The sequence below is a fragment of the Ips typographus genome, linkage group LG8 (genome assembly GCF_016097725.1).
Source record: "Ips typographus isolate SLU linkage group LG8, UJ_Ityp_2.0, whole genome shotgun sequence".
NCBI lineage: Eukaryota > Metazoa > Arthropoda > Insecta > Coleoptera > Curculionidae > Ips > Ips typographus.
Genome location: NC_138429.1, coordinates 1 through 215144, shown reverse-complemented (window position 1 = coordinate 215144; position 215144 = coordinate 1). Strand labels below are relative to the sequence as shown.

The window sequence follows — 215144 nt, the reverse complement described above, 5'->3', positions numbered from 1 at the left end:
CGAAACAGATTGGCGAAGATTACGATTATAGATAGGTTGAGGAAATAATGCGAAAACAATATTTCTGCTCTGATGGTAAACTGGGCTAAATCCAATTGACTGCCCGCATTAAACTATTATTGCTTGATGTCGCATTTATTAAGCATGAAAGCTAATTGCCGTAAATGTTTTACATAAATGTTAACACGGATGCGAAAACACTAGATTGGTTTACTAATTATTGCTTTTGACATTATATAGTATATTACCATACACCACTTAAAACCGCTTTAAAAATTGATATTTCAGTTTTCAATTGAACCTAAAAATGATCGTTAATTTATGCAAAACGTCTGCATTAAACCTGATTAATTTTGAAACATAATCTCTATTATATACCTTTTCTGGTTACGAGTATTGCTATCTCTTTTACAGATCGTTAAACTTTTTTATCTAGACGGTTATAATCGCTTATAATGGTCTCGTAAAATGTCAGATGTCCTGGAAATAATAAACAAAGACTCACCGGTCGAAAGCATTAAATCCTCTTAATTACACTCCCATTAATTAATTCGCGGTATAGTAATTAATTTGATTTTAAATTGTCGATGTTTTATTTGAAAATATCCGTTTCTCCGTCTGTTAGGAATGTACCAGATAATCCGATAATATTTAAGTGGATTACGTTTTTATTAGTTAGAAACTACCTCCCAACTAGAAAAAGACGGTAATTTACAAACAAAATTGAGATAAATAAGCTAATACAGTTAGTTTCAGTGAAATGACACACATAATTTTGATGTCAATTAATAATTACTACTAACACTTTTTTAATCCTCTTGGCAACGTTGTAAAACGCACAGCCACGCCTTTTTCCAACTAGTATATGTGTATCCTTTTCTATCAAACGTCATTGAAACAGTACAGCAAAGCTCTAGTTCTGAACAGTGTTGCCAAGTCAAAATATTTAATGGCGGTAGAATAATTAGTCAAAAAACGGTAAATCAAAACAAATTCATCCATTTTACATTATTATACCGGATGTCTTTAAATAGTTGTCATAAATTTTAATCATTGATTCTTGCTATAAAAACCGTATTTCAAAAATAGAGATTATTAATTTTTTTATTAAAATTGTTTTTTAAGTTTTGACATTAGTGACAGATATCACGTGGTTTTAAAGGACACTTAAGCTAGGCAGTCACGTGACCATTGTCAAAAATTATAAATTTCAAAAACACTTCTTATATTGAATACTGCAAGAAAACGTTTCTAAATCCTGATTTTTGCAACTTTAGAGCATGGTTTGACAGTTTTGAAATTTGTTACAGTTGTCACGTGAATTTAGAAAACTATTTAGCTAGACGGTCACGTGATAATTGTCAAAATAACTGTCATGATTCTCAGAAACACGTTTTATATCAAATACTGCAAAAAAACATTTCTAAATCTTAATTTTTGCAACTTTAGAGCATGGTTTGACAGTTTTGACGTTAGTGACAGTTGTCACGTGAATTTAGAAGACTATTTAGCTAGACGGTCACGTGATAATTGTCAAAATAACTGTCATAATTCTCAAAAGACGTTTTATTATTACAGAAATTATTAAAACCTGATTTTTGCAACTTTAGAGCAAGGTTTGACCGTTTTGACCTTAGTGACAGTTGTCACGTGATTGTAAAACACTATTTAGCTAGACGGTCAAGTGATAATTGTCAAAATAACTGTCATGATTCTCAGAAACACGTTTTATATCAAATACTGCAAGAAAACATTTCTAAATCTTAATTTTTGCAACTTTAGAGCATGGTTTGACAGTTTTGACGTTAGTGACTGTTGTCACGTGAATTTAGAAGACTATTTAGCTAGACGGTCATGTGATAATTGTCAAAATAACTGTTAAATCTCAGAAAATCGTCTTGTTTCGTAAACTGTGTTAAAATGTAATTCTTGCAAATTCTAGTAAAACTTTGACAATTCTGACAATATTGACAGACATCACGTGGTTTTAGAGAAAAATTTGGAGTCAATCAAGTTTTTTGGTTCCCGAGATATGGTCGAGGAACATTGGTCTTATTGGGACACCCGGTACTCTTACACTACTTGAAATCAATTTTTCTGTGATTCAGGTGTGTTTTATAGTTTGACAGTTTAATGGAGACGATTTTGACAGTTGACACTGAAATGACAGACTAGATTACGTGTCAAATAACCCAGTTTTTAATTGCAAATAGTCACAACATTATTCGTGCTGCAAAGTACTGTTAGACTATTGCAAATCAATTTTACTGCGATGGAAGTTGTATATTGTTTGTTGTATATATTTTTGTCAATGATTTTTTGGGTCATGTGACAGATTTGCAACAGAAATGTAAGTTTCTAGGGATGAATTAAACAAAACTCTACACTCTAGGAGGTTTGTTGATTGACACCTTTCTGGTCCAACAAATATTTGGGTCACTGTGTATTTAATTTTAAACATTTTTATTTTTTTCGAAAACACACTGTATGCTACGTTGTGCTGTTTTTTTTTGGTAAAAAATGTAAAATGTACATATAAACATTTTTAGTTGTGGTTCAGACAGTTACTCTAGTCTTACAAAAGGTAACCTAAAAAAAAAGAAAACGGTTAAAATAAAAATTAAAATTTCACGAATCAAACCCCATCACAAAGGTCGAGAAAAAAACAAGGAAAAGGAGAAAAACTTGATCAGTTTGGTGTGACTAGCAATTCCTTACTGGAAAGTGGCAATTCTCCAGGCTCCTCCAAAACGCAGGCAATCGTCGGAATACAAATCGGATAAAAAAAAGCTAATTTAGTTAGTACTTGACCTGCAAAAGGCCGACGAATAAAGCAATATTAAAGTTTAGTACCGGGCCCTAAAGGCATCTCCCGCCCTTTAATGTTTTATTTATTTAGTTTTAGTCTGCTGAGATTGTTTCGAGGCTGAAATGTGGGGTGATTGCGGAGTTCGGTTTTATTTCTGTCGGGCGGACCGTAAAGATTGAAAAGTGGATATTGATGTTGGTTGATTAAATTACGAACCTTTTTGTTTTAAAACAAAAACTTGTTGAAAAACCAAGTTTTAGAAATTCTTTAAAAAAAAAAAAACATAAAACATGCATTATTATTTTGCCCACAACACTAAGAAGTATAATCCGGATGTTTAGGATTTTTTTTAGGAACCAACCTTTGACATAATGTGAACAATTGTTTTTTTTTGTGTCTAATTTAGTGTGCTTATTTGTTGCTATTTTTTGTATAGGCTAATTTACAATTGCAATAGCTATATTGAGAAAGACAAAAACATACCAATTATTTGTTGCAAAATGGATAAGTATCGATTTACAAATTTAAACTGACCAAATACTGCTCCTGAAGTAGTCTCAAATGTAAAAACATTCCAAAACACTAAGGAAGCTCCAATAGCTTACAAAACAGCCTAAAAGCTTTTCAACTTCTCTATAGAAGCTCTCAAAAAATTTCAAGGCAGTCTAAATGCTTCCGTATGCTTCTAAAGCAGTTTAAAAGCTTCCATAAGTTTGTAGAACCCTCCATAAGTTTTCAAATGCTTTAAAAGAGCGGTCCAAAACACGTTCGATGCTTTTTAAACTCTACAGCAACTCCAAAATGCTTCCCAAGCAGTCGGAAGCCTTCCAAAACGGTCTAAAAGTTTCCAAAATCTCTTCAACTAGTCTAGAAGCTTCCAAAAAATTCTAGAACCGTCAAAGAATTTCTATACATTCAATATGCTCTTTAAACTGTCCAAAGACCGTCCAAGTTTCCAAGAAAAAGTATTGTGCTTTTTTACAGATTTTTATGCTTTTGTGAGGAAAATAATTTTGCTTTTTTCACGACCTTAGTGCTTTTTAATCCGGACTCTACTAAGAAAATTTTATTTTGAAAACTATATTATATTGACAGTAGTTGCGTTTATCAAAATTATAATTTCCACAAATTGAAAGAGTACAAAAATATAATATTTTCCAAGTTTCTAACCAACAATTAAACTTGCCGACGTTTTCCTGATTAGAATTAAATAATTGATGGTTTCGCAGACAGTATGACGTAGCTAACTCTGAGCGTTGCTATTGGATGACGTCTCAATTGTGGTTACGTTGACTTTTGTATTGGTAGGGTTAGGTTCAGAACCAATGTTGCCAGGTCTGCCGTTAATACGGTATATCTACCGTTTTTGTAGTTCTTCTACCGTTCTCCTGTTTTTTGTCTATAATATACCGTTTTTAATTACGTTATTGCCATTATGTTGGTTGTGAACCTTTTTATGTACTTTTTCAGTTTATTGGATAGGAAATTTAATAAAGATTCTAAAATTGCACTTAAAACAGTAATTTTCTTACTCCAAATTATTCTCTAAAACCACGTGATGTCTGTCACTATTGTCAGAATTGTCAAAATTTTACTAGAATTTGCAAGAATTACATTTTAACACAGTTTTCGAAACAGGACGATTTTCTGAGATTTAACAGTTATTTTGACAATTGTCGCTTCATAGTCTAGCTAAGTATAGTCTTCTAAATTCACGTGACAACAGTCACTAACGTCAAAACTGTCAAACCATGCTCTAAAGTTGCAAAAATTAGGATTTAGAAACGTTTTCTTGCAGTATTTGATATAAAACGTGTTTCTGAGAATTATGACAGTTATTTTGACAAATATCACGTGACCGTCTAGCTAAATAGTGTTCTTAGGAATTAAAATAAAAAAAACTGTTTTTTGAGGCACATATTTTAGGATTTGCTAGCTCCGCTAGGGGGCGCTTTTCGACCATAGTTTATATGACTTTCCACCATTTAAGTATCATACAATTTGGACCACTCTGTATGTTATTTCTGACAGTTTTGGTAACAATTCACACTAAAACTGTACCTCTGATAGTCCCGGAGATATTGATTATTTTATTGACTGTCAATTTTGGTGGTTATGTAATTCCTGGCAGTATTTTACAATAATTTTTTCCAATCCGACATCAATAGACTATAATTAGATACCATTAATGGAATGAAAGGTTTCCATTTGCCGCAACTTCATGAGTGCCCTTTACATACATTATAAACGACTGAGAAGCACGAATCGGAAAAGAGAAATAAATTTACAAGCGACGGCTGTTATTAAGTTAATTAGCAGTTTGATTTGACGTGGAAGAAACCCTTTTGCGTACGACGACCGTGATTGGTCGAAAGCACAATCTTGCGAGGAAAATAATTAACTTTAATGAGCAGTTGAAAACGGCGAAACTAACTTCTTAATGCTAAATGATTAACTTTATAGAAGACGGGCAATCGTATGCCATTATCGATTTGTTCGTGAACGAGTCGTTTTTCATAGTCGAGAGCGGTTCTACAATTTGCAGTGCTTTCGCAATGGCGCAAACTTAATAAAATTAAAAACATTTAATCGAAAAACAAAAATCCTCATTCAGAGTCTGGCAACATTCTAACTGTTACAGCGACATCTTAAATATTTAATTTCCCCTTTTTCGAACTCATTGTGACTTCCATTTTAATAATTAGCCAGCAGAGAGGGCTCCCGTCTCGGAAGCCCCGATAATATTTAGGAACCGTATAAAGTCAACAGGAGCAGTTTAAATCTTTATCAAATATTTATGCAACCCTTTTTAACTTCAATTAACTGGAGGACTTTATATTGTCCAGATACGAAGTCAGGGAGATAAAACTTGCTCGGTTTTGGAGTTAATGGATTTGCCGTTAGCGTAATTTTATATGGCGCTCGTTAAGTGTTAATTGGGGGTGTACTATGAAATATTATGTTTGACTTTGCAACTTTGAAATTTATTGCAGCTGAATTGAATTAGGTTAGTAAACACGCCAATCGGCAGTTTGACTGATAATAAACAGCAAAACGAATTAACGAATTTAAAGAACAGTTTTATTTACTTGCAAAAGAGGGGAACAGACCTAATTGGACTGAATATCAAAAATCAAATTGAGAATTTTGTTGAGAACATTATTACGAGACATTTTGAGATATTTAAGGTCACGTGACTGTTTTTGACAGGTGTCAAGTGGCTTTTACAGTGATGCAAGTTCGAAATTGTATTATTAACGTCACGTAACGTGTATTTTACAATTTCAGCTTTTACAACTGTCTAAATTTAATTTACCAAATCATCAACATTTAATCTACATTTTAAAGGCACGTGACTGTTTTTGACAGGTGTCAGTTGGCTTTGCCAGTGTTGCAACCTTTAAAATGGCATAATCAAAGTCACGTGACGTGTCTCTTGCAATTTCCGCTTTTACAACTGTCTAAAATAGTCTAAATTTATTTTAACAAATTTTTAAATTTTAAACCACATTTTAAAGATCACGTGACTAATTTTGACATACTTCAACTGGCTTTTACAGTGTTGCAAGAACATGCAGAATTGCATTTTCAACGTCACGTAACGTGTATTTTGCAATTTAAGTTTTTACAACTGTCTAAATTTAATTTACCATTTTTCAAAGTTTAAACAGCGTTTTGAAGTTCACGTGACTGTTTTTGACAATCTCAACTGGGCTTTACAATGTTGCAAGCTGAAAAATTGAATTATCAAGTCACGTGACTTGGTTCTTACATTTTTACTACTGTCTAAATTTAAATTACCAATTTTTCAACTGTTTCTTTTAAACAATAAGTGTTTCTTTATTTGACACGTGCTAACTTGGTTACTATGACAGTTAGAAGATTCGTGCAAACGTCAAAATATAACCCATAATTTCAGGCAACCGTATGTACAAATTGTAAAAGCAGACATGCTACTTAATTCAACCTAAAAACTGTCACGTGACCATAAAAAATTAATTTCAAAGGTGTATTTCATAGAGATTTATCATTATCTCAATACCAGGAGACTTATATAACTAAATTTAAAAAGGCCACAAATGTGTAAACATTTGAAGGTATCCTGAGGCAGTTTAAATCATTTAAAGGCATTTTGATGTATTTCAAGGCAGTTTGAGGCATTTTAAGCAGGTTTAAGGCATTATAATGAGGCACTTTGAAGAATAATAGAAGCATTGTGAGGTATTTTAAAGGCATTTCAAGGTATTTTGTAGGCAAAAAGGCATTTTGGTGTACAAAAAATTATCGACTGGCTACCCCTCGGATAGATGTCCAAAGCCAATATCCCAAATTGTCCCAAATTGGTTCTACATTACGATTTTGTAAATTATAATAATTTGTAGCGAAAAGCACACTGATTGTCATTTGTTTTCCATATTGATGGCGACATTTTCCAAGGCCAACTATAACAAAAATTGAAATAACCTTTTTTCTGCCCTTTAGAAACTAAATAATCAAGTACACCATTGAAAAGGATTGTTTAAGCGCTTTCCAAAAATGCAAAAATTTAAGATGGCTGCCATAAGAATTAAGTTATCATCCATATCTCGGAAACCAATGACGATAGAGTTTTTCTAATTGCGTCATCGTGTTCTACGTAAAAAAGGGCTCACTGGCGAGATCACAGACACACTGTATTTTAAAAAATAATTCGGAAAGAAGAGAGGAAGAAAGTGTTGCTGGCTAAAATTTTTGAGAGAAAACAAGAACAGTCAGCGCCATCTTTAAGTGGCTTTTAGTAGCAACATTTTATCAGTGTTACGCATCCTGTAAATTCAAGTTGTACACTACAGAGGACGCTAATGTTAGGCGATCCTCGTCGGGTCAATGCCGATTTAAGTTTTGCTTTTTTGTCTTGTGATGGAGCCACCATAGCAAAATAACTAATCCTATATAAGTTATTTGAAATATGTGATCTTTGACGTAGACTTCTCTATAATCTGAGAATTATAGATAGGATGATGATTAATCATTTTTTGTGTTAGTACATTCTGTTAGGAGTGTCATTTTGATAACATACGCAGCGTTGCCAAAGCTACCCCGATCGGGGTAAATTTACCTCATTTCCAATAATTTCACAAAATCTACCCCATTATCAAATGGAAAAATCAAGAAAAACAAAAACAAATAATATTGCCTTTTCGCATTCTTTAAAAATGCGTCGATAAATGATGAACCACACTCCGACTTCGGCCAATAACCAATGTTGCCAGGTCTATCGTTAAAACGGTATATCTACCGTTTTTGTAGTTCTTCAACCGTTCTCCTGTTTTTTTTTATATAATCTACCGTTTTTAATTACGTTATTGCCATATTGTTGGTTGTGAAACTTTTTATATACTTTTTCAATTTATTAAATAGGAAATTTAATAAGGATTCTAAAAACGCGCTTAAAACAGTCATTTTCTTACTCCAAATTATTCTCTAAAACCACGTGATGTCTGTCACTATTGTCAGAATTATCAAAATTTTACTAGAATTTGCAGGAATTACATTTTAACACAGTTTTCGAAACAAGACGATTTTTCTGAGACTTAACAGTTATTTTGACAATTGTCACTTTATACTCTAGCTACATAGTGTTCTAAAATCACGTGACAACTGTCACTAACGTCAAACTATGCTCTAAAGTTGCAAAAATCAAGGTTTAAAGTTTAGGAACGTTTTCTTGCAGTATTTGTTAATAAAACGTATTTTTGAGATTTATGACAGTTATTTTGACAATTGTCACGTGGCCGTCTAGCTAAATAGTGATCTACGATCAGGTGACAACTGTCACTAACGTCAAAACTGTCAAACTATGCTCTAAAGTTGCAAAAATCAGGTTTTAATAATTTCTGTAATAATAAAACGTCTTTTGAGATTTATGACGGTTATTTTGACAATTGTCTCGTGACTGTCTAGCTAAATAGTATTCTACAATAACGTGACAACTGTCACTAACGTCAAAACTGTCAAATTATGCTCTAAAGTTGCAAAAAATCAGGGTTTAGAAACGTTGCCTTTTAGTATTCGATATAAAGAGTGTTTTTGAGATTTATGATTTTAACAATGGTCACGTGACTGTTTAGCTATATTATCCTGTAAAACCACGTGTATACACACACCACATTATTTAAAAAAAATGAAAAGTCTGTATTTTTGAAGCACAATTTTTATATTATTTATAGCAAGAATCAATGATTAAAATTTTTGATAACTATTTAAAGACACCCTGCATAATAATGTAAAATGAATTAATTTGTTTTGATATACCGTTTTTTGACTGATAATGAAATATTTTGACTTGGCAACATTGCCCATAATAACAAAGAGAAACGGTGTCAACTCAGCAGGAGTAGGAGTCAGCAAAATGTCTAAACTGCCCCAATGTATTCAACACATCTACCCCGAAAAAGAAAATACGTTTGGCAACACTGCTCATACGACTCAAATTTATAAATAATTAGTACAATACAATAATTACAAATTGCATCATTAAATAAAGATTTTTCCCGGTACGCTGTATCTTTTAATTTTTTTGTTTTCTTATTTGTTCAATTACTTTGTTCAAATATTTCAATCGATTGAACCATACAGCTGATAAATTTAATAAAACAATTAAGCAATTTTCACTTTGTTACAAACACGAAACTTACGAGATAAAGTTTGATAGAAAAAAACATTTTTAATTTTGAATAACATCCGCTTATTTGATGGTGCATTTCTTGGTAGAACCTGCGCTCGGAAGGTTCAGCATTTATTAGACAAAATAAAAAATTGATCGGGCAATGAGAAAATAAAATTAGCTTTTCATCAAGTAATGTGCGTATCCGGACATTGACTTAAAATTCCATCGAATTGAAATTCATTTCATTTATAATGTTATCTAGAAAGAGTGCGGTTGTGTTTTCGTGGGACGTATTTGTTCTATTAAGGTTGGTGTATTGTTTTTAGGTTTTTATCATTCGACTCATCTAAATACATTCAAATTTTACTACTCTACAAATTAATGTAGGTTGATGGATTGTTTCTATAGTCAGGCATAAATAAATTGGGTAAAATCAAACAATTCACTGATGTAAATTCGCTAAAAATAGGTAGAAAATCCGTACTACAGTTATCAAGCTAAACACTGTATTCATTAAGTACATGTTTAGTGTTTAATTATGCATTCCGTTTACTTTATTAACGTTATTTATTTTCAACCAGGTATGTAATAACGTTATTTAGTTAAAGTACTCACCAGTCGTTTATTATGGTTGACGTCATAACTACTCGTGCACCTATACTACCTTATTGTTAGAGACTATTAGCAATCAATATTTCAGCTGAATGGTTTATTAAAAGATTTGGATGAATGGTTGAAAATAAAATAGTATAAAAACCACGGTAGAAAGTTTAATTTCTGTCTCGAGATAAACTCTTAAAAGAACTACCTAACCTCTTGACAGAAACTAAACACTTTCCACCTGAGTATGTAATGTACTATTTCAGGTTTATTTGCTTTGATGCTTTATTTTTTTTATTAGTATTCTGGTGACATGTCACGGAGCAAAAATACTAGGAATATTTCCTACCCCAGGAAAAAGTCATTATATTTTAGAGAGCACCTTGATGAGAGCGTTGGTTGATGCCGGTCATAATGTGACCATCGTAAGTCCTTTTTATGAAAAGTACAACTATACAGGAAACGGAAGTTACAGGCAAATTGTATTGACTGGGATTGCCGAAGCTCAGAAAGGTAACTAGCAATTATTGTGACCTTTAAAATGTGATTTAAAGGTTCGTCATTTGGTAAATTAAATTTAGACAGTTGTAAAAGCTGAAATTGCAAGAGACACATCACGTGACTTTGATTATGCCATTCTAGAGCTTGCAACACTGTCCAAACCAACTGACACCTGTCAGAAACAGTCACGTGACATTAAAATGTAATTTAAATGTTCCTCATTTGATAAATTAAATTTAGACAGTTGTAAAAGCTGAAATTGCAAAAGACACATCACGTGACTTTGATTATGCCATTTTAGAGGTTGCAACACTGTCTAAACCAACTGACACCGGTCAAAAACAGTCACGTGACCTTAAAATATAATTTAAATGCTCCTCATTTGGTAAATTAAATTTAGACAGTTGTAAAAGCTGAAATTGCAAGAGACACATCACGTGACTTTGATTATGCCATTTTGGAGGTTGCAACACTGTCCAAGCCAGTTGACACTTGTCAAAAACAGTCACGTGACATTAAAATGTAATTTAAATGTTCGTCATTTGGTAAATTAATTTTAGACAGTTGTAAAAGCTGAAATTACAAGAGACACATCACGTGACTTTGATTATGCCATTCTAGAGGTTGCAACACTGTCCAAGCCAACTGACACCGGTCAAAAACAGTCACGTGACCTTAAAAATGTAGTTTAAATGTTGCAAAATTGGTGACACTTTGCCACAATCACTAATTATGAACAGTGTTGTGATGTGGACTTGCTAGTTCAAATCAAATTCTCAAATATTCACACAAGAAATTTCTTCTAGAACGTAGAAGAGCGATAAATCTTTTCGAAAGAAAAAACGTCAATCCCTTGCTAGCTGTGTACATTATGAATAAAATTGGACTGAAACAAACAGAAAGTACCCTAAGCCATGAAAACTTCCAACAATTGATTCATTCTGGTGAACAGTTTGATGCAGTGATTGTAGGACAATTCATGAACGACGCCCTTAAAGGAATGGCTCATCATTTTGGTGGACATTTGATACTGTTCAGTTCTGTGGGTACTAGTACCTGGGTAAGGTCAACAGTGCATCTTTTACAGGTTTAACTCTATTTTGAACTTTAGGTGAACCATTTGGTTGGTAACCCTTCGATACCTTCATACACTCCAGAGATGATTTTGAGCTATCCAGCAAGGATGACCTATTTTCAAAGAATGAGAAATGCCCTTTTTAATATAGTATACAATTTTAATCAATTTTGCATTTTCTATCCTAAACAGAATGCATTATTGAAGAAATACGTTCCGAATGCTGTTGATTTACATGACGCCTTACACAATGTGTCTTTAGTGCTAATGAACACACATGAAAGTATTGGATTCGCTACTTCTGCAGTTCCATGTATGAAGCAAATTGGTGGGTGTTTCAGTCACTTAATGGTGCAAAACTAACCTTTAAAATTTTTAAGGTGGGTTCCATGTGAATCCACCAAAACAGCTGCCTAAAGATCTGCAAGAATATCTGGATGACGCTCCTAAAGGAGTGATTTACTTTAGTTTAGGCTCAAATGTTAACACTAGTCATCTACCAGCTGAAACGAAACAAGCCATCATTGACGTATTTTCCGAGCTTGATTACAAAGTTTTGATGAAGTTCGAAAGCGCAACATTAAAACTTCCTAAAAACGTTAAAACCGGCCAGTGGTTTCCCCAACAGGACGTCTTAGCCCACCCAAATATAAAACTTTTCATAACTCACGGAGGGTATGCTAGTACCATTGAAACAGTGTACCACGGTGTACCAATCATAGCGATACCAGTGTTTGGGGATCAAAAAATGAACGCAGTCTACGCGGAAACCAAAGGATTTGGCAGAATATTGCCCTGGCAAGACATAACAAAAAACTCATTTTCCGAAATGATCCAAGAAGTTATAGGCAATCCTAGGTATGATAAGTCTGGTCGAATAATTTAAAAAATTAAACGGTTTCGGTTATAGTTACAGGGAAACGGTGAAAAGGAAATCAGCCCTGTTGAGGGACAGGGAAGTCCACCCTTTACAAACTGCAGTCTATTGGATTGAATACATTTTAAAGTATAATGGAGCGCCTCATTTAAGGGTGGTCTCCCTTGAACTAACATGGTACCAGTATTATTTATTAGATGTGTATCTACCTTTAATTTTAGGAGTTTACTTGCTGTGCAAGTTTGGGGGAAAATTATTTAGGAAACTAGTTTATGGAGAGCGGAAAGTTAAACAATCTTGATGAATAAATTTTAGTTAAAATGGATGTGGAACAATTTAGAATATGCTCCGATTAACTCCGATTTTAATTTTGACAATCAAAATGTTTCTTTCTGATGACCTAAATAATCTATTTGAAAGTTACAGGGTGTGACTGAGCTGTAGTCAAAAAATGAAAATTTTGGTGTAATTTTCTCGCAAAAAATTTGTGTTTCAAAATAACCTTGATCGAGTTTTGTGGTCAATATCTCTAGACGTTTTCGCCAGTTTGGTCGGTAAAAGCCGTTTATAAATTTTATTGCAAAATTTCAAAAATGGGGTCATTTTTACTTTCATTTTTTGCTACTCCACTGTGGACCTCTTATTTTCAATTAAATTGGATAATTTTAAGTGTAATTTTGCTTATTGCGTATTTCTTCAGCAAAAAATCTACAGAAATTGTTGAATTTGAAAACAAATTTAGATACGGCCCTTATAATCGTCAAACTGGTGAAAATGTCTAAATGTATTATTTGGATCATTAAACAAATAGTGTGCATCATTATTTTCTATTAAAATCACTGAACACGCCAAGATTTATGATAAAAATATCATTTTCATCACCTTGTATATAACGCAGATTAAGTTTTTTACTTAAATTGGGTAGTTTTAAGTGTAACCTTTCTTTTTCCACAAAAAATTTGGTTAAAGTAAAAACAAGAAAAGTAAAAATAACCTAATTTTTGAAATTTTCCCATAAAATTTGTAAACGGCCCTTAATCACCACAAATTTTTTGCGAGAAATGACGTTAGACAGATCATTTTTTGACTACACTTTAGTCACACTCTGTATACTCGGATCCGTGACAACTTTCATAAAAATTATTTAGGTCATCAGAAAGAGGGAAAAAATATCTTTTAATCCTCAAAAAAATTATTAAAATCGAGTGAATCAATTTGAAGAAACAGTTGCTCAAAAATAACTCTTTTTGACGAGCAGTTTGTCGTAATCTAACAATGTCATAGCTCTCTGTATTGTTTTATAAGATTTTTTTTGTTGTTATGTCTTATTAAAGTTTTAAGTACTTAAACACTTTTTTTAGTAATTATTGATATACTTTACTTAAATACAATAAAAGCTTTTCCAGCAATTTAAAAATATTGTTCGTATAGTGTGATATGGTGTTAATTATCCTCGAACCTTTTGCTAGTTAGTGCAATAGTGTGATATTTGTTGCAATAATTAACTGTTCAGAAATAACATTTATATTGGTAGTTAGTTTAGTGAATTCAAGAATTGGACTAAGATGCACTTTGTAAATTTGTTTTTTTTTGACCAATCACACATGTAGAAAATTGCACAAAACTTCCATAATGTTAACCATAGGAAATAAAATTAAATTTGTAAAAAGTACCCTTTAAAAAGTTGTTTAGGTTGTTCAAGGTTTTAATTATGCAAATTTGATTAGATGAGGATTGAAAGACAAATTACATGACTTATCTGATGAAAATGTTTGGTATTTTAGACAAAAAAAACAATCCAAAAATGATTAACAACAACTTTTCACGTATAAATATCATTTAAGTTGTTGTAAGAGATAATCTTTCGGTATCGTGACATTTCTACTATATATGGTATACAGGATGATCAAAAGAGAATTTCAAGGGCTTTAAATTGGTATATTAAACCACCCTGTAACTGTCACAATAACAAATTTACGGGCTGTTACAGTAAAAACTTTCAAAATCAAACAACTCAGTTTTATAAGTAAATAACTCACTTATTGGACGTTTTAGGTAAAAACGCTATACAGGGTGGTCAAAAGAGAATTTCAAGGGCTACAAATTGATATATTGAACCACCCTATAATTGTCAAAATAACCGACAATACAATGGAGTAGTTTACAGGGTGATTCAATGAATTTTTGACATCCTTGTAACTTGTTTAATTTTATAACCAACAAACCAAACTTTTAATATTTTATTCAATTTTTGGAATCTACATCAAATTTTAAGCTTACTTGATGTAAAATGTTTGTATCGATATTCAATTGTTTTTGCTCTAGTAGCCTTATTTTGACCACCCTCCTCGAAAGCAGAGATTATCAATTTAACGAAATTTTGGTGCATTTTTCCAGAAAATCGTCCGTAACTCACTTATTTAAAACACCCTGTATAAACACACCGTATAACAAAAGAAAGCTAATGAACGGGGCTATCACGTGACGTTGAGCGGGCACTATTATGTTGTCCCGTTTAGCCGCTAGAGGGCGTCAAAGATGACTCTCGTTTTTTTGGCAGTTTTTGCTCAATATCTCAAGAACGTCTGACATTTTTACCACAAATGCACCTCGATGGGATACCACAGTGGATTAATGGGACTAACGCTGTTATTACTATAAAAAAATGATAAAATTATAGCAACACAATTTGAAAAAATGCTGGCAAAGAATCGAGAGAAAAAACGCATAGATAAATTCAATATTATACAGGGTGTTCCGTAAAGAATGCGCCAGAAAGCAAAGTTCGATTCTAGTCGTCAAAATAAATAAATTGCTCCTCTTCGTGTCAAATTATTTTTTTTTATTTTAGAAATAAAGAAAAAGCGTGTTGTGGAATCCTAATATTTTGATGTTTAGAATTTGGCTTTGCTTTTTGGCGCATCCTATACGAAACACCCTGTATGTAGTATAACTTTTTCTAGGAAATTTCTAAATCACCGTCAAACGCACCCATTATACTTAAAAAATAGTAAAATACCAATTTTACTGTTAATTTATAATTTCTGTCACTCTCATGTTCGAAACCAGTAAAGTAGATTAAAGGTGCAAAAAAAGTCAAATAAGTATACAAAATTAAAAAAAAAACTAGTAAAAATCTGATGACGCCTCTGTTATGTAATAAGTAAACACTAAAGTTTTAATACACACATAGTAACCAAATTTTTGTAATGTCATCTTCATGGTAATAGTAATTCCTTTTAGCTTTTAATTGGAGTAATATCCAACTTTGACGTCCCTGTACAAACATCTGCAGCATATTACTAGCTAGACTGTGCCGGCTGTTGGTTTATTCCTACTCGTGTAGTGCAGTCTGACCCGTCAGTACATTTTCAGCATTTACAGTTCGTTTTTCTAGTGCAAAAATAAATCAGAGTGTAACGTGTACACTTAGGCCAATTTTTAAAGCTACAATCCAGTGCCGTACTCAATTTTATTTAGTATTTTAAATAGTTCAGTTTTGCTTGTTAAAACAAAATAAAAATGTTAGTGGATCGATGTCAACTTTTGCCAGTTCTTGCCGGTAAGTATTATAAATAAGAACCATTTACTTAATTGTAAATAAGGAATTTTTCGGGATTCTGGATTACATTTCCGCGGGTTTATCGAATGTATTTTGTGTTTTTTTGTGAACTGTCAGAATGTTTGTGATTTATTTAAATTTTGGTTTGAAATTACACCAAATTTTTACATGTGATATAACTCAAAGCATATTGGCTTGGCACAAATTTGATCAATAACCAAAACTTTCAAAATTACTTATTTCACTCAGTTTTAAGCAAATTTATAAGGTTGAAGGAAACAATTAAGACTTCTGGGTCCTAATTCTTGAAAGCAGTGAACAGAATTCTCAAGAAAAGTGTTTGCCAGTTTGTCCCATTCTACAGATCTTTCTCTTGATAACTCCCTTCCCTCATTTCAAGAATACGCACCCTTTAATAGTTTTTCTGACGTTCTGACATGTCTGAGTAACTTTTTCTATGAGGAAAATGAAGCAGTCATAAGTTTGGTTAAAATTCTAATTGGAGTAAAGTTGCCTGTTCCAAAAATGATAACGTTAGGAAACTTTTTACAAAATAAGTTGCAGATGACTGTCAAAATTCAAATTTTATTTAAAGATCATTAAAACAGTCACCTGATTGAATATTGTCTTGAAAATTATTTCAGATTTTTTTTGGAAAAGTTTAAATTGAAAAAAGTTAGTGCACAAAATAGTCAAACCAGTCACGTGACCCTGTGAAATACAATTTGATGTAAATTCAGTAAAAGAGTAAAAAAAAAAGTTAAATTTGAAACTGTCAAAGTTCAAATGTCTTGTCTTGTCAGTCAAAATTTCGTTGAAAAACTACGTGAAATTTCCTTTAAAATGAGATGCAAGTCAATATTTTGACAGAAAATTCAAAATGGCGGCCTCGGACGCCATTTTGTCTGTCATTTCTTGAAACTACGTGAAATTTCCTTTAAAATGAGGTGCAAGTCAATATTTTGACAGAAAATTCAAAATGGCGGCCTCGGACGCCATTTTGTCTGTCATTTCTTGAAACTACGTGAGATTTCCTTTAAAATGAGATGCAAGTCAATATTTTGACAGAAAATTCAAAATGGCGGCCTCGGACGCCATTTTGTCTGTCATTTCTTGAAACTACGTGAGATTTCCTTTAAAATGAGGTGCAAGTCAATATTTTGACAGAAAATTCAAAATGGCGGCCTCGGACGCCATTTTGTCTGTCATTTCTTGAAACTACGTGAGATTTCCTTTAAAATGAGATGCAAGTCAATATTTTGACAGAAAATTCAAAATGGCGGCCTGGAACGCCATTTTGTCTGTCATTTATTGAAACTACGTGAAATTTCCTTTAAAATGAGGTGCAAGTCAATATTTTGACAGAAAATTCAAAATGGCGGCCTCGAACTGTCAAAAAATACAACTTTTTTATTTGTCAAGTTACAGTTGACGTCTCGGTGTCATTTTATGTTAAAATTTCCCGGAAAAGACTCTGGTGCAGTCGGTCTTTTGATATCTCAAAAACTAACAGAGTTAGATCTAAAATTTAACATTTTAACTGACTGTGTTAATTGTGTAAAATTTCTTTGCCAGGAACTCGGCCGGATTAAGAGACATGAAATCTGACTGAAAAATATTTACAATATAATATGTGATATTATAGTAAAGGAAATTTGATGCCTTCTAGCGGCCAAACGGTGTTATCAATCAGCTCATGTGGGGACATTTTTAGAAAGCTTGAAATCTGCTCTATCTTTTGTTTTCCATGACATTTTGACGTAACTTGTCAAATAAGGGAGTAATTTAGGGTCAAAGCAAGGTGTGTCCCAAAATATGTGATTTTAGGGTGAAATAATTTTGATGCCTTCTAGCGGCCAAACGGTGTTATCAATCAGCTCATGTGGGGACATTTTTAGAAAGCTTGAAATCTGCTCTATCTTTTGTTTTCTATGACATTTTGACGTAACTTGTCAAATAAGGGAGTAATTTAGGGTCAAAGCAAGGTGTGTCCCAAAATATGTGATTGTAGGGTGAAATAATTCAAATGTCAACAGGACATAAAAATGAAGTAAAAAATTGTCAAAATCAGTTACGTCACCCTAATAAATATAGTTTTGAACTTGAAAATTGTCTGGGACGTCATATAAAAGCTGTCAAAATTCAAATTGAAAAAATTGAGTTTTAAAATTATTAAAGCAGTCACGTGACCTCAAATAATACAGTTTTGAAATTGACAATATTTGCAAAACGGCAAATTTGAACTGTCAAAATTCAAATTACATAAATCAGTCACGTGGCCCTGACAAAATTAAATTTGCATCCATCCTAGTACTACTTTGGTACTATCGATCAATCTCAGAAATACGTATGTGTCTTAATTCATAGAATCTTCGAGAATCTGACTGTTTGTACATTTTTATTTAAAATCACTTGTTTTAAGTGTAATCCTGCTTTTATTTTGCAAAAGATCAAAACAATTTTGTAACTTTTGCATTAAATTTGGCAAAACTGTCTTTAGTAAGGTACTGACCGCATGACTCGATTACGATTATTTTGAAGCAGAATTTGTAATGTTTTAACAATATCTCAATCACACCCTGTATACTCGGAAACTTTCATTATTTAGGTCAATAGAAAAAGAAATAAATATTTTTAAACTTGTAAAAAAATTACTCAATATTTTGCTGTCCCATTCTTTTTGACGAGTAGTTTAGCTTAGTCACTATGCACAAACAAAAAATCATTTTTCAAGTACGGTGATTTGTCAAATAATATTATAAATTTGTGTAAGGCAGCAGTGATTGTAAATTTTATTGATGGTCTTAACACCAGATAGTTTTGTTAATAAACATTTACAACATTAGTGTTAATGGCGTTAATTATTTTACGACTAGTTATTTAGTTTGACTTGAAATATTAGTTTTGTAGCTTTGTCGGTATGAACTGTATTAGCTTGTCCTTCATTTAATTAAAATGTCATTACTTAGGTACCATCGGAGCCATCTCAGATGGAATGCACTACGGCTGGTCGGCCCCATTCATGCCAATTTTGGAAAAACCCGACAGTCCCATTCCCATAACGCAATTCGACGTCAATTGGCTAGAATCGGTTTATCTGATTGGTGGACTTGCTGGTCTTCCAGTGACCATTTTCTTCGTGGATCGACTGGGTCGAAAAGGGTCCATTCTTTTTGCCGCCGTTATATCTTTGATTTCATGGTTACTAATTGGCTTGGGAAATAGTGTAGTGTACTTGTACATTGCTAGGTAAGCTACAATAAATATTACTGAAATATAGTTGCAATTAAATTTTTTTTATTTAGATTTTTAGTGGGATTGTCTGGGGATGTTGCATTCGTAGCAGCTCCAATGTACATAGCAGAAATTGCAGATGAAAACGTTAGAGGCTTCCTAGCTGGACTAATTTACGTGATGATGCTAACAGGAATCTTAGTGGTTTACTCAGTGGGACCTTTTGCACCTTTCTACGTATGCTCAATAATCGGATCAGTTTTTGCAATAATCCAGATTGTCACTTTTCCATTTATGCCAGATTCGCCTTACTTTCTTCTGTTAAAAGACAAACCGGAAAAGGCTAAAGAACATTTGAAAAGATTGCGAGTGTCAGAAGATGTGGATACAGAACTGGCTGACATGACTGCAGCCATTCAAAGACAGAAAAGCGAGCAAGGTCGTCCCCAAGACCTGGTGCTTTCAAAAAGCAACCGAAAAGCCCTAATCATAATGGTGGTTCTAAATGGTGCACAGCATTTTAGCAGTATAAGCGTCATTCTAATGAATCTACATTCAATATTGAAGGAAGCCGAATCACAATACATCTCGTTCCAAACAGCGGGAATTTTGTTTTCATTGTTCATGCTGATAGCTTCTATTATAGCTGACTTCACTGTGGACAAATTTGGCCGAAAAGGACTACTCATTACATCCAGTTTATTAACGGGAATATCCCTGCTGGTTATAGCAATATATTTCACTGTTAAAAATGCAGGTTACGATGTAAACCGTTATTCCTGGGTGCCAATTGTAGCAGTTCTGGCTTATTCAGGAGTTTTCAAATTTGGCTTAGGAATGGTTCCTATTGTTATGACCGCAGAGCTGTTTTCAGCTAAAGTCAAAGCTATGGGAATGACTTTAGCTGATTTTGCTTACTTAGCCTTCGCCCTACTGTCCGTACAACTGTACCAACAGTTGCTTACTATATACTACTATGACGTGCCTTTTTATATATTTGCATCGTCTACCTTGCTTACGGCACTGTTTTCCTGGCTGTATATACCAGAAACTAAAGGTAAAACGTTGGAGGAGATTCAGTTTATACTGAAGGGTAAACCTATGCCAAAAATCACCAAAGATGAGGTTGCTTCAAAAGGGAAAAATGATGTATTTAGCACAAGTTAAGAGAAATTTTCCGAGAAAGTAGTTCTTCTAGTTATATAACATTTTTGTACAAGATCTCTTGTTGTTAAGTTTGTAAATAAAAAATGTGTTTTTTTTTTTCAAAAAAGTCTGTATATCACTATCCAAAAATGCGCATTTACAAATTATCTAAGACACCCTGTAGAGTTCAAATTTGTCTTCATTAGCTTTATGACAAGCTTCCAAGAGAGTTACTCAATAATAATATAACTTAAACAAATTTGTGCAGGAATTTCACATGTATTTTGACAAAATTATTTCACCCTAAAATCACATATTTTGGGACACACTTTGCTTTGACCCTAAATTACTCCCTTATTTGACAAGTTACGTCAAAATGTCATAGAAAGCAAAAGATAGAGCAAATTCCAAGCTTTCCAAAAATGTCCCCACATAAGTTGATTGATGACACCGTTTGGACGCTAGAGGGCGTCAAAATTCTTTCACCCTAAAATCACATATTTTGGGACACACCTTGCTTTGACCCTAAATTACTCCCTTATTTGACAAGTTACGTCAAAATATCATAGAAAGCTAAAGATAGAGCAAATTCCAAGCTTTCCAAAAATGTCCCCCCATGAGCTGATTGATAACACCGTTTGGCCGCTAGAGGGCATCAAATTTCCTTTACCATAATATCACATATTATATTGTAAATATTTTTTAGTCAGATTTCATGTAAATCTTAATCCGGCCGAGTTCCTGGCAAAGAAATTTTACACAATTAACACAGACAGTTAAAATGTTAAATTTTAGATCTAACTCTGTTAGTTTTTGAGATATCAAAAAACCGACTGCACCAGAGTCTTTTCCGGGAAATTTTAACATAAAATGACACCGAGACGTCAACTGTAACTTGACAAATAAAAAAGTTGTATTTTTTTACAGTTCTAGGCCGCCATTTTGAATTTTCTGTCAAAATATTGACTTGCACCTCATTTTAAAGGAAATTTCACGTAGTTTTAAGAAATGACAGACAAAATGGCATTCTAGGACGCCATTTTGAATTTTCTGTCAAAATATTGACTTGCACCTCATTTTAAAGCAAATTTCACCTAGTTTCAAGAAATGACAGACAAAATGGCGTTCCGGGCCGCCATTTTGAATTTTCTGTCAAAATATTGAGTTGCACCTCATTCTGACGGAAATTTCACGTAGTTTCAAGAAATGACAGACAAAATGGCGTCCCAGGCCGCCATTTTGAATTTCCTGTCAAAATATTGACTTTCAGCTCATTTTAAAGGAAATTTCACGTAGTTTTAAGAAATGACAGACAAAATGGCATTCTAGGCCGCCATTTTGAATTTTCTGTCAAAATATTGACTTGCACCTCATTTTAAAGCAAATTTCACGTAGTTTCAAGAAATCACAGACAAAATGGTGTTCCGGGCCGCCATTTTGAATTTTCTGTCAAAATATTGACTTGCACCTCATTTTAAATCAAATTTCACGTAGTTTCAAGAAATGACAGACAAAATGGCGTTCCGGGCCGCCATTTTGAATTTTCTGTCAAAATATTGAGTTGCACCTCATTCTGAAGGAAATTTCACGTAGTCTCAGGAAATGTCAGACAAAAATGGTGTTTCAGGCCGCTATTTTAACCCTCCTGGAGCAAAATAAAAAATTGCCAAAATTGCACTTTTAGCAAAAACGGCATTTTTTCAGTTTTGGAATAATGGTAACTTTTTTATTTGAACTCTTATAGATTTTGCTAAAAATACTACAAAATGAGCCAAAACTGGCCTCTCTAGCTTTTCATGTTACCGAGATATTGAATTTCAAAAAATGAACCCCTAATAGCTACAATATACTACAGATAGATAAAATACTACAGAAATCACATATTACTTCGACTGCAAACTTTCCATTCATTTAAATACGATAAATCGCAATTACTAACCATTAAAGGTTTTGACACAGCTGTTTGATAAATCGTATATTAACATGATAAAAGTTTTGCAATATTAGCTTGACTGTACGTTATCAGTTTTAAGAATAAGAAATCACGAGTTGTACACGAATAAAGACAAACTTATGCTGCTAATATTTGAATTTATTTTTTTCTAAAGCGTACTCACAGAGACCAACATAAACTAAGATTCCCACTCGTCAGAGTGTTTAAATTCCTTGAATTTTAATACTTTTCTCCACTTTCAGCGTTATCACCTTTTTCTGTCTTGTTCGGTACTTTCTCACCTTTCAGCATTAATTGTATATCATCGAGGGTTTGACCTTTTGTCTCAGGTATCCAAAAGATGGTAAAGAAGATCATCAGAAAACTAAACCCAGTAAATATGTACAGAGGTACGTACAGTCCAAAATGTTCATTTACGGTTTGATATAGATAAATTGAGCCTACAGCTCCTAATACGTAAAACAGGTCGGCTATAGTCATGCCAAGGGCTTTCACAGTTGTAGGGAATATTTCTGATATCATCACTATAGGAACCAATCCTAACCCTACTTTAAAAGTGGCTGCGTAAATCATCACGCAAACTGCCGGTAACCAACTAACGTTGGTCATATCGTGTCCTGCATGCATCAAATGGAAATATACTGACATGGCCAATAGAACCAAACCGGTAGATAAGCTAGAGGATATCATCAAAAATTTTCTTCCATATCTATCGATGATGACCGCAGCTAATCCGGTACTGAGCAGCATTATGGCAGCAAATATTATTGAAGCAGTAGTTGATTCTATATACACTGAACCGGCTTCTTCCAATATATCTTCAATATTCATCAAGAACACACTGATTCCTACAAAATGCTGACCACCATTTAGAATCAAAGATATGAGCACAGCTTTTCTGTTACTTGGTATCATTATTAGATCTTGCGGTCTGCCTTTTTCAGTTTTTTCTCTTTCCACCTCCTGTTCGATTTCTTTCAGCTCATCATCAATATCATCATGAGCTCTGAGCTTTCTTAAAGCTTTCCTAGCTTTTTCTTGATTGTTTTTGTACACATAATAGTACGGAGATTCTGGCAGGAACCAAACAAATACAGCCTGGCTGGCAGTTAATACTATTCCAATAGTTGGGGTGACCCAGTAAGGCGCCAACGCTCCAGTAGTGTAAACTATCAAAATTCCAATAATCATCATAAAGTAAATCAACGACGACAGAAAACCTCGGACACGATAATCAGAAATTTCAGCAATATACATGGGAGCCGCAACAAAACACATATCTCCAGCCATACCAGCTAGAAATCTGGATACAAAGATCACCTTCAGGTTCATGGTGGTTAACAGCAGAATCCAGCAGACACAACCCAGTGTGGCGGACAATATCATGGAAATTTTACGTCCCAAATGGTCAACGGCCAGAATGGTAAAAGGAAGACCGGCGGCGTATCCCAAAAGGTTGATCGTTTCCATCCAATCGCCGTCATTTTTCGTTATGGTAATGTGGGATTCGTTACTCTTGAAATATGGTATCATTGGTGATGTCCATCCGTATGTCATACCATCTGATATTGCCATCAGTGTACCTGCAATATAATTTTAAATATAGTTATTACTAAAACTCACTGAGTGATTGATTTTTAATTTATATTTTCATATTATAAGCAATAATGGAAAATCAATGAATACATACCTAACAAAGTGGCAGCAGCTTGTGGTATAAAATCCATAATCAAACCTCTGTCGACGCCCATTTTCTAAATTTTCTGTAACTTCCTAATTAAAATAAACAAACTTAACGTCGAACTATAAGTGGTTGATTGATGATGCAGACGTGCGGGAGTCGAAACGTTGCAAACTAGCATATCAACGTTGGTCATGCGAAAAACGAACCAGTCAGAAGTGGGTACTCAACTGGTCGTTCCTTAATATAAGCTGCGATTTATAATGAGAGCCAGTTAAATAAATATTGATAAACTTTTTGTATTGCTATAGTAGGATGATCTCGACAGGGTGGCTCAAGTAGGATTTGCGGAAACTGATACGTATACACTTGACGAATGTTAAGTTGATTTATCCGGTTTTAAAATTGGTTTGTCTCTTTTTTCTGTTAATATTTCTATTTAAAACAATTAACTGTCTTAAAAATTAAATTTATTTGTCAACAATTATTACAAATTTTTTTTTTTGGGTGTTACATAAAATTGGCATCCTACGACGCCATTTTGTTTGTCATTTCTTGAAACTACGTGAAATTTCCTTTAAAATGAGGTGCACGTCAATATTTTGTCAGAAAATTCAAAATGACGGCCTGGAACGCCATTTGGTCTGTCATTTATTGAAACTACGTGAAATTTCCTTTAAAATGAGGTGCAAGTCAATATTTTGACAGAAAATTCAAAATGGCGGCCTGGAAAGCCATTTTGTCTCCCATTTCTTGAAACTACGTAAAATTTCCTTTAAAATGAGGTGCAAGTCAATATTTTGACAGAAAATTCAAAATGGCAGCCTGGGACGCCATTCTGTCTGTCATTTCTGAAACTACGTGAAATTTTCTTTAAAATGAGGTGCAAGTCAATATTTTGACATAAAATTCAAAATGGCGGCCTGGAACGACATTTTGTCTGTCATTGAAACTACGTGAAATTTCCTTTAAAATGAGGTGCAAGTCAATATTTTGACAGAAAATTCAAAATGGCGGCCTGGAACGACATTTTGTCTGTCATTTCTGAAACTACGTGAAATTTTCTTTAAAATGAGGTGCAAGTCAATATTTTGACAGAAAATTCAAAATGGCAGCCTGGGACGCCATTCTGTCTGTCATTTCTGAAACTACGTGAAATTTTCTTTAAAATGAGGTGCAAGTCAATATTTTGACAGAAAATTCAAAATGGCGGCCTGGAACGACATTTTGTCTGTCATTTCTTGAAACTACGTGAAATTTCCTTTAAAATGAGGTGCAAGTCAATATTTTGACAGAAAATTCAAAATGGCGGCCTGGAACTGTCAAAAAATACAACTTTTTTATTTGTCAAGTTACAGTTGAGGTCTCGGTGTCATTTCATGTTAAAATTTCCCGGAAAAGACGCTGGTGCAGTCGGTTTTTTGATATCTCAAAAACTAACAGAGTTAGACCTAAAATTTAATATTTTAACCATTTCTTTGCCAGGAACTCGGCCGGATTAAGATTTACATGAAATCTGACTAAAAAATATTTACATATAATATATGATATTATGGTAAAGGAAATTTGACGCCTTCTACCGTCCAAACGGTGTTATCAATCAACTCATGTGGGGATATTTTTAGAAAGCTTAAAATCTGCTCTATCTTTTGTTTTTTTATGACATTTTGACGTAACTTGTCAAATAAAGGAGTAATTTAGGGTCAAAGCGAGGTGAAACGTGAAACGCCATTAGAAAAAGGATAAAAAATACTACAAAATGAGCTAAAACTCGCCACCTTTTTATGTTACTGAGATACTGTATCTCAAAAAGTAGTAAAGCACTTTTACCCCCCATTTTTTCCCAAATTTTAAGTGCTAATTTAAAGTTCTTTAGTATAAATATTCCCTTGATTTTTTTTTTAATAATACCACTTAATATACTTTAAGTAATTTAGTTTTTTACTCATTCCTGCACTGCAAATAGGAAACAAATACAAATATAAGTTTTATTTTTAGCTAAATTACGGAACTACATTTTGACTATTAAAAACATATTTACTACCACTAGTATGGTACTCTTTTTCAAAGTCTTCAGGTTTAACTCCTTTTAGCATTAGTTGAATCTCGTCCAAAGTCTTTCCCTTAGTTTCTGGTATTACAAAGTAGACGAAGAACACTGCCAGAAAGCTGCACGTTCCAAACAAATAAAACGGAACGTGCATTCCGTAATGTTCATACAAAGCCGTGTAAATTACAATAGAAACAATCGAAGTGAGGACGTAAATTACATCAGCCAGCGTCATACCAATTGCCTTGATTGTGGTTGGAAAGATTTCCGCTGTAACAACTATAGGCACCAAACCTAATCCGATTTTAAAAGTGGCCGCGTAAAGCATTACGCAAACAGCAGGAATCCAACTGATGAACACTACATCGTATTGTAAGTACTGTAAGTGGAAGTATACTGCAATGATAAGCAACACGATTCCTGTCAAGATTCCCGAGAGAATCAGCAGGAATTTTCTTCCAAACTTGTCTATAGTAGCTGAGGCAATTCCGGCTGATATTAACATTATAACAGCAAAAATAATGGCTGCAGTGGAAGTTTTCAGGTAAACTGAACCAGCTTCGTTCAGAATCACATGAAGGTTCATAAAAAGTACACTGATTCCTACACAGTGTTGAGTACCGTTCAAAATGAACATTATGAATAATGCAAATCGGTTACTTTTAACCATAATCAAGTCTTGTATTCTCCCTTTCTCACTTTTCTGCCTTAAAACTGCTTTTTTTATTTCTTCTATTTCCTGGTCTACGTCAGCTTGAGATCCTCGTAATCTAATCAATGATTTTTTAGCATCCTCATTTCTGTCGATATACACCAAATAGTACGGAGACTCTGGCATAAATGGGAAAAATACTATTTGAGCTGAAGTTAATACGATTCCAATAATTGGAACGTAAATAAAAGGTGCCAGGGAACCAACAGTGTACACCAAAAGCATTCCCACCAACATCATAAGGTAGATTAACGATGATAGAAATCCTCTGATGCGATGATCAGCTATTTCAGCAATATACATGGGAGCAGCAACGAAACACATATCCCCAGCCATACCGCTGAAGAATCTGGCTGTGAAAATTACAGCAACACTCCTGCCAAACAGAATGAGAAACCAACAAACGCAACCAACTGCAGCCGATATGATCATGCATTTTTTTCTTCCCAGATGATTTACTCCTAAAATGGTAAAAGGTAGTCCAGCCGCTGCTCCAAATAAAACAATAGTTTCCAACCATTCGGTGTCTTTACCCGTTACTTGAATGTGGGTTTCGTTGCTTTTAAAGTAGGGAATCATGGGTGAGGTCCAACCGTACGTCATACCATCCGAAACCGCCATCAAAGTTCCTAAAAATCAAAATCTTTTCACTGATAAATATTAGTTAATAATACTTAGCCTATCAACAAGATTGATTGGGGACTTTATCAGTAATAAGTTATTTCTATGATGATAGATTTTTCAGTAGTTAACGGTTTCTACAGAGTGGTCCAAGTAGTCATTTTTGTAGTAAGTAATTTTTGAAACAGGGTTTTTGTAATTTCCAAATACGGTGGTGGAATAATAATTTACTGAAATTTTGTTTGTATGACTTTACATAAACTTGAAGATGGCTTTAGAACACTGTCAGGTGCCAACATTTAATATTGTTTTGATATATGTGAATCGAGGCAAAAACTTAAAGGATAAGGCATTTGTTTGTTTTATAAATACCCTAAATCTGCTCGGCGTTTTAGCCGACCTATCTAACCTTCCCTAACCTAATTTAAGGTCTTTTGGCATAAATATGCTCATGGCTGTGCACTGGAACCCTCCTGGAGCAAAATAAAAAATTGCCAAAATTGCACTTTTTGTAAAAGTAGCATATTTTTTGACACACCTTGTTTTGACCCTAAATTACTCCCTTATTTGACAAGTTACGTCAAAATATCATAGAAAGCAAAAGATAGAGCAGATTTCAAGCTTTCTAAAAATGTCCCCACATGAGTGGATTGATGACACCGTTTGGCCGCTAGAGGGCATCAAATTTCCTTTACCATAATATCACATATTATATTGTAAATATTTTTTAGTCAGATTTCATGTCTCTTAATCCGGCCGAGTTCCTGGCAAAGAAATTTTACACAATTAACACAGACAGTTAAAATGTTAAATTTTAGATCTAACTCTGTTAGTTTTTGAGATATCAAAAAACCGACTGCATCAGAGTCTTTTCCGGGAAATTTTAGCATAAAATGACACCGAGACGTCAACTGTAACTTGACAAATAAAAAAGTTGTATTTTTTGACAGTTAGAGGCCGCCATTTTGAATTTTCTGTCAAAATATTGACTTGCACCTCATCTTAAAGGAAATTTCACATAGTTTCAAGAAATGACAGACAAAATGGCGTCCGAGGCCGCCATTTTGAATTTTCTGTCAAAATATTGACTTGCATCTCATTTTAAAGTAAATTTCACGTAGTTTCAAGAAATGACAGACAAAATGGCGGCCGAGGTCGCCATTTTGAATTTTCTGTCAAAATATTGACTTGCACCTAATTTTAAAGGAAATTTCACGTAGTTTCAAGAAATGACAGACAAAATGGCGCCCGAGGCCGCCATTTTGAATTTTCTGTCAAAATATTGACTTGCATCTCATTTTAAAGTAAATTTCACGTAGTTTCAAGAAATGACAGACAAAATGGCGGCCGAGGTCGCCATTTTGAATTTTCTGTCAAAATATTGACTTGCACCTAATTTTAAAGGAAATTTCACGTAGTTTCAAGAAATGACAGACAAAATGGCGCCCGAGGCCGCCATTTTGAATTTTCTGTCAAAATATTGACTTGCATCTCATTTTAAAGGAAATTTCACGTAGTTTTAAGAAATGACAGACTTCTGGCGTTCCAGCCCGCCGATTGATTATTATACTTTGTCGGTCTATGATATATTCTAACAATGGTTGTACACTTAAACTCTCCAAAATGATGAATGTACTATTTATAAGCACCATTATACAATTTTTCTTCTCGTTTGATTGTTTGTGATGAGTGGTGTGCTAACTTTTATACAAAAACTGCCATTCCGACATACACAAATGATTGATCAGGTATTTTTACTAAATAATGTAATAATTGCATGCCGATCATATTTCATTCAATACTTATCTGTGATTAGTAAATTTAAAGTGTTTATTCATTTTAACTAGGGATGTAAAAGCAGTAATTTTCGAGTAGAAAAATTTCCATTTTTGGAAATGTTACTTCTTGCCTAAATGGAAATTTTTCTGAATATGAAATATACTGTCAAACTTGTCATACATTCTAATGAAATAATTGAAATTTAATGATTAAAAGTCCATTAAACCCTAATTTAGATTGATATTGCATGTTTGGTACAAATACTTTTCAGAATTATAGATTTTCCTATTTGTCCGGTTGAAAATCATCTTCAACTGCTTTTACTAGTTTAGGATAATGGTAGATATGTGAGGGAAAGTGTCATTTGTCAAAATGTCATTTTTATTGGTGCCATGTCTTGAAAACTGTTAAAAATGTCAGTTTGTCGTAAATCTAGTAATTTTATGATAATAAAAGTAAAATGGCTAAATTTGGAAAATATCCCAAAATGCGGTCAAAGAAAACTAGGTACTCCAGATACCGACAAGTAATATTTTGCTTTAATTTCTAAGAAATTTAACAGTTTGGCAACGCCACACAATAATGTCATTATTTTTACTTTTTCAAACTCAACTAAACCAAATTTCACAAATTGGTAGACCTGAACAATTAAAAATAAACACTTATTTTACTCAAAAACAATTTTTTAGAGATATTAATGAGAAATACACAGATACAGTGCACTGCTACTGTTCCTTCTCCTTAATACCCAGAATGTTGCTTCTTATTGCTAGTAATTACTAACTTTTCAACAAATTGCAGTATCTAATCATAATTGTTTGATAACAAATTCACTTCTATTGAAGCATATACCGGAGATAAAAATCAATAAGTAGTTGTACGATTAATAAAGATGCAATTTACCGCTAATAACAGAAAAATTAAATAAATCACTGGAAGAGAAAAATAACTAATTTCGGTTCAAATGTTATGTGAACTATTTTTACTTTATTACTATAACCTTAAACTTGGCATTCACCGTTCGTTACAAGTTTTATAGAAAGTAGAACCAGTTTCAATAAACTGCCTTGACTTTTAACTAAAACTTAATAATTGGTTTTAGATACCTACCTAATAACGTGGCCACGATTTGGGGCAAAAGCTGTCCCAAAGCACTATCCGACAGCATTTTCTTAATTAAACAATTCAAATAACTATTCTGAGTTAAACGAACATTTATGGTTCCTTACTGAACAACATTTGCTATAACATTCTTGAGTCAATAAGAAGATAAAGTTACGGATCTAATAATAACAATCCACAGTTATTAGTATATGAATTTTCTGGATCAGATGTGGGCAAACACTTGTACCGGGTGAACAACATTAAGAAACACACGTGTAAGATTGGTATACGGAAATACATACATTCTACAGGTTTATGAAAAAATTCTTGGATATTATAGTGACCTAGAGAAGTTGCTATAAGTTACTTCAAGTACCGCCAGAGGTCCTACCAGCAATATTAAACTAAATAGCGAACTAGTGAGTACCAAATTTATAATAAAGTTATTCCTGACAATATCTCTCACCCGGTACATGCATTGGTTAATATAAAGCCAATCTAAAATTAATTGGTTTGGTTGACAATATTTTTTCAGTCTAATAAAGTCCAGGGACACATTTACATAAGGTGGAATTGGTACTCTGGAACTTCCTGATGATGAGTTTATACCAGAAACATTATGCACAAAATTTTGTTAAAATAGTCATTCTTGTGTAGAGTCTTATTTTTGGTATGTTTTGGTAAGACAAAATGTACAATATTTGCGTTAATCTCAGCATAATGATTGGTCTGATGAGTGGTTTTCTTGACCAATCACAGACTACCAACAATGCATTCATTTATGCATATACTGCACATTTCTACTTACCAAAAGTGTACATGTGCAACATTTTCCTAAATTTGAGTACAGTAAGTAATTTGTGATTGATCAGTACTGTAATTTACGCAAATTTGGACTTACTTACTTACTACCGTACCAACTACGTTAGGTAATACACTAATTCATTCTCTAAACTCTTAAGAGAACCGCAAAACTTAACAGCAAAAGATAATGACAAATTGGTGAACAAAATATTGCGTGTAATAACTTTGTTGTTTGCAGGGATGTATTTCCATTTTTGGAAATGTACCGGAAAATTGCTTCATGCTTAAATGAAAGATTTCCTTGGTAGGGAAAACAACTGTCAAACTTGTCATTGTTATTGTCAAACTATTCATGCATTCTAGTGAGATAATTTAAGACATCTAAATGATTAAAAGTGCATTAAACTTTATTTGAATTGATATTGGATTGTTGTACAATTTATTAATAATTAAAAAACGAATTATCTTTGAATTTTCAGATTTTCCAATTTTACCGGAAAATTACCGAACATTTCCATAAATATAATTTTCCGGAAATTTTACATCTCTGATTATTTGTTATAGTAATAAATTAAATACACTAAAATAACTTCAAATGTATATTTCTCCTTATCAAACCACTGCTAATCCATGAAATATAAAATTTTAGGCGTTACAAACATCAGTTGTAGGTAAAATGTCCTCCAGCAACGTTGCGAAATCATCAATAGAGCAGAACGTATCGCATCCTGGAATAATTACAGGATGAGGACTGCCTTCAGTGTAATCATTGTAGAAAAGCTGTCAAAAAAAACCGAAAACTTGCTTACAGAATAATAAAAGTGTATGTAAACTAACTTTAAAGCCCCAAACTCCATCAATTTCGTGTACTTCGAAAATCACTGCAGAACCGTATGGTGGAGTGTTGGTCATTGTGTAGCCCCCTAAAGCAAGTAAAGTTGGACCAACGTTGGTGTCATGGGCCGAATAGGCAAACAGCTTCTTGGTAACGGTTCCGTTTATAAAATCTTGAGTGTCGTTTAATACTTTTCTAATGAACGTCCCTATAGGATTGTGCTTGTGATCAGTATTTACATAAAAAACTTCCAAATCAATACCTACCTGCTAAAATTTGCTTTAAAGTTGTGGTATTAGTGAAGAGATAGTATACGTCCACCGCCAAATCTCTTAAAGGTACTGGATACACTTCTTGAGTCCATTCATCTAATTTAAACCCTAAATCTTCCTAGAAATTTCCACCTGGTAAACTATTGTGTTCAGTTTAACTAAATCACTAACCTGAACTTTCAAAACGTCGTAAACGGTTAATCCTGAAATGTAGCTGGAAACGTTAGCATTCTTAGCTAGAATTTCTAGAAGATCTGAATATCTTTCACTCAAATACGTTTGTATGCTTTCAGAGGCGTAAGCTTCACCAAATGCTGTACCGAATGTATCACAACTCATCCCAGTCAACTAGAATGATTGTAAATTCATTAAAACTTTATTGGAAGAAATGTTTGAGTTACCTCAGCGCTGGAAGCTTCGTAATTGTAAGGAATTGGTTGCCATCGTAGTTCATCCGACCATACGTTACTACCTTTAGGAGGCCATAACCCAGCCATAACCAGTAATCCGGACATTTTGGTTCTGTTCACATCTGTGCTGGTAAATTCTTGAATGTCAATGTTCCAGATGTCTCCCAATAGAGAATCGTATCGTTCCCTCAACAATTTTCCTAAATTGTACTCTGTCAGTTTTCCTTTCTAGAAATAACAAAATGTTATCTGATAAAAAAATCACATAACTACTTACATTAGTTAGTTGACCATAACCTTCAGGATAAAAACTGGCGTTGTTGTAGGAATTTCCATCCCATATGGATCCTTCAGTTGGATTACGATTTCCATGTCTGAAAACCTGGAAATACATCACCACCACCACCCAGTTGCAAATGTTTGGTTTCCACTTACTGCATGAACTTGTCGTAAAGTTGATGGTTCTGCGGGTTTTCCAGGTAGTTGCGGCCAAGGCAAAGCTTCTGACAGACCATATACCAAAGCCAATACTACGAAAACCAGTTTCATTTTGGCGGTGTCGACTTTCGATGCGAACTTGACACTGACCATTGCAAAATTGATGAACCCTTTTATACGAATTTTTTGAAGGGATTAATCAGAATAAGATAAGTAGTTATTTTTTTCTTGTAAATACTTAATACTAGGATTTGTAGGCAGTAAAATACGTTTTTAATCCAATTTTGTAACGAATTGTTCAACTGACCATTTGATTAGTAAGTGATCCAGTCAATAACATTGATGATTTCGATTGCAGTGCATATAACTGGAAATGCTCTTCGTCAAACTAAATCAGGTCCAACAACACACAAGTATTTTGTAATCTCTAAGCAAAAGTAGCATTTTGTGGTAAACAAATAACACAGAATTGCTGCTTTGTCAGTCGCCTATATTGTTGTTTTTGGCACATCTACAGGAAGTTTAAAAGATATTATTTCCTTCAGGTCCCAAAAGGCTTTAAATAAAGCAGAAACAACAAATATCATTGTGGTTCAAATTTGCTTGAAATAAACTCTTATCTTAACGGGTTTTGCCATAAGAGCTGAAAAAAATTTGAAGCAAAAATTAACCAAAATATTATGTAACTTGTTACTAAAGAATTTAAGAAACTACGCATTTTTTCACGTTTTTGACACATTTGCAGATGGTTTAATTATTATTTGATTTTTTCCAGGTCAAAAATTGCAATGGTTCAAATTTACTTGATTTAAACCAGTATATTAATGGGTTTTACCATAAGAACTGAGAAAATAGTTTGAAACAAGAATGGACCAAAATGACATCTTGTTACTAAACGAACTTAAGAAACTGTAGTAAAGTCGGTCCCATGGCTATTGGCAGTGACGTAATAATTGTTATTCTATTTCTATTACACGTTAACTGAGCGAAATGGAAATTTGACGTTATTGACGTATGTTATTTATGAATTTTTAAATTTGTACAGGTTCTGGGGTGGCGCAGGGCCACGTTTAGAAATAACTTCAGGCCCGTAATTTGACAATATGTCATGTGATCAACATATTAAATTGTACCGTTTGGCCGCTAGAGGTCGTTAAAGTTAACTCTACTTTTTCGTTGAATATCTCAAGAACAGCAGCTCATTTTTGCTGGAATATTTTCAGAAGGAAAACGTAGTCTGTTTTGCCCTTAAAATCCGTTTTCGAAGTAAGTAAATATTATTTGTGATATTGTACGGTCAAATATAATTCAATAAGGAATTTCTTGGAGCTTAACAAAAGCTTAAAGTACCACACACGATGATTATCCTATCCAATTCTGTTTACAGACATAATACCAGTAATAACGTATCAAAAACACGCGACTGATCACGTTTCAATAATCGTGTTCCTAATCCCTTAAATAATTTTACGACAATCTTAAAGAATGTATTTTTTAATCATTAAATATGCTATTAATTGTGACGAAACGTTTTATCATGCCCAAAACAAACCGTTTCTTTAACTAAATGAGATAATTAGCTACGATTTTTCAAAAAGTCAAAAAATTCAATTTTTGTCAAAAGTGCAATTTTGACAAATTTTTATTTTGCTCTATAGGGGTTCCAATGCACAGCAAAGGGCATATTTATACAAAATAACATTAAATTAGGTGAAATAATCACAAAAAAAGCCCTTTAAAATTTTTCATTTTTCAAAAAAATTGAAAGAATGGGGGGGTATTAGGGGTCTTTTCATACTACTTTTTGAAATTCAATATCTCGGTAACGTGATGAGCTAGAAAGCCCAGTTTTGGCTCATTTTGTAGTATTTTTTATCCTCTTTCTAATGATGTTTTCGGGAAATCTTAAAGAGTTCAAATAAAAAAGTTACAATCATTCAAAAATAGCAAAAATGCAATTTTTGCAAAAAGTGCAATTTTGGACATTTTTTATTTTGCTTTATAAGGGTTCTAATGCACAGCAAAGGACATATTTATATCAAAGGACCTTAAATTAGGTGAAATAAGTACAAAAAAAGCACTTTAAAATTTTTCATTTTTCAAAAAAATTGAAAGAATGGGGGGGTATTATGGGTCTTTTTTTACTACTTTTTGAAATTCAATATCTCGGTAACGTGAAGAGCTAGAAAGCCCAGTTTTGGCTCATTTTGTAGTATTTTTTATCCTCTTTCTAATGATGTTTTCGGGAAATCTTAAAGAGTTCAAATAAAAAAGTTACAATCATTCAAAAATAGCAAAAATGCAATTTTTGCAAAAAGTGCAATTTTGGACATTTTTTATTTTGCTTCAGGAAGGTTCCAATGCACAGCAAAGGACATATTTATATCAAAGGACCTTAAATTAGGTGAAATAAGTACAAAAAAAGCACTTTAAAATTTTTCATTTTGGCTCATTTTGTAGTATTTTTTATCCTCTTTCTAATGATGTTTTCGGGAAATCTTAAAGAGTTCAAATAAAAAAGTTACAATCATTCAAAAATAGCAAAAATGCAATTTTTGCAAAAAGTGCAATTTTGGACATTTTTTATTTTGCTTCAGGAAGGTTCCAATGCACAGCAAAGGACATATTTATATCAAAGGACCTTAAATTAGGTGAAATAAGTACAAAAAAAGCACTTTAAAATTTTTCATTTTTCAAAAAAATTGAAAGAATGGGGGGGTATTAGGGGTCTTTTCATACTACTTTTTGAAATTCAATAACTCGGTAACGTGAAGAGCTAGAAAGCCCAGTTTTGGCTCATTTTGTAGTATTTTTTATCCTCTTTCTAATGATGTTTTCGGGAAATCTTAAAGAGTTCAAATAAAAAAGTTACAATCATTCAAAAATTACAAAAATGCAATTTTTGCAAAAAGTGGAATTTTGGACATTTTTTATTTTGCTTTATAAGGGTTCTAATGCACAGCAAAGGACATATTTATATCAAAGGACCTTAAATTAGGTGAAATAAGTACAATAAAAGCACTTTAAAATTTTTCATTTTTCAAAAAAATTGAAAGAATGGGGGGGTATTATGGGTCTTTTTTTACTACTTTTTGAAATTCAATATCTCGGTAACGTGAAGAGCTAGAAAGCCCAGTTTTGGCTCATTTTGTAGTATTTTTTATCCTCTTTCTAATGATGTTTTCGGGAAATCTTAAAGAGTTCAAATAAAAAAGTTACAATCATTCAAAAATAGCAAAAATGCAATTTTTGCAAAAAGTGCAATTTTGGACATTTTTTATTTTGCTTCAGGAAGGTTCCAATGCACAGCAAAGGACATATTTATATCAAAGAACCTTAAATTAGGTGAAATAAGTACAAAAAAAGCACTTTAAAATTTTTCATTTTTCAAAAAAATTGAAAGAATGGGGGGGTATTAGGGGTCTTTTCATACTACTTTTTGAAATTCAATATCTCGGTAACGTGATGAGCTAGAAAGCCCAGTTTTGGCTCATTTTGTAGTATTTTTTATCCTCTTTCTAATGATGTTTTCGGGAAATCTTAAAGAGTTCAAATAAAAAAGTTACAATCATTCAAAAATAGCAAAAATGCAATTTTTGCAAAAAGTGCAATTTTGGACATTTTTTATTTTGCTTTATAAGGGTTCTAATGCACAGCAAAGGACATATTTATATCAAAGGACCTTAAATTAGGTGAAATAAGTACAAAAAAAGCACTTTAAAATTTTTCATTTTTCAAAAAAATTGAAAGAATGGGGGGGTATTATGGGTCTTTTTTTACTACTTTTTGAAATTCAATATCTCGGTAACGTGAAGAGCTAGAAAGCCCAGTTTTGGCTCATTTTGTAGTATTTTTTATCCTCTTTCTAATGATGTTTTCGGGAAATCTTAAAGAGTTCAAATAAAAAAGTTACAATCATTCAAAAATAGCAAAAATGCAATTTTTGCAAAAAGTGCAATTTTGGACATTTTTTATTTTGCTTCAGGAAGGTTCCAATGCACAGCAAAGGACATATTTATATCAAAGGACCTTAAATTAGGTAAAATAAGTACAAAAAAAGCACTTTAAAATTTTTCATTTTTCAAAAAAATTGAAAGAATGGGGGGGTATTATGGGTCTTTTTTTACTACTTTTTGAAATTCAATATCTCGGTAACGTGAAGAGCTAGAAAGCCCAGTTTTGGCTCATTTTGTAGTATTTTTTATCCTCTTTCTAATGATGTTTTCGGGAAATCTTAAAGAGTTCAAATAAAAAAGTTACAATCATTCAAAAATAGCAAAAATGCAATTTTTGCAAAAAGTGCAATTTTGGACATTTTTTATTTTGCTTCAGGAAGGTTCCAATGCACAGCAAAGGACATATTTATATCAAAGGACCTTAAATTAGGTGAAATAAGTACAATAAAAGCACTTTAAAATTTTTCATTTTTCAAAAAAATTGAAAGAATGGGGGGGTATTAGGGGTCTTTTCATACTACTTTTTGAAATTCAATATCTCGGTAACGTGATGAGCTAGAAAGCCCAGTTTTGGCTCATTTTGTAGTATTTTTTATCCTCTTTCTAATGATGTTTTCGGGAAATCTTAAAGAGTTCAAATAAAAAAGTTACAATCATTCAAAAATAGCAAAAATGCAATTTTTGCAAAAAGTGCAATTTTGGACATTTTTTATTTTGCTTTATAAGGGTTCTAATGCACAGCAAAGGACATATTTATATCAAAGGACCTTAAATTAGGTGAAATAAGTACAAAAGAAGCACTTTAAAATTTTTCATTTTTCAAAAAAATTGAAAGAATGGGGGGGTATTAGGGGTCTTTTCATACTACTTTTTGAAATTCAATAACTCGGTAACGTGAAGAGCTAGAAAGCCCAGTTTTGGCTCATTTTGTAGTATTTTTTATCCTCTTTCTAATGATGTTTTCGGGAAATCTTAAAGAGTTCAAATAAAAAAGTTACAATCATTCAAAAATAGCAAAAATGCAATTTTTGCAAAAAGTGCAATTTTGGACATTTTTTATTTTGCTTCAGGAAGGTTCCAATGCACAGCAAAGGACATATTTATATCAAAGGACCTTAAATTAGGTGAAATAAGTACAATAAAAGCACTTTAAAATTTTTCATTTTTCAAAAAAATTGAAAGAATGGGGGGGTATTATGGGTCTTTTTTTACTACTTTTTGAAATTCAATATCTCGGTAACGTGAAGAGCTAGAAAGCCCAGTTTTGGCTCATTTTGTAGTATTTTTTATCCTCTTTCTAATGATGTTTTCGGGAAATCTTAAAGAGTTCAAATAAAAAAGTTACAATCATTCAAAAATAGCAAAAATGCAATTTTTGCAAAAAGTGCAATTTTGGACATTTTTTATTTTGCTTCAGGAAGGTTCCAATGCACAGCAAAGGACATATTTATATCAAAGAACCTTAAATTAGGTGAAATAAGTACAAAAAAAGCACTTTAAAATTTTTCATTTTTCAAAAAAATTGAAAGAATGGGGGGGTATTAGGGGTCTTTTCATACTACTTTTTGAAATTCAATAACTCGGTAACGTGAAGAGCTAGAAAGCCCAGTTTTGGCTCATTTTGTAGTATTTTTTATCCTCTTTCTAATGATGTTTTCGGGAAATCTTAAAGAGTTCAAATAAAAAAGTTACAATCATTCAAAAATTACAAAAATGCAATTTTTGCAAAAAGTGGAATTTTGGACATTTTTTATTTTGCTTTATAAGGGTTCTAATGCACAGCAAAGGACATATTTATATCAAAGGACCTTAAATTAGGTGAAATAAGTACAATAAAAGCACTTTAAAATTTTTCATTTTTCAAAAAAATTGAAAGAATGGGGGGGTATTATGGGTCTTTTTTACTACTTTTTGAAATTCAATATCTCGGTAACGTGAAGAGCTAGAAAGCCCAGTTTTGGCTCATTTTGTAGTATTTTTTATCCTCTTTCTAATGATGTTTTCGGGAAATCTTAAAGAGTTCAAATAAAAAAGTTACAATCATTCAAAAATAGCAAAAATGCAATTTTTGCAAAAAGTGCAATTTTGGACATTTTTTATTTTGCTTCAGGAAGGTTCCAATGCACAGCAAAGGACATATTTATATCAAAGAACCTTAAATTAGGTGAAATAAGTACAAAAAAAGCACTTTAAAATTTTTCATTTTTCAAAAAAATTGAAAGAATGGGGGGGTATTAGGGGTCTTTTCATACTACTTTTTGAAATTCAATATCTCGGTAACGTGATGAGCTAGAAAGCCCAGTTTTGGCTCATTTTGTAGTATTTTTTATCCTCTTTCTAATGATGTTTTCGGGAAATCTTAAAGAGTTCAAATAAAAAAGTTACAATCATTCAAAAATAGCAAAAATGCAATTTTTGCAAAAAGTGCAATTTTGGACATTTTTTATTTTGCTTTATAAGGGTTCTAATGCACAGCAAAGGACATATTTATATCAAAGGACCTTAAATTAGGTGAAATAAGTACAAAAAAAGCACTTTAAAATTTTTCATTTTTCAAAAAAATTGAAAGAATGGGGGGGTATTATGGGTCTTTTTTACTACTTTTTGAAATTCAATATCTCGGTAACGTGAAGAGCTAGAAAGCCCAGTTTTGGCTCATTTTGTAGTATTTTTTATCCTCTTTCTAATGATGTTTTCGGGAAATCTTAAAGAGTTCAAATAAAAAAGTTACAATCATTCAAAAATAGCAAAAATGCAATTTTTGCAAAAAGTGCAATTTTGGACATTTTTTATTTTGCTTCAGGAAGGTTCCAATGCACAGCAAAGGACATATTTATATCAAAGGACCTTAAATTAGGTAAAATAAGTACAAAAAAAGCACTTTAAAATTTTTCATTTTTCAAAAAAATTGAAAGAATGGGGGGGTATTATGGGTCTTTTTTTACTACTTTTTGAAATTCAATATCTCGGTAACGTGAAGAGCTAGAAAGCCCAGTTTTGGCTCATTTTGTAGTATTTTTTATCCTCTTTCTAATGATGTTTTCGGGAAATCTTAAAGAGTTCAAATAAAAAAGTTACAATCATTCAAAAATAGCAAAAATGCAATTTTTGCAAAAAGTGCAATTTTGGACATTTTTTATTTTGCTTTATAAGGGTTTCAGTACTCAGTTCAGTTAATTAAAGCAAAAATGTGACGTTTTTTACTGAAATTCTGTCGAGAAAACGTGAAATGCGTCTTTTATTAACGACACAAATCGTTATACAATAAAGGCATAAACAAGCATCCTTGAACCCACTATGGGATACTGTTTAGTTCTACCAGAGACTAAAGTTCACGCCTATCGTTTTAAATGGTAAACACATGAAAGATTATTAATAATTATCCCAAAATGCTACTATACAGTCACTTCTTTAATCTTCAGTTGACTTTTGCGTTTGACTTAGTGAATGACTATCAATGAAACATATACGGTTAGTGGCAATTGCTCTTCTAAGTAAGTAACCCACTTGGTAAATGTAAAAATTAGGCACCAACATACAAACTTAAAATTACTTTGTTAATAAATGAATTTTCCATCGCAAAAAACAATTTTAAAATGAATACAAAATATAAACAAATTTCTGTTTTGGCTGTACAGCACGCTTTATTGGGTTTCGGGTCACGTATCCAGGTTATTGGGTTATCACTTCAATTTTATACATTTTGTCGCTTAATAAAAGTTTCTTAATGTATTTTTTTTAATATTGTACTTTGAAAATAACGTAAAACTTCTTGTTAAAGACCTAAAATCCAAACTTATTGCTGGTTCATAATAGTAATAAAAGTAATGTTGCTTATCATTTTATAACTTTTGCAAAGATTATACGATTTTGTTTTTAATGTTGTGAGTTGCAAGTTTGATCATAAAACAGCAGAAAAATTGCAACTCATCGTATACTCCAGATAAAAATAACAATTTCCAGGTACACTATCATGTATCTCAGATGGTATGCAATACGCATGGAGTGCACCAATCATACCCAAAATAACATCCAAGGATAGTCCCTTAAAAGTGTCACTAGACCAAGCAGAATGGTTAGAAACTATGCTAATGATAGGAGGATGTTGTGGCATCCCTGTAAACCTTTTTCTAGTGGACAGAATAGGAAGGAAAGGTTCTCTGATCTGCTCCTCCATTACCACATTGCTGTCTTGGATTGCGATGGCTGTAGCTCCACAAGTGGAATACCTTTATGTAGCTAGGTTTTTTGCTGGGATAGCTGGAGACACTGGCTTCGTAGCTGCTCCTATGTATATAGCTGAGATTGCCGATCACAAAATACGCGGTTTTCTGTCCAGTATTATTTATTTGATGATGCTGACTGGGATTGTTTTGGTTTACTGTGTGGCTCCTTTTGTGCCCATTTGGGTTCCGTGCGTTATAGGTTTGTATTCTAATTTTTATTTTACGGATAAATGCTTGGAAATGTGTGTTTTCTTTAAGTAGTGATGGGTAAAATACTTTACTTTACCAAGAAAATTTGACCTGTAAATTACAAATACTGTGTTACTGGCAGTTCAAATTTTGACACTACTTTTCTCCCTGACTGTACCAAATTTTGTAGTGTTTTTTTAGGTTACCGAATAGAGAATTTAATGTGGATTCCAAAAATGTCCTTAAAACAATCATTTTCCTACTCCAAGTGGGTTTTACAGGCGATTTTGTCCCTATCTGTCCTTTGCACCGTGTTCAAATTTCAGACCACAATTTCTATTTTTGATTTAAATATTTGAAAACGGTAAAAGTTACAAAAAAATCGCAAGAGACCAAAAATGATCCTAATCAACTGCTTAACCTAACACCGTAAGTTTGCAGGACCGTTTTTACTTCCAGTATACAGGGTGTGCAAAGAAAGTGCGGTTGTTCACTATTTGTGTCACCCTGTACGCAATTTTTGGGATGGAATTTTTTGCTTTACACCACTGGAAAGAGGAGCTCAAAACGGTTCTTTTAAATGGTTGAACCATCCTGAACTCCCAAAAATAACTGAGTTACAGGGTATTCAAGTTTCAACTGATTTGAAAATTTGTTACATCAAAGCAGTTTTTGCTAAATAACTCGAAAACGGTAAAAGTTACGGAAAATTTGCGGGAGACCAAAAATGTTTCTAATCAACTCCTTAACTCAGCACCGTTAGTTTGCAGGACTGTTTTTGCTTCCAGTATGCAGGGTGTGTATGAAAAGTATGGTGATTGAGTGTTTTTGGTTACCCTGTACGCAATTTTTTGCTTTACACCCCTGAAAAGAGGAGCTCAAGACGGTTAATTTGAGTGGTTCAACCTCGTTAAACTCCCAAAAATAACCTAGTTACAGGGTGATCAAATTTCAAACCACAATTTCAACTGATTTGAAAATTTGTTGTTTCAAACCCGTTTTTGCTAAATAATTGAAAAATCGTGAAAGTTACGAAATTGCTTAAGCAACTGCTTTCAGTCATTCTAGTCAATTTTAATGGCTGAAGTGTCGAAAATCAGGCAAAATTCATGAAAATTGGCTTAACTAATTGTTTTCAGTCATTCTAGCCCATCTTTATGGCTCAAATGTTAAAAATCAGTTAAGTATCTTATAATCAATTTGGAACACCCTGATGGTGTCCTAATTAGTACTGATAATATCGTCTTTCAGGCAGATATTTAATTACACATACACTAAAACTATTATCTTGGTTTTTATTCTGACTTTTATAGCTTTTTTGATAAGAACATGTTTATGTTGATTTATAACTCGTATTTTGTAGCAAAGTATTCCCAACATATTTTATGCAAAAATAATGAATGTAAAACATGTTTTTAGGTGTTTGCTTCAACAGCATCACACTGTCAGCATTTCCATTCATCCCAGAATCGCCTTACTACCTTCTGTACAAAGATCGTCCCGAAAAAGCTAAGGCGGCTTTAAAACAACTTCGTCAGGACCAAGACGTGGACGTGGAGCTGTTTGAAATTGCGGCAGCCATCAAAAGGCAGAAAAGCGAAAGAGGCAAACCTCAGGACATCATCCTGGTGAAGAGCAACAGAAAAGCATTGTTGATCATGATCTGGTTGAACGCGTCGCAGCATATGAGCAGTATATCTGTAATGTTGATGAATCTACACAGTATCCTGGACGAGGCTGGAGCAAAATACATAACGTCTTCAACTGCCGCCATTTTATTTGCTGTTCTAATGTTGATTGCTGCCATGTCAGCTTCGGTTGTTATGGACAATTTTGGGAGAAGGTTCTTGTTAATGACGTCAGCGACCTTGACAGGAATATGTTTGCTAGTAATTGCTCTATTCTTTCACTTGAAACTGTTAGGGTTTGATGTAATAACTGTGAGCTGGTTAGTACCGGTTGCTGTGCTGTGTTATGCGGCAGCGTTCAAGTTTGGCATTGGTTTAGTACCAATAGTACTGACGGCTGAGTTCTTCCCAGCGAAAATGAAGGCGATCGGTATGACATTATCGGATGCTTTCTATTGTATTTTCTCGGTTATTTCGTTGCAAGTTTACCACCAGTTGAAGAATCATTTTGGTATGCACGTGCCCTTTTATATTTTTGCTTGCTGGTGCTTTTGCACTGTGCTGGTTACCGTTTTGTATATTCCCGAAACGAAAGGGAAAACTTTAGAAGAAATTCAGCTACTATTGAAAGAGGAAGAATGTGACAAATTACTGCGAATACATAATAACAACAGCAACTACACACAAATGAACTGAAAACACTTTAAATGACAAAACTGTTATGTACTTAATAACTGTTGTAGCAATATAGATTAAGGTTGTAAACTTAAGTCTCTTACTTAAAAATATTAAGTTTTAATTTAATTTTAAATAAATGTTATAAGTATGTTTTTATTTTTTATTATTATTATTACTAGTAGCAGTATAACAAGGAAATTCTAGCTAACTTTAATGGAAACTTTACTTACAAAGTAGATACCGAACAATATTGAGTTTAGCTGTGAAAATAACACCATTTTACTAATTAACCTAGACCCAGACGTTTCGAGGTTAATTCAGTCTTCTTCAGGGGTCGAAAGCGTTAAAATTGTTACAACTCCTTTTAAAACATATAACAGTATATAATACATAAGACATTCTAAAGAATGAGTAAATTAAGTTTGTAGCCCTCTAGCGGCCAAATGGTTTAACCTACCAACCAGTGGTGTCATATTTTAGAAATCCCATTTTATTAACTATCTATTGACGTACAAAAGTTTATATAGTGTGGACCAAATAAGCGAGTCATTAACGATTGAATGAAATACTACACTAAAAAAAGTGAAAAATAAATTCCTCAACTTTGACGCCCTCTAGCGGCCTAACCAATAAATAAATCCACCAGTATTGTTATATCGTTGGAAAGCCCGTTTCATTGGCTGTCCATTGACATATAAAAGTCATGATATGATGCGTCAAAGAAGATAGTTATTCACGATTGAATGAAAAAGTGTATGAAAAGTTTTAAGAAAACGTAAATTTTACAAAACGTGTCACGTGATCTATGTAGAAAAAATGATGAAAAAAATCACGTGATTTTTTTATTTAAACAGAAAAAAAAATGTCAAAACAGCCGCCAAACGTCACGTGACGCTTCACCAAAAAACGATCAAAATGGCCGGGAAAAATGACATGTTATATTGGAAACACTATAGTTGGAATAAAACAATTAAAATATGTCAAAATGGTGGAAATGTCACGTGATCTTAGATAAAAGTCATAACCGTTGTCAATGTGTAAAATGTCATTTTTTTTTGGAAATTCTTAAAAAATATGAAGTTAAGCCAAGCGTAACTCGGTTATTTGAAAAAATATGAAAAAAGTGTAAAAGGAGAAAGTTGTAGCAAATTTCAATCTTCACCAGATGGCATTAGAGCACTTTTGCCCTAAAGGGCCTTCTCTGGGAGATATTTCTGAAAAACTGTGGTAACGCACGAAAAGTGCTTTAAAAAACTCTAATCCAGTTTAACTATTCGTTAAACTATTATTAGGAAAAATATGAAAAAAGTGTAAAAGGGGAAAGTTATAGGATATTTCAATCTTCACCAAATGGCATTATTTCCATGATTTTAAAAGGGACACCCTGTATATTTTAGGGTTAGGTTTGTCAAGATCTACTTAAAGTGAAAAATGACTACTTTTCTCCAAATCTTCCCCTTACTACAATTTTATTAATTATAATTCTAACTAACAGAACGAAACCATTTTACCTGAATTTATCAGCCATTTTATAACATATTTAGAAAGTTTCATAAACATAAACTAATTATAACCCCAATTCCTGTGTAATTAGACTTTATATACCCAATTTTGCATTCACGTGTTTTACATTTGACTGGCAATAAGACACTTGAGTAAACACAATAATAATTACATAAACATGTGATGTTTCGGTGATACTACTACACGTTTAATGCAAATTTCGTTAATCTGTTGTAGAAATAAAACTTAGCTTGTAAATCAAGGTATTATAATAATCTTGAATAGAATAACAATGTGGACGTATAAAATACTTTTACTAAGAAAAAGCCTTCAGTTCTTTGATAACGAGCTCATAATGCCGAATTGTAGAGTGTTGGTGTTTGTTACCTTTGTAGTGCTACTCCAAAGTGTGAGTAATGCTGCTCCAGGTCTAAACACCACTCAACCCACTTTACGTTTAGTGCACGTTGTAAGTATTATTTTACTGTGTTGGTAAAGTATTGAAATTTTTCGTTGTCAAAGTTGTTCAGACATGGTAATCGAAACCCCGAATCGAGTACTTGTTGGGATGGAAACCAGTTTCTAGATGAAAAATACTATCCCGAAGGATTTGGTCAACTAACTAATGTAAAGTATTTTCTTTCTCAAGTTCAAATTAATTACACCTCTTACCTAACAGTCAGGCAAAAGAACCGAGTACCATCTAGGTCTATTTCTAAGACAGAGTTACGATGATTTCCTAGGAGCCGAGTATAACATCAACTACCTTGATGTCAGAACCACAGATTATAACAGAACTAAAATGTCTGCTTTACTGGTATTGGCCGGTTTGTGGCCTCCTGCTAACAAAACCTTACTTACCCGAGACATACCCTGGCAACCTATACCTTACAATTACTATCCAGCCAGCGAAGAAGATGTAAGTAATCAATCTGTGTGTAAGTTTCAAATGTAAAAGCAAATTCTGTAGGTGCTTACAGCGGCTGTTGCTATGCGGAACTCCACTTTCCAGTCAGAGTTAGTTAGCGTTTATAGTTCGAGTGTGATTTCTGAGTATTTGGCAGAACGGTACGGCTCAGTAATGAGTGTTCTGAGCGAGTATACGGGAATTGAGGACACTGACTATTCGACAGCTTCGTCATATTTTGACTGCATGAAAGTACAGGTAATTCTTCCAGATTTTCTTGACTTTTTATTTACTTGATTACACTACGTAACAAAATTTGGGTCGTTTGGTACCATCGAGTTTTTGCAAAAATTTGCCCTATATTTTAGCAGTGAGTAGAAATTTCCGGCATTTTTGTCAATGTGAGGTGCTACCTAACCCATAATCTACTTAAAATTAAACTGTGTTTTTGGCAGTTTAAATTTTGACTCCGCTTTTATTGTTGACTGTACCAAATCTTGTAAAGTTTTTGTATGTTATTGGTTAGGCAATTTAATGAGGATTCCAAAAATATGATTAAAAAGGCCATTTTCTCACTCCAAGTAGGTTTTACAAGCAGTTTTGTCTCTAACTGTCCTTCGAATTGTGTTTCTGGCAGTTCAAACTTTGACACCGCTTTTCTCCCTGACTGTACCAAATTTTGTACTGTTTTTTCAGGTTATTGGATAGAAAATTTAGTGAGGATTCCAAAAATGGGCTTAAAACAGATGTTTTCTCACTCCAAGTAGGTTTTTCAGGCTTTTTTTTATCCCTGAGTGTCTTTTCAAACTGTGTTTTGGGCAGTTCAAAATTTGACACCGCTTTTCTCACTGACTGTACCAAATTTTTAGTGTTTTTTCAGGTTTTTGACCAAAACCGAAAATTTCTTCTCCTCCCTAAAATAAAAAGCAAATTTTGGCACACACTTAAAAAATGCCATTTTTCTGAGCTTATTACAATTTTCCGGGAGTTCTCATGGCCGCTTCCCACTATTTGAGACCCAAGGAACCCAAGAAAACGCTTCTTTTAGTCGATGGGACCGGGAATAACCCAAATTTTGTACTGTTACTTTTAGCTTGACCTGGGATATCCAATACCAGCATGGGCTACAGAAATGTACTATACTTTAAGAGATTTGTCTACCGATTTTTATTACTTAATGACTAATACTACATTATTGCGGCAAATGACAGCAGGTAATATTTTATTATAGTTAATATCACCACAATTAATTGTATCAACTTTTCAGGACCGCTTGTACGAAAAATCCTTCTAGACAGCGTAAATTTTGCTGCTGGAAGTCTAACACCGACTACCAGAAAAATGTTTATATACTCAGCTCATGATATGAATGTGGGCACTTTCGTACTATCGCTTGATGCTTATGATTTGACCCAAACTCCACCTTATGGAGCAACTGTATTTGTTGAGTTGCATGAAAGAGATGAAGTTTTCGGACTTGAGGTAAGTCAAAAAACCAAAAATAGTCACTTTACTGTTTAACTTATTTTTTTCAGTTATATTACGAGGATTACACTTCCCACTATCCTCATGCCTTGACGATTCCTGGTTGCACATTTTTCTGTCCTTTATCCGACTTTGCTACTTTGGTAGATGGAATCTTGCCTACGTAGAGCTAATCTGTACTATAATGCAATAATATATAGCATTCCAAAATTTTATACAGTTTTAATGTAATTTGTGTTATCAGAAACAACAAATCCATCAAATATTTGCAATTTTGCTGCAAAATTAGTTATTATTGACACTCACTATGTTTTTTAATGCTTACAGTGAATCGCATTGAGCAAACGGATTGTTTCAAACCAATACAATGATATTTGAGTGTTTGTACACCAAACAATATGGAAATATTTATGGTAAAGCTATGCTTCTGATAAACCCATCTGGTGGATTAGTAAAACATGCTTTCCTCTAGAGTCAATTTCAGAACTTCAGTTTTCCAGGTAGGAAAATTGATAATACGAAAGTAAATCACCAGAAAATGTTATTGAATACAATTAAAAACGGTTGCAAAGGTTTTTAATGGACACTCTGTATATTTTTTGATTGAGTGATTCCAAAAATACAGGGTGTTTCACGATAAATCCGTCATATATTTCAGGACTTGGTGGTGCATTAGAAAACAACGTAAATTTGCGGTTTAGGGTGTAAAAGTTTGAGTAAAAAATTAAATTGATGATAGTGTAGCTACCTGAAACTCAATAATAAGATATCAAATCTGTTTATTATTCCATACAAATTTTTACTGAAAAACATATTACTGCAAGCATATTATTTCCTGCTAAGTTGGTGGATACTAAAAGCATGTTTTTAGGCATTAACACTATTAACTTGTTGGACAAAACAAGATTTTGACAAATAAATCAGAAATCTTGTTTTGTCTACCTCAAAAGTGTCTTTCACCTATAACTTTGCTAGTTTTTGAGCTATTTTTGTCATTAGTCTTTAATGAATAAGTATAGACAAACAGTGGTAATGGAGCTGAAAATTAATTTAAGTTAGCAGCGTGAGATGGCGCCACTAAACGCATATTCGCGTAACTTTAAAGCCAGACCCAGCAATTCCCATCTTTTGACTGTTGGAAAACATCTCAGTTTTAATGCGGCGTTGTCTAGTTGACAAATCACATTTTTTGTTTTGTTTTAATGCAAAAAATAACTTGTGATTTTGTTTGTGTTTTCTTTAATTATTGTGTTTCACTTCGTTGTATTTTTAGTTATTAGTTTATTTTTAATATTCTTCAAGGGCTATTTTATACTTAATACATTATGAATTCCATGTTTAATCTTAAAACACGTCACGTGACCATTTGTACCTTAAAATTCATATTGTATATAGCTATTAGCTAAATAAACAAATATATTATTAAAATGAGTCATGAGATTTAGAGCTTAAAACTAAAAAACAACGTCACGTAGTTATAAATATAATGTGACAATTGGTCAAATTATGGTTTTGCCAAATTACGTCATCGTGACGTCAAAAACGCTCTGCTCGCTCCATGGAGCTTGAAAACGAATGCGGCCTATACTAGAAAGCCTAGAAGGTGCTTGTCAAAAATCCCAATATGACGGAAATAGTGGCGACAGTTTGCGTTTGTTTGTATTGTGGAAATTGAGTTTTTTGAGGATTAGATGAATTTTTGCGTAAAATGTGTGTTCTACGTAAAATAATGTCCGAGTTTCAAAACTCTCTTTGGCTTGCTGTAAGCGATTGATTAAAATGCAGCCTCTGACGTTGTCCCAATTTTCCGGAAAACGGAGAAAAAATAATTTGATTTGAAAATTGGGAACAAGTTTCACATAAAGTTACACCATTTAACCGACTTAGTAGCTCTTACGGTTACCAAGAATTTGAGAAACACTGTATATACATATGAATCCACAAGATTTATTTCATAAAAATCCTTTAATAAAACTAAATTTTCAGACAAACTCGATGAAAACACTACAATCAACAAATTAAAAAATAGTAGAAAAGCAATTCATTGACAAAAGATATTATAAGTGGGAACAATGTAATAGAAATCTAAGACACAAACGCCTCGTTCGTATACGTTCCCGAAGTAATATCCGTTCTAATATCCGTGTCTCCCTTCATCTGTTTTCCCTTTAAAATAAACTGAATCTCCTCTAACGTTTTCCCTTTTGTCTCCGGAATAAAAAGCAACGTGAAAATTACAGTGCAAAAGCACCAGCAGGCGAATATATAAAACGGCACATGTATTCCCAGCCTATTTTTCAACTGATGGTAGATTTGCAACGAAATTACCGAAAACCCCACGTAACACGCATCTGATATTGTCATTCCAATTGCTTTCATTCTAGCTGGAAACAGTTCGGCTGTAAGTACTATAGGTACCAAACCGATGCCAAATTTGAAAGCAGCCGCATAGCACATCACTGCTAACGGTACCACCCAACTCACTTCTATCACACCGTAACCTAAATTTTTTAAAGTGAAATATACAGCTATAGCTCCTAAGCTAAAGCCGGCAAACACTCCCGAAGTAACTAACAGGATCCTCCTACCACAATTGTCTATAGCCAAAGAAGCTGACATGGCAGCGCAAAACATTATAGCCGAAAATATTATAGCAGCTGTAGAAGAAGCTATGTGCACTGCACCAGCTTCTTCTAGAATCGAGTGGAGATTCATTAACATCACGGAAATGCTACTCATATGTTGGGATCCATTGAGCCACACCATTATCAGTAAAGCTCTACGATTGCTGGATACTAAAATCAGATCCTGGGGACGACCCTTTTCGCTTTTCTGTCTCTCAATAGCTGCACCAATTTCTTTGATTTCATTGTCTGGATTTCCGTGAGGTCGCAGTCTTTGGAGAGACCGTTTAGCTTCTTCCGGTTTGTCCTTGTACAGAAGATAGTACGGTGAATCGGGCATAAAGGGGAAAGTCGTGAGAGTCATAGCATTGAAGCAAATACCTGAAAAACTATGTTCATTTTTGTGTTTAAACAACTTGATAATAAACTTACCAATCACGCAAGGAACCCACAAAGGTACAAACGGAGTGACGCAATAAACCAGCAAAACTCCAATAAGCATCATCAAATAAATGATGCTAGACAGAAATCCTCTAATTTTCTGATCTGCCATCTCGGCTATGTACATAGGAGCTGCCACAAATGCGGTATCGCCTGCAATTCCAGCCAAAAACCTCGCCACATAAATATACTCCACCTTAGTAGCAAAAGCTATAATTATCCACGCCACTAAAGTGGTACTTGAAGAACCTGAAATTATCTTTAATACTAACAGCTAAAATTTTAACTTTTAAAGTACCTATCAGAGAGCCTTTTCTACCAATTTTATCCACCAAGAACATAGTTAAAGGCAAACCGCAACAAGCTCCTAACATCAAAATGGTTTCCAACCATTCCGCTTGGTGTTCTGTAACTGGAACCGGACTATCTTTGGCCAACAGTTTTGGAATTGCTGGTGCCGTCCATCCGTATTGCATACCATCCGATATGCAGGACAGTGTTCCTTAAAAATTTCCATGTCAAGTTCAATTATTCGCTTTATTAAATAATTGTTACAAGTGAATATTGCCACATCAGGCGTGACCCACTATAACAGTAGTTTCCTGATTAAAAAAAAAGTTTGGAACCAAATTAATTTAAGGTGACACGAATTGAGAGTTAACAAGAAAAAATACGGTTTTTCTAACACTGCAAAACGGTGTCAGTTTGTTTGGTTCAGTTGATATCAACTCAATGACAAATTATTGTGCGTTTGGAAAATTTTGCAATTTTTAATAACAATAACACATGTAAATTATTGCTGATGCAAAAATTAATGGATTTAATAATCCAATGTATGTTAAATATAATCGTTTTGTATGAGCAAAAGTTGTTTTAGTGAATCACCTCGATATCAATAGCCGCATTCGTTTTCTAGCTCCATTGAGCGAGCAGAGCGTTTTTGACGTCACGATGACGTAATTTGGCAAAAATATAATTTTGCCAATTGTCAAATTACGTCATTGTGACGTTAAAAAAGCTCTGCTCGCTTCATGGAACGTGAAAACGAATGTGGCCTAAAACTAGTTATTCATTTTTTTTCCGGTGACGGTTACGTCATCAAGTGTTCCGCCATATTGAAATTTACGCACGTTGTTTATTACAAAACTCCAGTGTACTTTTTAAAGATTTTATTTGTATACTTCAATTCAATTCAATTCTTTCTTAATGTGTAAATAATACAATTAAAATAGTAATTTAACCTACTATCTGATGTAAAAGTATTTAACAGTAGCACCATTTGTTTCTAGCCTTATAGTCAGAGAAGATATGGCAATTTATAAGGGCTAATTCTGCAAAATAATGGCATTTCATCAAATTTACATATTAAGTAACTTATATAATATTACCTGAAACTTACTAGAAATTTGTTTTTTCAATTCTCTGCATATGGATATGGACAACACCATAATAACCATAGCTTCAAACACCTTTTGTTCAGAGTGTTTTACAGCAGTTGATAATGGGACCCTTTCAAAGCATGATAAGCAAACTCCAGATTAGGCAAATAAAGGTACCTGAAACATAACCTATTTAGTATTAGCAGCTCATTAATACCTCTACCAGAGTCCTTTTTATAGTATTAGGTAAATCACCTTGTCAGCTTCTGCTAAATACACCTTTACTCTATATCCATGTTTCTTGGAGAACCACTGGCTTGAATAAACTTGGTTTTTGTAGTGTTCTTGTAAAAACTCTTCTTGGGAGTAAGTAAATATGTGGGCTGTTTCATTGTGACAGTGTTTTCTATTAGAAAAGGCATCCTTTTCTGTTCCACAAACTCTAGTTCCTTCAGAATGATTCACTGGGCCCCTTGATAGTTGTAAAGTGTATTAAGAAGGTGTTATTTTGAAAACTCTCCTTCCGAAACACACACACACATTATCTAGTATCTAGTCTCACACGTAGAATCGCAGTTAAATCAAAATACTCGTTAAAATATTGTAAAATTTACATCAAAAATAAAAAATGTCTCTTTGTTTACTTTCTGACAACAATGGCAGCCGATTTTCCGAGCCTTGTCGTCCTGATTCATTGCCGACGTGACTAGAACAGGTCAAAATTCTATCGCGCTCGGAACGCATGTAATAGACAAGAAAGGCACATGATGACGTAACCGCCGCGGGAAAAAAATGGAAAATTAGGGTCTTATTTGTATAGCTTGTGATTGGTCAAAAAAACTGCTATTTTGACCAATCATGACAAAAAATACATTTTACGCTAATTTTCTCTTGTGCGTTTATTGAACGTTCAAGTACTTGCACTGGAACAATAAACAGTCTGTTTTTGATATTGTCTGCATAACCTTTGCTTGGTTTTTCCATAAAACCACAAAATACGCTAATTATCGGGCTGATATAAAAATATTTTTTAACCATCGCATAGAAGTTTAAACAAATTACGATTAATTCTAATTAATTCATTAAAATTTAAATTATGAAACTGAAAATATTTTTTAGCGATTCTTTGAGCACTTTTTAATATTTTTTTTTGCGTTATTTGGACACCCAGTACATATGATGTCATGTCGTTCTTTTTTTCAAAATTTTATGAAAATTCGCCTGTGTGTACCGTTTTTGGTAAAACATTAGCATTTGAACGGAATTTTTTGAAACAGTTTTTAAATGTAAAGACGTTTTGAAATATTAACCTAAACAACTTTTTTTTTGTTAAAAAAATAATTGTAATTGGGAAAATTTAACTATTTTAGCACCAGATTATATTAATAATATCTTAACATAATGTTCAATAATAGCCTATTAATCAAGCTTATTTTCGGTGATATTAGATTTTTAAATATTCCGATTTCTCCACTTTGCATTTCAGTACCTACTTTTGAAAGATGGTAAATAATATTCAAATCTGCTACCAACATAAATAAATGGGCATTTTAATTTTGTTAATATTAGGTTATTACAAATTAAATAGTAGAATTTTTAGATAAAAACTTACCTGATATGGCTGCTAATAATTGAGGAAAAGTTCCCTTAAATTTATCGGTAACACTACCAGGCAGCAACATTGCAGTTTGGTCACCCAAAACTTCCACCCGATCTCAGGTAAACGGCAGTCAGTTTCACAGGTAAACAAAAATCTGTGCAAAGATTAGCAGTGACCTTGCGATAAGGCCGTAAAAGAACCAGTACCTGGGTACCGCAGGAATGCAGGAAAATTAAGACCAAAATGAATTTCGTTCCGCTTCTTGACGATTGATGTTCAAGACGAGCGGTGGATGTCTTCTTCTATTTCTTGGGAAATGTTAACTGCTGTTGGTTTTCCTTAGTAGGAATGGTACTGGAGCTCGTTTTGCATCGGTACGGCAGTTCGAGTGATTCAATTTATACCAAGTGTTGGATTTCACTAGTCGGTCGGTCGAGCAAAAACGTTAAATGGACAAATCGATTCGGATTAACGTTTAATTAGATACGTTTTGTTTTGATTTTCAACTGGAGTATAATTGAATGAATCGTGTGTTTAATCAAAATATTTTATACTAAAATAGTTCAAATATTAATGTTGTGATTGTATACAAAACTCAATTATTATATTTTTGAAATAATATGTATGTTTAATAGCTCAACTGATCCTGACAAAATGTAGGACACTTACTTTATAAATCCTAAATATGTCATTATTAATAATAGTTATTTTCTAAAGATTTGTATCTGCAATAGTTGAAGACTGTCCTGTTTTTTAAAGTGTGGACAATTTTGGCAACACTGCTTTTGTCAATGGTCTCTAAAAAAATATTGTTTTAAAGAATACATTACTTTTCTTGATTATCTCTTTATCTGCTTTCATCGGCAAAATAATCCCCTTCTTGGATCCGCCACTGTGTCATCATCTGACCGATTGTCACCTGATCATTCTACTGCAACAAGCACTAATATCACGTGAACTAGTATCACGTGCGCTCTTTGTAAAATTATGTTTTTTGTTATTGCAAGACCATAATACATTCATATAGTCCCCGTAAAAAAATTGACAAAAGGACACCTTGTATAGAGGGTGGAAAAAAATAGTTTACTCTACAAATCATCAAGGAGATATTGACAAAGATGGAGAAAAAGTTGACAGTTGGCCGGAGCGAATATGACGTAATTTAACAGTTGCTCACAAGATATCGGTCATGTGATCCAACTTTTGATTGACGTCATATTTGTTTAGACTGATGTCAGAATTTTTCTCCATCTTTGTCAATATAATATTCTTAGCATTTCTACCTGTCTAACCTAACCTAACCTAACCTAACCTAATTTCAGGTCCTTTGGTATAAATATGCTCTTTGATGTGTATTGGAACCCTCCTGGAGGAAAATAAAAAATTGCCAAAATTGCACTTTTTGTAAAAATAGCATATTTTTTGACACACGTTGCTTTGACCCTAAATTACTCCCTTACTTGACAAGCTACGTCAAAATGTCATAGAAAGCAAAAGATGGAGCAAATTTCAAGCTTTCCAAAAATATCTCCACATGAGTTGATTGATGACACCGTTTGGACGCTAGAGGGCGTCAAAATTCTTTCACCCTAAAATCACATATTTTGGGACACACCTCGCTTTGACCCTAAATTACTCCCTTATTTGACAAGTTACGTCAAAATGTCATAGAAAATAAAAGATAGAGCAGATTTCAAGCTTTCCAAAAATATCTCCACATGAGTTGATTGATGACACCGTTTGGACGCTAGAAGCCGTCAAAATTATTTCACCCTTAAATCACATATTTTGGGACACACCTTGCTTTGACCCTAAATTACTCCCTTACTTGACAAGCTACGTCAAAATGTCATAGAAAGCAAAAGATGGAGCAAATTTCAAGCTTTCCAAAAATATCTCCACATGAGTTGATTGATGACACCGTTTGGACGCTAGAGGGCGTCAAAATTCTTTCACCCTAAAATCACATATTTTGGGACACACCTCGCTTTGACCCTAAATTACTCCCTTATTTGACAAGTTACGTCAAAATGTCATAGAAAATAAAAGATAGAGCAGATTTCAAGCTTTCCAAAAATGTCCCCCCATGAGCTGATTGATAACACCGTTTGGACGCTAGAAGCCGTCAAAATTATTTCACCCTTAAATCACATATTTTGGGACACACCTTGCTTTGACCCTAAATTACTCCCTTACTTGACAAGCTACGTCAAAATGTCATAGAAAGCAAAAGATGGAGCAAATTTCAAGCTTTCCAAAAATATCTCCACATGAGTTGATTGATGACACCGTTTGGACGCTAGAGGGCGTCAAATTTCCTTTACCATAATATTACATATTATATTATTGTAAATATTTTTGAGTCAGATTTCATGTCTCTTAATCCGGCCGAGTTCCTGGCAAAGAAATTTTACACAATTAACAGACAGTTAAAATGTTAAATTTTAGATCTAACTCTGTTAGTTTTTGAGATATCAAAAATCCGACTGCACCAGAGTCTTTTCCGGGAAATTTTAACATAAAATGACACCGAGACGTCAACTGTAACTTGACAAATAAAAAAGTTGTATTTTTTGACAGTTTGAGGCCGCCATTTTGAATTTTCTGTCAAAATATTAACTTGCACCTCATTTTAAAGCAAATTTCACGTAGTTTCAAGAAATGACAGACAAAATGGCGTTCCAGCCCGCCATTTGGAATTTTCTGTCAAAATATTGACTTGCACCTCATTTTAAAGGAAATTTCACGTAGTTTCAAGAAATGACAGAAAAAATTGCTTTTCAGGCCGCCATTTTGAATTTTCTGTCAAAATATTGACATGCACCTCATTTTAAAGGAAATTTCATGTAGTTTCAAGAAATGACAGACAAAATGGCTTTCCAGGCCGCCATTTTGAATTTTCTGTCAAAATATTGACATGCACCTCATTTTAAAGGAAATTTCATGTAGTTTCAAGAAATGACAGACAAAATGGCTTTCCAGGCCGCCATTTTGAATTTTCCGTCAAAATATTGACATGCACCTCATTTTAAAGGAAATTTGACGTAGTTTCAAGAAATGACAGACAAAATGGCTTTTCAGGCCGCCATTTTGAATTTCCTGTCAAAATATTGACTTGCACCTCATTTTAAAGGAAATTTCATGTAGTTTCAAGAAATGACAGACAAAATGGCTTTCCAGGCCGCCATTTTGAATTTCCTGTCAAAATATTGACTTGCACCTCATTTTAAAGGAAATTTGACGTAGTTTCAAGAAATGATAGACATAATGACTTTCCAGGCCGCCATTTTGAATTTTCTGTCAAAATATTGACTTGCACCTCATTTTAAAGGAAATTTCACGTAGTTTCAAGAAATGACAGAGAAAATGGCGTTCCAGGCCGCCATTTTGAATTTTTTGTCAAAATATTGACTTGCACCTCATTTTATAGGAAATTTCATGTAGTTTCAAGAAATGACAGACAAAATGGCGATCGAGGCCGCCATTTTGAATTGTCTGTCAAAATATTGACTTGCACCTTATTTTAAAGGAAATATTGCGTAGTTTCAAGAAAACACAGACAAAATGAAATTTTGAATTTTCTGTAAAAAGTAGTAAAAAAAGACCCCTAATACCCAATAATCCAATTTTGACACGTTACATTTGTGGTTAGGTTGACTTTGGTATTTGTAGGAGTAGATCCGAAAATTAAAAACTTATAATTTGATTTTTAACTGTATTTAATGACATGACAACTTTTTGTTCTGATTGTATTTTTCTGTATTTTAAAGTACAAATTTTAGATAACAAAATTTTTAAAAATTAGAGTTTTCTAGAATTTACTTTGAAGCCGATTGAAAAACAACAGTCACATAAGTCCCTATAGTGGTGGCTACAAAAACAAATAAAGCATTATCAACTGTGAAAAATCCCCGCGCACTCAACTTGAAATCTCTCAGGTAAACTTCGTCAGCAGTACGTAAAAACCACATTTTGATTTGGATTTGATGCGGTTCGTTGCAGTTTCCTGCCATTTTAAAGCACACATCAATGATTTTCCTTATCTCCGAACTCAATTGATTAGCAATTGCTACGAAAACTCCCACATGGACCTGTTTCAGATGGTTACAAGTTGCTAAAGTGACGAACTAAAGTTCTTACCTCGTAGTAAAGACTTTCCACTATAATAGTTTGGAGGGATAATTGTGTACTTGAATCTATTTGAATAAAGTTTCCAATCGAAGCCAGCAAGTTCAAAGTGGTTGCTGTGGCAGCTATTATAGCCCAGAACAAAGTGGTTCCAGCTATAGAGTTAATCAAATCAACTATGTTATAAGCATCCTTATAAATGATTGCAATGGTTTTTAGTTCGGTTTGTGATTTAGCTTCTTTCAAGGCTTGGTTGGCGTTTTTCACATTTTCTTTGGTTACGTATAAAATATAAGAAAGTGCGAGGAAAACTATGTTGAACTTTGTAGATATTACCACAGAAACCCATTGTCCAGTACCTGTAGACCAGTCTGCTGCTATATTATTAATAATCAGTCCTGTTTTCAGCATAGTAAATGCGGACCAAAGTGTGATAATTTTGTAGGCATGACTTTTCTTGTCTCTAACAATCACGTACTTTTTCATTATACCAAACATTCTTGATATTTTCCTTTTTTGACAAAGCAACTGCTTGGTCATTGTCAGATTCATTAATAACACCACCAAAGTGGTGAAAATTCTACATATTTTTCTGGGAGAGTTTAAAAGGTTGCTTTGCCTCAAACACGCAATAATGTAGATTGTCACCAAACCGGTGTTCATAACTATTAAATACACTTGGTAGAGTAGTTTTGATAGGGTATTTTCAAAATACGAAGCGTGTAACGTACCTAAAACTACATTAAAACCTAAAATCACCATACGTCTGATTTTGTGAAAGCACTTCATTACACCACAACTGTATAGAGAGTAATAGATGAGGCTTTTACTTGTATTAAATTCAAAAATAGTCCATTAGATTAATTTACCTAAGTACTGTTGTATGGCACAAAGTTTGTCATTTTTCGATTATATCTCTGGAGACGACAGCTTGTACACTTGATATTTTTGACCTTTACCATTCGGGTGCACTTAAGGTCCAAAATTAATACGACCGAGACGTGAATCTGGAAACCGAGTGGGAGCAAATAATTAGTGAAACAATTAAAGGTACCTTGCCTGTTAAAAGCAGGAAATTTCGTGGTCCTGCTTTAGTTTTGCGCATGGATTCACGTTACTAATGAAGGCAGTCGAATCGTTATCCTCGTAAACCATTTCCAGCAATAAGGGGCACTTTTTAAGGAGATCAACCAAAAAACTATACACGTATTTTTTTATTTTCGAAATTGACCAATGAAGAGTAAGACAATGCCTTGTACAGGGTGGCCAACTAAGAATTCAAGGTACTGTATCTAAGAAACCAAAGTTTGAGTATTTTTTTGTTTTTTTTTTTTTGAAAATATTGAAAATACCGTCATAAGATTTCAAAAAAGTAATATAGGGACATGTAAACCGTTTTGTTCGCCTGCTATAGTCTTCCAAATTGTCAAAATTTCAATGTTTAACAGTCAATATCTTAAAAACGGCAACATTTAGACAACTCACTAGAATAGGCAACAGAATCAAGAAATGGCATTAGTTACTAGGGTTGTCTGTGGCATTTTACTGTCCCAAAATTGTTAAAATAAAGCCACTGAATGTTTCTTACTGTCTTTGAATTGTCAGAAAGCTTTTTTGATAACTTTGGATAGTCAAAATGAGTGCTGGAAGCATTTTACTGTTACTAGAAGGCAAACAAATTCAGGAAGCAATTTACTGTCCCAAAATTGTTAGAATTAAGCTACTAAATGCTTCTTACTGTCTTTAAATTGTCAGAAAGCATTTTAGATAACTTTAGTTAGCGAAATAAGTGCTAGAAGCATTTTACTGTCCCAAAATTGTTAAAATAAAGCCACTGAATGCTTCTTACTGTCTTTGAATTGTCAGAAAGCTTTTTTGATAACTTCGATAGTCAAAATGAGTGCTGAAGTTGATAAAGTAGTCCACATGTGCAGTATTTGCGTAAATTACTGCACTGTTCCTAGTTTGTGATTGGTCAAGAAAAAGCAACAATCTAAAAGCTGCTTTAATTAAAAATTAAATTATAAAAATAATTTTGTCGGCGGTATTGGATTTTGGCAACAGCGTACTGAAAATATGGCCTACTTGGTATTTTTTTCGTTTTTTGTCTTTGTCCCACGCATGCAATTATCTACGTTTCTCTGTCAGTTACACGGTCTTCCTATGGTCGGTTTTGGATTTACCACATCTGTATAATAAAATAATAATATAATATATATATTTATTTATAAATTAATTCTGTTAAATATTGAGTGTTGTATAATCACATTGATTATTCATTTAAAATTATAAAACTCCCTAAACAGTCTGTCTATTAAAGAATGACCGATTTTTTAGGCCTTTATCCTAACATGGACGCTATCAATCTTGGATATTTGGCAATCCTGACACTTTTATTAAGTTATAAAATTGACTTTATTATTGAATAATAACACTAAAAGAGACAAAACTGATATTATGTTTGCGAATAGGTTGTAAACGCTTCATCCAATCTTTGTTTCATTTTATAACAAATGATTTGTGTATTAAATCAAAAATGATGATAATTATGACTATCAAATTGCCATAAAGTGCTCTTGACTTTCCTTTGTGAATTAACGCTGAAAATGCACTTAATATGCCGCAAAATAGCAAACCAAGCTCTTTCCCAACTTGGAGTGCATTTGTTAACGGAAACGTGAGATGTCATCTGATAATGTATGGGGACGATAGTGAGCCCTACTCTAAACGAAGGGTAAATGCCCTTTTAAGTTTACGAAACTTTATACTTTATTTGAACCGTTTTTGGTGCCAGAAACCAGTTCGTGTTGTTTACTTCCCTATTGTAGTAGTATGCAAAATAGCCCTTTGAAGGTAAATTTGGTAATTATCATCATCATATTTATAGAGAATTTATATTAGGGAAAATAAATTGTTGAAGACAAGTCTGCTATCAAAATAGGCTCATTTTGTCAAAAGTAAAAACAAATACAAACTCAATGGAGCATCTAAATGCTTCTTTTGTGTGAGACAAATAATTAATTGCTAAAATATTTCTCTATTTCCAACAATGCTTTTTAAAATAAGCGAGGCAATTTAGTTAATTGAAGCACAGGTTGCACTTGTTTAGGCGCACCATTAATAATGTAGAAATGACGTAAGCCTTAAATAAGTTCTGAAACTCGCAGAAAGATTACCCTGAAAAATGGAAAAACTTACTGGGGCCTGTTTGTTTATTTGGTTTCCTATTTTATCCAGTTGGGTAATGCGCGCGAACATTTCAGTTAATTTTATCGAAAAGTAATTAAAAACCATTAAATGGAATAAAATTCTGTTTGTGCACTGATTAATTCATTATGTGTGTGGAATTAATTTAATTAAATGTGTGTTTTATGATCGTAATCAGATGGGTGTACCAAGGGATCAAAGCTTTTGTACTATTCTATCAAATTTTAACTTGCAGCATTAATTTCATCAAACATAAATAATAATACATAAAGTTTGTGGTGGCTAAATGTGACGTTTGAAGGCTTGATTAGCCAATATGTCCTTACTGTTCAATTTAGGCCCTATTTACAAGGTTTTATAAATAAATTACTGTTTTTCATCTAATAATACCAAATTGTGTTTCCCTCTTTGTGATTAATGAACAAAATTATAAAACTCTGAGCCCTGATCAGTCTATTAACTTCTAGTAATTTTAATAAATTTTTAGAGCAACTGCATTTTTTTTTATAGTAAAAACATTGAAAAATTAGAGCAAAACACAGTTGTGACATTGCAAATGAAATGCAGTTTATTCATAAATTCTATTGGGAAAATAACAATATTAAATTTTACTCAATAATTGATAAATAATTTATGATTGCAGGTTTCTAGTTTCTCCCAAACGCTAATATTTGTTTAATCTCAATTAAACTAATTCATCATTAAATTGTGTTAAACAATTATCTTGCCCTGTTATTACCGTGTTGCAAAATGCAGAATTAACTGAAAATAGCTTTGAAAAATAAAATGAATTTCCTGAAAGTGATTATTATTGGCTGGAATGCTTCTTCATGAAAGAGCTTTCAGCTCTATTAATCTGGCTACTGTTGTTAATTTACATTTCGGCGACACAGTGCAAGGAAAAGCACTCAGAAGACAATTTCCATTGACGTGAAATATTTCTGTTAAAAGCAAAATTATTATAATTGATCGTAACTACAGTTTGGAAGCAAAAGTGTCCCAAATTTCGTCGAGAAAAGAGCTGTAAAATATGAAAACTTTTGTGGTTAATTCTCACATTGAAGAGTTTTATGTTCCATGAATCAAACTGCAGTCAATTTCATAGTTATAGTAAGGAAAGTGACAGAAAGCTGAGTTTTTAAAAATTTTGATCCAAAAGTTGTTGTATTGAATCAAAGCAGTTTTCAAGGGTGTAAAGTCAAAATTTGGTTTCCTAATCAATTTTCAGGCTGTAAGTGTGATAGTTTACTTGAAAATCATGAAAACTCACTCAAAATACAAATTTTAAGTCAATCTCCATTGATAGAAAGTGAATTTAAAGTTTTCAAAGCAACCTTTCAAGTGTCTAAGTCAAAATTTGGTTTCTAAGACAGTTTTTAAGGTTTTAAAGTCAAAATATGGTTTCAAAGACAGTTTTCAAGTCAAAATTTAGTTTTCAAGGTTTTAAAGTTAAAATTTGGTTTGCTGATCAATTTTCAGGCTGTAAGTGTGATAGTTCAATTAAAAATCATAAAAATTGACTGAAAATACAAATTTTAGGTCAATTTCCATTGACATGAGATGAATCGAAAGTTTTCGAAGCAACATTTGAAGTGTCCAAGTCCTGTAATGCTGTATTTTCCAAACCACAATTTTGAACATTTCATAAAGCTCACTACCCTAAGAACAGTTAAAACCAAATCGTTTTTTACTTTACAAACTGGATCAACCGACAATTGCAATAAAAATATGATCCGGATTAGTTTGACGTGAAAACAGCTTTTCAATTATTGTTATCGGAATATGAGGGTCGTGGTGCGAATTTTCGGTCCAATCGATACAATTGTTTGCAATTTTTAGTGTTGCACGCCGAGGACAAAACATGGAATTGGAAACAGCTGGAGCCCAGCAAGTTACCCGAAAACCTTATTTCTGATATAAATTTCCCAGAACGGCGGATGGCTCTAATGTAAGTGGCTCGAGTAGCAAAAAATTTGAATTATATCCCGTATATCTTGGTTATTTATTTTGTCCCGTTAATTTTGCTCTATAATGTCAACGTTAATCTTTGTTCAGTAGCTTATTGCTAAATAATAACCAAAATTTATTAAATTGACTGAAATGACTGGAAATATCGTGATATTTGACTGGTTTTTATGATTTTGACTTTGAAAATGGTTGGTTAAGCCAATTTTCATGAATCTTGACTGATAAATGCTTAAAACTCATTTGAATTGATTGACATGAAACTTTTGCATTTTCTATAAAAAGTGCAAGCTTTTCTTGAGAGAGAGTGTACAATTTAGCAATCAAAAACGAAACCATCATACTTCAGAGTAAAGGCACATAACGAATCTCTCGAACCATTTCCGGCTTTTACGGAATCCCAACAGGAAGTAACTCTCCCGTTATATCCCCAACAGAATATTGTTATTTCAATTTTTTCACCCCGTTTTTCATATATACACAGAAAAATGACGTAACATAAGGAGCACAATCGGCAGCTGTGAGGACGCTCGTTACGCTTGCGTCGCGACGCCGACGTTTTCTCTGTTCGCGCCGTTTCGGACTTGTAGATTCGAATCGCGAGTTCAACGTTGCGGATGGTCTAGTCTGACGAAACGTCGCGAAGTTTTCAATTTCATTTATCGAATCGTCATCGACTGCTTTCACGTATTTAATTCTGTCCAAACTTTGTCTGGCTGGTGATTTTTGTGTTTGTTTTTTTTTCAGGAATGTAAAGCTACATTTTAAGGTAAATATTGTATTGTAAGTATTTTAATGAAAATTAAAACATACTTAAAGATAAAACTGAAATTAAGTATAATTAATCACCATTCTGTAACAAAAACCTGATAAAACACACATCAGATATAATGAAACGAAACCAACTGGGAATATGAAAAGACAAACACATACAGTTTCGTTATAATTCATTCTTAGCTACATCTAGTAGTTGACACGAGTTTACAAGAACTTTAAATGAAAACTCGGTTAATGAGGAAACGTTGCTACCGAAATTTGCATAATCAAACTAGTTTCGACTGAATTTTTGAAGCCACAAAAATGGTTAATTCGAATATGGTCGTTTATTAACGAAGGTACTCAATTGTGACCGTTTTGCTGAACTTACTATATACATTAATACACCAACACTCAAAGAAAACTGGTATGACGTCAACAAATTCCGATAATTTGTGCCAGCATAAGGTTGGTAACAATGAGCGATGTTGTCACGTTTATTTAGGTGAATTTTACAATATTTTGTTGCCACCAGATGTCAATGTTTCGTTTTTGTCAAACTTAGTTTTTAGAAAAATTCAGAGGGAGAGAGCAATTATTTAAAAAAAAACTGGAACGTTTAAGATACTTGTAGAGGTCTATGGAGGGTTGCAGGAATTTTTCAGTAGTGTTTAGACTTTGGTGGCATACTCAAAGTAGTCTTAGAGGCTTTGAAGAGGTTTTCAGTAGTATTTAGAGGCCTCTGGCACTTTTTGGGGCGATTTCATTGATTTTTAGAAACTTAGCAGCTGAAAACTAGAAGATTAGCATACTTTGACAATTCTCAAATATTCTTGGAACATTTAGAGTATTTCAGGTTCTTCTGGAAATTCTTATGAGGGTTTCAGTACTATTTAGAGACTTCTAGGACTTTTTGGGAGGTTTTCAATGTTTTCTAGAAGCTTAGTAGCTGTAAGCTAGAAGCTTTAGCATTCTCTGACAAATTTTCAATATTTTTGGAACATTTAGAGCACTAGTAGATTCTTCTGGACATTCGTATGAGGTTTGCAGTAGTATTTAGAGGCTTCTGGCACTTTTTGAGAGGTTTACAGTAATTTTTAGAAGGTTAGCAACTAGAAACTAGAAGCTTAGCATTCTCTGACAAATTTCAAATATTCTTGTAAAATTAAAGTACTTGTAGATTCTTCTGGAAATTCGTATGAGGTTTCCAGTAGTATTTAGAGGCCTCTGGCACCTTTTGGGAGGTTTTCAGTGATTTTTAGAAGCTTAGCAGCTGAAAGCTAGGAGCTTAGCATACTTTGACAATTCCCAAAACCTTCTGTGGCAAGATAGAAAGAGTCATTTATTTTGGACTCAACTTTACTCCATTGGCCTTTACTCTATAAACGGATCAAAAGCTCAGAAAAGGTCGCTATTAAGGGATTTAATTGAATTTGTATGCGATTACCTATAATCAATTTACCAATCCCACGTTTCTAATTGAGCTGAATGGAAAGATTCAATGGAGAAGAATTGAAAAGGACATTTTTTGCTCGGTTATACGTATATGACAGTCAAGTTGATTGATTTCAATTCTAACACCAATATGATGTATGTTTTAATTAAGTTTTTGATAATGTTTAAAGAAAAACATATAAATCAATCAGAAAAACTTGGTTTGCACCACAAAATTTATGACGACAATAAAATCAATTTAATGTTTAAAAACAGAGAGATGAATCCAAATATAATATTATTATTTGCTTTGTGGTTATTTCTGGACATAATATGATATTAAAAGATCAAATAATGTCGGAAATCTGGACATATTTTAGTATTCTATTTTTCAACTGGTATAATGATTTAAATGACTTTTAAGTCTGGTAGATTTGTAAATATAACTTTATTTTGTATTTAATTTAGCTAGGAAAACAACAAAACCATTTTCTGTTTAAAACGTTTCTTTGACCACACATCCGCTATCTCAAAAGCCAGACGAATTTTAATTTAACATCGCTCTGTCTGGTAGAAATCCAGACAAATTACTCGCATTTTTTTTTTGGTGATCATTTTTCTGCTAAAATATGAAAGCAGAAACTGCATTTTAAACTGACTCATTTGGTGGCAGAGCATAATAGAATCAAAAATGAAACATTCCAAACAACTCTTGCCAGTGTATAATCAAACCGTTGTTTGACTCCATTAAAATGTAAATCCTCTTATCTTTAATCCGCTTAGGTTAGGAAACACGATGGTTCTGTAACCCAAATCTCTAGATTATTTATTGTAAAATCGTCCTTTGTATAATCGAAAGAGGGTGAAACGATATGACTTTTGACTTTTATAGTGGAAATTATAACCAAAATTTCTTTTCTTGACCAATCAAGCCTTTACGAGCATATACAGTGGATAGTTTGCGATTGGACAAGACAGACAAAATGGCGTTCCGTCATTTTGAATTTTTTGTCAAAATATTGAAATATTTTTGAAATGAACATTCTAGGCTACTTTCTAACAAATTCACGTCTCAGAGATTCAAATTAGTTCAGCTAATTTGAAGTCCTTTGGTATAAATAAATATGACCTTTTCTGTGCATTAGAACCCTCCTGGAGTAAAATAAAAAACTGCCAAAATTGCACTTTTTGCAAAAATGACATTTTTTCAATTTGTGAAATACAAATGCATGAGAGACATTTTCGATTTTGTTAGTGCAAAAGCCACTGAACTCTAAAAATGCAATTTCTCAGAGTTCACTCCAGTTACAAGTATTTTTTCTGTTTATTTTTAATCAAACCAAATTAGATCGTTACCTTGTTTACCACTGACGATGAAGACGAAACAAACAGTTGTGGTTTATTTGCTAGGTAGACGGTTTTTTCCTTAGCCGACTGGTAAATATTTGTTATGCAGGTTTTCCTCATTCAATCTTCAGAAAAAGAGATTTTTGCAAATTATGGTCGAAGGATGATTCCATTAGTCTTGTTTTGACGTAATTAAATAGAAAAAAAAAGTAGAATATTTCGAAGTTAAATCATCATTTTGCACAACTTACACATGGAGGCTAAAGCTACAACACCAAAATTTCTTATCCAGTCTCCTTATTTCTCAGCAAGGGCATCGCCAAGGGGGAGCAGGTAGGGGCACCTGCCCCCCCTTAGAAATTCAAAAAAAGTAATATCAATGAAAACGTACAGGATTTTCATAATAAAATAGTCGACGAATTTACGAAAAACCGAAGGAGATCTGATAATCAGGAAATAGGTCTCACTGAACAAGTTTCTTGCAATTTTAAATAAAATACCATTTTCCCATCTTCCATTCCATATCAACATGCCCCCCCTAGCTCATAGACTGGCGACGCTCTTGTTTCTCAGTCCTTTGTTGGGAAGACGAGTGTCTGACATATCATATTTCATACATGCAACATAACTTCTCGAATTTTTACGAACAGCATGGGAAAAACCTAATACTTTGGAAAAAAGCAACAAAGGAGGACTGAAGAGAAGTTTCAGCGAGTTATTTTAAACGCCGCTTTGTTTGTATTGGCAAACAAAGCTTATTTTCTATGAACTTTCTAAGGTTACGTGAGATTTTTTCTAAGCGGAATTGTTTAAATTTCCAGCGCAGAATGCCAGGTTCGTTTATTTGATTTACTTTCGTTTTTCTTTTTTTGTGAATTGATCAGCGTATTTTGTATTTTTTTCCGAAAAAATACCCAAGATTTTAATTAATTTAGTTCCCTTTTTAGAAAACCAAATTAACTCAAGTAAGTAAAATCCAAGTTGTTTTACAGGATTGTTGGATTAATTAAATACACAAAGTAAATAAGCAATTTTCCACTTAAAACAAAAAGTGGTCTTAAAATTTTATTGAGTTAAATAACATAAAAGCACTTTACCTTCATAACGTATTTACTGGAAAAGTTTAACGGTTCGAAAATTATTATACAACCCAATACAAAGATAATTAAGCTAAACTCTTTGGATCAGGAACTACTAACAGGGAAATATGTTGCCGGAAACTAAGGCGCAAACAAGCTTTAGCGCAGAAAACTTGTTGTTTTTGAAAATATAACCGCTAGTTTAGTTTAAGTTAAATTAGTGCTAATGCAGGCAAGTGTAAACTAAAGGTAAATTAGCAATTAGGTAAACGAGAGTAATGCAAAGAATTTGTTGTTTGGCTGAATGCCCACGTTGAAAACAGAGAAAGCTGCTTAAAGTATCCCGAAAATACAAAATTTCACATAAAATGGTAAATATCTCAGAAACGGATACAGATAGGCATATGACATTAATACACAAAATATGTCTAGAATTTGACGTAGAATATAAAAATGAAAAAATATACAAGGTATCCCATATTTTTTCTTATTTTTACTTTTTTTAATTAAATAACGTTTTTTTAGACTCTCCAGTTGTGATAATTTAGGAAGTTAGTGGGTGTTGTTAGGGTAGGTTAGGTTAAGTTAATTATTAGGAATTAGTGGGCATTACTGGCATATTAGAAATTAGTGTACAAAGTTTTACTCCTCGTCGAAATTATACAGAGTGAGCCAAATTGGCGGTTATCTTTAGAGTTAGTTTAGAGAATTTTATGATAAATTCATATTCGGTTTCCAAATTGGATTATCTTCTCCTGTTTTCTAAAAAAAAATGAGCAAATGGGCAACACTGCCTTTGAGTTTCTAAACCACGTCAAGACATTGAGGCACTTTTTTACGAGAAATTTGATGACATTTTTAGAAAACCTGTATCGTCATTTGTTTTCGAGTATATCATCGAAAAATGTATGTATTAATTAAAACAATTTTTTGTTAATTTTTTTTTAAAGTAATCCTTAAAAAGTTTTCTAATAGAAATCAAAAAACTTGGCTCACTGTAAAAGTTAACCAAAAAAAATTTTTTTAAAGCAAAACTAATTTAAATCATATTTCAATTAATTTTTTTTAAGAAAAATCTGTTTTACCTAAATTTGGGGTTTATTATTAAAGTAACCCGCTGAGATATTTCAATCTGGATAACATGCTTAGCCTTGAATTTGATTATCTATAACAGGCGTAACAAACAAAAGCCAATAAATCTCACAATAGAGGAACGTGGAATGAGTTTGCTTTCAGAAAATTTATTAAAATTGAGGCGCTTTCAGGGCTATTTGGGGCTTAAATCTTGCTGGGTAGCACCTGTTTGTGGTGCACTCATTCGGGAAATCGTATTTAAGCCTGCATCATGTTAAATGAAATGTGGTTAGTTTTGAAATTGTGTAAGCGGAAAATGTTTGCTAAATCTTCTGCAACATTGGTTTCAAAGGTGCAATAACTTTACTAGTAAACTTTTATTATGTAACTACTCCCTAAAGGTGATAACAGTATTTGCTAAACACCGTAAGCAAAATGGATTAGTCTCGAAGTTTAACGAGCCAATATTTAAGCAATAAATTCACATTAAAACAAACAAATGCTTTTTCATAGCCCATGTTTGTTAGTTAATCAGTGTGATTTATTAAAGTTATTTTCAATGATTTTAAGCCTAATTACAATTCTGAAAACTAATTCAGATTGGTGGATATTGTTTTTCTTTTTCAAAGAAAACTATGGTTTTTATCACACAAATCGATATAGGTATTTAGCTCATTTTAACGTAATAACGTTGATAATTATTTTAGTTCACATCAATGAAAATGTTTTCAAATTATATCAAAATACTACTAAATCTAAAAATTGTTGAAAATGATGTTTTCTTCTAAGGTTTTCTATAAAAGAGTAAATAATAGTTCCAAAGTACAGAGTTTTTAAAGTCACCCTGTAGTTCGAAAACCGAGAAATCCATTAAAGTTCAGTTTCACAAAAAAATAGGACAGTAAACCGCAAAACAGTTTTGTTCCAGCATTTGGACACTATCAAACGGTTCCCGAGATATGGTCGAGTCTTATTGGGTCACCCGGTACATCCAAACCTTTCTAAAAAAAAACATCAAAATCGTAAAAGCATATTCGCTACTCTAACTCGTTTTTTACGACAAATAAAAGTGAAACCTTCAAGGGACCTAACACGACATACAAACGCTAAAAAATACAAAAAGAAACGCACCAGGATTACGGCGTCAGAGCCCGAGGTTCTGCGTGTACGTGGGGAAGATCTGAATCCCTCGGGCCGTAAAAAGGGATACGTTTAAAAGTCCCCGTGAATATACATGTCAAAAATGATATAACGGATAAGTTTTTCGAACGTGCATTGCATTTTGGAAGCGCATAGGGGGATACTAAAAAAAGGTTTACCTGGATGAGGTAAATGCTTTGCGTTAATTTACTTTTTGTGAATTTTATAACTCGTTTGAATAAGCAGAAAGTGTGTAGTGAAGTTCCAAATTAACCACCAAAAAATAATGCTTTAGTGATGTACCGGGTGACCCAATAAAACCATATCTCATAATCTTAATATTTCAGGTTAGGAACGAGAATTTGAAAAACGTTTTCCACTGACCTATTTGGCTACTTTTTCATAAAGAAAAAGTCATATTGTGTCATTTGAGTCATGGTGTGAAAAGTAGCCCCCTGGCGCAGAAAGATTCAACTAAATTAACGATATTTTGGTTGATTCTTATTGCCCAAGAAATGCTCTTTTCAACAATACCGAATTTGTTAAAATTGGTCAAACCGTTATGAAGTTAAAGCAGGTTATTGCAAAAACAATTGAACACCTCACGCCATCTTTGTTTTTGAAATAACAGAAATTTGTTTTTTACGAAAATGATAAATAACTTGGGTCGCTTTAAAAATGAGCAAAAAAAAACTCAGTTTCACTCGTTTTGTTCAAACGTAGTGGTCGTTATTGGCAATTTGCTATTCTTTCTGCAGAGTTTTTGACGTTGCTGAAATAGTTAATATTTTTGACTAAAAGTATTCATTTTGACATTTTTCTAGAACCACTAGTTTTGTTTAAATGTTTCTGGTAAGCTCTGTAAAAGGAAACTCGTCGAGGTATGGTCAAAATAGCACAATTAACACAAAATCCAACTAAATCTTTGTCCTGCATACAATCAATCAACACTAAGTCATCTACTTTAGTGCATAACATGTAAGTCACTCATCACCTTTTTAAATGCAGTTTATTTAACTAGTTTCAATTTTCAAGCTTTCGCTTTCGTTCATCACAAAACGGTTATTATAGTTATTCCGTTAAGTGAAGGATTTTTATTTAAAAAATTGCGTTTTCATTGAAATTCCCGTTGGAATGATGCATTGCCTAATTTATCTTCGCGTCGTTATTTAGCTTAAGTATAACTCGTAGTAAATCACGGAATGGAGAACATGGGGAATTTCGCCTGGCTTTGAGGACCATAAATTGTTTCTAATATTCCCATCGTCCCTTTAGTTTTTAGCTTCGTTCGCGAAATTTGCGTTTTCTGTACGCTTAATTTATTTGCCCAAAGGTATTGAGCATTATGTTTCGTACCCTTTCCCTTCACAAAACCGACATGTTCTTGTGGTATTTGCCATTCTAAAAAAGTCTGCAACAGGATCCTGAGCATAACCTTGCTTGCATTATGTTTACGTCTTAATTAATGGTGTAATTTACTTCACAACCAACCAAAACAAATAAATTGACTTGAAACGAGAAAAAGCATCCGTTCAAATCCTCTCAAAACAGAGAAATATATAGAGCAGTCATATCGTTTTCCATTAAACGCTTCTAGAGAAATCTATTAGAGGGAAAATTGAGTGAATAGCGAAAGAACCCTCTTTTATGATGTGTGGGCATCTTTTCCGTTTTTGAAATTTTCTGCTTGCATGCAGTTTCTCTCGAGCATTTTTGCCACCAAAACAGAAGAGAGAGAACAATGTAATTTACCAGTCTGGAGGAAACAGAAATTGCGACGCGTTATGCCTCTCCAGAGAAATTACACAAATATTTCGGAATACCTCTTTCTGGCGAAATTTGCGGAAGGGTCCAGAGTGTGGTGAACAAAGCGCTATATTATTATAAACGAACAATAGGAAATTCTACACTAAGTTAACGTTTGATAAATTGCCGTTTCATTTTCAACGTTAAGTGTTTCGAACCGAGAATAACCAAAACTTTATTAGGAAACTTTACTTTTTCCCAAAAACCAGGTTAGTTAAGTTAAGATATTTTTTATCATTAAAATTCATAATTCTAAAGGTTTCTAGATTATGAACTTAAGTCTATCTCTTTTAGTTGAAATCCCATTGGTCTGATTTAAACACTAATCGAAAGAGCATAAAAATACTACCCATGTTTCTCTTTTTTCGACATATTAAAGTTCAAAAAGTACTTAAGTTACCAATCACAATCTATACCCACTGTGCAATTTAATAGTTATTTAATTTGTCAAATTTAATAGAATTATTCCAAAACCTTGATTTTCCTTTCTATTATATTATCACGTCATATTTTGACAGATGACATTTGGTTGTCAGTACAGCTCTGTCTGTTGTTCTGTGAAAACGCCATGTTAAAAATTAACTCAAATTTCTCCCTTCTATTTCTTTATGTTTCCAAGATATTGAAATTCAAAAAAACATTCTTTTAAAGACAAGATTTTTTTCTCGAATGACTGAATGTAGAAAATGGTCGATTCTTTCGCGTTTACGAAAAACTCTGCAAAATCCGTGCGGAAAGTTTCGTGGCATTAAGGTCTTTATGAACCAGCTCGAAATGAAAATCCGGACACCTAATGTTGAAAGTTTGCGAAAAAAGTGAGACGCAGTTAATGAGACGAAACGTTTTTATCCCAAAAAGTTAAAAAAATTTCTTCTATTATTGTAATTAAGAATAATTTAGAAAATATATTTATCTGTGCAGAAATTTCCCAGGAAGAATATAACGCCCATTAACGATTTTTCCGTATTTAACGAGAACATTTTAGGGGCTTCTCGAAGAAAGTATTTAAAGGAAAACCCCGATTAATTACATCAGGGTTGACTAGATATTATATTTCAGAAAAGGTATATTAATTCATTTTTATGAAGAGGATTTTCTTAATAAATGATCTCCAGAAAGTCAGCTGAAAGTATTTTTCAGCTTCTTCATTTCAAGTATTTTTTGGTTAATTTGTGCGACCACAAAATTTGCATTTAGAACAACCATGAAAATTGATATCCTTTTAGAAAAACTCTATGCTTTACGGGAAAACTCTTTAAGGTCGTCAACGAATCACCACAAAGCGGTTTTAGCACTCTTTGTACGCGGCAAAAACGGTGTTCACACATGAATAATATATCAAAGTAATCCGCAATTACTGGGGAAAAAAAAAAGCTACAAAATTGGTTCCGGTGTGGAATGAGATCTGTCGGCGGTTGGGCGTTTCAGAAAATTGCTCCCATTGGATTAAAGGTACTGGAAATTATCGCCCCGTTATCTTTTTACGGGAAGCCAAAAGGTTGGTTTATGTTAGAGAGAGTTAGTTAGTTATTAGAGGCCTCTGAAGGCAATGGGACTCTTCCATATATTTTTTTTCATTTCATATTTGAGAAGAACAACATTTTTTTATTTTTTAAAATACAAGTCCAGAAAAAATTTGTTTTGTTCCTTTTTTAAACTAGTGCATGCTTCTCTATCAAACGTCATTGAAACAGTACAGCAATGTTCTAGTTTTGAACTTAACCCTACAAATACAAAAGTCAACCTAACGTGTCAATTTGACCAATCACAAAGAGAATAGTTTGTGATTGGTTAAAAAAAGCAACGCAAACTACAAACAGTTTCTGTGATTTATGCTACGCATTAAACGACATTTAATTAAACAGCTCGTTTATTACAAGCAAAAATATTTAAAAAGTAGAAAAGTCAAATTTTTCCTGGTTTTTAATTTCAGTAATTGTTACGCGTCGCACATTTTTCTCCAGCTCGGCAAAACTGTCCAGAAAGCGGAATAAAAAGTATCCAGAATAGAAACTGAGCGTTCCTCGCTTCATTATTTATACCGTTCATTACTTGACAATAGTCAGCTTTCATCATGCAGCTAAATATTCAGACAAAAGAATGCCAGTTGGGTCATGTTGATAAGCATAACTCAGTTGACGAAGCTGTTTTATTTCAATTTTAACTAAAATGTATGAATACTAAAGTAGGTGCCAAAGTGACAAACAAATGTTTATAATTTATTGCTAAAATAAATACAAATTTTATTTTGTTTTAAGTGTATTCACTTGACTAAAAACGAGCAGTTTACAAAATTAATTAATCATTTTGGCCGAAAACATGAATAAGCAAAAATAATTTCACTGGAAAGATATCAGATAATGAATAAAGCAGACTTTTTAAGTGCTAACATTATGGTGACTTTATTCAGAGAGTTTGCTTTTGTAAACGATTTTAAATTAAGGGCTCTTCAATTTTTTTTGGCATGATTTCAGTTTAGTCAGATTCTAAACACTGTTCGTTGAAATACAAAAGTTATCCGGGCTTATAATCCGTGGTCCAATGGAATTTCTTCCTGACGTTTCGTCCACATCTGCGGCGGACATTATCAAAGGCGATGACGTAACGGTCGAAGTGCTCTTCCGTAGCTCTCCTCATCAATAACAAAATTTAAAATAAGTCTGAGTCAGTTTTTCAATGGAGAGAAAAATAAAAGCAATCGGCATCAACCAAATTAAAAAAAAATCTAAAGAATGAAAGAATTCTTTCTAATGGAATTCCATCGCAATAGCCACGGGGGACAAGAATTCAAATTATTTTTCCTTTGAAAGCCTTGTTTTATAAGCGCAAGAAAATCTGATCTTTACGACGGAAAATTTTGTTTTATTGGAAACAAATACCGATTGTCTCTTTGCCGGTAAAGTTTGGTGCTTTCGAAATGTTAATATAACTTAAAGTGGCAGGTCTCGTTAAGTATGCGTGTAATTAATTAAAGGTCTCCAGCCAGTCTGCCTTAACTATTTTAGATGCTACAAAGCAAGATAATTGGAACAATAATTAGGTTGATGATGGGAATTGAACGCTAGAATAAACATATTCTCTTTAGCAAACTAAATGGTCTGGAAATATTGTTACAAAGGCTACATAACCAGATTAAGATTTCCTGAAATTATTCAAAGTCTCACTTATCAAAATGAACCCAGTAAAGTGTAACATTTGGTGTCGAGAAGTGGGATAAGTGAGTGAAGAATTGTGCTGTACGTGAATGGTGAATACAAGACAACAAACGCCAAAAATTGAGTAACAACTGGCGACATTTATGGCGACAATACTACAAAAGATGGATGCCGAAAAAGAACAACGACAGAAGGAAAAACAAGAGGAACAGGAACGACGACAACAAGAAAAACTAAAACGCAAATTTTATGAATTTATTGTGTAATTATAGTTTATTACTTTTTTTCAATTGGTTCTTTAAAATTAATTCAAAATTTCCTTCCTCAAACCACTTAAGAATAGCTCAAACGATGGGTAATTTGTCTAGACGTCAGTCGATTGTCAGAACTTTTACAATTTTCCAAACTTTCAATGGTTTCCATTAACGCAAAGTCCTTTATAATTAAATCTCAAGTTTGACTCGGCACCGTAATAATTTATAGGCAGGTGTTACTCGGGATTCGATAAGTTTAAAAAAGTTTCCATTACTGTCACTTTATCGACTCTCTTAAATTTAAAACAATACTAAATGACATACTTTGTATATTCCATGCCATATTTTGCTCAGTCAACATTAAAATAATCCCAAACGAGTCAAAGACAAGAACAGATAGTCGAATTTCAAACGAACGTTTCCTATTGGCGTTTCAAGTTAAGATCGCAGCGCCATTTGAACTAAAATCGGGCAACCCGTTCCTAACCTAACATTATAAATAATATGACACTGTCACTGTCAAAATCAATGTAAACAAAGGGAGAAATGACAGCTGGAATGGCCGACACTGTTTTCAAAACTGATCACCAGAGGGACTATCTCTTATTTTGAAACGCCAATTGACTAATAAAAAAATCACAAACTATTCACTAAACATAACTGAAATTGATAATTTTCTGTCAAAAAGTTTACTCTAAATGTACTTTCCGGAAAGTTAACTTGTTCATTAAACCTAAACGACCTGTTGATAACGATCCCATAAAGGACAAAAGCACCTCACACAGTATAAAAGGTGTCAGCAGATGAGTGTTGGAGGTCAATTAGTTTAGAAGTTATAGCAAAGGAGTCCCAATTTAATTACGGGTTAGTTAACAGTAAACAGTAAGTTAGTGATGGCTCGAATGGAAACGCAGGATGTAAGGGATTAATATTGAGACAAGGAGAATGAATTGCCAAATTTGTTCCTTATTGCTTGCCTTCGGTGTAGTTCGGATTAAAGTTTAATTATGACGGAAGTTAGTGTAACGTTGCTTTCTAAGCGAAATTATAGTAAATTACGTAATTATGCAAACATGAGGCTGCACTGATAAGTTACAGACTGTCTAGTAATATGTGCAGCATTTGCGTAAATCTCAGTGGAGACATCATAATTGTCTCGTATTAAGCGTGAACAGAATTTTAACGTAAAACGCATTAATTTTAAAAGAGTGATACCGTTTTCGTCAGTCTCTTCACCCCTTATTGCATTAATAAGCTGACGTTAAATGAATGACGTCACTTTCTGCGCCGGAGCCTCAAATTCATTCTGTCCCGAAACTGGAATTTGAATTTTATCTGCGTAAGTTGCGAGACCTATGGAAATATTCAGGGAACAGATTTGCGAACAGGAAAGTTTTATACGGTTGAGAGCCCAACCAAAAACTCATAACGGAAATTTTATTTCAACTTTATGGACAGGTGCATTTGGAAAATGCAATAAAATGTTATTAGGAAATCAATTGTTTTGTTCAAATACGTTATGATCTAAAAGTCACATGGCACGATGATTACAAAATTACACGAAGGTCACGTGACTTTTGTATCAAGATCCGAAATTACAAAAGTCTATCCCAGAGCTAGCGGCAGTGACGTAATAATTGTCGTTCCTTGTCTATTAGTTGTGAACCGATCGAGACGGAACTCTAACGTATGTTCTTTAACCATTCGTTAAAATCGACGTTGGCGCTGTTAGGGGGTAAAACTTGGATAGATGGCCATGCCACATGAAAAACTTTACTCATTACCGCCTACTATACTAGAAGGTGCTTGTCAAAAATTCCAATATGGCGGGAATAGTGGTGACAATTCGTATTGTAGAAATTGAGTTTTTTGAGAATTAAATGAATTTTTGATTTTGACAGTTTTTACTGCCTATAACTCTGTTATTTTGACAGTTACAGGGTGGTTAATTTAATGCAGTGTTATTAACTGTGTAATTAACTTTCACTGGCATTATAAAGCAAGATGCAACCAAGTTAGTTTTGCACTAACTTTTGCCAATCAAGAACGCCATAAGACATGAACTTCAATCTCACGTCACTGCCATTTCGGCTGGGATAGAGAGTACATAATCACCTAGATTTTGTGGCGAAATTTAAATAGTTTTTAGTTTAAGCGTACTGATTAAATAAATAATTCATAATGCGTTTCTATTTTAAAGTTAATGATTCGTCTGACGTGTACAGGTTTGTTAGCAAACTTTGTAATATAAAAGGAACAAACAAAAGCCTGTTGGAAATAACAGGAGCGTCTAGAATTTTAACTAGATAGGGCACGGGTTTGTGTTTAATTTATATTCTAAAAAAAAACCTTTTTTGGTTCTGAGTTTAATAACGTCGCTTATGTTTGAGAAGACAGGTAATTAAGTTGACAAGAATGTCCATTTTTCTATCTGCTGGTATAAATAGGTTAGAAGTAAACCATTAATTTTTACGACTGCTTTTCCAAGACTCATTAAATCTTATACTCTCTTTAACAGCAACAAAGAATAAAGATATTTTTACTCCAAGTTTACGTGAACTCGCCAACGTCCCGTTTACGTTTCAGCTCTACTATTGTTGTGGTTATGTGAGATTTACTAGGCGCACTGATTTATGTAGTTTGGAAAATTTAAAATTGTAATACACTAACTTAATACATTGAAATGATTATTAGTAAAATTTTAAAATATTATTGAAATCTACAATAGCTGATCTAAAAACTAAACGAGAACCAAAGAAACCCTCTAACCTAACCTATACAAAATTTGATTTCTAATCAAGGTGGTTTAAAATAGTATAAAATTTCCATTAGGGTATCTCGTTTAAACCCTTTTTGAACCATTTTTGCTATACTGTTCTGAATTAAACTTTCCAAATAAATGTGGAAACCTGAGTTTTTCTCCCTCTGGGCTAACCCCTTAACGTGACAATACTAATGTCTAGACAAATTTTAAGATATTAATGAGCAATTAATAATCTTAACTTTAAAACTGTTTTGTTTATCATTTATTGCTTTCGTTAATACACTCGTTGGTGAAATAACTAAATGCAACAATTACCGTAGCAATTAAACACCTCATTTCCAGTTCAGCTATTCATGTTATGACTCGTTTTAACCTCGACATCTGTCATGACGGTATTCGCCGTTCAAATCAGTTGTAGAAATGCACAAACGTTCTCTAATTAGCTTTGCACACATCTCTAACTGCGTTAGTCAATCGGCCCTTTATGGATTTCGAGAGAGATTTATTAGGTTTACGGTTACAGTATTGGAAATTAGCCAGCTTAGTTCGTTCCAGTCAGAGAAAGTCGCAGTTTTGTTGTTTGAAATTTGTAAAAGTCTTATTCAGATAGTCGTCTATTTTTGAGTTTTTAGTAGAGCTAAGTTAGTTGGAGAAAGGGAAAGTAGTTTACGCAGTTAGAAAACTCTCTTCCTTCATCGCTTTGAAATTAAACATTTATCATTGATCTGCAACTTTAGTGTTCCATTCCCAGTTAGCATTGTTGTATTTTCAGTGAACTTAAACAAAATTCACTTACACCCAGCTTGAACAAAATTAAGTAAAGCGACGTTAAGCATGCAGAAGTACAGCCATTTCGAATTAAACAGACTCCGGAGTTGAAAACCTAATCACCCTAATGAGGCTTTGTCGAGATTATATCGTTTTCTCTCTATTTCAGATGTAGCGGCACGATGAGGGTTGGACGGGTGTAAAAAGGGCTACAAAATGGCCTGAAAAGCAGCATGTGAAGAAGTTTTAAAGAGGATGAATTTAGCTTCAGGACCGAGTCCTTGGCGACCGGTTGGGTCGTCGTTTTTCCGGGATTCTAGCAACTTGTCCGATAACGTTTTACCACCGTCGCCAATAGTGTTAAACAATTCACCGGCGGCTTCGCCGGCTAATTTTTTCTCGAGCTTCAAGTCGGTGAACCAGCCCTTACAAATTGCACCGACTTTACCTAATTTCGACAATGAAGTGTGGTATCCGGTGGAATTTCAAGAGAATTCCAGCTACTATTTTGGTACAAACATGCTGGATTCGGTTTCGAACAGTACAAGAAACAATACGTACGGACCGGAAGAGACTTTAAATGGAGGCAATCCACCAGTTCAATTGGCAACAATGATTATCATTGCTTTCTTTCTGGGACTAATCATTTTGGCCACTGTAATTGGTGAGTTAGTTTTGTTTTTTCTGTTCAGCAATTGGCAACGTTTACCAACATTTACCAATGATATCAATTAGGAACGAAATTTATGCGAACGATATAATGAAAACGTGTTATAAGGAAAGCGATTTGCGGTTTTTGCTCTGCGAGCGATTCGGAAAATATGCCAGGCATTTTGGCGTCATGGCTTTTTAATTTCATCTGCACGTGTGCCAACGCTGAAATACTTTTGAAAAGCCTCTTAAACGTATTAAAAAACATAAAATGCAGCTTCAAGTGACTGTTGCATTACAAGAATTTTTTAGGAGAAATCAGACTAAATTGTCCTGAAAGTCTATTTTAAGAAAGCTTTTGCACCTAAAAGCAATTAAGACGTAGGCAAGAGAGACCCAATAATGGATGTCTCTAGAGTTATTAATAGATCAAATAACGTGTCTTATACCTTTCAAATTTTCAATATCGTCGTTATTTGGGAAAGCTCCTACGCACCTAGTTTTTCTCCCCAAAAACCAGGTTAAGAAATCCATTTCGGTTGCCAATAGAAAATTGGGAATATCACAAAGGTCTGTGCACAAATCAAATCGATTTTCATGTTTAAAATGGCTTTTTTTCTATTTATACAACCGAAGAAAGTGTGATTGATTCTCAACACTTCTCGTCCTATCTCGGTTTGTTAACAAAAAAACATGTGCTCAGGACATAAGTATCATATTACACTTGAAGTATTTTGAAGGAAATCGACCGATTTATACTAGAGTTTTGGGATAAGCATTTATGAGCTTCTATAGAGGAATGGTTTTAATAACGCCATTTTGTATTTTCTTGATCGGGGAAAACTACGTCTTGTATAACATTACTGAGAATTTTACACAAAAAACTGTCTTTTTAGGTTTAAATCCAATTGGTATTATGGCAAACATTGTTTCTGGTGCTTTTTTTGTACTTATTTCACCTAATTTAAGGTCTTTTGGTAAAATATGCCTTTGGCTGTGTATTGGAACCCTCCTGGACCAAAATAAAAATTGCCAAAATTTTTGCAAAAATTACATTTTCTCAATTTTTGAATGATAGTAGATTATTCTTGCTCTAATCTGTGATGCCAATGTATTAGTCATTGCAGCTAATAAACAAGGAAACTTGAAAACGAAGTAGAAAGGAGTAAAATGATTGAGTAAACGTATTTAAATTGCGCTTTATTGTCAAAGCAACTAACTTTCCTTACGATCCTTGACTGTAATTTTCAATTACGCCAAGTTACAGGGCTTAAATATTTAAAATGTAAAATAGGCAATTTTGGCCCTGAAACACACAATACAAAGGTAATTATTAGATATTAGACCCTTTGGGTAGCCTATTGAAAATGATTGATTACTTTACCATTACACAATTCATGTTAATAATAGTTTAGCACTATGGAGTGTGTTTTTAATTCTTCTAGATTCTAGTTAAAAGTTAGTCCACAAATTGGTTTAAATTACCACCGCATCGCACAAATTACTAACTACCCTGACTTTTTAATTAAATTACCTGACAAATACTCAAGATTTCACATAGAAGGACCTTTTTATTAGCACGTTTAAAGTAGCATTCCTAGTCTGCTATTCTGGACAATTGACTATTAAAAATAACAAAAAAGATAGTTATTTCATATTTGAAATGGAAAACTGAACCTTTTTACATACATCACTGCAAGAAAAACCTCAAACGTTTGTGTAATGGCCCTACCATTATCATTTACAATATAGATCGGTGAAAGTAAATCGTCTCCTTGGAGGCATTTTCATTATCCCCAACCGAATGGAGAATTGTCTGACTTAAAGTAATTTGAATTACTTTAAACTTCTTTGAGTAAACATTTTAATTAAGGTGACTTTTTTACGCTCTAAATATTTCAATGCTCAGAACATCCTATAAAGTTAGTGCGTAATAGATCAGATAATCATTCATCCGACAACTGCAAACATGTAATCTAAAGCGTCAGAGAACCCTCAATCTATTGACGTATTCGTACTAGTTTGGATAAAATCAATTCGAAACTGTAATTTTACATCACGAGATATTAAACTGTAGTAAACTAGCTTGTACAGTAGGTCATACATTATTGATCGCCAAACCAATGACACTTTCTGGCTTTAGAAACTTTAACGACAATTCAGTAAGTCTGTAACAAAACTTTTACGTCTCAGTAAAGTTTGTTTAGAAATTTCGATCAGGTGAAATACTTGCTAGAATTGGTTAAGCCCTTCTTTAATGGATGGTCAAGCTATGTTGGTTCTTTATGGTCAAGTTAAGCTGAATACCAAAAACAATTTGTGAATGCAATAGATCTTTCTGATAGATCCTTTAAAAAGAAATAATGCTTTAGTACCATTTGTACTTTTACTCAAATTACCGCTGGTAATTTAAACTGAATGGATATTAAGTTACTTCGGTTCTTGATTTAAACTACATAAACCAGATTTTATGAAGTGTAACTTTATCATTGATTCGCCACATTTGTGGTCGGCGTAAAAGCCATTGTTTATTGAATAATGGTAGTAATCAAACTGAAAAACAAGCAGTCGTTTGGGGAAAAAGTTATACCGACAAACTTAAATTGGATGGAGTCCTTTTATTCGAACATCGACTGTACTTAAGTGATTTATTTCGTTTCCTTTTAAGACGGGCTGAAAAATTACTGACAAGGTGATTAAGAAGCAATCACCTACCCGGAAAAAGGTTTACAAACAAGCGATAGCTAATAGAAAATCTGAAGCCAGTAAGAACTGTATTTTTTGTGTGGTTAGGTTTTCTGGTACAGTCACTAGAAATAGTATATGTCCATTTGCCCAACATTAGCTTAGTTGAGTTTAAGGACAGCTCGGATAAGTTTAGGTTAGACTGTGTTATTTTGCAAATTTCCTATCCAATAATCTGAAATAAACTACAAAAAAATCAAAATTAAACTGAATTGCACTTGATCTACTTTCTGAATTGCAACGCGGGTTACACTTACTTACAGTTAGAAATGGTGTAGTTCAGAAGAAATAGTCAATTTCTTTCAAAATATAGAAAAGTTTTCGCATTTGTTAGCAAACCAGATAACTGAAGCCAAACTTGCTTGTGGCACAAATTGATTAGACTGTTAATAAATATTAGATTTAATCGAACGAGTTTTTAAAGTACAATATTTTAGCATAGTAACTGAATAAAATAACAGTTTGCTTAATTGTTATTGCTTAACTTTATAGAGACGTTCTGTATAAACTCCTCAGCTTCAAAATTCTAGGAAAGTAGATCTAATTTAGAGTTAAAAAAACCAAACAAAACAAATAATTCACAGTGACAAAACAATTTATGAGCTATTTAATTACGGTGTTGGATTGTACGGCAATAAGGATCTTTTAGTTTCCATTTCCTTTAACGGCTTTTCGCAGCAGGTGAGGAATTAGCTTTTCTAGGAAATTACTTCAGCTTTTCCAACTGGTTAAGCTCTTAACAATTTCTTGTCACGTCCATTAAAGGACGTGCGGTATTTATTTTTCTTTTTTCTCGTTAAGGATATCGAGAAAGCCTTAAAGTTTTTTTCGGTGTTCTTGTCAATTTTAGCTCAGATTGTTGCAACCTTAAAAATACCATTTAATGATTAAAATCATGCATTGTATGTGTTGAACAATGTTGAAAAGATTACTTGTGTAATATTTATTTCTAAAGCTTAATCTACCACAATTTTAAAACAAACATTGCTTTACTCTCTGCACCTGCAGTTTGTGATTGATAAAAAAAAAACAAATTTTTGAAAAAAATTAAATTTATGTTATTGAGATTTCAGCATTTTCTAGTAACAGAAATGCTAACATTTGTTGAAACAATCGAATACTCTCAAAATGATAAAATTCAGTTTTAAAATTGAGAAAAACACATTCGACTGGTATATTTCTTCAGCCTACCGTCGTTTTGGTTTCTATATATGACGGTAGGCCGATGGAAGTTTTACAGTCTAATTAACAATTCACCTTTAAAATTGGTGGGAAAAACAATTTGGAGCCTTTAAAGTCGGTTTTTTCCTGTGACGATTTATTTTAACCGGAAGGTTAACTTTTTAAGCTGTTCATAAGCAACCTCCTGTTGACTGTGATGAAACTTTGCACATTAATACAACACGCTTTCTTCTCCCACTTTGTTAATACCGGGTGATTTTTTGGAGTTGAAATCTGCCAGTTTTTGGTTAAAAAATTCGCACTGTATGCAGGAAGAGACACTTTGCAATGTTTTACTCACCGCGAAGCTAAAACAGTTCAACTACTCGTGCCGTTATTTACGCAAACACTGCACATCTGAAATTTCTGCTGATTTTCCTGATAAAATTGGAGTAAAACTACTTTCAGCTGTATTTTAAAACCGACGTCTGACAAGTACTTATTTCCCCATAAACAAATTGACTTGTAGTTTTATGCCTAAAGGATATTTTTAATTTTAAAAGACAACATGGACAGCAAATTAAGTTGATTTAAAAGAAAAACGTTAAAACAACAAGAACCGTTAACTGAAGCATTTATCTTCATCCGTTTCTGTCTGAAGCAAACTAATTTAAGTAAATTTGTCTTAATTGAATCGTTGTCCTAAAAAGTACTTTATAACTTGTTTTTGCTTATACTGATCGGCTGGCTTTCACTGTGTAATAAAATAACATTTAATTGGCAATTCGTCTAACGACTTTCAGCACTAGGTGGGAAATTAGCTTTCTGTAAATTAGACCAGTTTTCCAACCGACTGAGCGAGTAATAATTTCTTGTCACGTCCAGCAACGAACGTGGGGTATTTATTTTACTTTTCTGGAGAATAAAAAGCGTTAAGGTTCGTTGCTTCAGTAACTAACAATATGTGTCAAAAATACGAAACCATTCTTTATATTCTTGATAAGTCTTTTAGGGAATTAACGCAGGTACTTTTGTTTGATTATCCGAACTTCAATCATGTAAAATCGAGTTTTAGATTTATTGTCAGCTTTGGAAAAGACGATTTTCATTACGATCACTGTCACGTATATCGAACGAAAACAAGGACGCTTTTATTGCGTCGTAACCAGCAGATATTTTCAGAATAATTGAACATTTTTGTTTGTAAATAGGAACTCTTGAAATGGCTATTTTGATGCATAAATCTTGCAATGTTTGAATTAAGCGTTTAAACACTGCATCTATGTTTGTAGTTCTTTTTTTAAAACTCCTAACGTTAATCACTGTGAAATTGTGTGTCCAAGATAAGGTGGGTCACTATGAGGATCTTAAAAACGGTTAGAGACACAAATTAGGTTAAATAAAAAACAAAATGGGGAATCACGGTTTAAATAAAACGACTTTACTTAATTATCTTACGTTTAAATTATGACAAATAATGTTTTGAGATAAGAAAAATGACGCAAATCTGAAGATAATATTATTTAAACAATTTATAATTTAACAGTAGTTTACTGACAATTGTCAAAATTACAATTAATGTCATAAATCTCAAAAACGCGTCTTGTTTCGAAAACTGTAATCTTGCAACTTCTAAGCAAATTTTGACAGTTTTGCCAGTGACATATATCACGTGGTTTTGGTAGGATAATTTAGCTAGGCAGTCACGTGACCACTGTCACAATAACTACCATAAATCAGGAAGCGAAAAAACTGCAAAAAACTTTTCTAAACCCTGATTTTTGCAAATTTTGAGCACAGTTTGACAGTCAGAAACAAAATTGCTTGTCAAACCCAGTTGGAGTGAGGAAATGACTGTTTTAAGCACATTTTTGGAATCCTCATTAAATGTCTTATCCAATAATCTGAAAAACACTACAAAATTTGGTACAGGCAGGGAGAAAAGCGGTGTCAAATTTTGATCTGCAAGAAACACAGTATTTGTAATTTACCGGTTGATTAAATTTCAGATTTCGAAACTCGTCTCTCATTTAAAACCAAATCTGTATCTCTAGCCCTTTTCAAGATCCTCATACTCCCTCCTTATCCTAAACACACTGTATTTCTAACAATTTTTTTTTAATTGGTTGGAATGAACAGTATTTTTTATCAGAAAAGCCAACTTTTCTGGTAAAAATTTTACCAGAAATCCCCAGGAAATTAAATATCCTTTCCGAAAAGAAACATTTCGGCAAAACATGATTGAAGTGCGCAGTTTTCCCAGCTACAAATAGCAATCATAACAAACTTCTTGCGACTTCCTGTCACGTCAGCGCAGCTGTTTTTAACATTTAGTTGAAGTTCCAATAGGTAATTAAAGAAGGGTAACTTACAACAAAAATCAAACGTAGGTGGCGGAAAATTAAGGATGCAACTTTCTTGACTCGAACAATGCCAACTCCAGCCAAAGAGGCGAAGTCTCGAAATGTTTTTGACAAATTCTTGAGGATTTGTTTAGAGGGGTTTAGAATCGAAACTATGCGGCAGGATTGTTTGCCTTTAAGGAAAACGAATGGGGAAAACTTAAATTAGACCAACTTTGGGTGCTTTTAAATAATTCCAAACTTTAGAGCACATTTTTTAGGTTAGAACAAATTCGGTTACAACCAAACAGATTCATTAAATTCATGAACCGATGGAATTCTAAACTAGCAAGCTCTTTTCACATTCACTCTGATCTAAATGTGTTCTTTTGTGTTTTACAGATTAGATTTCTGTGTTTCATATCTGGAAGTTTATTCGATTATCATAAAAAAAACACTCTGCTTTTGTAATTGATTTTACGTTTTATACAAATTACTTAAAAGTAAAAACATCAATTTCCCTCTTTTTGTCGTGTCACTACAAAAGTACAAATCCTTTATTCGATAAGCCCAACCATCCAAAAATAAATCAGTAGATGCACTCTTCCATGAAATCCATCCGACCCAGTTTGCTTTTTCCCGATAAAAACCTTTTTATAAAAATGCTAAAACTAAACCAGTTTTTTTTTGTTTACTGCCTGCTTTACGCTAATGTTACAGGCTTATAGTTTAATATTTTACTCCGAAGAGTTTCAATGTCAAGGGAATTAACTTTTTGCAACTTTTTCTGATTTTTCATACCTGTTTCGTAATCCAGTTTCAGGCTGAATGACGTATATTCGAGCTGTAAGTAGGTAATGGGGATTATCTTGAGGGTCACCGGATTAGAATTAGCTTTGGAGAGAATTCCTGAATCTCATTCAAGTGGATTACTAAATACAAAAGTTAATTTTCAGTAAAAGGTTTTCTCTTAATTCAAATTTTGTGTTTGCCTATAAACCTTATTCCAGCTGCTGTTAGTTGTAATAATATTTAAACTAAAAGAAATATGTATTTAGTAGCTGCTTTGGATTTAACTGCTTTATTAGCTCTGAACTTTCCCGTGAGATACACTGTACATACAGAGTGGCCTATTTTGATTGTTTATACAGTGTGCCCACGATAAGGAGGACCACTATGGGAATCTTGAACTTTGGAGTATAACGTCTCAATATACTCCAAAGTTCACGTGTACAACTAAGAAGATCGTCGTTTGGATTCAACGAAATATGCCTAGCGGAAGTTTAAATGAGAGTTTTAGGTGTTTGCATTTGCTGAAAGTTGTATTACAAACCGTAAGGGAGGTTAAAGTTTTTATAACCTGATAAGACAATCAGTATGTCAAAGTATGAGTATATTGCATTAAATTGCTTACATTACAAGCTTTACTAATATTAAACTCTTTCCTAAAACAATGTAGTGAAAGGAAGTTAATCATAATTTTAGCTAAACTGTAAAATAAATATTACATTAACGAAAATGAAACAAGCGCTGAGTCAAGAATTTCAAAAGCTGTAATGTCGGAAACTATTTAATAATTTAAGTGTGCTTCTCAAATTAAATGAGGAAATATGTTACGAGTTAAGCAATTCACAATCTTTGTAAATTAAACGTTTTTCGTTACTCGCTGGCATAAAAAAACAAAAGTTTTCAAAATGGGCGAAATTTGAAAAACGCCCTCTAGCGCCGCCTCATATCAATACCATTTTGAAAATAAACATATTTCAAATCAACATTACTAATTTTTAATGTAATCTCAACTTAATTGGTCTTAAATTGTTTTTAACAATAATGACAAAGTGCTGTGCACTATTTAGGAACTGATTGGAGCGACAGTCAGACATTTGGAGAAACGGTGTAAATAGGACAACTTAACAATTTCCCAAGCGGCCACTTTAGACAGTTTCCAATTAACCGAGATTAGTTAGACGCAATAGTACCTATTAAGTGGATTTCGCTATAAATCAGCCGAGATTAGATGGCAGTAACGATAACTCTCCTCATCCTTGCAAGAGCGGTTTATCACACATTCCCCGACAAAATTAAAAAAGTTGCACCAATTAAGGGCTTGCCATAGTCCCGCTTTACTAGGTCAAAACTATTACCAGTTTAATGAAACCCTTCTGTTCCAGAAAATCTGAAATAATCCCAATCAATGTGCTTTGGATTTGAATAAAATTCGTGCGAGATCCCCTTCAGTTTGCCAAACTTCTAAATAATATTGTTAGTTTTCAGGCTCGCAACCCAATAGATTTTACCCAGTATTGGGTAAACCGCTTAATTCGGGATTAAAGGAAATGAGAACGTAGCCCTACTTGTCAAACCTGGGAGTAATCTAAATTGAAATCATAATTAATACTGAAAAAGGAAGACCGAGTATAAAACCAACAAATTGTTATCAGTGAGGAAAATTGACATGAATTAAAAAAAAATTTCTTTCACTGCTTAATAATGTGCTTATTACTCACAAGTGTGGAATAGGACGCATTACCTACCCACCACAAATATATAGCAAAAATCAAAGAGTGACAGTTAATAGAAACATAAATGTTCTGACTGTAACGTTTGCTTCTTCATTTAAGTCAAATTTAAAATACGAGTATTTACCTTTCTGTGATGATGTTGTGTTGTCTGTTTCCATTATACCTATATTATTACGTCATACTTTGACAAATGACGTTTGGCTGTCAGTTACAGCTGGAAACTGTCAAATTCAATCCCATAGAGGAACAAAATAACAAAACATACTTGCAAAGTAATGAAATCAGTTTGATTTTGGTTGAATGCATTTTACACCTTTATCAGTGCATTTTTGGCATTTAAAGCTGTTATTACATGCTAGTTAAATAATATACTACTACTGTACTTTTATTATTGATATTTGACAAATCTCACAATTGCCAACGATATAATAATAAAATTAATTAAAGAGAAACGACGTTTCCTTCCTACCTTAAGGGCAGCCAGAAATAGAATCAATTAAGGCCAAAGATAACTTAACAGTTTACAAAAGCCATTGAACTGGTACAAAAGGTTAATGCCAAAAGCCAGTTTAATGGGAAATTTGCATTTACAGCCAAATACTACAGTTCCACTTCCAATTAAACTCGTTATTGCTGCACATTTATAAGGGACTCCAAACTTTCCGTTAATCGAATATTAAGTTTGTTGTTGTAGCTGACCTGCCGTTCGCATAGTTTCGGTTGTTTGTGCTATTGGATTCAATCGATACGGATTCAAATTATAATAAGCGGTGTATCATCCTGACTCGAATTATGATTTCTAATAGTTTAGTGGCGCAAAGTAGCAAAAGCTCCTCCAATACCACAAACTCATTTAAGCTGGAATAAACGAGTTTGTGATCCATTTCGCTGCTCCTAAATCAGGTAAATTGTGAACAGTCACCCTATTCAAAGCTAAATCCTATTCAAACCTAGTAGAAGGGCAAATTTACATTGTGCCGAGAAAACTGATTAATAAAATAGTTCAAGAGGTACACTAGAAATTGTGTATTAATTAAAAACAATGGATGCAAATTGAATATTCAGTGGCGTGTTATTAGTTGGTTAGTTTATTCTTCTACGGAATTCTCAAGAAAAGTTTTGATAGAATGTGACAGAAAAAACTGACAATGACGACTTCCTGTCACATTCTACAGGTCTCTTGATAATTCCGTTCCCTGATTTCAAGAATACGAACCGCCACTGTCTCTATTAGTTGTTTAAATCATTAGCGATATTAATTGCGAACGTGTTTCACATAACTGAATTCGGTATGTCACACATGTTTATTACCTGTCTATTAGTAAAATAGGCAATAAATTGTCATTTTGTCGATCTACTCTACAATCACTGTATAAATAATAGTTACGAAACCTTCTCTAATATACATTTGTATCATGATAGGCATTAAAATTAAACTTGCCCTTTCGAAACAACCCTAAAACTTTCGATACCCCGTTATATCGTTATCGTATGAGTTTCTCGAGCAAAAAAAGGGTCCGGAAAGTTTTGTTATCCAGACCTCTACTGTTTTCTGAAACTTAATACCAAAGGAATACATTTCATATGGTAATTTTAGGATTAGATGTTTCCCTAACACTGTAAAAGAACAAACCCAGTTTTTCTTCTCAGGTTAGGAGTTCATTGATTGAACAGTTTACTATTTCTGGCAATCAGTTGCAAAGTAAAAACCGCTCCTGTTGCTTCTTCCCCAATTCAAGCGTAAATCACCACCTGTAAAATGATATTTTTAATATCCTGTGGGATATCTGGGACAACGTTATGCTGGACGAGATCTTGGTGTCATTATCGATTTCCATTGCTAACGCTCGTGTGTATTTGTGCGAGAATGATAAATCGTTTTGTTTTTGGATGGCATTGAAAAAACTAGGTTAAACGTCTTTGTATTGTGGGAAAAAAATTAGAGTTTGGTTGGTTCGACTCACGGACGGTAAACAGTATAGGATTGCTTAATCCCATAAGGTCCGGTGACGATTTTTACGTCCTGGCGGCCTGGGACGCCATTTAGTCTATCACTTCTAGAAACTACGTGAAATTTCCTTTAAAATGAGGTGCAAGTCAATATTTTGACAGGAAATTCAAAATGGCGGCCTGGAAAGCCATTTTGTCTGTCATTTCTTGAAACTACGTAAAATTTCCTTCAAATGAGGTACAAGTCAATATTTTGATAGGAAATTCAAAATGGCGGCCTGGGACGCCATTTTGTCTGTCATTTTTTGAAACTACGTGAAATTTCCTTTAGAATGAGGTGCAAGTCAATATTTTGACAGGAAATTCAAAATGGCGGCCTGGGACGCCATTTTGTCTGATTTCTTGAAACTACGTGAAATTTCACAAAAAAGTCAAAACTTCTACCCGAACCTTTTGTATGTACTGTTAACAGTTTTGTTATACACTGATGAAAAATTAAAAAATCATTAAAATCCACCTCAAATTTCATAAAACCTGCTGCTCTAAAAACCCGCAATTTCCTGAATGCGCTTTATTTGAAATCCGGATTAATCTGTAATATTTTTTATTGGAAAAGTGAATAATTCAGACATTTTTTACATCATAAATTGTTCTCTGCTCTTTTCCTGGAGGTAAAAGAATGATAAATAGCTGACTTAACGTGCAGCTATTATTTCGCATGCCATTTAAACTAGATAAACTGTAACATCGAACATTAAACAAGCAAAGCTGGTGCCATTGTCTCGGAAACAGACAAATTTGTTTCGTGCTGCAATTAATCAGAAGATAATTTTAGAGCCGAGTTCTTTGCAGATGGTGTCCAGTGCCTGAATAAATTTCGTCGGTTTGACCCTCTCCAAGTCTGATTAACACAAGATCTGGGCTTAACGATAAAACATACTTTAAAGTCTAATATCATTAGAAACTTATTTGGAACAGGATTGCCTATACGACCGGCAAGAAAATTAATTGCCCTCAATTGTTTTAAAGCCTTTAGATCAGTTCGGTATTCTTCCTTTAATTAAAGCACGTTCTAATTAATAACGGTATTACCGGAGTAGGTTGCTTTAAAATATTCAGCTGCACACCTGTTTTAGTCGACTTTCAATGAAGCCAAACAACAAATCAAACCCATTTTTATCTCTATCAAATTATCCTAGATAAATTTGAAAAAGCGTAAATTTTACATTATTGTAATAGCCTGCAAAACATTGGTAACCACACACAATGTTACTAACATTCAACGGCCATTTTAGATTGTTTATATCACGTGACATTTTTTTTAAAACGTTTCACTGTTATTTTACGTTTTTCAGGTCATGTGACATCTTTTCGGAGTGTCAATTTAGAATTTTTTTAAGTCACGTGATCAAGTTTTCTGACATACCACTAATATTTTAAATAATGTAACAATTTTCAAACGCTTCACTGTCATTTTGGATTTGTTTAGGTCACATGAGTAAATTATCAATACCATTTTGAATATTTGATATATTTATATGTATAATAATTCTTAGAAGCTTCTGGCAACTGCAAAAATGATTCTTAGAGGCTTTTGGCAATTCTGAATGAGAACTAAATACATAACACAACACAATATAACATAACATAACATAACAAAGCTTAGGTTAGGTTAGGTTATTTCAGAGTCTTGATGAAATGGCTTCTCTACGTTTCTGACAACTGCAAAATGGTTCTTAAAGGTTTTTGGAAAATTTTGAATGGCTGTAATTGGAAATGGCTTCTCTAATATTTTACAATTTTCCACTCTCAACCAGATTATACACTCTCTAAATGTAATTCACTCTGTATAGTTTTCAGCTTATAATAGATCGTTTCAATTTAAAAATATTGTTTTCCGAATAGCTTTTATAAACAAAAATTCGAATTCAACTTGAAGCTAAATCAATACAAACCTCCGACATTTAAATCATACAAATCCCACTCGATTCTCACCGCAACCGAATTCATTCTCACTTGTTACTGTGTAAAAGTTTTTTTTTTAAACAAATTTGACGTCATTGAAATTCATTTGGTCCTGGATAAATAATAAAGCTAAAAATCAATTAAACATTCGGTAGTAAAAAGGAAATTTCTTAATAAGGACCTAGTTGTATCAAATCGTATACACTCAGTTACCTACATGTTACTAACAGTAATAGCCTGGATATTAATAACGTTATTCAAATATGCCTCACCCAGATGAACTGATTGCGTAAAAGTACTATATCGAAATACGTCAATATGAAAAATGAGCTGTCTGTGAGACGTTGGTTGCTTTTTACCACATCATCGTACATTGCTGTACCTACATCACACAGGAGCTGCACGGTTTTGTAGTTGAAGTTAATAAAGAAGGTAAATAATAAATCACAACACTAATCGTCTTATGCAAAGTTATTAGAGCAGAGGATATGCTAGCGTAGATAAAACGAAAAGGATTTTCTAAAACAACAAGAGCTTTACTCAAAGTCGTTGATGGTGTGACATTTTGCCTAATGAGGGTCCAACCCTCATTACTGAAAATGTCAGGTCACATGGTGTACGCTTAATATGGATAAGCGAGACTCAAATAATTGATTTACTGTACATTGGGAGTAAAATTCTTAAAAGTTTCCGTTTTCCAATCACTTTGAAAACATGACAATTAATTAGTAACTAAATACATGGTTTCTCCTATTATAAATCGATAAATTCCCTGGAGCTACTAAGAGAAATATCCATTAATATAGATGGAAATGTGGGTAATATACATATTATCAAACCTAACAAGTAAACTTGTAAGTAATAACGCCTTATTGATTTGTAATTTGGTGGTACATTTCCTGTGGGCTTGTTTGTAGACACGTGTTTAAACTACATGGACTAGTTTGCAATATTGCGTGGCATTTGAAACATAAATAACGATTTCTTTCTCTTCTCATAAGCTCGAATCTTATTTCTCCATTTATCAAATTCAGCAGTAAACTACCCCAGTTCGTTCTTTTATCGGGCAGAATAATTACAACTAAAACGCTTTTGTTTTATGGAGACAATGGTTTTACCAGAGTAGTAGTGATTGAAAAAAATTGCTGCATGTAAATGCTCATAATTCTATTTTTGACAAGGACATTGAATCAGTCAATCAAACGCACCCCGTTTTTAAATCAATCAGTTTGTAAATTTCCAATTCAGTTTTAAACCAGTTATTTCGAATTTCAAAGCCGGCGCTATTTTTAGATTTATTAATGTATCGTATATTCCATTTTCTGCACACCTACATTTGATATTCATTTTCTTTTTTTTTATTTAAGTTATTTTTAGAGACTTACTTACAAACTATAGTTGCTGGAAAATATGATAATTCAATATTTCTGCAAAATGATTCTATGCACCAACCTGGGTACATAAAATACTAACAAACTTCAAGCAAATTTGCATTTAAATAGTCACTTGCTACTTTTTTTTTTTTTGGTAACAATTATTCTAGTTTGTCTACAGGTTAATTGTAATTTTTTTGTGTTATTTTATAAAACATTCAGAAATAACGCCATTTCCATTAAAAAGTGCCTGAAAAACCCATTTACGTTCTTGACAATTTTATAAGGCAAAAATTACCAGTTTGTCAATTTTTATGTTCGCCTGCTAGCTATTTAATAGAGGTCAATTAAATTCTTTGATCCGGAAAACAGACTTGTAATGAAGGTTTTATTAATAATTAGTCATTGTTAAACCTGTTAGAATCTGATAAATACAGGGTGGTCCAATTTGAAAGTGTCATATAAATTAAGGTCGAAAAGCGCCCCCTAGCAGAGCTAGCGAACCCTAAAATATGTGCCTCAAAAAACAGCTTTTTTTATTTTAATTCCTAATCAATAAAAATTCAAATTAAATTTGGCGTAATATGACATATTATATTGTAAATATTTTTTCAGATTTCATGTCTCTTAATCCGGCTGAGTTCCTGGCAAAGAGATTTTACACAATTACCACAGACAGTTAAATTTTAGATCTAATCTAACTCTGTTAGTTTTTGAGATATCAAAAAACCGACTGCACCAGAGTCTTTTCCGGGAAATTTTAACATAAAATGACACCGAGACGTCAACTCTAACTTGACAAATAAAAAAGTTGTATTTTTTGACAGTTCGAGGCCGCCATTTTGAATTTTCTGTCAAAATATTGACTTGCACCTCATTTTAAAGGAAATTTCACGTAGTTTCAAGAAATGACAGACAAAATGGCGTTCTAGGCCTCCATTTTGAATTTCCTGTCAAAATATTGACTTGCATCTCATTTTAAAGAAATTTCACGTAGTTTCAAGAAATGACAGACAAAATGGCGTTCTAGGCCTCCATTTTGAATTTTCTGTCAAAATATTGACTTGCACCTCATTTTAAAGGAAATTTCACGTAGTTTCAAGAAATGACAGACAAAATGGCGTCGCAGGCCGCCATTTTGAATTTTCTTGTCGAAATATTGACTTGCACCTCATTTTAAAGGAAATTTCACGTAGTTTCAAGAAATGACAGGCAAAATGGCGTTCTAGGCCTCCATTTTCAATTTCCTGTCAAAATATTGACTTGCACCTCATTTTAAAGGAAATTTCACGTAGTTTCAAGAAATGACAGGCAAAATGGCGTTCTAGGCCTCCATTTTCAATTTCCTGTCAAAATATTGACTTGCCCCTCATTTTAAAGGAAATTTCACGTAGTTTCAAGTAAATGAAATTTCAAGTTGTCTGTTTGCAATTTGATTACGACTGTCGCTATCCCAGTGGCTCACCGGACGATACTGATAGCAAATTGGAAAACATTTTTTTTTCTCGTCGTCGTTTTACCGTTTTAATAAATAAGAAAACCCAGGGCTGTCACGTCGACAAAGTCCAGAGCCAATAATTTATCTAAAAAGAGAATCCAGGTCATACCGGCGGTCCGATGTAAAGAAAGTCCAGACTTTTCCGGATGCCAAACTTTCAATTCAACAGAATTTTCGAAAAATTGATTTACGTCAATCTGATATCAGAGAGAATATTAGAAAAGTTATTACTACTGTTTTCTCTATTTGAACAAGTTATTCTCTCACATGTCTGGCTTCAATTTGACAGTCCAAACAACAATGTTGACAACCGGAATACGAAAAGAACCATCCTGATTTTACTTGACAATTCCAAGACGTTAGAAAGTCCTTTGGCTCCAATTTAACTGATTGGGAATAGTAACAAGGCTTCCAAGACAATGGGGAGACAGTACAAAGCGTTCGGATTCAATCTGACAATTTAGAGACACTAGCAAAAGTTATGGAATTTGTTTTGAAGTAATAAGTAGCAACTGAAGCATTTGGCTTTAATTTGACAGCTTAGTCAAATAATTTTGATGATTCCAGGTCTTCATGTAAACCAAAGACAGCGAAAATCTGGCTTCAATATGACAATCTGGAGACGGTAAAAAAGGTTCCAGCGTTTGTTTTGGCAACCAAAGGTTAGTTGAAGATTTGGACAATTCTCTGATATCAGAAAGCATTCTGACGGAAATATATGCAGTAATTATTTATTATGTATGTAAAATTGTATTCATCATACATTATGAAAATTTATTCTCGTTAGTAACACCTTCTTTCCTCTATTGCAGTAGTTTGAAATTATAAGTGAAGCAGCGCGCTATATAATTTAATAAACAATCTCTCTTGACATAGAGAGTGTGCCTCTAAACTTTGCATCACGTGTTAGGCAGCATTATGTAAATCACGTTAGAAATTCTTGAAGAAAAGGGCACGTATCCGTTTGAGCATCAGCAAAAAGGTGTTTTGCACGTAAACCGTAGATATTTCATGGGAAATAGATGTGCAGTTTGTTGGTAGATTTTTTCAATTTTAATATTCATTTCTCTGACCGTACATGTGGTGTCAAATCAAGGACGGTAAACAGTAAAGGATTGCTTAATCCCATAAGCGCAATGTTGCCCGTATCTGCCGTCAATATTTTGACAGAAATTTCAAAATGGCGCCGCCGCCATGTCGTCTGTCATTTCTTGAAACTACTTGAAATTTTCTTTAAAATGAGGTGCAAGTCAATATTTTGACAGAAAATTCAAAATGGCGGCTTGGAACGCCATTTTGTCTGTCATTTTTTGAAACTACGGGAAATTTCCTTTAAAATGAGGTGCAAGTCAATATTTTGACAGAAAATTCAAAATGGCGGCTTGGAATGCCATTTTGTCTGTCATTTCTTGAAACTACGTGAAATTTCCTTTAATATGAGGTACAAGTCAATATTTTGACAGGAAATTCAAAATGGCGGCCTGAGACGCCATTTTGTTTGTCGTTTCTAAAAACTACGTGAAATTTCCTTTAAAATGAGGTGCAAGTCAATATTTTGGCAGAAAATTCAAGATAGCGGCCTGGAACGCCATTTTGTCTGTCATTTCTTGAAACTACGTGAAATTTCATTTAAAATGAGGTGCAAGTCAATATTTTGACGGAAAATTCAAAATGGCGGCTTGGAACCGTCAAAAAATATAACTTTTTTATTTGTCAAGTTACAGTTGACGTCTCGGTGTCATTTTATGTTAAAATTTTCCGGAAAAGATGCTGGTGCAGTCGGTTTTTTGATATTTCAAAAACTAACAGAGTTAGACCTAAAACTTAACATTTTAACCATTTCTTTGCCAGGAACTCGGCCGGATTAAGAGATACATGAAATCTGACTAAAAAATATTTACAAAATATAATATGTGATATTATGGTAAAGGAAATTTGACGCCCTCTAGCGGCCAAACAGTGTTATCAATCAACTCATGTGGGCATATTTTTAGAAAGATTGAAATCTGCTCTATCTTTTGTTTTCTATCACATTTTGACGTAACTTGTCAAATAAGACCGAGACTTACTCGCCGCCTGGAAACAAAATCGGCCGCTTGAGCAATCCTTTACTGTTTACCGTCCTTGGTGTCAAATTACCAATACAGTCATTCACACTTGGGAGAAACCTCTAAAAATCATTTTGCAGTTGTCAAATGCTACGATTGTCACAAGAAGCTTCTGAAAAGGTGTTTTGGCCATTCAGAACTGTCAGAAGTTTCTAAAAATCATTTTGGGATTGTCAAAAGCCATTTACAATAATAATTATTGTTAATATAATAATATAATTTTGCTGGTTAAAGTTATTATTCAGTCATTTCCCAGCTTAATCTAATCAGTCATAATATTTGTTATTATTCTAAAAATCTACCTGACTAACGGAATAATTTGTAAACTAAAACTTGTGAGCCAAAAATCCATCGATCCATTCGAAACATTATTTTACAAAAACAGGTATTGTTTGATATTTTTACAATTTAATGGTGCATTTGAATTATTGTTATCGAACAATATTATTATTCAATAATTTCAATTTCTGATGTCCTCCACATTACGATAAAACATATTAACTTGATGAATTTTAATGGTTTCGAATTAAATTAGCATTCCGGTTTCTAGTTGACATTGAGTGGATTATATTTTGAGGGCTGTTAATTTACATGAAATCTATAACTACTTTAATATACAAATTGGACACGTTTCAAACTGTGTAACATTGTATCATTTGTTGGGGATAAACTAAAACTGAAAACTTAATTTTTTCCAGGAAATGTCTTCGTTATAGCAGCCATTCTACTGGAAAGAAACCTACAAAGCGTAGCCAACTACCTAATTCTATCACTAGCTGTAGCTGATTTGCTGGTAGCTTGTCTGGTCATGCCTTTGGGCGCTGTTCAGGACGTCAGCCAGGAATGGACTTTAGGACCAGAATTTTGTGATATGTGGACGTCCAGTGATGTGCTGTGCTGTACCGCTTCCATACTTCATTTGGTGGCAATAGCTTTGGATAGGTAAGTTTTGGACTTTATTGCTCTCAAATTTACGACGAAGTAGTTGAAAGTTTTAATTTATGTGCAACGTGTTCCCAGTTTACAACTGTTGTAAAATCATTTTAGAGAGTGTATAAAGACGTTTATGATCCGTATAAGTTTCACTATGGAAGCAGTTGGACATTACTATAAATAGTCAGTTATACAGTTTCAGTATTCCAAGTAAAGTTCCAGTTTTTGAATGATTTGAAAATTTTAACGTGCTTTTTTTGTATTATTTTGTATTTCACCTAATTTAAGGTAATTTGGTATATGTATATTCATGTATATTGGTGGTGGAACATGAAAGCTCTCAATAACGAAATTAGTACATTACTAAAACGTTCCTAGTAAACTAAAATTCTGAAAAGGTTCGCTTCGTTTGAAACCAAAAAAAAAATGTTACCCAGTGACTTCAATTATCTGATGGAATCTATAATCCAAAGCAAACGAAGTGCAGCAGGGTTATCTCTACAATACAATCGATATAAACCGCCCAACATGCTGTTTGCTTGAACGTTAAAATGTCAGTTGCATTAAGGAAAAACCACTACGAATTCAAAACTACTGAAACGTTTTGTTTAATTAGACAATGTTGATTAAGCCGGATAGTTTTCAGTTATTGTACATTAGTAAAGTTTTGTGAGCTACGAACCACGTACAGAGACAGTCTATTATAACTTTTCCATTTTTACGGATATCAATCTAGAGCTCAGAGAGGCACACGTGCATGTTCGCTCCGTATTTATTCTAAATTTCGTTGTACTTTCTTTGTTCTAGATCGTATCGAATATTATTTGTGATTTGGGAGGGAAAACTAGAACTATAAGTAGGTCAAGAGTGAATAAAAAATAATGAGCATGCGACGATTTCCGTTTCGTATAGAGCAAACGGATATTTACGAGGTCGTAAGCCTCTCCGGACGGTTTTATGCGCTCCCAGTTTTATATGCAATCAAGTTATTACGGCCTGAGGAATACGCCCGATTGTTAAGCTGAAAAGGATTTTCTATTTTATTTTTCTTTTTACTCGTTTGTCCACTATTCATCTTGTATGTAAATGAACTACCTTCCCATCTCTCAAATCTTACATCGGTTCAATATACAGATGACACAACCCTTCTTGATCATCATTGTAACACTACTCAGCTCCACGTGGTAGCTGCCGCCACTCTTAGGAAACTAAACACCTATTTTGCTGACACCAATCTATGCCTCAACCTCGAAAAAACAGAAACTGCCATATTCTCCTTGAAAGATGAAGGTAAATTGTTCAAATTTTTAGGAGTAATCCTTGACAGCAGGTTGACCTGGAAACACCACATCACCCAATTGACAAAAAGCCTCTCTTCGACCCTATTTATCCTCCGCAGAATCTCACACACCACTCCAATAGAAGTCTCCCGCACAGCATACATGGGTCTTTTTCAGTCCAACCATTTTTCAATTCGTCGAATTATTTTAGTCGATTAGAGACATTAAATTGGAGAGAAGAAAGCTTGCATGAAAATAATGAGATCGTTAAACTTTTCCCATAGAATTCGGGTAAAGGAAAAATCAGCTGTAATTTCCAATTTACTAAAAGAATATTTTAAGTTCAGGTTGTTTCCAGTGATTAAGTGCCCCGATTAAGTCCGAAGAACACTAATAACACACGTTCAGGTAACATAAAAGGTGAAATGTGGTTTCAATTAGATGGAGCTCCACCTTGTTTGGTATTTTAATGCACTTTTCTGGAAAATAACTCTTTATCGACAAGGTTAGGTTAGTTATCTATTACTAGGTAATGTTACGTACTTCTCTATGAATGTGGACTATTATTTGGCTTATCTAGCAACAAAGCACGTTTTCAAATCTATTACACGATGTCCGATATGAACAGACTATTATTACAACTCGCCGCTGAAAACTGATTATTTCTGCTCGATAAATCCAATTTATGGCATTCACTTGACTTTAATGGACTTCACATTGCCAGTAGAGATTTGTAGCCGTAAAAAAATTACTTTTTACAACAGTTTTGACCGAAATAGCTAACTTTGAGCAATCCGATGAAAGAGCAAAGCAATTAACTGTTTCGACGTTTCAAAGCTTTGAGTGGCGATTCGAAGTAGTGTTTGGACTGAAATTTTTGTTAGAACAATTATTGCTAGAACTTTAAATTAGTACTAAAAACCCAGAGACAGAGCGTAGGTATCAAATGATTGATTCCGTTTCTAAATATATAAACATCCTACTGTTAAGGTATATGGATGACTTAGGTTGAGTAGAATTGATTACACCGTCAATCCGGCAAACTCCCAATGGAGAAATAATGTCCATAATGGCGTTGTTTTCCAACGACTGCAAGGTTTTTCACTTAGCCCACTGCGTGTTATAAATAGCCTGTTCGGTTGAATCTCTTCGCCCTTCGTTACGTGCAAATATGTCGATTTTTGTGATTGCCATTGCACCCATTTCCGCAAAATTCAATAAAAGTCGGTGTTATTTACATGGAAGTTTGCAAGATTGTGAATAAATTGTTTTCATTCCGGTCGTTACACGGTTTTCTATAAAATGCCACGCCAATAAGACGTTTTATTCGATAATCCCTTAATGTTGGAGGATTGATTTCATTGATTTGCTTTGAATTTTATGAGTTTTATGAGTTTTCTTTCCGTCAAGGCAAAACGATTTGTAGTCATTTTCAACACTCTCGATCTGCTGAAATTGCTGATAATTCAGTTTCAACAAAATGCTTATACAGGGTATTGAAAAATGCTCTGCAAATTTATTGCATTTCAACCCACTGCGTTTGGTTGATAGAAAAAATTCTCAACAGCATTTAGAGCTCCATGGAACTTTAAGTTGAGTAAGCTCACGTGACCACAACATTTAACAACTGTCAAAGTGTTAAATGTTACCTTATCAAATTTTAATTCTTGGCTGAGTCACGTGGTCATTTAATATTTTGACTTGGCAACACTGAATACAGGGTGTTCTATATAAAGTAAACAAAACATATTCGTGATCGACATAAGACGTGGAAAACCAGAATTCAAGAGGCTTTAAAACGTGACGCACTTTAGATTGAGAGCATTTTAGAAACAGTTAGTTAAATGTTTCAAACAATTTCGTTTAAATCTTGTGGGTATATTTGATGGAAAGCAATTTTTAACCAAATTTAATATACTTCCTTTGAGTCTATCGGGGTTAAACCGTCCCGAAAATTATTGCAAGTAATAGTGCAGAATGTAGTTTTAAAACTAAGAGCTTGGGAGAGAAAGCTTTTAGGGTATAAAGCTTTTACGAAGATAAATTAGGTTTCGAGTCGCTACGCTAAACCAACAGAAAAAAATACATTTTGTTAAAGCGTCCCTTGACTTTCTTTGACTAGAAGTTCTCGAAAAGTACCTAAAAGCTAAGTTGTTTTACATACACTAATTAAGGTCATAACTCAAATCAGGAAAAAACTAAATTAATTTTCGTGCGTTCGGGAAAGCCTGCTGAACCTTTTTGTGCCCGATGTCATATTTTATAAGTGACGTCATGTAAGAGTAGGAATTCTAATTTATCTTGTCGTTGAGACCCTTGCAATGAAATATTTAATCTTGGTTACGCATCTTGACGCAAGCGAGGTTGTCATCGCTACTTTATTGAAATAAAATTACATTCGAGTTTGTAAATAATGTTTGTTGGCAAAAAAGTTCCAGTTTGGGGGCGGTCAATTTACCTGAAAGTTGAAAATGGCGTGTCGCCAATAACCCACAATGACGCTGATGTATTGATGGTGTATATGCGTGAGCAGTGTGCGATATTAAAATGGTGTATGGACAATGAATTTTTTCCCAACGAGGATAATTCAATATGATTTCAAATCAGTCAATCAATCAAAATGTAGCTTTATTTTTTATAAAGTTTAAGGCTATAGGATAATCTAAAATGTGAATGTTCTGTTACTAGCAAAGGCTGAATATTGTCAAACTTCAAGTTTTAAGTAGCTACTGGTTTTTAAATAAATAGTCGTTATTTCAATTTTAGTGCAACGTTTGGTGACTTCTGATTATTGCGTCACATCCTTTATTTCAGTTAATTAGACAAAGATCGAACAAAAATGTGTGTTTTGTAACATCATACTACCAGCTAATGTTGATAGTTTCATAGACCTGTAAATGCTATTAAGAACACTTTAAACGGTGCCAGAAGCCTCTACAAGTGTCCTAAACCATTCCAGTATTGTTTTAAATTGTCAGAGGCCTTTAGAACCATTTTGAAAGTTCCATGAACCTCTAAATGTTATTCAGAGTCTTCTAAAAAGCGCCAGAGACCTCTACAATTGTCTTAAACCTTCTCAGAGTTATTTTAAATTGCCAGAGGCATCTAGAACCATTTTGAAAGTTCCATGGACCTCTAAATGTTATTCAGAGTCTTCCAAAAAACGACAAGAGGCCTCTACAAGTGTCTTTAACCTTCTCAGAGTTGTTTTAAATGGTCAAAAACCTCTAAAACCATTTTTTAAATTTCCATAGAGCTCTCAATGATATTGAGAACCTTATAAAAAATTTTGTAACTGACTACATAAATTGCTATATTTTCTAAACTAACAAAATCTCTAGTCTTGATGTGAAAATCATTTGAAAGACAAGCGAATGGTCTGTTTCAGATATTGGGCAGTGACAAACGTCGAATACATCCACCACCGAACATCAAAGAGAATAGGCATGATGATTTTCATTATTTGGGTCGTGTCGTTTTTGGTTTGCATCGCACCGTTGCTGGGATGGAAAGACCCCGAATGGAACGACAGAATACGGAACAAACAATGTTTGGTTAGCCAGGATTTGTATTATCAGATATTCGCCACCGCTTCATCCTTCTATTTACCTTTATTGGTGAGTGGTGCCGAAATTACTTTTAAGGTCTTTGATTAGCCGTTAATTGGTTTTACGCTTAGGTGATTCTGATTTTATACTGGCGGATATTCCAAACCGCCAGGAAACGTATACGAAGAAGACGAATGATGAACCCCACGCAAACGGCTGAAAAAAACCCAGCAGTCAGTGGTATCGCTGGGGGTTTGGCTGCCGCCAGCGGAACAGGTAAACAGATTCCGTAAATTTGCTTTGTTGGCGTTTTTGTAAATTCCCCGTTTCCCGCTGTGAAAATAGATCAAGAGATATCTAGACAAGGCATTCAATAGCGCACAATAGGGACTCAAAACGAGTACGACGTCTTTATTGCTTCTTAACGGCAGACAAAAGGAAACGACAAAATCAATTTAACTTATCTTTCAGTTTGCTCAAACATTTCCCTGCTATTTTAGGCGAGTTTAATCGGCTTGGTGACCGGTTGACTTTCAATTTGGTTAGACCTACTCGGATTCCATCCAGCTTTTTGGATTAAACTTCAATTTGTTTCTAACATAGGAAAATGTGTAGTAAAAGATGGCTCTATTAATGTCTTTAAGACAACTTTAAATCCACTTAACAGAGATTTTTTGTAAGAATCCATGACAAACGGATAGAAATTTGACAATAAACGACATTTAAAAGACTTCACAAGAATAGTTTATCGAGTGACGTATCAAAAAGAAACGAGAGATGTTAGTATTTCTTGGTTCATGGATTGGCCCAATTGAATGGCCGGCACATTTCCCTGATTTGTCACTTTTAGATTTCTTTATTTGGTCATTAGAATACTTACGTCAAAAGATCGTATTATCGATCGTATTACCATCGAAAATGAAAGAATGTCAGTTGAAATGCAATGAAACACAATTTCAGTCAGTATTTTTGAAATCTGGAACTTGTATGATTACCCCACCTGAAAATCCAAGAAGGTGTGCACTTTTTCCTTAAACAACTTTTACTTCACTCAAACTGTGACATACCATCTCTACCTTGAGAGTCTTGAAGAAGGACCAACTTTAGATTTTTTGATTTAGATGGTAAGTGCAGATGTGCGGTAGACGTTTACCATAACACTTTGTATATTATTGAAATGTGTCAATGTAGAACATGCACTAATTCAAAAATGTAATTTAGGTGGAATAGCTGCCGCTGTAGTTACAGTAATAGGACGACCATTACCGACAATATCAGAAGCAACCACCACAACAGCTTTCACCAACGTTTCCTCCAACAACTCGAAGCCCGGAAAAAACCTCTTTTGCCAACGGTTTAGAAGCCGACTTACCCACGACCACTGGTGATTCCTGCGTGACTTACCAACCACAACATCACCCGGTGAAGCGAAAAACCCGCGATGGAGTCGACTCCAAGCGTGAACGAAAAGCGGCCAAAACCCTCGCCATCATCACAGGCGCTTTCGTGCTCTGCTGGTTGCCGTTCTTCATAATGGCTGTGATAATGCCCATCAGTCCTCACTTGTTCCAAAAATACATGGTGTCAATCATTCTCTGGTTGGGCTATTTTAATTCGACGCTCAATCCGATCATTTACACCATTTTCAGTCCGGAATTTCGGCACGCTTTTAAGAAAATTCTGTTTGGCCGGAACTATGCGAGACGAAACCGACATTTTGGGGTTCGCGGTCTTGCATGATGGCGGCCAAGTGGTCGTATGCCTTCGGATAACGAGCCGCCCGTAGCCGCCCGTTTGGCCGCCATTGTTGCCGCCCCCGCCGTTGGAGCCGGCCCCAAGAATGTCACTTTTAAGTGTGACTGATCCGAAGACAAACGACCACGGAATGTGGTTTCTCCTGTTGTAGAGTACGAAAGCAGCAGCAGTAATGATCGTGTAGTTTTAGAGATGCGAACTATTAACGACTTTTAATGGGGAATCAGTAAAAACGCGTCATCTGAATATCTCAGAAACCTCCCTAAATTACCAAAATAAGAGCAGAACGTTCTTTTGTAACATACACTGTGTTAAATCCAACGATATCTCCGCCAAAAGGGCTTTCTACAGTGTACATGTGTAAATATCAGTGTAATCAAAAACTGTATGTACCATTCTTTATGTAAATATCGTGTAAAGTTGTAATGGCAAGGCTATAAAGTACAAATCATGGAAAGTAATCGTTTGTATAACCTACTATACAATAAAATGTATATTAATCTAAGAAAAGGGATATTTATAATAAAAACTATGTGTGTTTAACTAGTTTTGACATTAAATTATTGTAGTAACAACGAAATAATAAATTTTGGGTTTTCCTTCTGTGATAAACGTTTTCGTTTTAGGTTGTAAGTCTGTAAACCAAAAATATCTAAATTAAGATATCATTTTAAGTATGCAATAAATAGCTGTACCAAAAAGAAAATGTGATGTACAATCAGACAACCTACAGGGAGAGCAACCACCTACAACTTTCTCATTTTACAGGGTGTAAGTAGCACCTTGACACAATTATCAATGGAAAAAATCAAATATTTATATAAGAGTTATTATTTTTGTATTTTGTAAAATTTTACCTTACTACAGTGGATGTGTGTGTTGGCCTTTGGTTATGAAATGTATATTATTACAATTTAAACTAAAAAGGTTTGCTTAAGTTAGGCAAAAGTGCCTTAAACTGGTTTTGCTCTATTAATTTATTAAAGTAAAACTAATAGCAGTGTCAAGAAGTGCTGGTCACTACACTAATATCAGCTTTACTTCACTAATTCTTTATTGTAAGCAAACCTTATTATGTCTCCCAAACCCTAAATATTAGCAGTTATTCTAAGGTGCATATAAAAGATAATAAATAATCAACTAATTTACTGTTATTATCATATTTAAGTTGAGCCATAAGTATGATGATCAACAATAATAAAAATAGAGCGATAAAAGTGTATATATAACATATTTAAGGTAAAATGATAATATAATAAAGTCTTAATGTTTATTTGGAGGTTTTATTGTTTAAAAACTCATGCAGCACTTCCAAAAGGTATTTTCGAAAAACCTATAAGAATTTCAGTAGTAAAGATAATATTTAACTGAAAATTTAAAACCAAATTCTTACCAGTATTGGTGACAATTTCCAAACCATCTGCCAACTTAGCGAAACCCAAAAGTCTGAGTAGAACCACTTTGAATTTATCAATCAAAAGATTCGCTTTCCATGTTAAGCTTCCGGTTGGAGAAGAACCCAAATTCACATTTCCAGCGCATTCCTCCAAATTACCGTCCACCAAGGCTTGAAGAGCATTAGAAATTATCAGAATCCTGATGGCTGTACCATTTAAAATTGGTTCGAAAAATCCGAATGTTTCTCCACCTGGGTGTGAATTAATTCAATTGCTAACTGGGTTTGGTTCTTTAATGTATCTTGGACGAATGTTTTAAAAGGAGTGATTATCTGGATTACATTCTTTATAACCGGTAGTTTTGCTATAAACTTAATTAAGTCTTTAAGTGATTTGAACGTTTTAATCACATGCAAAAGATGGTCAACTATAAAGTTAGCAGTTTTAGTCCAGGCATTCCAAATGGTTTTGGCCAGTTTTATAGCATTTTCCACAAAAAAAATTATGACATCTTCAGCAGTTTTGCCTCCTAACACACCTGCAGCCACCAGGCCGTCCAACAAGGCGTTTGTTGCTTCATTGAAAAGTTGTATTATGTCACTTGCTCTGTTAAAGCTGAAATTTTCAATGGAAACAACCAGATGGGTGGCAAATTTCAACAGCTTGGATGGTATTTTGAACGGTAATTTAATCAACTCCCCAACGGCACTTCTATCAATTTGAATTCTGTTGGACAATGGTTCTGCAGCTGTAGAATAAAAATTTCCATAATAAAAAAAAACAAGAAGAAATAAAGAAAATACCTGTTAAGTTAATCACTAAAACTGTTAGTAAAACTGTTTTTATGAAAACACTCATTGTAGTGGAGTATGGTGACCAAGTAACTGTTTGTGAATACCTACCACTAAGTACCACCTAGTAGCTTTTAAAACAAAAGTACCTAGCAGATAACAGAAGTAAATTAAATTTTAAAATTGTCATTTTTAATGTTACTGATAACCGTTTAAGCTTTATTTAAAAGAAAAGTTTCATTACCTATTTTAAATTGGAATTATTATGTAGATAACTTTGAAAGGAATTAATTGCAGTTTCCAAGCTACGTTATGAGTCGTAAGTATAAAATTATATTGTTAAGTGTTTTACTGTTACCACCCACTAATTACAAACTTTCAAACAAAAAAACACTGAAGAGATAACCATAAATTATATGAATTTAAATTAGTGATGGGTAAATTACCAGTAAGTACTAATACTGTGTTTCTGGAAGTTCAAATTTTGACACCGCTTTTCTCCCTGACTGTACCAAATTTTGTAATGTTTTTTCAGGTTATTAGATAGGAAATTTAGTGAGGATTTCACAGGCCGTCAGTGCCGCTACTATTCAGGGGGTGCATGAAAAGTGTAGTGATTCAGATTCAATGGCCACATTCATAAGAACACAATTTTCTTATAAAGGCACTGAAAAAAATTTACTAGTCAAATTGGAATTTACTGGTAAAGATGGTAAATTTTCCTGTTACACTGAATATTACTTTTCCAATTTTACTTTACCTTACTGGTAAATAACTAATTTAAATTGTTGATATATGGTTTTACCAGGAAATGTAAAACACAGACGATATTAAAGGAAGTATTGTATGTGTGCTAAGTTTATAAAAATCGCAGGTCAAATTATGCACTATATAATAATGTATTATTCAACGAGTGTGGAATAACGGTTATTATTCTCTGAAAGATAAAATAATACAAATTTCACCAGATTTGACACAAGTAAGATTGCAAAAGAAATTGTATAACTTTTGCCTACTTTCTTAAGATAATCATTCTTGTTTGGTCTTAAACCAGTTATTGTGACGGACTTTAATCCTACATTGTAACATTACTATGTACAAAGTTTAATATATAGCTGAATGGTTGGATTTTGTGACGTACAGTTGGTCTAGTAGCAAAACAGTCCCTGTTTTATTATCATAATTTAGTCCATTCTTTCATAAATTACATAATTTCTAATATATGTAAGTAACCCGCGCATACATGGGACGAGTGATCGCAGTAGTGGTTAATACATCTTTCACTTTGGTTTGGTTGACAGTCGCTAATCTTCAGACAAACCGATAGCAAGCAAACAACGCGATTTCACTTTGCGTGTTGATTCGTAATCATTTTTGTTTGACTTGAAGTGCAGTGAAAATGATGAGTGGAACCAAAGTTCAGTTAGATGATGATCAAAAATTTACTTTGATGAAAGTAAGTTATATTTTTTGAATTTTCTACGTACTGCTACTAGAAAATCAAGTTTAACAAACAGGTTAGGGTATCGTAACAACTCAATAATTTTTACTTAATTCGAAATTAATTCCTAAACCATAATACTAAAGACAAAGGTATTTCAGTGTTAATTAGTTGCAGAAATAACCTCTGAAATGCCAATATTTTCATTAATATTAATTAACTGTTTTTCAATAGAATCTATAGTTATCTCCATTAATTTCAATCTGATAACAGAAACTAGCAAAGTTATTAGTTCTAAATAATAACATAATATACTTCTCCAGTTAAGGACTGAAACTTTCCGTATATTCAAGTAGTTTTGCGAAATACCAATCAATTAATACAGCACAACAGCATAAACTTTGACTTTTAATGATGGTTCAAATTCCAAAAAATTATGCTATTACCAGGAATTGAAGCACTTATTGATCTTCTCCATCCGATTCTAGCGGATTACGAATCAAATGAACCGTTTCCGCTTCCAAAGCCAATTTCCTAATATTCGCCAAACATCCGGCAGCCGCTTCTTGCAACTTCCAATCAGTCGACGATACCGCTTTAAGCAAAAATGGTACCACCCCACTTTCGTGCATCGTAATACAGTTGAAAGGGTTCTTTGACAGGTGGAACAAAGCTAAAGCTGTGGTTCTGTGTACGCTGGTATCCGTGTCCGCCATGTATTGTACTAAAGGTGTTATCGCGCCTAATCTGCAACAAAGAAAATTGGTTTTTTACTTTTCTGAAAATGGTCTCATAGAAAACTAGTACAAACCTTCCAAATTCTTTACAATTTGATCCCCACGCGCAACAGTAAGCAATAGCCGACGCTAAGTGTTGTCTCAGTTCCACTTCTTCTGTTTGTACCAAGTTTACCAACATTGGAACCACTCCATGATCTGTCAAATTCGCTTATTATTACTAGACAAACCAAAATTGGAAAAATAACTAAAAGTGTTATAATCCTTAGACAGTATACTAATCAAAACTCAAAACACAAAAATGTGAAATATAAGTGTATAGTTTTGCTTTTTATTGTCAGTAGACAATTTTACCGGTGATCACAGCCAAATTTTCAATGTCTTTCGCTATTTCTGAAATGGCAGCACAAACGCACGCCAACACGTGACTGTCTGGTGATTTGAGTAAATTGACTATCAACTCCAATCCTCCTACAAAACAACGGACCATCTCACCAGAATCGGTAGCGTACCGTATACAAGGAACTAAAGACCATGCCGCGTTAGCTTGAACCTATAAACCATTATTACTTATCCAATTTCAATCATTTGCTAAAACCTACTTTAGGTGAGTCGTTCTTCAATAAAGACCAAATCAGTCGCACTCCATCCAGTTCTTCGATTTCTCTCATTGACTCTGGATCTTGAGCGCATTCCCTCAACACCATGGGCACATTCTCCAAAAGTGGTGGATAGGTGTAGTTTAATAAATTTACTAAACGTGGTATTCCATCAGCTCGTCTTAAACTGTTACGGTTATGTTCAAATTTCAGGCATTCTCCTAGTGCTCCCACCACGTTGCTCAGTACCTCCTCACTTTCCTCTATGTTCTCTAGCAGCTTAACTAAAACCTAACGTGATCATCAGACTGTAGCTTAAACTGTAACCACGAAAACTACCTCAACAGTTTTAAGTTGATCAAATCTTTCAACGTTTTCAGGACTAATGGCCGTTTTCCATATAGCTCCAGTTACAGCAGCCAAAAGTGGTTTGTCCTCCTTAGTTTTAGGATCTCTAGCCATGTTTACTAACGGATCTAAACCTCCAGACTGTCTAACCATATCACGTGTTACACCTCTTTCGCAACACTTGAAAATGGTTTCAGCACAAAATCGTCTCAGTTCCGGATAACCCTAAAAAAAAAAATTCTAGATTACTCCAATATTGGTATTTTTCAGCTAACCTCAGCAGCTAAGTGTCTAACGATGTCCCTTATCATACCCTCAGTTTGAATAGCTAACTGGTAGCTAGGATCATTGGCACACTGGGAAATTATGGCTATTGTAGGAATAACCACTTCCATATGTACTGCCCTATGCAACAAAACAATTACAGAAACTAGAAAAAGTTAAGTAATCTACCAACTTCAGTAATTTTGCTAGTAAAGGTACAGCTCCACTCTTCATCATCACCTGAACATTCTTCTTACTCCTCGACACCGAAGATAAAGCTCTGGCAGCGGCACTAACCATATCAACGGAAGCAGCCTCATTTTCTTCTAATTTGTCTTTTGCGGTGTGCAGGTAAACTTCGTTACAGTCAAGAAAATCTACCAGTTTTGGAATACCATTGCACTGTCTGAAAACTACACTCAATACAGTTTGTCACGCAAATTATTTTAAGTGACAAACCTTATATGTTTCCGCGCTTTCTTCACTTGGGCAACATTGTGTATGGTTTCCGCCACAAGAATTTGCAAATCTCGCGCTGGTTCCGTAAGATTTTTCACCAGAAGATCAATTCCACCCAAATTTGCAATGCACTTGCGAATGTCTTGATTCTGGGACAGTTCGGTTAATACACTTAAAGCCCCCAGCTTGCATTTCAAGTCTTTGGTTTCCAATAAGTTGATAAGAACTTCCAATCCACCTATTTCCTGTTAAAATGTTTTTCTTGCAGTAGGTAAATCAGTTGGGATTAGTTTGGGGAAGTAACCTGAATTGCTAATTGATTAATCTCAGTGGTAAGATCATGGTCTTTCAAACAACACAATGCTACCACAGTGGCTGTTTGGTTACCAGTTTTTAAGTATTTGATTAGTTTCTGTATGTGCCAGTACTCGGGAGGTATCTCAGATTTGGGTCTTTCAGTTCGTGGCTCTTCATCAGAGGAAGACCTATATGGAAGCTTATAAAAACCTTGATATGGCATAACTAAAATTAGCAGCGTACCCATCTAATTCAGACTCTTCACTGTCAGGTTGTTCTTCTATTACAACCTCGCGAGGTATGTACTTGCTTTGATCTTCCGAAAACTCTTTAAGATCATCTTCAGAATCGCTTTTCATGCTTCCTCACAAGCAACTTTTCAATGCACAAACTGACATTCCATTAGACTTCAACCTCAGGCAACAAATCAGTCAATTTTATCAATCAGTCAAGAAAATATCCTCCACAATTTAATTAGTATCGTAGGTTTATGGTATGCTGATTTTACGAGAAATCACGCTTTTATATATTTGCTTTGCAAAATACTTAAAATAAGCAACAATAACATCCATATATTCAAATTGATAGCATTGAAATTCACGTCTAGTAGAGTGTATACATATGGATTGACCTGAAATCATAATTTAAAGATTAAAATGCATTAAAGCGTTTAGGTGTATGTACCTTAAAATCGCCACTATCGACAAATATGGTCTTCTTGAAAAGGGAAAGTATTATTAAGTGCTCGAAGACAAATATTGCATTTTAATGAGAGTACAGGTTAAATTGCTTGTCTTTAAATAAACCAGAAATGGTCAAAAGTGCTTTGAACTTTAGTTATAAACGTACAAGTACTAAAGTTGCACTTGCATTTTGATGTCAACATCCATCAACGGTTATTAAATATGATAATTTAAATAACATTAACACGAATATTAATTACTTTTACAGACAGTAAATTTCCCAACAACTACTAATATTTCCATTTAAGTCAGTTAACACGTTTTGATAATGTTACATGGATTTTGATAAAATATTACCACTGTCTGACATAGCTATAATTAATTTCAGTTCAAAAGGACTGTCAATGACATTTTGCAACCACATCATGACGATGCTTTCTTATGCAGATGGTTAAAAGGTAATTTATACACTCTGAGCAAAATAAAATATTAATACTTACATTGAAAAGTACCTACAATTTCCAATTTTGTTTAAAAAGCCTTGGTGGTGGTGGCCTGTAGTAGTTTCTTCAGTTTTCCACATTTAAAACTGTATGGTGCATATACCTGAAAACAAAAAACATTTAATTTATATTGTATGTATAATGGTCAATTTTAGCAAGATCATGGAACATAGAGGCTGCTGAAAAAATGCTTAGGCAAGTAAGTATCTAGTACTACAAAACTTATTGTTTATAAACAAAATTTAAAAGTCTATGAAATGGCGACTGCAATGGGAAGTGGATACTGCTTTAAAAGATTGGACACCCCCTGAGGTGGTTCGTTTGTATTATCCATATGGAATTTGTGGAGTAGATAAGGATGGTGCTCCTGGTATGTTTTGTTGATTGTTATTAAACTTGTTTATTGTAAAAATGTTTGCAGTGATAGTGATTGAGTTTGCTGGTTTGGATTTGGTGGGTCTGTTACATTCAGCAAGTCGGCAAGACTTGATTCGGACTACTATTCAAATTTTGGAAAAAACTACTGAAAATGGCTAAAGAAAATGATGGATCTAGTAGAATTAACGTTATTTGTGATATGGAAGGGTTTAGCTTGAGACAGTACGCTTGGCGACCAGGTAATGTCCTTAAACAACTGTATAACTTATTATAAACAAATTTGATTTAATTTCAGCCGCCGAATATATATTCGCAATTATTCAAATGTACGAAGCCAATTATCCGGAAATTCTGAAAGCGTGTTACATCATAAATGGTGGGTATAAACTAGCTACCATTAACAACAATCATAGCAATGGAACCTTTTCAGCACCTAGAGTGTTCGCCATAGCATTTAATGCAGTCAAAAGATTCTTAAACGAAATTACAATCTCCAAAATCAATATACTGAAACGGGACCCCAAAAAATGGCAAGCTGTTTTACTAGATAATATTCCAGATGATCAGCTGCCTAAAGCTTATGGAGGAGTAATGGTTGATCCTGATGGAAATCCTAAATGTTCAACAAAAGTAAGTTACAAACTAAATTTGGAATTGGAATGTTTAATAATGTCCCCCAGCAAACCAATTTATTAGCACTGTCATAGTATATTACTGTGTTTTCCATTATCCTCATCAAAAAACAAACATCTGCACTTAAGTTAATTACTTCCACATTTTGTTGTAGATTAACTATGGAGGCAAAATCCCCGAGTCATACTATATTAAAAATATACAAGTAGAAAACAATGTAGCATCCAAAAATGAATACGTAACTACGGTAATAAAGAAAGGAGAGAAACTAACTTTGGACTTTAAGGTTGACGATGAAGAATGCTTTTTAAAGTGAGATTTTTGCTTTTACGTGTAAATATACTAACCGATAGAACTGGCAAACTTCCAGATGGGACTTCCGGACTGAGGGTCACGACATCCGGTTCGGTATTACGCTAAAAGACGCAGAAGGGAATACTAGTCCGGCAGTTCGACATTCCAGAGTTTCGTCGAACCAAATCGACGAAAGTGGCGTTCTGGCGTGCCAGGCACCGGCAACATGTGAGTTGATAACTAGGACGTGCAATTTTCATTAATTTTTTGATATTTTCCAGACACTGTGACTTTCGACAATACTTACAGTATGCTAAGAAGTAAAAAAATACATTATTCAATATACGTAACTAAGAAGCTTAATTTGTTACCGACTGATGACGATGTTGCGGCTATTTTAGATGAGCCAATTGATAGTAAAGATGAAGGAATTGGAAATATGGTGGCCAAACTATCAGTTTAGATTTGGTTAATAATAGGATAAAACATTGTGATGTAAATAGATTTTAGGTAACAAACCGTCCAAATTAAATATTGAAAGTTAATTAATATAATAAATGGTTGAGGATTTTTAACAATATTTTTATTTTCCATCCAGACAGTTGTATAACATAAAAATACTTTTCAATAGGGGGAGTATTAATAACATATCTTACAGACAGAAGGAATGAAGTTATAGATACATTTTATGTATATACTTTGAGTTCAAATTATTATTGCATATTAAGGCTAGAACTAATCATCATCATTATGCGTAAAAAGCATAGAAACCAATTCGGATTTCTCGCATTGCTCTCCCTCCAATTTTTGAGGAGCATTCCATCTTTTCAATGTTGGTACAACCAGAAGCCTAGTTTTGGGATCTTTTCTGAATGGACAGCCTGGATCTTTCCACCTAAAAAGTTATTTTATACAACTTATGTAAACTGAATAGACATAAATTAAGTTGTAATTAATGAACTTACGTCTCACGATCGCCCACCTCTACCACAACAAAATGAGACTCTTCTGGAAGTTTGGTTAGTTCTTTTTCCACAACTGGCCAAGCTAGAAAGAAAAAACTTTTCCAATCTCCTCAAAGTCATCTCGAATCATTATCTTACATTGAAAAATGCAAGGTTATAAAAAAGTAGTGCCCTAAAAACATACAAGCAAACCTGTAGCCATAACCTATACTTAGCCATGTAAATATTTACAAACCTGATTTATTTTAATAAAATTTGTAGTATACTAAACTCTAAAGATAAGATAGAAATTTAATTAATTGTATTAACTTGGCTTAAGCCTTAGCAAACATGTCCTGTAATAAGTATAATCACATTCATGTGATACCAATGATTAATTTGGGAAATTTAACTATGTACTTCCTCTTAAGACAAGTGATCTTATATACATTTTAATAGTATAAATACGAAATTACTTACCCTGATTACAGTCCGGACACCAACTTACCCCAGATGAGTCTTTCCCCCCAGTAAAGTACACATGAACTAGTTTGTTTTTTGTATCGAATGTATTAAAAAAGTCTACAAAACTTTCGTAACCCACTACGTGGTGTTTAACGACCATTTTTAAGCTTATTTCAACACAAAACGAGAGATATAAAGTAAAGTAATAAAAAGGGAGGAAAAATCAAAATTAAATAAATATCTAATGTAATCTAAAATATAAGGTTATGTTTATTGTTTATCTAGGAATTTTTGATTTTTGACAGTCTTATTTGATATAGCTGTCTCTCTTAAATGCCTTGCATAGAGAGAGCAATATCTATTATGTCAAATCCTGTTAGGGCGGGGTTCAAGTAGTACGGATTCACTAATGATGTATTTATTACATCGAGACTGGCTATAATTTTTAAGTTTTAAACTGTATTTTAAATCATATAATCTTCTCTAAACTGCATTATTTAAAAACAAACTTTATATTTAAACAAATATTATTATCGTCAGTCGCACCGTCAAGTTTTTGTATTTTTAGAGAAACGTTTTTTTTTATTTTTAATAATTACAATCTAAATTTTAAATTCAATTACCTACAGCAGCTATTTACCACATCTAGTATATCAATAGACGAACGTCAACAAAATTAAGAGATAAATGACGTCCGTAATCATATTGAGTAATTTATCTTTGACTGCTTTTGACCCACAAGACATTCATTGATAAGTTGCAGTCTCTTAACCGTACACCACGTTACGATGACGAAAGTGTTATTTCTATTGTTATTGTGTTTCGTACAGAGTTTGCTATCCGAAGGTAGGTTCAACTTTTTTCGGTATAAATTTGAATTAAGATCAACTTTGCAGGCCCTCCTTCTGCACCTAAAAATGCTGTGGAACACGAAAAGAAGCTCAGTGAATACGTTTTGGCCATTCTGGAGCATTACAAGCAAAAGGACCCCGTCGGTATCCCTGGGGCACCCATACCCGATCCGTTAATAATCCCCCCGATGAGCCAATCATTTTCTGTGGGACGAATGCATTTTAAGAACGTTGAATTGTACGGATTAAAAAAATTTAGAATCGAACACATCACAGCTAATTTAGCTGACATGAAAATGGAAGCTGCTTTATTGATTGATAAAATGAATATCATAGGAAATTACACTTTAAGGTGCTTTAGAATGTAGTTTAACTGTTACGGTTTTAAAATGGTGGATCTCTAGGACCTGGTTTTCTTCTGCTGAAGGTCCGTTTACCGTAAACCTGACTAGAGTGCGCGTTAAAGCGGAAGCTAATTTGGAAGTGCAAAAGAATGGTTCGTTAGAAGCACAAGATATTGCCATGGATATTACTTTTAAAGATATGGCATTGGATTTTCAGGGACTTGGATTTTTTGCATCCATGTTCCAGGTAATTTTAACGTAAAATTGATTTTTTTTTGTATAATTATTTAATTGCAGAACATTATGAATTCAGTGGGTTCCTTCGTTTTTGATTCAATCAAACCGTTTATACTAAGCGAAGCCAATACAAATATTAGAAATGATATTAACAAACAAGTGTCTAAAGTGCCTCAAACATTTCCAAACTCTATTTCTCCGTTTGATCAACTTGTGGCAGAAATCAGAAGAAAAGTCCGCGGTATGGGATACGATCCCTATAAAGTGGCGGATTATAACAGCAGCGCTGGAATATTTGACGTTTTTCTAACTCACACCTGGTTATATGGTGCTTCTAGTTTCCACAGGTTAGATTATAGGTTAATTCAGTTGTTCTTTAGTTAATTTTATAATACAATTTAGAACCAAAGATATCATATTTGAAATGAGAAACAACACAGTGCACAGTCTGTTGGAAGTGGGAACCCAAAAGCTTCTAGGAACCACTCACTGGGAACTATCCTTCGTGTCTGGAATAATGTCCAGAGCAGGCACAGCTTCGTTTAGTGTAGAATATATCAGAGTAGGTTATTGATTTAATTTTGAAAACCAAACTTTCAACAATTATTTTAATAGGTTCAATTGAATGCCAGCCAGAGTATGGACACTAGAATGAAACCATCACTTGATGACATACAGATCGAGTTAGGCAACATCCAAGTCAGATTCGATGGATTGGGGACCGTGGATTACGCGATTGAGTTTGGGATTAATGTAATTCCCAACTTGCTCAGATACCAAATTATGGACGCCATTGAAAAACCGATCAAATGGAAGATTCAAGAAGAACTGGATAAAGTTGAGGTTGAAGAATTGATTAAGGAAAATCTGGACAAACTGGACAGTATGGAAGGATTAGAGAATTTAAGTAATTTGCTATAATTAGTTCTAGAAATTGTTGTCAATGATTGACAAAAAATACATAAAGTACCAAATATGTAGTAATCTTTAATTACAAAGACAATAAAAAGCCATATAAACAATAATACAAAATATAAAAACTCTAAACATCTAAAACACTAATTTGGGTTTTCTAGTGTTATATTCTGAACTTCAATATACTGACTCTGCCTTTTTTTCGGCGCACGCCTTAAACTTCCTAAAATATTCAATAACTCAGACACAGCTTTAGGAGCATCCTTTTCTTTTTCTTTCGTATCCACCACACTATCTTTTTTCCTCTTTCTCAGAGTAAACTTCCCCTCCTTTATGGCATTAATGATATCCTCATTGACCCCTGGTGCCGCAGGTTTCTTTTCTTGCGGCGACTCCTGCACTCCTATCGTCTTTGCCAAGTCTTCGACGGTGGCTCGACTTCTTCGTCTGCGCAATGGCACCACTGGCGGCTGTCCTGTTATTGGCGGAGGAGGTGGGGGAGGCGGAGGTGGTGGTAAAGGTGGTGCTTTAAGTTTCTGCTCGGCGGCGTCTGCGCGTCCCTTGGCTTCTTGTAGTTCCGCCTCTACGAGTTTAAGTCGTTCTTCTAGAATCTCAACGTGAGAGTTGCTTTCTTGGTCTTCTAGTCGTTCCTAAATGATAAAAAATTGTTGGTTTTGTTTTTCTTTATATTCATTAAACTTACCTGTAAAATGCTAAGCTCTTCTTCATATTTTGCACGTTCATCTTCAATAGTCCTCTTCAAGGTTTCGATGTCTTGCAACAGCATCAGGGAGTCGGTTCCATTCTCTGAGTTGAGTCCTTGCAAAAGCAAATTGCTCTGATGCGCTAAAACGTTCCTTTCTTTCTTCTGTTCTTCAGCTACCTTCCTGCATTTTTATAGTTTTTACTACTCCTCGTTCACTGAAATAGCTTGTCCTTACCTGATTTGAAGAATTTCTTCTCTTTGGCTGTCTCTGATTTCTCTCAGCTCCTCCACCTCCTTACGCATCATCTCAGACACTCGTAGCAGTTGCGAATGTTCGCATTTGAGATCTTCTAGATTTTTCTTTAAAGTGCTGTTTTCAGCTTTTAGTGAATCTAATTCCTGTATAAATTGGAGTGGTTTATAGTACATGTTTTTTGCTAATTAAAATAAAAACTCACCTCAGACAGCTTACTTTGCTGTTCCAACGCTTGAAATTCGGTCTGTCGAACAGCGTCCAATTCAGTCTGGAGTTCCGCAACTTCAGTACTCAGTTGCTTAATGGTTTTGTTGAGATTTTCAATATCAGCATCGTTCCCAGACTCACCAGTGTCCACACCTTCGTCCACTGTGTCTTTGTCGGTCAAATGAAGAGTTTTTCTTTTTAGTTGTTTGTTTTCTTTATACCACTGGGTGGCATCCTTCATAGCCCTACAAAATGATGAATATTGGTCAGATTCGTGTAAACAGAGTTTTGTTGCAACTCAACTTAGTTGAAGTTGACTTTCTAAATTCTGAAAGAAAACTTATCATTACACTCACATAAAGAAATAGTGAAACAATGTGATCGTATTTAGTTGCACTAACAACACTAAATTCCATGATTGTAAAGTAATGATAAGTCAATTTTTCTGACATAAGAACATACCTTGCCATGGCACCAGTTTCAGTCTCATATTGATTCTTCAAAGTTTCATACTCTTTATACAGATTTTTAGATGCCGTGGACAGTTTTGTGAACTCTTCATTCTTTTCAAACAATTCAGTTTCCAAATGTTCGTGCTGCTCTTGCAGATTCAAATGTTTCTTCTCCAGATCTTTCAGGCTTCTCAACGCTATAAAACACTCAAATTAACACCGGAAATGTGTGAGAGTGGGGTAAAACCTTTTTCCTTTTCGGACAGCAGTTTCTTTCTCTTCTCCTCAGACTCTTCGAATTTTTGTTTCCATCTGTGAGCTGGATCGTTAGTGGATATTCTAGATTTGGCGGATGTATTGCTGGCATTCGAACTTTGTCTACTCAATGGCGTTCTTAAGGGAATATTGGATCCGGTCGTGTGTCTAGGTGATGTGACAGTCGATTTATTCATGCTCATAGTTTAGTCTGTCACCTGAAACAGATGTTACATTTCTCACACAAGTCTATTAAGATGTGGTTTAGTAAAAATAGAACAAGTTTAAAATGCTTTGTCATTGGAGATTTTTTATAAAAATAGATCCTTATTGAATAAGATTCAGGTATAATAAAATGACAAGATAGTATATTGGGCTTTTTCACTGCAATTATGATTGTTCAGCAAATGTTCTCTTAGTTAGAAACCACATCCTGTTGGGATACAGGCAATTCTTTCATTTTAAAGTTACTACTAATTTTTAACTGTTATAATGTGGCAATTGACAGTTTTTAGGACTAAGCAAATATTCTTATCTTCTAATGTGCGCAAAACTGATAGGAAACCTGGATTACTAACGAGCAAATATTTGTCACGCTATTTACATTTCTACAGTTTGATTGAATGAAAAATTCTTCTAAAATAAGGTTTTTTTTTATATTGCGTGATTATAAATCACTCTACTAATCAACAATTTACGGAGCATAATTTGATGGTAGTTAACGAGCTAAAAAGTCAAATTTTTCACTTTTACAACGGAAGTAGCGTGAGTATTTGAAATAGCTTTGGAGTATCAGTTATCACGTACTAGTTAAAATTTCATTTGTTGAAGAATTCGATGCTGTCTGTTTTCATTCCAGTCTTATCGTATTTATTTATAAACCGGAGCTGCTGCCTGATACACACACTGCATTTTTATTGAATTTCTGGAAAGATATGTTTGTTTTTGAACCTTAGCGCAGGTTTTATATTGAAAATCTTGCAAATTATGGTGGATTTTGAAACTAAACACTAACAAATTGGAAAGTTTTCATAAATATTAATCTCAGTGATTAACCACAAACAATGTTCATAAGACACTGTCTGTATATTTCAAAATGTTATACAGTGTTATAATTTATCCAAATGACCAACGTTTAAATTACATTTTAAAGTCACGTGACCCTTTTTGACATGTGTCCTCGCTTTTACAGTTTGGCAAGCTCTAAAATTGCATTATCAACGTCACGTGACGTGTATTTTGCAATTTTAGTTTTTACAACTGTCTAAATTTAATTTCTCAATTTTCCAAAGTTTAAACTGCGTTTTAAAATTCACGTGATTTGGCGACTGGCCTTTACAGTGTTGCAACCTGAAAAATGGAATTATCAAATCACGTGACGTTGTTCTTACAATTTTACCACTTTAAATTATCAATTTTTCAACTGTTTTTTTTTTTAAATGATGTGTGAATAAGAAAAATATTAAATAACAGGGAAACATATTGGAATAATTTTTTTTTTTTAGTATCAATATTTACAATGAGTACAACAAATATTTTTTGTTTGTCAGAATTTGGGAAAACAGTCACCTGAGGTTAGAAAATCGATTTTAAGGCTTCGGCACAAGGTCGAATCAGGTGTCAAAAATTTGGAAAAAACCTTTAAGTTGTCACCTAACCTAACCTAAAAACTGTCACGTGACCATAAACAATTAATTTTAAGGGTGTATTTCATCAAGGTCATAGAAAAACATCTAGATTTACATTTCATTCCATTTCAGTGAGACTGTTTGAAGTCACGTTTTGACAGATTGTACCTAGCTATTACGATAATTTCTCCGCGAGAGGTCGTTTCGTTTTGCAGTTTTGCATGGCACACTTGATATGTTTAGCTAAGTCGATTATAAGGGGTGTTCGATAATTGTTATGGTCAGGTCGCCTATGGATGGCAATTGTCACAAAAAGCGTATATCTTAGATAACGTTGCAAACAAATATTATATGACAGCTGTCTGAACTTACAACTAAATTTGAGAATGCCACAAATGTGTAAACATTTGAAGGTATCCTGACGCAGTTTAAATAATTTCAAGGCATTTTAGGCAATTTTAAGGCATTATCACTATGAAGCATTTTAAGCAACAAATAGAAGCATTGTGTGAGGTATTTTAAAGGCATTTCAAGGTATTTTGTACGCAAAAAGGCATTTTGGTGTAAGAAAGACACCATTTGTAATATAGCGTTTAGAATGCAACTTCCCTACACTTGTACGTCACTATGGTTGTTTCTTGCTTACTACTCTTTTTAGTTCTTATAGCAAAATCTGTTAGAACAGTGTAGGTTGGGTCAAGCAAATTTGAACCAGACAGAGAAAACTAGGACAATAACATAGATATCATCACAAGTTGTGTTTAATCAGCAATTTAAACGTGATAATGTGGAATTCGAACTGTTATTGTTAATAATAAAAAGTAAACATTAAAATTTGCTTTATGTAGAATACCCCTTTAAACTTGCACAACCGGACACTAATCACGATAACAATCTGTTAAAAGGAATTCCAGAACGTGTTCTGTTTATATAATTTGGGGGTATATAAACGACCACAGGACGTACCATTATTAATACTTTATGAAATAATAATTATTTTATGCCTACCATGAACAATTAACAGTTACGCTAACAGTATACCAGCAGGATTACTAATTGTTTATAATGTATACGCTGAAATATCGAGGTCCGTTTTGTTCTCCGGTCACAAGACAAAAGGAAAATGTAATAATCAAACAAAGGATGTTTTAAGCTGTAATTCTTTTGTGCCATTGAATATCAAAATTATATGCATAGTTTAGCAGTTTTCTCTGTCTTTTAATTACAATTTTTTGATTTATTATTTACATAAAACAGTACAAACTGGAGCAAAACTAGTTCTCACTGTATGGACATACTTGGAAAATGTATGTGGGAGAGACGTTTAATAAATTAACAACGCAGTTGCTGGGTCGTACTAATTGAAGACTTTTGAACTTTCGTAGGTTGGGTAATTTATTGTGTATAATCAAGAAATGTTCAGATGTGAATATCAAAATAATTGCCAGAGTGTCCCATCCAACTACTAGAAGAAGTACAGAAATTTCAAAATTTTGCATAGGAAATAAGTGATAAGAACCAATAAAAGTCAATGAAACAGACAAAGATGTTAAGATAAACTATAGGTGCATTCGATAATGGATCACATGAACCCTTTAATAGAAAAACTAATTGATACCTTGTGACTAGATAGTTATTGACCAATCACAAACTAGTACTTACTGTACTAAGATTTAAGCAAATGCTGAAGTTCTCATAAAGTAATCATGTGACCAACTGTCGAATAACAGAGAAAGTTGTTTACATCTTTCTTTCTAGCATTGAGTTCTTATGTATAATTTTCTGTGTTTAAAACTTTTAGTAGGAAAATTCACCTTAATCCTCCAATGCATCAGTTTGATGGATCTCATTATTACTTACTGATAAGCATGTAACTGTGATTAAAGTCGAAAACCCAAGTATTAATCATGATAATAAGAAACCCAGCCTTATCTACTTGCCTCATAAAGGTATGACTTCATACTTCATATAATAAAAGTTTACTGAAATTTAACAAAAATAATTACTTTTTAGTTAATTGCATTATTGACTATGGCTAGCGCAAATCTTCTCAACGGCGGGGTCAATCTTGCGAACCACTCGAGTTTGCTAAATAAGGAATAAAATTGCCATTCCAATATCCTTGACTGCAATTCATTTATAATAAATTATATACAATGCTCTAGGTTTACCTTGAACCTGCTTTCCCTGCCCTCACCTGCTTATATTGGTGTACTTATTTAAGCAAAACTGGCGGGAAAATTGCACTAAACTACCCAAATCGCATAAACTATAAATATTAACTTAAAATAGAACCCCTTACCGAAATACTTTTGGAAGAAAATAATCCAAATTGCCGATGAAAGTGTAGTTGGAGAAAGTACCCAGATGTCGCCGGACATAAAACGTCTATCACCGGTGTTTTTAAAATAAAAGTAAAACCTGTTTTGTTTCGAAGGAAATGAACCGAATCGGGTACCGTAAATACATCCCAACGCGGTACTGCCGCACTAACGAGTGTGACTGGAGAGAATATGACTAACCATTCCATGTAAAACGTTCCATTCTACACGCATGTCTCGCTTGGTTCGAATTTTTTTTAGCGAGGACAATAAGGCGCACGCTGGCCTCTTTATTATCAACTCGATCCTTTTTGAGAATTTCGAATTAAAGGCGTCTGTCTGGTACTCGTGGACTGTGGTACCATGCAATTCGTGCAGATAGTTTATTGCCCCCAAATAAGTCAGAGACAACTTAAAAAGTTTGGAATATTTTATGTAACTTTTAACAAATTGACCGTTAACAAAGCACAAAATATCAAAAACAGCAAGAACCAAATTTTGGTAAATCCTTACATTATACATAACACACACATCCAGTTTCTATATAAAGTTCAATGGTTAATAAATGTCTGACGTAGAGCAAGAGGCTATCACGTGATCTACTATGTTATTGTCGTAACGGCCATCACGTGACCAGCCCTTGTTATTTGACTGATTAGAGTTTAAAGGTTAGGTTATGTGTTTATTTTTTTATTTACCTGTGATTTTAATTTAAATTTTTAAAACATCAACATCCTGTTGTGTATTTAGTATTGTTGGCTAAAAAGGTATCATCACTTACCTGAACACATTTTGGTCAATATTTCATAATTATACACTTTACTGCAGATAATGACCATGTCAGACACCACTCCAGGATCTCTAGAAGAGCAAGCATTGAAAAGAAGGCAAAGACTGTTGTCTTTAAAACGCAAAAGAGAAGGCCGACCCGACCCTGACAGTTCTACGACCGGAAATCCAGAAAACGAACTCGAAACTCTACCAAAACCAATATTTAGAAGTTATGTCCCTTTGGATGATAAGTTGCAAGAGAATGTTATAACTGATATTCGGCCTGAAGATATTACAGAACAGGTATGTATTATTTTTGTGATATACTAACTAAAACATGTAATGTGCAGGTAAAGGATCAATTAGAGGCAGCAAAGTCACAAATTGTTATGGACCAACTTGATGTAACATCACTTGCGCCTAGAAAACCCGATTGGGACTTAAAGAGAGACATTGCAAAGAAAACGGAGAAACTGGAACGTCAAACCCAGAGGGCGATTGCTGAACTTATTAGAGAAAGACTTAATGAGCGAAAAGACTTAGCCACTATGGTCACTGTTGGTACTGAGCCATTCCAAAACTAATACTACAATTTTATATGTATAGTACAAGTTTTTGTTACTAACTGTTTGGTGTGTCAGTAAAATATTACAGAAGCATGATTTTTTTATATTTTTGTTGTAAATGAAACCCCCATGGCAAAAAGTGAGGGTAACAGCAACAATGGCAACGCCGTAAATGACTCGTTGACAGTTAACCTGCGAGCAAAAGTGAGGTTAAAAAATATGTCAACACTACAACAATAATGGCCAACAATCCAAGACTAGCCACGTTAACTCTTGTTTTCTTCATTTTCTTAGGTTTTTTCTGTGAAATTACCTATGTTTCAAGTACGGAGCCCACAGTGCCATGGTACGAAAACTTACCAGCCGTAGCTATGGACTATAAAGTGCATATAGACCCTGGAAAAGAAGATTGTTACTTCCAATATGTTAACCCAGGGGCCACTTTTTACGTTAGTTTTCAGGTAAGATTGAGCTTAATACGTTTGGTTTTTAGTAAAAGTTGTAAGGAAATAATATAGTTTTTACAGTATGGTGTGGTTTTACATACCTGTTCACTGCATACTGTACTCCACTATTGTTTCTTTAAAATATTGTAAAAATTGTGTCCTAGTAGAAATTTAGAAAATTAAATTAATTAATATTTAGCAGAAAATGTATTCAAACTGTACTAAAAAGTGAGTAATACATTTAAACTATTTTCAAGGTTGTTAGAGGAGGAGATGGTATGGCAGGATTTGCAGTAAGAAACCCCAGTGGTGAGTTGGTACACCCTTATCAATGGAAAGCTAACAGTGAATATCAGGATCAATCAGCTACTGGAGGTGGCTACTATTCTGTATGTATTGATAATCAGTTTTCTAAATTTGCTGGAAAACTTGTCAACATATATCTGACAGTGGTCAGGTATGATTTGTGGGAACAATACACAAAGGAAGTTGAGGAATTGAGCATGAATATGGAGAATTTTACTGTGAGTATTAGCTAACTATAGTTGCATTCAGAGTAGAGTGAATTTAACGTCACAGTAACGTAATGGAACAAAACCATAATTGCCTCATTGTGATGTTAAATTCACTCTGCTGGCTCCATGGAGTGTCAAAACGAATGCGGCCATAATTGGCGTTTCAAGGTAGGAGGTACTCCCTCTGGTGATCTGGCATTCCAGCTGTCATTTCTCCCTTTGTTTACTAATGTTAGGTTAGAAACGTGTTGTTGATCTTAACTTGAAACGCCAGTAATCGAAATATACACAGAGATATAAATTTAAAGTTGGTTATTGTAATTTCAGTCGTCCATTGTAGACGTCGAACGTAACATTAACGTAATGTTACAATATCAACATCATACCAGAGCACGAGAGGCTTGGGATATGAATCTTTTGACAGCCAATAACAATTACGTGGTGCGCTGGTCCATAATTCAAATTATCGTAATAGCTGGCACTACTATTGTTCAAGTTTACTTTGTTAGGAAACTTTTTGATTTAAAAACAGGGAGAGGCGGAGGCTACACTAAAGCCGGCATTTAAAATATGATGACAAGTCTGAATTAAAATAAGATGTGTGTCATTAATTTCGTACTATAAACAGGATTGTTATGCCTTTGGATTATCGAATTGTTAAAGAAATTTATTTTAGTTATATACAGATCTGTTTTTACAGCAATTAATGAACAATATAATTATGTGAATCTCTACAATAGAGATCTCAGTAGACCTTAATTTTGGGCTTTTACACATTTTGTTTGACAATTTTTATAGTAATTTATAGATTATTCAAAAGGTAGTTAGTGTTACTAATTTGTGCATTTAAAAATCTTTATTATTATATGTTACACTAGTTTCTCTTATGTATGGTAAATTAAATAAAAGACAATAGAGATATTTTTATATAAAACAACGAGCAATTTATTTTGTATAAAGACACGTTTATATACAATATTTAATGTTACAAATATGGTTCAATACAAAGTTTAATAAAAATACAATAATAGCATTTATTCATATATAAAAATAACTCATTCACACGCATTTATTCTATAGTAATAATATTTAAAAAAGGCAGCTAGAGTTAAACATAGTTCAGTGTTAAGCCAGGAATAATCTAAAAATGGTAATGTCATAACTCCACAGCCCAAGTTCAATTAAAAATTTAATAATTTCCTATTTCGATTTCAAATAGTTTTCAGAATAAGCCAGTAATCTGTATCGTTGCTTTAAATTCCTGGATCTCACGTGGTAGTTTGCTATTTCAACGGTATGATTAGCAGGGAACCATCCGGTTTGACCGTCTCTCAGCCTTTCTCCCTGATACCAACCTGGAAATTTTACTGGAAACTTTGACTAAATCCGATTACAATCTGATATCTGCTCACCGTCGGCCATTTTTCGCAGCACATTAATGACGTCGCCTTTATTTAAACCCAACTCGTCAGGCTGATTTGCCGGGTAATTGTGAATTGCCGACACCTGCGGACAATCCCAACATTCGTACAAGGTTTCTTCTGGATCCTCGGATTTTGGAGGAGTCAGGGCTTCTACCCATCTTTGTTTGTCGCTTTCGGACGAACAAGACAACATCTAGACAATCAAATAATGTTATACCAAACTCTAGTTACAATTGCAGTGCAGTATTACTGTTTGCAGTAGTATAGTTTGCAATTGGTCAAATAAGTTAACTTTGTTTTACTGGAGGACATTGGCATTTTAAAAATAGAATTGGGATTTAAATTATATTATAAAAAAAAACATAAAATATTTTTTTCTATACATCTACCATTCAAATTTAAACATAAATAAAGTTTGGTAATTTCAATGAATTCCGTTGGAATACAACGAATTTTGTAATTTTACTTTTAAAAAATTTCACGTTCTGTAGCGACAAAACCGTACCACTAACCCATCAACTTTTATACGCCATTTGAAAGCTTCAGAAAATTAATGGGTATTGTTAGGTTAGGTTAGTTATTGGCAGTTATTAGGAATTACTGGGCATTACAAGGAATTAGTGGACGTTATTGGCATATTAGGAATTAGTGTACAAAATTGTACTCAGCAGTTTACCCCTCGGTTAAAGCTGTGTAACTTCCAAGATTAATGATGGAGATTTATGAGCAGCTTTCATTGGCTGCTTTTTTGGACCAATCACAAATTAATACCGAAAGCATCACAATAAAATTACTAACGTATTCAATAGTTTTTCCGTCCTGATTTTCTAAGATGGTGAGAAAGATCAAATTTTTGTTTTGAGCTTCTTTGGCTGGCACTGCTAGTAGAGTGTCGGTGGTGGTCAGTTCCACCATATTTCTCGGGCAATACTGTTGAACAACGAGGTTTTTCTCTCCTTTTTCTTTAGCCACAATAAAGAGATCGTTGAAAAGGTACAGACTGATCGTGGTCTTGCTAAATCGTTTGCCAAAGGTCAGTTTGCTATCTTCGTTTCTGGATTGCATGTGAATAACCGTACCGCACCGTACTAACCATCTGTCTGTAGTTAGTAGCGGTATTTTTGGCACTGAAGGGGGAAATTCTAGTAGTTTAGAAATTTTCAACATTTCGGTTTCCCTTTCCTTTTGTCGGGCTGCCTCATTGCATTGACTGACAATCTGTAAAACATTGATCATATTATGCGATTAAGAGTGAAAATAATTCATTACTGACCTTGTTTACTGTAGCTAAAGCAAATTGACAAGCGTAGTATTCTGAATCTTGTTGGGGCAACCGTTTTAAGACTGCATCGACTAAAAGTGGCCATCTGGTAATTCGTTGCATGGGTAGCATCAAAAACGAATACAGTGTCAACGATTGACAGGCTTCGCTTAATTCTAGTTGTTTTAAAAATTCAGTGAAACCCATGCGATCCCTAAAAATATTTATTAAAAAAAAATTGATTCAGGAGTAGCCTGTACTCACTTGAGATTTTTTAGGATTTCATCGAATAAAATTTGATTCTCGCAATAAGGTATGTAGACGTTAAAGTTTTCTTCTGCGTGCTTTTGGACAATATCGCAAATTCCGTGAAGTAAAATATTGTCTTGCCAACATTTTTCCAGATCGTGCAATAGTTTTTCTGACGAATTTCGTACTAAAATATGACACGATTAACACACTTTGAACAAACCTCTTCCACTCAAGCATACCTGCAGCAACGTGAGCAAAGAGAACGTTACACTCTTCCGCAGTAATAAGTGAGTTCAGGTTGAAGCTGGTAATGAAATGATCATTGAGAACGTTGAGGGAATTCAAGTACGAAGCTTCAGAAGTTAGTATTTCGAATTTGGCTTCCTGAAGCTTCTTTTGATAAGGGTTCAGAGTGCCTATAGAAGTTTTTGTTTTATTATGCTGTTCTGTGATATAATTTTATAACACTCTTACTTAACACAGTCGAATTTATAACTTCAGGAATTTCGCACCAAAGCGTTTTAGTGAAACAAATCGAGTTTCTTTTGGGTGACACCAGTTCCATAGCCGATGGTCGAATTTTTATTATGTTGGTAGAATATTTGTCGGTTACGTCTTCGTAATTGTCGGAATCCAAATCTGATGTATCCGCATAGCTGATTGACTATAATGATAATAGTAACATATTAAGCTAGTGTGCTAACATGTGCAGCATTTACGTCAACTGTGCTGATTCTACTTAAATGCTGCACACTGACATACAGGATGGCGCAATACTGTGACAAAATCCCATATTGTTGTTGCTTTTGATTGTTGTGTTTGTAAATAAAACACCCTGTATATTTTTGCATATTTGGATTCCTTGTAAAATTTGCAGAATTGAATCAGTTTTCAGATTTGCATAAAATGGCGGTGTTGCCAACTTATTTTAAAAAATAATCAAATTAGGGACCAAACATAAGTAGGGAGTCAAAGATGTAAGTAATATGGGACTTTGTCACGCAATTGCGCCACCCTATATGTCACTTACAATAAAGTTGCTTAATTTGCTTTAATCATAAACTAAACTTACCTCCAGTACTGCAGCATCATAAAACTGATACAAGGGTTCATCTTGTAACCTTAACTGTATATCCTGTATTAACGATTCATCTTTTTTTGTGTCGACACTGCTAAAACTGTTCACACTTTCTGTATAATAAGGGTTTTCATTTTTTATATTGTTATACATTTCATTGTCGTCGTGGTTAATAAAGTCTGAATTAACTACTGGCCTTGAAATCTCCACAGCTGAAATGTTCCCAAAAGTCAGAATCAACGGAGAAACAAGATAAAATTGTACGTACGTTTAATGGGGGTGCTCAAATTGCTTCCGCTGTTCTCAGCCGAACTTGTGCTGGGGGTTGAATTGTTTTGCGACCGGTACAGACCAACTTCAGCGTACCAGAAAGTATTGGGTCGTTTGTTAGCTAGTTGCTCTTTGTTTCTAAATACCCCCGAATCCGCGTACCACGATGTGGTTTTAGCATTTTTACGATTTGAATCTGCAATATTTCGGTTAAGGCAAACTGATGAGAGGTTAAATTATAACTTACCGGGTATGGCAGTGGGGATTGGTGGAGGAGGACTCTTTGGTCTCATTAAAGGTGATCTGGACTGTCTCAAAATCGGCGACAAAGACTTGTCAGAACATTCATTGGGACTGTCTACGCTGATTGTCTCGGTCAAGTAAAATGTGCTCTTTGTTTTACTGTCTCTACTAAGCGTGGACGTCATTTCTTGAGCAGATTCTGCCGAAAGCGACATACTGCGTCTGAACTTGGTTAAAAAGCCTCCTTTGTTTCTTATTACTGCTTTATTCTTTTCTTGTTCTTCCGAAGGTTGAGATTCAGGCGTGGGAGGAGTTTCCATGATTATGGGTTGAGTATAGATTATGGGTTTTAGGGAGGAATTTCTCGATTCCACGTTTTGGTAAAGTGAAGAAGTTTGCTTTGATGAGTCTCTATTACATCCTGAAAATTTTACTATATTAGTATCAGAGACAAAGGGGAGGAGTTAGTCCAGTTTTTACGTAAAGCACAGCATTGTTTGTACTTTGTGATAGGTCAGCACTATGCTGAGATTTACGCAAATATTGACTTAGCATTAATGGTTTACCTGTTGTATCACTATCAGTCTTAGAAATATGCTTACGCATTCGCGTAAATGATTTCGTGAGGTTCATTGTGAAGTTTCGACCAAGTTTCTTCATGTTCTTTTCAGCAAACTTCATCAGTCGATAGCTCTGGTTGTTGGGAGTATCGGGCAGTCGGCTAGTGGGAATGTCTATTCCACTATCATCCTATAAAAAGAAAATTAATAATAATAATAATTTTGTGTGACAGTTGTCACGTGATTTCACTAGACTATGAAGTGACAATTGTCAAAATAACTATTAAATCTCAGAAAATCGTGTTGTTTCGAAAATTGTGTTGAAAATGTAATTCTTGCAAATTCTAGTCAAATATTGACAATTCTGATACTAGTGACAGACATCACGTCGATTTAGAGAATAATTTGGAGTAAGAAAATGACTGTTTTAAGCGCATTTTTAGAATCCTTATTAAATTTCCTATTCAATAAACTGATAAAGTTTCACAACCAACATAATGGCAATAACGTAATAATTAAAAACGGTAGACCTGGCAACATTGGTAGGATAGAAGGACCAAACAGATTCATTTTGAGGTTAGATTGTAATTGTCTTTGACAGTTGAAGTTTGCCAAAATAGGGAGATGTTGCAACGCAATAGCAGTTTGTGAGAAAAACCGAACTAAATATGTTATAAAAGTATATGGAAATATTGGAGTGAAGGAATGTTCTAATAACAAAGTTATCTAAATAATTATAATCCAGTCGGTAAATTCAGTCAGTTTGGCAACATTGAAGCAAAATCATGGCCTACTTAAAATTTTTGGAGGTGTTCTGTCTTTGTCACGCTCATGTAATCATCTATGTGTCTCTGTCCGTTACACGGTTTTCCTATGGTCGGTTTTGGATTTACCACTACTGTATAAGAATTTACGAGTATTTTCAAGTATGACTTCAACCCCAATTTTCAAAAACTTTTTTAAAAAAATGCAAGTGTCCCAAATCTTAGAAAAATCACTTATAATGGTCAGACGCGCCTCTAAATACTATCCAATCCCTCCTTACACTTACGAAGACCCTAAAAAGGTGGTTCCATCAAAAATTATGGGAAACCCCCACTTACCACTATTCGAATTCTATCTACGGAGGTTTCCGATTCAGTGTCACTTTCAAACGAATCATAGTCAAAGTCTTCTTCTTCTTTGGCAGTATAGAGGCTCTCATAGTGATGACTGTTATCTTCACCTGAAACAAATGATCACTTTAATCACGGAATCACCCAGTTTTGATAAGAACAGTAAAATACCTATATAAAAAGATATCTCCTGACTTTCTAAGCTTTCCTCAAAAATTCTATTTCTAATTTTTGGCACGTCTTTCTGTTTCCTTATCTCCCTTTCCCTTTCCTCGTAATCTTCCACTTCAGCCACGCCAGAGCTGTCTAGCCGCCTCTCTGCTTCTCTAGCATTATTATCCTCGTGTTTTATCAAAAGTTTCGAAGAAGAGGAAATGAAGACCGTATCGCCCACATTTCTTCTAGATTTTCTGATTGTGGCGGGGGCTGATCGAGGCGGGGGGATAGGGGCTGAGACAGGAGTGAAGAATTTCGTTTCGCTTTTGTAAATGCTGCGCAGTGACTTTGAAGACCTTCTGAGGTTTGTTCGTTCCCGGGCCAGCATCATTCATCTTCTTTATTCTCAGATGAGGCTTCTTTCTATTGGTTCAAAGTTTTCTCTAATGTTCTTGCTAGTAATCATTCAAATCTATATTATACATATAACAGCGAGAATTGATTCACTTGGTAGGTGCAAGAGAAACTGTTTCAGTGTTAATATATGCCAGTCACGTATTTCTTATTTGTTCTGGGTTGGGCTGTACCTGTTTATATTCCCAAGATATGCAAAAATTAGTGAACTTCAAACTCATAATCTGATTTTATCCAAAAACTGGTTAATTATAACGATACAGGAATAGTAGAGCAGAACAAAAGTTCCTTGACTTTTAATTGTGAAGAATACTCGATTCGCACTTTTACTTTTTGTTTATTATTCTGTGCGTTATAAAATCGAAAACCATCACTAGATTCAATTGCTTTTACTAAAATTACTATCGAAATGTTTTGTTTTATGTATGTCAGTCATTTTACGATTTGTTAGTAAATGTTTGTTCCTACAGAACATCCCTGCTAAGAAAAAACGGAATAAAAATAGACAATAAGTGGTTACATAACAATTAATAGAGAAAGGTGAAATAACATTACACACTTATGAATTACTAGGTCACATTGTAAAAAACCTACACATTGTCAAGATTGTGTAACTTCTGATTCATTTTTATTGTCTAAAATTGTCATTTATTATATATTTTTGCAGGTCTCTTAATTATTAAGTGGCACTTTGCAATACACTTGGTTGGAAAGTGTGTAAAGAGTGTGTCGAGAAGGTCACCATATAACAGAAATACACTTGAGTGTCAAGAAGAACACCATTAATATGGTACCAACCACATAATGTACAAAATGTAATGCAAATGAAGCCATAACATTAACGAAAAGTTAAATAAACTTTTAGGAACATTATTTTTGTAATTTGCTTTTTAACAATTTATCCTAAAGTTGGTATTTTATTTGAATTTGCCTAACACAAATTCACTTGCTACCCTGCCCAATGTTAAAATAATCAAGTTTGAATTGTCTTTTTTCATATATAGAGTGAGTCACTTGTATAGATTATTTTACTAGACAATATACAGGCAAACTCATTCTAAATAATAAATTAAATGCAGTTTTAATGTTCAGTAACAAAAGTGTATCAACCGCATAAACAAACCATTGCAACTTTAATTTGTTGCGGTTTAATGGTGCTTTTCCTTTGAACTTTGCCGCTCTAAATAGAATAATGCAATATAAACTGGAATCATTGACTATTTATTCCTTGCATGGGTATAACCCATATGAACTAGGTCAGGTAAACACTGAAAAGAACTAAAATTTGACTAAAATTAAGGTCTTTTAGTATAAATATGCCCTTTGCTCTGCATTGGAATCTTCCTGAAGCGAAATATTGCCAAAATTGCACTTTTCTAGAATTATTTGGAGTCAACAACCGTTAATTTTTAGACCATTCACATACTACTCATTTAATGTATTTAACCCCTTTTGACACAGTGGAGAACTTGACTTGATATAACTCTATTTTATTAACAAATCTCTTTGTCATTAAGTAATGATGATTGTTAACATGGTAACAGAAGATTTAAAATGAAGCCAAGCGTAAATAACCCTGACTAGCAATAATTGTTATTAAAATATGTTTGTGTATGGTTTTTAAGTTGGAAACTTTTTATTATTTTACCATAACAAAGCCTGTTACTAAAATAAAAAATTTCCAATAAAAAGCAAAAGACATCTGAGAAAACTTATTGATACCAAAATAGAGATTATTGTAATGTTGAACCTCTTTTTATAATAAATCCAAGTCACTGAATACACTTGCACAATTTTAAGGTATTAATACACTTGAAATCCACCAGAATCGTTCACACTTTAAAAATTTAATAAGTACATGCATCAGCAGAACACAGTATGATGAAAACTGGTTTGTAAAAATCCTGCAAGCAGAAAACACTTTCACTTTATTTCGTTTGATAATGTGCACCCTGAACTTTATGGGCTTTCAGTTATTAGATTTACCAACACTATTTAGTTATTAAAAAAAAAATTATTAAGGAAAATAATCTCAAAACTCAATAACGCGTCCGTCTCTCAAAAGTTTCTCACATTATAAACAAAAGAATGCGTTTATGGCATCCTTGTTCGAATCGTTGGAGGACAATCGAATGGTACCGAACAAGAACGAGAGCGGCAACGTTGCCAGAAGTGGTACCGTGTGTATAATAGGTACATGTTTGGTACCGCTGCAGGTTTGTTTATGTGCAAGACTCTGTTATATAAAAATTGATGCGGATGGCATTCTGATGAGAACCAGGAATTTCTCTTTGTTACAGTTTTGTTACGTCTGCTTAGATCTACGTGATCGAATTGTGAAAGAAAGTGACAAGCCTTATTTGATAATTTATATATTGTTTGAATGTAGACATAGTTTGATAGGTAGAAATAGGAATTTCTTGCATTTAGTGGCAACATTGAACATTTTATTGTATACGGTCATTCTTGTGGGCTTGGAATGATATCAGCCTCAAGTATAACATCGACTTGAAGGCAACCTGCTTATAAAAGAATTGTTCGTCGGTAATTTAGTAATAATTACCACTTTAGGTAACGGACATTAGCTAAAAGCTTTTGTGGTTTTGTTGGACCACGTCAAAAACCAAATATTTTGATCCACAACCGTTCCGGTTTTTGTCGTATTGTTATTATAAACATACAATTTAAAAACAGTTCTCATTTCATCATCATTATTTAAAGAATGCCACTGTGGATTAATGAATGCACGGAGAAACTTGCGCTTTTACTAGGAAATAATGAATTTGTGTAATTTATAGGTTGATGAAGAGAGTAGGTTTTGTAATTTCAAGATGAATGTCAATCTCATCGAACACCACCTGCAGGATCAACTTGAGTACAGTTTTTGACGGTATACCAGTCAAATATTTTTTTCAGAAAGATATCATTTTGCTGTCATGGCTGTCATTAATTTAGAAAGTCATGAATCTGAATCACTACACTTTTCATGCACCCCCTGTATAGTAGCGGCACTGACTGACTTTGAAACTTCCAGGAATGAGTTTAGCAGTTTTTTACGAACATTTTTGCTCTCTTTCAAATTGGATGATCAATTAATCTAACAGGTATTTCACTTTACTGAATATTTATGGATAATTTATTTATTAATTATTAGTTGGATAGTGTGCAATGTTGACCAAGCAACTGTTTATTATTCACATATTGTCGATAATTTAGGTTTGATTAAACGGCTCAGACGTCCGGTTTACTGATCATCATACCAAAACATGTACTAATTGGTTAATATAGAATCAATTAAAAACTTGTTTTATAACCATCAAAATTCTAGATTTTTTAAGTTTCAATTAAGAGACAAGACAATTTAAGCACACAAACTAATAAGACTGTTATAAACCAACTTATACAAAGTATTTAAGAAAATTTGTTTCAATTTCAACACACAGTTCCTCCACCAGTTTAGTAGGAAGCTAAATCCAAACTATTTCACTGTATTTTCTGCTGTTCTGGCTCTATAAGTTTATCCTTTACTTTCTTCTTAGCCAAAAGACCTGCAACTTTATTTTCTTTGTTGTTTCAGTGTCCTTTTTGGTTGGTGTTCACCAAGACATGCCATGGTATCGAATCCACACCGTTGTTTGTTCATGTTTCAACAGACTTCAAAGTATTTAGTGCAGTCTGGCTGTGATAATCTGGAATCTTCTTCTTCAAGTACCTATTCCGAATATTGACGATCATCCTGGATATAATGACTTTGTTCGCGGTGGAAAACGTTACTTGAGTTTTTAAGCCACCTGGTGGTCTTCTTCCATAAACTTTCCCAGGGAGAACGGACTTTAAAAAGAGATATTTGCTTTCGTTCCTCATAGTCTAAGGTACTCAAGCTTCTTTCTCTTGATTGGTGTTCATTACTTTCAAGTCCTTCTTCATTCTCTCCAGCACTGCCCTGTTTGTCATTCTGTCCACCCATGATATTCTCAGAAATCTCCTGTAAAGTCACATTTCGAGTTTTCTTTGTGTTGTCTCGGTTAATGTCCATGATTTCATCCCACAGAACAGAATCGAGAAAATAGGAGGAGTCTGATTTGGGTTAAAGGCGGTTTTTGCTTTCTCTATTCTACACCTGATCTCTAGTGATTGATCCCAATTATCATTGATCATGCTTCCCAGATATTCCCATCAGTGTACTGTTGATGGTTAAACTGTATCTTCCACCAGTTTCTCTACTAATTACCATGAATTTGGTTTCAATAATGTTAATTTGTAGGCCATATTTACTGTTGACCTATCTTATTGTAATATGTAAGCTAGTTTTAAGACCCCTTTCATGAAGTAAACTACCAACAAAAATTAATTATCAAAAAGTGTTTTTTTGAGCTTTGCAGTTGTTTCTTATATAGTATACTTCTTTAGGACGTTTAAAATTTCAAGTTTTAAACTATTTTTCATATCAGTACTGTGCCAACAATCAAATCAAAAACTTACCTAATGGAGCTGGTCCTTCCTTTATGCTCTTGGACAGCTGTTCTCGAAAATGCTGTGACCAGGCGGTTTTTCTGCCCTTTTGCTTTTCACGAACCCTACAAAAATCAGGAATTAATATCATTATACTGTGATATCATTTACTATTCACACTATAGACTAACTGAAGTTTCCACATTAAGGTGACTGAGCCAAAACTTTTACTGAACAGTTTTAGATTAGATTACTAGCAGATTATCGAAATTGGTGATAACATTCATTATAGTTACAAGAAAAGAGGCTAAAAAATCAATGTAAACTACAGAAAGATGATTCATCTGTAAGACTAAAAATGTCACAATTTTCCTCTAATTTTGTTCCGAAAACTATCAACAACATTAATACTTACACTATAAAAGTATTTTCAGTTTCCTCGTTATCGGTAACATCTTCCCACTCATCACTACGATCACTGACGTCGCTAGCAGGCTTGTAATATGTATTATCGTTGTGGTATTCCCAAACTGGTATTGGTTGACCATATATGCTGTTGGTTTTTTGATCTGACGAAAGCACACTGTCTCTGTTTGATCCACTGTCTGTCGTTAATTGAGAACCTAAAATGTTAAGTCAAATTTTGTTAAATTATCTATCCATTGTAATGTTTTACATTTTGACTGTATAATAAAGTTATTTTAACTTGTTTTGTTGTTTGTTTTATGACAATTAGCGATTTTGTAGATAAAGCTCTTATCAACAGATAAATGTTATATTAAATTAAAAGATATTGAAAAAAAATGCTACATTTCAAGTACATAGTTTGATTGATTCATATATTTTTTTCAAATATGTTGATGGTGGCTCTAAAGTGTACAGGGTTGGTTCATACCTATATAATTAGACAGCTTGTAACCACTTAATTTTTACAGGTTAATTTTACATGGGACACCCTGTCCTATCTGTATCCGTTTCTGAGATTTTATGTGAAATTTGATAATTTCAGTCTTCAAAACAATTACACATCTCAGGAAACGTTTTTTTCTTAGTTTTTGTATTTTGGCATGTTAAACAAGGTTTGCTCTAAAAGTGGATGCAGAAAAACGTCAAAATATACGATACAGAGTGGTCAAAAAATGGGCTCAAAAAATCAGTTCCCAAATGTGGGTTAATTAAAAAATTCGTTCTTTAAACTGATACATTGAATCACCTTGTAACTGCCAAAATAACCGAGTCATTGAAGGTTAAAGTAGTGGCTGTCAAAGTTCGTCAAAACTGTCTATGTCTGTCTAAGTATTCGAAAATATTGTTCTTAACAACATAATTACTCTAATATAAATGCTATGGTTTATGGAATAGGAATTTTGCGTTACAACTGATAAGAATACTACGTCAGAACACCTGATTACACACACACACGCGTAGAAAAATCGTATAGTAATTGTTCCTTTTGATTATTTTAAAAAAAAGTACAACAATTCTACTGAAAATAGCATCTACTCTGCAATCAACATTCAGAACACACCTTCCATTTAATTATCCGATTAGCTATTAATAAACATTACCACTTCTTGTAACAGACACATGATAACCTTACCGGAATAACTGGTCGGACTATTATTAGCAAAGCCGATTTGATATTTCAAAGACATTTCTATGCATTTTAAATTTTGATTTGTGTATTTACACATTATAATTATTATACGTTAAAAACTGGTCACGTGTGACGGCACGTCAAACATAAATTGTACACAAGTTACACCTGACTTTCACTAAGTACTGCCATGTGAGAATTTGAAACTAACTGGACTATTTTAACCGAAACAACAAATAACAAACACTTACCATAAATACTCTCGTAGTAACCATCTTTCTTAGTGTAAATAGACTCATAGCAGTTGTAGTCACCTTCCTCACTTTTAGTTGGTGTTTCTGACGGTGTAGGAGGTAAAGGTTTCTGAACTTGCCTCCTTATTGTCACTGGAGCAACAGGAAGAGTTTCGTAAATATCCTCTCTGTGTTGATTTCCTATAGGTTCATAACCATCATCAATTTTGGTGGTCATACTACTCAATTCCTCATATATCTTCTCTTCTCTATTGATGACTTCGTAATGTTTGTCATCTTCATTAACCTGCTCTTCTAGTGGATCATCAACAATTTCAAAGTCATTCACTGCTTTGGTGATTTCGTCGTAGCCTTTAAATTTCTCTTCACTTATTGGCGTTTCAGTGTTAATTGTGAATCCAATCTCTTCATAATCTACTGTTTCATCAGGTACTGGAGATTTGGGTAAGGGCATTTTGCTTCTTATAGTTTTTAAGGTATTAAGTGGTCTGAAGATCTCAGCTGTCTTGGAAGGGATAGGAGGCAGCGGTTTCTCTTCAGGAGTAAGTTTTTCTTGGAATTGAGTATTGATGGACGATCTGCTGGAAGTGGTGGAAGGAGATTTATCTCTCCATAAAAATGAGTTATTTGGTAACACGGATGATGCTTTAACGTCCGTATTTAGATTGTCCACAGATACTGATTTGAGGGATTGTGTGTTCACTTTTTTCATGTTGAGAGTTTCGTACATTGAGTCACATCGCCGTTGTGGGAGCACTGCAGGAATGTTGATTACTTCCACTTTATCTTCTGCAAATTCTTCAGTCTTGTTAATCTCCTCCGTACTTTTAGTGTCTTCTTTTATTTCCGTTGTAATGAGACTAGGTTCCAAAGGTCTAGAACGCACCCTACGGGGTAAAGTGGCACTTAAGTTTCTCAAACCTGCTGGCTTGTCTGGTAGTAGTGGTTTTGTTTTGACTGGAAGCGACACTGAAGATCGTTTTTCAAAGATTTCAATAGCAGCTTTAACGGAAGTACCGTTAGGTGATGTTTGCTCTATCATACTTGCTGGAATGTTCAGATTTAAAGTTGTCGGTCTCTCAGGTTTGTTAGCCATCTCAGGCTCAGTTGAATTGATATTGGCACTATTTGGTTTCTTAAAGCTATTTTTACGGGTAGTTTTTATTATCACAAGGTTGGTAGAGTCTGAACTAGGTTTAGTTTTAACACTAGGTTTACGCGACACTTTGATACTGTCTTTATGTACTATGGAAATTCTTTTACCTTTGTCCGCGTCACTATCACCTCTCTTGAGGAACAGCTTCACTTTTTCTTCCTCCCAAATGCTCCGACTGTCCACCATTTCATTAAACTTTTTCGTCAATTCCGCCACTTTATTATGCGGAATGCTGGCAGATTTCGAAGACAAATTTCTTCTGTATAGTGAAGATTGCTTTTTGATTTTGAAGCTGATCTTTTTGCATGGCGTGGCCCGTTTACATTCGTGCGTAACGAGCGTAGAAGACTTGTTTACTTCCGTTTGTTCATCTTCTGGTTTTCCATTCTCTAGCTTCAAAAACGCTGTCTTTGACTTAAAAATACTGTCTTTAGGTGAGTGATGGAAATCTTGAAGAACCGGATAAATGTCCACTGTTTGATAGGGAATATCGAATATCAACGGGCTTGGTTTCAGCGCGAGTGATTGCTGCCAAGCGACTGTTGATATTTTTGTCTCCATTCTTATCTGAAACAAAATTATCTTTTATTAGTGTTTGAAGATATATTATAGGTATCTTATCAGTATCATTTGCTGGAAGATGGATATTAAAATCTTCTGTTATTCAGGTTTATTTGTTTAGGATCGAGTGATAAGCTAATTAATCTCAGTTTCTTCCTGGATTTAAATTTGTTTCAAATAAAAGTGTTTAGTTATAATGCAATTTGGTATTTGTTTTTTATTATTGTCCGTAGAGTGATAAGTTAATTAACTATTTGTATTTACAAGCTGTTTATCATCACTGTAACCTTTGATCCTACTCTGTGTAGTTTGTGATTGGTCAAGAAAGTTAGTTTTAAGGAATATCTCCCTAATTACTCTCCCCCTCCTTGGTCTTATCCCTGCAAAGTGCCCTAATGCAATCTTGTTGAGAATCAAATGTACTACAACCTTCTAAATAACCGTGTAACGACTAATTAAGTTTGGTTAGAGTCGTTTTTTGTGAGTTAAGACAAGTTTGTTGGAAATATTTCCTTGAAAAAGTCCTTTAGGGCAAAAATGCCCTATTGGAATCTGGTGAACGGTAAAACTGCCTACAACTTTCCCCTTTTACATTTTTTTCAGATTTTTCCAAATAACCGAGTGACGTTTAGCTGAACTTGAAGGTTTCCAATTCTTTTTTTTTAAAAAGTACCAAAAAAAGTTAGATTTTAAGTTCAACTTGACAATGGTTATGACTTTTTAAGATCACGTGACATTTCCGCCATTTTGGCATGTTTTATTCCAACCAGTTTTTCCAAGGTCACGTGATTTTTTTTCTTGTCTATTCTGTCAAAGTCACTTGATACACGCACACACAATTCCGCCATTTTGACCGTTTTTTTTGGTGAAGTGTCACGTGACTTTTTTTCATTTAATGTCCGTTTCCCCAACATCGGCGTTTAAGGACAGCTTAGAGTATAGTTTAGACTGTGTTGTTTTGTACCTAATCTGTCACATTCAAACCTAGCTTAAAGGTGTACTCAAAAACGACTTTAAAGTGTCGGGGAACACTGGTTGGTAGGTTAAATTGTTTGAGCTGTAAAAAAACTTGAAAACAAATGCAACCTTTATTATAGGTACAAGATTAGGTCAATTTTTCCCATATAGCTGTATAAATTAACTAAAATCATTGTTTTTAAAGAAACGAATCAACTCATGTTGAGTGTAATAGGTTACATATTATTATAACGGTTCAATAATTGTTATGGTCCTAGTTGGCTGTGGTTCTAGCATGAACGTAGGGCCGTTGATAAGTTCGTATATGCTTTGAAATCAAACCGGCGCGGCCACCGCCTTCTTTACAAGAAAGCCTAGAATGTAACTTTTAATGGCGGCATTATCGGATTTTTTTTTGTACACAAACCTATGGAGATGCAGTAGAAAATATGTTTTTTTTTTTATTTTTTCGTGTAGTTGATTAGAAGTTGTGAGTGAAAAATCAAAGAACGCTTCATTCCTGATCCAGATATGTATAGATATGGCTTTTTATATCCAATAAAGTCCAGCCAAAGCAAGTTTGGTTAGAACCCTTTGTCTTGGAAAGTACAACAAACTAATGTAAAAACTGCTCAATCAAAGAAAATTTGGAAATCCTTGAATCTAGGTAAGCAAAACTGGTAAATGGGTTTTATATTATTACCAAGACCTTTCTTTTAAAATGTAAATGTGCCAATAGAACTTCTAAAAGCTGTCCTGTTTCTTCAGAGTAAATCTTTGTTGCTCTCAAAATGCAGGCGGCCTCAAAATATAACTCACATAAGTCACATACCAATGTATGTAAGAGGCAATAAGTTTACTGAATGAGAAAGCATATTGTACTTACCACTGAGTATTGTGTTGGAGTAAAATCATTCCACTTCAAAGCTTTCAACCACTGTTGGGTTCGAGCAGGGTCTTTTGGAAAGTAAAAGACTGACACTTTTGGGCCTTTCACCAAATTGCTTTTAGAAATTTGGCAAACAACCAGTGGACGGCATATTGTAGAGGCAATAGAATTTAAGTTAAAAAACCAACCACAAATTATAGAACAATGAAGGAACAATAACAATAGTGATAACACAATAAAATGAACACAAACTACACTTTCACTAGAACAATAAACATATAAACAACAATTACTTTGGCAAGTAATCCCAAGTCTTGACTTTAAACCTTAAAAATTAATTTAATCATCCAAAAACTCAATTTCCACAATACAAACAAATGCAAACTGTCAATCCCATATTTCGGCCATATTGGAATTTTTGGCATGCACCTTCTTGGCTTTCTTGTACAGAGGGCGGTGGCGCGGCGGATTGGCAGCTGTCATATGATAATTGTTTGCAAAGTTATCTAAGACATACGCTTTTTGTGACAATTGCCATCCATAGGCGACCTGACCATAACAATTATTGAACACTCGTTATTACCCACATGAGGCATTTACGAAAATTATACCTGCTAATTCCACCGTTTACCACAATCGGTGTAACTTTTAAGGATCTGGTTCATTACGGTTGAATGAATTTTAGAACGCGAATGGTAATCCTATGTCTTTGAGATCTGGCATCCAGATGTTCATTGTTGAAATGTTTTATAATATCGGCATACTCTCCCTCCATCTCGCAAACAGAACATATTCCAATATCCATTTTAATTTAACAGGTCACTCTCATAAGCTTGCTAAACTGTGGAACAAACCGCCAAACCGTCAACCATAAACACATAAACTAATTTTTGAGGTTATGATTCTAAATTTTAAGGGAAAACCTGTCAAAAGTCACTTTTTTCTTAATTTACAGACGGAACTTCTCGATCCGTAAATCATAAACCGGGTACATAGGTATATTCGGTATATGGGTAAAATTTCAGAACGGCAATGGTAGTTACCAAAAACAATTTTCGAACGCTCTAGGTTAAACAGGTATCTACCGGTAGAATATTCGTAAATGCCTAATGGCAGACGACTTCGGTTATTTTTTATTTGACATTGCACATTTTTCCGGGTTATTTCAGACAGTGGGGGCAAGTTGCGTAAACACACTTCTTCTATATTAGATTATTCGAGGGTTTGGTGAAAAATACTTATTTTTATTAATCATATTGTAATGATATTGTTAAGTCATATTTCAAAACATTTATTAATCTCAGCGCGCGCGCCAGGCAACCTTGGGAATCCGGAAACCATCGTGTCCTTCCGTCCATCATCGCATTCTGGCCACGCCTCCGTTTTCCAAGACGCTCGCTTATTTTTAATTTTGTATCCTGGCGCGACGAGAACAAACTTCACTCGTTTTGTTTCGGTCACTTTGACAGCTAATAACGTCAAAACCAGTCCGATTTCACTAGGCTTAATGGTACTCATTTTCGACTAATTTGGGGACGGGGAATCCATTCCAGCTCAAAATGACAGTAACTGTCACTCAATTCGGGACACTGGCGATTTCCGGGTTATTTGTGGAGATATCAAAAAAGTGATTTCACCAATGGATTGGGCGCCCCAAAATTAGTCAAAAACCACCCTTCGCTTTAGATTTAAAACGCCGATTGGGCATTTTTAACTAATATAATATGTATAATTAAAACCTTACTCTTCAACTTAAGTTGTCTTTTCACCTGCAGTTTTCCCTACATTTCACTTACGAAGTTATTGCAGAATTCTGACGTTCTTGGAGCTATGTGTTCAATAATACCAACAGGTGGCGCGGTTGTTTTTTTTTTTGTTGGTTACTTTTTATTAGTTTGAGCATTTGTTCTGCGCAGTCTCGGTGTCGGTAAAAATTTTAATTTCAAATTTCATTTCAGTAATTTAATGAGTGAAGATCTGTTGATCACGAAAAGTCATTAGTGTGAAAGTACGCAGCGTGTTTTGTGAAAAACTACATGGTATAATCAAATAAATGATTAATTTCTCGTACTCAAAAATTAATAACTTCCCATAAAATCAATAAAACTAATCATCTGAGTTGAACGACATTCTTGCAGCTGACAATAACACACACAGGATACGACAATATGGAACCACAAAAGATATCACATCACCAGTTTGGAAATATGGTCAACGATTGCGAATACTAAATAACCGCTAACTAATTTTCAATTATTTATTAAGTTATTGTTTCAAGCAAGGCCATTTGTTGTAAAACGTGAGCCGCATGTAAAACGCGTTTGTGTTTGATCGCCTTTGTTTTCTTCAATTCTTTCTCTTTCCCGACGCAACAATACCGAGTGTTTATTGCTACATTGTATCGCGGAAAATGTGTGGCAATTTGCACCTGAACAAACTTTGAAAATCGTTTACACATAAGAAATGTCAATTTTACACGTGCCACTTTGGGTGTGGCTTCAAAAGCTACGAATATTCATAAGGTGAATTTTTACCAATTAGCAAATAATAATAAAAACACATGAAGTGAGACACGTGAAAAATTGTTTGATCTCGCAGAGACCGGCAATACCTACTACACTTTCCAATTTTCTCTGGCATTTTTTTTTGTGTCAATGGGTGGAGCACGGAATTAATGGCGGACGTAATTGCATCTGATTCAAATCGCTTTATGCGACAAGTATTCGCGGGAGTACCCTGTAATAAGTACTTTCGCTCTCTCGATCGATTTACTCGCCAATTACGTAGTAGAAGGAAAGAATGATACCGTAAAAGTACTTCAAAACGATTTTAATGGATTATTTTATGCCACTTAATTCGTAGAGAAATAAGTTAACAAGCATGCTCCTTCCATGTTCTATAACAGTTTTAGACTGATAGTGTAGTTCCATCCTTCTTTATTTGTATTAAACAGAGAGAAATAGACGAGCATTATTCAGTTGACATCCACCATTACCGACAGAACTGTCATTGTCATTGTCAAGGGTGCCTATGATTTCGATTTGCCGGGTTGCGTATAAAACTGACAATTAGTTTATCAAACTTTTTAGGATAATTGACAATTCTTTAAGTTTTTTTGAAAAATGAAAATTTATTTTACCTAATTTAAGGTCCTTTGGTATAAATATGCCCTGGAGCAAAAACGTACATACATCTGGAAATTAGAAGGTTGAAATACCTAGTATTTTACTTGTTTCAAGCTGTTGATTAGACAATAATCTGTAAAACTAGTCTTGTACTGAATTGAAGCCAAAAAAAAAAACGATATTTGTTAGTTAGACAAGATATTTTTACGTTTTTCTTTTGTCAACAGTATTTTCCTCTCTTGACACCATTCCGCGGTAGAAATTTTCATCTTGATCATAAAAAAATCGCCTGGCTACTTTTGTTTTGTTAACCCGGCCTTCGGTTATAATGTAATGTAAATAAGACGACTAACAGTACTTATCGACATGTTTTACGACACTTTGTTGTCGTTACCCAATTAAACATACAATGGCGAATTTATGTTGTTTTATCTGTTTCTCACGTTATTATGATTTCGCAAAGTTTTTGAGGTAATCTGCGGAAAACCCTCTAGTAAGAAAAACAACAAACTCACCATAATAAGAGCTGCTAGTAGGGTTAACACTAGTAATCCTAAATCTGTACAGGACAAGCTGATTTCCAAAAATGTCATTGAAAAAGCACTTTTTTAAAGCACATCAAACTTGTAGATATAGTACAAAACTCCTCTTGGCACCACTATAACATAAACTACACAAAACCTTGATATGTAAACGACTAAATGGACTGGAAAACCCATGCAATAGCACGTACAAGCCTATTTTGTATAATATGCAGAAACAGTTACAATGAACACAAAAAAAAACGGTATAACTGGCTAATGAGCTAAAATTGAAATTCAGATTTTTAGTTGCAAGAACTTGTTATTACTGCTTGAAAATCACTTGGATTGGAATGTTTCATGTTTAAATTTGCAATATTTAGTCTCAATTAATGTATTTAAAATGAATATCTTTCAAATAGTAAACAAATATGAGATTTCTGCATTTCTGCTGAACACAATTTCTGGTTATGTGATTTCGGATCCAAACGGGTTATAATTCAAAAGTCACGTGACCTCCATGTGATTTCATAACCATGGTGTCATGTGATTTTTAGATCATAACGCGTTTGGATCAAATCATGTTTTGAGATTTTTCAACATAAAGTTGTCTTGAACTTGAAATATGATTTTCTTCCGGCTATGATGACTATCCTAATGAGTGTTTCAGCGTAAAAGCCTGGCGGTTTGCCTTTGTTACTTACTATTATATAGTCATCTGTCATGTGATATGACGCATGGATTTTTGGACAATATCACGTGCCAAATGACAGTGGTATTTACCAACAATGAATTGATCAACCGCGAGGATACTTTTAATGTATTGTGTCTAAGTAATAATTAAATACATGTTTATTTAAATACCATAAATGTTTTGTGATCCTTGATAAACATTAGAGTTTGCTTAAAGTAATGTGTGAATAACGATATAGACCCCAATATTGATGTAAATTTGTAAATCAACACCGGATGTAAATAAAACTTCTCCAGAAACAAATAGAAAGCGCTCTTAAACGATTTTTTTGGTAACTGCACTAGTTTATGTGTCTATCAATACCCTTTTTTACGAGAGCAACATGGCATCAGTGTGTGATAGCAAAGGACAGAAACATATTGATTGACAGTTGACATTGACAGTGCTTCAGTTGTTTACCGATTTCACAAGACTCACGAGAGTGAGGTTAAACTGGGAAAAAGCAAAATAAGAGCGGAAAAATTAAATCAGTGCCCTTAGTTACTCGTAAAATTACTTTATTTGAATTGTGCAGACTGGTGTTGGTAGTGATTCTGGACTGTGTGTGTTTTTCTTGATGGTAAATCTACAAAGTAAGGTAAGTAGTAACTCTCTGTATGTCACATGAAACATCAGCCGCAAAATCAGCCACTGTTTGCTCTCCACTCCATTGTTTAGACATTTTCGGTTACCAAAAATATCAAAATATGAAAAACACAAATACAACTCACACAAAATAATAACCTAATCGATAAATTTAAGACTCCAAACAACCAAAATTATAAATAAATCGCTCCATGGAGCGAGCAGAGCGTTTTTGACGTCACGATGACGTAATTTGACAATTGGTCAAATTATGGTTTTGCCAAATTACGTCATCGTGACGTCAAAAACGCTCTGCTCGTTCCATGGAGCTTGGAAACGAATGGAGCCTATATTATTAAATTTGCTTTCTTTTCTAAGTAATGTTGCTATGAAAAGGGTTGTAAACTATCTAAATAAAAAGAAAAAAATATGATAACATACTTTTGATTTACGCTTTTGTATAAAACAGATTGTACTTCCTGAATCATGGAATTGGAATACAATATATTTTAAATTGCCTTGTACCCATAAAACACTTAATTCCTATGCTGAAATCGGTTTGTTTTGAATACCTAAAGTGAAACACCGAAAAGGAAAATACCCTCGCGTATTGTAACACGTTTATGAAATGCATTTTAACTAGATCGGAAAGTAGGACACCTGCTATCGATAATTTGTTACATTTACGAAGGAACGCTAATTATTGAAAACGATGTTGTCAATATAACTGCACGGTTAAAGGACGCATATTTGTATTGTTACTGAATAAACCAAATTGTTCAACTAAGCCCACCTTGACCTATTATTATAATTTACAGTGGTTTTTGGTGAAATCATAAAGTTTTCTCTTACTCATGATTAGTCCTACAGGGGGGATTCTTATACAATTATTATTCAACACAAAATCTAAAGGATGAATAACATAAAATTATTCTAACCGTAACTTTCATAGAAATGCTTTTACTTGAGTTTTGCGGTGGGCATTGCAAAATCAAATTTTACTATTAATTATTGCTACACCCGCAAATTGCTTTTGTTTTATCAAATAACAATTATAACAATGTTCCCATAGACTATGAAACGATGATACTATACTCTTGCTTTCGTTTTTAATTGGGCTGTTACATAATTTGCCTATTTCCTGGATGTGAAATTCAATACTGACTATGAAATGTGCGAAATTTGATAATATTTATAACCGTTATAACTAGTTAGTTCATATCACTACAAGAATGCCAGTTTATGTAAAACAATAACGATTGTAATATGTAACTTTTGATATAATTGTATTTTGCACTTTCTAGTAGACATTTTGAGAAATATCACCTGGCAAAAAAAAACATTTGATAAAGTTTTAAGTTTATATTTCAAGCTTTCATAATTTATTACTTTATTAATCTCTAAGTAGAAAATTAATGAGACAATTGACTGAACCATATGCCTCATAACAATCACTTAACTTTTGCTCTATAGAAGACACTAAGCAATTAGTTCAGGCTTTATTTTTAATGCAAAAAAGTGAAATCCATATCATAATTCCGGGCTTAATTTTAATATTCGATCAATCACGTAAATTACATTGCAGGTCATGAAAGTGCTTCTTATTGCCATTCTCTTTTTTTCATTCATTGAATTAATAGATAAATCTGTAATAACCAGGCGTGATTTTTACTTTTGAGAGTAGGTCGGTTGGCAATCTCCCCTAAAGCGTATTACAAAGTGCATTTCCTTTTTACATCCAAGAACAATTTCAATTCTTTGATTTCAGTGAAACAAACCGAATTTCCTGTTTTTGGAAAAAGTTAGAGCAACAAATTTACGAGCCTTGACACCATAACAATAATCACACTTGACTGGAATACAATAATTGTTTGATGTTGTAACATCTTGGCAAGGACAACAAAGATTATAAGCTTTATCAGTAATTTTTTGTGGGAGGTCCTTTATGTCTTGCATTTACTGATATCCTAGAACTTATCCGTTTAAATCTCCTAATATCATCTTAAATGAACGTACAGTTACGTGAGTTACGAAATATAGGTAACACAGATTAAAAGTAGGTATAATATCCTTCAGACAAACAGTTAAATAATAAAATCTACAAGAAACGTAGACCACCTACCGTTTAGGATGCTTGATTACATACTCCCTCATGCTAAAAGAGCTTCCTCCCATTCTCAAAACCCACTATCATCACATTTTTTTCTAAAAACACCTTCACTATAAACTGTGACGTTCTGCAATCTAACAACACAAATGAAAACTGTTTACTGGAATTTACGTGTGCTTTATCACCTTATCAAAAGTGGAATGTTTACAACTGAAATTTAAGTCATTGCCACCGAAACACACATCGATTTAACGAGTTGTGTGTGGTTTTTCGCGCATGGTACTGTGGTACCAAGTACCTATCTCAGAGTATCATACCGCTAGCTGGCTGCGAGCTCGTTTTTCTTCGGTACTTCCGAACCCAAAAACAAGACTGCGAAACAAATTGTGGTCATTTTTTTTTAACATTCCAAGAGTAGAGTTGATATAGGTGATTGGAATGTTTCTGATAAAAAAACGGTTTAGAGCATTTTCAGGTTGACTTATACAATTTTGAAAAAAATACTAAAGTTGTATATAATACAATTTCTTCTGAATGACGCACACTTAAAATAAGATACTCATCAGATCAGTCTAAATCAATATTCGATGAAATGAATCACCCCCATTTCTTCCGGAAGTTTAAAAAAGAGAAGACCACATTTAACGTCACGGGTTAACCGACATTCTTCAGTACCATCGATGTAGTTGATGGTACTCATTACTTCCCTACTACTATAGAATGACTCATTTTTAGCTTTTTGTATTTTCCAAAGTCACTAATAGTGAAATTGGTTTTTAACCTTGGAAAAGAAAATCTGTATGTATTGCTGAATGTTAATCACTTTATCAAATTCAAGTTCTGAAACTTACCATTCACTAAGTCCCTTTGATCCATGGTACTAATCATTCTGATAGCTCTTTATAAAAATGTCACTCAACTTATAATTAACACTCAAAAAAATAACCAAATTGGAACCTTTCAACAAAGTTTCAGTAAACACACATTTGGTGTGCTCTGATGGACCAGCTGAGGGGTTTTATATACTGACCCTAAATGGTACACCCCTCCTCCTATGTGGGACAATACATAAAACACCCCCACTAACCACCACCATCTCATTGTTACAAAAGTTTTTCGTTATGATTTTGATAATAAATACTTTTGGTTAAACATATTTAAAAAAGTCACTAAACACCAAAAGAGATTAAATAAAAAAGTAAATTCTTTTCAAATTTTTTCCATATAACCTTTGATATTTTTTTTGCATTACTTTTTCAATGCATTACACTAAATAAATAAGTATAAGATTTGTCATTGAGGTTTAAATCGACAAATTTTGGGATACTTTACGAACAGCTGGTTCTTTGTTGAACCCAAGCTCGTGCCCCAGAGTGTGTGAAACCCCACAGATGTGTACCATACAAAAACAGAAAAAGGCAGCGAATCTACACAAGGAACAGCTGTGCGTAGAGTGCGTGTGTTAGTCGTTTCACCCTTAATAAAGCTGAACTGAGTTTACACAAGGGTAGTTTGTGATGTTTTAAACGATTTTAAGCTTCTTAAACTTAGTTACAGCTTAACACAGATCTCCTTTTTTATCTTGGTACTGGTTTGATCATTTTATGCTTTTTTCTTTAATTTGTAGAACAAGAAAACCAAAAGTGGTGTTTTTAACATAAAATAACAATTTGAGTTGTTCCAACCAGTTGTTTCAAGTTTCAATCATACACCCTTGTATCTTCTCTAACTTAACTAGAATACTTTATCAAAAAATTATATAATACATATCTGAAACTATCACTTTTAATTGTCTGACACTCTAATCAAATCCGATTCTAGTTAAAAATAACAAAATAACAGTTCAAACAAGAAGAGAAACAATGTGGTAAAGATTAGTACCGAGAGTGGTCGTGGCGCTGCAATTTTATTTTAATGTCACTTACAATTAGTCAATGTCACTTGTCATAAATATCAAAATAATGACAAAAGGAAAAACGGTTCCCTAATCCGTTACTTTTGATTTTGAAAGGGACAAACCACCCAGCCCCATAAAGGCTTTTAAGGAACAGAAAACTTTAATTGTGGTTTTTATTCTCAAATTTTTATGAAGTTTAATTCGATTTGATATTATATATATTTATTTAAGTTACTTTTTACACTGAAGGGATTTTCCTGTCTACTACTTGGCTTAATTGTAAGTATGATTACAAATTACTTCCCACAAACCTTATAATCCCACAGTTCAACAAGAAATACACTTATATTTTAGATGGACTGCAAAGAGCACACGACTGATAAACATGTAACTCCATCAAAATCTGGGATTGACGTCCTAAAAAAACCTTTATCAAAGGGGGTTGCAGCAGATAGTCCATTCAGGAACCTGCCAAACTTTTCAACTCCTCCCTCAAGATTTTCTAAAATATTAAACCCATTTGAATCTCATCTATTAGATAAGCTACATTTACCCACATTCAGGTATGTATTTTGGTTATTGGTCTCAAATTGATATATATACTGGTTAAACATAATTTTTAGTCCCAGTGTTTTTCATCAACAAAATTCAACCCCAAAGTCTGAGAAAAAGTTCAAGTGGACAATTGATGATATTTCATTATTGAAACCGGCTGAAATCGATGAAACTACCATCAGTCAACATGTGACAACTGAGAGCCCCACCACTGAAAAGCTGGTGCAGCAAAAAATCGAAAAGTTTTTCAGTGAGGAAGCAATTTTGCCAAGTCCCTTGAATATAAAAATTTCAAATGTTCCTATTATTAAAGACTGTGATAATTCCATGTTAAGTGATACACCGGTTAAGACATGCATGAAAGATACATGTGAAGGTATTGACCAAGTTGAAACTTGTATAAAAAATAACAAATATTTTTAAATAGGGACCACTCAGACTGTATTAGCGTTGCCCCCTGTACTGCCCGCAGAACTGGAAGAAGCTCTGGAACCATATTTTAAATACAGTGAGGACGAGGCAAGTTGTGAGGAAACTTCACTTTTTCAAAAGTTTGATATTAAGAGTCTATCTGATGTTGATGAGGTTGGGGCCAATAATCATTCAGTAGTTATGTCACCTGCCAAATCTTATGGTTTGTATTTTTTACTCTTTGTAGCAAATTTATTAAATTATATTGTTTTAGGCTTAGAACCAATCATACCAGAACTGAAATACTGCAATTTATCACCTATAAGTAAAACATCTCCTAAAATTCACTCATCTAAGTCAAAAGCATGTCGCTTAAACTTTTCGGATAAAATGAGTGTGGATGCCAGTTTGGTAGTTCCTGATTTGGATAATGACAATTCTTTTGGTGTATCACAATCAGGTAAAACTGACTTATTCTATTTAGTTTCCTGCTAATTAAAATTTTGCTTAATACAGTAGGGGACTGTAATTCATTCAGAATGTCAGATCAAGCAAAAAAAGGAGATCTCAGTGGTAATTGGAGCATAGAATATAAACAAATGTCAGTTGATTCTCACTGCTCTGGTAGTGACGTGAACATGATGGATATATCAAATTCTAATACTCCTCACTCAAAATTGTATATAGGAAAAGGTAAAACAAATTAGGATCTACTAAACAAGTCGAATATATGCATTTTGCACTTTTAGGTCAAAGAAAAAGATTGAGTGAAAGCTTCAAAGAAGAAGAGGGCGACAAAAATCAGGTTAATGATAATGCTACATTTTATGAGGATGCTTTAATGAAAAGGGGCAGTAAACTCTTTAAGGACGATCAAACGGACGTAGGCTACTGTACTCAGAGCACTGGAGATTTTACGGATGGGAATAATCATAGTCACGTGTTTGCGTCCACTCCTAGTAAAAGACAATACAAACTACAAGTCTGACGATTATTGTGTTAAACAGTTATTTTTTATTTCTTATCAGAAAAAATTAAATGGTTGAAGACTGAGGACGTTTTAAAGCAGAAAATCCAGCTTAGTTTGTAAAAACTTGACTCTTTTGACTGTTTGAAGCAAACCTAACCTTTTTAAATATGACAGGCTGGTGATTATTCTGCTGAGCATTAAAAACGTTTTTACAACTTTTATTTCTAATAAAAAAACGGCGCCCGAACTGATTATTACGGTAGTTTCACGTCCCCATATGGAGGCATATTGTAGAGTCCGGATTTCTAGAAATTTGGCTTTTTGCAAATAATAAAAGCAACCAACCTTTGACATCTCAGATTTTGTTGATGCTTTTTTCTTCGTTTTGTGCTTAAGTCAGTTTTTTGTGCTTATTTACTGCTATTTTTGTATCGTTTAACTAGTTTTTGACAAAACATTGCTATATTGAGATATTGAAAGTTTCTGAACGCCAAAAACATGTTGCAAAATGTTTAAGTATCAATTAACAAATTTAAACTGACCAAAAAATTTCCAAATTCTTCTGTAGTCTCAAAAAATGTAAAAACATTCCAAAACACTATAGAACCTCTAAAATGCCTTGCAAAGCTTACAAAGCAGCCTAGAAGCTTCTAAAAGCTTCCAAATGCTTTTCAATTTATCTAGAAGCTCCCAAAAGCTTCCGTATGCTTCTAAAGCAGTTCTAACAGCTTCCAAAAGTTTCTAAAACCGTCTACCAGGTTTCAAATGCCTTAAAAGCAGTCCAGAACCTTCAAGGCTCTTTAAACTGTCCACCGTAGTTGTACTAACCGTGTAAGAGATTCCAAATGCCTCTAAAGCATTCCAGAACCTTCAATATGCTGTTTAAATAGTCCAAAAACCTTCCAAATGCTTTCAAGTAGTTTAATTTTTTTTTTTAAGTTTTCAAAACAGTGTAAAATCTTCCGTGCTCTTTGATCCGGACTCTACATATTAGTAATTTATGTAACAGGTAATTATTAGATAAGATGGACTTATGTTAGTGTTATGGTGCAATTGTAATGGAAAAGACTTATTTATGAGATGAAACCACTATTATAGAGTCAGGTTAGTACCAAAATGTATTCGATTTGTATAATAAAGTCCTGTTTAAGTTAATATATATTAAAAAATAAAATTAACAATCATATATTTTTTTCCTTACAAATCTAAAATTCTTATTATCTACAATAGGTACTATATTAACAGAGTTGTAAGGGTTTTTGCTTATCAAAAACTGAACTAATCCCTCAAAATGTTGATATGATTGTTGAATAATTATTAGTCTCCTGCAGTCAAGAATAAATACTTTATAACAACAAACTAAACTGCGCCCCACGTCAACTAAGAACTTTTCAAAACCTCGCCATTTCGAAAGGAATTGACAGATTTTAATCCCGTTATGGGCTTGATTTATTGGCTTCTTGCTGTATAAATAACTTTAACTTTAATTCACTGTAACAGCACTATACAGGGTGCAAAAATGTCAAATTTTTAGACAGTCCCCAATTGACCCCAATAATTTTTTTTGGTTTTATTTTAATGTATGACAGTGTTGTTGAGATCAATATCTCAGAATGTTTTTGGCCGTTTTCCAATTAACCACTTGTGTCTCAAGAAATATTGATTTATCCAAAAAAGGCCATATAAGTGTCCAGACAGGACCATACAGGGTGTCCAGAAACAGTCAAAGTAGTAGGAAAAACGTTTTTGAAAAATATTTTACGGAAAATGGATATAACTAGTGTTCAGTTTTGAATTAAACCATATGCCGTTGTATGTTCAACATTATCTGTTACATAATCTAAGTACTTTTCAGGACAAGTCACATGTTTCATAGGACACTAAAGTGTCCAGTGAGTAAAATTTGAAATTGTTTGCACAAGTTGTTCTCTCACTTTATTCAGCCAAAAGACAATAATAAATCAAGCACAGTAATAACTTGAGTCCGGATTTCTAGAAATTTTGCTTTAAACTGACCAAAAAATTTCCAGACACTCCTGAAGAGATCTAAAAAAATGTAAAAACACTATAAAACCTCTAAAATGCCTTGCAAAGCTTACAAAGCAGCCTAGAAGCTTCCAAATGCTTTTCAATGTATCTAGAAACTCTCAAAAGCTCACGGATGCTTCTAAAGCAGTTTAACAGCTTCCAAAAGTTTCTAAAACCGTCTACAAGGTTTCAAATGTCTTAAAGGCAGTCCAAAACCTTCAAGGCTCTTTAAACTGCCCAAACACCTTCCAAATGCTTCTAAAGTAGTCTAAAACGATTTTACACACTACCAAAACTACAAAATATCTCTAAAGCCTTCCAAAACAGGCTAGAAGCTTCCAAAAGCTTTTAGAACACTTCACATGTCTTAAAAGAAGTCCAGAACCATCAGTCCGAAAAAAAAGCAGTCGGAAGTCTTTCAAAACAGTCTAGAAGCTTTCAAGATCATTTAGAACTAGTCTAGAAGCTCCCAGAAGATATTAAAGCTGTTTAGAAGCTTACAAAAATTTTTGTGAACGTGTAAGAGATTCCAAATGCCTCTAAAGCATTCCAGAACCTTCAATATGCTGTTTAAACTGCCCAAAAACCTTCCAAATGCTCTCAACCAGTTCAAAAGACTTTCGAAAGTTTTCAAAACAGTCTAAAATCTTCCGTATGCTTCTAAAGCAATTTGAAATCTTCAAAAAATTTCTAAAAGTTGAACTCAAAAAAAATTTGCATCTCTGAAAGAGTTTTGTGCTTTTTTGAAGAAAATAATTTAGTTTTTTAAACTCTTTTTTTCACGACTTTAGTGCTTTTTCCATCCAGACTCTAAATAACCCAAACCACATCAAAATCTGTCATTTCCTTTTGAATAGGAAGAATTTAAAAATTACTATCAAAAGGTGGATGCTTTTCAAGACAATAAAGATGATTTGCTAATGCAAATAGCAAAAAGTACTAGTACTAGTATCATTTTGCATATAACTCAAAAAAAACACAATAAATAATAATTAGTCTTGTAACTCAAGCTTTGTAATCTGATGTATCTGGTATATTGGAAGGTGAAGTTGAAGGAATTGATTCAGAATAATTTTGCTGATGTACTTGTGAAGTTACTGAGGCTGTTGCTGAGCTTTGCATTACAGTTGGTGGTAAAGAAACCTTTGGTAAGCTGGATGTTGTGGGCAGCAAGGGTTGCTTGTCACTGTAGGATTTGGAAAGTCTTTCACTTAAGGCTTTGAGAGCAATTTGTCTGAAATATTACAACAATGTACTTACAAGTTGCATCATTAAAATACTGACCTTCTCCTTTCCATGTCGTGTTGATCCATATTAGGAATGGTAACAGTGACTCCTGTAGGATTAGCCAAATCAAATTTTCTGACACTTTTCTTACAAATACCCACTGTAACTAGAACTTTATAGATGCTATTGCTAACAATAGCAATAGGGGGTTGAATAACATTTGGAAAGAAACTGAAAAAGTTCAAAAATTGTACTATTCTACTCTTTTATGCCTTTGTAGTGAATGATACCTTGCAAATGTGAAATAATCTGCCATATCGCCTCTAGAACCACTGCTGTGTTTCTGGTAGAAACGCAAATACATCCAACTAACAATCATTCCCCAGAAATACATGGTAGGGTATGTGCCATCAACTAATCCTATTAGCTTAAAGATCACAGACAGAAAGAAAACAGTGAGTGGTATATTTCTGTTGCTTAGTTTTCCTAGAGGTGTTTTCATTATCACTAAATCAGGCATAATCTGTTTAACAGCCACTGATACTCCAGCAATGTATCCAGCCAAACCATGAATATAAACACTATACAAATACCTTGTATCATTAAAGCAATAATATAAAATAAAGTAAAAGGTGGTTGTTAATATGCCCACACCAAAATTAACCAGAGCAAAAAATGTCATCATTTCTATAGGTCCCCACAGTGGTTCAATCAGTTTGCCACACAATCCCACAGTAATAATATCAACTAACACCTCCCAAAAATGAATTTCCATGAAACAAAACGTAAATAAAGACCAAATTTGATTTGGGGGCATGATATATCCTGGGGTGACTGATATAACTTCCACAGCATCATCCCAGTAGGATAGTCCATAACTTATTAGAATTACACCACATATGAATTTGACTGAAGTGCTCGTATTTCCTAGTAAAGCCCCAAATTGTTGTTTTAAATACGGAATATTCCTCATCAAAGCCCTACACATAGCCATTCTAACAAATCAAAACATTACTTTTTAGTTTTGAGTTAATAAATATTTATTTTAGTACAGTGGTAGAAGTGAAGTTCATTTTTTGAGGTTAACTTTTTTTGACAGCTCTGTTTGTAAGCAGTCACATGACTACTTTACCAGAAAGCTTAATTGATATCATGTGTTCATGTGATTAGCCGACAAAGCACCAACACGTCACACTTACACAATAACATATTATTTTTGTTTATTAAAAATAATTTTTGCTACAATTTGTATGGATACTTTTTAATTTATCGTTAATAACGACGAACGACCTGGGTCTAGTAACAGTTAAACGGGATTACTCCCTAGTCGCAATTCTAGAGTAGTTGAGGTTAGGGCTGTTTAGGTTAGAGTACTTTGAGCATTTTTCCCTTTTAAATTAAAAAGATTCGAAATATAAAAGAAAGGGATCATGAACGCGCCTCCAACATTCGAATCTTTCCTTTTATATGAAGGAGAAAAGAAGTAAAGAAAAACCATTTTCATACTGGTTGTGTTATTGAATTTGTTTGTATTCTAGGATTATTCGTGAACAAGACACAAAAGTCCCCAATGCTGCAATATTTACAATTAATAAAGAGGACCATACTTTGGGAAACATGATCAGGAAGTAAGTTTGCTTCTATCAGTAACAAGGAAAATGTTAAAAAACATTTTTTCCAGTCAACTGTTAAAAGACCCCAATGTTTTGTTTGCTGGCTATAAAGTACCTCATCCACTGGAACATAAGTTTGTGTTACGCATTCAGACCACGTCTGATTATTCTCCACAAGATGCCCTGATGCATGCAATCACTGACTTGATTTCAGAGTTATCTTTATTTGAAGAAAGATTTAAGGTCAGTTTAACCCTTTTATGTTTGAGTAATTTAATGGTTTTTTCTTTCAGGAAGCTATAAAAGAAAAAAAGGAAGGACTGGATTAGATATTGTTCTCTACATCAAAATAAACTTTTTTTAGGAAAATAAATTGTATTACTATACATAATAATAAAAACAATGGTTTCTCTATAACTGAATTTGCTACTTATCAATAACACATGCTACAACTGTTACAATAAATAAAACTTTAAAATTCTTGATCATCTGTACAATCTGCAGTATCATGGCCAAACTCTGAAATTACAAAACCATGAAAACTAAGCAATAACATAAGCTTGGAGACTTACCACCACAAATTTCACAGTATGGTCTAGGTGGAGGTTTCTCTTTCTTGTCCTTTCCTGATTGTGAACTGCTTATTGGCTCATCAGATGCTTGAGTAGGACAATCTTCAGTTTCATGAAGATCAAACTCTTCACATATATCACAGTACATTCGAGGTGCTGGTTGACGTACAAAATTCGTCTTGAAACCGAGCCTGAAATTGTATGCCATCAGCAAACAAAATATTTTCAACTCATTGACGCTATACGCACTGACGCAATTCCTCCGCCGCCGCCGGACTATAACCCATCTCCAGAATTTCAATTCGAGCCTGTTGTTCGTCATTCTTTTTCTTCATGTCCACGATAATAGAGTTGAGGAAGGAGACCTGGCTCTCCGCGAAAAGTTTATCTTCCAAAAGCTGCTTGTAATCAGTTGAACCATTTAATTTTGCCTGTTTTCAAAGATAAAACGTGTCATTACCAAGTCAGTAAGATTGTCAATAGCATTTAGAGGTCTATGGTAATTTAAAACAAATCTGTGAAAGCTAAGACAGTTACAAAGGGTTCTGGAACTTTTCAGAAAGTTCCCGATAGCATTTAGAGGTCTTCGACACATTCAAAACAGTCCTAGAGGCCTCTGACAATTTAAAACCAGCCTGGGAAGATTTAAGACACTTGTAGAAGTTTCTGGCACATTTTAGAAGGTTCTTAATAGCATTTACAGGTCTATGGACCTTTTAAAATGGCCTTAGAGGCCTCTGCCAATTTAAAACAGTTCTGGGAAAGTTTAAGACAGTTGTAGAAAGTTCCCAGTAGCATTTAGAGATCTTTGCAACATTCAAAAGAGTCCTAGAGGCCTCTGGCAATTTAAAACAAGCCTGGGAAGGTTTAAGACACTTGTAGACGTTTCTGGCACGTTTTAGAAGGTTCTTAATAGCATTTAGAGGTCTATGGACCTTTCAAAATGGTCCTAGAGGCCTCTGACAGTTTAAAACAGTTCTGGGAAAGTTTAAGACAGTTGTAGAAAGTTCTCAGTAGCATTTAGAGGTCTTTGGCACATTCAAAACAGTCCTAGAGGCCTCTAACAATTTGAAACATTTCTGAAAAGGTTAAAGACACTTGTAGAAGGTTCTTAATAGCATTTAGAGGTTTGTGGACCTTTCAAAATGGACTTTGAGGCCTCTGTCAATTTAAAACAGTTCTGGGAAAGATTAAGACAATTGTAGAGGGCTCTGAACAGAGTATATAGTTTAAATACAGTAAATACACAGTGGCCCTACCTCGTTTTCACTAAGACCTCCGTTAGTTGCTGAAGATGAGGGCGCCTGCAACAGAAATAATAGATTGACTTTTAGAGTGTTTTGGCTTTTTTTTTATTTAAAAAAAAAAAAAAACCACATTAACTTATTCAAAATTACGTTATTCTTACCTCTTCAAGTTTTTTCTTCAGTTTCGCAAGTTCAACATCTTTACCGGCTATCGCTTCATTTTTTCGGTTTATTTCTTGTTGCAAATTTTCGATATTACCTTTCAGTTGCGGCACATCTTTCACGTCATTCTGCAAATCTGCAACTAGATTGCGCAGAAGAGTTTCCGAATATTCGATCGTTTTTAACTTTTCTTCGTATTCTTTAATTACTGACTGGTCATAAGTCTGTAATTTATTTTTTTCTTCTTTCACTGACTCTATACTGTTTTCACTCTCTTTCAAATTCTTCTGCAACTCTGTCAATTTCAAGGAATCATCGCTGATTTGCTGGGATAACGACTGGTTTTCACACTTTAATGTCTTAAGCTCATTTTGCAATGAAGATAACTTGCCTTCGTACTCTTCATTTGCCATTCCAAGCATGTTAGTATTATCAGTTTTTAATTTACTCAGTTCCTGACTAAACTTGTCGAACTCTATATCCTTTTCCTTTACAGCGTTTTTCAGCTGATCGATATTAGATGTAAGTTGTATATTTTCGTCAAGCATGTTTTGATAAGACACCTGTAGCTCTTCTAACTTTTTCTGGTTATCAGCCACCTTCGACTTGTGATCTTCCATTAGGTCGTTGATAAAGCGTCGTTGATTTTCGGTAATTTCAACAATCTCATCTTCTTTTAGATGAAGTGCTTCGGTTTTTTCAGCCAATAATTTACTTACATCATTAAGTCGGGTTTCCAAATCTGAAACAACTTGGGATAAATCGAGTTTAACTTTGTGTAATTCAGAGTTCTTTGAACTAATCTCCATGTTCAGGTTGTGTACTTGCTGCTGCAGGTCGCTGTGTTCTCCAAATTGTTGTGTTAAATTATTTTTCTGCGATTCCAGTTCACTTTTAACAGTTTGTAATTCTTCCTCTTTGCTTTTGTTTTCCGTATTAATTTTTTCTAGATCACTTTTAACACTTTCAAGCTCATTATTCTTAACTTGCAACAGTTCTGTAACTTTTAATAATTCATTTTCTGAAGATTTTAAAGTTTCTTCCTTATCTTGAAGCTGCACTTTTAGTTGATCTCTCTGTTTAATCAGGTCGTTTTCTAGGCTGGATGATTTAACTTTAATCTGCTCCAACTCTTCAAGAAGATGATTTCTTTGCTCGTCAGTTTGAGATAATTCTGCACTTAATGTTTTTAATTCAGTTTCTTTTGTAGTTAGTAGTTTAAAGGCTTCATCTGCTTCTTTCGCTTTAGTGTTTAGTTTCTGTTCCATGATACTTTTTTCTTCATTCAGCGTTGTTATTAATGACTCAGTTTCTTTATTTTTACTGCACAAGTCAGCTTGAGCAGCGCGCAGTTGACTAAGTTCATCCCTTAATTTTTCTATAGTCTTTTCTTTCAGCTGCGTCATTTCATTTACTACACTAGAGTTTTCGCTAATTTTGGATTGTAAATCATTGTATAGTTGATTAAGTTCTTCCGTTTTCGATTCTAGTTCAATGCGAAGTTGTTCCTCTGATTTACGTAAATTTTCCTCTGACAGTCTAGTTTTTTGTAGCTCCGTTGTTAAGTGTTCAATCTTAGCAGTGCTTTCTGTTGTAAGCACTTTCAATTGCTCATTGAGCTCAGTCTTTTCTGCAAGTTGTGATGTTAGTTCTTTCTTTAGTGATTCATTTTGACTGTCAAGTTCAACTTGTTTTTCAGAGATTAGCTTAGTATGAATTTCTTCCTGTTCTTTTTTAGTTGATTCCAATAACAAATTTAGTTGCTCAATTTCTTTCTTAAGGTTATCAGTTGCTTTTTCGTTATTGTTTTTCAGTTCATTGATGATTTCTTCTTTTCTTTGCATTTCTTTTAACCAGTTTGTCTCCTTCTCAACTAACTCCTGTGTTTTTGCTTCTAAATCAACTTTCAATTGATCTAAACTTTCCTTAAGCTTTATTTCGATATTTTCCATATTACTTTGATATTCTAGTAACTCCTGGTTTTTAGCTTGAATTTCAATACGGAAATTTTCAAGCTGCACTGTCAAATCCGACAATAGAGCTTCATTAGTTGTGAGTTGATCTTTCAACATTTCAATATCTGCTATTTTTGAGCTCAAATCCATTTCAAGTTTTTCAGTTTCCTTTTGCGTTTGAGACTCTATTTTTAAATTTTCAGCTTGAAGGTGCTCAATGGTTTTATTTTTTTCACTGAGAACTGTATTTAAATTATCAATCTCAGAACGTAACCTTTCCAGGTCACTATTTTTTATTTCTAACTGTTCCTGGACTTCCAGAATTTTAGCATCTCTTACTTCTAGTTGGCTTTTTAAAGTTGCTTGTTCAGCCTGCAAATCTGATAATTCTTTATTGATCACTGCAATCATTTCGACTTTCTCGTCGCATTCCTTTTTACTTTGATCCAAATCATTCTGAAGAGAGTTGATTAGTACTAAAATGTAACATTACATTACAACATAAACCACGTTTTACGAGTTTTCTCACCTGTTGTGGTAGCACTGCTACCCTCTAAAGCAACCTGATTATTCCTAGTTTCTTGGAGTTCGTTCTTTAATTTCACGATTTCCCCATTTGCCTTCACTAGAGCATCTTCAAGATGCGTGAGTTTCTTGACGTCCGATTCCAGACTTTCTGCTCGTTCTTTTTCTGCCAATAATGCTGCTTCCAGTTCCTTAATTTTCGTTGCGTGACTGTCACTTGATACCTATATGATGTAACAAAAATTAAACACTCATGGTAAATCATAATATACAGGTTAATTTTAGTAATTTTAGTAATGTTGCCTAAATGTTAAATTGATGCTAAGGAGGACAACACAACACACCATAAAACTTACTTTGAAAGCTGATATCTCCTTCTGCAAGAAAATTTAATGAAAAAACGTGGGCCTTTACCAACTAAAACCTACTTAAACGTTAAAAGTAACAGTACACACCTCTAGATCTGCCCGAATTATTTCAGCTTCCTCAAACTTAAACTGCCAATCCTCATTTTTCTTTTTCTCGTCCTCCAGCTGTGACAAAAGTTCGCTTCTACTTTCTTTAAGATCATTGAGGAGTGTGACGTGTTTTTGCAACTGCGCCTCGCACTCGGCCTTATACTATAAACAAATGGTGATAGCCAGTTGATTGGTAAATAGAAAATACCTATACTTTTGCAAACTCTTGAGTAAGCAACGCTAGTTTCTGTTCTGCTTCATCGGCCTGACTGGCTGCACGTGTCACTTCTGCCCTTTCGAGGTCTCTTTCTTTTAAAAGTTGTTCGATGTGTTGTTGCTTTTCTTTGAGTACGTCCTAGAGTAAAAGGTAATTCAAAAGTTTTCCTATTAAATATGGCAACATCACAAGCTTAATGGTAATAAGACACTTCAGTGTGCCAGAATTGCTTTTTAATATAGTAGAATATTATTAAAAGACTGATATTGTTTGGCCGGGAATGCAGTCTCAGATTGATGGGTCAAGCAAGACTACTACTTGTTACCCTCCCATCGCTGTAGACCAAAAGGATAGGACCTTTCGGGAAGTTCCCAGAGTAGCATCGGCGTCCTCTGTCCTGGGAAAAGGATGCCCCCGCTCTTCTAGTCCTCCATTTCTTCTTTCTTCCTCCATCTCTGGTGATCCTGACAAGCTATAGGATGTCCAAATAGCCGGCTTTCGTCCGTCGGTTTTTGGGGAGTTAAGATCTGGTGAGTGGGGGATGGTTTTCCCCCTTTTGCGTAAGCAAAGCGGGGGAAAGTGTCAGGAGTGTAGTCAGAGCCCAATTAGCACCGAGAGAACTGCGGAAACTCACCCGGGGGGAAAGTCTGTGGATACACTGCCTATACAGGTGTGGTAAATCCAAAAGCGACCATAGGAAAACCGTGTAACGGACAGAGAAACGTAGGTAATTGAATGCGCGGGAGAAAGACGAGAGAAGTAGGCCATATTTTTAGCGCGCTGTTGCCAAACGCCGTAAGTATTCAATATCCTCGACAAACTTACTTACGGTGTTTGGCAACAGCGCGCTAAAAATATGGCCTACTTGATATTTTTTTCGTTTTCTGTCTTTCTCCCGCGCATGCAATTACCTACGTTTCTCTGTCCGTCACACGGTTTTCCTATGGTCGCTTTGGATTTACCACACCTGTATAAATAAATTCCAGGGGCGTACTGATAGAGCAACTAAAAACACCACTTTGGCGTTGATATGGTATAATTTTTATTAATAAAGAGCTTGTACAGTAAAGTTCATTAGGTTTGTTCGCAGAAAGAATCTCCAACAAGTAATCAGAGAAACAGACACATCCATTGGCTAAGTCATAGTCACGTGAGCATTCAACCAATGAAACTTGACATTTAACTGTTTCTGAGTTGGAAACCAGTCAGGGAATGCCTCTGCGAACAGACCTATTATCTCATTTGTTACAGTACACATATTTGGTACTAACGTTCTACAGGAATGACAAAAAAGAGGTGTGCAAATAAACTTGCGTTAGATGCTACAAAGAGTTACATTTTTTGACCAATTCACTTTAAAAAATTTTTAATGGAACACCCTGTGTACTGTATTCTCTTTTCTGGTAGCTTTTATTAAGTGTGTGATAAAAAATTCACTTCTGAGACTTTGCACAAGCACTTAAGAAGGACCTTCTGTATATTGAATGACATGCACTGGCTAAGTAGTGCAAATAACATTTTAATATTTAAATTTACAAATTCGCAGTTAATTTTGAGTATATTTGTTAAAGTTTCATTAGTACAAATATGTTTCAAATGTAGAAGTATTAGTTGCTCTGTATGTAACCAATCTACGTGGTTTTTTGTGAAGTAGACTCGTAATTGAGAGTAATAATAATTTTAGAAAACATTGTCAATGGGAAAAATAAAACACAACGCACCGAGTTATTTTATTACAAACTTACAATAATATTAAAATCTGACATAACAAAATCTGAATGAATAAAAATAGCCAGTATTGAGTTTAGCTTTTATTATTAATAATCAGTTTAAACACAAAGAAACAATAAAACAATGCAATATATTAATCTAAACACTGTAGAACACTGTTAGTGCAAATAAAATTTCAAATTAATATAACAGTTACAACCTAAGTAAAGGGGTGCTTCACTTACTTTGAATGGAATACGGTGAGTTCTAATTAACTGCTAATCAAGATATAAAACAACATTTATTACGAAAATATGGCAAACACTGAAGCTCTTTCAAAAGTAGTGAGTTTACCATTAAAGCCTGTGATATTGCACTTACAACCAAATCGATTTTAATATATTACCTGTAGAGCTGGTCTGGAAGACATTGGAGTACTGGTATTGGACGTTTTCTAAAAAAAATATATTATATTGAAACAGTGTCCCAATTAAAGAATAATATTAATTTGTTGCTTGCAAGTCGACAAAAAAAATTATCAAAACAATGCTGTAACTAACATTAAATGAATAATAAACAACACTAGGAGCACACACACATATGGTAGTCAAATTAATCTACAAGAACATGCATATCACAAAATATACCTGGTTGGTTGGTGCTTTCCTAGTGGTATAAACATTTATTAATAATTTTGAGGGTCATGGTTGGGCCAGAATAATACAGGGTGGAGCCCATCAAAAAATAAGAACGCTTTCTAAGGAAGACACAAACCTCCAAAGTTCAGTTTAAAAAATCGTTTTCTCGATATAGGGGGATAGTCTTTATTTTCTACGCTCACTTATTCAAAATTGACAACAATGTCTACTTGGGTTATTGTGTTTTGTACTTTAAAACGGTTCAAAAGGATTCAAATTTGGTCATCTGTGAGGTTTGTGAGTTAATTTTTGACACTGAAAATAGTCAAAAAACGGGATTTTTTTGGACTAATGTTTACAGGCGTTCAATTTTTTAGACATTAAATTCAAACTTTTTTTTCATTCAATCAAACACTGGTAACAGTCAAATGCCAAAATTGTTTACTTTCATCAATGAAGAGTCTTAACTTTTACTATAAAAAATAGTTTAAAAAGTCGATTTTTCAGTCTTAAAGCACAGTAAAGCCAATTTAATACTGACTAAGCTAATGGCATGTTTAAGCCGACGGAAAATGTAAAAATAGTTTTTCAAGTCTGCTATGTCAAAAACTTGGTGAAGATAACCCTAAAACTCGATTTTCCAAGCTGAAAGCAGCTTTAGAGTCCTAAAAATAGTCCAAAGTTCTAAGAAAATGAAAAGCAAAGTAAAAAAAACTTCAAAAGTTAGTCTTCAAGTCAATTTTATGAATCTAATGTCAATATCCTGTATTTAAGACTGAAATATTGAAATGTGTTTTCAAATTATGAAAACTTACTACAAATTCAAATTTTAAGCGTCACTTCATTAGTTCAGTCACTTTTTGGTGTCAATATGTGAATTTGTAGTCAAAAATTCTAGATAAAGTAGTTTTTCGTGGCTACAAGTCAATTTTCCCTACTAAAGTTTTTCAACTTATCTGAAAACTATAACGACTGGCTGAAAGACAGTTTTTGAGTCTCTCAAGTCGATTTTCACAGTTTCCAAGCCAATTGTCAAGGCTAAAGTCTATCAATTTGTTTGAAAACTGGCTACAAAGACAGTTTTTAAGCCTCTCAAGTCAATTTTCACCATCCAATGACTGTAGAGAATAAGGCAGATAAACGAAAACCACCTTTCTGCATTTACAGCACTGGACAGTTTCGACAAACGTCATTTACATCACATAATGAGTATTAAGTTCATATTTGTTCTAAATTTGATTAAAATTGTTCCTGATTGGTCTGACAGTTACAACAAGAAAGCGATTTCTAAAACTGAACTTTTACGAACTGTATTTTCCTTGGGAAGCATTTTGTATAATGTATGTTAACTTATATTTTTTGATGGGCTATCGAATGGTGATTGACATTTAAAACTGAACCACCCTGTATAACAACTATAAATTCGACAATTTGATGTGACCTAATTAAAACGTATTTAGACACCAACCTACCTTGGCTGTTAGCGATGTCACACCCAGTCTTACCCTACGTGCAGTAGCAGACGCTGAGCTAATCATCGACAAATTTGACGTCATCGATTCTTTAGATCCAGCTCTTTTAAGATTACTGGGTGGCTGTCGATTTGTTGGTGAATGTAGCTGGCATTGATTCGGTTTTAATTGAGACGGCGATTTGCTCACTTTAGTTACCGGAGCAAATAAGCCGAAGTTTGGTTGGCATTCAAAATATCTGAAGGAAACAGTATTATCTGCAAACTGGTCGAGTAATATATCAGATTTACCTGATCCCATTTACTGATCCGTCATTTTTCCCTCGAGGCTCGTCTAATTCAACACCGACCCATTCACCTGGTGCAAATTCGGTAACTCCCATAAACTTGACAACACCTACTTTAGAGCCCTGACTACTTTTGATTATAACTCGGTCGCCAATTTTGTAATCCACGTGCGCCGAAGACAAACTTGTGTTTGACCCGGCTGAAAAATGTCCAAAATTCATTTAAAATACCCAGAAATTGTCGCAATATACTTACATATGGACACCGGGGATTTCATTAAACTACGATGGCTTTCAGTTGGCGACGGGGTAAATGGGCTTTTCCGTTGACCACCATTGTGTGGAGAACTATGAGTAATAAAGGTATCTCCTGAACCGCCAAAATCTTGATTTAACGGAACCCTAGTTAAACGTGTAAGACGTGAAAACACTCCTTTTTTTGGTTCGCACATAAAATAACGAATACCGCCAACCGATCCATCATTTTTACCTAGAAAACAGTGTTGTAGAACTGCTTATATAGAGATAGAATTGCTCTTACCAATAGGTTCATCAAGAGCTATACCAGCCCAGTCTCCAGGAGCAAATTGAGTTTCTCCTATAAAGGCAATATGACCTGGTTTCGTACCACCTACCCATACCCGTTGGCCTATTATAAAACTATCAGTGTCTTCCGTCAATACGGCACTGGAATCTTAAACAAATTGGGAAATAATTATAAAGAAATTGCAGAAAAAAACAGTACCTACACCATGTTACTGACAAACTAATTCATCCCAATAAACTTTTTTAATGGGTTTAGTATTAGTTTGTTACTTTTTGGTAGTGCATTGTACAACAACAAGGAATGACAATCTCCCCCGAATCTGTTTAGTTTGTAAAATGGTCAAAATGCAATGTTTAGTGCATATCAGTCATGTTAACATTGCTTGTAAAATAGACTAAATTAGTGAACTTCTCGATTTTGATGGATAAATACCTGAGTGACGGCTAAGGCCGGCTTCACTAAGCCGATGAGGGTGCAGCTCCCAAAGAGCATCCATAGAGGAAGTTGGACTACCTATATGGTGCAAGCGACACGTAATAAAGCCAAATAAAAATACTGTGGAAAGCGTGCACAAAGACGATAGCAAACATACACGTTAAGTAAACAATGTGCTTTTGGTTGGTCTATAAATAATTATTACTACAACTTAGTACCCACAGAAAATAGGGGCATAAAAACAGTTAATTAATCTGTCAGTTACTAAATTATAATCAGAAATCCTGCAATGATTCAACAAGTTGCTGAAATTAAGAATGAATGCATAGAATAATAACAAAATCTAATATGATGACCACACAACAAATGTGGGCGGTACACTTACTAGATGAAAATCGTTTGCGACGTAATAAATCGTTCCAAAGGCGGCCAGACTGGTCTTCCTCAAATTCCTCCTCCAGAACGTCTACATTTTACAAAACAGAGCACATGAGGAGGTTATTTACACATTTCAAGCAAAACACATACAGTCTTGATCAAACAAAAAGTTTCATACCTGTCAATTTGTGTGGTCGATATTCGTCTATTGGCTTGTTAACAAGATCGTATGTTTCATCTGATCAAAAATCAAATCCATGTTTATAATTATTAAATAAAACCTATTTATGCAGATGTTTTATACGTTACATGTCTGTACCTACAAAAATGTAAGTAAAACATAAAAAAGGAAGATTAACTGTTTTTACCAGGATTATTATTGAACAAAGGTAAAGATCAAGGAGATAGTAGACTTTGTTTGTTAATGTCAGTCATTGCGTTTTAAGTTGGAATTTAATCCGCACACCGGCGCCAAACAATACTGTTCTCCACAATTTGCAATTTCAAAAACTTTAGGCCAGATTTTCCCAAACTTCCTCATCATAAATAAACCCACAAAGATTTACCATATCCTACACAATTTTCCTAAAAGAATTTTACGGACAACGAAACCGACTGTAAAAATGGTAATTTTTCCGCCTATTACTGTAAATAGATGACATCATATTATGAGTTATTTTAAACTTTGGTGTTTTCCACTGGTATGGTTTAACAAGGTTTTTTTTAAATATGATATTAATTTTCAATTTATTGGCGGCGATCTATCAAAGAAAAGAGAGTTTACAGCATTCAATCAACCAATTAATTTAGTCATAAACCTTTTAAAAAGAGTGGATTGAATGTGGGCATAATATCATGGCCAATCAATGTTTACACCTGTTTACCAGCAGCCTTACTACGTTGTTTTCAATATTTAAATGCATTTTTTTTTCAACATTACTGTTAAAAATGCACACAACCTCCAAGAGGAAAAATTGCAGCTCTATATGCATGTAATTCAAACTTTAATCAAATATTTTATACAAAGGGGTTAATTTTCCTTATATCACAAAACTAGGTCTATAAAAATGCATTCCGGGTAATTTTCCAGAAAATAAAATATCTGCATAAATAATTCAGGTAAATTTAAATTGCATAAAAGTCTTACCCAAGAAACTCATTGTCCCCAATATAAGAAACCTTCTAGAATTATTACACTTTAGTAAACTAATTAGATGAAGACGGACTAGTGAAACGAGAACCAACACACACTGAACACCTGACCAGAATCGTACTGTGCAGAGTACCACAGAGAGCGAGAGAGATCGGAGCAGGAACGAATAACAAAACAAACTGTGTGAACCGCAAAAGGAATATGCAAGCATAGGTTGAGATGTTTTGTAATATCCTGGGAATTTTAATTGTCCCTGCAAAAAACATTGCATTTCAAACTAGCAGTCATATCCATCCTTGTTGTACAATGTACTACTTCAGTCAAAATAGTCTTATAATACTTAATACACTTGTATAACAATAATTATTATTACTTACATGAGTTTGATGTTATTTTTGATTAATTTTAAAAAAATACACCCACATCATATCAACCTAATGATGATCTCATTAAATTTGCATTAATAATCTGTAGCTTGGTAATCAGCCTATTGAAACAATTCAGGATTGATTCTTACAAGTTTTATAGCAGTGGCTTAATACCAGTTTTTAAATAAGGACAATACACATTAAGTGCACTTAAATATATTTTTAGAACCAAACCAACACTAGTAATTCTGCAATTATTCTCCTTTAACAAGATTCCTATAGGCCATAATGAGGCAAATTACATATTTTTTTAATCTAGATTTTATTCCCAAATTAGGTTAGTAAATTAAGAATGAATTTATAAAAGCAAATAGTTAAGTAACCTAGCAAAAACATTGTGTATGTTTTAAATTAACCAAAGTAGTAAGTTTAGAGTCAACAAACCCATTAACCTGAAAATATTATTTTACATCCTATACCTACTGAATCTTAATCAGATGACGATATCCTTCTTTGAAAGCCAGTTTTGTGTGGATGTTGCTAAACAAACTCATTAAGCTGAAATAAGCAAACAAATGGTTTTTACAATAGTTACATTGAATAATCCTCAATCCACAATCAAAATTAAGATTGTCTCTTCACTGTTAATAAGTATTTAATAATTATTGTAAGATCATAAGTTTACTTACCTTTTCAATATACTAACACAAGATTGACAACAATATTCACTTATTTTGTAGTATAAAAAATTGTACTACTTAAATACTGAGAAATTAATTAAAAAAGGTGTTTTGCCCAAAAATGACAAAACTAAAATATCAAAACAGATGGAAATTCAAATATGTCTTTTGCAATACTAAAACAATAGAATAGTACCAAAACAGTACTTACTACTCCTTGGTGGTGAAGGAGGTACAGGTGGTTTGTGCCTGTCCCCACATGGTCTTCCAATTTTACTAGGAGGCCTAATGCCACTTTTTGTCGTTGCCACACTGGCTGTAGATGAGGCAACACTGGCTAGAGACGAAACGCTGGCACTGAGTTCAGCAGAAGCTAGAAGATTCGATGCCACATCATTTTTATCTGGAGGACCAGCAGACTGTTCTTGTGTCTGATCTATGGTGGGGGCCTCCTTAGGAGGATTGGACTTACTCATGATTAATGTGGAATTATAACATTCAACTGGAAAGAAGGTTTTTAATTAGTTTTTTGGAAAGTATTTCCAGTTCTTATGTCAATCAGAATTTAGCAGTCAAGTGAAATTGCCTTCTTACCTGTTTATACTGGTCTGTTAAGGATATCAATCAGAAATTAGCGCAAAAGAACACTTATTTCATCAAAGTTGAGTATTTTTACTAATTTTTACTTGGTCTTTAGTTTTGAATAGAAAAACTATTTATAGTAGGTTACTACCCGAGACAATAATCGAATTGCTGACCAGTTAATCGCGCACTTTTTAAGTTAAGTAGTTGTAGCTGACGAAACTTTAAAATTACTCACCTTCAAAAGCAAACTTAACAAAAGAAACAAATTTATAAAAAACTAAAAATATTTTTAAAGACACTGTAAAGTAAAATGTAAACAAAAATTTTTGTTATATGTCATAAATCAAAAAACAATTTTGACAGTTGACATATTTATTTCACACAACAACCGCACCAGTTTTAGGCAACACAAAATACACTGGGGAATTCTATCCGGCAATGGAAATTATAATTGTTTAATATATAATATCAACTGACATGAAACTATTTATTTACAGGTTTACCTATTGCACTGATTCTACCGCCTGGATTCCTGGACTTGGTTCGGTTCTATAATATTAACGTTCTCGATTAGGGGTACCCAAACATTACCAGGGAAATACTGTTGAGCAGTATGCACTTTAAGCTAACTTTTGGTGTAATTAAGAAATTTCCATAATTTTTTATTAAAGCTGCAACAAAATATACTCAAAAATTCAAAAAATACGTTTAATTTCCTTATAATCTACGCATAGAATGTACACTGAGACCTTATGAACTAAACTTATTTAATAAGCAACAAAGTCGTATTATTTACTATATGTAGTATTTTACAAGGTGTGTCGTTCTAACGTAGTTGAAGCCAGGGTAGACGCACCTTGTATATAAGCTACCTTAAATCTAAATTTAACGTTCTATCAAATCTAATACATTCTTACATGTTTATCACATCACAACTCTGCTTCTAATACAAAAAAAAAAAATTAAATATACGCAAATATTTTTAAATATTATCGAATAACACTTTAATTACACATTAGTCAGAAAATTAAAGAAAAGCAGAATAGTATTTAAATAAAGAGTTAAAAAAATCTTTATTATGATCAGAAAACATATTGCTACATCTGAACAAGTGAATGTTGATGTAACTTATTCGAAGTGGCAAAAAAGTGTGTTTTACACCATTTTTCTATTATTTGGAGTCACTAGTTGACTTGAGCTTCAATCTAGCTTGAAGAAACTCCTTGTTTATCACTTTGTCTTCTTCGTTCTGCAAAACATTTTAATAATTGAAAATGAGCTATTAAGTTTTTTTACTGTTTTTACCTCTTTTTTAGGTGGATTTTCCAGTCTTCGCGCTCTATCCGCGATCACTTTCTCTAATTCGGGTGTTTTTTTCCGCTACATAACTGTCCAGTTGCTTTTTGGCCAGATTGTCTTTGTGTTTCTCCAGCGCCCTCTGTAGCTCTGATTTTTGGTTCAGTACATTTTTGCCTCTGCAAAACAATCCGATACAGTGTGTGATAGACAATGTATCAAAATTCACATTATAACAGACAAAAAAAAACGGAATGAGAAAAACGCACTCTCAAAGGCGCCGAAACAAAGGAAACGGGATATCCAGGATGCGTTTTGTTTTATACGGGCCTTGTGTGTACGTAAGCAGATCTGAAGAACACTTGTACACACTCGCTAATGACGTATTTAGTGCAACTCAAAAATGTATGGGAAATTAACATCTGCCACTTACATTTTCTGATTAAATAACAGTTCACGATGAAGATTTTGTCGTCCCGGATCTTCCCTGACTGGATTGATCGGTTTTCGGGGGGCTATCAGTCCGTCATCGGTTAATAATGGCGGCGTCCGCGTTTCTGGAATCATATTGTCCAAACTGTCTTCAAAATCTGGATTTGTAGGGGTTATGGGGGGTGTCCGACGTGATTTAACTGCAAAATATAAAATCTATTATAATGGATGTGCAAATTTTTTTTTTTAGGTACCACCACTATAGTGGCGCTATCCACCAAGTGTCCAGAAATATTTATACAATGACAGATTATTAAAATATGTAAGTTTACTTTTTTTAATACATATTTTTAAATATCTAAGACACGTTTATACTAATTTAATGTTAAAATGAATCGGATAAGTAAGTAATTGCGCAGTTTTATTTTAAATTACTCCTGTAATTTGTTTTTATTTTAAGCAACACTATTGGCGCATCCACCAAGTTTCCAGAAATATTCATACAATGAGTTATGGTTAAAAATGTAAATTTATTTTTGCCAACACTATAAAAAGAAAAAAAGTTAATTTTTTTTGGTTTTTGGTACATCTACAGAATGTTTAAATATGTAATTTTCCCCAAGTTCCAAAAAGGTTTAATTACAGCAAAAACTGCAAAAATCATTTGCTTCAAATAAGCCACTATATGCTTAATAGGGATTTCCATAAGAACTTGAAAGCAAAAATGAAGAAAAGTGAATATTTTTGTTACGTCATAAATAGCTATTTTGGCGTCATTTGATTAAGAAGTTGGTGATGTAATGGTAGCGTGTAAAAACGTGTGACACGGGGAAAGTACACGGTTAAATTTAATGAGATTTAAGCATTAACTCGGTAAGTTCAGGGTTGAGCGATCCGTTTCTATCGCTTCATTTAACCAGGATCGTAAAGAAAATAATGTTACGTAATGAAAGTAATTTTTCACAAATTTAAGATAAGAAATTACAATTTTTTGCTTCATTACTTGTTATGGGAGTAAAGTGTGAAGTTGTTTACCAATTAATACTTTGAAATTGTTCAAAAAAGAATTGTGTTAAGTTAATAATGATTCGGTAAAGACAAAGTTGCTTTAAAAAGTGTTCGGGTAGGCAACCACAGTTACACAAACAAGAAACTTGTATTGCCAAAATTACCACACTATAAATCATATTTATCATTAATTTTGCATAAAATTGCACTTAAAATGATGAGTCAAAATTCATCGATTTCCAGATTAGATAATTATATCACTTTTGACACATTTTTATTAAAAAAAAACTTTAATAATTGTGTTTGTTCTTATTAAAACCACTTGAGCAAAACACAAAATGAGCATTTTGATAGGGACTAGCTGATGCATTTTGACTCTCTCTCTGATCTGAGATTTTAGTGTGAAATCTGCTAACCTCTAGGCCTTGGAATGAGTATCACTGCATCACCAAGCGACAAGGACATATTATTTAAACTATCGATAACACCGGAACAATGTTTTCACCAATTTAATAGTCAAAGTGGCGTCGTTAATAACTGCGAACAATCGAGTTCAAGTGCCGCCACGACTTTATCAAAGTTTGGTAGGAAGCTTTAAAAGCAATTATCCGTTCATTAAATAGAATACGATATGTTATATGGCGGCTGTAAATATAATGTGACCAATGACGTATCAAACGAGTATCAGTATAATACGTATACATACAAGTTTTTTGTGTAAAGTCTGATAAATGATCTACACAAGAAGGTGAATCCACTTTTATACACAGCATCACCCTGTAGACAAATATTATTTATTAAAGTATTGTGTCTGAATTGCATAGACTTTCCACCTGTTTCTGGTACCGAACTTGATTTATATCATGCAAAACAGGTTTAGCGGATTTTCAGACAGAGAGAGTGAAAGTAGTCGTTTTTCAGATCAAATGCTAAATCACGTGATTTTTTCTACATACTGCACATGTTCTAAAACGCTTTTTCAGTAAATCATGTGAAGTTCACATGTGTGGCATTCCGTGTAAACCGTTAACTGACAGTACATGTTCAAATGTCCAACCCAACAACTTGTATGGTGTAAAACTAGCTTTTCCGCTCCCTCATCATTTTCCTTGAATTTATATACATTTTTGTTTGTTTTAGATAAAGTGTTGGTGCATGTTTGCCTAGTTAGACAAATACGAGATAACCGCGAAAACAGATACAGAGAGTTAACAAATTTTTCAGAACTACCTGTATAACATGTTAAAACGATTACAAATCCTTACAGGCACACCTGTATTGGAAAAAACTACTATGTTACTGTGCTTCCAATCGATTCAATGGGGTCGCAGAACCGTTAAAATTGTCGAGACGCATCTCAAATACCAAACGACCATAAAGAAACACACATTATAGGTGCATACCCGCATTTTTTTTAAATAAGAATTGAATGTCAATAAACCTAGATAATCACGGTTCCAAGAAGGTATAGAAAATATGGACAAAGTCATTAATTAGTCTGAATTTAAGGAATAGTATATTATGTTACTATGCGTAGAAAGATATAGTTTTTTTTTTCTAAAATGAGATGTTTACAACATCATGTTTACCGTCATCACGCATATCCGTAATGACGGTTGAAAGCGATAGATGACGCCTAGGTAGCCATGATACGCCCTCTGTCGGACAACTTTGGAAATGGCTTCGTGTTAACTGTTATCGTGTTAGCCGTGCCATGTGTCATGTCCGTTTGTTTACGTTAATGTTGATCACAAATTTATCCCCAGAAACCTTCAGGAAAACTGTATTTCTGAATAGGAACACACAAGGATTGTATTGTAAAGCCAATCAAAGCAAATTAAGTGTTGCATTAATTTTATCTGCTTTTTTTCTAAATACAACGCTTTCGTCTGAATCAAGTTCAGTAGTCGGATTGCGAACCCTCGATTCGAAGTGAGTTGGTATCGAATCATGATTTTAAATGGTTTTTGGTGATACTTTACGAATTCCAAACAAAGTGAACTATTTGATAGTATATTTGATAAAGCGTTCTCTTTAGTGTCTGACATGTATCGAGTTCACAGAGTATCACAAAACAGCATTTACAATCATGATTCGAGCGTCCGACTGCTAGATTTTTTTACCTCCTAGGACAATAATAAAAATCCATTTTTGTACTAGTAACATAATGTAGCCTTTTTACGCCAAAAGTACAGTTCAATAATAAGCTTATTTTAGACCGCTTGCAGAAATTTCAGATGACAATGAAATGACGTTACAAGTTAGAGTGTCAACCTGAACGACAATAACCACCGCCTACTATACTAGAAAGTCTAGAAGGTGCTTGTCAAAAATTCCAATATGGCGGGAATAGTGGAGACAGTTTGTATTGTGGAATTTGAGTTTTTTGTTCACAACTTGCAATCAATTACACGAAATAATAAAAAAAAATACATATTTCTTACTGGATTTGCATACGTATGTGTATAAAACGAAAACCGCTAACGCCGCCATTAAAAGTGACATTTTAGGCTTTCTACTATAGAGGGCGGTGCAATAATACATGTCAGCTCATCCTGTTGAATACTTATGACTAACTTTGTTAGTCATTTTAAAAACCTTTGATAAATTGCTCGCAATGTTTATAACCTGTTTGTAATGATTTACAGTTACTATACAGAGGCATTTCAAGTAAACCATAATTAATATACATCACTCTTGAAAAAGATTGATTGATGGTATGTCAAAGAGGACAAACTGATTGCCATGTGTCCCAAGCAAAATACAGAGTATAATTTGACATTTCAGGATTTTTATATTGATTTTGTAGGTCTGTTCTCAGAAGCAATCCCTGACTAGTTTTCAAATCAAAAACAGTAAATGTCAAGTTTTATTGGTTGGGTGCTCACGTGACGTTTTCTGACTTGTGACCAATGGATGTATCAACACTGAGAAACACAAAAGTTACTTTCTAGGAGGAAGTTGATTACTTATTGACTTTTCGTAATTTTCACCAATGGCATATGTGGAAATGTTCATATCACAACACCTGTTCACAGTGTTTGGTTGCAATAAGTAATTTTCTCACGTTACGATTAATTTATTGCAATTTCATCAATTTCTTGGCAAAACCAGCGAATTAGAACATGTTGATGATATCGCTTGCAGTTCTAGCAACAGCTGTTTAACATGACTGCAATTTCCTTTATATGTTTACATAACGTGTAAGTCGTGTTTTTGTTGCTCAAATAATTGATGCCAAAATGTACGCTTCAGTGGTGTTCAAAATTTTTTTTGGTATTAAATAACTAAAAGATTTACAAAAAAAGTAAACAATTTATGGATTGCATTATCAAACACTTTACACATATTTGTTGCAAAGTCAGAGGAAATCGTATAATAAATCTTTCATTACTACCAATAATAGGAAACCAGTATTAATCGCTGTGCTACTAAATGGAAATCCCTCATATCATTCATAAATTTAAAAGCTTATAGTAATTCAATGTTACTGTACCAACCCAATTTTAAAAATAATTTTTGTCTACGACTCATGTCACTCACTTCTCTTACCAAGTTTCTAAGCAATTAGCTGGCTCAATTATTTAAATAGTCTTCTTTTCTGATTCTTCCTTAAAATATGTTTGAAATGAATCAACCAGTCTTCTACCACAATTCCTAGAGCATTAGCCAGCTCAATCATATGAGCACATCTTCCTTTCTGACTCAGACAGAATTTAGCTCTTCTTTAAAACATGTTTGGCATTTTAAATCTATCAACCAGTCTTCTATCAAAATTTTTAGGCAAATTTCGTGTATTAGTAAAATCAAAATAACAGACTCTATACTAACTTGTTTTGGTTTGCAAAAAATGTCAAATTAGTTTAAAACAATCAAAAATTATTTTAGTATTTTTCTAAAATGAAAAAAAATAAAGAACAGAAAACAAAAAAAGGTTACCTGACAACTTGAAACACGAACCCGAAAAAAATGTGGCCAGGTAGGTACCTGTTCTTGGATGTCGGAACCCGATAAAAGTTTGGCTGGTTTTTAATCCACCTGGGGGGGCACTTATTTTCACTTTCGAAACGTCTTCGGTCCGGTTCGGAACGCGTTCCGATCGCCTCCTTTCTACTTCGCGAAGGAACCGCGAACGACTGATGATGATTGCACGTCGAATTCGAGACGTGTGGTGGAAAAGTTCAGCATTCGCCCACGTGTATTTTATGGTGGCAATGCTGCATTAAACAGAGTCGATGCAGGTGTACGTAGGTAAAAACGGATCGGTCGTATACAATGTGGCGCAATTAAAATGATTACAAACGATAAGAACGGTTAGTTTTTATGTCAGAAACTTTTTTACACAAAATATAGCCCAAAGTCTGGATAGCGTTTCATCTTCCCAACAGATGTTTAACATAATTAGGCCAAAACCCTTTTTTCCACTCGTCATTGTAGTATATGTTCTTGTATAAGTAAATATATGATCTAAATTACAAGTTGACAGTTGACAGAACAGATTCGATGGACCAATATTCATTTCAATAATGGTTTTAATAGTAAAGTTAAGTGAAACAACAATAAGGAAAACATCTGGGATTATAGTTAGATTAATTAACATCACCTAATCAAATTACAATTATCTCCATATAAGAATTCACAGTGAAACGTAAAAAGTTTAAGATTAAACTATTCGGTAATGAAGTAAAGCCATAGCAAAATGATGGTTTACGTGTGGAAAGTTGCGTTTTTTCCATACCTTGTCCAAAATTAATTATTGACTGAAGAAATCGACTACACCCTTTAAATATTGATATCCCATTACTGGTATTATATTTATAGAGCTTTTGCAGTGTTGGAATATAAGCAGCATGTTGCGTGTTGACCTTCCTCTCCAATAGAAATAGGCCGGCATTTTCTTCCATTTTTTGTTCAATAAATAGAAAAAGAAGAAGGTCAGTAACGTTTAATATGTCGGTCATTAAAGTTAAGTAATTGGAATTTGATTTAGATCGACATTGATTAATCGCGTCAATGTTTATATACATTTTTTCAAACTAAATAAAGGAATATTAAATAGAAACTTACACACAATTTCCTTTTTTTCCAGCTTTAGTTTCAGTTCCTCTATTGTGCTATTGAGGATCAATGGCTGGTCGCCGGAATTCAACTCCTGAAACCAAAACTGTAATTAAAACGACAAAAACAAGCAAAACGTTAAACAAATTACACTGCTCGGATATTCTGTTTCGTTTTCGTTATTCTCATCGCTGTCTTTCACATTTTCCTCCCCCGAAACAGCACCGGAAGTGATATCAAGCATTTCATTCGCACTTTCATCAAAACTTTGCATTTTGTTTTCATATACTAACACGTACAGAAGCTACACACCACACTTTTAATGAATAAAATCTCATACACTGATGCGATATTGCCGATATTATAACAAAGGCGAAAAGCGTGACTGTATGTAGGTGCTGATAAGAGCTTTTTCAAGCACAAGTGGGGGAATTAGATTTTGGCAAATTCGCTAAATTGATCATTTAGGAAAATCAAGTACAGATGAGATTGAAATTTGCTAAACAAGTTACTAGACAAAACTTGAACAGCCTTTTTTAATGGACGATAACGAATCCAAAATCGTTCATTCAATGGTTTTACTTTAATGCATCATCCCATAGTATCGTTCTATCTTTTTCTATTTGTGTGAAACAGAGAGAAATTGACGCACATTCTTTAGTTGACATCCGCCATTACACGGCAAAACTGTCACTGTCATTGTCAAGGATGCCTGCGATTTCGGTTTGCTTGGTCGCGTATACTGACAATTAGTTTTTAAACTTTTTAAGATTATAAACTAAAGTCAACGAAAAAAATACAAACAACAGCAATGTTACCCGTATCGGCCCGTATAAACTACGCAATATTTCTTTAAAATAAAGTGCAAGTCAATATTTTGACAGGAAATTCAAAATGGAGGCCTGGAACGCTATTTTGTCTCTCATTTCTTGAAACTACATGAAATTTCCTTCAGAATGAGGTACAAGTGAATATTTTGACAGAACATTCAAAATGGCGGCCTGCGACGCCATTTTGTCTGTCATTTCTTGAAACTACGTGAAATTTCCTTCAGAATGAGATGCAAGTCAATATTTTGACAGAAAATTCAAAATGGCGGCCTAGGATGCCATTTTGTCTGTCATTTCTTGAAACTACGCGATATTTCCTTTAAAATAAGGTGCAAGTCAATATTTTGACAGAAAATTCAAAATAGCGGCCTGGGACGCCATTTTGTCTGTCATTTCTTGAAACTACGTGAAATTTCCTTTAAAATGAGATGCAAGTCAATATTTTGACAGATAATTCAAAATGACGGCCTAGAACCGTCAAAAAATACAACTTTTTTATTTGCCAAGTTACAGTTGACGTCTCGGTGTCATTTTATGTTAAAATTTCCCGGAAAAGACGCTGGTGCAGTCGGTTTTTGATATCTCAAAAACTAACAGAGTTAGACCTAAAATTTAACATTTTAACCATTTCTTTGCCAGGAACTCGGCCGGATTAAGAGATACATGAAATCTGACTAAAACTAATAACTGAGAAAATCAACCTAGAACACTGTTGTGCAGACCAAATTGAATACAAAAATCCCTTCCACAGATTTTTCAGAAGGAATAGTGCGTTATTTCCCTAGTAAATATTGTTCCCCAGGAGAAATCCTCTAATCTGGCAGCCTTGCACAAACTCATGACAATAGGGTTATGTGTTAAGTCCAGTAATGAATCAGATAGGCACTGAGCAGCAATTATTAGTGTTATTAGAATTAATGAAGCCCCTATACATACAAACGAACAATGCTTCCGCCCATGTAATGTTAACAATAATATCGTACAGACATACTCATTATTATAATAATAATAATAAGGGGGACATTAATGAACAATCTCTCTGCAACATTTATTAGATATTATAACGACAACGTTAACTGTCGCATAATTTTGGCCACATGATGTCAATTCACGAAGTAGTCACATGATCTGAACTGCCACATTCGTTTGACCAGACTGACACACACCTCACTTTGTCTAGCTCATTCAATGCTAGCGGTTCTCTCTTCCTATCGTTGTATAAACGAAAAACACGCAATTTAATTTATAATAATTAGAATCTGGAATTTATTACCGTAATTACAAGGTATAGTCAAACTTGAAGGTTATTTAGAACTATACAAAAGTATTTATTCTGTATGCAAACAAGGTCACACACGCATTTAATATACAGGGAGGACCAAAAATCATTTTTTTCTATAATGTAGTTAATTAGCATGAGAATGTGTATTACCCCAAGACGGTTGTACAAATTAATGCAAATTCTCAAGTTGCATGCTGAGACAAATCCATACAGAGTGTGTCATTGCGTAACTATGCGTGTACACCTCTAATTGGCGGGAAATAAATTTAAATTTCGCCATACATTCAACGAAATCTAGATCTAAAAATCTGGTTTTGGTAATTAATAACACGGTCGACTAGATTTGCGGTATATGATGTAAAACGATCTGCATATCGTGTTAATGGCGCACACAACATATTTTTCACTTTTTTCTAATTTTCGCTTATTAACAGGTTTATTGAACTAGATTCGGCGGCTTTATAGTTTCATTAGTGCAAATGTTGTACAAGCAATTCAAATAATTGTACGTTGAGTGATCCGAGAGAAACCCAAAAAATCTAAGTCAACTAGACTTGAAGATTAAAAGGCACGTGACAGTCGCTGTCATTCGTGCATAGGCATCACGTGTTAAAAATTCCAAACGCATCGAGTGACAGACCCGGACTTTAGCTGATTTTGTAGTGTTTCTTATGTCGTTAGATAGGAAATTTAATAATCAGTCATTTTCTCACTTCAAGTAAATTTTACTTTTTCAAACAGATAACAGATCAGGTTGTGCAACCTTGAAAAAATCCAAAATGTCAAAAATTGAGTCATGGTACAGGCTAATTTGAAGTTAAGCTTCCATTACAACTGTCAGTTTGACGTTAACTGTCCCTGAATTCGGAAACAATCTTCTGTTTCAGCTTTTGATAGTTGTTAATAGTAAATTTGAGTGACCACACCCCGTGTATAATTAAGTTTCCTTTCAACCACATTTGGCAATAGAAAGCTCCAATGTAAGAGTGCGACATGTGCCTATACGGTTATCTCACTCGATTATTTATATGCATTGTTTATTAGTAATAAGAGAATTACTAGAAATTAGACCGTTTTTCTATACTCTGGCAAGAAAGAAAGCATAATATGGTTAATTTCAGCATTTTTCCTGGTTCAAACTGCTTATTTCGTTTAATTTAAGGTCCTTTTGCTGGGCATTGAAACCCTTTAGGGAGCAAAACAAAAATTGCACTTTTGACTAAAAATGAGCAAAATCTAGCTCGTCATGTTACCGAGATACTGAATATCAAAATGGAGTTAAAAAAGACCTCTAATACTGAACATTTCCATTACAACAGCAATTAAAACCAATTTATGTTATAATATGTAATAATACTAATTTATTAGTAATATTGTGGGTCAACTAACCAAAGTTCAGAAACGCAAACATACAAGTATTCCGGGAAAAATTTATTTTTAGCTATCGTTTATGTAGAAATTAATAATTGCTTCCTAAGTTGTATGTAAATATTATTATTTCTTTAGAACTTGTAAACGAGGAAATTCTATACGATATCCTACTTGTTTGGTTTTGCTAATGGATCGTGGAGGTGCGTACGTTACCGTACTTACCAAAAGTGTTCTTTTGGTCCATCATATATCTAATAATTTGCAAGTTATGTAAAAACGTAAAATCTCAACCGATTAAATAAAAAATGATTGAAATAGAAACCGGAACTGTGTTGCATAATAACATTTTTCAGACATTTCATAATAATCTCTTTAATTATCATAATATTTCCAGATTCAATATGTACGTATTACCGAAGCATATTCAAATCGAGCACATGGCAAGGTATAAAAACGCAATTTTATCACCGGAGAAAGTTTTTCGCAATCCACCTGTATAACTTTTGTAATGGGGCTCTGATGATGACTTATACATCGAAGATGAAAGTAAAACTCAAATTTGTATCTTCAGACAATTTTGTAAATTGTTTCGTTTGTGCATTGTATAATTGGCGTATTTATTTTATTTATAACCGTGACAAAGAAAGTTTACACATAAGCTGGATTCATAGTTCTAATTCCGCAAGAAGTAAGCAGCAAGCAGTAGCAGTAAGAAGTAGCCGCTCCGCAAATGTTTAAATTCATTGACGTTAGTAAACTGACAGACTACAGATTATTTGACAGTTTATTTCTTTGTTTACAATATAAATTTTAGGTTAGAATTTTTTTATTTCTATTCCATTCATTGAATGCTTGCTGAATTTTACGGAAAATGAATTTTGTCGATGACTATTCGTCGATCATAGTAGCTGCAAGTAATCCAAGTGAAAACCAGAAAAGATCGGATACTTGACAAATGACAATTCGAAAACCCACGAATGGGTGAAACAGGCAGCCGACGATGCGCGAAGCAGTAAGAAGCAAGGTAAGAAATGAAAATGATTTATTTCTTGCTTATTTGTCAAACTATGAATGAAAGTGTGCTACGTATATCGTTTATTTTTAATTCGGCTTACTGCTTACTTCTTACTCTTACTTCTTGCGAATTTCAAACTATAAATTCAGCTTAAGTGACACTTTTTGTTGTAACCTAAAATTAAAACGAAAATGCATTTAATGTTAATTATTCCACTGCGTGTACCCAAACTTGTCTTACAAGTAGCTATTTGAGGCTTAAATTATGAGTTTAATACAAACAAAGTCTAGGAAAACGTTTCGTAATTGGGTTAATATATTTTTAGCCTGAGTGTGTGGGCAATTCAATATTATTAAGTAGTTGTTGAGTGGTAATTATTGCGACTAGAAAACAAAGAAAAAAGACACTTTATTTGATCTTTAAAAGAAAAAAATTAATAAAACTTCTATACTAAATGGGTGTTAACAGTAGTTCCTATTACGTACTGTAATTATCCAAAGTATTCCTACGAAGGAGTATAGTCAAGTGTTTGTTCCGTTTTAATTACCAGTTATTCACAAATTACTCTATTAAGTAGTCACTTTAGAGAGGGTACTGCAGATTAATGCACCCAACGTAAATGGTCATGGAGCGTACAAAGCGTTTTTGACGTCACGATGACGTAATTTGGCCGAACCATAATTTGACCAACTGTCATATTACGTCATTGTGACGTCAAAAACGCTGTGCTTGAAAACGATTTATTTGTTGACAGTTGACTGAATGAAACAAACCTATCAATTTGAGTCACACAAAGCAACAAATTTCTTAATAAAGTAAAGCCATATAGGAAGGAATACCGTGTAACGGACAGAGAAACATAATGATAATTGCATGCGCGTGTGTGCAAACCTAACATGCTGAGCTAACATCACATTCATACACTTAAAGGCAAACAACATCATAACTTATTGTGTCCAGCAGTCAAAGTGAGATTTAACAATCCACCCCATACTTTGCTGATGATAATAAGGTTAGTTAAATAACAAGGTAAGAGAAACCTAATTTACTGATCTAATTTCAGAATGCAAAAATTCCCACCAACCTCTCTAAGAACAACAAAATTCTGTACAACCCGTTTGTTGGTTGGTTCTTGTTGGTAATCAATAAAAATAGGGATGTTGTCTGGCTTTTAGCTAGCAGATTGGCTTTACTCACCAGTTTCTTTCAACACCTCGGGGTTTCTGATCACTACATGTCTAAGTAAGTACACGCTAGGAAAAATAACTTCACTAATAACACTGCACTAGGAATTGAGGTATTCTCTCACTGATGAATTGTATGGGGGCTATGCTAACTAGAGTGACCTTTATTATTGTGTAAATAGTGTCATTCCTTCAGGTTTTCCCAAAATATTACAATATGTCCTTCCTTCCTTCCTGAATCCCCTATCCAACTAGGGGAATATGGCTTCTGCTCCCTATAAGGGGCAATTTGCCAGGGGTTTTCTTTCTGTCCAGGATTTGTCTGACTCTAGGTCATCCCCAGACGGGCCTCTTGGTGCTGATTTTTCCGCTTTTCGGGTGAACTCGACACGCGGTTGACTATTCCACGCGCTAGCCCAGAACCGAATGTTGTTTATATTTTAACTTCTTTTAAAAGTTCTAAAAAATTGCTTAAAGGCACGATCCGAGTAAAAGATGTAGTCCTTCCTCGTGGGAACTATAACCGTCACTGTCACATCCACGTGGTCTTCTCCTAGGTTTTCACCCTTTCCGCCTTTTGGAAGTGCACCGCACAAGACAAATCCCCGTAGACTTTTAGGAATCGACGTTTCCACTTAGAGCTCCCACTATCTCCACTCGACCGGCTGCGGAGTTCGGTCGTCAACTTCAAATTTCTCTGAGCACCGTTTCAAGAAACGTGGTTTCTTAGCGACAAAAAAATGGCGCCCACGAAACAGACGTGCGATACGTTTCAAGTTGAAAATCGAACTCATTACAATATGTCTGTCACTGTAATTGTTTTTGTTTACTTTCAATTTGAGGTTATATTTAATCACAGATGACAGATGGCACTATAGCAATTCGACTGCTAAACGAAAAATAAATAATTTCATTCAAATCGTTAAGCAAATAGACAGAAATCGGACTAAATACAGCTCGCTGACCGAATACAGATTATCCAAATGAATGGATTTAAAATTAGGAATAATCCAACATCAAAAAAATAATTTTGTCGACGGTGTTAGATACTTGACGTTTGGCAACAGCGCGTTAAAATTTCCGCCTACTTGATATTTTTTTTGCGTTCCGTCTTTGTTCCGCGCACGCAAAACAAAGGACAGCTTAAACAAGTTTAGTTTTGACTGTGTTATTTTCTACCTGATCTGTCACATTCAAATTAGGAATAATCCAACATCAAAAAATTAATTTTGTCGACGGTGTTAGATACTTGACGTTTGGCAACAGCGCGCTAAAATTTCCGCCTACTTGATTTTTTTTGTGTTCCGTCTTTGTTCCGCGCACGCAAAACAAAGAACAGCTTAGAAAAGTTTAGTTTTGACTGTGTTTTTTTCTACCTGATCTGTCACATTCAAATCTCAACTTTAAAACTGTCAGGGAAACAGGCACAAATCGAATAGTTTGCAATAAAGGTTAACGACTCGCTATTAACGTTGTCAGTTAATTACGAGCCTTTGTAAATATTGTAAAATTGTTTAATTCTCCAAAACCTACATACACATGTTATTGACTATAAAATAACGTACTGTTCTTGTATGTTTATACAGCTTTACGGCTTTAAAAGTGGATTGAAATTGGCGCCGAGCACATGGAAGGTAATTAAAAAAGTGTTTTCAGTCAAATATTTGTAAATTTTCAGTTTTACTATTAATGAGCACAACCACACGGTTATTATTAAAATACTCCCTTAATTTTCCCAATAATCAATAACGACACTTTCACTTTCTCACTGGATCAAAACATAATTGATTTTAATGAGGGTTTACACCAAACTGTAGAATTACTTTACCTATAATTGTTTCCTTAAGGTTATTTAATTTGACTGACAAATACTTTCTTGTTCCGACATTACTTCCTATACATGTTAACTTTCTCTGCTTACATCTCCGGTGATGTAGAATCACATTAATTATCTAAAAGAGTCTAATTAATTATTTATAACTCACAACACAATTTTCTTAAAAAATTACAATAAAAGTGCGTTTCAATACATACAAAATCTAAAACTGTGTCATAGGAAATCCATGTAACAGCAAAAGAAACATACAGTGCGTTTTTTTTAACGCGCAACATAGGATTTTACGTGTTAAATTTTTAAGCCCATGTTAGACCATTTTATTTTGGAACTGCAAGTCTATAACTTGACGGGTGTGTCTTTAGTACCCTGAAGCTTAAGTAAGTCTACCAATTTGGTCTAAAAAGTGATTAAAAACTGGAAAAAAATCATTTTTTTTCGAAAAGATTTTATCGTTCCATACTCCCTGTATGCATTGTTGGTCCTTGTTGTTTTTATACTGGCAGGGCAGGTAGCAGGTAAAGTGACATATTTTGACTGCATCACGACCCGACATCTTTTGAACGTCAAAAGGGCATTTTATGATTGTTTGGAATACTGTTTGACTTCAAACGGAGGTCACTTTGAACAATTCACTTATAAAAATACTTCTTTTGTTCTTAACTTTCTTGATATAAAGTTAATGATCACCCTGTTTTACTTTCTACGCCAAATTTTACCTGCTACCTGTCGTGCCAGTATCAAAAACAACAAAGAACAACAATGCATACAGGGAGTATGAAACGATAAAACCTTTTCGAAAAAAGATGATTTTTTGCAAGCTTTTTAACACTTTTTAGGCCGAATTGGTAAACTTACTTAAGCTTCAGGGTACGAAACAGCCACCCGTCAAGTTTTATACTTGTAGTTCCAAAATAACATGGTCTAACATGGGCTTAAAAATTTAACACGTGAAATCCTATGTTGCGCGTTAAAAAAAACGCACTGTATAGCTAATTAATGCACGAGACAAAGATGGAATACTAGTCAAAAAACTAAGTTTGCCATGAATTTTGCCGCGACGTTGTCATGTTGTCACCAAATTGTCTAAACTCGTCGAATTAGACTTCAATCTACTATGCTAATATGACATTACCATTTATTTAATATTTAATTAAGTGGTTAGTTTGGGGTAAACGCTCTGTGTGTCCTCCATGAAATAAGGTTATTTTGTTCAAAGTGCTGACGACTTGCAAGTTAACCGTTAAACATGTCACAATTTGATAGCTCCTAACTTGGTTCCTATGTTAGCTACAAGGTTCGTTCAAACGTCAAAATGTAGTCCAAAACTTCTGCTTTCTTTTGTTAATGCAAGTATTTGAAAATATTTTAGATGAAAGACTTCAATTGAATCGATTTTCAGATTTCTCTGATGACCATTGTATACCATCACGTAAAGGATCAAAAACTCTACCTGTTTATTATAACCATTCTCCGTTTGTTCATGGTCGCTTTGGTCCTTATTTTTCCTACAACAACAGCAAAACAGGCACATGATCGCACACACAATACTTTTTATATTGTTCGGGAGGGAAAAAATAGGCGATAACGCACAGTTTGTCTATTAATAACTTTGCACAGTCGAAATTTCCGAACCCGTTCGAAAAACAATCTAATTCAAAACTTGCACTGGTGGATACCACCAATAAACAAAAAAAGCGATGTACCAGGCAAGGACACACGAGGATTCGCGGCTTCCAACGATCGTAAAAAAAAAACAAAAAAAAGTGAATTATTGAATACGTTAATGGTTACTGTTTGTTGGATTCGTTCACAGTTAACCACTGATTCTATTCTACAGCTTCCACAGTTACTCATATTGTACACAACCAATAAAATATCAGTATCTGCTATATAAATAAATTATAGTCTAATAAACAAAATATAATCAGCTTCTCGTGTATCATCAGTAGCATATTATTCAACAATAAATAAATCGTGAGCGTTGTTGATAACAATTTGCTTATATCATTCTCGAGAAAAAAATCGATTGGATTTAAATCCGGTCATCTTGGTGGCCAGCAGCTTTTTTGCGTATACAAAGGGATAAGCAACAAAACAGATTAAAGCTCTATTATTTAACTTAATACATACCGAGTGAACCAAACTTCTGCGCTGGTGACCCTCCTACTTTGTCAACATCCACTAATTAAAAAATAATTTGTTTCTGCACCGTAAACTAGTTGCGACCATTAAACCTGTAAAATCTACACGCTCAGCAAAGCAAGTTTTAAGACTGGCAGCCGGTTTTGTTGACAAACAAAAACCCATCGTTTTCGGCCCTTCTCTTTGCCTCCTTCTTCGTCTATCCCATCGTTTTCCGGGGAACAAATCGAAAGACAAACGTATACGTCTCTCCTTTTTGCGGCCCTCGAATTGATTTCATTTTTCCGAGGGTTGGTCAAAATTTATGCAAAAGGGGTGAGAAGCTATCTACTTTAGAGTTTCACTGTCTGATAAGGCCTAGAAAAATTATTACGTCACTAATATTAAGACTAGGAATTAATTACTACTCAAAGTGCGTACCATCTATAATCTCATTTATCATCTTTACACTTCAATCAATCCATGAATCCATTAAATCCTAAATAATTAAAATTGCTGCGCCATCTGTACACAGATAAGTGTACTTGCAAAAAAACAATGGCGTAGTTTTCTGTTAGGCTAATTGTCTAGAGCCTAAATCGGTAGCAAACGCCCAATTGACACTTTAAAGAAGACTTACATTTGTTAGGTTAAAGTTTAGTTTTCAAAATCAAAATTTAAACACAATTTGATTTTTAAAAGTTTTAAATGTTTAAAATAAATTAAACCCCATTGCCCTATTGGATCGAAATGTTAAAAATTTACCGTTCGATAAAATGTTTGGTGTGCCTCACATCAATGACAAGAACCTTGCATACGGACAAGTTAAAAAGTACTTTACCTCAAAGAATTGGATCCTTGGTTTTTGGAAAATACCTGATCCACACCAATATTATCAGTTCTGGGGTGTTAATGTGGGTAGGAGATATATGCCAGCAGGAAATTGAGTACCGACAGGGCAAACTCCAAAAGCGTTATGATTACGGAAGAATGAGTAAGACTGTGGAAATCGGATGTAATGTAGTAAGTAGTGTCTTAAATATATTTTAGCCCGTATGCTGGTTGTGGGTCTAGCTTTGGGGCCGTTACATCATTATTACTACCTGTATTTAGCAAAGAAAATGCCAAAGCGCGATATGAAAACTGTATTCATCAAACTTGGGTTGGACCAATTTCTTATGGGTCCCCTGTGTATTGCTGCATTTTTTTACAGTATGGGAGTGTTAGAAAGAAAGCCTTTAGAGAAAATGAATACAGAGATTATGGACAAATTTTTGAGTGTTTATTTGGTAAAACCTTTATAATTGAATTGTTGCTACAAAGTGTCAGTTTTTGTTATTTTAGGTGGATTGGTGTGTGTGGGTCCCAACACAGTTTGTCAATTTTTACATAGTGCCAGTAAAATATCAAGTTTTCTACATCAATGCTGTGACCATGTTATATAATGTCTTCTTATCCTATATTAAGCATGTTGATGCTGAACACCCTATACCTGATAAACATCTGAATGTCCTTCATTCAAATGAACATTAAACAAACACTTAGATTGCACTAGAAGTGGAATTAAAGCAACTTAAGAGAAAATTGTTTTGTTGTCTGTAAATTTTATTTATTTATTTCAATTATACATTTTCTGTTTCTTTGTGGTTTTAATATTGATGACTTGAAGGTTATTTAATAAAAGAAAACGTGTTGGTAGAAAAAATATGATCTTCTTTAATCAATAGGATAAAAGCTGCAAATCAATCATAATGCTTTCATTCAATATAAAAAAAACTCAACAAAAACATTATAAATATGGCTAAATCCTAACATTCAAAAAGTAAATTAAAAATGAATCCTTAATACTATATCTGGTCAAAAAACAAACAATATACTCGTGTATGTATAATGACATAAGTAGAAATTCATTACATTAAACCTTCCTTTTTCAATTCGTCATACACAGAGGGCACTTGAATTAAAAACTCCATGTCCTCAGCATTTGCTTTGATCACGTTTACTTCGAGTAACGTTTGATCGGGAATCAATTCTTTGATACGTTCGTGCATGTTTGTTTTATCGGGAATGCCTGTGTTAAGGTTGTCAAATAAATGGGCAGTCAAAAGCCACTAGAATGGTTTCTCACCTTCGAATTGGGCCGTCACCGATAAAATCGGGATATCTTTAAGGTCCTTCGAAAAGTGTCGGATATCGGCAACGTTTACGTCTTCAGAGTTGCCGTAATCAACGAAAAGAATTTCCCGGACTCCGTCGTTTTTTATGTCGGTCACCATACCTCGGTACCAAATATCTAAAGTGGAAATTCCGTTTAAGAGAATAGTATCAGAAACAAACAAAACATAAACGTTTACTCACTATACTTAGATGGACAAATATAAGAAATTTACTTTTGGAGAAGATGCCAAGAGAGTTTTAGGAGAATTTAAAAGGAAATTATAAAATACCAAGTGAATGTGTTAAACTACACTGTAAGTCTGGCGTTAAGAAACACTTTTATAATTTTCTTACCTCACGTGACAGCTGTCGAAACCCGTTCACCAATAGAAAGTGAAATATGAAACTATTTTATATTTAGTAACTGTTTTTAGGTAAATTTCAATTTCGATTTTTCCACTGAGAAGGCTCTGAAACGTGCTAGAAGACCTTTGGATGTTCTATAACATTTCAGAACGATCTGGCAGGTTTTAGAACATTCTTCATAGGTCTTTAAAGTTTTGAAACGTTACAGAAGGCTCTAAGACGCTCTGGTTCGTTTTAGAAGGCGCTAAAAGCCACTAGAAGATTTACAAAAATCCGGGAAGTTTTTAAACGTTGCACAAGGCCCTAGGAGGTTCTAGGTTGTTTTAGAATGCTCTGAAAAGTGTTAGAAGCCTCGGGAAGAAAAGGCTCTAGAACGTTTCAGACATCTCAAATTTAGGATTGAGGTGTAAATACAACCTACGACTGTTTTACAGTTAACAGATTCCTGTTAATAGTTATAACAACAGTCAAATTGAACGTTTTAGTACCAGAAAAAATATTTAGTCTTACCCTTAAATTTGGCAACACACATTTCCATTAAATCAGCCTTATAGGGCTGATTTTCTGCTGGGTTGATGTTGTCCAACGTTGCCAAATATTCCATCACTTCCTCCCTCATGGGAATCAATGTGGCAGTTTCTCCCGTACACGAGTAGGCAACATAGTTGTTAAGACCGGTCTCCAATTGAACGAATCCCATATCATCGAAGGTTATCAAACCAGCTGGAATCCAGGAGTTCTTCTTTATTATATGGTACAGTTTCGGAAAAAAACTGAGTATAAATCTATCAAATCTGATCTTACGTTCTGGTTCGTTTGCCGGGGTAGTAGCGCAAGCTTTACTAGTACTTGCTCGTACCGATTGGTTGGTTTCTACCGGTTTCGTTTCGGCGCTGGCTTTAGGAGTGGCTATTTCTGTGGGTTTCTTTTCAGCGCTAATCGCTTCAGAAAGTGGGGTTTGCTCACCGTTTTCAGTCGTTACCATTAGTTCTAGTTTACCGTTGATTAGTTCCTAAAACAACCAAATAAATAATTTAAAAGTTGCCTCATCAATCAATTCGTTCTTTACCGTTTTTAATTTCTTTTTTTGCAAAATCAGCATGTTTAAAATAGCCTCACCATCCGGTGTAGTCTTTTCCAAACTGGGACAATCCAATTCAAGTACGCTAATCGGTAATGAGGCTAACGTTTTATCCATATTACGTAATGACTGCAGTGCCAGTGTGTCACCTGTATAATATGTTAGTCACATTAGAATTTTAAATTGTAGTAAAATAGTGCAGCTCCTTTTATCAGAATAAGTTAAAATATGATACTGGTTGTTGACAAAACAGGTGAACTATCAAATTAGTCGCCAGTCGACAATAAAAGCACTGAAAACTGACAGTATTGACACTACCGACGACAAGTCGACAAAAGACAGTTCTCTCTCGGATTCATTCCTTCAAATGAAATGCAGAATTTAAATTTTGAACGAAAAATTGGACTATAGTTGATGACCCCAACAATCCACGAAATAAAGGAAAAACGTCACATAGCAGCGACCTCTAAAATGAAACTAATGATAGCATATCCTGGAGCGCCTAATGCGATTGTTGTCCAAAAAACCGTATAACCTAACCTAGAAAAACCACTTACTGTCACGATAGTCGATGAATTTGACTTCAGCCGTTTTTTCCGTAATTTTCGTGATGATTGCACGGTGCAAGCCTTCGATTGAGTCTTTGCTGCACAACACCAACTGACCCACTTTTGGATTGTTAATTGCTGTCAAAAAAAAATGTTTTCCAAGCCTCTTGATTTTAAAACGTTTTCAAATAAAGTCCGTCCCAATGCTAGTGGCAGTGACGTAATAATCTGACCATATTTAAGGTCAAAAATATTGCTTGACATTTATGTCGTCCCTGTCACTTTTCTTGGGACAGAGAGTACTTACGAGCTTTCTGCATGCTAGCTAAATGAGCGTAAACTTGCTTGGAAATGGCCGCCGTCGCTTTATTACGTAAAATCAGTTTGTTGTCCACCACGTTTACTATTATGACACTTTCGCCAATTTGTAATTCAAGATTTGAGGCTGGAATCTGAATTTTGTGTGTAGATTGATATTTTTTTCTTAATAAACCACTTACTTCGGTAAAACAGTCTTCTTGCTTTTCGACTGGTTCTTCCGACTTCACCTCAATGTCCTCCTCTTGCAAAACTTTGACAACATTAATCAAATGCGTCATATCTTCAAACTGAAATAATCTCCAAAATTAAGAACACACACGGGAAGACCGAGCGAAAACTTACATGTTTCCTTACGAAAACTTCGAGGATATCGTCAATATTTAAAGTTTCGTGCACGTTCTGGTGTATGGTAAAACGTATGGCTTGCGCAGGTATTTGCTTCATATCTTCCGGTAGTTGTTTTAAATCTGCACCACTAACTTCTATCCTGTTGCCATAGTCCAGCAGTTCAACCAAAAAGTTTCCTGACAGTTTTTGTTGTAGTACAACACCTCTGTACCTGTTAACAAGTGATTTTACTACAAGTTGTTGATTTTAGTAATTTTACAGAAACTCACCAAATTTCTTCGAATTGAACGGAGCACAACGTATTCCTAGCAGTTTCGGTTAATTCGGTTTGATTGGCGTTTTCTGAGTTCAAACGACACAACAATTCCATGACAATCTTCTCATTATCGTGGAATTGTCCGTAAAACAGATTTGGTTTTTGTGAGTTAAAATAGGTTACTTTCACCTAAAAAGTATCAGAGATGTTGATAGTTGAATTTAAAAACAATAATTGTAATAGATTTTTCCATAATTCTCTTTTCCAGTTTACAACGGATTTTTTTATAATTTTTTCTACTCCTACAGGGATATTGGTTAATTCCTTAACAGTTTAGAGAACGGATAGGTAGAGACTTTCCGCAACTGTGCGATATGAAATAGACCAATTACAGTTAATCTTGAACGTAAACAAAATAATTGTTTTGACTGTCATCCTCACTGACAATTTGTTTGTTTTTTTCGGATATCATCGGAAATACTCGGAAAATCAAGATTTTTAAAACCGCAGAAAAATTGACAGTGTCATATTAGTTATAATGTTAGGTTAGGAATAGGTTGCCCGATTTTAGTTCAACTGGCGCTGCAATCAGTGCAATCTTAACTTGAAATGGCAACAGCTCAACTAAATGAATTTTGACCCATGCACCAAAAGTAACATAACTAAATTTCATTGAAATACCGCAAAAATTACCTTATAACTTGTTCCTGGTGCCAACTGAACTCTATCAACGTTAATCAATGATCTGTTTGATGATGAAGCATTCGAACGGTTATCTACCTGAATGCTTTCAGGTTCTGCAGGTTTCACCTCCACATTTTCTACATTGAAAATGATTTACTTTTAGTGGAATTGTTCAATCTGTTATGGTTGTAAAGGTAAACAAACCTTCCCAATTTTCCTGGTTGGCGGCAGTATTATTTACAAATTGTTTCGGTCTCTGATTTGAGAAAGGTTGATTGCCAAAAGGTTTTCGTTTATTTTGGCTGTAATTTTCGTTATGATTTCTGTTTGAGTTTTGATGGTTTTGCCGTTCTTGCTTTGGCCTATGATTGTCATTTGAAAAGTTCCTGTTGGGTGGTCTTCTATTACCTGCACTTCCCTGTGGAGCTGTGGAATGACTAAAAAAATAGTCATCGTAAGTGTTCCCAAAAAGAAACAAATTGAATACCTACTTCTGATAATCATTGCTGTGAGTGTTGGCAGGCAAATTTTGAGCGAGTCCATTCTGGACTGGTTCCGATTTATGTATCAAAGCCATTTCCACCCTGAAATTGTACTTAAAGTAAACAACTCCCTAACATTATTGCCACAAATTTACCTGTGAAGAACATTCAATATTTCACCTTCATTAAAGTTCTTCTTATGATTCAGGATGTAATTCTTTCCTTGATTTAGCAGAAACAATTCAAATTGTTGCAAGTCCATACTGAATAATATAGCTCAAACGTTAATAATATTTAAAACATTCAACAACACCCTATACTTACGATTTGGGCAGTTCACACTGAGAATAAAGAATCTTTTCAAAAACGTAAAAGCCGGAAGCTTTTATATCCTTTAAACTGACGAAAATTCGGCCTTCTTCATCCTCCACTATTTCTAGTGGTTTGCCGTGAACGTCCACAAATTCCATTGCTTGTTGGATGTTTGTAGTGTTTGAATTGCAAGAACTTTTTGGTGGTCGCCGTAATTCGCTTTTGAACAAACTAACCTCCCAGCCAAAAATACCGTTTAGACGCGGACAAGCTCTTTTAACACCTCTAAAGCAAGAAAAATAACATTTTTGCACTTGCAGATTGCAAAAAACTGCAGGAATGCTTACTCAACAGTGTCAAGATATACTTTAGCAGAACTACGGTCCGGTTCAATGAAAATTTTGGTAATTCGTCCGAATTTAGAAAATTCCTGATTTAGCTTATCCTATTTAAAATAAAAGGTAGTTGTTATTATCTATACATATAGTGCAAACTAGGCTTTTATTGTAAGAATAATGCTTATGAGTAGATATTTCAAGTACTTGTCTAAAAAGAAACCAGTTCTAGTAAGAAAAGAGAGATTACTTTACACTACTTATTGAGGCCCAATAAGTGCTAAATAGGCCAGGGGCATGTAGAACATAAAGAATGAAGTCAAAAAAATAAAGGATAGGAAGGAACAGTACAAGACATACTCACTTATCCATTGAGGTAACCAAACAGTTTTAATCACATTAAAAAACCAGACCAGACACTACACAGAAAACAAATTAACATTTAAAAACGCTTTATAAGTTTTGTTACCTGTCTAGTACCACATGCAGTACCCAAACCGTTAGTGAACAACAAGAAGCAAAAGAACCAAAAAACCAAACCAACTAAATAAGGTTAAGTACAGGTTAACCTCACTTTTCTTCTTCCTCTTTCCTTTATTCCCCAACTGGCGATTATTAAAAGTCAAAATTATAGTTTTTAATTCGACCAACAAAAATTTAATTAACAATTTTAAAACTTAAAGAAATGTTGATAATTGGTTTATAGCTCCCTTGTCCGGACTGTTAATGGTCTTCGGGGCCAATGCGTCTGATGCAAAATGTTCTCTTTAGCATCCCATAACGTTAAAATCTAAATTAAAACTACTAGAATTGTACCTTGTTTCTTTTTCTGTACATACCTGGTTTTCAAAAGGTATTAAATAGGTTTGTAACCACTCGTCAACCGTGTACTGATCGTAAACAATAGAAAGGGATTCCGTAATTTTCAAACGAATCCCACTCAAATCGTTTTTCAGTTTTTCCAATGGTAAACTGACAGCTTTGACGTGTCTCGGATTAGAGAAGCTGCGCAATCTTTGATATTCGGACAGCCAGCCTTTGACACGGAAATCTTCGATTATTTCCGCAAAATCCTGCTGTAGCTGGTGGAAATGTAGAACATTTTCCAGGATGTCACCACCTGTTTTAAAACCTTATGTACAATTTTTTCTTTAAAGCGCGCGCACAAAAAGTCACCTGGAAATTCGCATTTTGGACTGCCGAACGCGCTTCCTATAAGTCCGTAAGGTTGCTGGCACTGTAAGATTTTAGCTACTTCAATTGGAGGTCCTAAAGCTGAGTCCTTAAATCCTATTACAAATATTCTTTAATTATTTCTCGTTTCACCAATCAAATGATAATCAGACAGTTATCACGTGACTGCGCTAATCGTACACAATAGAGTGTCATGTGACAATTGTCAAATGCAAGTCTAGCTAAAACTAACTCACCCTGTAGTAACCGAAGACTCATAGCTAAAGCTGGCACGGCAACTGGTAGAAACTCGCAAAGCACTGCGAAATGATCATAACGTTGCCAACCTGTGTTCCAAACCGCATTTTTTTACAAATGTTTCAAACCTTCACGGATAAGTACCACCTAACCTGTCAAAATAATGCCCTCAAAGTGCACTTTTTGCTGGTACTCCTCAATAACAGATAACCAACCTTTTTGATTCTGAACGTAGTGATTGACATCGGAAATATATTTATTGCTACCTAAAGAGAATGAAAAGTGTTTTTAAATTCATAAATCAAAGCAAATTTATGTGTAAGAGTGTAAGAAGGAAGAAGAATCGATGGACTTAACCCAAAAAAAGTACCTTTAAGAAAGCCTTTTTTTCAGTTTCAGGAAATTTTATTTGTATGATTGGATGAAAACGTACCTGCAGATCCTTTAAAAGCACTAGCCAACCATACACCACCAAACGTTTTACCATACATGTCCCATAAGGTGGGACCCAGTTCGTCATAAACATCCTTATCATACCACCCAACCACTGGAGTAATTTGTTGAAAAAACTGACCATTTCTCATCAGTTCCTCATCGTTTAGATCCCGGAAATGATTATCCCACATAAGTATCGTCATGGAGGGCCTAATTCGGCGTATTATGGACACTATTGATTTTATATGAGAGTGGAAGATTTGGTTGTTGGTTAGCATTCGGTCTCTGCATCTATTACATTGCCCTAAAATATTCGTGCATAAAGTGTTTTATGGGTCTCTGAGTAGTGTGTACCCTTTATTAATAATAATCACCTGTTGAAGTGACATTTAAGTTATTTAACTCACCCTTTAGATGCTTTGTTTAGCCCATTAACATCATGCTATGAATTGTTCATTTCAGGCTAATGATTTCCCATCACATGCTTTTTTTTCAATGCTGTTGATTATGCTTATTAGTAAAACTTTAACCCCTTACATGCTGAAAACCCAAGTAAAGACTTTCTTACCCAAATATTGTACTGAACCACAACCTATATGAATCATATCACTTTTAGGATGAGCATTAAGTATTTGTTCAATCATCAATTTTATTAAAGTTACAGTTTTATTATAAGAGGGACAAATAGTTGATGGAAAGTTTCTCACTTCCCTGTACTCAATAAATTCTTCCAATTTTAAAACAAAGTCAAAACCATTAAAAGTTTCAAGGTATGGTATGACTTTCAAGGAGTTCTTCTTACCTAAGCTGTTGATGGTTTCAATGTCTTTGCTAGAGTAAGCATTTAATGCAGACACTGTATTATTATAAGGAAACATATCTTCATATTGAATTAGTATTCCAGTGGCCCCCAATCGATTTAGTAAGGGGAAAAACTGGGTGTAATAAGAGATTTTTGGTGGGGCACCTTTAAGATCCAAATGGACAATTCGTTGGGGCACAGACGTTTTAGGAGGCAACACTGCTTTCAATGGTTGGGGTGATTTTCTAGGTTTGGTGTGTAAAGTTTTGTGATTTACAGGCTGTTTGTCCAACGATTTTAGCAGGTACAGGAAGACAATTATTATAAACAAAATGATAAATGTAGAATAACATTTTAGGTTCATTGTTACAATGGTTTTTAGGGGTTTTCTTTTTTTTTAATTCAACCCTGTTTGTTTCTTAATTAACAATTAACCTAACTAACATCAAATACAAAATTCTTCCTTTGCAGTTTCTTGGTCTTAGCATGGAACCTAATGTGACATAACCTCAAATTGTTTAGTTTATTGTTATTGTATATGCAAAACAAACATTTTGTTAGGGTAATGGATAGTAATCCGGGTGTGAGTTTATTCCAAGGCGCCGATATTCAAATTGATAATGCGAAAAATGTGGAGGAAGAGGAAGACCTGGAAGACCAAATTCGAAGGAAAGAGGAGGTACAGTTGTTTTTACTTTATTTGTTTATAAATCTAGTTCAATCTGAGTTTCTCATAATGTTGTTGTTAATGTGGTCTATTCAGCTACAAAACTTGCTGCAAGCCAAGCTCGATGACTTCTATGATGATAGCACTATAAATTCCTCAACCAATGTTTCCCTAGTCTCAAATGGTAACTTGGAGCAACTTTACAAGGATGCCATAACTCCCGATGAACAGCTTAAAGTCTTGTATGAAGTCAGGTTTGTTTTTTAAATTACTTTCTTCTATTGCACTAAATCGGGTGTTATTAGATGTAGAGAACTACAAAATTTAAAAAACGACTATGACAAATTTAAACAGCAAAAACAGTCTGAACTGTCCAGTCAGATCAATCAAAAATTGTTACTGGAAAATGAATTGCAACAGATTAAGATTAGCTTGAAAAATTCTGAAAATTTACTTGGTAGGTATGTAGTTGCAATTAAATTTACTGGGTCTAATTTAGTGTGGGTTTTCCAGTGGATAAAACCAGATTTATTAATGAACTTACCAAAACTGTGGAAGAGAAAGAGCAGGAAATTAAAAAACTTAAGGACAATGTTTCCAGTGTAACTATTGCCCCTATTTCTGTTTATATTTTTATTATTAAGGGAATTTTAGTATGAAAGAGACTTGGAGGTGTACAAGTCTGAAAACGCGGAGTTGCATTTAAAAGTCCAATCGCAAACGTTCAATTTGGACGCAAAATACGGTGCGGAAGAGCTGAAAAAATCACTGCAACACAAAATTGACAAGTTGGAAAACGAGCTGGAAGTGCAAACTAGAAAAACTGCTGTTTGTGTAGGTCGATGGTGGTAATTTGTTCTGTCATTGGTAGTCACTTTTTTTTATGGCAGAGTAAAGAAAATCAGGCCTTACAAGATGAGGTTGAAAGACTAATATCGGAAAAAAACAGTTTGGAAAACGATAACGGAGTTTTGGAGAGTAATTTCGATGCTGCGCAAAAACAGTGCCGTGACTTAATCGAAGTTATACAAGCTCTAAAACAGGAAAATAGTTACTATAAAGGTGCGCATTTTGTTGGGGGTAGTACAGGGGGAGTAACAAAAGTTACATTACAGTCAATTCACAATCTTTTTGATTTTTTTTTATTACTCCAATACGGTCATTAACTGGACGACCCTGTAGTAACGGGTGTTCAATACTTGTTATGGTCAGGTCGGCTATGGATGGCAATTGTCACAAAAAGCCTATGTCTTATATAACGTTGCAAACAATTATTATATGACAGCTGTCAATCCGCCGGTTTGATTTCGAACCATATACGAACTTATCAACGGCCCTATGTTTATGCTAGAACGAGAGAACCACAGCCAACTAGGACCATAACAAATATTGAAAAAACAATAACAGAGGCCGCATTCGTTTTCAAACTCCATGGAGCGAGCAAAGCGTTTTTGACGTCACAATGACGTAATTTGACAATTGGTCAAATTATGGTTTTCTCAAATTACGTCATCGTGACATCAAACAAGTTCTGCTAGCTCCATGGAACGTGAAAACGAATGCGGCCAGACTTTAATAACTAAATTAATTTGATTGTGCAATTATTTTAGATCGCGTAAATGAAATATATTTGAGCAGGGATTCACAGTTGAAGGTAAGTTTCAATACAGGCTGTTCTAAAAATTGTTGGTAACATCAATAGGTATTTTTTTGGTCCATCGTGTATATTGTAAAAACTATTTTTTTTTGTTAGGACAACAACAATTCCAGCGGAACTGAATCACTTAGAAAAATGCTTGTTGACAAGTCGGTTGAGTTGGAGAGTGTTAAAGTGACATTAAAGTAAGTTTTTAACACTAAAAATAACGTGAAATTTAAGGGTTAAAAGTGTTTTTAGATCTTATGAAAGTGCTTTGAAAGAGTGTACGGAATATCGACAGTTGAAAAGTGAAGTGCTGAAAAAAGAGTTTAAACAATGCAGTAAAGGCTTATAGTGAATGAAATTGTTGAAAAAACAATTAATAAGCATGTTTTACAGATAATCAAAGTCATACTAAAGATTTGCTGGTACTGCAAAACGAATTACGCAACTATCAACGACAGTTGGACGAAAAAACTAGACAAATCACCGAACTGCAACAAAACAACAAAGATTTAAAGGAAAAAATCGAAGATATGTTGATACAAACCAGAACGGAAATCCAAAATATTTCCTCCAAGTATAACATGCCTCAACTGGAAGCTATGAAGCAGGAACTGGAAAATTTGACTAGAGAATTGGAGGTTAAGTTGGGTTAACTAGGAAAAGTTGAGTTGGGACATTTTCGGGTTTGCAGGAAAGCGAGCGGGAACGTTTCAGTTTGATCGAAAAACTGGAAAATCAAGCGAACGAACTGGAAAAATGCCGAGAAGAATTGGCTGGCGAACGTCAACAAAACGTCAAACTGTCGTCTGAACTGAACCGTCAAAAAGACCAGGTTTGAAACTTTTTCCACAATTTACTAACAATATTTTTTTTGTTTGATAATTGACTAGCTATTACTCACGAGTGAGTAAAATGATAATGACTAAATGATAAGTATAGACAAACAATGGCAATGGAACTGAACATTAATTTAAGTAAGCAGCGTGAGATGGCACCACTAAACGCTTTTATTGCGTTTTACTTCCTTGTATGAACTCCATGCTTAATCTTAAAACAGTCACGTGACCATTTGTATCTTAAAATGAGTCACGAGATTGATTACTGAAAATCGTTATGCGACTTTACGAACTGTAAAAAGAGTCACGTGACTTTCAAAAATATATCTTATTTTTGAAAATCGTCACGTAACCATTTGCACATTATAAGGAGTCAGGTGACTCTTCAAATAATATTTTGACATCTAAAACAGTCACGTCACCTTTAGGATTTCGTTTTGACGTTAAAATAATTGAAAATTGTCACGTGGATATTTGCACTGTAAAAGGGTCACGTGTCTTAAAAAATATCAGTTTAAACTGAAAAATGATTACGTGACCCTTCAAATGACATTTAAATCTGTCATGTGACCTTTTTTTATTTTAAAAGAGTGACGTGACCTTCAGGATCTGTTTTGACGTTAAACAAGTCACGCGATTTGAAAATAGTTTAAACATAAAAACTGTCACGTGACAATAAAAATTACATTTTAATCTTATATAGTATCAGTTTAAACCCCAAAAAAATGGTCACGTGACCTTCAGGGTTCTGTTTTTAAGTTAAAAAAGAGTGCTGTGACTTTTAAAATAAATAGAATATGTGTATTATCGATACCTCAAACTAGAAATTCTTATTTTATTTAGTTTTCAAAATACGAGTAATTTAACTCAAATTTATTTGAAAAAATCAAGCTTTTTAGGCAGTTCAGATGGGATAGCAAAATTAAGCGAATTAAAGGAAATACTGCAAAAGTTGGCAATGAGTTGTATTAGCGCCATCTCTTAGAGTTTACCTACAACTGAAGCGGCCAAAATACATTAGGAGGCCATTTTTGGGTGCCACTTTAATTACATTGCGCTGGTTGTCTGTACTTATTATTTAGTCTATGGTATATTCTTGTTGAATAATATACTATTTCAGGTTGTAAAGTTAAAACAACAACAAAGTAAGTCACTTCCAGACAGTGATAACGCGAAAACCGACTACGAATCATTAAAATTGCAACTGAGAAACGTCATGGAGCATTTAGAGAAAAAGAGCGACGTACGTCACGGTTCGCATTTAATCCCGAAAATCGCGGCACAAATGAATAACTTCCTGGACGAAATTCACGGACGTTCCATAGAAAAAGGTTTACTGGAAGAAAAAATCGATTCGTGGATTAAAATGCTCGGAGATGTGGAGGTTGAAGCGCGACCAGATGAAGCTTTGAAAAGTCAACACCAGGAGGCGCTAGTAAAGTTGCACGAATTCGAGGAAATAATACAAGAATTGAAGAACGCAGTCACTATTGGGGAAGGCGAAAAGTGCGAACTTAGTGTCCAACTTGAAAATGCGAAAACAAAACAAATTGAATTGGAGAAATTGATTGAGGAACTGAAACAGGCACTTACTAGTCGAGAGGACGAATATAAGTTTCAAATGCAAACTGGTAATTTACCACCATTAAAACAATTAAAATCCGTCCCTGGACTAGTGGCAGTGACGTCACTGCCATTTCTCTTGGAATACAGAGTATTTACTTTTTTATTAAACTAAAGGGTATTTTAGATTCAGATGCTCTAAGAAAAGAACTGAAAGTTAAAGAAGATGATCTGGTAGAATGTCAACAGAGAATCAAACGTCTTGAAGAAGAAAAACAAGAAACGAAAAAATGGCTTGAAAATGTAAAAAAAGAAATGGATAAACTACGAAATGAAAACAACAGATTAGTCGAGGAAACAAAAATATCCAGCAACATACCAGGTAGTTTTAATGTTCGATTTATTGACCTTATTTTAATAATAAAAACTAAAAAATTGTAGAAGAGTTGGTTAAATCCGAGTTAAAATTAAGAGACGAACTGCAAATAGAATATCAAAGTAGAATTAAGGAGATTGAAGGGCGATACGAAAAAGCGTTTAAAGAAACAACAGAAGTGTGCAAACAACAAAAAGCAGAGTTAGAAGCTCAAGACAAAAAGTATACAACTTTTACCCAATTTTTGACTAGTTTATATATTTCTGGTAATTTTTTAGACTGAGAGAGTATTTAAAGGTGATTTTAACCGAGTGTGAATCGTGCACGACTCGATTAGAACGCGAAAAACTGGAATTAAACAGTCAAATTCAGTTGGTGAGGGATGATTTGGATAAATGCAAATCTCGAGCCGAGACTCGGGAAACAATCTATCAAATTGCGCTAAAGAAACTGGAGAAAGAAGGCCGGGTAAGTTTGATTTTTGCTTGACGTTCTTGACAGTTCCTGATAATGTTTTTGTATAGAAAAGTAGCGAAGAATGGAAAGAGTATTCAAAAAAAGTGGTGTGCAGCTGTTTGGACATTGAAGCCACTAATAAAAATGTGCGCGACCGTGTTTTAGCCAGCATGGACAAGTACGACAATGAGGTACATTTGCAGAGGAATTTGGTCTCCTTGAAATTTCATAAATCTCTACTTTTTTTTCAGATTGAGAGTATACGTAGTATGTTTGACTCGAAATCGCAACGGAAAATAAAAAAATCTAAAACATCAGAAGTGTAGCAGAATTACAGTTTTTTTTATATATTTTTGTAAATTACTATTAAGTGAATTTTAGTTTTCTTGTTTTATAATAAAAGTTTCTAAGCAACTACGGTCCCAGAATCAATCATAAAGAAATATAGGCAACCAACTTTCACAAAATTTTGTTAAAAATAGTTTCAGTATTAATTCAGTTGAATCAGAACTTTCAATCCAATCAAATCCATTAACTATTTGGAAAAACTGAATTTTTTACCACCACGAGTATCCAATAGGTAAATTTAGTTTTCTTGACAACAGGTGAATAGATTATTAACAGGAAACAAATTCTTACGTTGATTTGAATTAAAGTCATATTTATTTTTAAAAACCTTACATGGCTATTTATACACTAGTGACCTAATCATTAATACACTGCTAGTCAAAATTAACGAATAAATTACTCTCTTATTTTGGTTTCAATTGTCATTCGTTAATTACGACTTATAATAACTTATTTTAACTATTCCATGGACTTTCATATATCACATCACATTTTGATACGACACCTTTTAACTAGTGGCCGTTAGGGATAGGGCCGTTACAGTGTACTTTTGATGGTTTTAAGTGACTTACTAAAAGTTTATGATATGTAATTAAATGTACTTTCAAATATACCGTGTGTTCTTCATTGATTAAAAAAAAATACAGTAACGGTCACTTAAAACCATCAAAAGTACACTGTAACGGCCCTATCCCTAACGGCCACTAGTTAAAAGGTGTCCAAATTCGGGTTTTGCATCTCAAAAAACCCCTGGGTACCAGATTTGAATCTAATACATTACAAAACGTACATTAAATTTTAAAAAATCGATTTTTATTTTTTAACATCAGGAATAGGTCATAGGATTTTGTACAGACCTTTTAGAGACTGAGTCAAATACTATGACATATTCCTGACATCAAAATAAGTCGATTTAAAGCAACTTACCTTAATCCGATATAACTCCATTTAAAAAATATAAATCTATTTTTTTAAATTTATTGTACATTTTGTAGCATATTACTTTCAATTTGGTAGCCAGAGAGAGGTTTTTTGATATGCAAAACCCGAATTTAGGCACTTATACACAAATTTCAGGTAACAGTATTTCGGTGGTACAGTATCGAACCCTAAAACCCGAAATATTTTGACAACGGTTCTTAGCAGGAGTACCTTTTTTTCTTTAAAATGTTTAAAACATCATTTCCTTAAAAGGATTTCGTACAGACCTTTTAGAGACACCCTGTATAACTTTTCAGCATATTTATCCTATCCCTCACTGTACCTCTTAATTGGTGTATTTTCTTCTATGCGCACTCACAGTTTCTCACATACCACAACATTTGTTGCTAAAGTAGGCTGTTGGGTAGCCTCTGTTGAAAGGTCAAATCAAAGTTGACTATAACTTCACTCCTAAAAATTTAAATAATATTAGACAAAACTAATTTTATCACCTAAGTAATAACATAACATAAGCATTATTAATATACATGATAATGTTGAAAAACAGGCCATTAAAGTTTACAGTTTTATTGAAACATATTATAGGTACCTACCTATAGTAAATATGTGAATATCAAAAAAATATGCAGTTTAAAGGGCATTTTAAGCAAAAGTGTAAAACTTGAATGTGATTGGGTTAGGTTTGGGTTAGGTTTGGGTTAGGTTTGGGTTAGGTTTAGGTTAGGTTATTTATACCAAACGACCTTAAATTAGGTAAAATAAGCACAAAAAAAGCACTTTAAAATTTTTCACTTTTCAAAAAAATTGAAAGAATGGGGGGGTATCAGAGAGGTTTTTTAGGTACTTTTTGAAATTCAATATCTCGGTAACGGGAGGAGCTACAGAGGCCATTTTTAACCCATTTTGTAGTATTTTTTATGCTTTTTTGAATGGCGTTGGAACGAATTTTCTGCGAATTTAAATAAAAGAGCTACGATTTTTCAAAAAGTCTGAAAATTCAATTTTTGTCATAAGTGCAATTTTGGCAAATTTTTATTTTGCTCCATAAGGGTTCTAATGCACAGCAAAGGATATATTTATACCAAAGGACCTCAAATTAAGGAAAATAACCACTTTGAACCTTTCAGAAATTCGAAAAATGCCATTTTTTGTCAAAATTTTCAATTTTTTTTTTGTTCCATAAGGGTTCCAATGCACAGCAAAGGGCATATTTATACAAAAGAACATTAAATTAGGTGAAATAAGCACAAAAAAAGCACTTTAAAATTTTTCACTTTTCAAAAAAATTGAAAGAATGGGGGGGTATTAGAGAGGTTTTTTAGGTACTTTTTGAAATTCAATATCTCGGTAACGGGAGGAGCTACAGAGGCATCATAGTTACTGGATCGGCTGCGTCTCTTACACAATGAAGCACAAGATGCCGAAGAATCTTATGCTTCGAGTGTGCCCCAAATGGATTTGCACCGAGAAAGTGCAGAAAGAAAAATTGCTCTGGTACGTAGGTTAGTAGGGGATCTTACAAGCAGCGATTTTCCAGTTACCTTATAAGTAATTTTATTTTATTTTTTACCAAAACGGTTCTTATCAGAACCACAAATTAATTTAAAAAAGAAAATATGTTGAGTTGTTTTTTGTTTTCTTTCCTACATACGTATTGCTAAAATTCAATTTTTTCATCACCGGTTATGTTTCAGCTTCTATTACATTTTAGCTTCTGTTACATCTCTATGTGTCCTTGACCTTAACGGAACACCGCCCGGAGGCACGGTACTGCTATCGCGCGCCTTATTGAGAGAGTGATCGGTAGGTTAGGCGCTCCCGACTGTAAAAGCCGGCGGACGTGTTTGACCTTAACGGAACACCGCCCGGAGGCACGGTACTGCTATCGCGCGCCTTATTGAGAGAGTGATCGGTAGGTTAGGCGCTCCCGACTGTAAAAGCCGACGGACGTGTTTGACCTTAACTGAACACCGCCCGGAGGCACGGTACTGATATCGCGCCTTATTAAGAAAGTGATGGTTAGGTTAGGTTAGGTTAGGTTAGGTTAGGAAAAAAAGAAAAAAAAAGAAACGTGAATTTCGGCCTCGCGAATGTATATATTTTGAAAATCGATTTGGCTGAAACTTTCAGGACCGACATAATTTTTTCCGGGCAAAAAAATGGCGGTGTCAAAAAAAGGGTGGGGCACATGCGCAGTAGGATTTCAGAAATTTTCTGCGCAGCCCATCACTGCACTTCTGCGCAGTTGCCAGGAATCGATGCAGGAGGGGGGTCTTATTATGTCCTGCAAGTTTCATGATGGTAACTCAACCCGTTCGGGAGTTATGGAGGTTCAAAGTTTGAAACTACCGAAAATGCTACTTGCTTCCTTAATTAGACAGGCTGGTGTGCCCAGGTTTATGGGGGGATTCTAACCAATTTTGGGGGTCATGCTAAGGTCCCCAAAAACTTTTTACGTAGGACTTTAGTTTTCCCCCCACCCCCCCCCCAAAAAATGTTTATACCTGTATCTCGGCAGAGTCATGACTTGGTGGCGAGTTGAGCCCGGCACCGGTGTCCACTTGGGCACTGTGTTCGAACGAAAATAAGAAATTTTTTGTGCGCATGCGCGAACGGTTTATAGCTCATAACTCGGAAACCACTTGACCGATCGGGATGGGGTTTGGCATGGGGGGGAATCTTGGGAATACCCGTTGGTGGCACCCAGTTGGGGGCGGCAAGGGGTGGCAACTTTTTTAAAATCATTTCCACGCGTTGTCCCTTGGGGGGGTGTTAGAAGGGCCCGAATAGTGTCCAGAAAAAAATTGACGTCAAAATTGGGGGGCGGCAACCTACCTTCTGGGGGCGGCAAACACTTTGAGGCTCCATAACTTAAAGGGGTTTAGAGCTAGGACCACCAAACTTGAGGGTCACACAGAGGGGGGCCGGGAGGGCAAAGGGGGGTCATCCCCCCAGTCCCCCCTTTTTCAAAAATTTTTGTATCTGACACAATATAAGTTTGGTGAAGGACGTCTCAAGGTCTTTGAGGTCTCTATGACCGACCTACCTTCCCCCCCGAAGGTCAACTTTCTGCGCATGCGCGTAAGGCGGCTACAGTTTATTGCCCGAGACCTGAGAAACCTTGATCCGATCAATTTGTACTTTGGGGTGTGGGAGGGGTTTGGGGGGAGCATTTGGGGCACCACTTCCTTTTCCCCCCAGGGGGTTAAAAAGGGGGGATAAATCCTCATCTTTGGGATATCCAAATTTTAACTCCTTCGCTATAGAACTGGTCGCCCGCAGACCCATCTGCTAAAATTTTAACTTTTTTCGATCCCCCCTTTGAAGATGGGGGGGAAAAAACCGGTTTGCGGATCGGATTTTCGAAGATTACGCCGGAAGGAAGCCGCGCATGGGCCTGACATCGAATACAAACATGTCTACAAACGAATTACGCACATTTTTTGATGGGGGGAAAATTTTCCGGGGGGGAAATTTGGGGGGAAATTTTTTCAAAATTTTGGAAAATTGCACAATAAACCACGTAGGGTTGTAGAGCGGCCCCGATTTAGTTAACAAAATTTTTTTCCCAAAATTTTCCGGTCAAAAATACGCCCAGGGGGGAAAATTAAAAAAATTGGTTTTTAAAGTCATTTTTCGACCTGTTCCGGGCATATTTGTATAATGCAAGTTTGGTTTATATGACTCAGGAGGTCCTAAGGAATCGCTAGAGCCAATAAAAATTTTCCGACTTATTTTGGACTTAGAAAATTTTCAAGTTCAAAAAAAAAAAAAAAATGAAAAAATTAGTGTATTTTGCAGCAGGGTGTTTCTAGAGACCGTCCGAAGGCTATATAACACAATTTATATAATAAAAATATCTCATTTTTACCCCTTTTTTTGACTTTGAAAGTTAACCGAACAAGTCGGTTTCATCTAAATTAAAAAAAAAACTTTTTTAAAATTAGTTTTATGCCCTCAGAATGCCTCTTCGCAGTATTCAAATGCAATATAAGTCAATTTGTATTATAAAAATGTTTTATATTGACCCCATTTTTTGACTTTGAAAATTAAGCGCAGAAGTTCGATAACATCAGACCTAAAATAAAAATTAAAAATATTCGGTTTTTTTTGCAGCAGGATGCTCCTAGGACCCGTCCTAAGCCTATATAACACAATTTGTATTATAAAAATATTTCATATTAGCCCCATTTCTTGACTTTGAAAATTAATCGAAGAAGTTCGATATCATCAGACCTAAAAAAAAAATCAAAAATATTAGGTTTTTTTGCAGCAGGATGCTCCTAGGACCCACCCTAAGGCTATATAACACAATTTGTATTATAAAAATATTTCATATTGACCCAATTTTTTGATTTTGAAAATTAAGCGAAGAAGTTCGATATCATCAGACCTAAAAAAAAAAAAACAAAAATATTAGGTTTTTTTGCAGTAGGATGCTCCTAAGACCCACCCTAAGGCTATATAACACAATTTGTATTATAAAAATATTTCATATTAGCCCCATTTTTTGACTTTGAAAATTAAGCGAAGAAGTTCGATATCATCAGACCTAAAAAAAAATCAAAAATATTAGGTTTTTTTGCAGCAGGATGCTCCTAGGACCCACCCTAAGGCTATATAACACAATTTGTATTATAAAAATATTTCATATTGACCCAATTTTTTGATTTTGAAAATTAAGCGAAGAAGTTCAATATCATCAGACCTAAAAAAAAAAATGAAAAATATTAGGTTTTTTTGCAGCAGAATGCTCCTAGGACCCGCCCTAAGCCTATATAACACAATTTGTATTATACAAATATTTTATATTAACCCCATTTTTTGACTTTGAAAATTAAGCTGAAGAAGTTCGATATCATCAGACCTAAAAAAAAAATCAAAAATATTAGTTTTTTTTGCAGCAGGATGCTCCTAGGACCCACCCTAAGGCTATATAACACAATTTGTATTATAAAAATATTTCATATTGACCCCATTTTTTGATTTTTAAAGTTAACCGAAAATAATACAAACATTAGGTTTTTTGCTGCAGGATGCTGCAGAATGTATATATTTTGAAAATCTATTTGGCTGAAACTTTCAGGACCGACATAATTTTTTCCGGCCAAAAAAATGGCGGTGTCAAAAAAAGGGTGAGGCACATGCGCAGTAGGATTTCAGACATTTTCTGCGCAGCGCATTTCTGCACTTCTGCGCAGTTGCCAGGAATCGATGCAGGAGGAGGGTCTTATTATGTCCTGCAAGTTTCATGATGGTGACTCAACCCGTTCGGGAGTTATGGAGGTTCAAACTTTTGGACTCCCCAAAAATGCTACTTGCTTCCTTAATTAGACAGGCTGTTGTGCCCAGGTTTATGGGGGGATTCTAACCAATTTTGGGGGTCGTGTTAAGGTCCCCAAAAACTTTTTACGTAGGACTTAGTTTTTCCCCCCACCCCCCCCCAAAAAAAAGTTTATATCTGTATCTCGGCAGAGTCATGACATGGTGGCGAGTTGAGCCCGGCACCGGTGTCCACTTGGGCACTGTGTTCGAACAAAAATAAGAAATTTTTAGTACGCATGCGCTAACGGTTTTTAGCTCATAACTCGGAAACCCCTTGACCGATCGGGATGAGCTTTGGCATGGGGGGGAATCTTGGGAAGGCCCGTTGGTGGCACCCAGTTGGGGGCGGCACCGGGGGCGGCAAGGGGTGGCAACTTTTTTAAAATCATTATCACGCGTTGTCCCTTGGGGGGGTGTTAGAAGGGCCCGAATAGTGTCCAGAAAAAAATTGGCGTCAAAATTGGGGGGCGGCAACCTTCCTTCTGGGGGCGGCAAACACTTTGAGGCTCCATAACTTAAAGGGGTTTAGAGCTAGGACCACCAAACTTGAGGGTCACACAGAGGGGGGCCAGGGGAGCCGGGAGGGCAAAGGGGGGTCATCCCCCCAGTCCCCCCTTTTTCAAAAATTTTTGTATCTGGCACAATATAAGTTTGGTAAAGGACGTCTCAAGGTCTTTGAGGTCTCTATGACCGACCTACCGTCCCCCCCGAAGGTCAACTTTCTGCGCATGCGCGTAAGGCCGCTACAGTTTATTGCCCGAGATCTGAGAAACCTTGATGCGATCAATTTGTACTTTGGGGTGTGGGAGGGGTTTGGGGGGGAGCATTTGGGGCACCACTTCCTTTTCCCCCCAAAGGGTTGAAAGGGGGGGAAAAATCCTCATCTTTGGGATATCCAAATTTTAACTCCTTCGCTATAGAACTGGTCGCCCGCACACCCATCTGCTAAAATTTTAACCCTTTTCGATCCCCCCTGTGAAGAGGGGGGGAAAAAATAAGGGTTGCGGATCGGTTTTTTCGAAGATTACGCCGGAAGGAAGCCGCACATGGGCCTGACATCGAATACAAACATGCCTACAAACGAATTACGCACATTTTTTGATGGGGGGAAAATTTTCCGGGGGGGAAATTTGGGGGAAAATTTTTGAAAAATTTTGGAAAATTGCACAATAAACCACGTAGGGTTGTAGAGCGACCCCGATTTAGTTAACAAAATTTTTTTCCCAAAATTTTCCGGTGAAAAATACGGCCAGGGGGGAAAATTAAAAAAATTGGTTTTCAAAGTCATTTTCCGACCTGTTCCGGGCATATTTGTATAATGCAAGTTTGTTTTATATGACTCAGGAGGTCCTAAGGAATCGCTAGAGCCAATAAAAATTTTCCGACTTATTTTGGACTTAGAAAATTTTCAAGTTCAAAAAAAAAAAAAATTGAAAAAATTAGAGTATTTTGCAGCAGGGTGTTTCTAGAGACCGTCCTAAGGCAATATAAGTCAATTTGTATTATAAAAATGTTTCATATTGACCCAATTTTTTGACTTTGAAAATGAAGCGCAGAAGTTCAATATCATCAGACCTAGAAAAAAAAATCAAAAATATTAGGTTTTTTTGCAGCAGAATGCTCCTAGGACCCACCCTAAGGCTATATAACACAATTTGTATTATGAAAATATTCCATATTAACCCCATTTTTTGACTTTGAAAATGAAGCGAAGAAGTTCGATATCATCAGACCTAAAAAAAAAATCAAAAATATTAGGTTTTTTTGTACCAGAATGCTCCTAGGACCCAGCCTAAGGCTATATAACACAATTTGTATTATAAAAATATTCCATATTAACCCCATTTTTTGACTTTGAAAATGAAGCGAAGAAGTTCGATATCATCAGACCTAAAAAAAAAATCAAAAATATTAGGTTTTTTTGTAGCAGAATGCTCCTAGGACCCAGCCTAAGGCTATATAACACAATTTGTATTATAAAAATATTCCATATTAACCCCATTTTTCGACTTTGAAAATGAAGCGAAGAAGTTCGATATCATCAGACCTAGAAAAAAAAATCAAAAATATTAGGTTCTTTTGCAGCAGAATGCTCCTAGGACCCACCCTAAGGCTATATAACACAATTTGTATTATAAAAATATTCCATATTAACCCCATTTTTTGACTTTGAAAATGAAGCGAAGAAGTTCGATATCATCAGACCTAGAAAAAAAAATCAAAAATATTAAGTTTTTTGGCAGCAGGATGCTCCTAGGACCCACCCTAATGCTATATAATACAATTTGTATTATAAAAATATTTCATATTGACCTTATTTTTTGTTAATTTAACAATCGCAGTTGACGGTGGCAGTTCAAGAGATTGCCAATAAAACTAACGATTTGTTGTCCAGATGCGAAAATTTTAATATTCTTAACTTTTTTATCCAAAAAAATCGGTTCTTTTTAGAACCACAAAATATAATTAAAAGACATTTGCTTTGAAATATAATGGTACGACGTTAGACAACATTTTAAGCAATGTTTATTGTAAGTAATAAACATATATTTACGTTTAAATACAAGGACAACTGAAAATTTCCATGCGGTCGGTCGAGTGGCGCCACTCCGTCGGGCTGGACTGACTAACGGTAAACAGGGTGTTATTTTGCTGCTTTTTATCAATCAATAATAATACTTTGGTTAGTTTTGTGCGTATATTCAGTATGTATTTATGTTGTTCAATATAAAGCTGAACTACAAATTTCTTTTAGTAATATGTTTGTGGTTTTTAAAAAAACCGTTTTTTTTTATGAAACACTAAAAAAAGCTAGTAAAAAAACTAATTTTTTTTACTAGCTTTTTTTATTGTTTCGTCAAGGGCACTGATATTTTGCCTAAGTTGTAGAACACTCTTCTGCATCTTAGGCAATCTACAATCTGCTTCCTTGTCGATTTCGGCGACGGCGTCTTTTAAATCTTCTGTCGTACTCCGTATTTCGCAGTGAATCCGACGACATTGAGCACGAAGTTGCCGTATTTGCAACAGCGCTTGCTGTGGAAGTGGGAGGTCTCTGGACGCCATAACTGGAACAATACGACTGAATGTTGCGATCTGAAACGGGCACTATTTATACTCTCGCCGAGTCCGTTAACAAGCCACACCCACCCCGGTTTTGCCAAACGGAGTCGGTTCTTTTCAGAACCACAAAATATAATTAAAAGAAATTTGATTTGAAATATAATTGTACGACCTTAGAAAACATTTTAGCAATGCAATATTTACGTTTAAATACAAAAACAACTGAAAGTTTCCATGCGGTCGGTCGACTTCTTTTCAAAAGAAGTGCCTTTAAAGAATGAAGGAGTAGGGTCAGGCGTTTCAACTCCTCTTCATAAAGATTTTCAATCCCTGCAACAAAACTTTGTTCCAGCAGATTGTCGTCTGTGTCGGAGAAGTCAAATTCGTCGGCAAATCCGTTACTTATCTGCTTTTTTGGAGATTGGACGCGATAACAATATACGTGCCCTTACCTTTTTACGATCCATTACTTATCTGCTTTTTTGGAGATTGGACGTGATAACAATATACGTGCCCTTACCTTTTGACGATACGTTACTTATCTGCTTTTTTGGAGATTGGACACGATAACAATATACGTGCCCTTACCTTTTTTTACGATACGTTACTTATCTGCTTTTTTGGAGATTGGACACGATAACAATATACGTGCCCTTACCTTTATACGATCCGTTACTTATCTGCTTTTTTGGAGATTGGACGCGATAACAATATACGTGCCCTTACCTTTTTACGATACGTTACTTATCTGCTTTTTTGGAGATTGGACACGATAACAATATACGTGCCCTTACCTTTTTTTACGATCCGTTACTTATCTGCTTTTTTGGAGATTGGACACGATAACAATATACGTGCCCTTACCTTTATACGATCCGTTACTTATCTGCTTTTTTGGAGATTGGACGCGATAACAATATACGTGCCCTTACCTTTTTACGATACGTTACTTATCTGCTTTTTTGGAGATTGGACATGATAACAATATACGTGCCCTTACCTTTTTACGATCCGTTTCTTATTTGCTTTTTTGAGGATTGGACACGATAACAATATACGTGCCCTCACCTTTTTACGATCCATTACTTATCTGCTTTTTTGGAGATTGGACGTGATAACAATATACGTGCCCTTACCTTTTTACGATACGTTACTTATCTGCTTTTTTGGAGATTGGACATGATAACAATATACGTGCCCTTACCTTTTTACGATCCGTTTCTTATTTGCTTTTTTGAGGATTGGACACGATAACAATATACGTGCCCTTACCTTTTTACGATCCATTACTTATCTGCTTTTTTGGAGATTGGACGTGATAACAATATACGTGCCCTTACCTTTTGACGATACGTTACTTATCTGCTTTTTTGGAGATTGGACACGATAACAATATACGTGCCCTTACCTTTTTTTACGATCCGTTACTTATCTGCTTTTTTGGAGATTGGACACGATAACAATATACGTGCCCTTACCTTTATACGATCCGTTACTTATCTGCTTTTTTGGAGATTGGACACGATAACAATATACGTGCCCTTACCTTTTTACGATACGTTACTTTTCTGCTCTTTTGGAGATTGGACACGATAACAATATACGTGCCCTTACCTCAAATTAAGGGAAATAACCACTTTGAACCTTTCAGAAATTCGAAAAATGCCATTTTTTGTCAAAATTTTCAATTTTTTTTTTGTTCCATAAGGGTTCCAATGCACAGCAAAGGGCATATTCATACAAAAGAACATTAAATTAGGTGAAATAAGCACAAAAAAAGCACTTTAAAATTTTTCACTTTTCAAAAAAATTGAAAGACTGGGGGGGTATTAGAGAGGTTTTTTAGGTACTTTTTGAAATTCAATATCTCGGTAACGGGAGGTTAGGTTAATCTGTTAAATCTGTCTGGTTAAATCTGATGATTCTCTTTTGTGTGTGTCGTTATCCGATGATGAAGATATCGGCGCATCTTTGTCGAAAAGTTCGTTG

The 215144-nt window shown here is 34.1% G+C and overlaps 26 protein-coding genes and 1 long non-coding RNA gene across 43 annotated transcripts; 13 read left to right on the top strand and 14 right to left on the bottom strand.

Moving 5' to 3' along the window:
• Nucleotides 1-9484: 9484 nt before the first annotated feature.
• Nucleotides 9485-13930, top strand: LOC145732855 (UDP-glucosyltransferase 2-like). Of its 2 annotated transcripts, none has more exons than XM_081985394.1 (6): nucleotides 9485-9765; nucleotides 10360-10571; nucleotides 11366-11619; nucleotides 11671-11962; nucleotides 12015-12492; nucleotides 12545-13930. In XM_081985394.1, the coding sequence occupies exons 1-6, from the start codon at nucleotides 9710-9712 to the stop codon at nucleotides 12810-12812; spliced, it is 1560 nt and encodes a 519-aa protein (XP_081841520.1). In that variant the 5' UTR covers nucleotides 9485-9709; the 3' UTR covers nucleotides 12813-13930. The 2 variants fall into 2 exon arrangements, with proteins under 2 accessions (XP_081841520.1, XP_081841521.1); XM_081985395.1 differs by lacking the exon at nucleotides 9485-9765 and adding an exon at nucleotides 9838-10039.
• A 1895-nt stretch (nucleotides 13931-15825) lies between these two features.
• LOC145732862 (facilitated trehalose transporter Tret1-like) lies at nucleotides 15826-20580 on the top strand. Of its 2 annotated transcripts, none has more exons than XM_081985403.1 (3): nucleotides 15826-16073; nucleotides 19043-19322; nucleotides 19379-20580. In XM_081985403.1, exons 1-3 carry the CDS (start codon nucleotides 16034-16036, stop codon nucleotides 20472-20474), a joined length of 1416 nt encoding a protein of 471 aa, XP_081841529.1. In that variant the 5' UTR covers nucleotides 15826-16033; the 3' UTR covers nucleotides 20475-20580. The 2 variants fall into 2 exon arrangements, with proteins under 2 accessions (XP_081841529.1, XP_081841530.1); XM_081985404.1 differs by lacking the exon at nucleotides 15826-16073 and adding an exon at nucleotides 18857-18991.
• Nucleotides 20581-22524: 1944 nt separating this feature from the next.
• On the bottom strand, nucleotides 22525-24331 carry LOC145732861 (facilitated trehalose transporter Tret1-like). The gene is made up of 2 exons (XM_081985401.1): nucleotides 24098-24331; nucleotides 22525-23990 (listed from the first exon to the last, which is right to left on the bottom strand). Exons 1-2 carry the CDS (start codon nucleotides 24156-24158, stop codon nucleotides 22627-22629), a joined length of 1425 nt encoding a protein of 474 aa, XP_081841527.1. The 5' UTR covers nucleotides 24159-24331; the 3' UTR covers nucleotides 22525-22626.
• A 1731-nt stretch (nucleotides 24332-26062) lies between these two features.
• On the bottom strand, nucleotides 26063-30655 carry LOC145732860 (facilitated trehalose transporter Tret1-like). Its single transcript, XM_081985400.1, has 2 exons — nucleotides 30361-30655; nucleotides 26063-27479 (listed from the first exon to the last, which is right to left on the bottom strand). The coding sequence occupies exons 1-2, from the start codon at nucleotides 30416-30418 to the stop codon at nucleotides 26092-26094; spliced, it is 1446 nt and encodes a 481-aa protein (XP_081841526.1). The 5' UTR covers nucleotides 30419-30655; the 3' UTR covers nucleotides 26063-26091.
• A 1089-nt stretch (nucleotides 30656-31744) lies between these two features.
• Nucleotides 31745-33281, bottom strand: LOC145732870 (venom acid phosphatase Acph-1-like). The gene is made up of 7 exons (XM_081985412.1): nucleotides 33111-33281; nucleotides 32953-33057; nucleotides 32667-32903; nucleotides 32437-32613; nucleotides 32260-32383; nucleotides 31996-32201; nucleotides 31745-31938 (listed from the first exon to the last, which is right to left on the bottom strand). Exons 1-7 carry the CDS (start codon nucleotides 33264-33266, stop codon nucleotides 31804-31806), a joined length of 1140 nt encoding a protein of 379 aa, XP_081841538.1. The 5' UTR covers nucleotides 33267-33281; the 3' UTR covers nucleotides 31745-31803.
• A 7180-nt stretch (nucleotides 33282-40461) lies between these two features.
• LOC145732863 (facilitated trehalose transporter Tret1-like) lies at nucleotides 40462-43942 on the top strand. Its single transcript, XM_081985405.1, has 3 exons — nucleotides 40462-40563; nucleotides 41033-41494; nucleotides 42904-43942. The coding sequence occupies exons 1-3, from the start codon at nucleotides 40527-40529 to the stop codon at nucleotides 43806-43808; spliced, it is 1404 nt and encodes a 467-aa protein (XP_081841531.1). The 5' UTR covers nucleotides 40462-40526; the 3' UTR covers nucleotides 43809-43942.
• Nucleotides 43943-45601: 1659 nt separating this feature from the next.
• LOC145732869 (prostatic acid phosphatase-like) lies at nucleotides 45602-47952 on the top strand. The gene is made up of 7 exons (XM_081985411.1): nucleotides 45602-45762; nucleotides 45816-45920; nucleotides 45973-46212; nucleotides 46264-46458; nucleotides 47294-47414; nucleotides 47468-47682; nucleotides 47736-47952. The coding sequence occupies exons 1-7, from the start codon at nucleotides 45649-45651 to the stop codon at nucleotides 47850-47852; spliced, it is 1107 nt and encodes a 368-aa protein (XP_081841537.1). The 5' UTR covers nucleotides 45602-45648; the 3' UTR covers nucleotides 47853-47952.
• A 1660-nt stretch (nucleotides 47953-49612) lies between these two features.
• Nucleotides 49613-54178, bottom strand: LOC145732859 (solute carrier family 2, facilitated glucose transporter member 8-like). 2 transcript variants are annotated; one of them, XM_081985399.1, is made up of 5 exons: nucleotides 53936-54178; nucleotides 53742-53883; nucleotides 51049-51252; nucleotides 50742-50999; nucleotides 49613-50690 (listed from the first exon to the last, which is right to left on the bottom strand). In XM_081985399.1, the coding sequence occupies exons 2-5, from the start codon at nucleotides 53809-53811 to the stop codon at nucleotides 49771-49773; spliced, it is 1452 nt and encodes a 483-aa protein (XP_081841525.1). In that variant the 5' UTR covers nucleotides 53812-53883; nucleotides 53936-54178; the 3' UTR covers nucleotides 49613-49770. The 2 variants fall into 2 exon arrangements, with proteins under 2 accessions (XP_081841525.1, XP_081841524.1); XM_081985398.1 differs by having other exon boundaries at nucleotides 53742-54178.
• Nucleotides 51906-52916, bottom strand: LOC145732891 (uncharacterized). The gene is made up of 2 exons (XR_014179067.1): nucleotides 52385-52916; nucleotides 51906-52306 (listed from the first exon to the last, which is right to left on the bottom strand). It is a non-coding gene; the product is annotated as an uncharacterized LOC145732891 (long non-coding RNA).
• A 9379-nt stretch (nucleotides 54179-63557) lies between the features above and the next one.
• On the top strand, nucleotides 63558-105710 carry LOC145732856 (5-hydroxytryptamine receptor-like). The gene is given in 7 exon segments (XM_081985396.1): nucleotides 63558-63798; nucleotides 78776-79270; nucleotides 97620-97863; nucleotides 102523-102751; nucleotides 102814-102958; nucleotides 103904-104007; nucleotides 104009-105710. Coding segments are annotated over 6 exon segments (1545 nt in total). The 5' UTR covers nucleotides 63558-63798; nucleotides 78776-78861; the 3' UTR covers nucleotides 104423-105710.
• On the bottom strand, nucleotides 105707-111182 carry gudu (Armadillo repeat-containing protein gudu). Its single transcript, XM_081985374.1, has 12 exons — nucleotides 111014-111182; nucleotides 110778-110958; nucleotides 110474-110718; nucleotides 110208-110420; nucleotides 110026-110155; nucleotides 109742-109975; nucleotides 109406-109693; nucleotides 109158-109356; nucleotides 108878-109001; nucleotides 106638-108813; nucleotides 105831-106582; nucleotides 105707-105770 (listed from the first exon to the last, which is right to left on the bottom strand). Exons 1-10 carry the CDS (start codon nucleotides 111127-111129, stop codon nucleotides 108528-108530), a joined length of 2016 nt encoding a protein of 671 aa, XP_081841500.1. The 5' UTR covers nucleotides 111130-111182; the 3' UTR covers nucleotides 105707-105770; nucleotides 105831-106582; nucleotides 106638-108527.
• LOC145732867 (SEC14-like protein 2) lies at nucleotides 107940-113835 on the top strand. Its single transcript, XM_081985409.1, is given in 11 exon segments — nucleotides 107940-108081; nucleotides 111842-111911; nucleotides 112112-112155; nucleotides 112206-112326; nucleotides 112378-112472; nucleotides 112474-112573; nucleotides 112630-112710; nucleotides 112765-112964; nucleotides 113122-113279; nucleotides 113338-113489; nucleotides 113543-113835. Coding segments are annotated over 11 exon segments (1260 nt in total). The 5' UTR covers nucleotides 107940-108024; the 3' UTR covers nucleotides 113725-113835.
• On the bottom strand, nucleotides 113828-114942 carry LOC145732886 (thioredoxin domain-containing protein 17-like). The gene is made up of 3 exons (XM_081985430.1): nucleotides 114686-114942; nucleotides 114227-114308; nucleotides 113828-114156 (listed from the first exon to the last, which is right to left on the bottom strand). Exons 1-3 carry the CDS (start codon nucleotides 114828-114830, stop codon nucleotides 113997-113999), a joined length of 387 nt encoding a protein of 128 aa, XP_081841556.1. The 5' UTR covers nucleotides 114831-114942; the 3' UTR covers nucleotides 113828-113996.
• Nucleotides 114943-115356: 414 nt separating this feature from the next.
• On the top strand, nucleotides 115357-117078 carry LOC145732866 (uncharacterized). Its single transcript, XM_081985408.1, has 6 exons — nucleotides 115357-115516; nucleotides 115567-115873; nucleotides 115926-116112; nucleotides 116163-116449; nucleotides 116505-116664; nucleotides 116718-117078. The coding sequence occupies exons 1-6, from the start codon at nucleotides 115459-115461 to the stop codon at nucleotides 117021-117023; spliced, it is 1305 nt and encodes a 434-aa protein (XP_081841534.1). The 5' UTR covers nucleotides 115357-115458; the 3' UTR covers nucleotides 117024-117078.
• LOC145732857 (uncharacterized) lies at nucleotides 117070-123035 on the bottom strand. Its single transcript, XM_081985397.1, has 7 exons — nucleotides 122824-123035; nucleotides 118886-119111; nucleotides 118649-118835; nucleotides 118182-118431; nucleotides 117959-118122; nucleotides 117721-117904; nucleotides 117070-117667 (listed from the first exon to the last, which is right to left on the bottom strand). The coding sequence occupies exons 2-7, from the start codon at nucleotides 119094-119096 to the stop codon at nucleotides 117161-117163; spliced, it is 1503 nt and encodes a 500-aa protein (XP_081841523.1). The 5' UTR covers nucleotides 119097-119111; nucleotides 122824-123035; the 3' UTR covers nucleotides 117070-117160.
• A 423-nt stretch (nucleotides 123036-123458) lies between these two features.
• LOC145732883 (coiled-coil domain-containing protein 12) lies at nucleotides 123459-124270 on the top strand. The gene is made up of 3 exons (XM_081985427.1): nucleotides 123459-123609; nucleotides 123671-123916; nucleotides 123964-124270. Exons 2-3 carry the CDS (start codon nucleotides 123674-123676, stop codon nucleotides 124195-124197), a joined length of 477 nt encoding a protein of 158 aa, XP_081841553.1. The 5' UTR covers nucleotides 123459-123609; nucleotides 123671-123673; the 3' UTR covers nucleotides 124198-124270.
• Nucleotides 124271-124278: 8 nt separating this feature from the next.
• loj (p24 family member logjam) lies at nucleotides 124279-126168 on the top strand. The gene is made up of 3 exons (XM_081985421.1): nucleotides 124279-124640; nucleotides 124883-125149; nucleotides 125468-126168. Exons 1-3 carry the CDS (start codon nucleotides 124419-124421, stop codon nucleotides 125705-125707), a joined length of 729 nt encoding a protein of 242 aa, XP_081841547.1. The 5' UTR covers nucleotides 124279-124418; the 3' UTR covers nucleotides 125708-126168.
• On the bottom strand, nucleotides 126060-145600 carry Exn (Ephexin). The gene is made up of 16 exons (XM_081985364.1): nucleotides 145420-145600; nucleotides 138214-139939; nucleotides 136781-136988; nucleotides 136396-136490; nucleotides 131332-131453; nucleotides 130235-130418; nucleotides 129673-130089; nucleotides 129424-129621; nucleotides 129150-129367; nucleotides 128552-128741; nucleotides 128317-128493; nucleotides 128090-128261; nucleotides 127838-128039; nucleotides 127363-127782; nucleotides 126553-126757; nucleotides 126060-126495 (listed from the first exon to the last, which is right to left on the bottom strand). Exons 1-16 carry the CDS (start codon nucleotides 145495-145497, stop codon nucleotides 126341-126343), a joined length of 4767 nt encoding a protein of 1588 aa, XP_081841490.1. The 5' UTR covers nucleotides 145498-145600; the 3' UTR covers nucleotides 126060-126340.
• A 1017-nt stretch (nucleotides 145601-146617) lies between these two features.
• Nucleotides 146618-153867, top strand: bora (aurora kinase A activator-like protein bora). The gene is made up of 7 exons (XM_081985406.1): nucleotides 146618-146756; nucleotides 151105-151313; nucleotides 151374-151681; nucleotides 151733-151939; nucleotides 151991-152176; nucleotides 152233-152409; nucleotides 152466-153867. The coding sequence occupies exons 1-7, from the start codon at nucleotides 146736-146738 to the stop codon at nucleotides 152702-152704; spliced, it is 1347 nt and encodes a 448-aa protein (XP_081841532.1). The 5' UTR covers nucleotides 146618-146735; the 3' UTR covers nucleotides 152705-153867.
• LOC145732872 (transmembrane protein 115) lies at nucleotides 153832-157013 on the bottom strand. The gene is made up of 3 exons (XM_081985415.1): nucleotides 156232-157013; nucleotides 155999-156172; nucleotides 153832-155948 (listed from the first exon to the last, which is right to left on the bottom strand). Exons 1-3 carry the CDS (start codon nucleotides 156933-156935, stop codon nucleotides 155720-155722), a joined length of 1107 nt encoding a protein of 368 aa, XP_081841541.1. The 5' UTR covers nucleotides 156936-157013; the 3' UTR covers nucleotides 153832-155719.
• Nucleotides 157014-157174: 161 nt separating this feature from the next.
• On the top strand, nucleotides 157175-157976 carry Polr2J (DNA-directed RNA polymerase II subunit RPB11). Its single transcript, XM_081985432.1, has 4 exons — nucleotides 157175-157424; nucleotides 157480-157569; nucleotides 157623-157797; nucleotides 157848-157976. The coding sequence occupies exons 1-4, from the start codon at nucleotides 157372-157374 to the stop codon at nucleotides 157881-157883; spliced, it is 354 nt and encodes a 117-aa protein (XP_081841558.1). The 5' UTR covers nucleotides 157175-157371; the 3' UTR covers nucleotides 157884-157976.
• LOC145732835 (uncharacterized) lies at nucleotides 157961-171278 on the bottom strand. Of its 8 annotated transcripts, none has more exons than XM_081985357.1 (18): nucleotides 169304-170444; nucleotides 168335-168394; nucleotides 168164-168244; nucleotides 167776-167856; nucleotides 167338-167490; nucleotides 167053-167286; nucleotides 166801-166996; nucleotides 166544-166748; nucleotides 164807-164854; nucleotides 162688-162828; nucleotides 162471-162635; nucleotides 162372-162392; nucleotides 162020-162239; nucleotides 159535-161966; nucleotides 159386-159430; nucleotides 158376-158557; nucleotides 158127-158317; nucleotides 157961-158073 (listed from the first exon to the last, which is right to left on the bottom strand). In XM_081985357.1, exons 1-18 carry the CDS (start codon nucleotides 169578-169580, stop codon nucleotides 158027-158029), a joined length of 4779 nt encoding a protein of 1592 aa, XP_081841483.1. In that variant the 5' UTR covers nucleotides 169581-170444; the 3' UTR covers nucleotides 157961-158026. The 8 variants fall into 8 exon arrangements, with proteins under 8 accessions (XP_081841483.1, XP_081841481.1, XP_081841489.1 ...); XM_081985355.1 differs by having other exon boundaries at nucleotides 166511-166748; nucleotides 169304-170435; XM_081985363.1 differs by lacking the exon at nucleotides 169304-170444 and adding an exon at nucleotides 168525-169259 and having other exon boundaries at nucleotides 166511-166748; nucleotides 168335-168475.
• A 358-nt stretch (nucleotides 171279-171636) lies between these two features.
• Nucleotides 171637-179099, bottom strand: LOC145732881 (protein FAM107B). Its single transcript, XM_081985423.1, is given in 6 exon segments — nucleotides 171637-172191; nucleotides 172248-172316; nucleotides 172318-172417; nucleotides 172672-172870; nucleotides 178746-178830; nucleotides 178888-179099. Coding segments are annotated over 6 exon segments (654 nt in total). The 5' UTR covers nucleotides 179011-179099; the 3' UTR covers nucleotides 171637-172113.
• Nucleotides 179100-189002: 9903 nt separating this feature from the next.
• On the top strand, nucleotides 189003-190015 carry LOC145732880 (mpv17-like protein 2). The gene is made up of 3 exons (XM_081985422.1): nucleotides 189003-189370; nucleotides 189427-189665; nucleotides 189721-190015. Exons 1-3 carry the CDS (start codon nucleotides 189127-189129, stop codon nucleotides 189907-189909), a joined length of 672 nt encoding a protein of 223 aa, XP_081841548.1. The 5' UTR covers nucleotides 189003-189126; the 3' UTR covers nucleotides 189910-190015.
• Nucleotides 190016-190068: 53 nt separating this feature from the next.
• On the bottom strand, nucleotides 190069-195874 carry LOC145732840 (uncharacterized). Of its 3 annotated transcripts, XM_081985370.1 has the most exons (18): nucleotides 195736-195823; nucleotides 195631-195685; nucleotides 195279-195376; nucleotides 194944-195216; nucleotides 194775-194882; nucleotides 194629-194721; nucleotides 194342-194574; nucleotides 194147-194274; nucleotides 193467-193642; nucleotides 193192-193408; nucleotides 193029-193136; nucleotides 192836-192980; nucleotides 192538-192666; nucleotides 191969-192129; nucleotides 191704-191911; nucleotides 191410-191622; nucleotides 190505-190669; nucleotides 190069-190447 (listed from the first exon to the last, which is right to left on the bottom strand). In XM_081985370.1, the coding sequence occupies exons 4-18, from the start codon at nucleotides 195087-195089 to the stop codon at nucleotides 190287-190289; spliced, it is 2391 nt and encodes a 796-aa protein (XP_081841496.1). In that variant the 5' UTR covers nucleotides 195090-195216; nucleotides 195279-195376; nucleotides 195631-195685; nucleotides 195736-195823; the 3' UTR covers nucleotides 190069-190286. The 3 variants fall into 3 exon arrangements, with proteins under 3 accessions (XP_081841496.1, XP_081841497.1, XP_081841495.1); XM_081985371.1 differs by lacking the exon at nucleotides 195631-195685 and having other exon boundaries at nucleotides 195736-195874; XM_081985369.1 differs by lacking the exon at nucleotides 195279-195376 and having other exon boundaries at nucleotides 195631-195777.
• A 7-nt stretch (nucleotides 195875-195881) lies between these two features.
• On the bottom strand, nucleotides 195882-198381 carry LOC145732853 (hexosaminidase D-like). 3 transcript variants are annotated; one of them, XM_081985390.1, is made up of 7 exons: nucleotides 197701-198381; nucleotides 197131-197436; nucleotides 196850-196963; nucleotides 196697-196786; nucleotides 196443-196556; nucleotides 196106-196386; nucleotides 195882-196067 (listed from the first exon to the last, which is right to left on the bottom strand). In XM_081985390.1, the coding sequence occupies exons 1-7, from the start codon at nucleotides 198296-198298 to the stop codon at nucleotides 196062-196064; spliced, it is 1509 nt and encodes a 502-aa protein (XP_081841516.1). In that variant the 5' UTR covers nucleotides 198299-198381; the 3' UTR covers nucleotides 195882-196061. The 3 variants fall into 3 exon arrangements, with proteins under 3 accessions (XP_081841516.1, XP_081841514.1, XP_081841517.1); XM_081985388.1 differs by having other exon boundaries at nucleotides 195882-196056; nucleotides 197701-198380; XM_081985391.1 differs by having other exon boundaries at nucleotides 195882-196056; nucleotides 197935-198380.
• LOC145732837 (uncharacterized) lies at nucleotides 198100-203891 on the top strand. 3 transcript variants are annotated; one of them, XM_081985367.1, is made up of 18 exons: nucleotides 198100-198238; nucleotides 198496-198613; nucleotides 198698-198855; nucleotides 198907-199058; nucleotides 199115-199203; nucleotides 199256-199435; nucleotides 199492-199663; nucleotides 200212-200255; nucleotides 200355-200443; nucleotides 200499-200581; nucleotides 200640-200884; nucleotides 200938-201078; nucleotides 202203-202713; nucleotides 202833-203027; nucleotides 203087-203243; nucleotides 203300-203489; nucleotides 203546-203668; nucleotides 203729-203891. In XM_081985367.1, exons 2-18 carry the CDS (start codon nucleotides 198500-198502, stop codon nucleotides 203801-203803), a joined length of 2718 nt encoding a protein of 905 aa, XP_081841493.1. In that variant the 5' UTR covers nucleotides 198100-198238; nucleotides 198496-198499; the 3' UTR covers nucleotides 203804-203891. The 3 variants fall into 3 exon arrangements, with proteins under 3 accessions (XP_081841493.1, XP_081841491.1, XP_081841492.1); XM_081985365.1 differs by lacking the exon at nucleotides 198100-198238 and having other exon boundaries at nucleotides 198477-198613; XM_081985366.1 differs by lacking the exon at nucleotides 198100-198238 and having other exon boundaries at nucleotides 198477-198613; nucleotides 200212-200256; nucleotides 200359-200443.
• The last annotated feature ends 11253 nt before the right edge of the window (nucleotides 203892-215144 follow it).

Coding starts and splice junctions, on each gene's coding strand:
- LOC145732861 (XM_081985401.1), bottom strand. CDS start 24,158: ATGGGCGTCGACAGAGGTTTGATTATGGATTTTATACCACAAGCTGCT. Junction 23,991..24,097: donor AGCTGCTGCCACTTTGTTAG/GTATGTATTCAT, acceptor ATTATATTGCAG/GTACACTGATGGCAATATCA.
- LOC145732859 (XM_081985398.1), bottom strand. CDS start 53,811: ATGTTGCTGCCTGGTAGTGTTACCGATAAATTTAAGGGAACTTTTCCT. Junction 51,253..53,741: donor ATTATTAGCAGCCATATCAG/GTAAGTTTTTAT, acceptor GAAATTTTTAAG/GAACACTGTCCTGCATATCG. Junction 50,691..50,741: donor GTGGGTTCCTTGCGTGATTG/GTAAGTTTATTA, acceptor ATAGTTTTTCAG/GTATTTGCTTCAATGCTATG.
- LOC145732869 (XM_081985411.1), top strand. CDS start 45,649: ATGCCGAATTGTAGAGTGTTGGTGTTTGTTACCTTTGTAGTGCTACTC. Junction 46,213..46,263: donor ATCCAGCCAGCGAAGAAGAT/GTAAGTAATCAA, acceptor CAAATTCTGTAG/GTGCTTACAGCGGCTGTTGC. Junction 47,683..47,735: donor ATGAAGTTTTCGGACTTGAG/GTAAGTCAAAAA, acceptor TATTTTTTTCAG/TTATATTACGAGGATTACAC.
- LOC145732837 (XM_081985367.1), top strand. CDS start 198,500: ATGGATAGTAATCCGGGTGTGAGTTTATTCCAAGGCGCCGATATTCAA. Junction 201,079..202,202: donor TGAACCGTCAAAAAGACCAG/GTTTGAAACTTT, acceptor ATACTATTTCAG/GTTGTAAAGTTAAAACAACA. Junction 202,714..202,832: donor TAAGTTTCAAATGCAAACTG/GTAATTTACCAC, acceptor AGGGTATTTTAG/ATTCAGATGCTCTAAGAAAA.
- LOC145732862 (XM_081985403.1), top strand. CDS start 16,034: ATGTTAGTGGATCGATGTCAACTTTTGCCAGTTCTTGCCG. Junction 16,074..19,042: donor ACTTTTGCCAGTTCTTGCCG/GTAAGTATTATA, acceptor GTCATTACTTAG/GTACCATCGGAGCCATCTCA. Junction 19,323..19,378: donor GTGTACTTGTACATTGCTAG/GTAAGCTACAAT, acceptor TTTTTTATTTAG/ATTTTTAGTGGGATTGTCTG.
- LOC145732860 (XM_081985400.1), bottom strand. CDS start 30,418: ATGCTGTCGGATAGTGCTTTGGGACAGCTTTTGCCCCAAATCGTGGCC. Junction 27,480..30,360: donor AATCGTGGCCACGTTATTAG/GTAGGTATCTAA, acceptor TTTGATTTTTAG/GAACTTTGATGGCGGTTTCG.
- LOC145732870 (XM_081985412.1), bottom strand. CDS start 33,266: ATGGTCAGTGTCAAGTTCGCATCGAAAGTCGACACCGCCAAAATGAAA. Junction 33,058..33,110: donor CTTTACGACAAGTTCATGCA/GTAAGTGGAAAC, acceptor ATGTATTTCCAG/GTTTTCAGACATGGAAATCG. Junction 32,904..32,952: donor GTTATGGTCAACTAACTAAT/GTAAGTAGTTAT, acceptor TGTTATTTCTAG/AAAGGAAAACTGACAGAGTA.
- LOC145732883 (XM_081985427.1), top strand. CDS start 123,674: ATGACCATGTCAGACACCACTCCAGGATCTCTAGAAGAGCAAGCATTG. Junction 123,917..123,963: donor CTGAAGATATTACAGAACAG/GTATGTATTATT, acceptor TGTAATGTGCAG/GTAAAGGATCAATTAGAGGC.
- LOC145732886 (XM_081985430.1), bottom strand. CDS start 114,830: ATGGTCGTTAAACACCACGTAGTGGGTTACGAAAGTTTTGTAGACTTT. Junction 114,309..114,685: donor GTGTCCGGACTGTAATCAGG/GTAAGTAATTTC, acceptor TTTTCTTTCTAG/CTTGGCCAGTTGTGGAAAAA. Junction 114,157..114,226: donor GAGGTGGGCGATCGTGAGAC/GTAAGTTCATTA, acceptor ATAACTTTTTAG/GTGGAAAGATCCAGGCTGTC.
- LOC145732857 (XM_081985397.1), bottom strand. CDS start 119,096: ATGAGCATGAATAAATCGACTGTCACATCACCTAGACACACGACCGGA. Junction 118,432..118,648: donor GAAACTGGTGCCATGGCAAG/GTATGTTCTTAT, acceptor ATCATTTTGTAG/GGCTATGAAGGATGCCACCC. Junction 117,905..117,958: donor GAAGAAATTCTTCAAATCAG/GTAAGGACAAGC, acceptor ATAAAAATGCAG/GAAGGTAGCTGAAGAACAGA.
- LOC145732863 (XM_081985405.1), top strand. CDS start 40,527: ATGAAACATATACGGTTAGTGGCAATTGCTCTTCTAA. Junction 40,564..41,032: donor AGTGGCAATTGCTCTTCTAA/GTAAGTAACCCA, acceptor AACAATTTCCAG/GTACACTATCATGTATCTCA. Junction 41,495..42,903: donor TTGGGTTCCGTGCGTTATAG/GTTTGTATTCTA, acceptor ACATGTTTTTAG/GTGTTTGCTTCAACAGCATC.
- gudu (XM_081985374.1), bottom strand. CDS start 111,129: ATGAAAAGCGATTCTGAAGATGATCTTAAAGAGTTTTCGGAAGATCAA. Junction 109,357..109,405: donor TGAAGAACGACTCACCTAAA/GTAGGTTTTAGC, acceptor AATGGTTTATAG/GTTCAAGCTAACGCGGCATG. Junction 108,814..108,877: donor AATTGTAAAGAATTTGGAAG/GTTTGTACTAGT, acceptor TCTTTGTTGCAG/ATTAGGCGCGATAACACCTT.
- LOC145732880 (XM_081985422.1), top strand. CDS start 189,127: ATGTTAAAAATTTACCGTTCGATAAAATGTTTGGTGTGCCTCACATCA. Junction 189,371..189,426: donor TTATGATTACGGAAGAATGA/GTAAGACTGTGG, acceptor AATATATTTTAG/CCCGTATGCTGGTTGTGGGT. Junction 189,666..189,720: donor AATTTTTGAGTGTTTATTTG/GTAAAACCTTTA, acceptor TTGTTATTTTAG/GTGGATTGGTGTGTGTGGGT.
- LOC145732840 (XM_081985369.1), bottom strand. Junction 194,722..194,774: donor ATATTGAATGTTCTTCACAG/GTAAATTTGTGG, acceptor GTACAATTTCAG/GGTGGAAATGGCTTTGATAC. Junction 192,130..192,537: donor ATTCATCGACTATCGTGACA/GTAAGTGGTTTT, acceptor CATATTATACAG/GTGACACACTGGCACTGCAG.
- Exn (XM_081985364.1), bottom strand. CDS start 145,497: ATGACATTTTTGGAAATCAGCTTGTCCTGTACAGATTTAGGATTACTA. Junction 130,090..130,234: donor GACTGATAGTGATACAACAG/GTAAACCATTAA, acceptor TAAAATTTTCAG/GATGTAATAGAGACTCATCA. Junction 127,783..127,837: donor CTTTAGCTACAGTAAACAAG/GTCAGTAATGAA, acceptor AATGTTTTACAG/ATTGTCAGTCAATGCAATGA.
- LOC145732866 (XM_081985408.1), top strand. CDS start 115,459: ATGACGAAAGTGTTATTTCTATTGTTATTGTGTTTCGTACAGAGTTTG. Junction 115,874..115,925: donor ATAGGAAATTACACTTTAAG/GTGCTTTAGAAT, acceptor GTGGATCTCTAG/GACCTGGTTTTCTTCTGCTG. Junction 116,450..116,504: donor GGTGCTTCTAGTTTCCACAG/GTTAGATTATAG, acceptor AATACAATTTAG/AACCAAAGATATCATATTTG.
- loj (XM_081985421.1), top strand. CDS start 124,419: ATGGCCAACAATCCAAGACTAGCCACGTTAACTCTTGTTTTCTTCATT. Junction 124,641..124,882: donor CTTTTTACGTTAGTTTTCAG/GTAAGATTGAGC, acceptor ACTATTTTCAAG/GTTGTTAGAGGAGGAGATGG. Junction 125,150..125,467: donor TGAATATGGAGAATTTTACT/GTGAGTATTAGC, acceptor TTGTAATTTCAG/TCGTCCATTGTAGACGTCGA.
- Polr2J (XM_081985432.1), top strand. CDS start 157,372: ATGAACGCGCCTCCAACATTCGAATCTTTCCTTTTATATGAAGGAGAA. Junction 157,425..157,479: donor TTATATGAAGGAGAAAAGAA/GTAAAGAAAAAC, acceptor TTTGTATTCTAG/GATTATTCGTGAACAAGACA. Junction 157,798..157,847: donor TATTTGAAGAAAGATTTAAG/GTCAGTTTAACC, acceptor TTTTTCTTTCAG/GAAGCTATAAAAGAAAAAAA.
- LOC145732835 (XM_081985355.1), bottom strand. CDS start 169,580: ATGCAATGTTTTTTGCAGGGACAATTAAAATTCCCAGGATATTACAAA. Junction 162,829..164,806: donor CTTCCAGACCAGCTCTACAG/GTAATATATTAA, acceptor CTTTTACTCTAG/GACGTACTCAAAGAAAAGCA. Junction 158,318..158,375: donor GCGGCGGAGGAATTGCGTCA/GTGCGTATAGCG, acceptor ATACAATTTCAG/GCTCGGTTTCAAGACGAATT.
- LOC145732853 (XM_081985388.1), bottom strand. CDS start 198,298: ATGAACCTAAAATGTTATTCTACATTTATCATTTTGTTTATAATAATT. Junction 196,387..196,442: donor TCCAAAATGCGAATTTCCAG/GTGACTTTTTGT, acceptor GTTTTAAAACAG/GTGGTGACATCCTGGAAAAT. Junction 196,057..196,105: donor TAATACCTTTTGAAAACCAG/GTATGTACAGAA, acceptor GTTTTAATTTAG/ATTTTAACGTTATGGGATGC.
- LOC145732855 (XM_081985394.1), top strand. CDS start 9,710: ATGTTATCTAGAAAGAGTGCGGTTGTGTTTTCGTGGGACGTATTTGTT. Junction 9,766..10,359: donor GACGTATTTGTTCTATTAAG/GTTGGTGTATTG, acceptor TTTTTTTATTAG/TATTCTGGTGACATGTCACG. Junction 12,493..12,544: donor GAAGTTATAGGCAATCCTAG/GTATGATAAGTC, acceptor TTTCGGTTATAG/TTACAGGGAAACGGTGAAAA.
- LOC145732872 (XM_081985415.1), bottom strand. CDS start 156,935: ATGGCTATGTGTAGGGCTTTGATGAGGAATATTCCGTATTTAAAACAA. Junction 156,173..156,231: donor GATTATTTCACATTTGCAAG/GTATCATTCACT, acceptor GAACTTTTTCAG/TTTCTTTCCAAATGTTATTC. Junction 155,949..155,998: donor CACGACATGGAAAGGAGAAG/GTCAGTATTTTA, acceptor GTAATATTTCAG/ACAAATTGCTCTCAAAGCCT.
- bora (XM_081985406.1), top strand. CDS start 146,736: ATGGTAAATCTACAAAGTAAG. Junction 146,757..151,104: donor TGGTAAATCTACAAAGTAAG/GTAAGTAGTAAC, acceptor CTTATATTTTAG/ATGGACTGCAAAGAGCACAC. Junction 151,314..151,373: donor CTACATTTACCCACATTCAG/GTATGTATTTTG, acceptor CATAATTTTTAG/TCCCAGTGTTTTTCATCAAC.